The sequence below is a fragment of the Natator depressus genome, chromosome 1 (genome assembly GCF_965152275.1).
Source record: "Natator depressus isolate rNatDep1 chromosome 1, rNatDep2.hap1, whole genome shotgun sequence".
NCBI lineage: Eukaryota > Metazoa > Chordata > Testudines > Cheloniidae > Natator > Natator depressus.
The window spans coordinates 45,098,128-45,386,485 of record NC_134234.1 but is presented as its reverse complement, the minus strand read 5'-3'; the positions used below and the strand labels follow the sequence as shown (position 1 = coordinate 45,386,485).

General features: G+C 42.4%; 4 protein-coding genes across 10 annotated transcripts; 2 read left to right on the top strand and 2 right to left on the bottom strand.

The window, feature by feature from the left end:
* Nucleotides 1-52,701: 52,701 nt before the first annotated feature.
* Nucleotides 52,702-84,567, bottom strand: POLR1D (RNA polymerase I and III subunit D). Of its 3 annotated transcripts, none has more exons than XM_074958905.1 (4): nt 84,401-84,567; nt 60,587-60,661; nt 53,794-54,116; nt 52,702-53,394 (listed from the first exon to the last, which is right to left on the bottom strand). In XM_074958905.1, the coding sequence occupies exons 1-3, from the start codon at nt 84,424-84,426 to the stop codon at nt 53,843-53,845; spliced, it is 375 nt and encodes a 124-aa protein (XP_074815006.1). In that variant the 5' UTR covers nt 84,427-84,567; the 3' UTR covers nt 52,702-53,394; nt 53,794-53,842. The 3 variants fall into 3 exon arrangements, with proteins under 3 accessions (XP_074815006.1, XP_074815014.1, XP_074814999.1); XM_074958913.1 differs by having other exon boundaries at nt 53,826-54,116; XM_074958898.1 differs by having other exon boundaries at nt 53,856-54,116.
* A 1,627-nt stretch (nt 84,568-86,194) lies between these two features.
* Nucleotides 86,195-177,004, top strand: LNX2 (ligand of numb-protein X 2). 4 transcript variants are annotated; one of them, XM_074958858.1, is made up of 12 exons: nt 86,195-86,300; nt 122,575-122,666; nt 137,707-138,190; nt 147,057-147,304; nt 147,715-147,855; nt 148,656-148,855; nt 156,363-156,731; nt 161,310-161,450; nt 164,518-164,695; nt 166,581-166,812; nt 171,837-171,995; nt 174,746-177,002. In XM_074958858.1, the coding sequence occupies exons 3-12, from the start codon at nt 137,790-137,792 to the stop codon at nt 174,879-174,881; spliced, it is 2,205 nt and encodes a 734-aa protein (XP_074814959.1). In that variant the 5' UTR covers nt 86,195-86,300; nt 122,575-122,666; nt 137,707-137,789; the 3' UTR covers nt 174,882-177,002. The 4 variants fall into 4 exon arrangements, with proteins under 4 accessions (XP_074814959.1, XP_074814986.1, XP_074814968.1 ...); XM_074958867.1 differs by lacking the exon at nt 86,195-86,300 and adding an exon at nt 112,245-112,265; XM_074958875.1 differs by lacking the exon at nt 86,195-86,300 and adding an exon at nt 119,274-119,361.
* Nucleotides 177,005-253,152: 76,148 nt separating this feature from the next.
* On the top strand, nt 253,153-265,691 carry MTIF3 (mitochondrial translational initiation factor 3). The gene is made up of 4 exons (XM_074958847.1): nt 253,153-253,263; nt 258,542-259,026; nt 260,639-260,793; nt 262,362-265,691. Exons 2-4 carry the CDS (start codon nt 258,543-258,545, stop codon nt 262,575-262,577), a joined length of 855 nt encoding a protein of 284 aa, XP_074814948.1. The 5' UTR covers nt 253,153-253,263; nt 258,542; the 3' UTR covers nt 262,578-265,691.
* On the bottom strand, nt 256,429-274,384 carry GTF3A (general transcription factor IIIA). Of its 2 annotated transcripts, XR_012640296.1 has the most exons (10): nt 274,102-274,384; nt 271,933-272,033; nt 269,185-269,281; nt 268,897-268,985; nt 266,503-266,576; nt 263,973-264,056; nt 263,276-263,505; nt 263,138-263,197; nt 262,649-262,865; nt 256,429-259,167 (listed from the first exon to the last, which is right to left on the bottom strand). XR_012640296.1 is itself a non-coding variant. In XM_074958829.1 (9 exons), exons 1-9 carry the CDS (start codon nt 274,303-274,305, stop codon nt 262,704-262,706), a joined length of 1,101 nt encoding a protein of 366 aa, XP_074814930.1. In that variant the 5' UTR covers nt 274,306-274,384; the 3' UTR covers nt 260,588-262,703. The 2 variants fall into 2 exon arrangements, 1 of the variants encoding a protein (XP_074814930.1); XM_074958829.1 differs by lacking the exon at nt 256,429-259,167 and having other exon boundaries at nt 260,588-262,865.
* Nucleotides 274,385-288,358: the final 13,974 nt, after the last annotated feature.

Here is a 288,358-nt window from a genome sequence, read left to right as displayed (position 1 = left end):
CCAGATGAGGCCTCACCAGTGTCGAATAGAGGTGAACGATCACATCCCTCGATCTGCTCGCTATGCCCCTACTTATACATCCCAAAATGCCATTGGCCTTCTTGGCAACAAGGGCACACTGTTGACTCATATCCAGCTTCTCGTCCACTGTCACCCCTAGCTCCTTTTCCGCAGAACTGCTGCCTAGCCATTCGGTCCCTAGTCTTCAGGAAAGCAGACTTCGACTCCCTCAGGGAACGGATGGGTAGGATCCCCTGGGGGACTAACATGAAGGGGAAAGAAGTCCAGGAGAGCTGGCTGTATTTCAAGGAATCCATGTTGAGGTTACAGGGACAAACCATCCCGATGAGTCGAAAGAATAGTAAATATGGCAGGTGACCAGCTTGGCTTAACAGTGAAATCCTAGCGGATCTTAAACATAAAAAAGAAGCTTACAAGAAGTGGAAGGTTGGACATATGACCAGGGATGAGTATAAAAATATTGCTCGGGCATGTAGGAATGAAATCAGGAGGGCCAAATCGCACCTGGAGCTGCAGCTAGCAAGAGATGTCAAGAGTAACAAGAAGGGTTTCTTCAGGTATGTTGGCAACAAGAAGAAAGCCAAGGAAAGTGTGGGCCCCTTACTGAATGAGGGAGGCAACCTAGTGACAGAGGATGTGGAAAAAGCTAATGTACTCAATGCTTTTTTTGCCTCTGTCTTCACGAACAAGGTCAGCTCCCAGACTGCTACGCTGGGCATCACAGCATGGGGAGTAGATGGCCAGCCCTCAGTGGAGAAAGAGGTGGTTAGGGACTATTTAGAAAAGCTGGACGTGCACAAGTCCATGGGGCCGGACGAGCTGCATCCGAGAGTGCTAAAGGAATTGGCGGCTGTGATTGCAGAACCATTGGCCATTATCTTTGAAAACTCGTGGCGAACGGGGGAAGTCCCGGATGACTGGAAAAAGGCTAATGTAGTGCCAATCTTTAAAAAAGGGAAGAAGGAGGATCCTGGGAACTACAGGCCAGTCAGCCTCACCTCAGTCCCCGGAAAAATCATGGAGCAGGTCCTCAAAGAATCAATCCTGAAGCACTTACATGAGAGGAAAGTGATCAGGAACAGTCAGCATGGATTCACCAAGGGAAGGTCATGCCTGACTAATCTAATCGCCTTCTATGATGAGATTACTGGTTCTGTGGATGAAGGGAAAGCAGTGGATGTATTGTTTCTTGACTTTAGCAAAGCTTTTGACACGGTCTCCCACAGTATTCTTGTCAGCAAGTTAAAGAAGTATGGGCTGGATGAATGCACTATAAGGTGGGTAGAAAGTTGGCTAGATTGTCGGGCTCAATGGGTAGTGATCAATGGCTCCATGTCTAGTTGGCAGCCGGTGTCAAGTGGAGTGCCCCAGGGGTCGGTCCTGGGGCCGGTTTTTTTCAATATCTTCATAAATGATCTGGAGGATGGTGTGGATTGCACCCTCAGCAAATTTGCGGATGATACTAAACTAGGAGGAGTGGTAGATACGCTGGAGGTCAGGGATAAGATACAGAGGGACCTAGACAAATTGGAGGATTGGGCCAAAAGAAATCTGATGAGGTTCAATAAGGATAAGTGCAGGGTCCTGCACTTAGGACGGAAGAACCCAATGCACCGCTACAGACTAGGGACCGAATGGCTAGGCAGCAGTTCTGCGGAAAAGGACCTAGAGGTGACAGTGGACGAGAAGCTGGATATGAGTCAGCAGTGTGCCCTTGTTGCCAAGAAGGCCAATGGCATTTTGGGATGTATAAGTAGGGGCATAGCGAGCAGATCAAGGGACGTGATCGTTCCCCTCTATTCGACATTGGTGAGGCCTCATCTGGAGTACTGTGTCCAGTTTTGGGCCCCACATTACAAGAAGGATGTGGATAAATTGGAGAGAGTCCAGCGAAGGCCAACAAAAATGATTAGGGGTCTGGAACACATAACTTATGAGGAGAGGCTGAGGGAACTGGGATTGTTTAGTCTGCAGAAGAGAAGAATGAGGGGGGATTTGATAGCTGCTTTCAACTACCTGAGAGGTGGTTCCAGAGAGGATGGTTCTAGACTATTCTCAGTGGTAGAAGAGGACAGGACAAGGAGTAATGGTCTCAAGTTGCAGTGGGGGAGGTTTAGGTTGGATATTAGGAAAAACTTCTTCACCAAGAGGGTGGTGAAACACTGGAATGCGTTACCTAGGGAGGTGGTAGAATCTCCTTCCTTAGAAGTTTTTAAGGTCAGGCTTGACAAAGCCCTGGCTGGGATGATTTAATTGGGGATTGGTCCTGCTTTGAGCAGGGGGTTGGACTAGATGACCTCCTGAGGTCCCTTCCAACCCTGATATTCTATGATTCTATGATTCTATGTCCCAGTGTGCGGGGGTGCTTTGGCAGTGAGTCCTCCCTATTACAGTGAGTGACACAATTAAAGGTACCTGTTTCTTTCTCCTGCATCCTCTTAATAACAGAGTGATGCAGAGGAAGACAGCTTAGTGTAGGAAGGCACTTTTAGGATCAATGGTAATTTCTCCATTATTCAAAACTGAAAGTTTCTTCTTCTGTAGGGGCTGACAAATAATATCCTATCACAGAGAGTTCTATATAGAACTGCCCTCTTTCAGAATGGCTGCCATCTGTCATCATTGTCTGCAGGATTGAGGTAATAACTTGCCAACAGTTAGGCCATCATCTATCTGCCACTGTTCTCAACAGGACTGAGGGTACAGTCTGTAAATATAGCTGCTGCTTCACTGTTGCTGGAAACAATGGGAGGCAGGAGCCATTTTGAAAGAATACACCTTAACTGAGGGAAACTGCCTTTAGTCCCATAGAGGGGTAGATAGTCATTTTGAAAAAGGGCAATTCTATGTGAGAAGATTTTTATGCATCTGTCTTTGCTGAAAGATATATTTTCAGTTATGAAAACTAAAGACAAAGAATGATCACAAATCCTAAACATTTCTTACCAAAACATTGTGATGGATATGCAAAGCAGGGACCACAACTCTCATCAGTCCCATCCCCACTGTAGTTCTCTTCCTCCTGGCTAAGGTGGAGCTATGTTTCCCATTCACCCCTTCTCTGTTACAATTCCCCTCCCATGGCCAAATAAGGGGAAAGCTCCTGAAGCAGGAAGTGGATGACTCTGTTTGGGAGTGGGAGCCCCATGGCTGCAGGGAGCTAGAGAAAAGCCTCAGGAACTGTGGACAGAGCTGCATATGGAATAGGCTGTGACTGCCAGCCATCACTGCTGGGTTCAGGTGTGTGGGGGACTTATGGGGAAGCAGCAGTGGCTGGGCAGGGAGCCAGTGCAAAAGGGCCCCAATGAAAGATACTAAATGAGCCTGGCTTGGAAATCTGCAAATGCCAGGGTTTGGGACTGGAGAAGACACCCAAGACACTAGGGTGAAGATTCCTAACTCTCAACTGGACTTCCCCAGGGACCCAAACATTTACCACTAGGGCTCACTTTGAATGATAACTGTTAAAGCTTCTGTACCTCGGATATTTCCTGTCAGCCCTAGTAAAAGACCTTTTCACTCAGCCATGTGTCTGAGTGGTTAGTGGGACTCACCAGGGCTAGTACCTACAAGGCCTAGATGCTGAAGCACCTACAGTGCTTGCCTCTGAGTTGCGGTACACTGAGCATGCTGCTGGCACCCTAGGGGCTTGGGGTACAGAGTAACCCCAATAATTACAACCTACCTGTTCCTCTAGAGCTAGTCAACAGGGGGTTTGATGGGTAGGGGAACAAGCATTGGGGGGACATGCAGGAAGGAGAATGTGGGGTACAGGAAGGAGGGGTGGGGTATCTGGGAGATGTGGGTAAGGGAATATAGGGGGTGCAAGTGATAGGGAAAATGTGGTTGGCAAGTAGTAGAAGTAGACTGGAGGTATGCACTCCAACTGCTTTGTGCTGCTCTAGCAACACAAAGCAGTTGTAAATGCATCTTAACTGGCCAGTGTGCTCTGGTTGCTTTGTACTACTCCAGGGTGGCATAAAGCAGCCACAACGTACTGGTGAATATGGCCATCAAATTTAAACTAAAACATTATTTAAGGTTGATCCTTCATATCTTCAATTCACTAGAAATATCAGGTGGCAACATTCTTTGGGGTTTCATATTTATGGTTCATAACATTTTATTTAAAAAAAAAACAAAGAAATTCTCTGACAAAAACTATGCTAAAACAGAGTTAAGGTTGAGAGTATATATCAGTAATTTCTTTAAAATTTTATTTTTTTATTATTAGCACACATGGACTTTCCATACACTTGTTAACAAATCTTGTTCATAACCTGAATTTTATTACAATCAAAAGATCCATTTATGTTTGGACATCCTTTGTCTGTGTATTTATTTGGTTCAAATTCCAAAAAAAACCCCAACCCTATATATTACAAAATTGAGTAAAATACTTTAGGGGGATGTGACAATTATCCAAAATTAAGTGTTATAAACCCAGGAAATTTAGAGTTAAAATTACATTTAAAAGAAATCCAAGTTTGTCAAGGCATGGAAACGTAGCATTAAGGCACCCAAACAACCTTAACTGTGCCCAGTAGTGAACTGTGCCCAAACAGGGAGGGGGGGAAATCCCTAATGATTTAAAAAATCAGTTTAATCTAATCTGCAATCACAGACACTAAACTATCTTCATAGGGTTACTGCATGGTGTCACTACAATGCAGAGCTAAGAGCATTTTGCCAGTATATTCTCAGGGCTCCACAGATCAAAGATATGAACTGCTTTCACAATGGTGCTGGGCATATATAATTATAAATAAAAGAGTGGTTGTAAGAATAAGATTCTGCCTAACATCAAATCTTGCCAGAATGATTATTAGTAATTTGTACTGCATCAGGAATGGAGTCCATTATGCTATGTGTTATGCAAACATATATGAAGACATGGTTTCTATCCTGAAATTTAAGGTTAATAATGTACCCTATTAAGAAAAACTGCTGATCTCCTTATTCCCAGTAAGGAGCTAAAGGAAATCATCCCAGTTCTCACACTTTTTTGGCCAATTACATCTCATAATTCAATAGTGTATATCTTAAGCGCCTTCTTAGAAAAGAAACTGTTGGGGTTTTTTTTAATTTATCACTTGGCTTAACTTAGTATGATCAGATATTTTAAAACTCCAGTATAAATTTGACGGATTGAGATAATATTAACATCTCAGTTCATCTGTGGTCTTTGGATTCTTGTTTTATGCCAGTGAAACATAATAATAACTTATTTTCCTTCTGGGTTGTTCTTGTGTCCATTTTCCACAAGAGCTTAGCATTTTAAAATAACATAAGACATTTATACAGACATAATGTCCACAATTACAGTAAATAGGCTAAAAAACCCTTATGCTTTACTTTCTGGGAATAGCAAATACTAGAGCTATGTGGAAGATGGAAATTCTCTTTTGTGAAGGATTTTGAAACTTCAAAATTAGGCTTCATTTGGAATCAAATCTTAAAATTTCAAAATTCTCCATGAGGGAAATTAAAAAAAAAAATGGATTGACTGAAAAGTTTTGACTTAAACTTTTTAAATTATAGTATAATATAGCTCAAAACCTAAAAAATAAAATAAAATAAATCATTTCAAAATGAAAAATCAAAGATTTCATTCTGAAAATGTGAAAATGGGATGATATGACGTAGGACTTTTTTCAGTTTTTCTCCAATACAAAATTTTAGCAAAATTGACATGATTTCTCTAAGCAATTCAGTTTTGATGGAACTATAGTTTCAGACAGAAAATGGTTCCATGAAAGTTTTTTGTACCAGCACTAGTAAATATGCATTACATGCTGGTTATTCTTCTGGAATGCTGTGTGGAAGAGAATTTATTTCACTGAAAAGAAGTGTCTTCTCTGACTTACTATTTTCATTTTTGATTTGTGGATCTGAAAAGTATTGCCATTTCACATGAAACATTTTCCTGAAGGCTTTCATGTATAACATTTCCAAACAATGCTTCGTAAAAGCAGGATCAATGGAAATGGAAGTAAAGTAGGTATCCAAATACACATACACTACATCAGATTTTTAAAAATTAATGTAATTGATTTTTTTTATGTAATTGAATGTCAACTGTACAATTTTAGAAGTTAGTGATGGACATACACCTCTACCCAGATTTAATGCGATCCTCGGGAGCCAAAAAATCTTACTGTGTTATAGGTGAAACCGCGTTATATCGAACTTGCTTTGGCCTCGAGCATTTCCATTATTAATAGTCACTTCCCATCCCCTGACTGACCCCTCAGAACCCCTGACCCATCCAACCCCCCCTGCTCCTTGTCCCCTGACTACCCCCTCCAGAGACCCCCCACCCCTCCCAAGACCCCACCCCCTATCTAAGCCCCCCTGCTCCTTGTCCCCTGACCGCCCCCTCCAGACACACCTCCATCCCTAATCACCCCAGAACCCCACCCCCTACCCAACCCCCCTGCTCCCTGTCCCCTGACTGCCCCGCCCCCTAGCCACATCCCCGCCCCCTGACAGGCCCCCCAGGACTCCCACCCCCATTCCCGGTCCCCTGACCGCCCTGCCCCCAGAACCTCCGAACCTTCCAACCCCCCCGATCCCTGTCACCTGACCGCCCCCCGAGACCCTCTGCCCCTTATCCAACCCCTCGGCCCCAGCCTGGCACCCTTAACACGCTGCCCAGAGCAGCGTGTCGGAGCCAGACACGCTGACACGCTGATCTGCCGGAGTGCGCAGCCCCGCCCCCCCAGAGCGCTGCTTTACCACGTTATATCTGAATTCGTGTTATATCAGGTCACGTTATATCGGGGTAGAGGTGTATTAGGTCATATAGCACAACCCTACAATATATTTCCAAAGGCTTTATTTACTAGAGAAACAGATGTGGTGTAGTGTGTGGAAAAACATAAATGGGTGAGAATAATTTCTCAGTTCTAATCCTAACTCAAACAAAAAATTTTCATGGCTTTGGGAAAGTCACCTAATCTCTCTGCCTTGGTCTCCCTGGTTGAGATCTTCAAAGCTGCTTAGGGGATTTAGGCACATCTTCCATTACAATTAAAAACTGATAAATGGTAACCGAAAACCAAAACTTGGCAAATGAAACAAAACACGAGTTTCCATTGAAAATTTAAAAAAAAAAACAACAGAAAATGTTGAGAAAATATACATGCATGACAATTTTCAAAAAATGTGACCAAATGTCCTTTTTAACAAATTTTTCAACTTAATTTATTAATGTTTTTCACATAAGTCATCTGGTAAATTGGCATCTGTTAAATAAGTTATCTGTTAAGGCATGTAGTGTTATTGGGAATCTTCAAATGGGGCTACTACAGATGGTCTGACAAGTTCTCTTCGTATAGGCAATTAGTACCTGGATAAATACTGGCTGTCAGGTGTGGTGCAATACTGATTAGAAGTTGTTCATATCACCACTAAAGTCTGTTGACTCCTGTGAGCAGTTGTACTTGGGACCATTCCACCCCCCTGCTGAAGGCCCTGAGGTCCTAATATACCCTGCCCAGTGGTAGGTCTTCCAGGCCTGCCTAGTGGGGCCTTGTGGAAGCAGCCAAACAGAGTCCAGCAGGTTCAGATAAAAGAAGCTGCCTACCTCAGAACTGTGCAGCCCAGCTCCTAGATCCTCTTTCTCTAGAGCGCCACTTCTACCTTTCTCATATCTAGGTGGAATAATGAGCCACCTGCCTCTGTGAATCAGCAGAACACACTTAATCCTTTCCCAAAAAGCAGGTGGGTTGTTTCCAGCAAACAATGCCAACCTGTTACAAAATTAGTAGCTAGTGACCAGTTATTTTCAGTTATGCCAGGGACACAATGTTACTTAAATGTTTGTGTGTTTTTTGTTGTTTCTCCACAGCCCCTTTTAAGAAGTCATGCAGCAGTTCTCCTGTCTATACCTCTGAAATCATCGCTTTTTTCACTCCAGATAAAAAGAAGGTAACCCATTGCCCGTTTGTACTATTACCATGGTGAAAATTAGGGAAGATGCTTCTATATTACAATAGTGCCTAGGAATGCCATTCCAGAGCCAGGGTTCCATGGTGCTAGGCACTGTACAGACATCTAACATGACTGACTGCGTTTTATCAAACACATGGAAAAGGCAGGCCCATGGTACATGTAAACCACAAGCCTAGTTACCTGTTCTTCTTCTTAAAGTAAGAATCCTGCAAGCCTTCAGCCATTTCTAGAATAAAAAATGAACACAAATACTGAAGCCCAGGAAAGTTTGACTAAGGACCCCATCATCTCTACGTAGACAAGTGAGGACTGAATGGATCAGCTGCACCTTTTGCTGCTGGTGACCTCAGCACACAATTTCTATATGTCTGTCAAAGATTTAAGCACAAGCAAATATTCTGAGCTGAATAGTGTTTCCCTGTAGAGATCATTGGTTTGTTTGGGTTTATTGAGGGGATTATTTCTTTTTTTGCCATATAATGACTGCTAATAAAATATAGCAATAAAAACTCCTGAGAGGTAGATTAAAGATTGGGGGAAATGAGTTTAAACTCTTACTTTCCTACCTGGGGGGGCATTATATTGGGGGAAAGTATCAGAAATTAAATGTTTTCATATCAACAAGTTTGACATTTTTCCCTGTGTTTAATTATCTACACATCTGGGATCCAGATTCTGAGCTGTAGTGGATGTGCCTGTCATGCACTTTAGGAGGAGGAGGTGTACAACTGAGGCTTGAAGCCACCTCAGCTGTCCAAATTCCAGGCCAGTCCCCAGTGCAAATGGCAGTAGCCTCAGGGCTGCTTTACTCTGTGCTCCCAGGGGCCTTTCTGGTAACAGGGGATCACTGGAGCAAAGCAAGGATTCATGACACTGGGAGTGTGACCTGTGGTAGGGGTTTCTCTGGCAGCTGTCCAGCACCTCAGGATTCCTCTAGGCAGTGGGAACTCCTCCACTGGATGGCTAAACCAGACTTGGGGCTTTTCACTGCTGGAGAAACACAAGGCATCCTTAAGGAACCAGAGACTCTGATCCATGTGGACGAGGAGTTCCTTATTCCCAGCCTATCTTCTCCTGCTATTTAATCCGGTCACAAAGTTATGGTGCTTCATTTCAAGAAGCAAGCAGCTAGAGAACTGGGCTGGGAGGGAACAAGTCTACATTAAAACTTAAATATTATTGCCCCTTCCTCTGACACCAGTGCCCTGCTTTTGACATCCTCTGCTGAGCAGTAGCAGAAATCTTGGCGCATTGCAAGTTGGCTTCCCAGTGGAGGAGAAATTGTGATGCATCTGGGTATACTGTCAGCATAACTTGTTTTATTTACATATATTACACACATCAGTCATGCAACAGAGGTAGTCCCATACGGCATGTAGACAATCCCTTCATCAGGAAATCTTAGCCCACACACCAATGACTGGCTCTCAGGAAGCTACTCTGTCTGAAGAACTGCCTTCAGACATAGAGAATAAAGCAGGCCACAGACTGACTGCAGCCGCATAACAGAACCTAACAATATGGCATTTTTTCCAAAGCCCCCAAACCTTTCTTGTGCTAAGAAAAATAACAGGCAAGAGTATGTGTAACGACATCATCTCGTGACCCCACCACAGCAATCTCTTCAAAAGTAGTGAAAGGAAAAAAGAATAGCACTGACCATTTAAAAAATAACTAAGGCTTATTTCCAAGTGTGGTCCAGCCCCAAACTTCTATTTGAATATTTGGGAAGTATAGGCTCAAATCTCTGGTCCGTGGAATCAGGGGGATTTTTTAACATTGACTTTCATGGGAGCAAGACAGAGTCCCAAGTGTAAAGTTTTGTCTTATTATTTTTACTACTATTACTGGAAAATAAGCTTGTAACATACAAAGACAAAGCACTAAATGCTATATATTATAATATGATCATAAAATTCAGTTAGGAAGAGGGATGTATCTTCTCTCTTCCTTGTGCATTACAAAAATTCTAACATTTCCTCAAGTGAGTTTTTCTTCACATGAAACTGCCTCAAAGGTTCTTTTGTCCGTTTTCTAGATTACTAATGCAAATGCTTTTTCAAACCCTAATTATTAATGGTTTTAGAATGGACACTGAGGTCATATTATAATAAAAACACTGAATTTTTCTTTCACCATTAGCTACAACTATTAAATGAAAAATCTTTATTTCTATCAATAATGACAAAGGGTCAAAGGCTACAAATCAAAATCTCCTCCATTAAATGATCAGTGGAAATGTGAAGGCTTTTTTTTAAAAAAAAATTCTGGTGTGGGGTTTTGTGTTGTTGTTTCTGTTTTTTAATCTAAACGTTTGGGAACTAAATGTAAGAATAAGGCACATTTCCTGGAAAAAAGCATTAGGACAAAGTGCCTGCTGATATGTGTTCACATGACTCATGGAAATGCTAGCAATAAAGACTAGGTTTCTGACACTTAACTATAAGGAGGCAGTGATGGATGACATTTCAGTTTGAAGGCTGAGCAATGATATATGAGACAGGCATGCTGAGCATGCTTGGGTTAGGATGGTAGTTTTACAACACATCATCATAAAATAACACTGGCTGCTTCTTTGATAGACAAAACTCACTTAGAGCAGAGAGGAAGTGTCAGTTGTCTGTAATGCAGCACGTTGTGAAGGGACGGATGACATTCCTAACCAAGTTTAAGCTTCAGTGGCGCGGATGGTGCCACAGTTAACGTTTGGAAATTAACGTTTCCATTTAATAACAAGACAGAGATTTTTGTCTTTGTTCTACAAAGGCCTGATCCAATAGCCTTTGAAGTCAATGGAAGATCTCCCATTGACTTCAGTGGGCATTGGATAAGGCCCTAAAGGCTTCCTAGTTAATTTTTAAGGTTTGTTTTTAGAGATGGGTCTGTGCATGATGTTTGAATCTGGATTGTAACTTCCCCAGAGTTTAGGGTATTCAGATTTGGTGTTTGGGAGACAATGTGGCCTTGTGGCTAGACCTCCTAGACTGGCCCTCTAGAGACCTGGGTTCTGTTCCTGCCTCTATTGCTGGGTGACATTTGCCAAGTCACTCTATACATCAAATTCCTCATCTGTGGTTTTTTTGTTTAAAAAAAAGGGGGGTGGGGTGGGGTGGTGGGGGGAGAGAGAAGGATACTGACCTCTTTTGTAAAGTGGTTTGAGATCTACTGATGACAAGCACTATATAAAAGGCTAGGTGGAATTATTATTTTATTTTATTATGATAGGTGCCAGGTCTGAATCCAAACCTGGATTTCGCTGAAGTTTAGAGGTGCTCAGCTGTGGGTTTGGGTTCAAGACTATATCCAGTATGTTTATTGGATTTTCCATAATAAAAGGACAGGCAGCAAGAGCAGTAATGTTCTTTAGTCATTGCAGAGAGCAACAAGGTAAGAAGCAAACACAATATGCCATGACTGGACCATAATATGTGTGAGACTGAGTGTTGCGACAAGAAAGAAAAGGGCAAAGCATGTTGTACAAACTAGTTCCCTTGTAAGGGATAATCAAACAGGCATCAGTCCAGCAAAACACTTAAGCACATGCTTCGTTTTAAGCATGTGAGTAGTCACATTGATATATTGTCTATACTCACAAAAACTAAAATGAATCACTTCCAACTAAGGGCTTCCCCACTTAAATATGAAGCACCCAGTAAGAAAGAAGCATATGTTCATAAAATACCTAGCACATATAGCAATAATCGCATTTACATGCTAATTCATATTTCGTTTGACTTGTTTCACTTATTAGGTAAGGTCCCAATCCTGCAAACACTGATGGATGTGCTTAACTGTAAGTATGTGAATATTCCCGTTGAAGTAATTAAACACACACAATTTATTGCAGTATCAAGGGCTAAATTATTAATTAATATTCTATAAAAAGAGTTAATACAATATTAAAGTTAAACACTCAGTTTAGGAAATTCAGAGCCAGTTTATCTTTATATTAACATGAATTATTTGTTAATTGATACAGTATGTAACAGTCTGAAATATACTGCATAACCTAGTAAGTTATAACATAGGGTCTTCAGACCAGGCTTGATTTTAAAGTCTTAAATGAGATCTACAAAACAAGCCAAGTCTGAAAAAAAAGACTCACTATTAATTTTGTTTGTATTATTGCACTTTTGAGATAGAATTACCAGTGCAAAATGGCTATCCCAGATAAGGAGCCCTAGACAGAAGTCATGGAGTATTGGAATTCCATTTGTTCTGAAGAAAGGCAGTGTCTTTTTAAAGAGAACCCAGTGAAATTAATCATGCAGGGTGGACTAGAAGATGGCCTAATATATTAGTGTTTAATCTCTAACTTCTTTGATTCTATGACTGTGCATGTTACAATAGTTCAGCCTAGAAATAACAAAAGTGTAGAGGAAAGAGGAGAGGTCTTCATCAAAAAGGAAAGGGGAACCCAGGAACAGTGATGAGTTTAAAACAAAATGGAGCAAGTGAACAACAACAGGATCTTGAGCACTCATAATGTGTTTTATATCAATTTTATATTGTGTTTAACAGTTTCTGTGCTGTGGTTTGGAAGCAGCAACCTACAAGGATGTGGCCCTGGAAAGTCTATGAAAAGATGAAATATAAAATTTTACTTATTTTTAAGCTGTATTATAAAACTAGCCCTTTTCATAAATGTGATATACTGTACACGGTTTGTTGTAATTATAAACAGAGCTGGTAATGACCTCTATAGTTAAGATAGCCTGATACTTCTCATTATAAGCCTCTGTTTTCAGTTTATAACCTTACCAAGCTTTAACCATTTGGGCTGAAATTTTCCATGCCAGGCATCTGTTTTAATCTGAAAATTTCTATAAAAATGGTTCCGCCATTTCTGAGAATGAGAATCAGGGAAAATACGTTGTTTTGTCCATGTTAAAAAAAAAAAAGTACAACCTTTTCATTGTGAAGTTGTGGGGCACGTTTTGGAGAAGGGACTTACAATTTGGCAGGGACGCGGCCTTTTGCTCTTTCTGTGAAAGCCACCCAAATTTGGTCACACTATAAGGCTTTGAAAAATCAGTTTCCATGTGCTCAGTAGAGACTTGTTAGAGCTGGGCAGCTAAATTCTCTGAAGAGTCAACCTCCACTGACTGAGCATGCTCCATCCTGGGGCTGAAGGGACAAAGCAGGACTTCCCCTGGAATTGCAGTTCCTGGTTGTTGTGGACTGCTGGACACTGAAACTGAGAGCAGGGAGATTGCCTTTCCTGTGCTCTCAGTGCTCCCCCTCCTGGCACCCAGGGAGAGGGGTGGAGGAACTGCTTGACTGAATGCAGAAAGGACAAGAGCTGGACCAGGAGGACCACAAAGAGTAGATTGAGTTAGAGCCTGGTGGGAGGGTAAGACTGGGACTGGGAGTTGCTGGGTAATGGGGGAGATGGAAACTGGGAGCTGGGGTTTGGTGGAGACTGGGACTGGCTAAGTAAGGAGAAGGGGGAAAGGAGCCTGAGGGGAAAACTGGGGCAAGTATCCTGGGAATGGACAGAAAGCTCTGTGGGAGAAATAGGGGCTGAAATGAGGAGCCAAGAGAAAACGTGGAAAAAAGGATTGGCTAGATGAGAAGATTGGGACTGGGACAAGGGCACGGGAGAAGACTTTGATATGGAGCCCGGGTGGTAGGGAGAGACAGGACTGGGACAGGCTGTAGGAGAGAGGGGCAGAAGAGGTCAGGATTGAGGAACGGGGGCAGAAGAGTCTGCGGTCACTAGAACGCACCTGCCCTCCTGAACCTGGCATGGAACAATAGATCTGAGTCACCATTCCTCTGCTGTCAGCAAATATCTGTGAAACCCACTGGCAAAGGGCTTGTCTCATCCTCCTCTAGTAGCTGATCCCTATAGAGGATGACAACTATCTACTGCTATCAGTGGTGCTGGAATGCTTTTTATAGTGGGGATATGGAAAGCCAGAAAAACTATCTCCAAACTTTTTACCTTCTGCCCCCTCTCCCCTGAACTGAGGCCAGGAGCAAGGCCGTGTCTTCAGGAGGGGGGACAGACAGGGATAAGGGGGCCAAGGCTGGGGCCATGGCTGGGGGCAGGCACAGGGCCAGTAGCAGAGCCCCGCATGTGGGACCAGCAGCTGGAACTTTGTCTGCGCGGCTGGGCGTGGGGCTGTCAGCCGGGACCCCCGGGCACAGGTCCGGCAGCCTGGATGTGGGACCCCGCGTGCGTGGCCGGGAGTGGGGCCGGCAGCTGGGACCCCGTGTGTGCAGCCAGGAGATGGAGTCCCGCATAAAACCTGGAGGTGCTGTAGCACCTCCCACACCCTTACTTCCCATGTCTATGACTGCTATCAGTTACTCCATTAATTCAAGTGGGAGAAGTCATGCTGTAGATCTAATTGTTCCAACCCTGATGACGACCCCATGTGGACTATCCATATGGTTTCACATGATGAAATTTGTTTTTTTCAATTCGCCTTTTAAAAAAAAAAACTAGAAAATTACACACACAATATTAAAAGAACATTAATGTTGCAAAGTTGAACTTCAAAACTTAGGAAATGCAAGAATTCAGGTTGCAGGGTTTGGTTCATCCCATGATAAAGTTGGATGTCCCTTTACAAAATTCAGCTTTTCATAGCGCTACAGTCATTAGAGGAAGAAGAAGGAGGGCTGGGGAGAAGCTATAGACAAGTTAATGGTGAATATTTTTATCATAGGGCAGCCAAAACATGATGTTTTATACTACAATAATCGATAATAATGCAAAAAAGGCAGAAGTGTTCAGAAATATTTCTGTTCTGAACTTGTGAAAAAAACAGATTATGTAGTAATGTCATATATCATGATGACACTTTCCAATCCATTCTTGAATCTATGACTCTACATGCTCTAATGGTTAACAGTTGTTGTAATTCTTTGATTATTTCAAACAGAATAAAGAGAACCCTACATGATTACAATGCCCTTCCTCTTATCTATTTTTGATGTCCCTCTCCACTATAGAGTAACCTTGTCTAGAGTTAATTATAAACATGTATTTTGTATGTGCAGGTATAAGTCATTTTGATAGGTCACAGCATTAAGATATACCTTAGCCTTGTGACTTCACCCATAAAGTAAATCATTTCTCTGATTCACTTTACACCAGCACACCTACACCTATTCTGGCCTTTAATTACACAGCGGGAATAAAACAGCCTGTTCACGATTAAACATGATCTCATGCTTTCCAGCAAGATCTTAAAATGGCTTAATGGGAGAACAAAGAGCAGTCTGATTGGAGACTTTGCGTTTGTCTACATGGGAACATCTAGGAAAAGCAATCCAAATTAACTGAAGGTGTGAATTTGGAGTGGATTAGTTAAACCATATTAAACCCTGATGTGAACACCCTCATTCAGAATTGAAGTGGCCTTAATTTGGTTTAATTTAGTTCACTATGAATTAAGCTAAATCAAATTAAGGCCACTTCAATTCTGAATAAGGGTGTTCACATAGGGATTTAATGGGGTTTTATTAATCCACTTCAAATTCACACCTTCAGTTAATATGGAATGATTTCCCTAGATGTCCCCATGTAGACAGGCCCTTTTTCATCTCTTTCCAATCCAGTTACCATGAACATAAAATACTGAAGGCCAGACACCGACTCCCTAATACATCAGCACAAGGGGAAGGGAAAAAGGCATAGGGAGACTTTCCTCCACCTTGCTCACCTGTGTAGATGTCAGCCAGAAGCCTACTGTTTGTAGTCTGTGACCACAAGTGGGATGTGTTTAGTCTAAGCAGAGGTATGAACACCCTGAAGAGGTTCCAGGACCAATGGTAAGGAGAGCACCTGCTGCACCCTGTCAAAGGATGTAGAAATTGCCACTTCTTTGAGTGTTCCCCATAAACACCCCACATGCCTGTTTCCTCTGCCAGCCCCCAGGAGCTTCCACAGGGACAATGCTCTGCCCACTACTACTAGAAATGACTGCAGATTTAACAGTGTGAATACAGCCATACAAATAGTTTGTGCTGCAATCCAGTGACCATATCAATTATAGTGCTCAAGGCCAAGGTAAAAGGATTGTATTCATTATAATTATTGTACTAATAGCCACAAGACTTTACTTCTGTGGTACTTTTTGTTATGTTCATGGCATACAAACAGAGACGTTAGATAAAAATATAATATATTCTTCCTGGAAGGTTGCATCATAACTTTATTTCTCAGACTCCAGACCCTTAACACACAGGAACCAAACCCAGAAAGAGACAAAGTAGGTTGTAACTTTATTTCTCAGACTCCAGACCCTTAACACACAGGAACCAAATCCAGAAAGAGACAAAGTAGGTTGCTTCCCAAGGCAGAGAGGCACAACTCCCCCCACCTTTGCTCTAAGCTAGCTCCTTCCAGACTGACTGCCCAAGACCCACATCTCATGCTTCCCTACAGAGCCCCCTAGCCAGCAAGCAGGACCAGGAAACCCTTATAACTTGAATAGCTTGTAATTTTAACAGGGTTTTCAATATACCCCACTTTCCTTTCTTAAATTTTTCTGTGACGCTATGATAGGACATTAAATAATGGGCAGTCAGAGTATGTTTCTCTTCATTGTCCAGTTGTGAATATCAGGGCATCATAAATTGCTGGCATTACTGTGTCTTATGGACCTTACCCTCACTGATGAACTGTGAGGCAAAGTTTATGAACTCACTGTCTATTGTCACTTATGACATATGCTATATATACAGTACATGTGCTCTGTCATCTATCTATCTATCTGTCTATCTATCTATCTATCTATCTGCCTTAGTGATCATCAAAACAAAACATATTTACATCCTTTTTTTAAAAGTACTAAGTTCTTAAAGCTCTGAGTAAATTTTTTGAGCTAAAACTTGTGAAGCAAACATTTTTGGAAATCCTCCAGATTGTTATAGAATCAGCAGGACACATTACCAAGCGACAATAGGTTCACTTTCATGTGGATGCTGTAGCAGGCAAGCCTTCCAAGTAAAAACTCTGAATGTGAATTTAGCTAGTTTTGGATAAAGACGCCTTTCAGCGTCAATAAACACCATGAATGCAGCCACGGTAGAGTTACAACTTAATGAGATGAGGGGAAGTGCACAGGGTCAGGCCTCATCTCCCGGCCTCTGTCATGCTAATGAGCTGGGCAGCCTGCAGCTGAAAAACTGCTGGAATTTTTATTTGCATTTCATTTAGTTGGAAGGAAATTGACCCAGATGGTCCACAAAGGCAATAGAAGGCTGGCAAGCAGTCTAGTGCTGCACACTTTTCGGAGGGCCTGCACTTGTCTGCCCATCCCTCTTGGAGCCCAAAACATAAAAGGGTAAAACAGCGTAAGGGAATTGATTTCATGATTTTTAGATAATTTCCCTAAGATTTCAGAAAAGACCCAGAAAAACTAATTTAATTAGCCAGGCGCTCAATAGTAATTAAGGGGAAGAAAAGCTGAGATAATGAAAGAGGTGGTGGGGATTTTTGCTGTTGCTGGTGGGAACCTTTCTTAATTAGAAAAAGTCTAAAAACTAAATGATGTTAATGAAGACAAGCATGAACATTTATTGCAGAGGCACTGTATCCGCGGTCAACTTAGATGATTGATTGCCAAAGCAGCTAATCTCCCTTCAAGAAAGCTAAAATGATTTACTATGCATATGTCCAAGCCCAGAATTTCCATGGGTATGTTCAAATGAACAATATTGGAGTCACTGTTATTAGCTCTGCCAAGGCTTATGCGTTTATATAACTGATGCAAAACCATCTGCTTATGGTTTTAACTATCTGGTTTTTCTTATCTAACCCTAAATAAACCTTTTTTTAAAAGAGAACTTCAGACTCTACCTATTTTTCCACTATAGTCTTAGATATGAAAACATTTCAGTGACTATGTGTCTATATCATGTGAAGAGTTGGTTGATGGCATATCTATTTAATCAACAGCGAGAGGGTGTTAAACTTAATTGTGAATAATGAATACACATAACACTCTTCCTTATTCAGCTAAAGTGCATGTAATCAGAATGCAAATATAACTATCAAAAAAAGAGCTGGAAAATAATCAGTGTTGCTTTATTTACACATTATGAGAAGCAAAGCCCTTGGGGCAGATCCTCCATTTAAATCGTAGCTCTGTAGCTATCGCAATTTAAGCCTTCGGAGGATCTGTCCCTTATTATTCCACTGTTCTGAAACTAGGGACCTGCCTGTCCTCTCATTTACACCAGTGTATGGCTAATGGGCCTGATTCTTTATTGCCTTGTGGAATCTGTCTTTCTAGGTACTTGTATCACCCTAATCACCAGAGTATCTGAGTGTCTTTAATATGGTAGCTTTTTACATCCACTCTGAAGAAGTGTAAATGACTGCCCAAAGTGCAAGACAGTGGAGAATCAAGCCCAATAACTTCAGTGGAGTTGCTTCTGGCTTATACTGGTATAAATTAGTATATAAATCAGAGTCACTCCATTGAAGTTGTTAGGTTTGATTCTCCACTGCCTTGCACCATGCATAGTCACTTGTGTTCATGACAAATATTCAGAGATTCCAAAGCTGGAAGGCACCCCTGTGATCATCTAGTCTGACTGTCTGTACAACACAGGAAATAGAAATTCCCCAGAATATTTCCTAGAGCACATCCTTAAAAAAAAAATCCAATCTTGATTTAAAAACTGCCAAGAATGGAGAATCCACCATGACCCTTGGTAAACTGTTCCAGTGGTCAGTTACCCTCACTGTTTAAAAAAACAAAACACCTTATTTCCAGTCTTACTCTAGCTTCACCTTCCAGCCATTGGATAATGTCGTGCCTCCCGGTGCTAGATTGAAGAGCCCATTATCAAATATTCATTCGCCAGGTGGGTACTTACAGAGTGTAATCAAGTCACCGTGTAACCTTCTCTTTGTTAAGCTAAATGGACTGAGCTCCTTGAGTCTATCACTATAAGACAAGTTTTCTAATCCTTAATCATTCTTGTGGCTCTTTACTGAACCCTCTGCAATTTATCAACATCCTTCTTGAACTGTGGACACCACAGCTGGATACACTACTGCAGCAGCGGTCACACCATTGCCAAATAGAGAGATAAAATAACCTTGATATTCCCCTGTTTATGCATCGAAGGATCAGATTAGCATGGGAATGTTATCCACCCAGGAATCCCCCCTCCCATCTTTTTCAGAGTCATTGCTTTCCAGCATAGAGTCCATTGTCCTGTTAGTATGTATGGCCTACATTCTTTGTTCCTAGGTATATACATTTATCTGTATTAAAACTCATATTGCTTGTTTGTGCCTAGCTTATCAAGGGGTCCAGATCACTCTGTATCAGTGACCTGTCTTCATCATTTACCACTCCCCAATTTTTGTGTCATCTGCAAACTTTTATCAGTGATGATTTTGTTTTCTTCTAAGTCATTGATAAAAATGTTAAATAGTATGGGGCGAAGAATTGACCCTGAGGGACCCTACTAGAAACACTCACTCAATGGTGATTTCTCATTTAAAATTACATTTTGAGACCACCATAGAACAGACCCAAAGCAGACTTTTTCAGTTCACCAAAAATTTTCAGATTTTCAGATTTGGTTCTACCCAAACCAATTATTTTTCTGGAATTGCCATGAAAAATCAGTTATTCACCTAGCTCTAAGGAACACATCAGCCTAGAGATCCAGACTCTGAGCTGCTTACCCATCAAACACCAACTCAGAATTCAAAGTCCTAGTTTTGATCTTCCAAGCCTTCGTTGCGCCTATCCCGGGCTATCTCAGGGACCACTTTTGTCTGTGATTAGGACTGTTAGCCTTTTATGTTGATGTTATGAAGTGCTGTAAAGCACTCAAATACATGGTGCAGCATGCAAAATAAACTGCGAGAAGCAACCTCTTCCTTTCACCCCCAATAGAGTAATGAGTTTTGGGACATTCCTAATCGCTTTGCCAACAGCTCGTTAACTAAGGCAGGGTCAAAGAAGGGGGCAAAGGACTGGCTCTAGGTTTTATTTCTTGAGCTCTTGCTGGATTCCTTTGTGATGTTAGGCAATGTTGACAATTTCATCAGAGAAGCCAAGGGCTGAATGGGTCTGGAGACTGAAAACGCAAGATGTGGCTCCTCAAAATCAGGCTTGAGAGTTATAGATGAGGAAAGATGCACTACCTCTGCCTGCACTGTACAGTACTTAGGAGAGTTCAATTTCCGGCACTGTGAGTCTAGCACATCTCATAAGCACTAAATTAACTTTCTTCCAAAGACAACTGCAATCCTCAATTAGGCAGTCATCACAATTTGCTATTTTGTTCTTAGCACTTTGATGAGGGTTTGCTCCCACCCCCTAGTTTTCGCACTTGCTCTCCTTGCTGTGAGTGCAAGGGCTGAGGATTATGTGACTAAAATTCAACTCTCAGATGTTTGACCCAATATGTCGGACGTGCCTGAATCTCTGCTGGAATGCCCACGTTGAATAGCTTTTCTGAGGGGAGGGGGTCTGCATCCTTCTCTCCACTGTGGAGTCTGGGAAGAGTTGGAGGTGGGTTGTGCTGTCTGGAAAGAGGGGGACAGCTGGAGCAGTCAGGTGGTGCACTGATTCTATGCATCGCTCAGAGAGCTTCCATGAGCAGGGCACTTTGGGAGCCCTGTCTGAAGTTTAAAAGGCTCTCCCAAAAGAAGGAAGCACTTGCACCTCCTCTAAACAGTCCCTCTGAAGCAATTGTGGCCACAGGAGTGAACCAAGCCCAAGATCCAATGGCTGGAAGCTTTGAAACTAGATAAATTCTGGCTAGAGATAAGGCAAAAAAATTTTAACAGTGAAGGTAATTAAGCATTGAAACAACTTATTTATGGTTGTTATGGATTCTGTCAGTTGAGGTCTTTAAATCAAGATTGCACATCTTTCTAGAAGATATGCAGTAGCACAGTCCCAAGATATAAGCTTGATCTAAGAATTGTTGGGTGAAATTTTTTGGCAAGCGCTGTGTACGAGGTCAGACTTGATCATAATGGAATGACCCCTCTGGCCTTAAAAATCTATGACTCAATGAAAGCCCATAATCTTTTTACAAATCATACAGTATGGTCTTATGGGTACATTCTCTTTTCAATGCACAAATGCCACTCACATTAGTGGAAGTTTTCAGCAGCAGGTGTGTGTTTGACTGAAACAGTAAAGAAATCTTTTTAAAAGACTGAAATGTAACTCTATGAAGAAGGTTTAGAGGGATATTTTAAACTCGGAGTGAAGAATAAAAGAAATGTGGTTCTGGGATCTGCAGATCAATTCTACTCGGATTCCAGGATCCCTATAGCCTTTATATTTCTGATGCCGGACAAAAGCATTTTAGTGATTTTATCATTTTTTCTTTGAATAATTTCAACACTACTATCTGTTATCCACAGTGAAATAGACAGTAAGATCATAGATGAAGTAGAAAATGTAGCCTTTGATTAGTTAACCACAAAGACTTATTTTCTCAACAATCAAATGTTTTAAGAGAGTTTAAAACTGTACTTTGATGATCTCTAACCTTTCATTGCCAATTTACATTAGTAACTTCAATTGTCCAATTACTTTTGATTTAATTATTCCATGAAGTCACCAATCACCCTGCATATAGATGGCTGAACTGGATGATCTTCAGTATTATATATATAAAAATCTCAAATAGGGCCAAATTCAGACCTGGGGTAAGTGGGTGCAACTCTGAGTACAACGAGCTTGCAACTTCTTATCCCAAGTCTGAATTTTGCCTTATTTGGTCTTATGGAATGCTACAGAGAAAAGACTCATAGGGCTACACAGAAATTAAATAGAGATCTCTTACAGAAATCACACCAAAAACCTATAGAATTTAACAGATCCCTGCTATAGAATTCTATAGGCTGCTTTAAACATTCTATAGAAAAGATACTATTCATTAGTAAATTCTGTGGGACTTGATCAATAAAGGGCTGACCCATAAAATCCCATGATTCGGCCTTTATTCTTGAGTATAACTTGGTCCACATGATGCCAGCTGCAGAAGAAGCCATTTCTGAATTAACACTGGTGGGCACAATAGAACTAGCATAGACATCAGCTGCAGGTGAAGCCAATGAGACCCTCCCCTTCATCTTTGTTTGGTGTCATTTCTTCTTTTAGAACAGCCATTAAATTATTGCCATTATACTGGGGCTAGGGATTGATTGATGCCTGTTCTTTTATTGCTATGTCAGTTTGTTTCTTCAAGCTTTGAACAGCATCCTCAGAGCGTGTGGAAGTCCACAGTAGATCATTGGGGGATGGCGCACTTTGTGCTTCTTGGCTACAGCTTGTCAGATGAGGCTATTGCTTTAAGTGGCTACAAGCTAGATCAATACAAGACTCTTTAATAGGATAAACCCTAGCTTCCATCAGTTCCTGATCCAATTGTGTGTTTGGTACCACATGTTTATCACTCATGAGTGCTAAGGTGACAATAGTTAAAATAATAATTATTGCACTTATATAGGCCCTTTCCTTTTAAGGATGGGGTATGGGCTGCATCAGGGCTTGTACTAGTCTGGTGGGTTCACATGCAGCAACAGTCTCTGAAATTCACTTAAAATTGTTTCAGAGGCTGAGATGACAAGTTTCAAATCAATGATATCCACACATAGGTTGTTGTTCAAAAGCAATCTGTCACTGACAAAAACAAGCTGTTCCAGCATGGCTTTAAATTCATCTGTAAGGAAAATTCTTTTCCGTATCCAGCCTATACTTATGATTTGTAAAAATACCACCACTTTTGGCTGGAGAGTGACTGAAAAGACTTCCCCTTTTTTTTTTAATCTAAAAAGGGTGCTCACCAGGCAAGGAATAGGATTTAAGTTTTGCAGGCCACCAGATAAGGCCAAAATCATAGGCGTTTGGTTGAACATTGAAAAAAGTCAGATCTCGGTAATTATATTTTTTTATACCTCAGGGAATCTTTTATGGGGCCCAACTGTGTGAGATCTCATTGATTGTTCATTAATGTGTTATGATAGCGCTGAGCTGGAACCAAGATGGAAGCCCCATTGTGGTAGACACTATGCAAACACACAGGAAGAGACTCCATGCTCCAAAGATCTTACAGTCTAAATACACAAGACAAAGGAAATAGTATTGTCCCGATATTACAGAGAAACTGAGGCACAGAAAGATTAGTGCCACTGGCCACTGAAACTAGATTATCTTGGTGCTTTGCTCACTACATTGGCTCCCCATAGAACTGTTGGTTAATTTCAAAATATTGTCCCGCATCTTTAGTGGCCTTCAAGGGCCTTCAAGGGCAGTGGAGGAAGCTCTCTAAAACAGTACTTCTTGCTAAGGAACCACAGCCTGCCTTGACAGTTGTGTTCTATAGGAACAAAGAGTGACCACTGACTTCACTGCCTTCAGAAACAAGGGCCAGAGTTTTAAAGGGATCTAGGGGCCTAAACAGACAGATTGGTGCCTGAGACCACCATGTAGGTGCCACTGACATTTCTGAAGCTATAGCTCAGGCACTGCCGAACCCCCTCAGTACCTAAGGAGCCATAGGTGCCTATGTTTCCACCAGTCAGCATGTTCACAGCAGCTGAAGCACGCCTGCAAAGTGGGCTTTTTGAATCAGCCAGGAGAACTCCTATCTCACCAGCAGGAACCAGTCCTGTAGGCATGCTCTGAGTACACCTGAGCAAGAGGGTTGGAGGTGGGCTTGGCATCACAACACCCACATCAAAGACAGCTAGGGGCACAAGGAGAACCTGTGTGTGTTATCAGGTGTGAGCAGGAGAGGGAGAGATGTTTTTGGCTGCTAGGGCCTGGACTATCCAAGTTGCTGACCTGGCTTAGGGGCCTAACTCCAGCAGAGGGTTCACAGCTGAGAATCCTGAGCGGAGGTAGGCGTCTGTCTCTGGCCTGTCAGACAGGTCAGCTGCTTAGGCACCTAAGCCCCTCTCCTTATGCCTCTCATTTCACTCCTGATTTGCTTAGGCAGCTCCCTGCTCAGCTTCTGAAAATCCCTTTCTTAGTGCTTAGCTCTCCCCAGACTCTTTATAGGAAGCCTTGGTGGCATGGAGCTGCCTAACTTGGGGCTGAAAATTCCACTAGGCAGCAGGCCACGTGGGGGTTCGGCATTGCTGCACCCAGCTAAGCAATGTCTAAAATCCCTTTAAAAATCTGTCCTGCCATGCAAAAGTCATTACTTTCACCTCGCCATCCCAAAACAGCCACCACAACTAAGTAAAAGCAGGTAGGAGGAAGAGGAGAAGCTCATACCTATGTGTACACTTAAGGAAAAACATCCAGCAACTTCCTCGTAGTTGTTAGCCCACCTGTTATACTCTTTCTTGCTTATGTTCAATTTTGAGAGGTGCTCAGCTACTGTGAGTGAAATCATGACTCCATCTGAACCAATGGCAAAACTCTGATTGACTTCATTGGGGCCAGGATTTTACCCCATGTGACTGGTGCCAGATAAAATCCTAGATAAATTAGATAGTTTTTTTCCCCTGATTCATCTATCTAAGCTATGTCTGAAGTCAACAGATTTACAGAAGGGATTAATTTAGCCCTTTGTTTTTAATCTCATTTTATACAAGACATTTTGGCATAGAGGAAGGAGATGAAAACAGACCTTATAGGAGAGAAGATACAAAAGAAGAAATGATAGGGTAGGAATGAAACTTTGAGTTACCTTGACGAGTGGTAACTAGAGAACTTTACAACAGAGCTCCTGCGAACTAAAGTCACAATTTAGCGAAATGTGTCGTATGACTGTCAGACTCACAGCACAAGAGAAGCCCAGAACTGAGCCTAGCATGGAGAATGAATTACATGTCGCTCTTAGAAAAAGCAGTAACTAGGTCAGGGTTGAGGTCACAGGCGGTACAAAATGAAGGGGGCTCACGGCTGCAGCTGCGGGAGCCACACCTTGTCTCTTGAGATCCAAGGAGATGGCAATTTCCAGCACTGAGAGAGCAGACTCACTATAGGGATATTTTCCTTGAAACATAATGAAGACCATACTTTTGCTAAAGAAAGAAATGAAAACTAATATTAAAGCAATGACTTCGAAGGTGAATCTGTTCTTGAGGCGTGTTCCTTACAAAACTGAGACATTGGCATTTTATTCCAGAAAATCTTCTCTCCTGCAATATATGGATTTAAAATGGTCACACTCTTATAGAATCTCCTTGATAATGTCATGCTTGGGTTTAGATACAACATTCAAAACTGGAGGGCCGTACACACTGAAAGTTGCAGTTGATAGACAATGGGACAGATCCTGGGTGGGTCTGAACCTCTCCTATATGTTGTTGAAGTCAGTGGTGCTCAGCACATTGCAGGATTGGGCCCAATATTTAAGAACTAAGATCCAAGTCCTGCAAACTCGTAGATATTTGCTTAACTTGACGCTGTTATTGGGACTTCCCATGTGCGTAAAGTTAAGCAAGTGCATAAATATTTGTAGCATTGTGTGCCTAAGAAAATATAAATCTGTCTGAGAATCCTTCTGTGTTAGCATGCTGTTCACCATATTCTCTTCTAACTTATCTACAGCACCTTATTTTCTATTTCTCTTAGTTCTTATACTCAATATTTACAGTGGACTCCATAGCTTTGTTTACAGGCCTGAACAATATTCTCACCTGTTGATTACACTAATTGACATTCAAATGGCAAGTGACAGTTTATTTTTCAAGTAAATAATCAGAGGAAGTGTTGGGTAATTTGCAGGAAAAATAGCTATTAAAATGCAGCATTTTTATGTAAAATTAAAAAAAACCCTCTCAAGCTTTATATCAGAAACTAGCCAAGAAAAAGAATTGGCATTGTGCTTTCTCAGTTCTGTACCTGTTGTCACTGACAGAATTCTATGGCACTTTTTATCTGGCTTCTTTTGACTAAAGAATCAGATACCTAATCTTATAATATCACTTTTTATGGAAGAAGTAGATTTAACTATTAGAGCCCATGGCTGAAAGTCAGCAAATCTGTGTTCTAGTGTTAGTTCCACCACTGACTTACTGTGTGGCCTCTGGTAAGAAACGTCACTCTTTCATGCCTCAGTTTCTCCTTGGAAAATAGGCATAATAATACCTAGTTATCCCTTACGTGTGTTATGAGAATGAATTGCATTTTGTAAATGGGTGTGATGGCAACTTTTTAAAAACACCAGCATCCCTGGAATCTGTCAGATTGACAGTCCTGGAAACTGTAGATCCTTAGCTTCTTAAGGAAAATTTGTTGCAAAGCCCAGGGAGCCTTTATTGCTATGTCTTTGCAGCTGGCATTTTCATTAGCTGAAGTAATAGCTGAGCAATGCATTGTTGATGAGCTGAAGGAAGGATGAAACACATGTCTGTGTGGTCATCATTTCATCCAAGAGATGCTGAATGAAGAAGGCTTTGCACAGAATTGTTTCTATTGACAGGCCTCTTTATCCTCTTTATTCTGCTTTGTATAGATGCTGAGATTTTCATGTTTATCTCTATGAATCTGCAAAATATTTTTAATCTCCTACTGATTTTAGTGCAGCTTAGTGAAGAGTTGTCTGTTCCCAGTTTTATGTTACTTTTAAATTCACTGCCTTTTGTTACGTGAATCACAATGGCTATAAAGAGTCCATTTTTATAATAAAACAATAGATTTGCTTCACCCAGGTGTTTGCATCAGCTTCCATCAGCATAGAGCCCAGTGCAGGGTTCCAGCAGCAAGAAGGCCACCTGGAAAGGGGTTTTCACACCAATACACACTGGAGTCCTTGCTAAGCCAGGAGCCCATGGCTGCCCAATATAGCCCTCAGGTTGGCAGCTTTGGTCAGAGGGGGAAAGGAGATAAGGCATCACTCTCAGAGCTGCTCTGAAAGGCTAGCTGAGGATTCCCACAATATGGACTGCCGTAAAACTGGAACTGTTAGCTCTATGCCAGCCCTTTCTGCCTGCCCCACTGCACAGGGCATGTGCTGGGAGCAGCTGGGACAAGAGGGAATGTGGTGAGGCGTGAAAGGGATGTAGTCAGAGCACGATGTGCTAGGGTGGAGTCAGCAGAGTGTGAGTTAAAAGCCCTATAAACCAAGAAGAAAAGGAGGACTTGTGGCACCTTAGAGACTAACAAATTTATTTGAGCATGAGCTTTCGTGAGCTACAGCTCACTTCATCGGCTGTAGCTCACGAAAGCTCATGCTCAAATAAATTGGTTAGTCTCTAAGGTGCCACAAGTCCTCCTTTTCTTTTTGCGAATACAGACTAACACGGCTGTTACTCTGAAACCTATAAACCAAGAGCTGCTCTAACCTACACCAAGACCAGATCAGCCACCAGCTGCCCCTAGAGTTGGGTGTAGCATAAGGTAGCTCAGAGCCACCTTTGTCTCCCCACCATTAGCTGCACCAAACATGAACTCGGCCCATCTGAGGATGAACTCAGCCCATCTGTGCCCAGCCTGCCGTCTCCTGGCAGAACCCCCAGGGAAGGTGGTGGCAAGTACAACCCCTGGCCTCTCCCAGGAATGAATCCTTTCTCAGGCACAGGGTACCCTCATTCATCCAAAGCTGGGGGGGGGGTTGGCAATGGAAGTGAATCATGGCCCATTTCTATTAAAGATTTCTTCTGTATTTCAAGTACACAGACTAATGTCTTCTCTTGACACAGACTGTTTCCCTGCCACAACTTCTCATTCCTGTAAACAAGCCTCTCCACTCTGATCAGGACAAGCCAGTTGCCCCAGAAAGAGAGAAAAATTAACTGCCAAATGCCCAGAACATATGATTTGCCACTTCAGATCCAATGGCTTTATCTGTTCCAGCAGCCATCCTTCCCCAGCTGTGGCTAGTGCCTGGAGCATTAGAGGATGGCAAAGAAAAAATTGAAGTGCACCAAGCCTATTGCTATTTATTTATTTATCTATCTGTATTACCGTAAAGCCTAGGAGCCCTAGTCATGGACCAGGACCCCATTGTGCTAGGTGCTGTACAAACACAGAACAAAAAGATGGTTCATGCCCCAAAGAGTTTACAATCTAAAGTCTTGTCTACATAGGGACACTCAGAAGAATTAATCTGAATTAACTAATTCTAGTTAGACTGCTTTAAATCGCCATGTGGATGTTCCGATTTAGAATTTAAATGGCTTTAATTCAGTTTATCTTAATTCATGTTCAAAGTTAAATAAATTAAAGCAAATTAAGGCCACTTTAATTCTGAACAAGAACTTCCACACTGGGATTTAAGGTGGTTTAACCAATGCACTTCAAATTCACACCTTTAGTTAATTTGGATTAACACTTCTGAGTTTCTCTGTGTAGACAAGCCCCAAGTAACGAAAAGATGGTCAATTGTGATATACTGAGCCTGTGAATGAAAAATCTTTCCTGACCCTCAAACTCAGTTGGTCTACATCCTGCCCTGACACAGAAGCTAATTTCAGATTGCAGAGCCAAAGGAACAGCTGAGATCATCAGGTGAAATGAAAACAAGGACTGTTGCATCATGGACTAGTTCTGGATGTATGTGTGAGAGGGAGAGAGCACAGAGCACTGAGTGACAGACAGCAAAGAGAGGGGAGAAAGGAGAGTGTGGACTGAACCTCACAAAGAGCGTGCATTGATTTCTTTTTCCTCTTCAGGATTAGAGATGGGGAAAGAGGGTGTTGAAGGCCCAAAGATAGTCTTTTATGCACTCTTTTTCTTAGAGACCTTTCTCTATTGCCTTAAAATAAATTCCCCCTAGGATAGCAAACTGTTGTGTAATTTGGACAGGGGAGAGAAGGGGCTGGGAAGCAATTTTATTCATCAACCAGATTTTCCCAGACTTTCGCAGCTTGACCTACAGCTCAGCAGCAAATTACTTCATTTTGGCTTTCTCAGTGCATCATTTCCACTAGATTGCTGCTATAAGGCTTAGAGGAAACTGTGCCACTTGATCCAGAAAGGATTACTTCAGAGATATGGATCACCTAAGTTTCTCAAACCATCTTTCCCTGGTCTGATCTTTTCAGCGCTCTGGATAGTAGCTACTCCATCCCTTTGTGCAATATGTAGAATTCGGTTATGGGACATCAGTGAGTCAGCAGACTTGCTGAAAGGAGGAAATGTGTGTGTATCCTCTTGGACAAATCCTAAAATGGATCTATTGTAAGTTGTAAAAATAATTGTTTCTGGAAAGCTGTACCAAGTGGTATGCTCTGGACAATACAGCTGGATTTTTATTAGGTGGCAGATTTTCTAATGGCAAATCTGCTTTGACATGATTTGGTTAAAGTTTGGGGTTTTTTGTATAATTTATTTTCAAATTCAAATTTCAAATTATTTTCAATTCATTCTGCTTCCCTTTTTTCAAATGAGCACATAGACCTTTTCTATATAATTATAGAAGGAATAAGATGAAGGGCCAAGTTCACCCCAATGTAATTCCATCCATTCAGCGCCAAAGATGGCCCTAATATTGCAAATGCTCAGTATCCATTTTGGGCTTTTTATATGGCTGCCCATCACTGTAGTGTCTGAGCATCTTCCACATAAAATCAGTCAAATCCTTAGTGTCACTGACACTTTTCCCTTTCCAGGGTAAAAACTCTGCTTGGGGTAGGGTATACCCATGCTTAAGTGTACATTTTACTTATAGGATGTCAGTGAGGTTACCTATATGCTCAAAATTAAGCCCATTAGTGTTTGCAGGATCAGTACCTTAATCGCCGGATTTATACCAGCAATGAATTAGTCTCAAAACATTTCAATATTTTCATTATTTAGTCCCCAAATCTAAGTCAATAGGACTGCTCATGTGTAAAGTTACATTCATGCTTAATTTTTACAGGATTTGGGCCTTATTCTGTATGGTCAATAAAAGTAAACTGTAGCTGGAGTGGCTGTGAACTTTTTCTCCAAATGCAAAGGATTTTTTCTGATAAGTAACAGTTTAATCACTTAATTATAGACAACTGCATTATCAAGCTAAAGGGTCTCCAGTGTAAAGCAACAAAACCCATCTCTGAGCATACCTGTGTTTAAGGAATTGAAATCATAGTTATCTATCTCGAAACATAGTGGCATGATCTTAAAAATGTGTTTTTCTAGGAAGAGAAACAAAGTAAATGGAATTGGCTTCAAACTTAACCTTTTTTGTCCTTATTTGGTGGGGGGGGGATGGGGAGTGGGGAACGCACCATCGATTCGCCTTAATGTTGCTGAGAAAACTGAACAAAACTGCCATTCCAGCTATAGTCTGTACTTCAAATGGCCATAAGATGTCCTTTTCTGAATGTTATATAGTTCAAGGAGGCAGAGAAGTACTTGGAGGAAGATTTTTGTATGGGAACTTTAACTTCCCATTCCATTTGACTTTTGGTCTTTAAAATGCAGGTCAAATCAATGAATTTAATGAAGGCCGTTTAACACAATAGCTTTGCCTTGCATTTTGACCTAGATAAAGGAGAGTCAGTCCAGGTCAAAAAGCTTTAGCAGAACTTTAAGTGGTTAGTACACAAATGTGACAGAATGTTTAGAATCTCAGAGACTTGCAAGACCTATTGACAAGCAGTTAAAAGTATTTGAAATGGCTGCATGAATGAACTTTGATAAGGTAGCACTATTGTCTTCTATTGTCTTTTTCTCTTCATACTAAAACACCCCCGAAAGAACAAGAATCAATGAATGTATAATGCAGTCTCACTTTTACTGGACTTAGGACTTCTTTCTGCACTTTGGACTTTTATGGACTGTTCATTTATTTAAATTCCTTTCCCCAAATGAAACCTTTCTCAAATGGTAGTGATTAATGTATCACCATGTCAGTAAAATCTTTTAAAGTGCAATTATGCTCTTAGGAAGTTTAATGGGTCAATGGACTCTTAGATGAAGATAAATTAAGATTAAATTCAGTAATTTTTAGTTTTCTTTCTTGATGAATCCAACACAAATAGTTATCTCTGTGATGCTCTGGTGCTTTGATAGCACAATGATGGGCTCCATAGCAAACCTAAAATAGGTTGATAGGCCATTATATTAACTTCTGGATCATATCTTTTCTTTCCAGTGACATGAGGTACTACAGTAGGACCCTGTACAACACTGGGCCATATGTTAGAATACTATATAGAAAAAGCTCCAATCAACTCATAGGTAAATTTCTAAGATCTACAAAAAAACATGTTTAATATCAAATAATACACTGGCAGAAAGTGTATGAAGGAAAGATTTGTCAAAATGCTGATCCTTATTTAAAAACTTATTCTACGTTACCAGGAAGCATCTTTCTAACAAACATCTAAAACATGCATGTGCAACAATTCAGTGTGCAAGATGAAATTCATAATAAGCAGAGCAAAATCCTGTGTGAATATGTGCAAGGAAGGGTTTGTTTCCCAATACCGTTTAAAAAATGTGCTGCTTGAAAACTTTGCAGGCCAGAGATCAGGTTGATCTTTTATAACGGTGGTTATTAATCTCTAAAGTGGACCACTCTAAAGAACCACATGTTGATTTCACATGGTTTGAGAGTTCCAAGATTTTGTTCACTGTGCTTTCAGGGCGGTTTCTCAGTAATTCTCTATAGATTGATTTTAATTGTATTTTACTCTTTTGTCTGGTTTTTGTGTTTGAAATTTTTCCCTTATTCATTAACCAGTAACTTTCTGTCACCCATCTTTGACTTTTCTTCTTACATCTGCATTAAAGCTGTCATTTACTTCTGCTTTTTCCCCTCTCTCAATATTTGACAGCAAAAGCCTTCATCAGCTTTTATCCCTTTTTGTTTGCATTATGACATAACCTGCGCAAAGTGGCAGAGCTCCCCAATTCTTGTGTATAAAATTTGCAACATTTTTTGAGACGGGTCAGTGCCCATTTTTTGGATCCTTTTCTTTATCTGAGTACCGTGTTAAAACTTTTTGCAGATGTGGGCTATTCAGGAGCAGCCTGCGGCTGCATGCAGAGATGGGGAAAGAAGAAAAGGCCTTCCTATTTTGTGATTGCCATAGTAACTCAAACATTGCCAATGTGTTTGTTGGTTTGGTAGGCCACAGCCAGTGAATTTGATTTCCTGTGCAATCAAGCCCTCTACTGGAGATCATGGCTTGTATGACACAGGGTTAAAGAGAGGACAGTGTGCTTGTTAGGCCTGAAATTAAGCATTTCACTTTAAAATAATACCCATTTGTATCCATTTTGTTCAACATAACAACAGCTGCTGTCCCTGGGATGACAGGCTTGCCTTTTTAACCAAAGTCTCATATGACATTTATGAATGAGGCAGACTCCATTCATTTTCAGTTTGAATTCACAGTGGTTATTTTTGGTTGTTTGATTATCCTTTTTTTTAAGCATGTGGGTGATATTCAGCATTGTTCATATAATTATATTCACAGTTTTATGATGGGAAAAATACAGCTTTATTTGGGGTCTCCAATTATAACTTTTTTTTTAATAAAAAAGAAAGGAAAATGGTGTAGCTAAATGTATTGGCTTTTATATACTTTTAACCTAATTGCGTGGCAACAGGTTTGGAGAACTCATATTGCTCCTTAATTTTTATAACTGTTCCTATGAGGTGACCAGGGAAAGAAGAGAGCCCCATAGAAACAGCCACACAGAGAAAATACCATTTCTGCTGCGGTGACTTTAAGCCTTGCCAGCTAATGGTTGAAAATGGACATTTGTTTCTTAATGTACAACACTCGTGTTGATAAATGGTGACATCTCACATCAGCTCAGTAGTGAAAATGATTGATCAGCAATAGCAAAGAGGTTGATGCCTGTATTCAGTATATTGTACATTTCTATTAAGAAGCTATTTGAAGCTGAACTAGTCTGTGACCTGATCTATTGATTGTATATTCATTATATTCATTACTTAAGAATTCCCAATTCAACTCTGAGGTTTGGTAGGTTCTAGTCCCCAGAAAAACATGACGTGTTAGCCATCATCACCACCAGTGGTCATCATCCTGGGATCTCCCAAGAACACAGGCTAGGATACAGCTTTTATAATGTATCACTCTGATACCACTGTGCCTGATGCATATGTAACCCACACACCTCCTGGTCGCATCTAGTGGCACCAAGACCACTTAGTGAGAAAGAGAAAATAAGTCTGCTCTACAGCCTTAGCTAAGAGCCAGTTGGCTTTTAGTTCATGCTGTAGAGGCTCACGCACTAAGCTCCAGAGGTTCCCAGGTTCAATCCTGCCTGCCGCCGACCAGGATCTGTCGGTGTTACACATATTCAGGAGGGATTTTAGCCCCTTTTCGTTATTTGAACTTCCATGCCCCACTAATGTTAGGGTGCCCTTCTCCCATAGGTTTTACCTCAAGCTTATTAGCATATATGTAAATTACTTACGGTGACATTCTTGTGGTCGGACATCTGCTGATGTTCCTTACTTAAAATATCTCAAGCTGGTGTAAACTGGTATCTTGCAGTTTAGTCACTTTAGCATTCTATCTTATGATCTAGGGTTCCTCTTGGTTAACTGCTTACACTAAAGCTTTTGGGGCCTTACGCCTTGATCAGGTTAACTAAACTGTTGTCTTACAGGCTTGAAACCTGTAGGCTCATTGCATTACTGACTTAACTTATACCTATGTCCTAGCAAATACCTATATCTGTAGGCTACAAATATCTTGTTTATATCTTCTTTCTTTTCCCCTCAATTCGGGACTCATTTGCACTGTACTTGAACAGGGCCTTATTTTTTCCTGCATTGTTTTTACTGCATATAGGGGTGCAGGAAACTGGGGGCCTAGCTCTCTTCTGCCCTGCATCTTGTGCTGTCATTTACACTGACATGAAGCCAAATGTTACCATTGTAATCTGGCTTTTTTTTTTTTTTACCCACTTCACACTGGCATCCACAATGACACAAAGTGCAGAGCAATGGTGAATCAGGCCCTCTGAATTTCAACTGACTTTCTTCATCAGTTTTCCATCAAAGGGAGTGAGTTTTGCTCCCCTTTACCTATCCCTTGTAGAACAGACAGGGAGCCTCCTAAATTCGCACCTGCCCTGAGGTCTGAGCGGAATTTAGGACATGCATGGGCGTCCTAAGATTCTATGTGGCTGCTCTGGCAGCATGGCTCCTTCATGGCACGTAGGGTAAAAAGGAATAAGACTATCAAGATCCCTTCCCTCCCACACACACACTTACATTTGGACGGTCTTTCTTTTTCCTAAAGATTTTAAATGTCATTTAAAACTCCAGGAAGGTGCTCAAACTCTGCCATAATGCACTGGCTGAAAGGGACACATCCCATATGTAAAGCACAAGGTACTTCCCCTGAGATGTGAATAGAAAAGTCCTGTTTCCCAGAAAAGACAATGGCCCTGATCCTTCTCTCACTGAAATTAATGGAAAACCTGTCAGTGGCTTCAGAATTAGACCCTGAAATGATTGGATGGAGCCAAGTCACTGGAACAGGTCATTTTCCGCTGGAGTGCTGGATTTAGATGATTGAAGCAGCAAGTTGCAGTGGGAGGAACCGGAGCAACTTCTGCGGAGCTAAGAGGATGAAGAGGCCAGAACTCAGTGTGGTATCCTTTCCAGAAGAGAGGATGCTTCTGATGGAAAATCAGTGAATAGAAAGGGAATGGATGCTCATGGGAGTCTGGCACTCTCTCCCACATGCTCTATTATTAGGGCCCTACCATATTCACGGTCCAGTATGGTCAATATCACGGTCATAGGATTTTAAAAATCATAAATTTCATGATTTCAAGCTATTTTGGTGGCTGTCACATGTGCAACTAGCTGAACCATTGTATATTTGTAGTCTCCTTTCCTGAGATAGTAGCTCCTTCTGTTATAATTTTTGTAGCCCTCAGTAGGTGCACACAGTGCTTTACTAAAGGCACACTAAGGGATGGAGTACACTAGAAAATTAGATCAACCCAGCTACATCTCTGAGGGGCGTGAAAAACCCACACCTCTGAGCAATGTAGGTAAGGCAACCTATGTCCCCATATAGACAGCACTAGGTCAACAGAAGAATTCTTCAATCAACCTAGCTACCACCTCTCTAGGAGGTGGATTACCTGCAATGATGGAAAAACCCCTCCTGTCGGCGTAGGTAGTGTCTACACTTGAAACATTGCACCCCTGTAGTGTTTCATGTGTAGACAAGCCCAAAGATATGGCGCCTGCCCTAAGGATCTTACTGTCTCACGGTTTGACCTTCTATAGCATGGATATAGAGTGTTGACTGTAAGTGCAAAGTAAAATTCAATGAACACAGGAACTGCAGGGGAGCCCAGTTCTGCCCTGTTACAGACACCAAGTTAGTTATCCCTAGTATGAGGGGCAGGCCCGCATAACTATACAGAGCACTAATCTGGTGAAGATCATGCTTATGGCCCTATTTCCTCCAGCTTGCTCAGTCTCCTCCCAAACTCTGCCCCTTTACCCTGTGCACTTCTCAGTATGGGAGCAGGTAAACACAGGACTCAAGAGGTGCTGCCACTCAGTAAGGAACACCATGCCTAGCGCTTAACCACACCTGTGCTCACATGTAGCTTCCATGTCCATTTGTGCTGGAGTGCAACAGCCTTGTGCCCCCTGCTATCACCTCATGCAAAGACTGGCATGAGCAAAGCTGAAATCAGCGAAATGAATATAACGTACAAACGTGGTATGGGAAAATGCTTCAGATGCAAGAGTGTCTGGCAGCATCGTGATCACTTAGTAACCTCTTACACATTAAACATTCATAAAAAGCTTGCACTTAAATAAGACCTGTTCATAGTGTGTGCTTAGTGCAAGCTCTTTGGGGTGAGGGACCATCTTTTTGTTCTGTGTTTGTACAGCACCGAGCACAGCGGAATCCTGCTCCATGCCTAGGGCTCCTCGGTGTAACTGCAATAATAATAATAATAGTAATAATAATAATAAATTAATCATGCACACTAAGGGCCAAATTCTGCTCTAAGATGAATTCATGAGGATCTCATTAACAGAAATTATCACATGCACATCTAAGGGCAGAACTTCCACATTAAAGCACCCTTAAGATGCTTACACTTTACAATCAGCTCTGGCAAGATCATATGTTTCTTGGTGAGTCCCCCTCAACCCAGCAACCAACTGTATTAAAATTCCACATTCATCATGCTGCAGGATTTGACTTTACAGTAGCAACTGTAGTTGTCCTCATGCTTTGAGTGGGAGATACTGCGAATTCTGGTCTACCTTTAACTACTGCAGGTGGTGGCCCTAAACAAGCAGGGAAATGATCTATTCTTATCCCTGTGGATATTCTTGGTTCCTCCAGATCAGTATTGTTCATGCATTCTCCGTGATCAGGCTTTGATGTTTAGGAATGTGTTCAAAATGATTTGATGAATGCTTTCGATGAACATGTTGCAGCCTATGGATGGCAAGCAAATTACTTCCCATTGTTTGTTGTTAGTTTACACACACGCGTATATAGTCTGGTAGCTTTCAGAGAGTGGGGAGACTGCTACGCTAGGGGAAATAAAAAATAAAATAGGCAGATGTAGTCCCTGCTCAGAAGAGTTTTACAACTTGAAAAGCATTTGAGTATTCGCTATTTTGAATTGTCCGTTCATGCTGTGTGACGGGTCAGTTATATCACATGATATTGTTTCTGCTCCCTGATTAGATGACTCCCAAACCCTTTGGAGACAGCCAGCATTCCCGGTGGGATTATCCAAGTAGATATATATTGTTATAAGCATTTGTAGCCATCTCCCTTTCTACAATCATTCCCCATGAAGAAAAATTATGTATGAATGGTTGCAGAAAGCAAATCAAAGGGGTTGAAATAGCATCCAAGTGATCAGTTGTTTTTAATTATGCAAACATTAATCAATACTGCCTTGTGATGTTCACCCAGCTGTGGCTGCATGGCACACATGGTAGGTAAGGTCACCAAGGTACTGCTCATTTGATATTTGTTTGGGGATAAAAAGGGAGCCCTAGAGATGTCAGTGCAGTACCATCCATAAGAACTAAATTTGCTTAAAAAGGGGAGAGGGAGAAGTAGGGGCTGCAGTGGAACGGAAAACACTTTTCCATTTGTTTATTATTGTATTTAATTAAACGTACCCAGGGTTAGGTCCTTGGGGCCAGATTTTCAAAGGTATTCAGGCCCCTAACGATGCGTATAGGTGCCAGGTGGGATTTTTCAAGAGTGCCTCAGCTTGTGACCTAAGCAGCACCTAACTTACTGGCTGTAATAATTCATCAAATAGCCTGACAATGGCGAGTAACTATTTTATTATGCACTGACCTTTACAGTATTTCTGTAGTGTAGTTGTGTGACACTGTTATTGTACTATAAAAACTGGCTATACCAAGAATTGATCCTAGACATTGAACTGTAATGAAACTAAAAGACACTTTCAACCTGATTCACCTCTGATTTACATTGAAGTCAATGGAGTTACACTGGTTTAAGCAAGAAGACAACCCACCCCTAGAGCTCTGAACAAAAAATATATTTTAAAGTTGAGTCAAACACAATAAAGCATGAAAACTGGTTGGTGTGGGAGACTTCCTTTCATCATCATGCTGTATCATAAGCAATGCAGACTTCTCTAGTTATTTTTAAAAGTGCTTCACAATAATTTTTTCATTTGAGAACCAATATGAAGGTAGTTGCAGGCCCTAGACCTTGCAAAGTTTTGTGTTTGAACGTATCTATATTTATTAAGGTTAAACCAATAGGCAGGGTTCAGGTGTGATGGTATCGGTGGTTCCTTACATGAGTTCATCATGGTTCACTGGTTTGTAGGGACTAAGCCGCAACTTTGATACAGCAAGTGAATTCTGATCTCAAGGGAAACACATTTTCCCTCATAAAAGAGGGGTTGTAAATATTAACGTCCAGATATACAAGAGTGCGTAGTGGTCTTTGAAATAGTTAGTGAAGTAACCCATATTGTATCTATTCCAAATTTATCCTGGAGAAATACCTGAGTCATGTTCCCATAAGCGGGGAGGTGATGGTTGTTGCCAAGTATTTGGGGGGAAAATACACAAGACACGTGCGTGTCTGTTGGAGGGACAATGCTAAAATCACTCAAGCTTTGTGGAATATGTAGTCAGGATTTCAGCGGAATTTCAGTTCTTATTCTGTCCAGTTAGCTTATAAAGGTAATATAAGGTAAGCTACACTACCCAGGCCTGATGACATTCAAATCGGTCGTGATATAAAATAGCAGTTCTAACTAAGATCTTTCACAGGAGTGAGGCTCCAGTGGAGCGATAATAAACTTCAGTAAAATCCTTCATTGTGTTATACCATTTATTTAAAGGTACTTTATATGCTACAAATACAACAAGAGTGAAATAAAAAACACCAGCCTATTTATAATTCATAGAAGAAAATAACGCGCCACTTTATTACTACTGCTTAGGAAAGAAGCTCAGACAACACAGTTATTTAGATACAAGCATCAGAGTGAGAGAAGAAAAAAAAAATCTGCACTAGCCATGCCATCGCTGAAGCCTGCTCTAGATTCCGAAGGGTTAAGCGCTTTGTGGCGAGGTGGGATAAATTTCACTTAAATTCAATTCTTTGGCAAGTTTGATTGTTTTGACACCTGCACTATGTGAGGGATGGCATGGTCTTCTGTGTTGGCTATAATGGCACATCTTCATTATTGTTCTAATACTCTTTATTTTTTTTTTTAAACACCCTAATCTTTCTCTGGTGCCAATGACTGTTACAATGCTGAGATGTTTTATTTTCTTCTCTCTCTCCCTTACCCCTCTATTGTTGCCATAGCCACGACAGTGCAATACTGCTGGTTCAGGGCAGTTTCTGTACTGTACCGCCCTGAGCTTATTGTTTAAATCTTTATTATTCAACTGTTCTGAAGATTTACATTTTTAATGGCTTATTTATGTAATCCCATAAATAAAGTAGCAGAAAAGCATCCCACACAAATGAGTGAATCGGGGTTTGAAAAAAGCTGCTGAAGCAGGTCACACAGGGTCTCAGCTGCGGGGCCTTGATTGGTATCGACGATGTAGCCACTGTAGCAATGGACTTAAGACCACCCAGTCAGCCCCAAAATGGTGCATTGCCAAGGAATAGTAGGATGGTGCTATAGTTCAATCTCCCCTATTTATCTGGGAGCAGAGTTCTACTGCAAAAACCATTTCAATCTAAGACTCATTTACCTTATTGCTTTGACAGCTGCACCTCTCCCGCAGTAAAGTTTAGATGATTAGCTTTTCCCTACAAGCAGCTGATGTTGTTAGTTTTTTTCCCCTTAACCAGTATATTCCTGGGGCTGATAAATTCCCCCTAAAGAGTCTGTGAATTCGAGCACCTGCCTGAAGAATTTGTTTTACAAACTGAACAGTGAGATGGAGATATAGTCTAACAATTCACTTTTAAGCTTCCCACCAGCATTCCCCCTTTCCTGCTCCCTCACTAAATACAAATCCTTAGTGAACTGTAAATCCTTTAGGAAGAGTGAATGAATTAACAGCTAAAATAGCTAAAATGAAAACATGTTGAGGATACTTTACTTTTAATAACCTAAGATTTTACCCAGTACCTCTATAGTAGATCTTTGACACTATGGCATATCCTGCCAGATATTTATTTTAAAGCATTTATTTCATAGTTTGAAATATGCTGCTTTAGAACATAGGCATTACCAACAAGCTTAACACACTCTATAGAATATTCTGAATTTGGTTAACTGAAATTCGCATCACTAGATCGCTAAAACAAAAACCTAACTACCCCTATCTTATAGAAGTGGCACAGTCTTCTATTATGGCCCCTAAAAACTCCTTGAAAATAAAATTATAATAATTAAGTTGGCAATAGAAAAATTAATTTAAGCAACATTATTTATTATTATTTACATTAAAGTAGCTACTACAGGGCTCAACCAAGATTGAACCCATGTTGTCCTGGGTGCTGTACAAATACAGTCCCTTCCCTGAAGAACTTAAAACCCAAATAGTCATGACAGATAAAGGTAAGAGAAGGGAAATACAGGAGTATTATTATTTTATTTATTTACATTTTACATCTGGAAAACTGAGCCACAAACAGGTTAAGTGACTTGACCAAGCTCATGTTGGGTATATCTACACTGCAGTTAAACACCCACAGCTGACACAGGTCAGCTGACTCAAGGTCACAGGACTCAGGATACAGGGCTATTTAATTTCAATGTAGATATTTGGTCTAGGGCTGAAGCCCAGGCTCTGGGACCTCACAAGGAGGGAGGATTTCGGAGCCCAGGCTTCAGCAAGTAGGTGTTTTACCCCACTCTGTTTGTTATTTAATTGAATATATCTGCACATTCCCTACCTGCAGTAATGTAAGCTGTGTGTGTTTCTTGTGCATGAGCAGACCCTTTACAAAACTGGCAATTTGGACCTGCCTCAGTACAGGGCCCTGGACTTGATGACATCTTAAGACCCCTTCCAGCCCTACATTTCTAGGATTTTATGATAGAAAGATTGGGTCACTATTTTCTGGCGAATCAGATTACAGGTACTGACAAAAAGAAATCGGTCTTCCCCTGTGATTGTGGCAGTAGAACCTACTTCTCTTGAGGAATTTGTTACAACCTCAGAAATCAGAAGATAAAAGTTTAGAAGACCTGCAAAAGAGCTTGTCATAAACATACAGCTAAAGTTAGCATAAAATCCCTCCTTTACCTGTAAAGGGTTAAGAAGCTCAGATAACCTGGTTGGCACCTGACCAAAAGGACCAATAAGGGGACAAGATACTTTCAAATCTGTGGGGGAAGGTTTTTGTTTTGTGTTTCTTTGTGTTCTCTCTGGATCAGCGAGGAACCAGGTCAGGGAAAATACATCTCTTAAAGCCATACCTGAACTAAGCATCTAAGATTACAAATTGTAAGTAATAGGAAGGAAATGCATTAGATTATCTTTAGTTTTAGCTTGTGAATTTTCCCTGTGCTAAGAGGGAGGTTTATCCCTGTTTTTTGTAACTTTGAAGTTTTGCCTAGAGGGGAATCCTCTATGTTTTAAATCTTATTACCCTGTAAAATTACCTTCCATCCTGATTTTACAGGGGTGTTTCTTTTACTTTTTCCCCCCCTTTATAATAAATTTCTATTTTTTAAGAATCTGATTGTTTTTTTTTTAGTGTCCTAAAAACCCAAGGGTCTTGTCTGTGCTCACCTTGTTTACCTATCTGGTTGGTAGATTATTCTCAAGCCTCCCCAGGAAAGGGGGTGAAGGGGCTTGGGGGGATATTTTGGGGAAACAGGAACTCCAAGTGGTCCTTTTCCTGAATCTTTGTCTAACTCACTTGGTGGTGGCAGCAGTACTCATTGAAGGACAGGGAAGGATTTGCGCCTTGGGGAAGTTTTGAACCTAAGCTGGTAGAAATAAGCTTAGGGAGTCTTTCATGTGGGTCCCCACATCTGTACCCCAGAGTTCAGAGTGGGGAGGGAACCCTGACAGAGCTTAACAGAGCACTACGCACAAAAGCCAAGCATTATTGTATAACATTGTAAGTTTCATAATAGATGAGGAGTATGGATGAAACTGTAGCTGTGGATGTGGCAGAGCTAAAACCTAACAGAATAGTGCTCATTTGGAAATGCCCTAGAGGATATGTTGTGGGACAGATTTATTTGCGGTATTAATAATGAGAGAATTCAAAGAGAAGTGCTGGGAGAGGGGAACTTAATCTGGCCCAAAGCAGTAGAATTGGCAACAGCAATGGAAGCAGCAGTGAAAAACTTACAGGATTTGTACATAGAATATAGGAACAATCAAACAGATTCAAGAAACAAAATGCAAAACCAGATGGAAGGGGCTCTGGCACCTGAGGGGTGTTTCTGTTGTGCAAGAGCTCATTTTGCATCAGATTGTTAAATTTAAACTGTCCCAATGCCATAAAATGCCTCAAGATTAGACACTTAGGCAGAATGTTGTTTCTGGACTGCATATGGAAAATAAGATGTGAGATATGTGCTCTTAACTGGGATGGGGGAGAAGCAGATTTTCCAATCTGTACATAGTGAGACACTGCACCCCATATTCTTCATAATGATATGATTATGACATAATTATGTTGCATCTTGGACAAGATATGTCTTGTGAGGTGTCTATGGAAAAGTTACGATTTGCTGAATATGAGTATCCTATTTGTATCCATGTATCATTTTTATATCTGAAGTTATGAATATTATGTATCTGTATTTCAAATGCGTTTACTCTGGGTAACACCCACAACTAGCCTCTCAGGTACAACAATAAAGAAGTCAGACTGTGCTGATGGCTCATCAACAAAGACAATGGACCATGGTAGAGCTTAGCCTTCCTGTGAACATTTCAGCCAGACTATAAGTAATGGCTACTATGACTCAGCAGGGCATGTGACCAGACCACATGACACTGAACTCCATTTTGGAGCCTGTATTTTTCCACAAACTGGACTGGGAACTGAGTTTGGAACAAAGGATTCCCACCATATGGAAAAGCTATGAAAGATGGGTTGTGACATCATCTCTTGGCCTCACTCCCCACACAAGAGAACTCCTGGAAATACCTGAGGAACAAAGACTGAACTGGGGGAAGTGCTGGTCCCAGGCTAAAGGGATTTCTAGCCTGTGAAACTTGGTGGACTGCTTGTATCATCAGTCAGGGTGAGAAATCCTATCCATCTAGTTTCTAGTATGTTAGACTTAGTTTGCATTTTTGTTTATTTGCTAGGTAATCTGCTTTGATCTGTTTGCTGTCATGTATAATCACTTAAAATCTATCTTTCTGTAGTTAATAAACTTTTTTTATATTTTTTATCATAACCAGTGTGCCTTTAAGTGAAGTGTCTGGGGAAAATCTCAGGTCAGTTAACAAGGCCGGTGTGCATTGTTCACTCCACATTGAGGGAGGGAAAAACTGAGTAATAAATTCATACTGGTCAGCCTTTTGACCAGGGCAGGGTGGTACACCTCTGGGGTCCTAGGCTGGAAAGCTGGGAGTATCTTGGCTGTAACCTCTCTATTGTTGGTGCATGCAGTGGCTGATCAGAGCCTGCATGTAACTGCAGCTGGGTGTGTCCCTGCCTGCGTGCATGCTGGTGGGATTGTAGGACCAGGAGCAGTCTGCAGCTTGTCACCCAGCACAGTGTGAGAGGGAGCCCAGGCTAGTGAGTCAGAGGGCTCAGTGGTACCCCAGCTCCAGGTGGTTCCCAGGGGGAACCTGTCACAGATAGATTCTACATTCATGCTCCCCTTACAAGTCCCCATTGTAGCAATCTTCATGGAATTTGGAGGGAGGAGCACAGGTTGCCGGAGGGAAGAGGTTGGAGGAGGCACTAGGAAGTCACTCTGTTTGTCCATGGCTGGAATGCCTGCTACAGTTGTAGCATCTCTTTAAGTAGTTTTCTTATATAGCTGATTTAGTTTTAGAAACATGGAGATTTCTTATATCACTACCCAACATGTGTTACATGAAACACACAAACTTCCCTGAGAAGTGTGAACATTCCCAAGCTATAGTCCCACTGTGATGGACCTGCTCACAGCTGCTGGGCTGTGACTCCCCTCTGGCAAACAATGGGAGGTTTCCCAGAAAGAGAAGGTGCTGCAAAGGCAAACTGGGGTGAAAAGGAAGGTGCTAGCAATAGGTTATTTACATCCGAAATTCACTCCCTAAGATTTTGTTAATCTACAAGGTGACCAGCTATAGGGGTTATAATTGTTTTAGCCTGCATTGTCTTTGTTGGAGAGTTCATTACATTTAAAACACACAACAAGTACAATTAAAAAATCCTAAAAGATATACAAAGTGTCATTGGGCATCTTTGTATGGAGAGTGGAACATTTTTCCTAATTTTTCTTTTACTAAAAGGTCTGGTTGCTGCTGCATATGGTGCAGGTTGAAGTCTAGGGGCTTCCACAGCATCCCAACCACTCACTCATGTATTGTAAATTGCAGGATTGGAGCATAGGTTATTAAAAATGGCTTTTGGTGCTAAAATGGAGAAGGCCATACCTCAGTTTTTCCGTATCATTTAAACAGACAGACAAGAAATGAATATATAACAGTGGTAACACTTCATATGAGTAGCTAAATTAGAGCTTGTTGAATATTTTTAACATAAAATAGGGGTATTTTTTAGTTTTGACTGTCTGATAAACTTTAAATATTATAGACACTTTATTATTTGTCTAGAAAATTAAAGAAAAAAAGATCATGTATTTTTTTGCTCTAAAAATGTTTGTGATTTGTGAGTTCATCCATGAAAGCTATGTCTCCTTTTATGTTGACAATCAATAGTAAACAAAGCAACAACAACGGTTCTAAACCAGTGGTTCTCAAACTTATTTGATTGCGGCCCCCCGTCACACGAGTACATATACCACTGCCTAGATCTGAAGGCAGAGTGGTGGCTGCTGGCCAGGCACCCAGCTCTGAAGGTAATGCTGCCGCCAGCAACTCAGAAGTAAGGGTGGCATGGTATGGCATTCCCACCCTTACTTCTCCGCTGCTGCTGGCAGCAGAGCTGCCTTCGGAGCTGGGCGCTCGGCCAGCAGCCACCACTTTCCTAAAGCTTCTCATGCCACTCCAGAATATATTTTGCGCCCCCACCCCACCATTTGAGAACCTCTGCTCTAAACAACTGCAAATGGAATAGCCTATGTTAATGCAAACACAGGTAGTTTTATGCAAAGACAGTGTGGTCTTGATTGTGCAAATCCTCATTCGTGAGCAATTACTGGATAACGACATGAGCACAGACCACTGACATGAGTAAACGATTGGTGGATCAGGCCCTATATTAGCAAATTGAATTCTTCTCTGAATGCAATCAAAATGTGTTTTGCTACTACTTACCCAAAGAAAGCCTATTTTTGTGTTTGTCCAGTTTCATTAGCTGAAAAATTGTTATTAATGGGCATTCTGATAGGCAGAAGAGGAAATGTGCTTCTCACTAATCAACTTGCAGACAAATAAAAAAAAGTTCTGTTTGTGCAGAAAAAAGCAACCCCCTCCTGCTACATTATTCCATTGATCTAAAAACATTTACATCTCCTTTGTTAACTAGTTTTCAGTGGTTGTTTCGTAATAGCTGTGCAACTCTATTATAACTGCACCTCAACAAGCTGCTCTGTGTATACCCACAATTTAGTTCACAGCTAGAAAAAAATCTGTTTTTAAACTTAAGTCTGCCATACATCAGATCTGTCAGCCTTTTCATGGACATGCATTGTAAATAACTCAAACTGATGTTACAAAGGAGAAAAAAAATGTACAATGAAGTTAAGAAGAATTGAACATTGTAATATTCCTGTTGTGAATTTTAAATCCTTCCTAAAACAAAATATGGATGGCAAAGCATATAAAAGTATACCATAAAATCCACTGTTGCATATTTTAATTACATGTATATTTGTTTTCTATGTTGAATATATTACCTTGATATAAATTTACTGTTTAGGGATTTTTTTCCCCATCTAAATTTTTTTTTTAAATATTCAAATCACTTGAAAATTCTTATAGTTATAGTAATAACGGTATCCTGTGCTGAACAAAGCCCTCAGTTATTTGTAGCAAACTGTGAAACCAAAGGAGGTTGAGTTTAATAGCCAATGGCTATCAAGTTAACAGTAAATACTTCAAGTTATTACTATACTGATATTATTCCATTTAAATTCTTGATTTTTTTAACAAAGAAAAACCTACAAAGACTGTGAAACAACTTCTGAATGGCAAACTGTTTATTTTATTTTAAAAAGGGTACAATATTGTTTTGGTCCTTCCTTTCCTCCCAAAACCTTCATCTTTCCTTCCTGCTCTCATTTCTCTATTGTCTTACAGATCAGCCAGGTGCTTCTCTAGTACACTGCAGTATGCTTTTGTTAAAATTGATATTAAATTGCAGTGTAGAGAAACCTCCCTTCTTGAAACAGTCATTGCAAATTTACTGAGTAAAAAGTTGCCAGACTGATAGTAAAGTAAAATTAAGTCCTTTATTTATCCTAGGAGAAAGAGCAAGGCCAGTGCAATGTATGTTTCCCTAAACTGTCCCAGCAAAGTCCCTAAACACTATTCAGGCAGGAACAGCAATAAGATGGCTGTTCAATCTCCAGCCCCATTCAGCCCTTGATACCCTTGCTGGCAACCTCAGAAAGCCAGTTAGTGCCAGCAACATCTGTTTATCTGGGTTGATAATTATGTTCCCCATCATCACAGCATCTGAGGCACCTCACAAGCATTATGTCCTCACAACCATCTCTCTGAGGTAGGGAAGCATCATCATCATCCACAGTTTACAGATGGGGAATTGAGGCACCGAAAGAGTAATAGGTTTACCCAAAGTCACAGAGGAAATCTGTGGCAGAGCCAGGAATTGAACCCAGGAGGAATCTCTCAAAACCCATCCTTCCTCTCTTCCCTGACCAACTACGATGACCATGAATTTTCTGATGTGACACCTTGCACTGAACTTGACTGAGAAACAGCCATCAGACGGTAACAACATTTTAGCCAATACTGCTATGGGCTGAATGGCTCATGGATCAGATATGGAAAGATGACATTGCACTAGTTAGTAACCATGGATTGTTCTCTTTTTAAATCTGATGGATCTTCATTCATCTGATGGATGATTTACTGATTGTGGATAATTCACCCAACAAATATTGAGATGTTCCACCAAATAAAATTGTGATGATTTCCCCCCATTCTTTGGCCTGCTCTGCTGCCCACAGCCTTTGTTTTTACCCCTGATGAATTTCTCCTATCTTAGCTTGTCAACCAACAAATCAAAATTGAACGTGTTACAAAATAAAATAACAGAATCCCCAGTATAAGTTTGGCAAGACAGCAATTCTCTTGATTGCTTTTCACTAAATGCCCTCCTTAAACTAGAATTATTTTAACTTGTTCTTTTAAAAAAGTCCACTTGTGCTACAAACGTTTACAGGGACAGTATCACCTTTAAAGCAGTGCAGTGCTTTAAAAGGATTCTTTTGAGCCAGATCATCTCAGGGACCCATTTCTGCAGCGCTGTCCATGTACCTTCCTAGTCCACCCCAGAGAGTTCTCTGCAGTGCTTGGATCTGCGTGTAGGGGGGGTAGGACTGGGCAGTGAGCTGACAGGGCCTGGACCACATAAATAATCCACTGAACTGGCCCCATGTAGATACTTGGAAAATGTAACACAGCCTGGGGAGTGTATCCCCTTCTGTGAGACACCACACTCAGAGAGGAAACTAAGGAAGGGTACCTGGGGCAGCCCCATATTGGTACTGTTGTAGCATTAACCCAGTAATGCAAAACTTAATAAGAGCACTCATGTCTACTATTATTATTTAACATTTATAGTCTGGTAGTGCCTAGAGAGCAACAAAGTTAGGGTCCCATTGAGCTAAACAGCATGGAAACAAAGGAAATGATGGTCCCTACCCCAGAGAGCTTACAAATCTAAAAGACAAGGCCAGGAATGTCAGTGCTGGATCTCTGACTCCTGTTATTCCACTAAAATTAGATAAATACGGCTTAACAGGATAGTAGATTTCTCCTCGCCCCATTTTGGTTGTTCAGCAGCAAAAAGATAGAACAGTTGTCATTCCCTGTAGTACTGCTGAAACAGGGAGGAAAGCTAGCTGCCTGCACTATTTGCCCAACAAACCTATTACAAAGAATATAGTCACAATTCAAAGTTTTTTTTTTTTAACTATACCTCTGCCTACCACTACTTTGGCATTTAAGGGTTTATCTACACTGCAAATATAATGGTCAAGGAATCCACCTAAGAGATAGCGACATTCACTGGTGGGACTGAAACATGTCCCTATAACATGAGAGAATAATGCTTTTAAGACAGGGAATACAGGAAACTATGATAGTTATTGTTCTCTTCACCCGATTTGCCCTTGCTGTTTCAGAATGTTATAGTGTTGCCATGTAAACTGTTAACCAGCTACCACTTTCCAACCAAGAGGAAGCTGTCTTTCATGGGCAGCTGAAATAATTCTCTCTCTCTTCCTTAGTGAGCTCACAGAGTCTATGAAGCAAAATTAGCATTTGTAAAGCGCTTCAATATCCTCTAAGGAGAAGTGCAAAAGTGTACTACCACATTATGGCTCCCACCAGCACACAGAGATCATTGCGTATGGAGAAGCAGAGGCACAGGAAAGAGTCGTCTGCCTGTTCTGCTACCAGGAAACAATTGCATGGTCCCATGATGAGAGTTTCTCTGAAGTGGCTACCAGCCAAAAGTATCCCTCCCATGGGAGACTTAGTAAATTGGAAGCACAGCACCACTCAGTATAGTGGCTGCTCGAAGAGACCCAAAATAATACTTTCCCCCCTTCCTTTTTCACCTTTGTTGAAGAATTGTCTGAGGGACTATTTTAGGCCCTATCACTGCATCCTATGTACATATCCTTGATCTGGTCAGTTTTACCTTCTCCTCAAAACAGGCTGGTGTGTTGTCCCAACAGGGTACAGTAGTACTACTGGCTTCAGATGCCTAACATCTAATGTCTAGACTAGAAGGATTTGAGGAAGGAGGAAGAAAAGAAGGGTGGGGTAGAAGAGGGCAAAATGTAACAAAACGTTGGTGGGAGGGTAACATTGGTCAGGGGTTCCCAAACTTTTTTCCCTGAGGCGCACCTGTGCAGCTTCAATAGGCATTGTGCCCCACTATTAACACACACCTGTCAGGGAGAAGGTCCCCGTGGGCATGTGCAGCCATCTTGTCGCAGCAGGGACCAGGGACAGCAAGAGGGCAAAGAGGCCTGGCAGGTGCCACAGCCAGCCCCCACCGACAGCCTTCACCTCAGCAGCCCACTGAGGGCCTTGAACTCGTCACCTGACAGCCCCTCCTGTCACCCACCCAGCACTCTGGCTGCCTCACAGACACCCACTCTATGGGAATTAGGAAAGGGCTTGAGGGCCGCCAATGCTGGGCAGAGGCAGGCACTCAGGCTGGGCCCAGCTGTTACCTTGATGGTCCTGATCACGGCATTGTAAACTCCAGGCAGAAACAGAGGGGCAAGGCCAAGCCCGATACCTGGGGGGGTCTGCAGGGCTGATACTCCAGGGGGCCTAATAGCCCCAGAACACAGGATGCGGCAAAGCGGGAATGGCCATAGGGTTACCATATTCAAGTTCCCAAATAGAGGACACTGCTGAGGGGAGAGGAGATACAGCTAGGGAGTACTGGAGGGGTGTGGGTGTACTGAGAAGGGTATTTGGGGTGCTAGCAGCCTTATTGTCAAGGTGGGGGGCAGTGTTGCATTCCCTGGCATTGTGGCAGGTGCAGGCTTGGGACAGTGCAAGCCCCTCAGCCAGCGCCTCTCTGCAGGCCCCTCCCCCTCCCAAGGATGGAAGCCAGGGCCAGGCCCTTTCACCCCTCCCAGCCAAGCTCTGTGGCCCCATGACAGGGCAGGTGGCCCGAACAAGAGGTGCCTGGCAGCTCTGCTTATAGCAGTAAACCCTTCAGCTGCCCTGGAAACCACCACCTCTTGGAGTCGGCCCCTTCTCCTCCTCTGCCCACCACCTGGTGGCTCTGCTTCACCTTCTGCTGCCCACCAGGGGCATTGAGCTCCTTTGACCCTGAGCCACTGCTGGTTGCCACTCTGCCAATTTATACAGTTTGAAGGAGGGCAATCCCGCCATGCACCCTCACTAACTCCACCCATAGCAGACCACCTGGGACTATGTCACTCCTAGCCTAGGGAACACAGATCTAGCTACAGAGATCCATGCCTTCAGGACCACACAGCTGGACTACTACAACTCACCCTATTAGGGACAAGCACCCCAAATCATGAAATCTTCAATTAGTTCAGAAGGCAGCAGCCAATGTTCTGTTTAGTACTAACTGGCTACTCACAGAATAATGGGTAAAAGTCAAGGTTTGTTAATTTTATCAAGTCCCTCTATGGAATTGGCCCATGACATTATAGAAAACTATCCAACAACTTTGTTCCTTGGGAACTCAGAAGCTGAAGGTCATGAGAAACAAGGCTTTGGAACTCATTACCAGAGAAGGGGAGTGACCACAAAACTCACGGCCTTCAGAATAAAGTATAAAACTCACTTTGTTCAATGAACCTTTCTCACAGTTGCAACTAAACTCAGCAAGGAACAGGAGGAGAAAGAGGCAGAAGATAAAGAAAAAAATCAATAGGGCTTTTTTTTTTTTTTTTTTTTTGTTATTTTCTTTAAAGCTGCATAGCCCCAACAACCATAGGGGAAGTAGGGAGCAAAATTAGACCACTAGCATATTTCTTATGAATTTGGTTCTCTTGGGATGTGCTCAGATGGATATCATTATGAGAACCTAGACAGACAGAGATAAAAAGAAGGGGGGGGGAGGGAAGAGAAAAAACAGAAAAGGTAGAGACATGCATGTCAAGCTGTCTTGAGTAGCTCACAAGTGTGAGTGAATGCCAGCCTCAGGGCAGACTGTCAAGAAGCAGGGCACAAACCCTAAACTGATTGTGAGCTCTATGCTTAGATTTCACCAACTAAGTAACAAACATGAACTCCTCAAGCACTATAGCAGCCTAAGCATGGAGTCACAGACAGTCCCCTTGGGTACTCTGGTCTCTTGCCACCCAGGCAAACTTGCCTTTGACAGATGGTCCCTTACACCAAAAATCACAACAATATTCAGGTGACTCCCAGTCCCAATGGACCAGTCACTTACCCTAGGTCAATTTCACCTTAAAACTCACACCAAAGGTAACACGTATAGCCAATCCTATAATAAACTAAAGATTTATTAACTAAGAAAAAAATAAGAGCTATTTACAAGGTTGAAGCAGGTAAACATACACACAAATGAGTTACAGTATTTGGTTTCAAAAGTTAACAAAAACTGCTGTGATGTGCAAGTTTTCTATGTCCTTTAGAGCTAATCCAAGCCAAGCAGCTTGGGGATCCCTTGCTTATGCTTAGAAATATTGCCCACTCCAAATTCCAAGGAGCATAGAGATACACTTCCTTCTGGTCAGGGATTTTTATTCCATTCCCCCAGAGTTCAAACTCATGGGACAAGTGTTTGTGCCTGTCTCCTTTTCATGGGTGTGGAGAGCCAATCAACAGTCTTCGTCCTTTGATGTTTCACAGTGCCTCATTTGGTTTCAATAGGCCTTCTTGTGTACAAGACGAGTACTTTACATTAATAAATGCTTCTTTCCTATTTGGGGAGTTACACAGTTACAGAGGTTTACAATGCAAACACTCACCATAATTTTATACCATGGGAGATGTTATAGATGTTATAAATGAGATCAATACATGGAACATCCTACAAGCATTTCATCAAGCCTAAACACATTCTTATAAATAGGGCCCCACCAAATTCACTGTCCATTTTAGTAAATTTCACGATCATAGGATTTTAAAAATCTTAAATTTCAGTTTCAGATATTTAAATCTAAAATTTCAATGTTGTAACCATGCGGGTCCCAACCGAAAAGGGACCATAAGGCCAGCTCTGCCCCCCCTCAAAAGTCATGACTCTTCCCCCCCTCCCCCCCCCATACCAGGCCACCTTCACTTCTGCTGGCAGTGGTGCTGCCTTCAGAGCTGGGCACCCACCCAGCAGCCACCGCTCTCTGGCCACCCAGCTCTGAAGGCAGTGCAGAAGTAAGGATGAGAATACTGCGACCTCCCTACTATAGCCAGATTTCACAGTCCATGATGCATTTTTCATGGTCGTGAATTTTGTAAGGCCCTACTTATAAACTTAACACCTATTTTAACAATGCTAATACGGAGATGAGCCAGACTGGTTTCCAGCTACGCATTTGTCAGTGTTCAGTGAGACCTAGAGGCCTTGGCATGAGCTGGCACCTAGTCTGCCAGAGTCAACGCGCACACGCAAAAGGAATCCCATCTGGAAGAGTACCTCATCAGACCAGAAGCACTGCCTCCTAGGAAAGATGGACATTTTGGTCAAACCTAGGAGGCGTGCCCAGGAGTGGGGCTCCACTGTTTTAGGCACTGTACAAACAAACAGTTCTTTACTTGCAGAGCTTACAATCTAGAAAAAGATAAGAGACAAAACTGATAACCTATTGTCAGAAGCCCAGAACTACTAACTTACAATCCCTCCCAATTTCCCCCTCAAACAAACAACCCTTCCCACTCCCTTTCCCTGAGTCTAGCTACCAAAGCCAAGATCCTTTGCTACCATTGCTCACAGAGTTCTCTTCCCATCTTCACTGCCCCCACAGCAGAACAGTGAGCCTCACTGTGGGAAGAAATAGGAAGGGTTTTTCTCCCCATTTTGTTTTTCAGAAACCTGTGAGGGGTGTGCTCAAGACCACTTCCCTGGAGGGGTTGGGGTCCATGCTCACTGTTAGGGGGCCCACATGGCCTGGTCTCTGGCAGCAGCTCAGAGCCATTCCCCCTCTCCACCACTGAATTTTGCAATTCTGAAGTGGGAAAAAAAAAAAATGTAGGCATAACTCTTATTTTTTACTTCTACATTTCCTCTTTGGTATGACAGAGTCCTAATTTAATACATTTCTGAAATGAACCCTTATTTAAAGCACTGGCAGATATACTTAGCAGAATTCATATGGTAATATTCATGACTTGTATTTACAGTATAATTTATGTTATTTTAAATTTAATGAAAAATGAATATTGTTGAAAGTTAATTATATATTGTGGCCCATGAAATCTGGCAAAGTCCCTTTAAGGAAGCCTTTTAAAAAGACTGAGTCCTCTTATGCAAGAGTATTTTTAAGCTATCATGTTTCGGTTTATTCTAAAGTTAGAATCAAGCAATTTTAAATGTTCACTTTCCCCAAGTTTACAGATGATACATGATGCATCCTCGGTTAACAGGTTTCAGATTTATTCTCAACTCACTTGAAACAAAAACTAAGCCATATGCTCATTCAAATAGTTATGTCTGAGGATATTTAAATCCCAAATGTTTCACAAAACAAGTAATCAGAACACAGAGAATGAAGACATACAGAGTATATTGATGTGTAATTACATTTATGAATTTTAGAATTCTACCACTACAAAACTGTCATACAGGCATTGAACGTTATTACATCAGTGGTTAAAAAACAATTTTTTAATCCTTGCTCTGTGACTCTAGTATTATATCTAATTGTAAAATTCACAGGCCTGGATAGAGACATGGTAATGTTAGCTGCTGAGGTTGTTTTCAAAGCACTGTCTCTATGTTTTTCACACTACTTCCTCTGAAGAGGAAAGTCTAAATACGGACAGAAGTGTTGCATCTATAGTTTATTACTGCTAATATTCGTCATCACTTCTGATCAGTTTGTAGAACATATGAGAACAGGTGAATCATATTACATATTCCATATAATTCCTCCTAGGTATTAAAGCTAACATTGCCCATTTTAAATTTATTCTTAACACTAAAGAAATTATCTATAGAAGTCAGCAGTTCTTTCAGTAGATAGATATTGACCTCTTACGAGCTACAGAAAGTGTACATGTGGGCTAGGAGTGCTCAAGTCTTCCTTTCTTCAGATCTGATCTATCCTGCAAAATTAACATCAACACAAATGAAGTTTTTTTAACTGAGTTTAGCATTAAAGTTACCATTAATTTTGCATGTAAATACACATTTACTTACATTAAATTCCAAAAAAGTAAACTGACTAAAAGAGTCATACTGAACAATGAAATATATTAACTTGCAACACCCACTGAGAGCAAGTCCCTAAGTTTAATTAGGGAGGGGGAGAAAAAGGGAGAAGTACGTAGTTCTAAACTAATCAACAAATTAATGTTGTACTTTATTTTCTCTTAAGGAGCCCCAAATAAAGTCCTATAAAACCACTCCAAGATTATTTCTCACAAAAGCTAAGAGATCTGTATTGAACAAGATCTTCTTTTTAAAAGACTAACAAACATCCCCACAGTCCAAGGTTTAATTACATTCTTGGCTTCTAACAGCATGTATTCATCACCTTCTCTGTTTGTTTGGTCACTTTTCGTACTTATCCTTTGTGTGCCGGCTCCTGTTCCGGTACCTAGGAGGAGAATAGCTGACTCTTCTTCTGGCCTGAAAGCTGGGTGTGTAAGGATAAGTTCTATGTTTCTTTGGTTTTTCTTCTTTCCTGCTCTCACTTGGCTCAGGTGGTTTACTGTCCTCCTCCTCCTGTTCATGTTCTTGGTCTTGCTCTTTTTGGGAGGGTAACGTGTTCTTAATAGTATTAATAAGAAATCTTTTATTTGTACCTGCAAGAGGGCACTTCATCCTGTAAAGACATTTCAAAGTAATCATAAAACAACATCTTAACATAAATATAAAAGTTCCACATGAGAATTCCCCACAATTTTTAGAGAGATTCAAGTTTGTGGTTTTGGCTTTCCTTGCATGCCACCTAGTGTAAACTGTGAGTACAGAAAAAGACATTCAGGATGTTCCCATTCCCCTTTTATCTTAGTCTTAAGGCTGGAAGCAGAATGGTTGTGTTACTTTAATAGGGAGGAAATACAGATTAGAGAAAAAAGATGTGGAGACTGAAGCTTATGTTACATTCTACATATGTGGACTTGCATAGTTCATATTAGAAATTATTTGTCACTGCTTAAATTATCTGATTTTTGAATAATATATATTCCAAGTCTGAGGAGAAAGGGCTGCAAGATCATGTTTTGCATATTCAGTGTAGTTTATTTAATGAATTGAGAAATGTAGAAAGTAAAAGGCATTTTTGCATTAGGAACATCAAGCAGTTATAGTAATAAAATAGATAGGCTATTAAAGTGTTTAACTTTAGATTTGGGAAATGTCTTTCAAAAAGAAAAGTTTATTTTTCAAAAAACCCAAGATACCAATCCCCTTTTTTCCCTTTTATGTTTCTAATCTTTGTTATGTAGCAGCTCATCTCGTAGTCTCTAGCACATACCAATTTTTCTTTTTATCCGCTAGTTTTATTAACTAAATATTTTGCACTTATTTCATTCCTCTTGCTAGGATTAACTCTTTACAATCTTTTATTCCCTACACGTGTCATCTACTAACACATGCACTGAATAAAACAGATTGTTCATTATCTGATTTAGATTTTTTTTTTCTGCTGTAAAAGTTTCTGAAGATTTCTTTTACCCTTGTGAGCTGCACTGACATTTTTCTCTTTCTTTGTTTAGAGTTCATGTGCAGGTTGAAAAACCTTCAAAAAATTTCTCTACAAATCCGAAGTGTTGATTCAGTAGGTGGCACTCTGTCCTCTAATTCTCAACGTATGACCCAGAATCATGTTAAGGATCAGAGTGCTGTTGAAGGCAGAGTGTTTTGTATGAAATATAAGAAATACATCCTGATCATTTGCGGTCATTCAGAGCCTATAGCTACTTCTGGGAAATTAGGGCTATTAAACCCCAATGTACAGGGGAGATTATTACTGTGCAGCTCCGTTTTGCACATCTAGCATCTTCCCTTAATTTCAACTGGATACAGTATTCATTCATGTTCCACAGGAATTTGCATAGCACTGCTAAACAGTTGTCAAGCTTCACTCCAATGCCGGTTTCATTTCAGTATTTAAAAAATTTATATAGATCTAGAATACATGATGATATGTGGTGATATAAATGTTTGATTGGTAAGAGTTAATGGATAATTACTCTTGAAGTAAAGCCTCAAGGGAATTATGCAGGTCATTCCAGAAGAGTGCCAATGAAAGAGTTATGCCACAACATCTGTTTCCTGTGCTTTACAGAATAGATCATTTTAGTTGCATGTAAATCTGGGATCTTTCAGCCGCACAAGTCCAGATGAATGAGAACATGGAGTTTCAAACTCCTAACAGTCAGGGAATGTTTTGATAGATATGCTGGGACATAAGATAAATTCAGAAGTATTGAACAACACAGAACAGTATGCATTTGCTTTGTTGTGTGAAACATACTTCTGTCCCGACTCAATGGCTTCTCAATGCAGGTGGGAATGAGGACCAAGATCAGACATGTTCAAAGAGATTTGGATTGAGTTAACCAGCCTTCCTGAGAGGATGGGGAATAAGCCAAAGGACAGAAAGAGAAGTAAACAAAGAACAAGTTTGGGCAGATAACATAAGCTTTCAAGAGTGGGGCTGGGGTGGTTGTGTGTTTTCCTTTATAAAGAGCCTTTCTTCTGTATAAAACAGCCAGACAGCTTCTGGAAAGAGAAGACTTTATGGAAGCATTCGCACAGACTGGAAGGACAAGCTACGATAGCTGACAAGGCTAGGCCTGAATGATAAAGCTCAGAATTTTTTCCAACATGTCAGAAAACTTACCATCAGCTTTAAACCTTTGTACCTTAAGCTTCTTAGAGTATTAGGGCAGCTTTTTGCAGCCTGTGCCCAGATAAAAACTTTAAATGCTTTGCATTTGTCTGTTTGTGCTTGCTTTTTATTATTATTTTTAAGCAAATGTACTGTTTTAGCACTGATGTGCATGGCACAGTACGAAGCAAGACAGTCCCTGCCTTTATAAAACAATCCCCTTAAATAAACAGCATCTTGTTTAACTGTTTGTTTTTGATGGTGCAGTTGCTGCCTGCACAACACTGAGAATGAAGGGAACAGTCCTCTGTGGAGGAAACCTGATGGGAGGGATTCATCAGCCTCAAGATCAGAAAGAAGCTGAAGCAGGGTTGCAATCCAGGTGAAACAGGTGTCATGGATTGGGGTCTGTGCTGGCATGAAGTGAGCCCTCAGAGCTTAGCAGCACAGGGATAAAATAACCCATTACAGTGAGATATCAATCTTTAGGTTTTAGTGATCTAGGAGTAAACAGAGCAAATCATCATCTTCAAGACAGCATTCCCTGCTCTTTCTTGATCCAGTCCAGGCTTCTGTCATGCTAAGATACTGAAGAGAGGGAAAATAAAGCATTTGAAGTACACACTTTTTATTTTTTTAAATGGTGGTAGTTTGAATATGAACAGTTTGGACTGCTAAAGTAGGACAGAAAAGATGGATTAGTGGGCAGTATGCACGGGAAATGGTCAGATGTGCAAATTTAAGGCAGTTTATTCCATAGTTACACAAATAAAAGATTTTTTGCATTTCACCACCAGATGTTGATACATTTATTTTATTCTCACGTGGTGGCGATACCCATATTACATTCTACTTTTGACCACCTCACCTGCAATCTCCCTCATGTATTGCAATATTCTAAACCTCTACTTCAAACAGTCTCAAATTTTTAGTGTCTCCTTATCTCCCTCAAAAGTGCAATTCTCTATCTCCCCAAAATTACATTGGAGGCTGACAGTAATATTCCTGGACCAGTATCTTTCCTGGTCTGGATACCTTATGACAATGCTACAAAACTAAAGATGGAAGTACTATTCCATCTCTAGAAATGAAATGGAAAGAAATGATTCTTCTAGCACCAGAAAGTTTCAAGACCACTGGATACTAAAGTCAAGACATTTTTATATCTACAAAGAGCTATTTTAGCTTATTTTTAAGAGGCATTGTAAATGTCAGTGTTATTTTTTCTCCCCTTCTATACTAGGTGTGTAACTAAACTGGACTCCTAACTAAGGATTATGGCTTTCTGGATGGAAGGAAATAATAAATAATTCCAGGAACACCTCAAAAGCATTTTTATAAAGATGGGTAGCATGTACACAGTTGTATTGTGAAAAATAAAGTTTGGGAGTGATCCGTATTACTCACTGGTGGACTTCACCAAGTGTTAGCAATGGTGGGAAAAATTTTAGAATGTTTCTTTAGGGTAGACAAGCCTTATGAGGCAAGAGCCTTGCCTCACTAAGTAAAATGTACTCTTTTAGCCCTTGCCTTATTGAAGGTCTGATCCACAGAAGACGATGGAAATCATATCTTTGATTTCAAATGATGCAAGACAGCAAATATGCATTTTGTGCAAGACAAAGAATTTTACTGCTGACTAGCAAACAGTTCCACAGAATGGAATTTGTGCTTATTGTTTTTCATTTTAAAAAACCCTAGGAAATTAAAAATATTAAAGAACATTCAAGTTTCAAAGTGAAGTATGCATAAAGTACGGGTTCTATGGTACGTGGGGGAATGTATGTGATCATATAATTAAGTGCGCCTGATTTACAGTCTATTACACCACTTTTACTCCACAATATCAATGTGGTTGTATGTTTTTAAAAAGTATTGTGTTTTTAAAAACATATTGTATACGTTCCCAGAGGCTAAAATGAATGCATATTTTATAAATCTAAAAATAAGTTACCTTAAACACAAGGATGCTGTGATACCTTCATAATAGGAACAAAAATCATGCCTCTGGTCTTGTGGGTTTAAGTCAAAAGCTTAATGGCATTTTAATATTTGTAGTCCAACTGCTACACATCCTAATAAGCAATGAGCCACCTTCCTTTTCAATCTAATATCTGCCAGACAACTGCAGATGAAGAGTAGCACTGCATTCCAGAACATGGTGGTGCTTCCTGTTGTAAAACTGATTAAGATACTGGGCCATGACATTCTAATCACTGACTTAGCAACACGCACCCTGTGTATTGCATTTCTATGTGGAGCACAGGAACACTTTTTCACCGCAACCGTAGGCCTGAACTTAGAAAGGAGAAATAGGATAGGGACATAGTCAAATATAGAGACAAGCAGCAATCAAAACAAAGAACAACAGGGATGCTCTCAAAACATTCCTGTTTTAGCCCCAATTTTGGTATCCTACAATGCTTCTGGCTAAGGATTTCTATTTAGTATTGAATAGAAAATAGTATATAGACACAGACCAGGAATTATTTAAGATTGCACTTTAGAAGTACAGGCACAAAATTATCTTTTTCTTCATTATGCCCCTTCCCCAACTGTTCTCTTGTAGCACATCCAGCTGTACAGATTTTGCTCAAAACTAAGGGTTTGTCTACACAGAGTTTTCATACCTCTTTGACTATGATATGTCTACACTACAGGCGTTCTAGCAACAGAGCTATGGCACCGTAGCTATGCCACTGTAACTCTAATGTAGGCACAGACTATAGTGATGGAAGGTTTTTCTGTCACTGTTGGAATTCCACCTCCCTGAGTGAAGGTAGCTAGGTCAAGAGAAGTATTCTTCCATTGACCTAGCTGCGTCTACAGTGCATCTACAGTGCTCAAGGGAGTGGATTTTTCATACCCCTGAGCACCGTAGCTATGTTGATGTAAGTTTTAAGTGTAAACCAGGCCTACAATGGTTTAGAAACAGATGGGGATGCAGTTAGAATCACCTTTATACCAATATAACTGCATCCCCATTACTATTTTGGAATAAAAAAATCACACTTCTAACCGAAATAGTTAAATTGATACAAATCCCTGTGAGTACACCAGGTCTAAGACTAGGGGTATGTCTACACTAAAAATGCTATAGCAGCAAAACTGCAGTTGCATTGTTTGTATCGCTTCAGCGTAGACACTACCTATGCTGATAGGAGGGGTTCTCCCATTGACCTAGCAGTGTCTACACCAGGGGTTAGGTCAGCATAGCTACATCTCTCAGGGGTGAGGTTTTTCACACCCAACTGACATTGCTATGTAGTTGTAACTTTTAAGTCTAGACCAAACCGATGTGAAAAGAATGATTCTTTTAAGCAAGTTACCACTGTACTTTAACCCATTTGCAGCTACTTTAAAAACAAATCACATGAGAAGCCTGCTGGTGTTGTGATCATACCATTACTCAGGGTGTATAGCTTCCATTTGCGAGAGTCAGAGCTGTCTTGTCTACAAATGGATTTAAACCGGTTAGAAACTGGTCTCACTAAACTGGTGCAATCTGGATGTGTGAACAGTCTTAAATTTGTTTAAGAGTGCCTGATATCAAAGACATCAAAATCAATTTGAGACAGATAAACTATACCTCTGATCAAATCACTGTATTTATTGTATTACAATACGATGTGCAGGTACACTTTGAAGGAATAACTATGAGAATTAAAATACTGCTTTTTATTCCAAAATAATGCTTTTAATAGTTGACATAATGCATACTAAAAGTATCAACAATTTTAGTTTTCTTTCCATTAAGATTAATTGAAGGGCAATTAAAATCCCGTGGATTTTATTTAAGATTACATTAAAAATCTGAAGGAAAAAAACCACTTTCCAAAAGTATATTTTACTTTGAGTTTACAGACTATTGTACTTTAAACAGAAATTTACTTCAAAAGAACAATTTATATTAAAAATATTTGTCATAAAGTTTCTTTGTTATGACATTAGTATTTTTAATCTAAACAAAAAAAATCCAACCTGAGTTGGATATGAATGTTTACTGGCCAACATGCAATTACATCTATGTTGAAACTAACTATCAAATATGTCCCAGGCTCATAAATATCTTGACTGAAATTTGATACAGTGACTATTGTGATAAGGACTTGCTACTACAAAAAGTGCCACTTGCTCTCCAACTGGTATATTCTGTAAATGCTTGGTATGGCAATCTTCACTCAGGCAGAAATTTCTTCAGTTTCCACCCTAGTCAGTGGAGTTAAAGTTTTTGCATCTCCTGCTATCATGTTTGGAGAAAACTATTTGTAAAGTCAAGAAAATAAATGTTTTAATGTTATGCTATTAAAAACTAAAAGTTGGAGATAAAAGCTCTGTCATATGTTAAGTTTATATGGTTTAATTTTTTTTGACACTGCTTAGTGTCTTTTTTTTCATTCCATTTATATTTTAAAGGTATGGTACATTTTTTTAATTTAATTTGTATCAGAACTTACCAACCCATAGCTCCCATGGTTTCAGCTCTGGTTTTCCCACGTTTTGCCTCTTTAAGAAGCTCTTCTACTGCCTTTCTAGATATGAAAAGGGGGAAAAAAATATTAAAAACAGATTTATAGACCATTTAAGAAAAAAACTAAACTCTTGCAAGTACAGAAAAGTTGGCTCATATGTTGAAGTGACAATGCCACCAATTTGTGTAAGGTAGCAATTCAAATGGAAGAGGTAGCAACTAGTCATCATTTCCCTTTCACTGTCATAGTCCAAATCTTTACCCAACAAGACAAAAACAGGAAGTCAACAGCAGCTACAAAACGCGTCACTTTACATCTGCTCATATTAAAAGCCACCAGTCATTAAAGAAACTTAAGACACATCACTTACATTATTTATTTCAAATTTTAGAGTAAACAACAAGTTTTACTAGTCTACAAATACAGTCTGCTCTAGGACATAACTGGAAAACAACAGTGCTTATCACCAACTTATGAATTCTTCCGTTTAGAGACTTCTCTCAGTGGCCTCATCTACTCTTAAGGCCTGGTGTATACCTAAAACTTAGGTCAATCTAGCTACATCATTCAGGGCTGTGAAATTTCACAACACAAACCCCCTACTGTAGGCACAGCTAGGTTGACGGAAGAATTCTTCCTTCAACCTAGTTACCACCTCTCAAAGAGGTGGATTATCTACGTCGATGAAAAAAACCCCTCGGCTCGCTTTCCTGTCCTGCACATGAAGTGTAAGTTGTTGACTGTGCTGGAGGAAATGATTCTTGGATTGGAGGTGCAAGTTGAGATGTTACTGAGAATCAGAGAAGCTGAGGAGATCATACACAGCAAGGGTTGGGAAACACCATTACCTCAGGTTCAAGGAAGAATGGAGCTCGCCACAAAGGAACTGGAGAGAGAGAAATTCAGAACGAAAGCTTGGCAGTTCGTAACCACTACAGGCAAGAGGTCATGGTGGCAATCTACATGGCTCTAGACAGAGAAAAATAGGCAGGCTATCGCCACCAGAGAGAAGAGAACCAGGAGGAATTCCACACAGCTAGAAGTTTCAAATCAATACCAGGTCTTCAACATGGAAACTATGCAAGATATCTCTCATGATCCAGCAGGCCCAACAGAACAGAGAGCTGTAAGGGGAAGACAAGTAGATGCCAGCTTGGCCCAACCTGTAAGAAAATCAAGCTTGCCCGCAAAGAGCTTTCCAACCATCCAAGGAAGACAAAATATCCTTATTGGAGAGTCAATACTCAGAAGACTCAAAAGAACATTCTGCAAGGATCAGGAAGACAACAGGACAGTGTGCTGCCTTCCCAGAGCACAAACACCAGATGTCACGAATAATAGGTAGGCAAGGATCAATTAGTGTTGATTCATATTGGCATTAATTAATCTCACTGGTAATAGAAGACTTGATGGAACTCTGAAGTATGCTGAAGAGGAAGACTGTCCAAGAGATTTTCTCTGAGATCCTTCCTGTCCCACAAAAAAAGGAAGACAGAAATGAATAGCTAGCTTCGTGGTATCTTTGGGTTTTGTGGAACATTGGTCCACCTTCTGTGAGGAGAAGGGACTGTATAGTTTGGATGGCCTCAACATCAGTAGAAGGGGAACCAATTTCTTCTGGGTCAGGATGGGTAGAGTAGTCAGGAAGGTGTTAAACTAATATCAAAAGGGGAAGGTAAAAAAAGGGAAGATCTGAGCAATCAGCACAAAATCGAGATATTCAGAACAAAATTAATCAAGGAACCAAAAAACATAAAAAGAAGAAATTATTTAATTGCCTATACAACAACATTAGGAGCCTGGGTAACAAACAAGGAATTCGAATCGCTCATTTATGAGGATAAATACAATCTAGATGGTATTACTGAAATGTGGTGGGGATGACTTACATTATTGGAATGTGAAAAAAATCATTGGTTATAACCTATTTAGGAAGGATCAAGTGGGCAAAAGATGAAGGCACGCAGCACTCTATGTCAAATATGCATTACCTCTTTCCAAGTCACTAATAACTCGGAAGAAAATTATATTGGATGCTTATGGATCAGGGTCCTAACCAATAAAGCAAAAGATGGGGTATTAGTGTCTGCTAAAAACTACGAAATCACACTAGGGAACAGGATGACCGCCTCCTTATACACCTATCTATAATGTGTAGGGGAAAAAAGCTGTGAGATCATGGGGGACTTCAATTTGAATGACATGTGGAGATCTCATGCTGCTGGTATTAGAACATCCTGGGAATTTCTAAATACTACGGATGATAATTTTCTAACTTGGGTGTTGCATCCAACACAGGGGAATTCTATATTAGATCTCATCTTGACAGATAAAGAGGGACTGATCACTAAACTAAAAATTAATGGTAGCTTAGGTACAAGTGATCATGACTTGATCACATTTATAATGTGCAAATAAAATAAAGTCCAGAGCAGTAATACATATATTTGGAATTTGAATAGGGCTAATTTCACAAAGCTGAAACAATTATAAATCAAATCATCTGGAAGGAAAACCATAATAAAAAACGTGAATGGTAATGGGGAATTGTTTAAGAACACCTTACTAAAATGTCCCAAAAGTCACACTGCCACAATTGAGAAAGAAGGACGTACTGGTTAAAAAAACAACCTGGTTTAGAGGGGATGTGAAGGCAACTCTAAAAAATAAAATATACCTAACAAATGGAAGAAAGGGGAAATTGATAGTAATGAATATACATCAGAAGTTAGGAACTGCAGAAAATTGATAAGGGAAGCAAATGGACACAATGAGAAATCTATGGCCAGCAGTGCTAAGGATGGTAAGTTTTAAAAATATATGAAAAACAAAAAGAATCCTGAAAATGGTATTGGTCCAGTACTAGATGGAAATGACAGAATTATCAATAATAATGCAGAAAAGACAGAAGTGCGTTCAATAAATATTTCTGTTCTGTATAATGGGGGAACAAACAGATGAAATGGTCTCATCATATGGTGCTAACACAGTTCCAATTCCACTAGTCTCTCCAGAGGATGTTAAATAGAAGCTACTAAAGTTAGACATTTAAATGAGCAGATCCACATAATTTGCATCCAATAGTTTTACAAGCACTGGCAGAGGAGCTTGCTGGACCATTAATGTTGATTTTCATTAAGTCTTGGAGCACTGGGGAAGTTCCAGAAGACTGGAAAAAAGCTAATGTTGTGCCAATTTTTAAAAAGGGTAAGTGGGATGACCTGGGTAATTATAGGCATATCAGCCTGACATTGATTCCAGGTAAGATAATGGAGTGGCAGGTACAGGACCGAATGAATAAAGAATTAAAGGAGGGTAATATAATTAATGCTAATCAACATGGGTTTATGGAGAATTGATCCAGTCAAACTAACTTGGTATTTTTTTTTTAAATGAGATTACAAGTTTGATTGATACAGGTAATTTGGCTTGGTACTACATGACATTTTGATTAAAAAACTGTAACAATGTAAAATTAACACAGCACCTGTTAAATGGATTAAAACTGGCTAATTGATAGGTCTCAAAATATAATCTTAAATGGCGAAACATCATCGAACGGGTGTGTTCCTAGCAGGGTCCCGCAGGAATTGGTTCTTTGCCTTATACTATTTAACATTTTGAAAAATGGCCTAGAAGAAAACAAAATCATCACTGAAAGTTTACAGATGACACAAAGATTGGGGAGTGGCAAATAATGAAGAGGACCGGTCACTGCTTCAGAGCACTCTGGATCACTTGGTAAGCATGCAAACAGTATGAATTTTTAATATGGCTATATGTAAATGTAATACATCTGGGAACAAAGAACGTGTAGGCCACACTTACAGGATGGGGGACACTGTGGTGACTATTTCAGTGACTCTGAAATGCCACTGGTCATGTAGATTTAAGTCAAAAGCTTAATGTCAATCATGATCCAGCCTACCCCTTGTTCCATAAAGCCGTACACCAGCCACCTTGACAGCACAAAAGAATGATTCAAGGACTTGCTCAGCAGGTGCAGAATGAGAGCTGAACGTCTTTTGGTTGTTTGAAGAGTCAGTGGCATTGTTGACTCGCAAGATTGGACCTTAGTGAGAAAAATATCCCAATGGTTATAGCTGCCCGCTGTGTCATGCGTAACGTATGTGAAGCAAAGGGGGAAAAGTTTCTGCCGTGATGGAGGTGGAGTGGTTGTCTGCTGAATCTGAACAGCAAGATACAAGGGTCATTAGAAGAGCTCAATGCCGAGCTATACAACTCAAGGAGGCTTTGAAAGACCATTTTAACAGTGAGCCAGAATAGTGGGTGTTATTGTAGTGTGCTCTACATGGCCCTAGTGTTTGGTGGCTTGGCAAGAATCATGTGATGATTGCTGTACATAGAGAAATAGAACACTGTCAATGTATCTATTGCATGTGTGAATGATCCTGAGTTGTGTGACATTGTGCAGTAACAAGTAATTAGTTGCTTTCAGAACTTCTGAGCACTTGGCAGCTAATAAACTAATAAAGATGAATAATGTTCCAGATAGGATTTTATTCTGTAGTAAAATCAGTGCAAAATAAAACCCTGTGTTATTTAAAACAAATACAGTAGAACCTCAGCGTTACGGACTGACCAGTAAACACCACATCATTTGGAACCAGAAGTACGTTATCACACAGCAACAGAGGTAGATAGATAGATAGATAGATAGATAGATAGATAGCAGCAAATACAGCACAGTACTCTGTTAAATGTAAATTACTAAAAAAATAAAGGGAAAGTTTAAAAAAAGATTTGACATGGTAAAGAAACTGCTTCTGCGTTTGTTTCATTTAAATTAAGATGGGTAAAAGCAGCATTTGTCTTCTGCATAGTAAAGTTTCAAAGCTGTATTAAATCAATGTTCAATTGTAAACTTTTGGAAGAAGAACCATAACGTTTTGTTCAGAGTTACGAACATTTCAAAGTTACAAACAACCATTATTCCTGAGGTGTTCTAACTCTGAGATTCTACTGTACACTAAAAAACTTAATACAACGTAATAAATTAAGAGAACAGAACTTATGAAAGGGAAAGAACATTCATGTCCATTTCAGCTACACATACACCAACCATGGCTTTCAGAGGTCTGTACAGGTATGTGAAGCTGTGATTGTCTTTAAGGTCCTGCAGAGTGGAGTGGTAGGGATAGTGCAGCGACCCCTGATGCCACAGGGAATGTTAGGGAGATCCTGATATTGAGTTCTCGGTGGGCTGCAGAGGGAGCTGAGCATGCGATTGTTGAACCTGCAGGTCCACCGGAGTCTGAAGCACACGTGTGCTGCCTGAGAAGGCCCATTATGTCCTGGTGCATCTCCCTCTCCTTTTCCTACTGGGACTTATTGGACTCTCTCCTCTCCACTCTTTCATTCTCCAGGCTGTCTGCAATGTTCATCCTCCAGCCCTGTGCTCACTGTCTGATGCAGTACTGGCTTGCAGGATCTCAAACAGGTCCCCCTGAATCCTCTTCTTTCTCCTCCTTGTCTGGCATTCCACGGGTGTGGAGGGGGAGACCCTGAAGGCCGCTGCAGTGGCAGCAGCTGCAGATAAAACACACAGTAGTATCACTGTCAGTGTATTTACTATAGAAAGAAAAAATTAAGATGCTGATCTCACTTCCCTTGCTCCCCTAAAGCTTTATGCACTACATTCTTGCTTTTGGTGTGGACTGCTTGTGCACGGTGCCATTCACTACACTTGCCACAGTGAATATGGCCTGCCCACCTGGGGTTGGGGAAATGAGGAGAGAACTGCTCGGTTGCGTGATTCTAGTTGTAGAGAGCAATGGCACTGAATACTGGCACTGTTTTCCACAGGCCACGGTGATTTTACCGGATACCTTAATCCTGAGGGTAACAAAGGCACTGAGAGCACAGCTGCTGTTGGTGTCCTGAAGCTGCCTGGGCACATATGCTACTAGCCTGTGTACTGCAACAGTGCTGGCTGACATTGCTGAGTGGCATGGGAAAGTGTCCTACTTCAGAGAAAGAAAGGCAGCCCTCCCTAGAAATGTTCAGGGGAGGACTGCAGAGTACCTCCATGAAAGTTTCATCAAGATCTCTCAGGAGGATTTAAGGGACATCTCTGTGTACGTAAATAAACTGCACCACATCCCTCCCACCCCCGACCTAGCTCTGGAGAGGAACAAAAAGCAGATACCAACTCTCTCTCTCTTGGTTGTACTACTACCTCTTCTAGCACGAGTAAAGTCAAAAGATGTGTTCTGCCTCTTTGGGGGTGCCATCCCTATTACTGACAATTTATCTACACACTTACATGAGATCCCTTACCCCCACCATGCTTGACTGGCAGGACTGTGGTGGAGTCAAAAACAGATCCTGGCTCACTGCACAGCTGGATCCACAGGTTGCCTGTCCCCCATACACCTCTTCCTCATCCACCATCTCCTCCTCCCTTCCTCAGTGTACACAGCAGGGGCTTGTGATTTGGGCTCCATGGAGGTATCCACGGGGCTGCTGGGGGTGGTGCTGGGGTCTCCGCTGAGCATGGCATACAGCTCTTTGTAAAAATAGTAGGTCTGCAGCTTGGCCCCCCGCCTTCTGGTAGGCCTGCTGCAGCTCCTTGTTATTCACTTGACACTGCCGCTGGTCCCTGTCATAGCCCTTCTCCTGCGTCTCCTGAGCAATCTGCTTGTAGATGTCGACATTTCTACAGCTGGTCCATAGCTGTGCCTGAACAGCCTGTTATCCCACACAAGCCCAGGAGATCCAATATCTCTTGTCTGCTCCAGCCAGGAGCACGTCTGGAGCTTGTAACCAGCACAGCGAACTGGGCAGCTGCATTCAACAATGGAGAGCTGTTGGGTGTGTTCACCAAGCCAGGAAATCAGGAAAAGGAATTTCAAAAATTAGCAGGGCTTTAAAGGGAAAGAGGACCGTCTGGTCTCCATGACCCCTAGACAGTGGAATTCACAATGGTGACCAGAGCGGTCAGTGTGGGGCACAGTGGGACAGCTGCTGGAGGACAGATCGTGTCAACATAATTAACGCAGTGTCTACACACTCACTGTGTTGACCTAAATACTATTCCTGAGGGCATTCTGCACCAGAAAATTCAAAATTCCGAAAGTTTTATTCGTCAATAAATAAATGCAGAGAGGCTCCAGCATGGCTGTGGGGAGCACGAAGGTGGGAGATCACCCTGCAGCCTCTCTACCCGCAACCCTGGGACATAGACTCAGTGGTGAGGCTGTACCCGATCCTGACACAGCACAAGGCCTGGACCTGCCCCAGAAACACCCTAGGGCCCTGCCCTTCTGTGCCAGGTGCACCAGGTGTGGGGCAGGTAGGCTCAACAAGGCAGGATCCAAGTGTGGAGGGGCTCAGTGTGGGGGGATCCAGGTGCGGGGTGAAAGGATTCTGTGTGGGACAATCTGGGTGCAGGCAGCTCAGTGGCGAGCCGGGGGTCTAGGTGTGGGGGGATTTGGATGCACAGATGCTCTTTGGGGGTAGGGGGTTCCAGGTGCAGGGGCAATGGGACTCTGCAGTGGCTTCCAGGTGAAAGTGGTTGGGGTTCAGTGGAGAGGTCTGGGCATGGGGGTCTCAGCAGGGGGGTTGGGTACTGGGGGAGTGGGGCTTGGTGGGGTGGGGGTCTGGGTGCAGCTAGTTGGGAGTCAGTGGTGTAGGGATCTGGATGTGGGGGCTCAGGGTGCTGCAGGGGGGTGGGGCTCATCAGGTGGGGGCTTGAGTGCAGGGAGCTCAGTGGGGGGTGGTCTGGGTGCAGGGGTGGGGGTCTGGAGGCAGGGGGTCTGGAGGCGGGGGGGCTCCAAATGCAGGGGCTGAAGTTCAGTGGGGTGGGGTTTGGGTATGGAGGGCTAAGGGGGTTCTGGGTGTACGGGGTGAGGCTTGGCCGGGGTGTCTGAGTATGGGAGGTCCAGATGCGTGGGTCTGACACAGCCCCAGCCACTCCTTGTAGGGGAAGAGGAATTCCCATCCTCTCCTGCCTCTAGCCCAGCTTGGACTAGCAGCTGATCCTGGCTCAGGCTAGGAGCCACAGGCTGGGGTGTTCCCAGCCCTGCGATGATTTACCTCTCCGCCGGTTGCTCTGGGTGCCTGAAACGATGTACCTGCGCAGCTAGGAAGTGGTGCGTGGCTGCTCTTGCAGCTTCCCTGTCAGAAAGTCATTTTTCTGCGGGGAAGCAAATTAATATGTGGGGGACATGAATTCTGCATATACGCAGTGGCACCGAATTCCCCCCAGGAGTAAAATAAATTGACTGTGGCTCTATGCTGCTCGGGGAGGTGATATTACTATGTCAGCATAATGGGTCGCTTACAGTGGTGGGAGACCAATTTGAGCGTAGATACATACACAGATAAATTGATGTAAGCTGCTTTGCATCAGCTTAACCATGTAGTGTAGACTAGACCTAAGACTGATGCATTTATGTGGTTCCTTGACAACATCATAGCACTTTGTCAACAGCCATACTCATATTACAAAATGTTATCTATACTTTGTAAAACTATGTAACTTACTATTTATAATTCCTGTACCTTCAACCTTGAGCCAAAAACTAGTCTGCTCTTTAGACTAGTTAATTTTAGTCTAAGGTAAAAATGAGTTGACTAACTAGTTTTATAGGCCTTTGGTTCACGTTAATAGAAAAACAATAGATGGGTAATATAAACCACCCTCCAATCCTCTGATGTGGTACCAGACTGACTGAACATATAGGCTAACTTGTTTGCTACATCCTCACACAGACGTATCTTATTATTCTGAGGTATAAACCATCCAAGTCCAATGGCTTATTACCATTTATATTGTTTAAATTTGCAAGCACAACACTAGTGGTTTTATCATCATAGTGCCCAGTCATGCACCCATTTGCAGTATACTTGTTTAAACAGGTTTTCAGCATCTAATGAGAACATTTTATTCAGCTACATAATAATTCATGTCTGCTGATCAAGATATGCTGACCATTGTGATAAGAACCTGCTGGTACAAAACGTCACCGGTTGGGGTATCAGTTTGTTTCTGTCCTACAGTACGTCTTTACTGGTTCCCTTTAGAACATGTTTGTAAAAAAAAAAAAAAAAAAAAAAAGGAATTTTTTACCTCCATATATTTTCAGCTGCCAGGGTTGACTTTCCTTTCTTTGTTTATTTCATTTTATAAAGAATTTTCTACAAATATTGTTTTAATCTCTTCAGTCAAGATGTCCGTTTGCACTGGTCTGTTTAATAATGGAAAAAGTTTGATCTTGCTGCTAAATACATCCAGTTAGAATATATGTCAGAGCGTGGCTACATTGTGGCCTTGGAATGCACCAAAAATGTGGTTTCCCAAGATTAAAGATGTTTCAGCCCACTTCCATCCAACTATCACAGAAACATTTTACCACATTATAATCATTTCCACCAAGCAACTCTCTGACATGAAATTCCCTAGTCAGGTCTTCAGAATCAGTCACTAGTATTTATTATTTATTTATTTCGTGCTCTTTGGCTACATGATACACTGAGGAAAAAAAGTTCCTGCCACAAAAGGTTTATGATCTACATCAGACAGACAAATACGCTAGTGGAGCAAAAGGTCTATTTTTTAAAAATTGCAGATATATTTATTTATATAAAATACACATTGTATATATATATATATACACACACACACCACTTTTTTCTTTGGGGATTCATTATTGAAAGGCTTTGCAGAAGCAGTGTGGTTTGAGGATTTAAGTATAGGATAACTGATTGGTGCCCCAGAAGAGGGAGATTCTTGTGTCAGATCTCCCACTTGTTGACTTTATGAGTAGAGCACTGTTATAAAGTTCTCTACAAGACCCCAGCTTCCGGGGTAAGATTATCAGCTTGACTTTACCAATACTTTGTTCCTCAATAGCTTGGGGCTAGTTTTTTAAGTAAGTGCACAGTTGTGTGTCTAGTTTACACATGCAATTACCATGATTGTTCATGAAAATTGGGTATTTGCATATGAAAATTGCCATTTGTTTCTAATGCTCATATGCATAAGCAAATACCTAATTTGCAAACAGTTACAACTCCTCCTATGTGCAAGTCAGGACATGCAATTGTGCATGCGCTTTTGTAAATCAATCCCACAGTGTTTCCCAATTAGCTTTCGTGTTGTGCTAATGTCAGGCCCTTTTGTCCTTTTCCACACTATTTCGGTAACATTAACAGAGGGATATCTTGTGATCCATCTTGCTACTCTTGGCAATCTTACCAGGTCTCAATAACATTTAAGTAAAATTCAGGTTTGACATACTGAATAGTGAAACGAGTGGTGTGCCCACCCCCTTTTTTTTTTGCCTTTCAATGCCTAAAATCTAAACAGAAAACTGTAAACAGCCTTTTCAAATGCCTCAGTAGAGAACTTCCAAATTTCCTCCCTTGAGAGTGCCATTTCCCCACTCTAACTTGAGAGAGTGACGATAAGCTATTTAAAACTGTGGAGGAAGGCAAGTCTGAGAGAATGAAAAAAAATAAAAAGATCTGCATCTAGGTTGATAAGCTATGTATCATGAGAGAACATAATGCATTTGGAGACATCTAGGATACCAAACCTTCAAAAGACAGGATTGTAATAGAAAAACAAAAAGTAAAAGTGTTGACTTTCATCACAGCACTCCGCAAAATATCTTTGTAATTCTGTTCTTTGAAAGATCTGTGTCAAAGGTAGATTAAAATTCAGTGAATCTCATGTTATTTTATGATTTAATTATACCTGAAAGAATTAAGTGGGTCTGAAACAATTATATTTTTACAATAATATAAACTACAGTTAAAATGTTGTTAGAAACACTACAAATCAATTAAGTGAAGCTAAATAGAACTGGATTATATGAAAACTAACACACAAAATACAGGCATTTTGATTTGTATTTGTCTATAAATGATATTGCAACTCAGACTGACTTGACACCCAACCCAGCAGTCTTTCATTGATCTGTCTCTTCCTAGCTAATCTGAGTCTTTATATCCATAACAATCCTCTTTTAAGTACACTAATTTTTGTTGCTGTGCCTTCAGAAAGCCCTCCTGACTCACAAGGACTATGAAAAGTCAATTGAAGAGAGTGGTATAAAGACAAAGGGAAAACACTTAAGAGTATCTTCCATGTAATGTATTTCCACGTGCTGAATTTATACTCCCTCACAAATCAGCCAAAGGCTTCACAATTGTGTAAATAGGTTCTATATTTGCTTCTAAAAGGACTCTCCGGGACTCAGCACTCCTAGCTGTCTCCAATTATAAAGCTTGGGTACAATACAAACGTTCTCGCAACTGCTGAATTCAACTATTAGAACAGCAATACCAGATAAATGAAGGAAAGGACTAGCACACAACAGTCAAAACCTCCACATGAGGAGAAGAGCCCAAAGCACGTAGGGAGCTATAATTAATAAAACTGATGCATGGTCTGATCCCAAAGGAATGCCACAACTAGCAATACTGGCATCATTTATAACATGAGCAGCAAAAGCATCCAAAACCTGCATATTTTTGAATGATCGGAAGAAGACCAAAATAATTACAATAGATTGGTCTGTTGGGGAGATAAGTTTGGTGAGAACAAGAGGTTCTTTCCCTTGCAGGAAAGGATGGTCCCTAGTCTTCTTATATTCCTGAATGATTAACATTTTGCTGCATATTTTAAGTGATGATCAAAGAATACTTTGTGTAAAAAGTCTCTAACCTAAATTTATATTATATATGAAGAAAAAAAGGAAGTTAAGGCTGTAAAGTCAAGCCAAACAACATATATTCCCCTAACCTCGTTCCTGGAAAGGGATGGCTCATTTTTGCTGAAAATCACCTAGCATGAAAAGTTTTAGACCGAATGGTTAAGTTCAACTAAGATATAAGCAACTGAAAACAGGTTCTTATGATAGAAAGCGTTAGGTAATTTCTAGCTATCGCTGCTAGCTTCAACTGTAATAGCACCTTTGATCTGCCAGGATCCTAAAGTGCATTATGAACTATACAGGGAATGGAGACATGGTGGGTGAGGTAATATCTTTTACTGGACCAACTTCGAGTGGTGAGAGAGACAAGCTTTCAAGCTATGCAGAGCTCTTCTTCAGGTCTGGGAAATGGACTCAGAGTGTCACAGCTAAATACAAGGTGGAACAGATTCTTTAGCATAAAGAGTTCACACATATTTCAAGGGACCATTCAAGGTAAAGTCACTCACCTTGTCTCTCGAATATGCTGGGACCAACACAGCTATAACAACACTGCATATACAGGTAACACTCAAACAGGAATTGCTTCACAACTACAATGCAACCATTTACAGGGTGGGCACAATCAGGTACCAAAATCAGTACAGCATCTTACAAAACTAGAGATGGCTCATTTTATCAAAGAACACAGAGACTAACATCTCTTCAAAAAATTCTCTGGGATCAATGACTTGACCAGGACCATTAGAGACTCATCTGAAAGACAATTATAGCCAATTAGTTCATTTTGTCATCCATTTATCATTTATAGATGGGTTTCATATATAATCAATGTGGGGGTCACTGCTGGGGATGGCCGCCCCACAGGACAGACAGCACTTGAACCCTGGTGAGAGAGCAGACAGCCACTATAACTAAACTAACAAACTTACCCAGAGGTACTACGAACGGCTATATGTAAGAAAAAAATTCTCAAAAACAGACCAATGAGCAGGGGGTGAAACACCGCCTGGAGCTCTGACTGTAGCCACACCCAGTGAGAAGGAACTGAGGGGGCTGGGGTGGTGCTGCCCTGCCCGGGGCACAAAGTGTGAGTGCCGTCCCTTTGGGCACTGCTGGGCAAAGTTCTCTGGCTCTGGTGCGCTGGGCATGCACACACCTAAGTAGCACACACAGCTGTATCTACTTGGAGAAGAAAAGTGGGATGAGATTCAAAAACAAAGTCAACAGTCATAGGAGAAAGAATAGCACCACTGTTACACTACCTAGGCTGAAGCATATATCATTCCTCATATTTCAGAGGTCAGGAGGCTTGGATCAGGAAGGAATTTCACCCTGTATGCTAAACAGATTGAATTGTAGGATTATAGAAGTAGAAGATTAAGTATTTAAGAGTGATGAGCGTGCATTAGGTATTAGTAAAGCATGGCCAAAACACAAGGCCAACAGGATGAGACTTGTAAGATTTTAGCTTAGCCAGACTAGGCCATAGGTTTAATAACGCTTGACATGAATGCGTGACCTAGGAATAACCCTATGCCAGCAAGGTTACCGCATAAGAAGTGCCAATAGGTGAAGTTATGGAAAAATGTATTGCAATAGGCCGCAACATATTGTCCAAGACCACGAGACACCCGATTGTAAGACCTTTGAATATCTATCTTGACCGGAGGGTACATGTCACGCGTAGATGCTAAGGAGAATAAGAGGAACTACAAACAACCTATGAGAAATGGGGCATCCCAATCACTATTCACGGGATGTGGAAGTTCAGATAAGGGAAAGAAGGTTGACACCTGCATGCATGAGCATAAGGTATTAGGTGTGGTCAGAACTACAATATAAAAGAGAGTACTCTGGTTGGGTAAGAGTGGGAAGACCCAAGGGAATACCTATGTGAAAACCCCAGCAGGAACTGTCCCTCTACTGATGATTGTCTTTTAAGAGCTCCATCAGACCCTAGAATATCTTTTAGGATGGGAGTATGACTGTGACACTGCACTCCATATTCTTCAGTGATATTATTATGATATAATTATGGCATAATTATGATGCATTTTATGCAAATGGGTCATGTAAGAGGTCATTGAAAAGGTTATAATTTGCTGAATGATTATCCTATTTGCATGCATGTATCATTTTTGTATCTGAAGTTATAAATGTTGACTATGTATCTGTATTTCAAATGTAGTTACACCTGGGTAATGCCCACTAGACTTTCAGTCTAGATAGTGGGTGGGGAAGGACCTATTCAGGGCAATGGGCCATTAGAAAGAACAACAGGCCTTAGGAAAAGCTTATCTCCCACCTGGTGAGCTGTCCTGAGAATGCTCCAAACACCCTGTAAGTTAACGGCTGCTTTGACTCTACAAGGACATGTGACCAGGCCACAGGATGCCTCCATCTTGGGATGCCAGTATTTTTCCCCACAGACTGGTCTGGGAACCAAGCTTTGGAACAAATGGTTCCCGCCATACGCAGAAGCTATAAGGCAGGGAGTGACATCTGTGATTCTTCACTCCTCACACAAGATGACTCCTGGAAACACCTGAGGAACAAAGACTGAACTGGGGGAAGTGCTGGACCCAGGCTAAAGGGATGTCTAGCCTGTGAATGAAACACCTGGGGATCCCAAGCTGTAAAGCAACTGCAGCTTGCCCCTTAAGAATCTGAAGCCTGCTTGCATCATCTCTTAGGGTGAGAATCTGCTAATTCATATCCAATCTATTTAGTAGATTAAGCTTAGTTTGTATTTTTTGTTTATTTGCTTGGTAATCTGCTTTGATCTGTTTGCTATCACTAAAAATCTATCTTTTGTAGTTAGGAGAGTGGTCACTTTAGATAAGCTACTACCAGCAGGAGAGTGGGTTTGTGTGTGTGTGTGGGGGGGGGGGGGTGAGAAAACCTGGATTTGTGCTGGAAATGGCCCAACTTGATTATCATACACATTGTAAGGAGAGTGATCATTTTAGATAAGCTATTACCAGCAGGAGAGTGGGGTGGGGAGGAGGTATTTTTTCATGCTTTGTGTGTATATAAAAAGATCTTCTACACTTTCCACAGTATGCATCCGATGAAATGAGCTGTAGCTCACGAAAGCTTATGCTCAAATAAATTGGTTAGTCTCTAAGGTGCCACAGGTACTCCTTTTCTTTTTAGTTAATCAACTTGTTTCTGCTTTATCTAAACCAGTGAGTTGGAGTGTAGCATATGGGAATCATAGCTCTAAGGGCAAATGCTTTTGCATATTCCTCTCCACATTACGGGACGGGGCGAACTTTATGAGCTTATAGTGTACAGTTCACTGTCCAGTGCAAGATGGTATAATTTTGGGTTTATACACCAAAGGGGGTGCGTGCCTGGGGAGCTAGGAGTTACCTTGGGTGTAACCTTCTTATGCAGGAGCTGGTCAGATAGCCTGCATGTAACTGCAGCTGGGTGTGTCCTGATCTGTATGACTGCTGGCAAAAGTGCAGGCTGCAGAGCTTTTCAGCTTGTCACAGCAGAACAGCATGAGAAGGAGTCCTGACTGGCAGGTGAGGGGGCTCAGTGGTACCTCAGTTCCAGGTGGCACCCTGGGGGGAAACCATCACAATGACTATAGTTATAATTGCATAGGTTTTCATAGGATTTCTATATGCTTGGTGTAGTAGAAAGAGAGAGCCTAAGACATGAGGCCTGGTATAAGAAGCCTGAAGCCTGAACTAAAGCAGTGGTCAAGTCCTGCTAATATAAAGCAAAGTTAGCAAAAGTCAGGCTGTGAGCAGAAGTCAGGCTCTTCCTGATGGCAGGCTCACAGACCCTGGCCAGAACAGGGCTGGTATTGCAAAAAAACACACACTCCTAAGCAGCACTAGGCACAGGACACCCCTGCAAGCACATTCGAGAAGTGTGGTACCAGAACACAGAATTATGGTGTACACACACTCCCCAAAGATGACACAAGGACACAGTGACCCCCTCTTAAAGATAAGGTCAGGATGACAGTGTGATGGATAGAGATGTTTTGATTAAACCAACATATACATGGTAAAGGGTGGTACCTAGCCACATCAGAGGGGCAGTAACTAGCCACGTCAGAGGGGCAGTACGTAACTTGTTTGTATTGGGGTATAAAAAGGAATTTCAGAGGGAGTGTCTTTGGCCAGCCTAGGGGGAAATGGAAAGTTCCGCCATTCACTGAGCTGCATCCATTGTCATGGGCATGCATCTGTTAAATGTACTTGTGGCATGTATAGGACATAATACCATGCTTCATCGACAATAAACCTGGCCAAGTGCCTTCGCTACTGAAATGGGTCTGTGGTTTTATTGGGCAGTTCGATCGAGGTCTGCTGCGTCCGCTATCTCCGCAGAGCTGGGACAGCACACTGACAGAACACTCACATGCTGCCAGCATCTGACAACACACGGGTAATTGTAACTTTGCTTATTACTTTAATAAAACTTATAGTACAGATAAGACTTTGTACTTGTGATTGTGTTTATATTATCATTATGCTTGGATATTGTGTGTTCCTAGAGTCCCCAAATTTGAGAAAAGCTCCAGAAGCAATTTCACTATGTTGAGTTTGCAACTGTAGCAATCAGAGCCCAACCCATGGCGGTGTAATGCAACATCAAAAAATTCACTGTAAATAAAATAAAAGGCTACATTCTGGTGCTCAGATACAATGTCCCCTAGAACCAGATGGAGCATTGATTCAGTAGTGACAGAGAGAACCATGTGACTGAATATTCAAAACCACTTCCTGCAGCATTAAATACATTCAAGAACTGACTGGGCTCTACCCGGTTTTGCTCTGAAGATCAGAACTCAAGATGGTAGTGCTACGGATACCACAAGTGCCTTTCTATTATACATGAATGTAATTGGAACTGGAGAAGCTAGTTGTTTTTTCAACACACCTAAGGATCCTGACATCTATTTTTACAACCTGTCCAAGCATTGGCAGAGGATAAAAATGCCAGTACTAGAGTCAGCAAGAAGAGGTACATACATAAGGGACATGAACAACAATGGACACCCAGGATGTAACATGAAATAATTAAATGGATATATACAGAAACTGATGAAAAGGGATTTCAAAAAAATGGAGCCTGAGGAATGCCACACTGAACAGCGAAGAAACAGGATTAAAACAAATACCAAATATGCCACATAGGCATATAAGAATCAAATGGAAAGCATGCCTTAGGACAGCTTGGAGTTAACTCACCTGATTTAGAATTCCACCGTCTTTAAACAGTTTTGAGGCTGACAATAGATCACTTCTTTAAAAAAAAAGCATTATTTTAAGCTTTTTTCTGTGCTAATGACCCCCACAGTCTGATTAGTGAAAATTCCACACAGGAATTCATCCTCAGTTTTTATTTGGCAGATCACCTTTACGTTACATACCCAATGTCAAGTGGCAGACCTACACACAGAACCAAGATCTCATGATTGCTAGATCTATAGTCTAACGATTACTTTTAGCTATTAAATTGTGCTTCCTTTCTAACATGTTTCAGAGTAACAGCCGTGTTAGTCTGTATTCGCAAAAAGAAAAGGAGTACTTGTGGCACCTTAGAGACTAACCAATTTATTTGAGCATAAGCTTTCATGAGCTACAGCTCACTTCATCGGATGCATACTGTGGAAAATACAGAAGATATTTTTATACACACAAACCATGAAAAAATGGGTGATTATCACCTCAAAAGGTTCTCTCTCCCCACACCCCACTCTGTGTGACCATCGTTTATTAGCACTGTAGTGTCCAGGAAGCGGATCTCTTGTGTGGACTGGACCAGGCTGAGGTTGATGGTGGGATGGAAATTGTTGAAATCATGGTGGAATTCCTCAAGGGCTTCTTTTCCATGGGTCCAGATGATGAAGATGTCATCAATATAGCGCAAGTGGAGTAGGGGCGTTAGGGGACAAGAGCTGAGGAAGCGTTGTTCTAAGTCAGCCATAAAAATGTTGGCATACTGTGGGGCCATGCGGGTACCCATAGCAGTGCCGCTGAAGCCCTTGAGGAATTCCACCATGATTTCAACAATTTCCATCCCACCATCAACCTCAGCCTGGTCCAGTCCACACAAGAGATCCACTTCCTGGACACTACAGTGCTAATAAACGATGGTCACATAAACACCATCCTATACCGGAAACCTACTGACCGCTATTCCTACCTACATGCCTCCAGCTTTCACCCTGACCACACCACACGATCCATCGTCTACAGCCAAGCTCTGCGATACAACCGCATTTGCTCCAACCCCTCAGATAGAGACAAACACCTACAAGATCTCTATCAAGCATTCTTACAACTACACTACCCACCTGCGGAAGTGAAGAAACAGATTGATAGAGCCAGAAGAGTTCCCAGAAGTCACCTACTACAGGACAGGCCTAACAAAGAAAATAACAGAACACCACTAGCCGTCACCTTCAGCCCCCAACTAAAACCCCTCCAACGCATTATCAAGGATCTACAACCTATCCTGAAGGATGACCCAACACTCTCACAAATCTTGGGAGACAGGCCAGTCCTTGCCTACAGACAGCCCCCCAACCTGAAGCGAATACTCACCAGCAACCACATACCACACAACAGAACCACTAACCCAGGAACCTATCCTTGCAACAAAGCCCGTTGCCAACTGTGCCCACATATCTATTCAGGGGACACCATCACAGGGCCTAATAACATCAGCCATACTATCAGAGGGTCGTTCACCTGCACATCTACCAGTGTGATATATGCCATCATGTGCCAGCAATGCCCCTCTGCCATGTACATTGGTCAAACTGGACAGTCTCTACGTAAAAGAATAAATGGACACAAATCAGATGTCAAGAATTATAACATTCATAAACCAGTTGGAGAACACTTCAATCTCTCTGGTCATGCGATTACAGACATGAAAGTTGCGATATTACAACAGAAAAACTTCAAATCCAGACTCCAGTGAGAGACTGCTGAATTGGAATTCATTTGCAAATTGGATACAATTAACTTAGGCTTGAATAGAGACTGGGAGTGGCTAAGTCATTATGCAAGGTAACCTATTTCCCCTTGTTTTTTCCTACCCCCCGCCCCCCTTCCTCAGACTTTCTTGTTAAACCCTGGATTTGTGCTGGAAATTGCCCACCTTGATTATTATACACATTGTAAGGAGAGTGATCACTTTACATAAGCTATTACCAGCAGGAGAGTGGGGTGTGGGGAGAGAAAACCTTTTGTAGTGATAATCACCCATTTTTTCATGGTTTGTGTGTATAAAAACATCTTCTGTATTTTCCACAGTATGCATCCGATCAAGTGAGCTGTAGCTCACAAAAGCTTATGCTCAAATAAATTAGTTAGTCTCTAAGGTGCCACAAGTACTCCTTTTCTTTTTGCTTTCTAACATGCAATTTTATAGCTTAAGGATTTAGATTTTAAGTGCAACTTGTGCACTTCAAAAAGTAAAACTGTTTTTAGTATTACATCCCATTGTTTTACAATACTATAAGGAGTTTATTCCAGATGCTAAGGGCCTTATCACCTAGGACAACAAACAATTTCAAATAGATGACACTGCAAACTAGGTTTGGAAGGCAGTTCTAGTAGGACATGCTATTCAGGAGTTGTGAAATGTTTTGGCAACTGTGGAAGAAATTATGAGTGAGGAAAAGTATATCCAACGCTTTCTCCAACAAGCTCTAATATATTCCCAGAAGACTGCATATTTGCTGTGTTGTTCTAGGGCCCAAGGTAGGATATTTTATCTGTAGGAGATTTTATTGTTTAGAATGCAAAATCTTCAGAGCAGGGACATAAATGGTTTTGTGAACAACTAACATGCCAAAGGTGTAGAACAGGGAAGAAAAAGTAAGAACAGGGGAGGTGAAAAATAATCCAGCCCTGTCAGACACTTTGACACTCTTCTGTTAGTTTTTTTTTTTATAACCCTGCATACCTATCCCTTGAAGTGTAAGTTATACGCACAGCATCAATTACATTTAATTGGAATTTGGCCTAGTATCTTAATAAGGCTATGAAAAGTTTCAGATTTATATTCTGGATATTCTCCAATTAATAATAGGATGTTCAGAGGAAATTGCCAGCCTCTAATTTCCATCAGAAAGGAGTTGAAATTATTTGGGGGGGGGAAGTGGGGGGAGCATGCATAGCTCTATGGCATACTTGCCATAGATAGTGGCAAAGGTGAATGAGAAACGTGGCTTTATTTACAACCTGCAGGTATTTGTAGTCACTGCTTTTTCATTGCTTTAAATATCAGACTGTGTAAGAGTCACATAAAAAGAGGTAGCCAATTCAGCATCCATCATTCCTGGTGACAGTAATATTTTAATTTATATTAAAGCAAGAAAAATACAGAACATAAGACCAAGTGAGTTAGTGACAGTAAAAAAGGAGAATAAAAGTGAGAAAACCAGGCACAATAATCCAAAACAGAACGAACAGAATGTAGAGCACTGTCTTTAAACCAGTGATATCAGAACTCAGTGGATCAGGTGCCATATTCGCGATCAACATTACCCAAAAGAGCCACAGTAGTGTGAATTCATTGTTTCATTTATTATAGTACTACGATTCATATTTAAATAGTATGATGGAGGAATATATAAAAATATATAAATAAATGATGGGGGAATATATATATATATATATATATAATGATGGGGGAAGATAGATGGATATAGTCACAGCAAAATGACTAACCAAGTGTTATTATTTTATCAACTACAAATGGTTAGTAACATAGTAAAAGCATCCTGATTGGTTAAGTAAATCACACGTTGTTTTAATATCATGAGCTGCAAAGAGCCGCGGGAGACATACTAAAGAGCCACCTGCAGCTCGCAAGCCTCAGTCTGAGTATTACTGCTTTAGACCACCAAAGCAGCAACTATCTTTCAATTTAATTTGCCTGAGAGAATGAAGTCACTACCAGAAACTTGGGACAACCAAGTTCTCGTCAGACCACCAGACTGTAGTCTTAGCTGCATGTGGACAAATAATTAGAATTTTTTCCCTTGTCTGGAAAACTTCTGGCTTCCTAGTGGGACTCAGCAGGTGCTCTAGACCTAGAAGGTGTCCATAACAGACTTTAAATGTATAATGCTTGTAGATACTTAAAACACTATTTTAAGTCATTGTTATAAACCTGTATGTTTCCTTGAGCACTTGGACTCATGGTAGCTAAGGCACCTAAAAATAGCTCAAATAAATATTTTTAAAACTCTTTAAAAACATCCCTAAAATAGCTTTTCTGTAACATGTGTGTGGCAGATGTAGAAGTCATGATGGTATAGTTTAGATTTGCTACAGCAAGTAATGCAGCCATCACAAACTTTTGCCAATACCACCCCTCACCATGATATATTCTTATTTAGTTTGATATGTCGAACCAGTGCGGTTGTAGTCGTTTTTTAAGATCATAGGGGAAAGGTGTCTTACTGAAAAATTACAGAGGCAAATGGATCATTAAATTCTCTTAGGCCCGATTATCCCCTCACTTCCACCAGCACAACTATTATCTTTGTCCCATCTACAATACCAGTTGGAGGCAGACAGTGGGGGCAACAAGTTATTTTTTGTAAATGGAGCCATAAAGTTAGTTCCTTATAGTTGGGTGTGAGACACACTGGACGAGCAGTGGGGGAAGCTTGCCTTGCCACTACCCATGCTATCATCGTTAGACATACTGCTAACAGGTAATCTCACATGAGATTCTGTTTATACATGGTTTAGTTGTAGTGTTGACAAGTCATGCTGCAGAACTATTATTTCAGTCATTCCTCCCAGGCAATTCTACAATAAGTAGCATAACACCAACAAGATTTACCAATAACGTAGGTGCTTCTGATCCATTTCCAAACCAGAAAGTAAAACAGAGGTCTGATATGACTGCAGTCAACTAAATGAACCTGCATTTAAACTGAATGTGTTCGTCTGGATAAGTCAATTTGCATAGTAGAATGAATGATCTCATCCAAACAGAATGCAAAACATCAGTCATTTTATTCTCCCTGAAAGTTATTCCAGTCAATGTAGTCACAATTTGACTATAATAAATACAAAGTCAGAGATTAGGCTTTTCTCATTTCAATTAACAAAACAAGGCTTATTAATTTTCCAACTTCCACTGTGATCTAGTTGCAGTCATAACTGGTACTGGCATGCAACACAAGTTTATTAAAGAGATCATGGAAAATCTCCCATCTTTCTTCATTTAATAGGGAGGTTTCATTTATTTATTTTATACAAGTATGCTTTTCCTTAAGTAAGGAGTTTGAAAAAGTTGAGTTTACATTTTATTATGAAGACACTGAGGCTCATAGTCTTCCCAGAAGCAAATTCCACAATTGTGGGCCACGTGCCCAAAAAGTCTTCTGAGCACACTAGTCTCACTTTTAATATCGGTAGTTATATTTTCCAGTAGATCATAACCAGGCCATGGGATAGAGTAAGACAATGAGGTAATTTGAGCCAATCCAACAGAGGATTTCAGAATTCAACAGAGAGGCAGCAGTATCTTCAATGCCCCTGTTTTTTCTCACAAATAACCTGAGTTCCCTCTGTGATAAACTACTCTCCTGAATGCATCCACTTGGAATCAGACTACTGCCTCACAACAGGGACAGGGGAATGATATTGCAATAGGGAGATAAAGGGCTCCCATAAAGAACGGCAGCCTCAGAAATCCTGGAATACTATCGTACCTCTTTCCATGTACTGCAAAGTACATCTTAAATGTTTTTGGTAGTATACTGTATATGCTTCAACATCAATGTGGAAACCACTTATATAGTCTAAGACAGGTAAAAGTAAAATATACTTGATGTTGTAGGAATAGGAAAACAATTCTACTTCTCAAACTAAAGTCAAAGGTCTCCTGCAAGTAAGTTTGTGTTCTGTAAACTGGGACCCCTGTCCTCCCAAATATTCCAGGCCATGCAGGCTTGATGTTTAGATAAGTGAAACTGTAAGCATCGACATTAATGTAACCCCCTTTAAAAAAAAAAAAAGATTCATTTTTTATTATATGGCATAGAACGCTGTAGGGTCTCTTTATAACAAAGTGGAAAATACGAAATTTCAATACTTTAATCAGCACCAGTGAACAACAGACAGTAAACAAAAGTGAAAAGAAAAGGAGTACTTGTGGCACCTCAGAGACTAACTGATTTATTTGAGCATAAGCTTTCGTGAGCTACAGCTCACTTCATCGGATGCATACTGTGGAAAGCATGAAAAAAGCATACACACAAAGCATGAAAAAATGGGTGTTTATCATACACATTGTAAGGCGAGTGATCACTTTAGATAAGCTATTATCAGCAGGAGAGTGGGGTGGGGGGAGAGAAAACCTTTTGTAGTGGTAAACACCCATTTTTTCATGCTTTGTGTGTATAAAAAGATCTTCTATACTTTCCACAGTATGCATCCGATGAAGTGAGCTGTAGCTCACGAAAGCTTATGCTCAAATAAATTGGTTAGTCTCTAAGGTGCCACAAGTACTCCTTTTCTTTTTGCAAATACAGACTAACACGGCTGCTAATCTGAAACCTAAACAAAAGTGCTCCAGCTTCTCTCTTCAAGGCTCTCTAATGGTCCCTCTGAACTACAAACGCAGGTTATTTACTTTCTCAAGCCCCACACGAGAGCGAGCAGGTGGGCTCTCAATTAGCTGCTGTTACCTGACAGCAGAAAGATCAGCTAGGGACTTCCAGACTGAGGAGGGAGGGGACATGACGAATGTGCATTTTACTTGGTCCAGCACCAGCCCGTCGTGGGGCCGCCTCCCCCAAAGGCCTGGCACAGGAGTAGCCACGAGCCCTACCCATGACCCCTTCCCACCAGGAGGATGTCAAGGGGCGGGTCTAGAACTGAACTTTTAAAACTCAAGAGGGAACTACCCAGGTAACCCCGCCCCCAAACTCTTCATTTCTTCATCCCTGCGCTCCCCCCGCCCCCACACTCCTCTGCTCCATCCCCCAGGGCTGAAGGGGGCCTACCAGGACAGGGAACAAGTGCGCCAGGCCGGCGCGGTAGATCACAGCGGGCCCACCCCGCCCCAGCGCCCAGGAACACACACCCCGGAGGGCGCCTCTCACCTCTCCAGCTCCATGTCCTCTTCCATGGCGGCGGGGCGAAGGGCGATGCGGCGCGGCGCGGCCCCCGCTAGGCCAGAAACACCGCGGTGACGGCGGCTCAGGTACAGACGTAGGCCGGGCCCATCCGCTACTCGCGGCTGGGAACAGGGAGGAGCGAAGGGGCGGAGCTGCGGGAGCGAGGACCCCATGAAGGGCGGGGCCGGGGGCGGGGCGAGCCGCAGCTGGGAGCGGGGGTGGGGGGAAGCGAGCGCCGCGTACCCTGGGTGCCTCTTACCGCCCCACGCTGTAGCAAGGCCCGGAGTGGGCAGAGCCCACGGGGGACTCGGATCCCGCCCACCCTCCACCGGGCCTGGGCCCTGCTGCTGCCCCATGTGCTGGAGGTGGCGGCTAGGCCCCCAACGCCCATGGCCTTATCGACCCCGATTCGCCGCACTGGGGAGGAGGCCCCCCCAACACCCGCTGCCCATAGGCTCTTCCCTCACCCTCGGTGTGTTAATTCCCCTCTGGAGATGGGGGGCAGGCGGGGTTTGCTCTGTGCTCAGGCTCTTCCTCTCTCAACATGGGCGCAGAGGGCTTTGCTGGGTACGTGACGCCTCCTTTCCGCCGCCCCAGAGAGAAACCCCAACAATTTCCCCAAAGCCTCCATCCCAAAGGGCGTCTCTCCCTCGCCCCACCCCCAAGTTTTGCATAATAGTGATGCTACAGAGGTTGCCCACTGATCACCCTGGTGCCCAGCACAGGGCGGACAGCGGCAGCGGGCTGGTCAGTGGGGTTGCAATGACTCCGGTGCCAGTGACTGGGGAAGGGAAGCTGGAGGCAAAGGGGGACCAGCAGTGAAAATGCACGATCTGAAGCTGCATTGAGGGAGACGTGAACATGACAGTAACCAGGCTACAAAAGGGGAAGGGGTTCAGAGTAGCAACCGTGTTAGTCTGTATTCGCAAAAAGAAAAGGAGTATTTGTGGCACCTTAGCGACTAACCAATTTATTTGAGCATAAGCTTTCGTGAGCTACAACTCGCTTCATTGGATGCATAAAGTGGAAAATACAGTGAGAGATTTATATACACACAGACAAGGGTTATTTACCCTCATCCCCACTAGTGGTTGCAACTGTGGCTTCGCTTTGCGTGTAACCCAGCACACAGGAGCAACCTGTGAACTGAAAAAAGCTATTTTTTGTTTCCAGTGCGGCCTCTAGCTAGCCACAGTTGGTAACGTAGAATGGGGTGCCTGCAAAGGGGAAAAAATCCCTCCTTTTTATGTATCCAGCGCTCATCCTCCTACTGCTTCGCCCTGGTCTCCTCGGGCTCCTCCCTCGCTCATTTCATCTCAAGTCTAATATCGCTCATTCCCTAAATCCAGTTACTGCCAGACCCGCCTCAAACCCCCTTCCCATCACTCCTCCCCTCGCTTCCCAGGCACTTATCGCCTATCCCCGGGCTCCACACCCACCTGCTCTTTCCTCCCCGTTAACCTCTCCCCGCCGCTGCCCCAGCCCGCCCCGCGGGGCGCGTGTGCGGCTGGAATCAGGCGACCGGCGGGGACACCCCAGCGCCGGGCCGGTGTCGCCTCCTCAGCCGGGTCCCGCCCTGGCCCCGCTCCCATTGGCTGCGGAGCTTCCTCTGGCCCCGGGCTGGCGGCTGAGTGGCTGAGCCGCGCCGTCACTCGGGCCGTGGTGCTGCCCGGCGCACCCAGGTGAGGCGTGCGGCGAAGTCCTTGCCCGGAGTTGGGCGCTTGTCTCTTGCCAGGAGATCGGCGGTGACAGCGGGAGGCGGAGCCGCCGCGGGCGGGCGGGGGCAGGGAGCCAGCCCCCGGCCGCGGGATGAGCAGGACCCGGGCGCTGCGCTGAGTCGGGGCCGGAGAGGAGGCGGCGGCGGCGGCGGCGTAAGCCGGTCGGGGTAAGTTCGCTGCTAGGCTGCGCGCTCCTAGTGCCGCCGCGCCGCCATGCCCTGTGCCCCGCCGCTGGGCTGCCAGTGGGCTCGGGGGCTGGCTGGTGCCTCCTGCGCTCTGTATCAGAGCTGGTGGTGATATCTCCACCCCCGTGGGCTTCTGTCAACTGGCTGCTACTTTAACTTAATATCGGACCAGGGTAGTAAAAACCTGCGCTCAGGACCACAGATAGTGATTGTGCTGGAAATCTGAAGGCAGGGAAATAATCTCTCTCCTTTCCCCAGTTCTGTTTCTTGTGTGTGTGTGTGTGTGTGAGGGAGGCTCCTCTCCTCTCTCACGGGGACAGGGTCTGTTTTGGGGGAGGATGTGTGGGTGGGTTGATGATGATGATGACTACTCACTTCTCTTCCTGGGCACGAGTCTCCCAGTCTCCACTCAGTGGCAGATGGGGGTAGGGTGTTGATAATGATATCTCCTCCTCCATCTCCCCTTGTGCTGTCTCTCTGTCTCGGGAAGATCATTATTCTTTATGTATGTTGTGGTGGCAGTGCCCTAAGGTTCTAGTCAGGTTTAGGGCCCCATTGTGCAGGGCACTGTGCAAACACATAAAATGGCACAGTACCTGCCTCAAAGGAGCTTACTGCTTTTAGGTCCTAATCCTGAAAGTTGATCTGCTTGGGTGGACTCCTACCCCTACATAGTGCCCCACTGAGGTCACTGAGGCTTTGCTTGGGGTACAGGGATCAGCCTATGCAAACAAGGTTGGTTCGGGGCCTAAAACACATGCAGTGAGTATGGCCAGGATAAAAGTAATGAGAACATGTATTTATATAGGATAATAATATGCATACCTCAGAAGTTCTGGATTAGTTCAAAGTTTTGTTTTATATTTGTGTAAATAAAAGTATTCGCAATCTCCACTGGTTCTCAACCTGGTCAAAGATTGGGTGGGGAGAGATACTGAGTTTTCCTCCTACTCCCCACAGTTCTCTCTCAGTCCCTTCTCCATGTTAGAGATTTGTGAAGTGGGTGAGTCAGCCTCTTACTGGGAGACAAGCTGGGTGAGAAAATATCGTTTATTGCACCAACTTATGTTAGTGAGAGAGACAAGCTTCAAGCTTACACAGAGCTCTTCTTCGGGTCTTGGAAACATACTCAGAGTGTCAAAGCTAAGTACGAGGTGAAACCGATTGTTTAGCATAAGTAGTTAACATGTATTTTGAGGCAGATTTACTGTTTCTTGAGGATATGTTGGTGGTGATTACTCTCTATGCTCCTTCAAATTCTGACATACTGCATTTCCCATCACTGTAACTGGGAGATTGTGAACCCCCCCCCCCCCCCCCCCCGTTTCATACCTTTCAGACAGAAGATTTGGATAAATCCTGCATTGCAAGCAGAGGCTGCCTAAGTATGTCTGTTGACCGTCAGCTTGACTTTGTCTATATTCAAATTTTTATTTGGATATAAATAAGTTATTACCTTTTGGGGGGAAAAACAAAACAAAAACAACAAAACCCACACATTCTGAGGATAGAAAAAAGCAAAGGCAATGTCATCGTTGCAAAAATGTAATGAGAGAAGAGGGTTTACCTTGCCCCCTGTGGCTGGCTGTTGCCATTTCTCATCCCTGTATAGAAGAAATGGGATTTCTTCCTGGTGCTTGTGGTACTAAACACAATGAAGGAGAAAAAATGGATATTTTCTGGATGGAACTGCACACTAGGTGTCTTCCAAGAACTACACAATTCTCTTCCCAAACCTGAACTGTCATTATGTGCTAAAGACTGTACTTAATCCTAAATTGCATGTGCGCCAAAACTGATGTATTTGTGCTTTAGCTTATGTACAGAGGATTGACTACAGATGCATTTATTCTGTCAGATATTGAAATACATCTATTTTACTTTGATATTATTTTATGAAAGAGCACTAAGGTCTGAAAAGGAGTTGAATTACTGAGTGTGTTGGAGGAAGAAAGAACAGCTGTAAACAAGCCCCTATTACAGGAACTGGATTACGGTTGTGTGTTTTACAACCCGGCCAAAGAAAACCATAGACATATGTAAACTTTCCCAGAAGCATGTAGAACAGGCAGCCATTTCAGAACTTAAATGTAGACGTCTACTTTTTAAATAACAAATGCTTTTTCCTTTTTTGAGCTCTAGTTTTTTTCTATCAGAAAAATAATGTAAAAGCTAGGGTGGTCTTCTGCTAAACAACTGAATTTTTCCAAGGAATGCTTTAGAAATTATTCTTTATTTTGAAAAAAATATTAGTATTCAGTCAGCTAAGTGAATAACCAATTGTTTTAGATGTGGCAGTGGCAAATATGACTGTCCCTTACCATATTGTTAATGCATACTATTTGATTGTTTACATCTGTAGAAATCCACTATTAAGCACTTCTGAGCTTAATTTAATTCCTTTTTTTAATTACATTATATTGTGGGTTTATTTTTTGGTCTTCATACAAAATTAAAATATTTGTTACAGATTAGTTCTGGCGTATGTTTGATGATAGTGTCTGAAAATAAATTCAAAATCGTAAGTGCATTTGACCTATTCTTAAAAAGAGAAACTATTCTGACCTAGACTCTTCATTTAATGAAATAAACAATTTAAATGGCTGATATTTATTGCCGTTCCCATTTCTTTTGGTTTGCTGATTTTTATCATAAGTATACAAGCAGATAGCAGATCAAGGAGGCTTAGGAAGAAACATCAGATGGCTTGAAATAGTGTCCAGCTCCGTTTCCACTTTGAAAATAAAGGTGTAGTGCCTTATGCTGCTGTGACTTTATTAAAACAAATTTCCTCAGAATGGAAACAAGGTACATAATCTAAATACGAATTTTAGAACATTAGCATGATTTAATAGAGCACTGTTAGCGTTGCTTCTGTAATTAAGCTTCTTGGAGTAGGAATCTTATCTTCCTTTGTGGTTGGTGCTACATAAAATAATACAGTGTTTTGGTGATGGAAAGTTAGACCAGGCTGAGAAGCAAATGCAAAGAGAACCACTTTGTTAGTCTAAAGTGAACTGAAATGATATATTTAAAAAAAATAACGATAACTGTTTGCTTTACTAAATCACTAAAATACATGGATAAATGTAACAATTAAAGTTTATTTTAAACTAAAATATTCTGTACTGTTTTCCTAATCTGGCTGCATCTTCATCCTGTATTAGCATTTAGTAACATCATCAACTCAGGCAGGGTAGAGAACCCTGAACTCAGGGCAAGTAAGTAAGGGAAGAAATGATTTTCAAATATTGGGTTTTAAATATTTTTGCTTCTTGTGATGGAATATATGAATGGATTCTATTCTAGCAACTTTAAAAAAAAAAAACTAGTTCATTTTAAACAAAGCTATAAACCATGGATCCAGTTCTGAGGAAGAGAAGTGGGCACCATGTTTTTGTTCTTGTTGATTACAAGAAATATAGGCCATGGTACTGCAAGCTGCACTGGCACCAAGGGTCTGCTCTCCCAGGAGCCTTGCTAACTTCAAGGTATTGGCGTAAGGGTCCACCTGCACAGAACAGCCTAAGAATCAGGGGTGTGGTGCATGTAGTGTGTGTCAAACCACCACAACAAACTATATCTGTGCATATATCTATGTACTTACTTGCTGACAACAAGCAAGTTTGTTAGCTTCTAGTGAAAAGTAGCCCCACCATCCCATTGAAATTTAATCTACTTCAAAAGATAAGTTAAAGTAGTTTCAAGCCCCTAAGTCTCCCTGCTCACTCATATGTTTTATAATCTCAGTTTTGTACTTTTTAAAATAAATCTTCATGTAGTTGAAATAGACAGTGCAGAGGAAAGAGTGAAATTGACAAAATTTTATGTATAATCATAACAAGAAAATGGAACAAAATAGATTTTCTTATTTTAGTCTTGCACTTATAATAATAATAATAGGAAGTAAAACATTTTCAGACCAATGCATTTTTTCAGTTGAGAGTATCACTTTAAAATTAAAAGTGAAACATATAAAGAGAGAGTGTTTATTAATTATTGGATTAATCTAAATTGATTTCAGAAACCAGTAAGATGTAGTTTGTTTATTAAGTATTAAATGTTGTAACTAAAAAGAAAACTGCACTAATTTAAAAGCAAAATGTTCTTTGTCGGAGCTGTAGAAGACAACAGAGGACATGAAATCTCAGTCAGTCGTTGATCTTCCGTATTTAAAAACTCTGTATTGACTTTTATTTGCAATGACAGTTGGTTAATATCAAATCACTGACTTGCATGCTTCTTAATTGTCTTATAGTAGACCTATAGAGTTACTTGTTCAGAAAGTGTATTGCCTTTTAAAGATGAAAATTAAATCCTTTCAACTGTCATTATTTAATTATGTAATTGTTGGGTCATGGTGTCTATAGTGCAATAAAAAATAATGTTGTAATGCATACTTTTTGTGGCCCCAATTCTGCAAACACTTATTCATGGGCTTAATTTTAAACATGAGTATTTTCATTGGAGCTAATGGGTCTACTTTTGTGTTTGACGTTAAACCTGTGAATAAGTGTTTGCAGGATCCAGGCTGAACAGGAATAAATTTGGTGGAATAAACCTAACCATCCATGCTTAATACCAAAGCACTTCATATTTTGCATGAAACCTGTAGTTTGTGTGGGTGTGTGTCAAATCCAATGGGCATGCCAGCTCCAAGATACTTTTCCAGCTCATAGCTCTGTTAGCGGTACTGTTGTCTTATTGATGGCAATATGATTGCATATGTCCTGACATCATATTTGCAGCATATTTTGCAAAAATGTAAACATGTCATAGCTTTTAATTGTTAAAAGAGTTTTTTGATTGTATGATTTTTATGTTGTAAACCATTATATTATTTTAGATTTGCATTTGTGTCAATGAATATTAATTCCATAAATAACCTGGTAGGTGTTCATTTCATGTGCCCTTTTTAGTATTTTGGATAGGGAAAAGAAAGAGATGAAATCGTGAGCTTCAAGGAAGTACATATTAATCTGGTTAAGATAATGTTTGTTCAGTATAGCAAGAATGTAAGAAAGCATGTGTTTTGAAGATCTAAGCATTTTTCTTGTTTCTAAATGTCAACACACTCATAATCAAGTTCTAAATATACTTTTGTAGGATAGTTTATGGATTATACTGTAAAAAGTTATGGTTGTATGTGTATAATTATGCAATCTTTCAGAGGAAGGGCATTTAGCTTGTGAGATTTCAAAAATTAACATAATACTTTGCATTTCTGCAACATCTTCCACCCAAAGAACTTAGCAAATTTTTCCACAATTTAATGAATGAAGCCTCACAACAGCCCTGTTAAGTAGTTTCATTCTCACTTTTCATAAAAATGTAAATAAGTTGTGAAACTGCTCTGTATCTACTGTAGCCTCTTAAAAATTATCTGAATTTTGTGTGTACTACCATTTGGCATAGTGAAATAGGTCAAAGCAGATAATAAAGTAAAATAAAATAAATGCAATGAAGCCAGAAATGATACTGCTATTCTTATATATGGTCATTTGGATCTCTGGAGGCCCTACTTTTTCTGAAATATAAACTTCGTATTTCTTTCCATTACCCTAAATAACAAAAACAAATCAGATGTTTGACTTGAATGTCAGTTGAATCTGCCTATGTATGCATTTTATGGTCCCAATACTGTAAAATACTTAGGATATTTTATTAATATGTACAGTAGGGAACCCTTCAACCAGAGGTGACACGTAACTGTGGATGGGGGTGGGGTGGGGGGAGTCACAAATGAAAGGTTCTGTGGGGGCATGTGACCGCTTTGTATGTTGCCTCTGTCTCCATCCCCTGAAACTTGATATGTATGTACACAACATACAGTAGCAACTACCTCCTCCTTCTCCTCAGTCCTGTGGCTGCCTAGCCCCTCACAGAGCTTGCAGGTATCCCTGCCTGAACTATACTCAATCAATTTAGCAAGTGTTCAAAATAAGACCAACAAAAGGGGCAACACAGTTGGGATGCACATTCCCCCATGAATCATCAGGGTGGGTGGCACCAGGGTGGGATTGTGCTTGGGGCTGGATCATCTCAGTTAACAAGAAGTTGGAGAATTATCAGTCCCTTTTTGTTGGAAGGGGGAATATGGGACTCCCAAATTTGCCTTCTCCTTGATACGCATGTTGGAGGCTGCTGGAGTTTAAACGCACCCCCCCTACTGCTGGGATGGCATGGAAGCAGCAGGGTCTGCCCTTTTTTCCCCACTTCCCCCCCCCCCAGCCTGCTCCTCTCGCTCACCCCCAAGGCTCTTGGGCTGGATGGGGCTCCACCTGAGCTGCCTGCTGCTGAGCACCATGTTGCTGCTCCTGTTCCCAATCTTGAAGATGCCACTCTGACTCACCTCAGTGAGCGGTCTGCAAAGCAGGCTGTGAGAAGTGCTGGGACTCCAGCAGCAGGGAAGGAGAAGCAGCCTCAGGTAGTGGGGGTTGCTCAGTCTTCAGCCAATTGCCCTGCTGCCTTCTCCCTCCCCACGCTGCACGGACACAGGCATGTGACCCCCCCATGTTCCGTCTGTCTTCAACCATCTTTCCCCCCCTTCACTTAAAAAGAAGGATGAAAGCCTATTAGAACTCCATGTTTGAAATCACTCTGATAGATCTTTCATTGAAATGATACTTTTTTGTCCCGAGGTCAACATCCCAAATTTACGTGGCAAATGTTTTCTTCAAGATGCAGTTTAAAAATAAGAGTTTCTAATTCACAGAACAGAAATTGTGACAATAACTAAATCACGGTATCCTGTTTAGACAGGAAGTTGTCTAGGATGGAAATGCTTTAGGAAATAGGCTAATGTAAGTGAGAGGATATCCAGCTTCCTGTTTGCACATTTGATTTTTGTTGTCCAGTGGATGAAGATAGACAATTAACTGTTTCCTCCCCTACCCCCAATTCCTTTAGCGAAGTGAGGGTAAATTTCATTGCAGAGGTTTGGGAACATTTACTTAACTAATGGTAGTTAGAGTAGACAAATACTTATGTAAGAACTATTGGCTGTGGTGCAAAAATCATGGTGACTGGGGAGGCGTATATTCATTTCATAATTAGATACCATCTTCTAAAGGTCTAAAATTTTAGGTACAAACAGTGATAGATACCAGAAAAGAAAAAGACATTAAGGAAATGTGATGCTTAAGATGTACCTATACCTACCAATATATGTATTGGATTAAAACACAATGGAAAAGAGGTGTGTGCGGGAAGCAAGGAATCAAAAAATAGCAGTTGCAAAAAGGCAAGGGTTAGGTTTCAATTTTTCCTGTCTGGAGTGGTGTAGTTCTGTCAAATCTTCTTCTTCGTGTAGCTGTTGGGGGAAATGATTGGAGTTCCCCACAGTTGCGCATCAAAGCACAGAGAGAAATATTTCCTTGAGAGCATATAAGTGATATTGAAATATCTTATCGTTTTACTAACTCTTCTAGTGATAGCCGTGAGAATATGAAACTGTAGTGCATTATCTTCCAAGAGCTTGCACAGGTCCAATGGAAATTATGTCAGGAAGTCTGTGTTATGCATCTCTTTTTACTGCTTGATCAGAAGATGATGCTGGAGTAAGAACAGTTGCTATCAGTGACTGCAGTAAGGTTCAAGTCAGTATTCCTTATCTCTTCCATTTTTGCAACCTCTTTTGGTATTGCTCTGGTTGCTTCTGTACTAACATATGGAGAACACGGTACTTCTGCTTGAATGCAGGATACACAACCCCAGAGCCCTTTGTTATGAACTGTATCCCCTTTAAAACTTGTGGCAGATGACCACTGCAGTCAAAAGACTCCAAATTCTATCTTTTTTGTGGTTTTCTTTGCTGTTTAAAAATGAGTGTGAACACTAAATTATCAGGTGGTATTGAGGTGCATATGTAGCCACAGAGCTTTCCTAAGCAACAGAGGTAGATGTAAATACAGGCAAAACTATAGTTACTTTGAAAGGTGGAATGCCTGGAGAATTTTTCTGATATGGAAGTGAAATATTGGTATCTAACATCTGTAGGTATATTTTGTTCTGGTCACGCTTTAGCTGCCATCCCAAAGTAATTGACATTTTCTTGTCCCAAAGTAAGTTCTCACTTGTTATGTCTACACTGCAATTAGACACCCGTGGCTGGCCTATGCCAGGTGACTTGGGCTAAGGGGCTTGGGCTAAGGGGCTGTTTGACTACAGTATAGACATTTGGGCTTGGACTGCAGCCCGAGCTCTGGGACCCTCCCACCTTGCAGGGTCCCAGAGCTTGGGCTTCAGCCCAATCCCGAACGGCTATACTGCAGTTAAATAGCCCCTTAGCCCGAGTCCCTTAGCTGTAGTCAGCTGACGCAAGCCAACTGTGGGTTTTTAATTGCAGTGTAGACATACCCACTGCTTCTCAGTCAAGCTGATTCATAGATACTAAGGTCAGAAGGGACCATTATGATCATCTAGTCCGACCTCCTGCACAACGCAGGCCACAGAATCTCACCCACCCACTCCTGCGAAAAACCTCTCTCCTATGTCTGAGCAATTGAAGTCCTCAAATCATGGTTTAAAGACTTCAAGGAGCAGAGACTCCTCCAGCAAGTGACCTGTGCCCCATGCTACAGAGGAAGGTGAAAAACCTCCAGGGCCTCTTCCAATCTGCCCTGGAGGAAAATTCCTTCCCGACCCCAAATATGGCTGTTCAGGTATGTTTTTGAATCCAGTGCAGGTGCTTCTTGCCACTTGTTTCACTTGGTGTGCAAAACAACACTTTAAAAAGCCCTTTTGTATTTTGATTTTTTTCTCCAAATAGCATACCAGGTAGTGACTTTCTCAGCCAAGGAATAGATTCTTAAAGGTGACTTCTCTGTAGTGGTAGGTTATACAGTAATTCAGATTTCAAGGAGGACGTATGGGCTATGGGTAATTGTACATGACTCATGGATAGTCAGGTTTGGCAAAACTAACTTTTTTTTAAATAATTTCAACAGATAATATCAATGTTTATTTTAAAACATTTTCTTAATTTTTTATCAATTTAAATTGTCACAGTTGCGGGAAATTATGGGGGGGTCAGTCAACAACTAATCACAGTAGACATTGAGTTTCAAAAAGCTAAGGCTTTATAACTTAAAATATTATGTCAACATCACATGTCAATATATATAAAGTAAATATCCTTAAATTAAACTAAGTTCTCCAGCAGCATTCTTCTTACCTTGCCTATTACTGTTGGAAATATTTTTCTGTTGGTATGTGTGTGGATGGCTAAATCAATGTTTACTGACATGTACCAAAAAAAAGAATGAATCCTTCTAAACCTATGGATAGTGCACTGAGAATCTACAGTATATCACTCACATAAGTAGGGACCATGTTAGGTTGTTCCTACTCAGTTGGAGAAAAATCAAAGTAACAGCTGTTGAAATATGAGAACTTGTGCGGCTGGTTCTTTATGTTCATTTTGGATTTAATGCATATTTATCTACTCCCCTCTCTTCCCTGTACTTTCTTGGTATGTCTCCACAGCAATGAAAAGCCCGCATGTGGCCCATGCCAGCCGACTTGGGCTCGCAGGGCTTGGGCTGCGGGGCTCTTTCATTGCTGTGTAGACTTCCGGGCTCGGGCTAAAGCTGGAGCTCTGGGACCCAAACTGAGAAGTCTACACAACAATGAAACAGCCCAGCAAGCCCGAGTTGACTGGCATGGGCCAGCTGCAGGTTTTTCTTTGCTGTGTAGACATACCCTCTATGACAGAATATTCCCCTGTGTTCACACCCGACACATTATTGTAATAATCTTTGTATGAAATATATCTTCTAAGTTACGTGAAAACTTATAATTTGCTGTTCAATAATACCATGGCAAAATGCACATAGCAGCATTATATGTGAAGTTATAAACATAAACTGAAATCCTGACTAAAAGTATGTTTTCTAGATAAGTCTGGGGAGTGGCCAGACCAGTTCCTCAGAGACAAAGGGGTAAGATGATGTTTCAGCCAGATGTAAACAAGGCTGATGGACCATTACCTGCTAAATGGCCGTTCTTTGGCAGGAAAGGGGGCAGGGGAAAAAAAATCTACATCTTACCACAGAAACAGCATGGCATTTCTTTCCTTCCTTCCTTCCTTCCTTTCACACAGACAACCTGTCACCTTGCTCCCAGCTGGAAATGTTTTTCAAGAGAGGGACTGAAACTATAAAAAGCAGGGGCAAACACCTCAAGGCAAGGTGAACACCTCCACCCTCCCCTCCATCACATTCACTGCACCTGAAGAGACAAAGGAAGTAACCGTTGGATTCTGGGGAGAGGAGTCCTGACCTAAAGAGTTTGTTCAGTAAGACTGCTGAAAGCATGTGATGAGAAAACTTTGCTTTGAATCTAATATAGTTTGTTAGGCACCAGTAAGCATTTTATCTTTATTTTTCTTGTTGCCATTTCTGACTTTTATGCCTCATTACTTGTATTCACTTAAATTTTTTCTCTTTGTAGTTAATACATTTGTTTTATTGTATTATCTAATCTATTGTGTTCAAGTTGAAGTGTCTGGGTAACTTTATTTGTGGTAACAAGTTGTGTGTATATTATTCTTTTAAAGGAGTAACGGACATAATATATTTGCACTATCCAGGTGAGGGCTGGGCAATACAGTACATACGTTTCGGGGGTGGAGGGTGGAATCTGGGACTAGGAGTGTGTTGGGGTCACCCTGTGTTAATCTTTAAGGCTGATAGGAGCCAAGGTGTGGCTGTCTGGCTGCAACACCCACAGACATAGATGGGAGTGACTTATGTGCTGGATACTGTTTGTGAGCAGTCCTGGTTGGAAGCTACTACAGCAAGGCATTGTAAAGGACACCCCAGGTTACAGGGCAGGGGTGACACAGTTACTGATTAGTATGGATTATACCCTGGTATATCACACTCTCACCACTACTTAGTAGATATTTCCCATCATACTCATTTTTTTTCTGTTGCAAGACACTTTTTCTCCTCAAGTTACTGAGACTTGACTTATGACTAAAAAGATTGCATGTTAAATCTATATTTTTGTAACTATTGACCCTCAACTGCTCTACATATGGTTCTTTTGTATAGTGGAAAACACTTTATATAAATAAAACAATTTGGATAAACTCAAGAACTGAACTTCTTCGTTTTAGCATCACTAATACAAAGATAAAAGTATCATTTACTAATTTATTTAGTCTGGCAAAACTAATTGCAGTGGAAGCACCTGATATTTGCACATTGTCTCAGTATGTGCAACTCTTACACATCAGATGCAATTGAATATTCAAGTTTATGTTCTGCTTCTAAATGGAAATGAACATAGGATGAATTAAATTTTTGCTGCATGTACTGCATTAAGTCCATCTTAGTCCACGTGTACACTCGTAGATATAGTACTGCCTAAATTGTATTGTGATTCTACAGTTTTTTCACTTTGAAATACATTTTGGCTCATAACTGGTGACTTATCAGATCTGGTTCTTCTACTTGGTATTGGGGTGGGGGTTGGGGGAAGCTTTCCACTGAAGTAAAACAGGTGATACAGTAGCTGTGAAATGGAGAATCAGCAGCATAGCTTGTCTATGTATTTGACCTAGGCTGTCTTGCCATGTAAGCAGAAAAAGAGAATCTATGGGAAAATGATCACTGAAGCAGATAGTGGTGCAAAAATCTTGGATTACGAGAGGGTGAAATGAAGCTATGCACTGTAGTTTCTTCTGCATCAAGCTATATGTGCCATAAAAGCATAACTCTGACAAAGAGTGGAACTATCTGAAAAGTGTCAAGGCCAGTAGTATTTGTTGCAAAGTGCCATACTATCCTGAAGCAGATATTTGATGAGAAACTTTCAGGTGAAGTCTGACATCCATCAGTTTTTAGTTGTTACAAAACCTTTAGAATAAATGCAGGTTTTTTCACTGTTATAAGTCTTATAAATTAGTCCCAGATTTATTATTGGTAGGATGTTTCAAAATATTGCTTGATGTTGTCATGGCATCCACCATGAGCTCTTTAATGACCTGAAATTAAAAAAGGAATCCTACAAAAAGTGGAAACATGGACAGATTGCTAAGGACGTGTACAAGTATGTGGGGACAAAATGAAAAAGGCTAAGGCACAAAATGAGTTACAACTAGCAAGGGACATAAAAAGCAAGAAGAAGAGGTTCATTAAATACATTAGGAGCAAGAAAAAGATGAAGGAAAGTATAGGTCCTCTACTGAGTAGGGAAGGAGAGCTAATAATGGACACCATCAAGAAGGTTGAGGTGTTGCTTCAGTCTTCACAAAAAAGCTAAGTGAGATCAGATACTTAACACAACACAATATTAACAAGGGGGAAGGAATGCAAGGCAAAATAGGGAAAGATTAGGCTAAAGAATATTTAGATAAGTTAGATATATTCAAGTCAGCAGGGCCTGATGAAATTCACCATAGGATACTTAATGAACGAGTTGAAGCAATCTTGGAACTGTTCGCAGTTATCTCTGAGAACTCCATGGGTATGTCTACACTGCCGTTAGCAACATGTGTCTGGCCATGATTGCTGACTCAGGCTTGTGGGGTTTGGGCTGCAGGGCTGTTTAATTATGGTGTAAACAGTTGGGCTTGAGCTCTGGGACCTTCCCACCTTGCAGCACTGGTCTTGGGACCTAGGGCAGCGGGACTGCTTGGTTCCACATCCCAAAAGGGGTACCAGCATTTGATTCTGTACCCAGGAGTGTGCCTGAAAGGCCAAACTTAAAGATAATGAATCTGAGTCATGTCCAGACAGTAGGCTTAAAAGCACATGAGAGCTGTGGTTCTGGTCCAGTACATCAACCTGGTGACTATCCACAAACTCAGCCAGGGTTGTAACAACCTCTCTGCTTTCAGCTGTGAATTACCCAGAATATGGGATTCTGATGCACTACTTAGTCTTCTGGACAGAAGCAGAGTTTGGTGTTATGCAAGGACTATACAATCAGCATGGTTCAGACAAGGTGTAGAAAAAAAATGAAACTGCAAAGTCTGTGGAGGAAGCTGAGGTCACCATACAAGAGGAATCTGACTTCTGGCTCTTACAGATAAGCCAGACCAATCCAAATGTGCCAAAACATGCTTGATAGATGCCATGCTGACAGGAGTGCGTGTCTTCCAAAAACAGATACAATTCTGAATTCAACTGTCCTGTTTTTCTGTTGAATTGTTTTGTTTTTGTCATTTTGCTGCAATGCTCTGTGACACAACTTCCTTCACAAACAGAATTTCGGTAAACATTTGGATCATCACTTCTAATTGCCAAAGAGTAGGAAGGAAGGAACTCAGGATTGTTTTATCAGCCAAGTTTCAATCTCTTTCCTATTCTGGGCTCAATTTAGGACCTTTTTTGTTTGGGGTCAGTTATATTGACTCACTAATGGAAAGCTTCTCTGAATTATTTTTTAAGTTCGTGTGTGGTTCTAGTTCATTTTTTTTATTAGATCAAGTCAAATTTCCACATTCTTTAATTCATGAAGAATTTGTCATTTCTAATTTTAAGATTTTTATATGTAGTTAACTTTATTGTACAAATTTTACAGAAAGCTGATACAAAATACTTTTGACAAACTTCACTGGTCATTAACTTATTGCTTTTGCCTGCACTTGTTTATCTTCAGGAATACCTTTTAATCTTCTAGTGCTACCACTAACTTTCCATAGTAATAAGTTTGATTGATGTATTGCCTAAACTATGAAAGCTGTGTGATCCATATCTCCATCAAAGAGATTGTTTGTTTGTTCAAGATACTCAGTTACTGTGTTTATACTCCTCAGTTGTCATAGCATTTGTTACATAAAATATAGTTGACTAGAATACTCTGTATGGTTTCTGTGTATTTGTTTGCATCAGAAAAATGTAGAAAACACTAAATAGATTTGAAAATTAATATAATTCAATTAATATGTGTATATTACCCTGACTGAGTCCATAATATTTTCATTGTATTAATCTTTTTTAGTTTTCATAACTTCAGAAATACAGAATGACAGACTATAAAGTGCAATTATTCAAACACCCTGCAAACACGTATGTAGACTTCTCTTTTGTTAAAGGAGAGTTTAATATTTCAGGATAACTTTTTGCTGAATTCTTTTAGAATTCAGATGTTAAGCTGTAACCCTTTTAAGGAACAAACAGTAGTTTGTAGGGTTGCATTAATAGGGGATGGATGTTTGCCTTTCAAGTTTCCTGTTCGAAAGTTAGTCAACTTTCCAATATTTGAAATAAAACTGACGTAGCCCCTTTAAATAAAGGGGCAACACCTTATTTCTGCAGATCTTAAAAACTCCAGAAGTTTCTGGTTTAAGTGTCGTTTTTGAAATCCAAGAATGGAAAAAATGGCTCTGCTTTAACAAATGGATTGGAAGAGGATTAGTATCTAACATATATTAATTATGGTTTCTTTGTTAGAGCAAAATATTTTAAACCAAGCTTTTGACTTTAAAAACTTCCTTCTTTTCCCCCCAAATGTTTTTTTCAGCATGAATGATGTATTGTGGAACAACTGTAACTGTTAATACCATTATCTGTACATTACCATTGATTTAGCAGTTTATTAAATCTTTTATAAATAAATCCTACTCTTCTGGGTGCACATTGTCAGCCTCTGTTGCATGCTATGGGTAATGCCCCAACCTGACCAGAGTGTCATGATACAAGCTGACATAAGTTGTCATAATAAACGTCAACTTAACTATTGTCTTCACACCTGTGGAGTAACATTATGTTCCATGCAGTGGTGTTGTAGCTATGTTGATCCCAGGATATTAGAGAGCCAAGGCGAGTGAGGTAATATCTTTTATTGAACCATTTTTTATTGGTGAAAGAGATAAGCTTTCGAGCTTACACAGAGCTCTTCTTCAGGTCTGGGAAAGGTACTCAGAGTGTCACAGCTAAAGACAAGGTAGAACAGATTGTTTAGCACAAGGAGTTAACACATGTTGTAAGAGACCACTCAAGGTGAAGTGGACACTTAACACCTCTGTGGTCATAGGACAGGGAAGGATTTGTGGGTTATAGATTTTTGTAGTGAGCCATCCATCCAGTGTCTTTATTGAGTCCATGATTTTTGGTGTCTAACAAAGTTATGAGTTGAAGTTCCCAGGCTCGTTTTTTGAAGGCATTGTGCAGGTTTCCTTTGAGGATGAGGAGTGTGAGTTCAGATGTGGAATGATCGTTTTGTGAAAAGTGTTCACCCACAGGTTTTTGCCTTGAATGAATTTACAGAGAAAAATGATTCAAGAGCATAGTGATTTGTCTGGTTTCATCCACGTAGTTGTTGTTTGGGCAGTTAGTGCAGTGGATAAGGTAGACTACATGTTGTGATAGGCATGTGTAGGACTCATGGACCTTGAAGGGTGTGTTGTGGGAGGAGTTGATAAGATTGAAAAAAACCTGTAGACTTCTCTCCACTGCTGCAGTGTTGTTCTGATAGGGTCTGGTGCCACTTTGAGTTGGTGTGGCCTGGTTTGTGAGGAGCTTGCTTCTGATGATGAGCTTGGAGAAGTTGGGGTGTTGTTTGAAGGTTCAGGAAAGAATTCTCTCAGGGTGTGGTCCCTATCAAGTATGGGTTGTAATTGTTTAAAGATAACCCATATGGCTTCCAGTGTGGAGTGGTATATCACAACTAGGGGTGTGCAGTAGGAGGGTTTTTTGTTTTTTCCATATTGAATCAGATTCTCTCAGGTTATTTGGGTGGCCTGTTCCATGATGCGATCTACTTCTCTGGTGGAATGTCCTTATTTGATGAAGGCAGTTTTAAGCACGTTAAGGTGTATATCCTGGACTTTCTCCTTGGAGTAGATTCTGTGGTGTCTAAGTGCCAGGCTGTAGGTAACAGATTTTTTTGCTGGGGTGGTTACTGGATTTGTGAAGGTAAGTGTGGTGTTTCGGCAGTTTCTTGTATATAGTTGTCTGTAGGTTTCCATTATTGAAGCTGACCATGGTCCAGGAAGTTGATGCTGGTATGGGTGTGTTCCAGAGAGAGTTTGCTGGATGCGTGGTGGTTGTTGAAGTTGTGGTGGAAACCTGAGGGAGTTTAGGTCATCTGTCCATGTAACTCAGATATATCATTGGTTCCGTGTTGCATTTGTCCAGAAATTCTTCCTTGCGGTAACCCAAGAAGAGGCATTTTAGGGAGCCATCGTAGTGCTCATCACTGTTCCCATGGTTTGGACAAAATGTGTTTGTTGTTGAACGTAAAGTTGTTACGGGTGAGGATGAAATGGATGAATTTGGCGATGTGTTTGGGAAGGATATCTGTGTGTTGTCTTTTGTCCTGTAGATCTCTGAGGCAGGCAGCAATGCCACATTAGAAGGGATGTTGGTGTATGGGGAGATGACATCGAGGGTGGCAAAGATGGTGCTCTGAGGGAGGTGATTAATGTTGTGGAGTTTCTGGAGGAAGTCAGTTGTGTCCTGGAGGAAGCTGGTACCTTGTATGGTGAGTGGTTTGGGGATGGTTGCTGTGATTCCCAATATTCCTTGAATAAGAGTGCCATGGCCAGCTTTGATGAGTGTGCCTGGGCTCCCTTGTTTGTGTATCTTGGGAAGCATGTAAAATGTCCCTGGGGCAGGTTGGTGGGGGATGAGGTTGTAGAGTTTCTTTTGGAGTTGTCTGGGAAAGAATTTGATGATATCCTTAAATTGCTGGGTAAATTGTGTTGTGGGGTGGTGTCTTCTTTGAATTCTTTATAGTATATGGTGTCGGAGAATTGTCGGTTGGCCTTGTTTGACGTAGGCATCATAGTTGAAGATCAAGATAGCACCCTCTTTGTCTGTTGGTTTGATCGCTATCTGGTGCTTGGATTTCAGGGACTGTATAGCTGTCTTCTTGGCAGTAGAGAGATTGTGGTGGATGTGATGTTTGTTAAGGATTTCACAGTCAATTTTTTTTCCCTGAAGCAGTCATTGTAATGATCAAGTGTGTGGTTTTGTCCACTGTGGGATGTCCAGTCAGATGATTCTTTTTTCTTGTGACTGTTAGTGGGGACGTGGTAGTTGTAGCTGGTGTCATCTTTGTTGTGAAAGAATTCTATAAGGAGTCTGCGAAAGAATTCGTCTAGTTCTTCAAATGTTAATATGGTGTCAGGTTCTATGACAGGGCAGAAGTTCAGTTCCTTGGAAAGTACAGATAATTCAGCTCCAGTTAGGGATAGCTTTGATAAGATGATGCTGTTGAGATATCATGTAGTGTCCATGTAGTGGGCCCTGGTATCATGGTTTCTTTTAGAAGTGGTGTTCTGTGGGTTGTGGAGATGTAATTGGTTCCATTTTTTGTTTTTGTTGGATGGCTGTCATCAGGTTTTTTTTTTTTTATAGTTGTTTTGGGTTGCTTATATGATCTCCAGGTAGGTTTCCAGATTTTTTTTTTTCCTTCCAGTATGTGGAAATATGCGACAATTTCTTGTTGAAGGTGGTTCCTTCTGCAATCTGTGAGGTACAGGAGATGATTCCTCAGTTTTTCTGATGTCCTTCTGCAGAGCTGTTCAGCATAAATAAATTATGCATCTCTGACATACTGCGGTCACAAGGGCTAAGGTGCACCGACTATGGGCACTTCTATGTACCCACAACTGAAATGCAGACATGGCTGGGGAGGAATGCAGCAGCTCACAAAGAGTTCAGAAAAGGAGATGGCAAAGAATACCATAGCCTGTTGAAACTTCAGGGAAGAATTTAAGTTGGCAGAATGTAATCAACTTAATAAGAATTTAGAATACTGGGGTTGACATCTGGACTCCTGCAATAAGTACCAGGAGAATTAATGACGGCTGATGATCAAAATCTTGCTGTTAAATGAATGTTTTTTACCTTATGTCCAGCTATAACAATCCCCCTCCCATGAGGTACCTTCAGCAAGGTTTGACCTCCAAACTTGCAGTACTGCTTGAGGATTAGATGGCAGCAGAAGGAAGCTTTTATCCCAAGGGGAGAAATGGGCTACTGGGCCTATGTGTTGGGACCGGGGGGGTAGGAGTGGTTGGGGGAAGTCAAGCCCAGCCTGACTTCGACTCCATTACAGCTGCTCTGGCAGGTCCTAGGTGTTCCCAGTACAGTGGGGGGAATTGGAGGGGTGGAACATGCTGTGCTGTGGCAGTTTTGTGTGCCTGACCGTAGAATGTTCATTCTCAGTTATTTTGGCACATTGCCCAAATTTTCCTGAGTAGCACAAATGGGAGAAGAGAAATAGCAGTTTTTCATAATTTTTGTTTCCACAATCCTGAGTGGAATTTCAGGGGACAGTACAAACAATGGAAGGGTTTAATACTTTACAATGGTTGCAAGGATCTTTTATAATGGGAAATGTCTGGCAAGCTAAATATTGCAGTCACTACCAGCTTTCGTAATGTTTTTATTTAAAAAAAAAAGTCCTTATCCCAGTGTTCTACAGCATATATATAAATTTAAATACAAAATGTAATATAACAAAGATAAGCAAATTAGACATCTCTTCTGATGACAAGTTGAAGTAACGATATCCTGTTTTTCTGGCAAAAGCCTGAGTAAACAGATGGGTTTGATGCTGTGCCTGAAGGTTAATGTACTTAATTTCCAAGCAAGTGGGGGAAGTGTAGTCCAGAGTTGAAGGCCCTCTACTGAAAACACTGCCAATAGCCACAAAAAACACAATGTGGGGCTTTCTAGCTCCAGCTCAGGTATTGCAGGGGTGCTGGAGAAGAGGGATTGTGTCAAGTAGCAAGGTCCTAAACCATGTAGGGCTTTAAAAGTCAATGTTAATACCTTGCATTGGACCCAGAAGCATATAGGAAGCCATTGCAGACTGTATGAGCCCTTGTGATGGTGGTTTATTTATTATTTGTATTACAGTAACGCTTAAAGGCCCTGGGATGGGGGTCCCATTCTGCTTTGCACTGCCTCAAAAGCTTACAGTCAAATGTACTCCTTATTAAGTGGCTGAGCTGGCACATTCTGCACCAGATGCAGCTTCTTAATGGCCTTCAAGGGTATGGCTGTATGGTAATTTCTGTAGTAATAAATGTTAATATTTTAGCATTAATGGTGAAAAGACCTATATAGGAACAGAAACAGACAGCGATATTCTTGATTTTCCAGGCTGTTGATATTATATTCTCATCTGTCCTCAGGCATCCCGGCTATTTTGTTTCCTCTCTAGTGGCATGAACCAGGATGTCATAATATCCAAAATCAAATGTACCAGAAAATGTAATAAATTAGAGTCAATTTAGCAGAGTGAAGAATAAACTGAATTTTAAACATTAGATTGCGTTATGAATTGATTACTATGCACAAAACATGCCATCGGAATGCAGCTTCATGTGAATTTACTATTGATGGCAACATTTCTTAGGTTGCTTGTGATGATAATGAAAACGAAGTGATCTGAACTTTTAGTTCATGCCACTACGTAATTTTGTAACAGGGAAGAACAGCTAAACTGCAAATTAATTTTGAGAAGGAAAGATATCTTTTTTAAGAAATGTAGTCATGCAGAGTGGTAATACTAAAATTTAATAAAGCATAAACATGAATACAAGTGGGGGGAAAGATTACAAATATATAGGTTTTTTCTCCACTAATAAGCAGTTTTTTTATATAATTCATTTTGAACACACATCAGTGCAGGGGATTCTTTGTAGTTCTGAAAAATAAAATTTAACTCAAGAAAATTTGGCACGAGTGACTGTTAAGATGTTGTAAAATGCATTTTTAACTGTACTTCCCTTTCAACAGCACAGTCAACATTTTGCTGACATCCATTCACCAATTCTTGTGTGAATGATTTATTCATGTGCCTATGGATTATAATATCTGGTGCCTTTTACATCATTTAAAATATAGGGTCCAGTCTTCCTAAGTAAAGTGGCTAGTAAAGCTCCAACTGATTTCACTGACAGCACAACTGGACCCATAGCGCTGGGAGCCACCTGGGGAAAATAGGTTGCTTCCTTATTTTGGCAAGAGACATTTTTCAGCAGTCATAACCTGGTGGCCTACAGTTTCTCAGTGTCTGTAGTGTGGACTACATCTTAATAGAAAGCTTATGCTCCAATACGTCTGTTAGTCTATAAGGTGCCACAGGACTCTTTTTGTATCTATTTTTAGTTTATTTTAATGCAGGCAAGCAACTAGATACAAGGATAGTCATCACCAGTAATTTCACAATGTTGTAATTGTACAGGTCCTGACCCAAAAAGAAGTTGTGGGGTAGGGGGTTGCAAGGTTATTGTAGGGGGGTTGTGATACTGCTGCCCTTTCTTCTGCGTTGCTGCTGATGGCGGCGGTACCTTCAGAGCTGGGTGGCCAGAGAGCAATGGCTGCTGACCAGGAGCCCAGCTCTGAAGGCAGAGCCACTGCCAGCAGCAGCAGCACAGAAGTAAGGATGGCCTGGTATGGTATTGCCACCCTTCCTTCTGCGCTGCTGCCTTCAGAGCTGGGCCCTCAGTCAGCAGCCACCCCTCTCCAGCCACCCAGCTCTGAAGACAGTGCAGAAGTAAGGGTGGCAATACCGCGACCCCCTAAAATAACTTTGTGACTCCCCTGCAACTCCCTTTTGGGTCAGGATCTCCAATTTGAGAAACACTGGTCTCCCCCATGAAATCTGTATAGCATAAGGTAAAAGCACTTAAAAGATGAGATTTCACAGAGGGAGACCAGATTTCATGGTCTTTTTTTGATGCTTTTTTATGGCTGTGAATTTGGTAGGGCCCTAATCATGCTAATCTAATCTGACCTTCTGCACATTGCAGGTCACAGAACCTGACCCATCCATTCCTGAACTAGACCCATAACTTCTGGCTGAGTTACTGAAGTCCTCAAATCTTGATTTAAAGACTTCCAAGTTAAAGAGACTCCACAATTTACTATAGTTCAAACCAGCAGCTGACCCGTGCCCCACGCTGCAGAGGAAGGTAAAACCACCCCAGGGTCTCAGCCAATCAGACCTTGGGGGAAATTCCTTCCCAACCCCAATATGGTGACCAGTTAGACCAAAAGTGGGCAAACTACGGCCTGCAGGCCACATCCGGCCCGCGGGACCCTCCTGCCCAGCCCCTGAGGGCCTGGTCCATGAGGCTAGCCCCCAGTCCCTCCCACACAGCCTCAGCTCACTGCGTCGCCAGCACAATGCTCTGGGCAGTGGAGCTGTGAGCTCCTGGGGCAGCGCAGTTGCAGAGCCCGGCCTGACCAGGCAGGCAGTGCGGTAAGGGGGCGGGACCGGGGGAGGGTTGGAAAGAGGGAAAGGGAGTTCGGGCGTGGTGGTCAGGGGGTGGGGGTGTGGATAGGGGTGGGGGAGTCAGGGGGCAGGGAATGGGGGCATTGAATGGGGGCAGGGGTCCCGGGGGGGCAGTCAGGAAGGAGAGGGGGTTGGATGGGGCGGCGACGGGCAGTCAGGGAGAAGGGATGGTTGGATGGGGCAGGGGTTGAGGGGGGGAAGTCAGGGGTGGGGGTTCTGGGGGCGGTCAGGGGACAGAGAGCAGGGGCGGGTGGATGGGGCAGGAGTCCCGGGGGTGGGGAGGAGGACAGGGGGGGGCGAGGACAGGGGGGCGAGGAGCAGGAGGGGGAGGAAATAAGGGGCGGGGGCTGGGCCATGCCTGGCTGTTTGGGGAGGCACAGCCTCCCCTAACAGGTCCTCAATACAATTTCTGAAACCTGATGCGGCCCTCGGGCCAAAAAGTTTGCCCACCCCTGAGTTAGACCCTGGATGTGTGGGTGAGATCCACCAGCAGACACCTGGGAAGGAGTTCTCTGTAGTAAGTCAGAGCCCTCCCAATCTCATGCCCCATCTCTGGCCATTAGAGGTATTCACCAAAAGCTTTCTGGAGTTGATTTAGTAAAGAATTTCTGTGGATTATAACTGGATACACATAGGCATCAAATGGACTCCACACAGGTGTAAGAGGTCTGCCCTTCCAGATTCTTTTACATCATCAGAATCTAAATTCCATAGCAAAATAGGCAATGCGGGAATTAGCCTCAGTAAAACACATGGAAGGACTGCTTCCATGTGTTTTAACTTCACCGATTTTATTTCATTGAGGTTCTGTGCAGGCATAGCAGTCCATCCACATGAAGCACAGTGGGAGGATCAGGGCCCTAGCTAGGGTGTGGTCTTTGTTTTTTTATGTTTTTTGCTCCTCAGGTCCTCAATCCTGTAAACAATTAGGCACATACTTGACTTTACTATTCTGATTTTTAAAGTCCCATTGATTTTAAAGATGTAACATTAACTGATTTTAATGGGACTACTCCTCATAGTAAAATTAAGCATACTCCTAGGTGTTTGAAGGATTAAGGCCCAGGTTTTATCGGACTGGGTGTCACAGGCAAAAGTACCATCCTGGACAAAAATAAGGTAAAGGAATATTTTAAATGAAGGGGTTTAAAATACTATAATACAGTATAATTAAATACAAACTTATTTAAAAAAAAGTTTTTAAAAGATTAATCAGAAACATAAATAAAAAACGATTTAGTCTAATTTTGAAGTAATTGTTAAAGTAGATATTTTGGACTTTAATTTACTGATTTAGTAGAATTTCAGATTTCACATAGAGATTTTTTTCAACTAAGAAGCTGAATATTTAAAATGTTCATCTATGTAAAAAAATACAAGTCAGTATTTTTACAAGTACTCCCCCTGAAGGTCGAAACAACAGACTGGACTTCTACATAGAGTGCTTCCGCCGACGTGCACGGGCTGAAATTGTGGAAAAGCAGCATCACTTGCCCCATAACCTCAGCCATGCAGAACACAATGCCATCCACAGCCTCGGAAACAACTCTGACATCATAATCAAAAAGGCTGACAAAGGAGGTGCTGTCATCATCATGAATAGGTCGGAATATGAACAAGAGGCTGCTAGGCAGCTCTCCAACACCACTTTCTACAAGCCATTACCCTCTGATCCCACTGAGGGTTACCAAAAGAAACTACAGCATTTGCTCAAGAAGCTCCCTGAAAAAGCACAAGAACAAATCCGCACAGACACACCCCTGGAACCCCACCTGGGGCATTCTATCTGCTACCCAAGATCCATAAACCTGGAAATCCTGGACACCCCATCATCTCAGGCATTGGCACCCTGACATCAGGATTGTCTGGCTATGTAGACTCCCTCCTCAGGCCCTACGCTACCAGCACTCCCAGCTATCTTCGAGACACCACTGACTTCCTGAGGAAACTAGAATCCATCGGTGATCTTCCTGAAAACACCATCCTAGCCACTATGGATGTAGAAGCCCTCTACACCAACATTCCACACAAAGATGGACTACAAGCTGTCAGGAACAGTATCCATGGTAATGTCACAGCAAACCTGATGGCTGAACTTTGTGACTTTGTCCTCACCCATAACTATTTCACATTTGGGGACAATGTATACCTTCAAATCAGCGGCACTGCTATGGGTACCCGCATGGCCCCACAGTATGCCGACATTTTTATGGCTGACTTAGAACAACGCTTCCTCAGCTCTCGTCCCCTAATGCCCCTACTCTACTTGTGCTACATTGATGACATCTTCATCATCTGGACCCATGGAAAAGAAGCCTTTGAGGAATTCCACCATGATTTCAAAAAAGTTTCCATCCCACCATCAACCTCAGCCTGGACCAGTCCACACAAGATCCACTTCCTGGACACTACGGTGCTAATAAGCGATGGTCACATAAACACCACCCTATACCGGAAACCTACTGACCGCTATGCCTACCTTCATGCCTCCAGCTTTCACCCAGACCACACCACACGATCCATCGTCTACAGCCAAGCTCTACAATACAACCCCATTTGCTCCAACCCCTCAGACAGAGACAAACACCTACGAGATCTCTATCAAGCATTCTTACAACTACAATACTCACCTGCTGAAGTGAAGAGACAAATTGACAGAGCCAGAAGAGTACCCAGAAGTCACCTACTACAGGACAGGCCCAACAAAGATAATAACAGAACGCCACTAGCCATCACTTTCAGCCCCCAACTAAAACCTCTCCAACGCATCATCAAGGATCTACAACCTATCCTGAAGGATGACCCATCACTCTCACAAATCTTGGGAGACAGGCCAGTCCTTGCCTACAGACAGCCCCCCAACCTGAAGCAAATAGTCACCAGCAACCACACACCACACAACAGAACCACTAACCCAGGAACCTATCCTTGCAACAAAGCCCGTTGCCATCTGTGTTCACATATCTATTCAGGGGACACCATCATAGGGAGTAATCACATCAGCCACACTATCAGTGGCTTGTTCACCTGCACATCTACCAATGTGATATATGCCATCATGTGCCAGCAATGCCCCTCTGCCAGGTACATTGGTCAAACTGGACAGTCTCTACGTAAAAGAATAAATGGACACAAATCAGATGTCAAGAATTATAACATTCATAAACCAGTCAGAGAACACTTCAATCTCTCTGGTCACTCGATTTCAGACCTAAAGGTCGCAATATTAGAACAAAAAGACTTCAAAAACAGACTCCAACGAGAGACTGCTGAATTGGAATTAATTTGCAAACTGGATACAATTAATTTAGGCTTGAATAGAGACTCGGAGTGGATGTGTCATTACACAAAGTAAAACTATTTCCCTATGTTTATTTCCCCCGACCCCCACTGCTCCTCGGACGTTCCTGTTAACTGCTGGAAATGGCCCACCTTGATTATCACTACAAAAGGTTTTCTCCCCCCTGCTCTCCTGCTGGTAATAGCTCATCTTAAGTGATCACTCTCCTTACAGTGAGTATGATAACACCCACTTTTTCATGTTCTGTGTGTGTATAAATCTCCTCACTGTATTTTCCACTGAATGCATCCGATGAAGTGAGCTGTAGCTCATGAAAGCTTATGCTCAAATAAATTGGTTAGTCTCTAAGGTGCCACTAGTACTCCTTTTCTTTTTGCGAATACAGACTAACACGGCTGCTACTCTGAGACAAGTCAGTCTTTGTTCATGTCTATTGTGGGAACAACAAAAGCTCACATTCAAAATAAGTATTTAAATACTTGCATTGTTATACTAGCAATTGCATTGTTATACTAGCAATCAGTATTGCTACAGAGGGTCCTTTAAGACTGTGGAGGGGAGTCTACCATATTCCGGGGCGGGGAGAGGGTGGGAGGTTCTGCAAACACAGATTTAGGAAACAACAATAGAGAGAGGAAGTGGGTGGTCCTGTAATTGCATTTTGTGATTTGAGGAAGATGTACGCAGCTAACTCTGTGGAAGCCTCACATCTGGAACCTTGAAGTGTTGGCAGGGCAATCCTCTTCTTTCTCTGGCCAGTGAGAGAGAATCCTCGGAAATGTAGCCCCAGAATTGCTGTGACTTTTTCTGGCCTTCCTATTGGATCATGCTGGGGAAGGATATAGGAGTTAAACCACCTCCTTCCCACAGAACTGTGACTGGAGCTGCTGATATTCTTTGTACCGGACACAGTCAGAACTCTACTTGGTTAGAGTACCCCACAAACTTCTGATCTCTAGAGAGACTGAAAACTCAGCAAGAACCTTTTGGAGGAAGAAACCCTGGGGGCATTTTGTTTGTGTTTGGACTTGATTACAAGACTGTTGTTTGTTTGGGACTTTGCAACAAGACCTCTGAGGAGAGTCTTAGTTCTCTAGAAAATGCCCATCCCTAAGAAGAATTGTATTGCTTGTTTTTAAAATAGCTCGATAGACGTAGCCTCTGGGTGACATTCCCTTGCAGTCTATTTAACATCCATAGATAAAGAAAATGGAAATGTTTCAACCAAACTATACTCCTCCATCAGGGTTTGCAGTGGCTGGATGTATCCTGGATGATGAAGTGTTAAGGTCATTTTCAGAAACTATCCCATGAGTGCAGGTATATGAGTATGGATGGACAATGTGATGTTCACAGGGAATCTATCATGTGTACTACAAGAAGTGCTGAGAGCGTTGTTAGGACATCATGATATCTCTGGTTAACCCTATTCATAGGTATGGCAAATTCAAATTTTTTTGTAATTTTGGATAATATTGATTATTTTTAAGCATTTTTTCCTTATTTTTTTTTATTTAAATTTTCACAACTGTGGGAAATTGAGGGGGCAGGAACAGGACCAGACAATAATTATTTAATGACATTAGAAACTGAGGTTCAAGAAGTTAAAGCTTTATAAGCATTAAAACACAAAATTGTCAACATTGCACCTCAAAACATACAAAATAAATATCCTTAAATCAAACTCTTAAGTTTTCAAGCAGCATTTGTCTTACTTTGGCTATCTATAAATTTTGATTATTGATAGAAATATTTTTTTAATCAGTGTGTGTGGATATGGTGAATGCAACATTTATGGACATACACGAATAAAAATTTAATCCTTCCAAGCAGGGTTGCCAACTTTCTAATGGCACAAAACCGAACACCCTGGCCCTGCCTCTTCCACAAGGCCCTGCCCCCTGCTCACTACATTTCCCCCTCCCTCCCTCACTTTTACTGGGGTGGGGCAGGGTCTTGGGGTACCAGTGGGGGTGAGGGTTCCGGCTGGGGGTGTGAGATCTGGGGTAGGGGGGTGGGGCCAAGGAATTTGGCATGCAGGAGGGGTGTGGGTTGAGACAGGGGGTTGGGGTGCAGGGGTGTGTGAGGGGGATGGGCTCTGGGCTGAGACCAGGGATGAAGGGTTTGGGGTGCAGGAGGGGGCTTCAGGTTTGGGGGGGCTCAGGGCTGGGGCAGGGGTTTGGGGTGCAGGAGGGGGTACAGGCTCTGGGCTTGGGGTGCAGACTCTGGGGTGGGGCCAGGGATGAGGGCTTTGGGGTGCAGGAGGGGGTCTCTGGCTGGGGGGGTCTCAGGACTGGGGCACTGGGGTGGGGCACGGGTTTGGGGCTTACCTTGGGTGGCTCCCAGTCAGCAGCACAGCAGGGCTAAGGCAGGCTGCCTGCCTGTCCTGACACCGCGTTATGCGTGCCCTGGAAGTGGCCAACAGGTCCAACACTAGTAGGCAGGGGGGGCAGGAGGCTTCGCGCCCATGGCCCCCACACCTAGGAGCCGGACCTGCTGGCTGCTTTCGGAGCACAGTGCTGTGCCAGGACAGGTGGGGACTAGCCTGCCTTAGTGCCGCAGCACTGCTGACCGGACCTTTAATGGCCTGGTCGGTGGTTCTGACTGGAGCCACTGGGGTCTCTTTTTGACCGGGTGTTCCGGTCGAAAACCGGATACCTGGTCACCCGGTCACCCTACCTACCTATTGATCTGAATATTTTATTAGATTTGCTAATGATAGCATCAAAAGGTGCATGAGAGAGAGAATATAAGTGCCGTGTGATTAGTTTTGTGACAGTGCAGCCAGTGAGGTTGAAAAATCTTTTTATGTGGTAAAAAATGGCTGTTTGGTACATGGTTCAGTCTTTCTGTCAGTAAGCTGAGACAGAAGGTATGTCAGAGATTACATTACCTATATGATTTAAATTGTTTTGAAGCAACCACTTTCTGTTTGTATTTAGCAGCTGGGAAGGTGGCTGTTGTTTTGTCATCCTCATAAAGTAAGGTTGAATACCTTTGGAATTTGCCTAGACGTTTGTTTGGGAGAAACCCAAGTTCATGAAAATCTCTGAAGAGTATAGACAGGATATTGACTGTTTGCCAGAAGGTAACAAATATTAGTTTGAACTGGTGTGCAGAAGAATTACTTCACATATTTAAGCTACTGGCAATGATACTTGTTTCTGTACAGTGGAATTCACATTAAATTGCTGAAGCTATTGAAGTGTGGAAGAAGCTTGAAAAACGTTTTTGATCAGTCTTTAATATAGTCTAATTTTCTACTCACAACAGAATTTTGATTGTTCATAAACAAGCCTCAAAGTTTTACTGCTCTGCATCTTGAAGATTTTAGTAATATTAAATTTGTGGAGAATTATTTAAAATTGAGTAAATATTGCCTAGTTTTTCCATTTTGATAACTGACATTATTTTCTTCTCCTAAAAGCAAAATTATAAGAAACTAATTGAGTTCATGTGCCACAAGGATAATTGATTTTCCATCAAAATTCACTTGTTACACTGGAAAGGTAAAGAATGTCATGTACTTATGAAAGATAGCTGGCATTAACTGAATAGACAGTGTGGTACATGATCACTCTATGTTCATTATTGCTGTTTGGCAGGTTGCTTAAAGGAATAACAGGAGGTTACATAAAAGTAGAAGATGGAGGAAATGGAAGAGACAGGGAGAGACCAAGGCTAAAAGACCAAAGTGGACAAGTACTGGAGTGATGTACTTTATATAGCCTTGGTAGATGATATTCATAGACTGAGATGCCTTGTAGAAACACCCGGCAGAAAAGGAATTCACCCAGGCCATTTTTCTAGTGAGGCTAATCTCCATGATCAGTGTTTGAGACCTCCTGTGTCCATTCACTTAGGCAGAGTTTCTTGATGTTCCCAATGGATAAATAATGGGGACAAGTCACTAACCAGAACAATCTGAATAATTTGGTAAGCTGCATGCAGTTAAACAGCATGTGTTTTAATATGGACAAATGCAAGGGTGTACATTTAGGAACAAGGATTGTAGGCCATTATTACAGGATGTATCCTGGAAATCAGGGACTCTGAAAGTACTTAGGGGTCATTATAAGTAGTCAACTGAACATGAGCTTCCAGTGCAGTTCTGTGGCAAAAAGGTCTAACACACTCCTTGGATATAGAAGCAGGGGAATATTGAAGAGGAGTAGAGAGATGGTATTACTTCTGTATATGACATCGATGAGACAACTACTGGAATGCAGTGTCCAGTTCTGGTGTTAATGCTTTAAAAAGATGTCGGGGAAAGCTAGAGGAGGTTCAGAAAAGAGCTACAAAAATGATTTGTGGTCTGGAAAACCTGTCTTACAATTACAGACTTAAAGAGTTATTTCTTCCTTTTTCCAGAGAGACAGTTAAGATCTGACTTGATTGGTCAGTAAGTACCTACACAGGGAGAAGATACCTGATACCAAACTTACTTAAACTAGTAGACAAAGGCATAAGATCCAGTGGCTAGAAGTTTAAGATCGAATTGGAAACAAGATCCAACTTTTAAAAGTCCGGTAATTTTACCACTGGAAGAGGTTACCAGAGCAAGTAGTACATTCAGCATCTCTTTATCTACATAGTCTTTAAATTCAGTGCCTTTCTGAAAGAGGTTTAGCCACAAATTATTGGGCTCAGTAGTATTCCCTTACATTCTTACAAGAATAATTTCCTCTACTTACAGGAATTACTTTTGGTTTGTGTTATGTAGAAGTTCAGTTAGTGGTCTCATCTCGCCTTAAAATGTATGGATCTGTGCAATCCTCCATTAGGCATTCGTAGCCAATGCACTTTAAACTCTTGTAAATGTTGCAAGAAATGGGCAAATAAACCATAACATTTCACAATGGGGGAAAAATTCACAATTTTAAAAAATGATTACCGTTCTTGTTGTCTTAGTAGGTTTATTGCAATGCAGTTAATACAGCTGGGTAAGTGCAGGACTCTGGATAACGGCCCACAACACAGTGAGTTAATATGAAAGAAAAGGACACAAGGACTGAGATTTTGTTAACTTTTGGTATCAGTAAACATAAATAGCAGATGCCTGTAAGTAAAGATTTCACTATTAGATCAGGAATTGTTACATATAAAACATTACACACTAATTAATTATTTTAAGTAGAGACCTAGTTTAGTAGAGACACTGCTGGAAACAGTAGTTAATGTTACCATTTGTATTTGGAAATGGCTGACCTACAGTGGATGGGCAGAGAGCTAATTATATGTAAAAATGTTTATATCATCCCAGGGTGGCTGATAGAAGAGGACAGGTGGGACCAGAGATCCCTAGGCATTCCTTTAGAAAGTGGCAGTAGATGTCCTGGCATAGCAATGGGGGGAGGGATAGCTCAGTGGTTTGAGCATTGGCCTGCTAAACCCAGGGTTGTGAGTTCAATCCTTGAGGGGGCCATTTAGGGATCTGGGGAGAAAATTGGGGATTGGTCCTGCTTTGAGCAGGGGGTTGGACTAGATGACCTCCTGAGGTCCCTTCCAACCCTGATATTCTATGTGACTACAGTGACAAGCCACAGAGGCTTATCTTGGTATCTATGTGTCTGTAAGGAAATGCTTTTAGTCCAGTCAACAACTTTTCAGTGGAGACTGTTGTGCCTGAAGTTCCCATTCAGTTTTAAATTATGCATGCCCCATAGCAGGTATAAATGAATGTTTTGTATGAGGCTGTTAGAGAGGGAGATGGATGGCTTATAAATTGAGATGATGTTCTGTTTCATGTTCGGCCAAATTGACTTTGATAGCTGAGAGTAGGAGCACAAAGTTATTTGAGTTTTGTGAATGCAAGAAGGAATATCAATGGAAGAACCACAGTTTTTACCACAGAAAAATCCAAAGGTAGAAAAAGGAGGGATTGCCTTGTATGTATTTTGCTTTGTTTTCTTAGCTTGCTAAAGGCTGATTCTTTTCAGCTTTCATAAAGATTGCAGAAGTTGAAAGGAAGCTTTTCCCATATAAAGAAAAAGGTTGAGGAATTGTAAAATGAGTTAAGTATTTCTATTTAAGATCCTACAAAGTGGCTTATATGGGATGTGTATGATGTTCTGGAAAGGGGAAGTAGTAAAAAACAGCTACGTTCTTCCATACATTAGCGCTCCCTGTTCTGGATCCGTCTTTCTTTTCTCTCCTTCTCTTTAAACCCTCTAGTGTGGCTGGGTAGCCTACAGAAATTATTGCAGTGCTAGGTCACGGAGTCACCTCTGTGTACACCCCTATCGAAGGGCAGAAAAGAGTAGAAGAAAGAAAGCCCTAGCTGTCTACCTCCTCCCTTCATTTATAGCAGAGGGAGCTTTCCTGTTTCACCCTTGATACGTCAAGGGAGCTTCCACTCCCAATTGCTTTGGAGAAGGTAAGCTCTTTGGGGAAGATACCATGTGTGTATATATATATATAAGATGCACCATTGTATGTAAGACCGTCATCACTAATTGAAGGACAAAGTCTCCTTAACACCTTCCATGTCCCTTCTATTATCTTGTGGGAGTGCAGGGATGACACTCTCAGCCCAACAAGCCCTTGTATTTAACTTTGACGGCTGCAGAACTCAGCCAGGGAGATATTGTATCTGGACCGTGTAGCTCCTTTTTACTAGCCAGGAAGGAACCAGCACCCTTGGTTATGACACCTCTCCAGTGTCATTCCTATGAGCCTTTGTCAAGCTGGAAGGAAAAGGGGGAACCACTTTTGTGTTGCTTTAATCCTTACATGACAGCTGTTGAGAGGGAAGTACCCCCTCAGCATAGAGACAAGACTGTGCTCCTGAGTGTCCCCAAAAGTCTGTAGAAGCAACCCCAAGAGGCTGAATTTGAGCCCTTTAGAAGCAGAGCATATTTTCTGCTGTTTGGCATTTGTTAATAAAGTGAACTAAAGAATCAGAAATAAGCATGTATCTTTAAAGGAGATAGTAAATGTCATCTTTAGATGCCTATTGCATTTATTATACATTTTTTCTATGTACAGCACAGTGTTTATTATAATTGTGATATATTAAACTGGAAAAGAGGGGATATTGAAGTTCAAGAATGAAATATTCAGCATTATAAAAATAGTGGCTGATGTAGTAGGAGGTAATAGTTTGTAGTTAATAGCTGTGCTAGTATGCAATATATCTAGTGTTAAAAATACAAAACAGACTTCTGTGAGAGATACTGAAGCAACAAAAGCAGAGTAATTTTCAGGTGTAAGGCTGGCTTTCCATGCTGAATTCTTCCATTGTGACTAGATGTTATAACACAAATGATACATAAGATCAAACTGCCCTGAGATATTTTCATCACCTACGCAAAGTTGTGGGAGAATTTTAATATCACTTTTGTGTTTAATCTCCTGTTTTAATAATAGGGTTTTTTTTTTTAAAATAAAAAAGGGTGCAGAGAAGGAAAACAGACATTAAATGTTCTTGTACCATTATTTTGTCAGGCCAGGTATAATTGAGTCCTTGATGGACTGGATGGCCTAGTGGTTAATGCACACCCAGCCTTCGGAGCTGTGGTAAGGGAGCCCGGGCCTGCCCCCTCTAAAGGGTTGTGACCATAGGAGGATCAGCAGTGTTTGGCCTCCAAAGGGGCCCTCTGATCTATCCTCCCTGGTCACTTCCTGCTGCCGCTTTCCTCCTTCAGCTTCTGGTCCCGGATAAGGGAAAAAAAGACAATGAAAAAGAAACCAAACCGTGAGCCCTAACTGGGCTCAGCATACAGTGCTGTTTCTTCAGGAAGGCTTCTGCGGCCCCTTTGTCAGGAGCCTTCACACTATCCTCAGACTCCCTTACTGTGCTGGATTGCTCCATTTTCAACCCTGTCTCCAGTTGCAGCATGTTCTGCAGGGGGGAGGGGCTACCTGGGCCCTGCAGCGGGGTGGGACTACCAGGGCCCAGTACTGTCCTTTAACCCTTTCCAGCCCAGTGTGGAGTTTGTATACTCCATCACACTATGCTTTACATAATATTGTTAACACACTAGGACAGCATGTAATACAGTGGCTCAGAAATATGCTGTCCGTGATTTACAGCTAATATGCATGAGGTATTATGGCATTGTTCTTGCTATCTGTGATACATACATGCTCTTGATGTGTCTTTAAAATGCTGCACATTACATATCATGATGCTATTTCATTACATGTTCATGAGAACTTGTAGGCCAAGTTTCTGCTTGAAGCTAATTTTAGCATCTGATTTATTTTTTGAAAAAAGACATATTAAATACAGATCCTTTAACAATTGGCAGGTGCCACTCTAGTTTATTGGAACTCTAGCTATTGAGGCTGGACTAGCATCATACAGCGTTATGAGATCAGATGTGTTCACGTGCTTTAAATAAATCAAAGCCTGTGTTACACTCCAGTAGTTACAGAGGGGGCTGGTCCTATTTTAATTACCCACTGGTGTATTCACTTGTACCAGCATGCTGACAACCTTTTCCCTTGAAGTTCACTGTCGTCATGTGATATCCTCTTTCTCCATTGGGAACAACAATGTATGTTCTTCTTTTCCTTCATATTGTGCAGGTATGTTTATACTTCTGTCAAAATTCTGAAATGAAAGGGTAAAAATATGTGACTAAAAAAGATTAAGGAAGGGTACTGGCATGCTTTATGTTCACAGGTTTTGCAATACATCCTCTCTGCTGTCTGCCTCTCTGTCTGCAGAGGATTTGTAAGAAATCCTACCTGGGTGTTTCCTATGTTCTGTTCTGCATTTTTGAAGAAATTGTGCTTCAGAGGTTAGACTTACAATTAGATAATCTATGTTAGAACCAGTGATGTGCCTGACAAACAAGAATTACAGGAAATATTTTCAAATGCTGCATGTTTCAAATGCACAAAATATTCAGACAAGATGTAAAATCTACACAAATCTGATCTGTCTCAAAGTAGCTGTTTTATGCCCTTTTATTTCATTTTGAAAAAATGTGTATTTTTGAAGATGCCTTCCTAAATTATTAGGTTCTTCGTGTTGTTGTATTTTACAGGTTAATCTTGCTGGACAGTTTGGTCAGTAATCTGAATTTAGATTGTAAGAACAGGAGACCGTTTTGGTAATTTTCACAAGATATATTTTTAAGATCAGAGAATTCTAGCCACTCTGGTTTGAAAAATCCAAGTTTCTTTAAAAAGAACTGTGTGTGTATGTATGTGTGTGTGTGTGTGTGTGTGTGTGTGTATGTGTATATATATATATATATATACACACACACACACATTTAGGAAGCCAAAAAGAGATTTCTAGCACCTTGTAGTAAGAAAAGAGTGGGGGACACGGGGAGGGAAGGACGGTAATATGCAATAGGAAACTATATGCTTATAATAAGCCATAAGTGAAGGTTAACATACATTCTGGCCCAAAATAAAAAGTCAACTTTCTCCTTTGTCAAGACTACTTGTTTTATTTATAGATCCATGTGATTTGTATTAGGACTCGGGTAGGGAATTAAGTCTTTAAACATAAGATCGCTTTGGTCTCCTAGGATACATACAGTAATAGCTATACAGTTATCCATAAGGTTTCACGGTAGCCAGCATAGAAATATTGTTAAACTTTAATTTAGTAATTTGAGCTACTTTATGAAGAAAGGTTTTGATTTCATTTGCTTTCTGTCCATTGCAAAATAAGTACAAAAATTGGATGTGAAGAATCACCTCCTAAAAACTTCACTCAAAATGATGCACTACTAAATTAAAAAGAAAAGTAAATCAAGACATTTTGAAACAAAACTGCATTCCTCTATTATTTAGTTTTCTTTTTTCTAATTCTGTTCATCTTACAGAACTTCCTGCTAGTAAAAATTACCCATTCAATATCTCCTAGCTTTGTATTTTGAAGCAGTCATATTTGATATTTTCAAATGGAGGTCCTTGCAGAAGATAATACTGTTACTCCTTTTGATGCAAGCAGCCAAAATTTGGAGTTTTATCACAAAACTTTTGTGGGTTATTTCTGTTAAGCAGAGAACTTGATGATGGAGTCAGGTATTTCTTTGATGCAATCCTGTTTTATTTACAAATAAAATAAAGTACTGTTTTCCTGGACAAAGTAGAAATCAAACTGGATACAGTTTCTTTGCTCCCAGTTCCAAACTTCTGTCCAGATAGCACTCTTCTCCAAAGCTCTCTTAGCTTTTTCTCAGGGACATGCTGCAAGTGCTCCTCTGAGGCTTCCTTATTGCCTTCTCTGTCTCATTCTGAGGTAAAAAGAAAAGAAGTAGTTGTGGCACCCTAGAGACTAACAAATTTATTTGAGCATAAGCTTTCGTGAGCTACAGCTCACTTCATCAGCTGCTACTCTGAAACCTGTCATTCTGAGGTGTTTCTGGTGCTTCTGTCTCACATACACACACCTGTGATCCAATCAATCCCTTGCCCCTGCGTTTATCAGACCTGTGGGAAACCCCTTGGCCCCTGCAACTGCCCAGGCTTGCATTCAGTCTAGTCCTTGTTCAGTGGTTTTCCATTGTTTTAACTATCACTAAACTAAGGAGCATTTTGACATGGAAGAAACTACAGAAAAATAAAATGGCCAAGAGTGTGTCTGGGAGCTTTACAATTAGCATCATTTGTTTATTAAACTTAATGTGATGCAACAATAATCATATTAATAATTCATGTGGAACAATACTTTATAGTGAAATCATCACATTTATGGTCTCCAAAAGATAGCCCAAGTGAAATGTATTTGAGCCATCATGTTAATTCTCTATCCTGTTGCCTTTTCCATACAAAACTCCCATTTGAAGTCCAGGAGTCCCAACACAGAAAAACTGTGAGATCAGGCCTTGAACTGTAACAATCTCACAGATCATATCATACTCAAATTAAGAATGAAAAAAATACTGACTCTATTAATTGGTCTACATGAGAAAGTTGCACTTGTTTAACTTAGATCATTTTTTAAAAAAGCTTTAGTGAAACCAATGCAAAATCATGTATAGACAATTATATTTTAATAATGCTTTATTTCCTTTTATCTTAAGTCAGAAACGGATTGACTTAAGCTAAACTGAGATGAAATTCTTCAAAATAAGTGTCTACACAGGATTTTGCAGTGCTTTAAAATCATGCCCTTTAGTTAAACTGGTCTGTGTAGATAGCCCGCAAGTCTGTGTGTTTCCGATGTTCTCAGTTTTGAAGCTCGGAAATGGAAGTGGCTTGGCTAGAAGGGGCTTTTTAGTACAGTACACTATTCTTCTGTTGTAGAGTGTTTCTAGTCTGTAGACAAGACCCAAGATCATTCAACTAAAGTCCTTTTCAGAATCCCTGGATTTTTTTTCCTAACCACAGGTGGAGTAAGTTTTCTTCACGCTGCCTTAGCTGAATAGTCCTTAGAGAGAGGGCTGGTTCTCTGACCCTTTTTTTTTTTTTTAATGTCTTCTAATACACTACAAGTGATAGTAAGGTATTCTGCCACAAAGTGTTCTTAGTTATGTTACTGATTAAATGAAATTGTGTATTCTTGATGGACAAAGGTGGGTTTTACATCTCTAGTTCTTAGATGGTTAATTTTAAAGTGCAATGTTAATTTTTGGTTTCCAGAGCTACTAAAATTCAGGGTTTTTTGTTTTTTACTTTTAAAAGTGTGACAATCCTTTAAGAACATTTTCCAAAAGGTTAGTGTTATTTCTGCTGAACCTTAACTCTGGGTTAACAAAGTTCTACCTGCAAATTAATTATTATAAAGCTGATGACTGACAGCCTATGAGACTGAAGTTCTCTGTCTCTTCACAGAACAGGAACAGTTTGGGCAGCAGCAATGCAGATTTCCTCATACTGCCTGCCAACATGCCTTAAATCTGACCAGGAAGAGGCCACCTAGAAGGGTGAGAATTGAAAGTAGTTAATTTTCCATAACCAGTTACTATGTGGCTTTTTTTTTTTTTTTTTTGCTAGCGAGGCTGTCATTTGTGGGTGAATTGTGTGGAAAGGCTCCACTTGTCCTTTGGGGACTGGAGTGAGACTCATGTCACACAAGGTACTGAGTTTCTGTGAGATGGTGGCAACCCTGAATCACTACCAGATCTGGATTTTTGAAAAAGTAATCTACTGCTGAAAAGCTCCATTCCCATTTCTAATCTGCACTGCATTCACACTGAGATCTTGATAGACATGCAAAATATTACTTTGTGTAGGTATCTTATTTGTTACAAAAAGATTTTGGAACATTTAGCTTGGGATGGGGAGAAAATTCTATAGACTTTAGAAAGAAGTATGAGTTAGAATTTTATCTTTATGCCAACCTACCCTGTCAAGAAAAGTTTGAATTTCCAACCCTGTGTGTCTTACGTGCACATAGGCAGGTTATTTCCAATGCTAGAATGTAATTTCTTAAAGAACTGCTTTCAGAAGTGTTGCATCCTGTAGTACCATGCTTCAGGACCATAACCATGAGTACCCAAAGTAGGTCTGGAAGTTGTGACATAGCCCTTAGGAGCTAGGCAAATAGCATAGGGGGAGTATAGTCCAAAGTATCCTTGTTAGAATCTGCAGTGCCAAATTTAAGAATGCCTAGAAGACTATAGGAGGAAGGAGGAAAGGGCTGACTGCTTCCCCATATTATTGACTGTCTTCACGCATTCTTTCTCTGTCGTTGGAGCATTGACCAAGAATTTCAAATATGCATGCATGAAGTTAGGCTTTTTAAATAAGTGGCCTGATTTTTCAAGTGCTGAGGAGCCAGCAGTTCCCAGTGAAGTAAAAGGGAGCTGCAGGGACCTCGGCACTTTTGAAAATCCAGCAATTTATTTAGGATCTTAAACATGGTTTCAGGCTCCTAACCTTAGGGATCCATTTTTTAACATCTTGGCTTCTGTCTATTTTGGCTGACATTCAATGTAAATGTTATCATAGCATGATACATCCCTCGTTTGCTAACTCTGCAGCTGTAATCCAAATTAGAGCGCCTTGATTTTTCCCAGTTAGATTTTTTTCCATATTTAGTCGTGGGATGAAGTACTTGTCCATATCTGTTGCGTGCATGAACCAGGGTGGGTGAGGTAATATTTTTTTATTGGACCAACTTCTGCTGGTGAAAGAGACAGGCTTTTGAGCTACACAGAGCTCTTCTTCAGGTTTGGAGAAGAACTCTATGTAGCTGAAAAGCTTGTCTCTCTCACCAACAGAAGTTGGTCCAATAACAGATATTACCTTATCCACCTGGACTCTCTAATATCCTAAGGACCGACACGGCTACAACAACACCTCATTGCCGGCCCCACCCCAGAGCCTGCTCCCCCAGCCCAGAGCCCCCCTCCCACACCCTGAACCACTCATTGCCAGCCCCACCCCGCAGCCCTCACCCCTGCATCCCAACCCTCTGCCCCAGCACTGAACCCCTCCCATACCCCAAACCCCTCATCCCCAGCTCCGTTGGGTCATGGGCATTAACAATTTTCTTCAACTGGGTCACAAGAAAAAAAGTTTGAAAACCACTGCTCTACTGTATTTCAATAACCTCTTGCTGAAATACAGAAATACTTTGTTCCCAAGAGCATTCTTGTAGGATACAAGGGATGTACTGTACTGGACAAACTTCCCACTCCAGTGTATGTACTGTTTAACGTACTGCATACCATTGAGAGAACCTTGCTGTTCTGTGGATCCTGATGACCCCAGGATTACTATTTATTTTAATTGCAACCAGCCAAGATGGTGACTGGAATATGATTTTAAGGGTGTAGAACTAAAAAGCTTTAAGACATAGAATGGATATGGAAATGGATTTAAGAAAAACAGTTTTATCCAACAAATGCTCCTTACAAGTCTCTATAATTCCATGGCCATGAAATGTGCTTACAAAGACTGGAGTAAAAAAGTGTATTATGCCCAGTTTTTGACTGATACAAATGCAATGTTATCTTAATTTGTATATTCTTTGTCTCTTTTGGATATATCCACACAGAGATTTAATTTCTGTGTGAATTCTAGTCTTAAAATCCTGGATAAAGTGGGTGGGGTAGAGGGGTGTGTGTGTTTGTGTGTAAAAAAAATATATATATGTAAAGAGCTGTTTATCTTTCTAAACACAATATTTAATTAAAAGAAAGTTTTACGGGTGTCTCATAATATTCACTAAATGTAGCAAGTTGTGGGGAAGGGATAACTCAGTGGTTTGAGCATTGTCCTGCTAAACCCAGGAGTTTTGAGTTCAATCCTTGAGGGGGCCATTTGGGAGCTGGGGCAAAAATTGGGGATTGGTCCTGCTTTGAGCAGGGGGTTGGACTAGATGACCTCCTGAGGTCCCTTCCAACCCTGGTATTCTATGATTCTAAGTTACTACTGAGTAAACTGGGTAGATTTATATCAGATATGTGTTAGACCTTAGTTCCTCCTGTGACGCTGACACATTGGGCAGTCCAGTTCCTTCACTGATTACAGTCGCTTGTTAATTGTGGTACTACTTCCCAGGTGATGCCACCGCATTCAATATTCTCTGTCACTGTTTTCTGCCAGTTCTTCCTTGGCCTTGCTGATTTTCTCTGTTCTTTCTTGGGTACCCAGTTCAAAGCTTACTTAGCATGTCTCCCATCTTCCATACAGTGTACATGTCCCAACCATCTGAGCCTTCTTTCACAAGTTGCAAGTTATTACTATATAGATTTGTATCACATAAGTATCTGTTTATTTTAAGTGTTGTATTTTTGTCCTTAGAATTTCTTTTGCATGCAATAAAGATTTTTACTTAAAACTAGGTGGTATAAGAATGTCCAGTTACTCATAACCAGGGCATCCAGTGTTTTCCATGGCATTCTGGATTTAAATTTTGCAGAAAGGTCTGTAGTTTCTGTAGTGTGCCAACTGCTAAAACCTGTGACATTCTGAAACTTCTGTGGTGCTTTGAAGTGAATGGAAAATCATTCAGAAGAACTAAAAACCGAGGAAAACCAGAGGGTGCATTGTGAATTCCTCATGAGTGGACCCCAGCTCTTGTGAAGAGCCCTGTTGACTTTAGTGAGGCTCTGTGCAGGAGACATCCATCCAGTGCAGGTTTGGGACCTAAAGTGGGGCCAGTCCTGCTCCCATTGAAACCAATGACAAACCTTGCATTGACTTTAGAGGTGCTGAGTTGGGCCATTGTCAGGGGATGTCTTGATACAGATTTCTAATTTATTTTTCCTCTCTTGTCTGTTCATGCACTATTTTACTATATGAACTTGGTTATATTACAGCAACACCCATTTGGTATGTCTTCACTGCAGAGTTAACTCGCTTGATCTGCACCTGGGTCTGAGCACTTCAATTGATCTAACTCAGGTGTGACCAACCACCATCTAGAGGTTTGTCTTTATTGCAGCGTTAACTCAGCTGTTACCCCAACTTAAATCCCATCCACACATTAAAACCTCATAACTTCAGTGTGTTGGTAGTTTTTAACTTGAGTTGACTGATCCACCAGGGCGTGTAGCACAACTCATTAGCTCTAATACAATCACACTGTGCTGCAGACTAAATGGAATAACTCTGCAGTTAATACAGTCATTCTGTGCAACTCAAATGCTAATTTTCAGCTCTTACTCGACATAGGCTAATTAGAGTATAGATAAGTCTTCCATGAAAACATAACATAAGAAGGTAAATTTATTTTTTAAGAGCTGCCTCCATCCTGGTAATATTTACCATGCACTGGGAATAAGTAAATAGTCTCCAGATCTCTGGAGAAGCATTCCTTTGTTATGACTGTAGGCCAGTTTAAGTGCTTGCTAGTGAGGGCCTTTAGCCAGTTGATGCAAGTGACTGAAGCTTCAAGTCCCCCAGGATGCCTTTTGTTCCCTTTCTATAACCCCTCACACTTCTCCCTCATAGCATAAAGTGCCTGACGCTTTGCGGTTGGAAGTATTTCCTGCACTTCTCTGAGAATGTTTGGTAACCTATGATATATTGATTGCCCCTGCCTGTTGACGGAGAGCTGTGGCCTTCCTTTTCCCTGCCAAGGGCTGAGCCATTTGTAAAAACGATCTCCTTGCTTTGTCTCAAGAGTCCATCCTTCACACCAAGAAGAGTGGGCAGAACCAAGAGTTCCCACCTGTCCGGTTTAGATCTCCTTAGAAATTCTCCATTTTAGATAAGTGTTCTTTTACATTTGATCATATATTTTGCCCAGTTTCCTTATCCTTTTACTGAGCCAAAGAGCTTGTTACTGAGCTTAATCTGCCTCACAAAATAATTTCAACTCCCACTGCCATCCAGACTTTGACTGACTGGCGGAGAAGGGGAAGCCAAAAAGGAGGTAGGCGTCTGTCATGGAAGGTGGTGTAAGTTTGTCTGAAGGGTCAGGTTTCCTGTTTCTGCCTACAGACACCCTAAAAACTCTTACTCTGGAATCTACTTCCAGTGGAGGAACTGGCAGGTAGCAATTGATTCTTTCTTTTCCCCCCACCCTCCCTTTATTTTGTGCCTGTTTTGGGTTCACCTCTTGTGGCTGCTGAGACCTTGACCCTCTCTCCAGGGTAGCTCCAAGATAGTTATCTCCTTGGGGATGTCTTCATTTAGACCCTTAGGATAGTGATGTGATGGGGGCTTGCTCTCCCATTAAGACACCTCTCAAGCAAGATGAAAAGGGAATATAGCCACACTTCACTTTTTATTTCTCTCACCTGCCTCTGACTTTTAAAAATCTATATAATTTAATCAAATCATGTCTTTTGTATGTTACATTCTGGGTAGCCAGGAGCCCATTATGTTTAATGTAGTTAAAGTTGCTCTGCTTTTCTGTGGACGCTGTCATTTGGGAACAGGATACATGGGAATGGGCTTTATAGAAGGTTTAGCTTCTTGATTGATGGCTTTCTGCTGTCTTAATCTCTCCAAACAGAAAGGGCAACCCAGATGTTAAAAGCTGTTAGATAGATTGTCTTGTAGAAAATAAATGCATGGATAAGCAAAATTTTCACTCTCTGCCTCCCTCTGCAATTCAGTCAATCAGTAAGAAAGAAGCGGTCTGGCTAATTATCCCCTTGCTGTTAATTTCTTGACTGCAGGCATACTAATTTTTTTTCTCAGACATAAAATCCTACCGCTTACAGTGATATTAATCAAAGGTTGTGTTGGTGCTTTTCTATACTTTGGAGAAAAGCCATGTTTAGCTGAGTTACTTAAGCTTGGGGAAATTGTTTTTTCAACTAAGAGAGCAATCAAGTTATTTAAATTTTGCAGTCTTGTACCAAAAAAAAAAAAAAAAGCTTTGTTTTTAAAACAAACGATTTTTGGTCTCAGACTTGGTGAATGTATAATCCTGAATGAATTTTTTTTCCTTATTAGATGAAATTGAGTCTGTTATTTCAAAAGTAATGTACTTTACTCTTCTTCCTGATAGAAAGAACACAGCAGAGTGCTGAAGAGAGGGGAAAAAAATCACCTACTAGTTTCATCTGTCTGAAGTATAATGGTGACACATCCATAGGTCCCTCTGGTATACACTCTGTGTTTATGGCAAGTTTGTGTTTTATTTTCATAATATAATAGAAGCCATGGGTAAGGTCTGTAAAGTTCTACATATTTATTTTGGCATTATGGCATATAATTATTATGGCCACAGAATAGCCAGCTTGGCTTTTGATATCCTGACTATTTCCCTGTAATGTGGGTTTTGAACCTGGGAGTCATAAGCAAGGGTTCACAACCATTTCCCTTTCTTGCTGGTTAATGGGAGGGAGCTCCCATAATTTTTTTGTGTTGTAGCATGGGGTCTCAATACAGGTATGAAAAAGATAGAAACCCATTGCTCCTTGAACGTTTTATGGTCTTAGTTTGAACTCTTACATCCTTGTTTTGATGTGATTTTTTTTTAATGTAAAGAATTTTTAAACACTTGTGGATCCTGAATATATGTCCAACTATGACTACTGGTATATAGAACATCTCTTGGGGTTCTGTACTTCTCTCTAGTTCTTTATGCATTTTCAGAATATTCTGCCATTATTTAAAGGCTTTGAGATAATATTTCACTGTTATGCAGATGACACCAAAATATATTTGTATTTTATGTCTGATTCTGGTATGCAGGTTTGCTTTGCTTTTTAAGTTGATCTACTGAAATTCAATATTTGACAGCAACAGATGGTCATTGTCTTTAATATAGTTCAGGTCATTCTGCTGGTAATTTGGTCCAAAGCACTAGTGTAAAGTACCTTGGTCCTGCTTTTCTAGAAAACTTTGATATTTTAGACTGAACTTTTACTCTATCCAACTACAATATTTTGTTTTGAGTTTTCAGTAACAGAGCCTGGATAGAGCATTTGTTTTCTATAAATGGCATAAAAACTTGTTCATGCTTTAAATACAAATGTGCTGACTGTTTTTTATTTATAAAGTACTGTATGTTGGCCTTCTTCTTGTTTCTGTACATATTTTCTCCAGTGTGTCCAGAATGCAGCTATTAGGTTTCTTGTGTGAGTCAAATTTGCTTCTCATATTACCCCGTGCCAGAATCCCTATATTATGTCCTTGCTCGGCAATGAGTTAGTTTTAAATTTCTAAGAAGTCCTGCATGTGTTAGAACAATTTTGTCTGAGTTTCTTGCTCCCTGCCTCAGTCAGGAGTGGGTGAAGTAGGTTCTGAAAGGGAGGAGAGAGAGCACATAATTTTGGTGATTGTCACTAAGTGGGGTTGAGTGTTTTTGCATCAAATAGACAAAGTGTTAAAAAAAAAAATAACTTGGTGTTCCCTGCTTTCACACCATTGTTTATTCTACTGTACATCTTGGTTTCTCTTTTCCTCCAACTTTTTGAGGGTCTCTTGCTCGGTCTAAATTTCCCACATCTAATAAATATATAAATATATATATGTGTGTGTGTGTGTGTGTGTGTGTGTGTGTGTGTCTTAAATTAAAGATTTCTCTTCTTTGATCTCTCCTTTTCTTTGAGTCGGAGACTTATCTGATGTAGTTTCTGTATGTGTTATAAGGAGCTTGGCGTTTCATTGAAGAGGCCTATGAGGTACCAGTCCTCATCTCTCCTGTTTCCATTAAGATTTGTTTGACTAGAGTAAGTCTACTGCAAGCTCCTGAGCCAAAAATGAGTGTTCCCACTAAATGGGTTGTGGAAGGTGGCCACTGTGATTTTTGCACACTTTGAACAAATACTTCTGGCTCAATATTTGGTCTTTTGTAGTTGCTGCCCGGTTTAATAGGGTTCCTTTCTGGCACCTTCCAAGCTACTTTCATGTAGAGCAGGAGTGGGCGAACTTTTTGGCCTGAGGGCAGCATCTGGGTATGGAAATTGTATGGTGGGACATGAATGCTCATGAAATTGGGGGTTGGGGTGTGGCAGGGGGGTTGAGGGTGGGGGGGGGGTGAGGGCTCTGGCTGGAGGTGCAGGCTCTGGGGTGGGGCCAGGGATGAAGGGTTTGGGGTGCAGGAGGTAGCTGCGGGCTGGAGATGGAGCAGAGGGGTTCAGAGTATGGGAGGGGTCTCCAGGCTGTGAGTCAGGGTATTGGGGTGTGGGAGGGGGTACAGGCTCTGGGCTGGGGGTGCAGGTTCCAGGGTAGAGCCAGAAATGAGGGGTTCAGGGTATGGAAGGGGGTCCAGACTGGGGCAGGGGGTTGGGTCGCGGGAGGAGGTTGGTGTGCAGGCTCTAGGTAGCACTTACCTAAAGCAGCTCCTGGAAGCAGCAGCACGTCCCCCTTCCGGCTCTTACACGGAGGCGCAGCGCCAGCCAGGCCGCTCTGCGCGGTGTCCCATCCACAGGCACCGCCCCTGCAGCTCCCATTGGCCACAGTTCCTGGCCAATGGGAGCTGCAGAGCCTGCGGATGGAGCAGCGCGCAGAGCTGCCTGGCTGCCCCTATGTGTAGGAGCTGGAGGGGGACATGTCGCTGCTTCCAGAAGCCACATGGAGCCACAGCACGCACGGAGTGGGGCAAGCCCCAGACCCCACTCCCTGGCTAGAGCCCAGAGCGGGGCAAGCCCCTGACCCTGGTCCCTGGCGGGAGCTCGAAGGTCGGATTAAAAGGTCTGATGGGCTGGATGCAGTCTACGGGCCATAGTTTGCCCATCCCTGATTTAGAGTGTACCTTCTTCTCCTTCCCGTGCATCTTTTCCTTTAGTTGATAGGATCACTACTTGGATCCTATCAGTCTAGACAAGTGGATCACAGAATGTAAAGTTACAATGATATTGCATTGATCCAATTATTCCAGAGTCTTAGCTTTTTATAAGAAAACATACAGCAGGTGTCCTTGCAAGAGACCTCTGTTTAAAGGAGCTGCTGTAATTAAAGGCTGTAGCTCTTTGTTACTATGGAAACGTAGCACACCACAAATATGAAATGCAAGTTTCAGTAGTGTTGACTCTTCCATAATCTTCATTCACCAGATTTAGGTGATCCTTCATTTGTTACCCAGTAAAACTGCCTTCCAGCTGAAGTAGCTAAAAGTACTTTTCCTAGAGATGTGACTTATTTAAAAACCCTAAAACTGAATTCCTGAAGCATAAAAACAAAAGCATTGTCTGCAGTGTGTTCCTGAAATTTTCTGAGATCGATGCACTGTCCAAATGCAGTCTACTATGAGCACAGATTTAATTGTAAAGTATAATTATTATATGGGCATTGTTTTTATGGAACATAGATATTTAGAGTAGGTGGAAAAGACAATGTAAATCGATGACAGTAGTTTGAGCCCAGCATTGTTTGGTTCTGGTATAATTTTGGCCATATACAAAACTTACCATTGGGATGTAATTTTATCTGCTTGAATACAAAAGGCCTGCTTATTCTTGTGAACTTAATATTTTAATTTTCCTGGATACGATAGGGCTGAACGTCAGTCTGAAAATGTGCATGTTGGATAAAAAGACCTTTAACAGAAATCTGCCAGGGCTTTGGTCAGCACTTCTGCCTCTCCAGCAATGTTATTGATTTTTGACTTGCCAGACACCTTCCTGTGGCATCATAGCATTTTAATAGTTTATATCCCACAAAAAAATTGACAATGGTTAAGCTGCTGGTGTGCTGAGACCACAACCTGTCATGCTGACCAATATTGTCCCATTGTTTCCTTATACTGCCCAGTCACTTTATCTGTATCCATTTGTTGTATATTTTCTTATACTTACTCTTTGGGGGCAGGGACTGTCTTTTTTTTCTGTGATTGTACTGCACCCTAGCACAATGGGGTCCTGGGCCATGACTGGGGCTCCTATGCTCCATACAAATAATAATTAGTAATAATAAATACCCAAAGTTAGAATTGGGATAAACTTTTAGTATTTTCAGAGTAAAATCTTACAGAATTACTTTAAAATTACTTTTAAAATCTGTTTTCCTGCATATGAATATAATGAAGCCCCAGATATCTGAATCATTAATACAGACATTATAAAGCCATCAGAGTATTGTTTCTAGTTCTGCTTCATTTACATGGGTATTTTTACTGTACATTTTCAATAATAAAAACAGAAGCTGTACCTGCTGAGTCAGGCTGACAGGCAATGTAGGCAGTGGGAATTGACAAGGAGCACTGCTCTTATTCTATAGCACCTGTCAAGGTTCCTTCCCCACTCTGAACTCTAGGGTACAGATGTGGGGGCCTCCATGAAAACCTCCTAAGCTTACTTTTACCAGCTTAGGTTAAAACTTCCCCAAGGTACAAACTATTTTACCTTTTGCCCTTGGACTTTCGCTGCCACCACCAAACGTCTAACCAGGTTTATTATTGGGAAAGAGTCGTTTGGAAACGTCTTTCCCCCCAAAATCCTCACCAAAACCTTGCACCCCCCTTCCTGGCGAATGTTTGATAAAAATCCTCACCAATTTGCATAGGTGACCACAGACCCAAACCCTTGGATCTTAAGAACAATGAAAAAAGCATTCAGTTTCTTACAAGAAGAATTTTAATAGAAGAAAAAGTAAAAAGAATCACCTCTGTAAAATCAGATGGTAAATACCTTACAGGGTAATTAGATTCAAAACATAGAGAATCCCTCTAGGCAAAACCTTAAGTTACAAAAAGACACAAAGACAGGAATATCCATTCCATTCAGCACAGCTTATTTTCTCAGCCATTTAAAGAAATCCTAATCTAATGCATATCTAGCTAGATTACTTACTAAGTTCTAAGACTCCATTCCTGTTCTCTCCCCAGCAAAAGCATCACACAGACAGACCCAGAAGCTTTGTTTCTCCCCCCCTCCAGCTTTGAAAGTATCTTGTCTCCTCATTGGTCATTTTGGTCAGGTGCCAGCGAGGTTATCCTAGCTTCTTAACCCTTTACAGGTGAAAGGGCTTTTCCTCTGGCCAGGAGAGATTTTAAAGGTGTTTACCCTTCCCTTTATATTTATGACAGCACCAGATGTTTGTCATGAAAAATATGATGAGATTAAATATGGAAGCGTTTCTGCCATCTCTAATTATCTAGTCATACTATTGCCTACTTGAAACAGCTATCAGAGTCACCAAATTAGATACTGTATTTACTGGTAAGCATGATATTGGACTGAACATTGCACTGGGAACTAGGTGTGACAGATAATGCAATCCCATGCAGTATACGTGTGAACCATATTGTGTTTAGTTTATAAATGATTTGTGTGTCACTGTGGGCCAGGTATTGTATGCAACTCTGGGCGGAGGACTACTGCAGCTTCTCTAGAAACCAAAAACAACGGCAGATGATTAAGATGAATAATTCAGGATTGTAAATATCTCCAGAGAGGTACCACACACTCAGGAGGCTCACATATACTGGTTCAAACTGGGTTTTCCAGAGACCAGCAAAGAGAAAGGAGTTTTGATATCAAAAGGCTGTGTTTAAACTGACTCAGGGCCTTCTGTCCAAGGGGGGCCCCAACCCTTGCAGAAGGATTGGAAAGACTTTGGCCTACTGTAGCCCTATAAGACTAATGGTGACCTCTGGTAAGCTTTTAGTGTGCTTTGATTTTTTTTTAAATGTTTTCTCTGTAATGCTTTTACCATAAGAATGAAGGCGTTTGCCTAGAAAGAGCTGTGCGGTAACTTGTAACTGCTGGCAGTACACGGTTCACAGCCCTTGGAGATAAAGCAAAGCACAGGTGCTGGTGTAACACCGACAGACCCCGGTTGTCGGTGAGCAGGATCGAACCTGGGACCTCTGGAGCTAAATGCATGAGCCTCTATTGCATGAGATAAAAGCCATACGGCTGTTAGCTAAGGCTGTAGAGCAGACTCATTAATCTCTCTCTAATTGGTCTCAGTACCCCTAGATGGGACAGAGCACCACACGCAGGAGGTGTGCGGGTGACATTGGTCTTTAGGCAGACCAGCTTGTTGGTGGTATCACAGTGTAAGGCAGAGACCTTTGCAGCCTGTAAAGCCCCCAGTCAAAAGGGAGTGGGACAAGAGTGCCTGCGCAGAGACAGGTGGTGGCTGGAGACCTGATTGGGCACTCCGGGAGTGGACTCACTGAGTAGGGGGATACAGGTGTGGTTACCCTGAAACTATGACACCAGGAATTTCTAATTTTTAATCTTTTAATCTTCTGCTGTAGTTTGGGGCAAGTGATTAAACCTCTCCCTGTTTCGTCATCTACACAATAGAGGGGTGGTGCTTACCTGTACCTTTTGGGTGGTATGAAGGTGATTTTATATTTGTATGAAGGTTTGAAAATGTAAAATCATATGTAATTATGGAGAATAAATATAATAACAGCTACCTCGTGCTCAGCTAGCATGGTGATGGGTGCAGTACAAGAACCAGAACAGAAGAGAATTCAGAAATCTTTGAAGACTCTTATAACATATATTGTCCTTAGTCAACATATCCTGTGACCCAACATGTTGATGAATGAGGCGTTGTGATTTGTTCATGTAGTTATTATTTCATCTAGCTATCTCTTGGGCTGTGTTAGAGCAGCTATGCATCACCCTGCCGGAATAGATTTCCTCTATCTGGCTGCAGTAGGATGCCCTATATTTAGGCACTGCTGGTTGAGTAAAGCCTCCATAGTAACTTCTACACCTTCCCTACCCAGAGCTGCTGGGGAAAGAGGGCATCTCTATGCCTCAGCAAGTAGAGTAGCACCTTAGGGCTGTTGGTAGCCAGCCCAATTTAGAGAAGCCCTGAGGCTGGGGGAACAGGCCAGCATAGAACAGCCCTGGAACAAGGGGGAACAGAGCTGGTTATTTTTTTACTACCAGTTTGGTTTCATAGCTTTCAATTGGATATCGTTTGATTGGTTTTATGTACATTATATTTAATGAGCAAATGTCCATTCCAAAATAAATTGTTATATCAATTAGTTATATAGCAATGAAAGCTGGATCGTTTCAGTCTTGGAGAGAAGCTGATGCCATGCAGGGAGGCCACTGAGTACAGCAAAGGAGTAACAGTGGCAGTCATTCAGAGGGTACTCGTTGGTCTTTCCTTTTGTTGAAAGAAAAGGTGCAGAGTAGCACATGTAACTGGAAACTCTGGGATGTGAAACTTTTAAGAGGAACTGAGAATATAAAACAGTTAATTTTAAAAAATGTATTTGTATTTTGGGACCAGGGAAAAATCTGTTGTACAGTTTTAAAAATGATAAATAATTATTAAGAACTAATCCTCCAATTTCTTAATGTGAAATTTTGAACCGGGCTAGTTTAAATTCTTCCAGGCATTCATTCAGAAATACATAGTCGTCTTTAAATTGTGAAATAATAGAGTCTGTTCTTTGTCATGCATGAAGGGGACAGTACACTAATGTGAGGGAGGGCACAGCTGTTGCTGTGAGCTTTGTTCACTTCATGTTTTATAGTATTGTTCCAGAAAAAAAGGTGAAAATCATGGCATTTGAATCTAGTTCCCCCCCCAGAAAAACCCCAAACAGACAACATTTCAAGCCACTTCAGGAATTTGAGAAGATTCACTGAGAATTGTAGTTATATCAGTAAATCAGAACCAAAAGACCCATAAATAAGACCAATTTTAGACAAAAAAGAACTTGCTAAATAATTTTTGCACGGTTGGATATCCAGTCACAGGCGGTTGCCTAAGGGACAAGGCATTTTATTATAGCGACAAGGGTACCACCTGCGCTATTCTGCTGTCTCACAAAAATCCCAGGAGACTTATTTTCTGGTGAATTATATGTGTTGAAAGACAAAGTCAGAACACTTTTGCTTTTTTTTCCCCCCTACAGCTTTTTTTCCACTTGTTTGCAGTTTTCTTTAGCTGATACTATAATTCTAGGAGACATTTCAGCAGTTGTACATAGTCATGCTGGCTACAGGATACTGAATATTGGCTTTCACTAGCCATGGAGAGAATGGATCCTTTCAAGACTGGGAAACGGTCTGTCTGGGTCTGTCACACTACGTTTTCTAGAACATTTATTTTTTTACTGATTTTATGTGTAGAGAGCAGTCCTTAGGAAAGTCCCACACCTTCTATATTATTTTAATGACCAGTGTGGACATAAAGTTAAGGGAATTAGATTCTGTATAGAGAGAGGCCCTAGACACCAGGTTCCTTGTCAAATTTTTTGTCAGATTTCTTACATAATATATTGAAGGCTGGTTCCATGTCATCTAGTTCTGCATTCACTGTCACTAGTAACAAAAAACTGTTATCCTATTCCCTCATGAAATCCTTTGCCGAAGGTGCACATTATCTACTACAAGATAGGGCAATGAGGAGCATCAATTTCCACAGCAGTATAGAATCCTGGATTATAAATTACTATTGAATCCTTTTTGCATCAAAGAATATCATAATCCTTGCAAAATGTGCCCAAAGTCTTCTGTTCCGCTGTGTGAGGTTAGAATGTGCAGTCTAACAAAAAGGAAAAAAAAGTTTTTGCAATGCAGGAAAATCTTGAAGGACTAACAGCTGTTTAGAGAAATAAAAAGCCTAAAATACATTAGATTTGTTTTATAAATAAAAACATTTGTAGTCACAAAGCTACTTGGAGGCAGAAGTAGTTATTATTTATTTTTTTGTAAAGGGAGAGAAAATTGGAATAAGAATTGGTGAGGAGCCCAATCAGTATTTGTATGAACTTTAGGTCTACTGTAGAACTGAAACTTCTGTGATAGGGTGACTTGGCTGTGTAGTTCCCTGACCATGTATATCTCGTTATTTATTAATAAAGTTAACATGCTTAAGGTTTGGAAAATAAATCTCATAATAAGCAAGGACTAAATATTGACTTTGACTGACATTTAAGTATCCTAGCTAGGTGTAAATTCTTTCTATGTGAGTGTGCTGTGTTTAACTTCATTAGATGTAAAAGCAAACATATTGATTGTGTGGTGTCAATAGTTATACACAATTTATGATCAGTTTACACCATACCTTTTTCCCGGCCTTTTACTACATTTTGAATCAAATGTATAATATTGGGTAGAATTAGTTACCCTCAATGTGCAGTAATCCACTAATTAAGAACGTATAGGCACAATGTGGCATGTGAACAGTGTTTTGTTAATGGGATGCCACAGACTGAGCAGCTATTGAGGTTGCTGAAGAAATTCATTTCTTCATGTTTTAGAGTATACATTTGATTAATTGGCCTCATAACCTCAGTTCACAATGGAATATATTTGTGTTAGTTAGTAAAACTAATTGTTTTGTTTTAATCTAAAATAGTATAACATAGTATCTTTGCTGTTAACCCACAATCCTCTTGGAGGCAAAAGCTACACAATAATTGGAATTGTATTACATTACAGCTGTTACGTAGCAATAAAATGTTTCTATTGTAATACAAAATTAGTGTTATGGGTTTGTTTCATTTTAACCCTTTTATGATGGATTTCTGGAAATAAAAATAAAATTTATATCTGTTAATCTAATTAGGGCATTTTTAATAAATATTTAGATAAACTGGAACAATTTAAACTGTTCTAAACAGTGTTTTCATATTGCTCATTTGTAGCACAGCGTGAATAACTTTAATTTTCTTGTATGTTGCAGAAAGAATAAGTCACTGTAAAAAATCAAGACTACACAACAAGTCTAACTGATGAAGAAACAAAACCTGCACTATATGTTGTACAATGGGTACTACAAATGATGAGATGGTTTCAGTAGAGCAGACTTCCTCCTTGAACCCTCTGTGTTTTGAATGTGGCCAGCAACATTGGACAAGGGAGAATCATTTGTACAACTATCAGAATGAAGTGGATGATGACTTGGTCTGCCATATTTGCCTTCAGCCTTTGTTGCAGCCGTTAGACACCCCTTGTGGACACACGTTCTGCTACAAGTGCCTAAGGAACTTTTTGCAGGAGAAGGATTTCTGTCCATTGGATCGAAAAAGGCTCCATTTTAAACTCTGCAAAAAATCCAGTATTCTCGTTCATAAACTGTTAGATAAATTGTTTGTTTTGTGTCCCTTTTCTTCAGTATGTCAGGAGGTAATGCAACGATGTGAGCTGGAAGCACATCTCAAAAACAGGTGAGCAATGGAGGGGATTGTCTAGTACAACTTTTTGTATTGTTAGGATAGTTTTAGTAGCAGTCTAAATTGTGTGGATTTTATACAGTAAAATTTTGTCAAATATTCAGTATAGAAGATGTTTATTGACAAATCTGTTCCTGGAACAGGTCAGTCACTCATTGCTTAACTGTGTTTGGTTTTATTTTATTTTATTTTATTTTATTTTATTTTTTGAGGGGTAGCAGACGCACTTATAAGGGGTTTGATTTTTTTCTGCAAGTTTCATCCTGTGAGTTCTGGAGCACCGTCAACTCCCAATGAATGGGAATAAGACACTTAGCACTTTGCAGGATTGGGTCTCTTATGAGCAGACAGGGTGGATTGTGCTATATAACTTGGGAGGTGTAAATTCTGGAGTATCTTCCTTGTTTTTGCTCTGTGGTCTGTCTCCAGACCTGAAAGGAACTGAGCTGCAGTGCACTGTGTTATGATGTGGTTATAGGGCAGGGGTGGGCAAACTTTTTAGCCCGAGGGCCACCTTGGCGTTACAAACTGTATGGAGGGCCGGTAGGGAAGGCTGTGCCTCCCCAAACAGCCTGACACCTGCCTCCTATTCACCCTCTCCCACTTCCTGCCCCCCTCAGAACCGCCGACCCATCCAACAGTCCTTGTCCCCTGACCACCCCCTCCCGGGACTCCTGCCCCTAATCGCCCACTGGGACTCCACCACCTATCCAACCCGCCCTGCTCCCTGTGCCCTGACTGCCCCGATCCCTATCCACACCCATGCCCCTGACTGCCCCATGGGACCTCACTCCCTATCCAACCCCCCTGCTCCCTGTCCCCTGACTGCCCCGCCCCCAAACCTCCGCCCCATCCAACCTGCCTCCGGGACCCCCTGCCCCGTGTCCAAACCCCCCCACACACACACACCCCCTTACCATGCTGCTCAGAGCAGCAGGAGCTCACAGCTCCGCCACCCACACTGCCCAGGAGGAGCAGCGGGCCAGAGCGCTGATGGCATGGCGCGCTGAGGCTGCGGGGGAGGGGGACAGCGGAGGGGGGGCTGGGGGCTAGCCTCCCAGCCGGGAGCTCAAGGGCTGGGCAGGATGGTCCTGTGGGCCGTAGTTTGCCCACCTCTGTTATAGGGTGAGGAGTAGAAATGGCTGCTATAGAGCAACTGACAGGGATTATTTCTGAGGGCTTGGTGGCTCATAAAGGATGGCAGTGTAAACCTTAAAACTCCACCAGACTGCCTGAATATATACTGTACTTGCTACCCTGGTGAAGTGATGGCCTCTGAGATTTCTTTGTAAGATATTACTCAAAGGTTTAGGGCCTTCTGCTACACAAATTAAAATAAACCTGGTAATTTTATATTTCTTTTCCCTCTTACTCCCCAATATCTTGAAATATTGAAAGGAGAGCAAGATAAAGACTGTTACATCACTGTATTTTCCACTGAATGCATGTGATGAAGTGAGCTGTAGCTCATGAAAGCTTATGCTCAAATAAATTGGTTAGTCTCTAAGGTGCCACAAGTACTCCTTTTCTTTTAACCAAATTAGAGAAGATGAAGTTATGTAACTTGACCCCCCAATGTCTGCTATATGCACAATTGAGGAAAGTACTATCTAGTAGTACCATTGTGTTGTGTTGTCTAGGTGGTTTTTCACTCTTAAATGTAAACTGTCATTTTTTTGTAATAAGAATGTTAACATTCTTTGTTTCATTGAGTGGCATTTCATTGTTTTTGTTTTCTAAATAATATTTCAGGATATTTTCAGTAAATATTTAGAGGGTTTTATTATTACTCTTATTTCATGAACTGAAATGGGGCCAAGCTGAGTCAAATTTGCGTCATCGACAAAAATGTGAGCATCCCATCACATTTGGTGTGAGGAACTGAAGTATGACAGTGATAGCGAGTTAGTGTGTTGAAAAGCTTTGTGAATATGTAGCCCCTAATAAGTGTCACATTTTAAAGGGTTTGGTGGTCTTAAAATTAAAATAGGAGAGGAATATGGTCAAGCATTAAATGAAGAGAGGGAGGTGATGGATAAAAGAGAAATATGGAATGCATCTGATGCCAGAAATTTTTTTCCACCCGTAGATGTTATTTCATTCAAGCCTCTTTACACGTGCATTGCGTTTTACATTTTAAACAATGTATTACATACACTATTGAAGGCGGAGGTTTCCATAAAGTTCTATCTCTGCCTTTCTCTGGAAAAAGGTCCAATCCCCTCCCCCAGTGAAATAACTATTTTTAATTTGCATTCAGCTTTCTGTCAGCAACTTTCACTGTTTTTCTTCATTCAGGACAGGATCACATCTAACCTACATGATGGTGAAAAAAAATCTGATTTGGCTAACCGTATAACCCTAATATATTAAATCATTTTTTTAAAAAAACAGAGATGCATCCCGAACATTAAATTCAAATGATATTTCACTACTGTTGCCCTCAACCTTCCTAGCCCTCTTCCATTATTTGCCATTTCTTTCTCAATTGAGTCAAATTTAGATTGTAAGCTCCTCATGGCAGGGACTTGTCACTTTGGTGTAAAATACAATGCATACACACTTCAGCACTTTATAAAATCATTGTGTGTCTAATGCACAAGTCATATAATGAGGTCTAATTTAAACTGAATCATTATTTATTCCCATCAATCAGTCTGTAACAACATTTCAGTTGCTGTGCACCATGTATATGGAATTCCCTTTCTGTTGACTTGTGCTACTGATAACCTTCATGCATTTTATATATGTAGTAAAATTGTTTTTCAATATAGCTTATTTGTAAACATTGGAATACCTTTATGTAAAGTACCTCTGCTGGCATAAAAGGTGCAATAAATGCATAGCTTGAATTTGATTTGATATGGATTGGTGAATCCAATAAAATACTACTACTGATTATTACATGTTAGATAAATGTACAATTCAGTACTGTTGTAATCTTTGTCTTAGATATTACAAACCAGCTTCAGTGAGCACTGGGATGAACATGCCTGCTTTTCTAAGAAATGAAATACGCTAGTCTCACTGTTAAAAACGTTCAGACTCAGAACTAAAATTTCCAGTGAAATAATAATTGGCTTAATTTAAGCAGAAAGGCTGCAAGAAATTTTGTAATATCCACCAGTCAACTCCAGAGTGTGTGGTAAATGCAGACCACTCTGTCAAGGAAATTAGAAGCATGAGGCACAAATTTGATGATTTCATGGGCAATAATCACCCCCAAGTTCTCAGTGCTTAATTAGAATCCCCTTGATTTATCAGTTTTTCAGGTTCATCAGATTTGCTTGGGAACCACAGACCCTTAGAGTCAGCCCTTGTAAGGGTCTCTTGTACTTTATTTCCTTAGCATGTGGTATTTTGAAAGCTTGTTAATGTTTAATAACTAACAATGGTATTGGTATCTACTTTATCAAAGATCATTTACTTGACACAGGTCCAAGAAAACCTTAGTGAACTTCTGCAATATTTGATTTAAATTCAACTTACTGAGTCTTCAGATCTAATCAAATTCCATTTTAGAAAGGTACAGCTTTTGTCCAGCACAATGCAGTTTTGGTTCACATGAAGATTTAGGCCCTGTCTTAGTGGTTTTTTATTATTATTTTTATTTAAGCTGAGCCACAATTTGCCATCCAGTATTAAAAAGTATAGCCACTTCAGAAGGTACCACAACACTCCTCCATATCCCCCATTACTGAACATTTAGTGCTTCCTTTAAAAGGAATTTTTTGTGGAAAGTTAAATTTAAACCTTCTATAAAAGCCTCTTTTGAGTTGCTCAGTGGCTGGAAACCAGCATATTTAATGTGTAGATTCATACATGACTATAGCAAGATTTACAGAAAAAAGCATTACAATAAATGCAAAACCTACTATTCAAAAGTAAGGAAAAGCCAAAGGATTGGAGTTTGAATGTTCCTTGCTTAACACCTATTCTCACCTAGGTTATAAGCTGTGTTCCCATCAACAAGATGCCCTGGTGAAAGCCTAGCTCGTTGCCACACTCGGTTGCTGGGAAGGAGGAAAGTGCTGGGATTCCTACCAGGATGCTGTCCCTGGCCCCTGTTTTGGGTGCTCATCTTTCATATCTGTCTTTAGATACTAAGTGTCTGATGCATATGAAGCTTTTCTAGCCTTCCAAAACTTCTCCGATTGCTGGAAGGGTGAAGGAGCTTTCTGTGGCTTTTCCCACTCTTGACCCTCCTGGCTACTGAGAGAAGGGGTCCTCATCACTGCTCTTACCCCTCCTCCAGCTTCCGAGTTTGCACAAGAAAGGGTGGAGGGAAAAGAGATCTCCACAATGGAATCCCTCCTCCTGGAGGTTTTTTGGGTCCTCCCCCCCACACACTCCCAAAGCAAATAGATACCACCAGTGCATGGGTTTACTGCTGGCCTGCTGCTCCTAGTCCTGGTAGGCCATGATACATTAGCTCTGACACATGTGGCGCCCTGATCTAAGGAAAATCTATTTTACATCATTTTGGAGATTTTTAAAAACGCTAATACCACCTCTTCTATTATTCATAAGTAAGATGACCTGATTTTACAGATAGAATAACATGAAAAATAGTGCCAGTAAAATGCATTTTACATTCTGAAGTTCTGATCATGTAGCTTGTTGTGTGAAGATCGATCTCTGTGCCCTCACAGAGACCCACTGATTTCAGCAGGGCTCTGCCTGAGGACAGTGAGCTACCCATATACAACAAATTTCAAGATCGGGGCCCAAAAATAGCTTTTCTCCAAAATATTTGGAATAAACAAAATAGGTCAAGGTGTTTGGTATGGTCTGGAATTTGTATTGGCCACTTGTTTGGAATGGCCTGCATAACTTGTGGGTGGCTGCAATATTTGAATAATGCACACATACTGTGCATGATAAACCCCTTTATCTAGATAATAAGATTCCAGGAATGTCACTCTGAAGCCTAAAGTGTCTGTGCTGGTGTGAAATGATGGAAGTAGCTACAAGTATGGTTAAGAACTCTTTTTGTTCAGAATATCACCAGGTAGAATCATCACTAGGGTTCATGGTCTATTGCCTTCCAATGTTTAAGTTTTCAGCCATTTGACTTTACTAATTACACTATGAAGTGTGCAGCTGCAGTATTATCATGACATGTATCTATGCCATGCCTAGAGTCCTAGACCATTATAAGATCAGGGAAGTCAACCAATCACTGCTTTCTACTCTATAGCTAATTTGCTTGCCACATTTGCATTGGTTGTATGAGGGAGACTGCACAGATGGGAGATTATTTGGCCTTGGTGCTATACCCAACTGCCACCTGCACAAATCCACACAACTCTCCTAGCACAAAACACACAAATCAACATAATCACCCAAACAGAGCACGCAATAACCCCAAACATTACCCTTTAGCCTAGAGTGTCTGTTGAGTCAGTGTGAAGTGAGGGGGACAGCTATAAACATAGCTGAGAATTCTTTTTATTTGGACTATCACTAGGTTCAATTGTCATTGTGATCTGTAATCTGTTACCATCCAATTTTTAAGTTCTCAGCCATTTTTGGTATTTTACACACACAACTTTATGAATTACACCTGTGCAATAGCACAGACTTTCAGCTGTTTGTATAGTAATCAGAATCTATATACTGCTATAGGATAGATAGATATTCTAGGTCTATAGTCAAGGTCAAGGACTAGCTTGCACAAGAAAGGGTGGAGGGAAGAGAGATCTCTGCAACTCAACCCCTCCTCTGACCTGAAGGATTATTTGGGTCCTCCCACCCAATGTTGACTGGCATTTCATCATCCATTCTAGCTCATTCATGAGGCTCTTCTTACAAGCATTTGTTATCTGTAAATTGGATTAATTATGTTTTAATGGGTTAGTCACATAGAATACTGCATGAAAAGTACACTGGGATCACTGGACATACTTATCATGCTATCGAAATTTCCTCATTTTAACTTCAGTTTATAAAGTTCCTATTTAGGAAAATAATACCAAAACCTTATTTTTTTTGTGAAGACTTTAGTCATCTGCCAAATACATATGAGAAATACACCCTATGGAAGAATTGACACCAGGTTGTAAAGCTGGTTGTAGTTTTGACAGAGACAGGACTCTTCAAAAATATTTCTAAAAAAAAGTCTTCTCTAACAGTATCAAAATAAAATTCTAGATTACCCAGCATCCATATCCCCTAAACTGTGATGTCTATAGATCTCATGAGCTAGACTGATAGTTAGAACAGATCAATATTTTAATGAGACTGATAGGGAACCTTCTACAGGCAGTAATCTTCGTGCTTCAGTAAGTGAAACTCGATTCCTTTGGTGTAGATACTGAACCCCAGTGTGGTGCTAGGGGGAACTGTGCTGCTGGAAATTTTTCAGTATTACCAACTGAAGCATTTAAAATTACGAGTCAGATCCTGAAATATAATATTGACTTAAAAATCATGAAATTTTAAATAATAAATTTGTTTTGTCTTCTGGTGTTTGAGCCTTTTGGGACTCACATTTTCAATCTTTGCTCTGCAGCCCTGAGGGCTAGAAACGTATTCTTAAAAAAACAAAACTGAGATTCTCATGACTCCAAGAGCTGGGGCTTTAAGAAAAACACCTCAAATCATGAGTCTCATGATCAAATCATGAGCGTTGGCAACACTCCATCTTACGGATGAGACAGAAGACCCAGGTCCAGACCTGATCACCAATGTACATGAAAGGCATTATGTAAATGTAAGATCATTATATAAATGAAAGATCACCATAACATTGTATAGTACCCTTTGAGCTTACAGTTGTCAACGCATATAAATAACATATAGGAAACTCACAAACAAAAAACCACTAAGTAGATTGGGAACTGCTTAACTAGGGGCTCATTAAAGCAGTTATGAAGAGGAGGTAGTGGAATTCTGAGGGAAGGACCAAGTGTGGGGAAAAGGAAAAATGTGTATTTCCAACCCATCCATAGGTCAGGAAGCAAGAGGAGCTGGGAAAATAAAAGGCTTTATACTAATTAAAAGGAAACTTTGTAAATTAAGGACTGTGCATTTTTTATTTTCCTGCCTGAAATTATCTGTTGGTTGCTGTCTTTTTAACCATGCTGAAGAAAGCCCTGGTTCTGGCTCCCTGTATACTAGCCTGGGGTAGAGAAATGCTCTGTTCAGAAAACTTATGCATGCACAGGTGACAGCAGGATGTAGAATTTTTTTCTTCCCTTCCCACCCCCGCTTTATTTGTTATTTTTGGCTACAGCCTTGGCCATGCTCATATAGAGCTGACTCAGAAGAAAGCTTTAAATTGTTAAGCAATACAAATTGATATGCTACCTATTCGAGGCATGGATTGGTGTGATGGGAGGGGAAGTGTGTGTGACATTGCACTCTATATAATTCTATAAAAATATGCTAATGAGTGTGACTATAATGTAACTGGAATATGCTTCATGCAAAAGGTCTCTTGTAAGGTATCATTACAAAGATTATAATCTACTGAGTGTGGTCACCCTGTTTGTATAAATGTATCATTCTTGTATCTGAAACTGGAAATATGAAATATAACTCTAAGGTCCTATTGTAGTTATGCAAAGTGTGGGCCATTAATGGTGGTTTGGAATCTTAATGGCTCCCATTAACCAGGACAATTAACTGTAAATGGCTCTGTTTTACTTGTAAGTCTTCCTCTATACATGTGGCCTGGCAAGTGGGTAATGAAGTCTTACAGTAACATGTGATCATGTCACCTGAACTGAAATCCATCTTTAACCTGGTGCTTTTCCATTGAGAAGGAGGGGTGGGAACCCAGAGGGACAAAGGATTCCTGCCTTATGCAAAAGATTATATAAGTGGGTGGAACAGAACAAAGGGGTGGCAATCATGAGAAATCCCCTAGCTACCACCTGAGCTGGAACAAGGGCTATACCAGGGGAAAGGATTATGCCCAGACTAGGAAGGCTTCCAGTCTGAAAGAAACTTATTGAAACATCTCTGAGGGTGAGATTTTATCTGTATTCAGTTTTATTACTGTACTAGACTTGGACTTGTGTGTTTTATTTTATTTTGCTTGGTAATTCACTTTGTTCTGTCTGTTACTACTTGGAACCACTTAAATCCTACTTTCTGTATTTAATAAAATCACTTTTTACTTATTAATTAACCCAGAGTATGTATTAATACCTGGGGGGCAAACAGCTGTACATATCTCTCTATCAGTGTTATAGAGGGCAAACAATTTATAAGTTTACCCTGTACAAGCTTTATGCATGGAAAAATGGATTTATTTGGGGTTTGGACCCCATTGGGAGTTGGGCATCTGAGTGTTAAAGACAGACACACTTCTTAAGCTGCTTTCAGTTGTCTGCAGCTTTGGGGCATATGGTTCAGACCCTGGGTCTGTGTTGGAGCAGACTGGCCTGTCTGGCTCAACAAGACAGGGTGCTGGAGTCCCAAGCTGGCAGGGAAAGCAGGGGCAGAAGTGGTCTTAGCACAGGAGTTGACAGCCCCAAAGGGGTTTCTGTGATCCAACCCGTCACAGTGTGGAGGGAAGTTGAATAGGGGGCATACAAGGGGGCAGGGCTTGGACTCAGAGTAAGGGATTGGGTAGCATGGAACTGTGATACCTGTTCTTGGAAATGAGGAAGGGGGCATTCTATGGATGGCAAACGAAAGGATGCCTGGAAGGGGAGCAAGAGACTGATAGGACGTAGACTGGAAGGCATGCTGGTGACTGGGGAACATGGAAGCAGTGGGCGCTGTGGACTTGGAGAGCCATGGAAGTGGGTTGCATGAAATTTGGGACAGGAATGTTCAAGCGTTTTGTGCTGTGTAATATGACCACTTTTGATATATATTTGAAAGTAACATGACAGTCCATCTCTAGGTGTCCTGGAGCTTCCCATCGAAGGGTTGTACTGGAGAAAAGGAAGTCTAGCAAACTGCAGACGGAAGCTGAGAATGAAAATGGGCCGAGTGTGATAGATCACCCAGGCACGTTATCTCCAGATACAGACCATGCTGGGCCAGGACCTGTGCCAGTGGATCAGAACTTTACACCAACTACTCTTCCTGCGTGGACAGATGAGCCTGGCCTTGACAACCCTGCCTTTGAAGAGAGCACAGTAGCAGACGGTATGTCATGTTTGTCTTTTTAATTCTCTGTTTGATCTGTCTAAATCAAACCTAGAAACTTAAAGTGACATAATTGTAAGTTTATCTCCTGCAAACAAATAACAAACCCTACATCTCCAACTGCTGTGCTTGTCCTATAGTGATTCTTATTGGAAAGTTAAACTCCCCAAAGAGTTCTCTACTTGAAAATGTAGCACTTGAATGAAAACACAATTAGTTGGGAAAGATCTATCTGTTGTTTTTACTGCAATAGTATCATACTGGTATAACACAAAGCTATCCGGTACTGTAGAGCATGTCAATGTCTGCGTTCTGTTAATGGTCTGATAGCTACATTGAGGCAATGTGTTTTCTATAGAATTGCTGAAGCTGGTTTCTAAGATGAGATTTTTTTCCCCCTGGATCAACAGGCTTCCCACCTATGGAATACTGTCCTGTTCGAACGAAAAGGCAACTGAGTAACTCCTGCATCCATCTGCATCGAACTAACAGTAACACCTCTAGCATCTGCGATATTAGAGAGGAAACACTGAGCCTTACCACAGAGGAAGGTGGTCTTTCCCCTTCCTTTTCCTGTTTGTAGGCTGTGTACTCACCATTCATTAGCATCCTCCTCTTCCATTTTAGCTGTCTGTGTTTGTGTTTGGAGGGGTGCTTGCTTCTTGCCTTGACCTTGTAAATCAGTGACAGCTGTTGCTGTCGTGCGGAACTGGTTAAGGAAGGAGTGACAAATATGTAATTCTAACTTCTTAGATTTGGACTCACAATGTTATGTTTCTTTTCTATTATTACCTTCTATAAACTGAACTTTAGATAAACTGAAACATTTGAAAGAGCTAATTGAAAAAGAAAATGTATGAAAAAGAAGATAATTATTTTTAAATAATAATAATGGGGGGGAGGGATAGCTCAGTGGTTTGAGCATTGGTCTGCTAAACCCAGGGTTGTGAGTTCAATCCTTGAGGGGGCCATTTAGGGATCTGGGGCAAAAATTGGGGATTGGTCCTGCTTTGAGCAGGGGGTTGGACTAGATGACCTCCTGAGGTCCCTTCCAACCCTGATATTCTATGATTAAAGGTTAGGTCCCAAAGGGTTCAGAATATCCTCTTTTTAAAGTAATACCTAACTTTTTCTCTTAGTGCATGGATACTGATCACTTATTCTAGGTCTTTATCTTTTTGTTAACCAAGGTGTTTCAGCAAACAGTGGAGCCAATCCAATTTGTTTTATTTGCATTATACCATTGTCGTCTGGTGTGCTTATATTGTCCTCCAATAATTTTCAGTGTTGAAAATGTACTGGGATATAAAATATATTAACCTTTCTTTATTTGTTTTTTTAAACTTGTCAGCAACCCACCAGCCACCTACCTTGCCCGAAGGAGAAATCACTACAATTGAAATTCACCGGTCCAATCCTTATATTGAGTTAGGAATTAGCATAGTGGGTGGCAATGAAACTCCTTTGATCAACATTGTTATTCAAGAGGTTTATCGAGATGGGATCATTGCCAGAGATGGAAGACTCCTTGCTGGAGACCAAATACTTCAAGTATGGAATCTAATTAAATTGTCTATCTAGTTGCATGCATTCAGTCATTGCTGTACAGTATATTATGAGATGGTGGTAGTTCTCTTGCCAATCTGTGTTATGTAAATGTTAGCTTTGCAATATTAGTTTAAAAACAAATTATTATTCAGACTGAGCAGAGTCTGTTATTCCACTACTGATACCAATGATTTACATAGTTCATGGGGCTTGGCTTCCTATAATTATTTCTGTTCAATAGCTTTTAAAATGGATAAGAAAGGCTGAGTGTATTATTTTCTATTTTTAATGGTCTGAGGCTCTCCTCCTCCTCTTTTGAGGTATAGGCACCCCCTCCGAAGAAAGCAAAGGTTATTTTTGGTTAGGAAGTTTAATTTAATTTGCCTTTTGCAATTGCATTTGTGAGTTACTGGATTGATTTTTGCCTTGTTTGTTATGCTAACTAGGCTGCAATGTTCCCTTCCAGCTGCAGCTGCCCTGCCATTCCTTATTACTTGAAATCAACAATTATGTTTTAAAAACAAAAATTTTGTGGTGAAGTCCTTCACTCATGTGATTTGAAATGTTCTGTTATGAATATTAGGGTTATTTTTCCTATTTAAAATTAACAGATAAAATAACTTTGGTTATTATTTTTTATAACTATATAATAAATCTAGAAGAATGAGGAAATAGCAGAAGAAAATATTAAAAGCTTTGGTTCTGTTTTATTTCAAATGAGTTCTTTAATTTTATTTTCAGGTACTTTAAGTATTACTGTCCTTAGGATCCGACATACCATAGTAAATGCCCCCTCCTTGCCAAATCTGGACAATTCCACCTCGTTGTAGATTGTCCATATGCTGGATTTTTTTTTTGTATTTTTTTATACACACACACACACACAAAATCCAGCAGGTAGACATGGTTGGGAAATTTTAGTATCCTTTAAATAAAATTAGTATGGACTTCAGAAAATAAAACCTTCCTTTCCTGATGTTAGAGAAACCAGCCCTTTTACTATCACAGAGTATTATGACAGAGGTTGGCAAAAAGTAACCCAAGATATGTTCAAAACCAGGCAGTTGCAGGTGTTGATTGGATGCTATATCCAGTCACTAACCCCAGCAGCCAATGAGAGCCTTTCAGTAATCAAGGGTTGAGTCATGAGTTGCCAGAATGATGAGCCTGTTGAAGCTGTAGAAATTCTTGTTGAGCAGCTGGCAGTTATGGTTCCAAAAGCTATAAGTATCTGTAAAGTGACTCTAGATGGGAAAAAATTGGAACTGCAGTGTAAAAACCCTATAGACCTGATAACACTGAGGCTCTGCAAACTCTGTAAGCAAGTTCAGTAGAATCTCCTTGCCATTGTAAGAAGGGCATGTAGAAGCAGGATGTGGAGAGGTGCAGATGACACAAACCAAACTCTGTGGAAGACCTAAGGGCTTCCTTGCTCAGAGTTGGCCTGTGTTGATGCTAAGATGGCTCATGAAATTTACTAGGCTTGGCCTTTGCAGACCAAAACTAGGTACTGTGTTGCATGCAGTTATATGTTCATGCTTCAGTTGTGAACATCTGAAGATCTCTTCAGAGAGTGTTATCTGAGGAATTTAGACAAGCTGAATATGACTGTAAGGTGAACTTTAGCTCTTCTTGCCCACCCAAATGGAGAAGTTTTTTTTTTTTTTTCAGGTAACCTTTAATACTTGACTGAGGGCACAAGGTTTAATACTATTATATAAAATTATAAAGTATATTTCATATCAACAGGGTTTTAAAAAAATCTGATTAATTCATTGTTTGCCTAACATTATAAATATCTATCTTAATATTATTTAATGTATGTAATTTTATGTAAACATTAAGAAAGTCAAACAATTTAAAAATATTAATTGCACGATTAAAAAATAGTCTAGATTAATCACAGTTTTAATCACATTGTTAAACAATAATAGAATACCATTTATTTAAACATTTGGATGTTTTCTACATTTTTAAATATATTGATTTCAATTACAACACAGAATACAAAGTGTGCAGTGCTCGCTTTATATTTATTTTTTTTACAAATATTTGCACTGTAAAAAAGATAAAATAAATAGTATTCTTCAATTCACTTCATACAAGTACTGTAGTGCAATCTCTTTATTGAGAAAGTGCAACTTAAAAGTGTAGAATTATTATTATTTTTTTACACAACTGCACTCAAAAATAAAATAATGCAAAACTTTAGAGCCTACCAGTCCACTCTTGTTCAGCCAATTACTAAGACAAACAAGTTTGTTTACATTTATGGCAGATAATGCTGCTCGCTTCTTATTTACAATGTCACCTGAAAATGAGAACAGGTGTTCACAGGGCTCTGTTATAGCCAGCGTATTGTGTACCAGATATACTACACATTCGTGTGTCCCTTTATGCTTGGACCACCATTGCAGAGGACATGATTCCATGCTGATGACGGGTTCTGCTAAGTAACAAACCAAAGCAGTGCAGACTGATGCAGGTTCATTTTCATCATCTGAGTCAGATGCCACCAATAGAAGGTTGATTTTCGTTTTTGGCGGTTCGGGTTCTGTAGTTTCTGCATCGGAGTGTTGCTCTTTTAAGACTTCTGACAGCGTGTTCCACACCTCGTCCCTCTCAGATTACAGTGTTGCATAGTGGTGTTATGGACTTTTTGATGCACTATTATGTTACGCATCACATGATGTTATAACACACAGTTGAGGGAGGTCTTTATTTTGGCAGAGAAGGGTAAAGAGAAATATGTCTTTGTTCAAGGACATCTTACGTTGAGCTACTATAGTGTCATCTACTAAACGCTAAAAAGAAGGTGTTTGGCACTTTTTCCACATACTCTGTGTTTCACTTAGAAGGTCTGTGTGGAAGAAATAGATGTTTTGCTTTCACACCCAACTTGCTTTAATATGTTTTAGAATTAACACAGTAGTGTGTAAGAAGTAGACTATTGATTCCTTCTAAAGCAAGGACGACTAGGGCTTAAAAATATTACTCAGTGAATGAAAAACATCATTGTTTGTGGTTGGTTTGTTTGTTTTTAAATTGAACTTGTATTTCATTTCAGGTTTCTCTTTCATGGCACGTTTTTGGAAGAGACCAGAAAAAATACACTTCCTTTAACATATTTCCCATATAAACTCTACTTTCGTAGGCCTATATGACATTGGAGGTCATTTCACTTACGTCAAGAAATGTCATCTATCAACCAAAAGAAGTTAGTTACCAATTGTAATACAGATTAATAACTGAAACATCTTAGATATTTATCAAAAGAGATCCTGGAATAAAATCTCACTGAGATTCCATTATAAATTCCTGTTTTCAGGGATTTGATACCAGGTTATATTTGTCCATTTCTCTCATGAAACTTACAGATTGAAATGACTAAGGTAAATAATAATATGCCCATTATGGACTATTTTGTACCAGCACTCATTTACTAAAATGATACATTTATTAAGGGTGTTTTTTCTCAAAACTTTTTCCTTCATTTTCTTCTTTGTACCTAAGTGTTGGAGCACATGTACTAATAATATGGTAAAATCACCGAATGTTTGGAGACCCTTACAACATCATCCTTAACTCATCCCATTGTGCCTTGAAGTTTCAACCTTAACTATGAATTTCCCTTACTTTTTGTGGATTTGGCTCAGATACTTAATGTTTAAATTCATTGTTACAGGCAGATGTTTTTGATTTTTTTTCTACTGTTTTTTCCCTATCAAATCTCATTGCAGATGTATTTATTGTTTTAGGGACTGCAGGAAATGACTGTACTGAATTGAAATGTTTCTGCCACAAAAAGAAATACTCTATATTCCTACAGTCGTAGAATCGTAGGACTGGAAGGGACCTTGAGAGGTCATCTAGTCTTAAAAATCTCTAATGATGGAGATTCCACAACCTCCCTAGGCAATTTATTCCAGTGCTTAACTACATTGACAGTTACAACGTTTCTCCTAGTGTCCAACCTACACCACCCTTGCTGCAATTTAAGGCCATTGCTTCTTGTCCTAAACTCTGAGGATAACAAGAACTATTTATCTCCCCTTTCCTTGTAAGAACCTGTTATATATTTGAAAACTGTTACCATGTCCCCTTTGAGTCTTCTCTTCTCCAGACTAAACAAACCCAGTTTTTTCCATCTCCCCTCACAGGTCATATTTTATAGAACTTTAATCTTTTTTTTTTTTTGTACTCTTCTCTGGACTCTCTCCAGCTTGTCCACATCTTTCCTGAAATGTGATGCACAGTACTGGACCCAGTAGTTCAGTGTGCAACTGTTTGTTCCTGTCTAAGTGGAGTATTTTGCCTTTGTCCTTATTGAATTTCATCCTGTTTACTTCAGACGATTTATCCAGTTTGTCCAGATCATTTTGAATTTTAATCCTATCCTCTAAAGCACTTGCAACCCCTCCCAGCTTGGAATCGCCTGCAAACTTTATCAGTGTATTCTCCATGCCATTATCTACATCCATTGATGAAGATATTGAACAGAACTGGACCCAGAACCAATCCCTGAGGGACCCCACTCGATATGCCCTTCCAGCTTGACTGTGAACCACTGATAACTTCTCTCTGGGAATGGTTTTCCAACCAGTTATGTACCCTCATTATAGTAGCTCCATCTTGGTTGTATTTCCCTAGTTTATGAGAAGATCATATGAGACAGTATCAAAAGCCTTACTGAAGTCAAGATACACTACTGCTTCCCCCATATCCACAGGGCTTGTTACCCTATCAAAGAAAGCTGTTAGGTTGGTCTGACAGGATTTGTTCTTGACAAATCCATGCTGACTGTTATTTATCACCTTATTATCTTTTAGGTGTTTGCAAATTGATTGCTTTAATTATTTGCTCCATTATCTTTCCGGGTACTGAAGTTAAGCTGACTGGTCTGTAACTCCCTGGGTTGTCCTTATTTTCCTTTTTATGGTTTGGCACTATATTTGCCCTTTTCCAGTCCTCTGGAATCTCTCCCATCTTCCACGACTTTTTGAAGAGAATCATTAATGGCTCAGATATCTCAGCTATTGTATTAGTGCATATCAGAGTAGTGAGTCAACAGGTCTGGCAGTTTATATACTGCAGGGTTTGGTTTGCTTTTTAAATTAACAATATAGGCTGTAAGGGCAAAACCTGAGCCCATTTATATCAACAGGAGTTTGCTATTAACTTAAATGGGAACAGGGTTTCACCCTAACACTTCTGCATTTTAACTGTTGATTTTTTTTGAAGATATTGCACTTTTTACCTCGTGATTAATCATACTCAGAAAGAAACCTTTTCACAGAAGTATATTGGTTTTGATGAAACTTCAGTCAGGAGAGGTTTCTTAGGTCCAGGACAAAATTCCTGGTCAAAACCCAGAGAGACAGACTAAGAATAGCTAGTAGCCCAGTGGGTAGGGTACTCACGTGGGCTGTGGGGAAGCCAGTTTCAAGTCCCTGCTCTGCCTGACTTAGTTCAGGAACTTAAACCTGGGTCACCCACATCCCAGGTAAGTGCCCTTCCCACTAGGATAGTCTGTTTGTGTCCCTGTTTTTGTTTTTGTTTTTGTGAAAAGCTTCAAGAAGTCCCATCCCAATGTACAATGGGAAGCATTTCTGAAATCTCAAATTTTTACAGGACTGGAAAAATGTTTCCTTCCCAGCTCTAGCTTACAGTTTACAGGCCCGAAAGTATTTATACCAGCTGCCCAAAGTTTCTGTACCACTGATGGGTGTTGAATTACAGAATTTTAAAGTGAAGGTGTCATCTGATTTAACCTTTATAGTTCCAAAATTTTTGCTGCTCTTCAGTATCAGATGTAAAACTTAAGGCCAAGGGTTTCAAAACTTGAATTTGTAAAGTTAAACACTCATTTCTGGAAATCTTGGCATTAGCTTCAGAGCTCTTTAAGAACACGTTAGTGAATATTTGTACCTCCTCAATGTTTCCCTCTTCCAGAGACGTCTGAGTCTCATGTTGTTGCTAACGTAAACAGCTTGTTTCCACATTCAAGAAGAGCTACAATGGTCCAATTATATTGAAAAAATGTTGACTTTATGCTTTTTCCCCCCTAAATCTAATATTTTCCTCCACTTAATTGTGCTGTGGTCATTCTGAATGTGGAAACAGGGAACTGCTCAAGATGGCAGCAGTAGCATGAAACTCCAAGGTGCTCTCATTTTCCTAGGAGACGAAGAAAATTAATAACTTTGGTAATACACAACACAAAAGTCAATTTATTCAGACTTTCCATCTCTCTTCCCCTCCCATTCCTACTATTTTAGCAGCCAATATTCTAGAATTCTTAAGAGTTAAAAATTAATGTTCTCAAAGCATTAGCTGAAAGTCCAAGCTTTCAGACCACTTCCAGCATTGAATCTAGCTCTGATAGTTCTCAGATAGAAGTCAATAAAATCAGATCAGATTTGAGGTGGAGTTAGTTAAAAAAAGGTATGATAATAGGAATGATAGACATAATTCTAATATTCTGCATCTTGCACACTTTTGAATTATTTGATTGTATCTCATATGTTGGTATTTCAGCCCAGCAGTGCTAATTTCTTTGTTTGTTATGGTACAGGAGGTGCATGACTTAATATAGTTTTGAACTTGCATCCAAGATGGCATCTGTCTCTGCTTCCTTATGTACTTATGTGGTATCTCATTTACATTTTTGTTCCTGAGCTCTAGGCCTGCAAGATGAACTGTGAAATGAACATCCTATAATTCAGATACTATCCTTTAGGGCAACATATAAGTGTAATATAAAGTATGCTGAAATACATGAAAAAAAATATTTTCTTCACACTCTAAACATGAATTAGAATTGTACAGTAGTCAAAAACAGTTTATTCTACAACATATTGTACTATAGGCCAATTTTATAGATTTATCAGTGTTCTGGTAATCTGACTGGCTGAATATCTAAGCACGTATCCCAACTGGAGATGATCTACTGTTGAAATATTTGGTACTTTTCTGATACAAAACACCTGCATTTACTGCAATCCCATTCACAGAAACACTACTTTTTGTAAAATATGTAAGATTATAAACCAATCCTTAAAATTCCTTTCTTTAAAAAGAACATGTGTAAAATTCTTTAAAGCTACTCATATTTAAAGTGACAATAATGTCTTTGGCCCTATAAAGGCATGCGTAGAACAAACAGCTCCTGCCTTGAGGAGCATTCAGAGTGAAAGACCCAGGATGATCAGTCACAAATGCACTGGGAGACAGAGAGGATGGCAGTAATTTAGAATGTGGTGGAAGTTAGTGTTAATTGCAGTAATGATAGCATAATGTTGATGTGGGTTAGCTTTGCAGGCTCAGCTTAGGAAGTGTTTATTTAGGAGAGAATTGAATAAAAAGAGGAAGGAGCAGAGAGGGGTAAGTAGATAATTCCAGGTATAGGCTATTAGAGGTTTGTAACAGGGTCTCTGAACTTGGCAAGGATTTTGATACATCTTGAAACAACTAAACAGTTATAAATATTGTTTTACTTCTTGTTTTCCAGGTCAATAACTTTGACATCAGCAACGTGTCCCATAACCATGCTCGAGCTGTTCTTTCCCAGCCCTGCATGGTGCTGCATCTCACGGTGCTCCGAGAGAGACGATTTGGAAGCCGGACACACAACCATGCTGACAGCACTTCCCTGCGAGAAGATGGCTTTCAGGTGATGCTGCATAAACGAGACTCTAGTGAACAGCTTGGCATTAAATTAGTGCGCAGAACAGATGAGCCAGGAGTTTTTATCCTCGACCTTTTGGAAGGGGGATTGGCTGCTCAAGATGGCAGACTCTGCAGCAATGACCGGGTACTCGCAATCAATGGACATGACCTGAAACATGGGACACCGGAACTTGCTGCTCAGATTATCCAGGTAAACTCTAATGGGGTACTTTACTGAAATTTAAAATGTATTATATGTCAAGACACTTATTGTATGTATCGCCAAATTTCACCCAAAAATGGCATTATACAGTACAGAACAACTTGTGTATTGCCCCTAAACTGTGTAGTGTTTTTGGCCGATGTTACTCATTACTAGTAGCTGAAAGTCTGTGCTGTCGCTCAGGTCATTTTATAAAGTTGTGTGCTTTTAAAAACAAACAAACAAAACAGTTGAGAACTTAAAAATTGGATAGAAACAGACTGTGAATCCCAGTGATGATTGAACCTAGTGCTATTCCAAACAAAAAGAGTTCCCAGCCACGATTTTAGCTAATTTCATTTCCTTCCCGCTGACTCAACACACTTTCTAGGCTTCAGAGTGATGTTTGGGATTATTGTATGAGGGTGGTGTGACGGATTCCCCCCAGGGTGCCACTTGGAACTGGGGTACCACTGGACCGGCCTGACCCACCAGCCTGTGCTCCCTTTCACACTGTGGTGCTGTGATAAATTGCTAAACTCTCCAGGCTTGCTCTTTCAGCAGCCTACACACAGGTAGCGACACACCCAGCTGCAGCTTCACGCACATGCTGAGATCAGCTCTGCATGGGAAGGCTCAGCTAAGGCACCTTCCAGTTGCTAAGGCACACAACCCCCTCTGGAGTGTAAATCCAAAATTATACCGTCTTGCGCTGCACAGGGAACTGTACAGCGTAAGCTCCTAAAGTCACCCCTCCCTCAATGTGGAGAGAGATATGGAACAACTTTCTGCCCCAAGTTATAATTTTTACACACTGGTTTTAGACAAAACAAAAACAAGTTTATTAATTACAAGGATTTTTAGTGATAGCAAACAGATTTTAAGTGATAGCAAACAGATCAAAGCAGATTATCTAGTAAATAAACAAAACCTCAGACTGATCTTAACATACTAGCTAGGTAGGATATGAATTAGCAAATTCTCACCCTGAGTGATAAAGAGGCTGGCAGATTCTTAAGGCACAAGGTGCCTTGGCTTTCCCAGGTATTCATACACAGGCTAAAAATCCCTCTAGCCTGGGACCATCACTTCCCACAGTTCAGTCCTTGCCCCTCAGGTGTTTTCAGGTGTGTTGTTGCAGGGAGAGTAAAGTCCCACCATGATATCTTTGTTCCCCTTTTATAGCTTCTTCCCACTTGCTGGAAAGCTCTTTTGCTGTGACCTGGGTCAAACAGTTCCCATTGTGTGGTGCTATCTCTGAGAGGTTTCTATTGTACACAGTTCCTGGAGAAATCCTTGTGCTTGTGTGCATTTCCTGAATAAGCCATTAACATTGTTTGGCCTTTTTACTGTTGTACCTGAAAGGCTGCTTGTGGGTGTTTTTCAACCTCACATGTTTAAGTAACGCATACATAGCCAAACTTCGTAACTTCACATATGACGGTAGCACATACAATCCAATGAGATATTAATGTCTAGCAGATCAAGACTTTTAGAATTATACCTCACAAGGCATGCTTTCTACAAAACATATCCTAATTACATAACAATGGTGAATATTGGGGTGCCAGGGTGTCACAGGTGATTGCGTTGATTTGTGTGTGGGTTGTGTTGTGCTGGTAGAGTTGTGTGGGTGGCAAATGACGGGTGGGTACTGCATTGAGTGGCTTTGGGTATTGTGTGGTGGTGGTGATTTGTATGCTGGTTGTGCAGGGGGGTGGTTGTGTTGATTTGTGGGAGGGCTATGCTTGGAGATTTGTGTTAGTTTGTGCAGATGGCAGTTGGCTGTGTGACAGCTGGGCCAAGAAGCTGTGCAGTCTCCCTCATACAGCCAATGAAATTGTTACATGCAAATTACCCGGGGAATAATGATGGTAACTGGTTGTGTTACCTCTGTTGTTGCAATGGTCTGGGACTCTTGGCATGGCATAGCTACGTGCCTTACTGGTGTAATTTGTGAAGTCAAAATGGCTGAGAACTTAAAAATTGGATGGTAACAGACTGCAAAATCCAGGGAAGATGCAACCTGCTGATATTCTGTACAAAAGAAGCTCCAGCCATGCCTGTAGCTGATTCTGTCACTTCACCCTGACTTTACAACCATTTTAGGCTTCAGAGTAACACAGAGCAACATTCCGGGAATCTTATAATATAGTTTTATAGGGTTGTCACATGCTGGGGTGAAATCCAGACTAGTAAGAGGTTGTGTCACTGCCTGCCCTGTAACCCTGGGTGCCTCACAATGCTTTACTATTGTAGTTCCCAAACTGAGCCACTCACAAACAGGCAAACAGCATGCAGGCCACACCCTGAGTGTCTGTGTTTAACTACAGCTCTGACCCCAGCAGCCTGTCAGCAACACTCCAGTCACACTCTGGCTTCCACCAGCCTTGGTTACTCCTTGCAGGGTGGCTCCAACACATTCCCAATCCCAGATTTTCCCCCAAAAGATGTGTTCTGCACTGTCCATCCCTCTCCTGGGCAGCTCAGATATTAGAGGTCCATTTCCCCGTAAGGGGTCAATATGCAACAGTTTGCTACGTGAACTGGAGTTACCCAAACAGTTCAGTTTAAACACAACACTGGATTAGTTTTGATTAAAAAATAAAATAAATGTATTTAACTACAAAGAGAGAGATTGTAAGTGAGTACAAGTAAAAGGCATTCAAGTCAGAAATGGTTACAAGAGAAATAAAGATAAAATGCATTCTCGTAGCTAAACTTAACAAGCTAGACGTGGCTCGAAGTAAAATTCTTACCACAGGTTTCCAGCAACATTGCTGACTAAATTCACAGGTTAGGATCCTCCCTTATGTCACAGGGCTGGCTCCTTTGTCGATTTAAGTGAGTGAGAGAGATCAAGAGAGATGCCTTGGGGTGTTTTTGCCTCTCGCTTTTATAGTCCAGTCACCCTTTGAAGTGGATTCTTCTGAGGATTACCCCTCAAAGCAAAGTTTATTCAAACAGTAAAGAAGACGATGTGAAGGCTGGTGGTGAAGGTGGCTCCATGCTCTTTCTTCCCCATGTGTGCTGAAATGCCAATTTGCCTGGTCTCATGCCATTTCCCCCTCATGCTGTCTCAAGGACCCTTTGCCTAGGATAGACCCATTTAACACCTTTTGCCTAGTGAGGCCCGTGTGAGTTTGAACATGTGCTAACATCATCATACAGGGGAAATTCATAACTTCACATATAATGTTGCTACATGTATTTCACCATGATATTATTGACCAGCAAGTTATTAGTTTTCAAATGATACCTCACAAGGAATATTTTGTATAATGGTTATTACAATGGGTGTGAATACAGTGGGTGCTTTCAGTCACGATAGTGCAAAATGCACTGCAGACACCCACCCCCTTTTGGGCCTCAGATGAAACCTAGGAATTGAACTCATGTGGCCAGAAGTGAAAAGTGTGTTGGCCTCGTCCAGCGTGTGCCATAGCTTACTGAAGGTTATAAGACTATTAATATGTATGAGGTGATCTCAGTGTAGTATGGAGTCTAATAGAAGAAATCTAGGATGATCATGATCCTGTGTACTTATCGCTCTCTTTATCTCTAGATCTCAAAAAGCTTTATGAAACTAGGTATCATTGTGCCTCAGTTTCCCTATCTTTAAAATGGGGATTAAAAAGGAGGTAACTTGCCCAAGGGTCACATAACCAATCAATGGCAAAGCTTGGGGGCGGGGGCGGGGATCTGATTCTAAGCCATGTATTCATCCAGTAAACCACCTTACCTAAACACTAGGACTATGTAGAATACTGTTCTTTATTATTTGATTAACTCCCTGCTCCAACAGCAGTTGGAGACTTGTGATAACTGGTGGGGGTTATTTGCTTGTATAATTTAAATTTCGTCTCTTGTAATTAGGGGGAAATTCTTATAATCTTGTGTTATTTTTATGTCAGTTTTTCAATTTATTGAGATTTTGAAGAGGTCAGTTTTCTATTTGGAGATTTTGGTGTTGGGATTTTGGAACATTAGGGTAGCCACTGAGTTTTTGGATCGTCCCCAAAACTACACAGTTTGGTGATCTGACTATATATTCTCTCCAACTACTTCAACAAATTCTCTGACTCTGCTTACAAAGTTACTTATTCCAGGTAAATAATTTGTTTTTAAATATCAATTAAGATTTGAAGCATTGAGTAGTTTTGAAAATTATGAAATCATAATTTGTCAGTGTACTTAGTCCCTTTTCTTGTTACTTATTTCCTTGTATTACAGAAGTGCCTGGAGACCTACCTGAAACTGGGGGCTTCACTGCGCTAGGTGTTGTACGTACACATAGAGACAGACCCTGTCACAGATTTTACAGTCTGAACAGACAAGAGAAAGGGAGAGAAAAGAAAGTATTACAATCTCCATTTTATAGATGGGAAACTGAGGCAGGAAAAAATAAATGACTTGCCCAGCATCAGACAGGAAGTCTGAGGCAGTTCCAGGAATCGAACCCAGATCTCTTGAGTCCCAGCCCAGTACCTTAGCCACAAGATCGTCCCTCGTCTCCTAATTAATAATAATAATACAGTGTGAACTTTATTATTATTTTCATTTTCATTTTGCATGTATATCCCTCAGGCTAGTGGGGAAAGGGTGAATTTAACAATCTCCAGACCAGTGAAATCGCAGACAGTCGCTATTCTCCGAGAAGCAGGGACTCATAACAGCAGCCAGCACCAGGCGCAGCAGCTGTTCTACAGCAGACACAGTTCGCATAAGGTTAGTGTTTCTCTCTTTCTCCACTTGAAAAGAAAATGTAATAGCAATTGATGGTATTCAGATTTGCTGGCTACAGCGACATATACAAGTCTTGTGAATGAGATAAAATTGTAGGTCTGGAGTCATGTGTGGGAAAGTGGGTAATGTGTTACCACCATGTGGAAGGATTGCCATTCAGGAGCATCCTTTGGACTTCTGCTGTGCAAGCCATTGAACTGCAAGACCCCAGGAGCTGGAGCATATCCACCAGCCATATAATATTCCTGGGAGCACTCTGCGACAAAAAATGAAAAATTCTGCAAATTTTATTTGTCATAATAACACTACATAATCACGCCAGTTTCAATTATTTTGGTAATTTATTTCAAAATACCTGTCAGCAGGCATGTCTGTAACAATACAGACACACACAAAAATTCCCCCAGGAGTAGAGAGTTAAAGAAACCTCTACAACAACCCAATTCCTGTTTCTCTGCCCCCTTCTCCTCTCCCCACCCCACCAGAGCCCAGCCAGGGGGCCAGACACCCACAACCCCTCCACCCCAGAGCCCAGCATGGGGGCCCCCCTGGCCCAGATACCCGCACCCTAGAGCCCTGCTGCACAGCCCAGGAATCCAGAGGGAGAAACAGACTGATGCTCGGTCCCAGGTTTGAACAGAGTTTCCTGCGCACCGCCCTGTCCTTCCCTCAGGGCATGCTGGGAACTGCAGCTGCCAGGAACACTCTAGCTCCCTCTTCCTCCCTCCAGCAGTGTCTTCCATGAGCAAGCTGGGCTCTGCTGAGTCCAGTGGCAGGTAGCAGCACTGCAGCCCATTTCTTTAGGGGAAAGGAAATTCTGCGCACAAGTTAATTTCTGCAAAATTCTGCATTGTGCAGTGGCGCAGAATTCCCCCAGGAGTAATATGAACAGATTGTCATTGCCTGTGGCGGAAAATGTCATCTTTTCCCTTCCCTGAATCAAAGGAAAGACAGCTGTGGCTACTGCATGGGTACTGGGTGGCTTATATTTTATATGATAGGGTGAAGCAGAATGAAGAGACTCCATGAATCTAGTGTGGCATTATGCAGAAGACCTACTACAAAAATAAAATACTATTCAGATCTTATGCTTCAGACATTTTGGTAGTTCCAAAAATATGAGTTCTGGCCCTTCAAATTCAATGAATCATATAATCATCTAGAGTGTCAGGCTTTTAATAGACCTCCTTTATATCCTTTTTCAACAAATGGTGTTGATAACCAAATTCAATGTCAGTCACTTAAGTTGTAAGCACTTTAGATTTTTTGCCAGGATTTTCTTCCAAACATTTGGGAGATTTCAGAAAAAGGCCCACGGGGGTTCATCATATAGTTCACCTGCACTCCTTTCTCATCTAAGGATAAGCCAGAGTTGTTTTTGAAGTTTGTTGTCTTAAAGAATGTTGTATACATAATTGTACAGCACCAGCAAGTAAATGGCCACAAAACCTGATGGAATTAAAAATAAACTGCCTTTAATATGTATACAGTGGTATGTGTCTGCCACTCTAATACTAAACTACTTCTGACATGTACTGGGAATATAAAAGGGTACTGTTTTTTTCATGTGCGGGGAAGAGATGATATAACTGCCACTGGAAGATTAACTGGTGTAATTTCTTATTTCTGTATTTCTACCTCTAAACCTTCTGTAGATTTGAGATGATCAGTGGAGGTAAATGTGGAATGCTTTAAATATATCAGCAAGTACATGAGGATGAAGGCATTTAAGCAAATAAAATACATTTGGGCTTGTCTACATAGGCAAATTAATTTGGATTAAGGTGAATTTAAATTGGAATAGCTATTATAGAATGACTCCCTGTGGGGACACTCTTATTCCGGAACAAGAGTGTTTTATGCTAAATTAGTCTAACCTACTTCCAAAATGGATTAAACTAATTGGGAATAAGGCAATCTTATTCCAGAAAAAGTGTCCCCACATGGAGTTAATTTGGATAACTATTGCAGAATAACTCCCTGTGTAGACAAGCCCTTAGTTCAGGTTTAAACTCTCCTGATGGTGTGAAGCCAAACATAGGTAAGCCTGATTCTGGAGACAAGCTGGAAAAGAAAAAAAAATTTGCATATATAAAAACAAACTGTTTAAAAGGTGCGTCGACGTGTGACCCTTAAAGTACACATGCTTTTTCAGTTCACATTGAGTCTGTAGAGTTTGGTCCATATGATACTTACAAAAATGATGCACTTAGTAAGTGTGACATCCACCTAAACATCAAAGTCCTGTGTCTCTCAGTGCCATGACGCTAGCCATATGAACATATGGATTTTGTGCAGCAGCACCAAAACTTGGCATTGCAGATCTTCAGTGTCCAGTGCAGTGATATCCTCTCTAAGCATATTGTAAGTAAATTAGAAGTGAGATTTAAAAAATGGATGCTTAAAGTTAGACTCCTAATCCATATTTAGGAACCAAAATAAATGGATTGATTTTTCAAAAGTGCTGATCACCTGCAGTCAATCAGGGCTGCAGGCAGGGCCATCCCTAGGGGGTTTGGGGCCCAGGAGAACCCGGCCCAGGCCCCACCCCCACTCCACCTCTTCCCCCAAGCTTCCGCCCCACCTCTTCTGGCTCCTGCCCTGCCTCTTTCCGGCTTCCACCCCCTCCCCCGAGTGACGCCGGGAGCCAGCGGAGCGGGCTGGGGTTGCTGCTGCTGCTTCCCGCCGGTGAGTGCAGGCCCGACTCGCACTGTCAATGCCAGGCCACCCACTAACCCCCTGGGCTAGCCTGGCCCTCTGCAGCCTAACCCAACCCCCCTTGCACCGGCCTAATGCCCCCCGCACAACACGCACACAGAGTTGTCCCTAGGGTATGACGATTCGGGGCAGCCGCCACTGGGCCCCCAAAGCGCGGGGCCTGGGACAGCCGCCCCAATTCACCATACCCTAGGGACGGCTCTGGCTGTAGGTTCTCTGTACCTTTGAAAATCAGGCTGCTCTCATTAGCTACCTAAATATAGATTAGGAGCCTACTAAGCATCAATTTTGAATTTTTTTAAATAAAGGGTCTTTTGTTGTCTTCTTGCAGATTCTTTCCCAGTGTGTTACATGCCAAGAAAAGCACATTACTGTGAAAAAAGAGCCACATGAATCCCTTGGAATGACAGTAGCGGGAGGCAGAGGCAGCAAAAGTGGTGAACTACCAATCTTTGTTACTAGCGTGCAGCCTCATGGCTGTCTTGCAAGAGATGGCAGGATCAAACGAGGTAGGCTTTGACTCAAATGGCAGCGTGTGCATCTTTCAGTTATTCTGTTGATGAGTTTGTTTTGCAAGGTATCATAAGGTTTCTCAGCAGATGTAGGGTAGCAGTGATAAATGCTTCTCTCAAATATTCCACTCTTGGAAATTCAGTGTACAATGCCACACTTTCTCCTGGCTTGGGAAAGGGCTGTGTAAAGTTGACTGTAATACCCCTGTGAGTTAAGGGTCTTGTCTGGTGTTTTTCACTTCAGCACACACATCCTGTTTTTGGTTTTGATCTCATGGGTTGGGTCCTGTAGCTGTCTAAGAAACCACCTCTTTCCTTGTGTAATATCTTCAGTACCTCAGCTAAACTGATCTGTTCTGATGACAGGCACCTGGTTTAACTGTGCTAATAGCAGGGCATTTTCAGCAAGTGACCCTCCTTCCTGTAGTTCACTTTCCCCATCCTTGGTCCGACCTAAACTGAGCTTGCTGATCTTCAGGACAGGGCATCTGTTATCCCCAGCTTTTGAGAAAGAAATTGTGTGGGGTGGGGTGGATGACGTTGTGGGGTGGGGGTGGATGATATTGGTAATCCTAATGTGATAATGCTTAAGGTACAGCCTGACATTTTCCTGATCTATTTTTTGTAAAATGTGTTGTACATGCGCCTAAATCACATAAATACATAATGCAACCCCATGCAGTACTGCACGGACTTAGAAATCCTATGGGCCCATACTGACATAAGGGCAAAGTTTAGACAGTAACTGAAGTGTGCAAATTTAAAATGAGGTAATGGAGGATATTTTTCATGACCGTGTAAGGTAGGAACATTAAATGCAGTATACAAATGTGCACAGTATCTTTTTCTAAACATTATTTAAAAATCCATTTGTCGAAGCAACAACTGTGACTTTCTTCCTTATGTGATGTTAAAGCCGAAACTACAAAAGGAATTAGCCTTCCCTGCTATGCAAGTTTCTGGAAAGTGATTGATTCTCATATCTTGTGTAACTGAGTCCTGGATGTTGCTGATTTGTTCTGCACTGCAGCAGGAACACTGTAACCACTCAGACAATAAGAGACACTCTCCTTCTTTTAAAATATTCTCAAGGAAAATTGTTTTCAGCAATCTTTGTATTTTAGACTCCTTCCAGATCATTATAATCTTTTTACAGATGCTCTTGCTTCCTCAGAGCTGATTTTCCTTATTAATCTTTCCTGTGATCCCTGTTTTGTGTTTCCTGATTGGCAAAGCACAGACACGCAGTAGGATTGAAGTGTGCATGTGAGGATTGCTGTGCTACCTTCTGCAAGACTTCCCCTCTCTCTCATGGCTACATTACACCTTTTGCCATTCTTTTTCCCCCTTCCCTTTAAACCCTGAGGGACGATTATGAGGAATGGGATACATTAAGAAAAGGAACACAAAGCTGGAAAAGTCAGGGAAAAAATCCATAATGGTGAGAATAGTTTCCAGTGGGAGAGGTAAAAGCTCCAGTGTTCAAGTCATTTAAATGTGGACTGAACAGAGCACTGGAGGATATACCATGGGGTCATTCTATTCTGATGCAGGAGTGGTGCCTGACCTAATGGATCATTTCCACCTCTGATTTGTATGATAGCAGAGCATGCTAGCCAAGCACAGCGTTTCTGTTTCTGCTGAAATATGCAGCGGTGAAATAGTTTATGCATTATGTTTAAATTGTCCGTATGAGGCTGCAGAGTTAATACACTGCAGTTCACACCTCTGAAAGTTACTGTTTCTGACTGTCTAGGCCCAGGGAGATAACACATTGACATGAACAGGCATTGGGTAATGTGTTATAAGTACAGGCCAGGTATTAGCACAGGAATACCAATAGGCCACATGACCTACACTCTTATTTGTGCCTTTTAAACAGGTGATGTGTTGCTGAATATTAATGGTATTGACCTCACCAATCTAAGTCATAGTGAGGCAGTGGCTATGCTCAAAGCCAGTGCTACCTCTTCAGTGGTGGCACTCAAAACATTGGAGGTCCAGATTGCTGAAGAACAAACCCAGAATAATGAGGAACAACCAAGCACAATCAGCGAAAATGAATATGATGCTAGCTGGTCACCCTCCTGGGTCATGTGGCTGGGGCTTCCAAGGTACTAGTTAATGAATGATCTGTTTAAACTCATGTTTACACTGCTGTTATAAGATTAACTCCTGCATTTGGCTGTGTCACTCTCCTGACATTTTTCAGTTTGCTATAAAATATTTGTGTGACGTACATAGTGCTGAAGCAACATGTTGAAGGGTTTCTTTCTTATACATGCATTCAGATACAATAACAGTTAATTTTTAGTGGGGTTTTACTTTGTGCTGCTGCAGCAGTTTTAATTAATATAATGTTATTTAAACTCTAAAGCAGAGAACAGCTTAGTTACAGCACCTGCTTCACCCTATTGCTGCCTATCTATTGCAGCCATATTCAATTTACAATCCACTTACTTTTGCTGTACAATCCTTTGTATCCTGTTAGCCAGCCGGAAGATAGAAAACACTGATTATCCCTTCAGAAATCTTGGGAAAAGTCTAACACTGACCAATTCAATTCCCCCGATGAATGTAAACTGTCCTTTTGATCCCTAAGTTAAGCCTGAGTTTTAAACAGGAAACATAGAGCACTTACCCAAATCACCCTATATTAATATACAAAACAAAGTTTAGAAAGGCAAATGAATAACTTCATAGAATGAAGGATATAACCTTCACTGATCATTGACTTTTATCACACAGGTTTTAGGTACACATGCAGAAAGAAGTTAGAACAGACCAATCTGCATTCACAAATCTCACATATGTAACTCAGAAAACCCACCACCAACTCCACTGAGCACAAATACACCCGCTGCAAACCCATTTCCTTTTCCTAACTTTTGGCCTGACTGATATCACCAGATTTCACTTATCATCCCATTCTTCACTCTCTGGTAGCTATATCGACAAACTGTGGGCATAATTCTGGGAAACACTTATTATCAAGGATAGTGTTTATTACTGTGCATAGTCCTGTTAACTTCAATCACACTGTGCACCACAGTAAGCCCTATCCTTAATAGTAAGGGTTTCCAGGATTACACCCACGGTTTGCAGATGTAACCACAGAGAGCATGTAGAACGTGATGGTAACAGAATGAAATCCTGAAGTCATTATCATAGCTTATTGCTCCAAAACCACAGCCAAGATTTGTTGTTTTCATTTATCTCGAGTAGTTCCTCTGGAGTAAGGGATGTTGACGGGGCACTGTGGCAGCGTTCAAGTGTTTTGCCTAGGCTCTCCACATTCACGTCTGGTGTCGTTCGTCGGCTTCCACTTGGTCATATTGTCACCAGTCTTTGCCACCCAGCTGTCACTCAATTTAGAGTACACCATTGTTTTCATCTGAGGTCAGCAGCTGGAGAGAGTTGTTCTGAAAGAACTAGGTTCTCCAAGATCATTGGTGTTTTCCCCCCCATTTTGTTACTCTGTAGCCTTCCACAGTGGTATTTTGGGGTAAGGGACTTACAGAGGCAAAGCTGTTTCTGGACTTCAGACTCTTGGGTGGTGGAATGTGTCCATTCAGTGGCTGTCTTGAAACATGCACCTGTTTTTGTGTCTCCTTTTTACTGAAGGCATCCCGCCTCACTGATGGTGATGCAATCCCCACGAGGCAGTATAGCGACAATGTGGGAGTCGCTCTCAAAGTCCCTCTGATGATCCTACAGGATTGATTTGAGTTCAGTATCAGTTTTGTGTGCATGGCTCGAGCATGACCATACATGGGGTCATGTTAGATACATTCACATCATGTCCCATGTTAATCTCCCATTGCAGCTAACCATGGGAGAAACCAAATCTGACAGTCAGCATTGAGACCATAATATAAATCTGAAGTTGTTATAACTACACACAGTAACAAGCCACTTCCCTTGGTAAAAAGGTCTTTCAGGATCAGGCCCTCATTGATTTCCTTTAGGTTTTTCTGTACAAGATGTCTGTATGTAACTTCCTGTAAAACAGTCATAATGTCTTGTGAGTTATACAGTTACAGTAAACTACTTTCAAGTCTGATAAATAACTCTGCTTAACAATAGCTGGCAGTCATTTATTGCTCACATGCTACAAACAACTACATTTTGCTGCTTAATTATGCCTTATATGCTACAATGCATGGCACAACATGATTAATGTAGAGAAGCAACAGTTAGGCCTACCTCAACATTTTCTGCTTCTCTGGATTTGAATAAAGATTTTCTATGAAAAGAAAAATGTTCTTTAATTCAACACTTTTGGATATGCATTACCAGTTTTAAAAGTGTGGTTATGGTCAGGAAAGTGACTCATACATATGTATATATAATATGTTAGGGCTATCGATTAATTGCAGTTAACTCATGCGACTAACTCAAAAAAATTATTCGCTGTTTTAATCACACTATTAAACAATAGAATACCAATTGAAATTTATTCAATATTTTGGATATTTTTCTACATTTTCAAATATATTGATTTCAGCAACACAGAATACAAAGTGGACAGTGCTTACTTTATGTTATTATTTTTTTATTACACATATTTGCACTGTGAAAATGATAAACAAAAGAAAAAGTATTTTTCAGGTTTCAGAGTGTTAGCCGTGTTAGTCTGTATCAGAAAAAACAGTGAGGAGTCCTTGTGGCACCTTAGAGACTAACAAATTTATTTGGGCATAAGCTTTTGTGGGCTAGAACCCACTTCATCAGGTGGATGGAGTGGAAAATACAGTAGCAGGTATATATATACATAGTACATGAAAAGATGGGAGTTGCTTTACCAACTGGGGGGTCAGTCTAACGAGACAATTCAATTAACAATAGAATATCAAAGGAGGAAAAGTCACTTCTGTAGTGGTAATGAGAGTGGCTCATTTCAAACAGTTGACAAGAAGGTGTGAGAAACAGTAGGGGGAAATTAGTATGGTGAAATTAGGTTTTGTAATGACCCATCCACTACCAGTCTTTATTCAGGCCTAATTTGATGGTGCCCAGTTTGCAAATTAATTCCAGTTCGCCTCATACAAATAATGTAGTGCAATCTCTTTATTGTGCAACTTACAAATGTAGATTTTTTTTTGTTATATAACTGCACTCAAAAACAAAACAATGTAAAACTTTAGAGCCTACAAGTCCACTCAGTCCTACTTCTTGTTCAGCCAATTGCTAAGACAAACAAGTTTGTTTACATTTATGGGAGATAATGCTGCCCACTTCTTATTTACAGTGTCACCTGAAAGTGAGAACAGGCAGACGCATGGCACTTTTGTAGCTGGCATTGCAAGGTATTTACATGCCAGATATGCTAAGCAAGCAGATATGCTCCTTCATGCTTCGGCCACCATTCCAGAGGACATGCTTCCATGCTGATTATGCTCATTAAAAAATGTGTTAATTAAATTTGTGACTGAACTCCTTGGGGGACAATTGTAACTCTCCTGCTCTGTTTTATCTGCATTCTGCCATATATTTCCTGTTCTAGCAGTCTCGGATGATGACCCAGCACGTTTTTCATTTTAAGAACACTCACTGCAGATTTCACAAAATGCAAAGAACGTACCAGTGTGAGATTTCTAAAGGTAGCTACAGCACTCGACCCAAGATTTAAGAATCTGAAGTGCCTTCCAAAATCTGAGAGGGACGAGGTGTGGAGCATGATTTCAGAAGTCTTAAAAGAGCAACACTCAGATGTGGAAACTATAGAACCTGAACCACCAAAAAAGAAAATCAGCCTTCTGCTGGTGGCATCTGACTCAGATGATGAAAACGAACATGCGTCGGTCTACACTGCTTTGGATCGTTATCAAGCAGAATCCGTCATCAGCATGGACACACGTCCTCTGGAATGGTGGTTGAAGCATGAAGGGACATATGAATCTTTAGAGCATCTGGCACATAAATATCTTGCAACACCAGCTACAACAGTGCCATGCGAATACCTGTTCTCACTTTCAGGTGACACTGTAAATAAGAAGCGGGCATCATTACCTCCTGCAAATGTAAACAAATTTGTTTATCTGAGCGATTGGCTGAACAAGAAATAGGATGAGTGGACTTGTAGGCTCTAAAGTTTTACATTGTTTTATTTTTGAATACAGGTTGTTGATTTTTTGTTTGTTTGTTTGTTTGGGGTTTTTTTTACGTAATTCTACATTTGTAAGTTGAACTTTAATATAAAGAGATTGCACTACAGTATTTTTTATGGGGGAATTGAAAAATGCTATTTCTTTTGTTTTTTACAGTGCAAATATTTGTAATAAAAATAAACATAAAGTGAGCACTGTACACTTTGTATTCTGTGTTGTAACTGAAATCAATACATTTGAAAATGTAGAAAACATCCAAAAATATTTTAATAAATGATATTCTATTATGATTAATCGCAATTAATTTTTTTAATCACTTGACAGCCCTAATATATAAGATATATAAATAAAATAATATGGCACATTTTTACCCAACAGATTTTCTCTTTGTGCATTTTTCAGTCATTTCTCCTTGTTTTATTACTACTTGTTTCACTACTGTAGGTATTTCAAAGCCAATACAGCTACTCGAATGCAATCTGGTTTATTTATACTCTGCCTTTTGCATCACCCAAAAAACTGTCATCTGATTGCAAAATTTTCATTACTGGTAGTGATGAACCAGGAAGCGGCAGAAAGAAAACAGATGGGTTTTCAGGTCCTAAATTCAAGATGGAAAATACTAAACTGACAGAAAAATCATCTTTCATTTTGCAAATGAAACACATTGGATATGGAAGCTGGTGGGGGGGTGAGGATAAATATAAACCCCCACAACATCATTTAGAAGTGTCACTTTCTAGATGTAACTGTATTTAACCAATAATTCCAACAGTACGTTCTTTATGTTTAATACATTTTTACCTCCAGATTTTTTTTGTAATTTTAAGCACACAGTAGTCAAGATGGTTAAATATTACAAGATGATTCATCCTGGGAACACTGTTGATTACCATCCTTTACCCACCATTACCCCTTCTCTTTCATGCTTATTGCAGTGATGGAATAGAGCAAGTGTTGCACATAACATGAAAATATTTACATGGCATGTGTTTTTTCTCCTTCCACGTTATAATCTCACCCCACAGCGGCCTACATAGCTGCCATGATGTAGTGCTACGGAGGAGCAATTTAGGAAGTTGGGGCTTTAGCATCGTTGGTGGATATGAGGAGAATCACACAAACCAGCCTTTCTTCATTAAAACGATTGTTCTAGGAACTCCAGCATACTTTGACGGAAGGTTAAAGTAAGTGCTACCGCATTCTTTTTAAACGGTATTAGAAATTGGATGGACAGAGTGATGATAAGGCATATTGCATGAAGTGATTCATTAAATTACATATAATCCTTGGAACACTGACTAATATCCAGGTGTTTTTTGGGAGCTGACCAACTCCCTAAAGCAGCTTGGCAAGTCTACTAGGTACAGTGCTGAGAAGTCAGAAGGATTTTTGGCTGGGGAAAGTGGGATCAGTCAGAACTTGTGGGAGCACCTACTCCCAGTCATTCTTCCTTCCCCCACCTTTCTCTGGAAACACGTTCCACCATCAGCCAGTGGTGCTGATCTGACCCATCTCCCCCATCACCTCTACTGATTCCTTGACTCCTCCATTAGGCCAAGACCCAGCATAGGGGGGAAATGTCTTGCCCAGGATTTGGAGCCTAGAGTAGGGAAGTGAACATGTTGTATAATGCTCTCTGCCTACTTCGAGGAGGATTACAAAAGCTAGAGGACTTCATTTTATAATAGAGAAGTGAGGAAGCAGGTGGAGGAGAGGCTAAAGCAGTATCTAGTCAAGATCACTGTGAGAGGCAATCAACATGCAGGTTCCAATTTTCAAATCTGGCACTTTAAGAGGATCCGCAAATCTGGCATTTGGGGTGTTCATTTTGGCTGAATTTAGGGTCCCTCCAGATGCAGGATTTGAAATGCCTATTAAAGCTTCCCTTGTTTGTAAATTGGACATTACAAAGGTTTGATAACATGAGTAGAAGATGGTACCATATTTGTTTTACATACAGGGTAGATATGAATCATGTGATGATTACAAAATGAGGAAGGCTTAATTTATTTTCAGAACAGCTTAATGCATGTTTCCAATGACATGGCGGTGACTAGAGGCCATCTTATGACTCAAATCATAGCAATAGCTAAGCTACTAAGAGTGACGCTGTGTGGTTTTCGGAGCTCTGTATGACTCTTGGAGGTTTACTATGCAATAATCTCTCTATTTCTATTTTGTTACAAAGTAGCTTAAGAAGAAAATTCATTTTATCATTCTGCATGCCTTATTCCTGAGAATAGGGTTTCCCTGCTCATACGCGTTAAGACTGTATACCAGTATCCTAACAAGTTTTAAAGGCCCTTAAATATCAAATAAAATAACATTCTCAGGCTCTTAAGCATACGGTATTTTTGTTATATGGTACTATAAGTTGCTATTTTTATTTTAATATACAATTACATTAAAAACAACTATATTAAAAGAGCATTGAGTTCTTGACTTTGCAACCTTAAAAGTTAGGAAATGTTCTTCCCCCTCGCTCTGCTCCTCACCACTCTGAGTCAGGCTGCTTTCTCCTACCCTGCCTATACAGGAGCAAAAGGAATATTGAGAATAAAGGACAGAGAATTCTGGTGTCCCCAGTATTCAGGAGAAACAATTGCAGGGAAATTACTGCTCATCCCCTGCAACGCAGTGCTGAAGCATGCTCAGTAGCCCTGTGGGAATAGAACATATACTGTCAAGTCACAGATAGGAGCAGTGTGGGGATAGAGGCCTGTAACCTAGCCCAGCTGTCCAGGGTTGAAGCCCTAGGGCTTCGGCCCCGGCGGTGGAGCTCGTGCTTCGACTTTGGCTCCAGGCCTCAGCAACTCTAAGCCAGCCCGGAGGTTGGCTTTTTAATTGGGTCCCAACCCACTTTGGGGTCCCAACCCACAGTTTGCGAACCGCTGAGATAGAGCATGCTGAGTGCAGAAAGAATCTAAAGAGACTGTAGCTGGTAAACTCAAACAAGTCTCTACCAAGCATGTACAAACTGAGATTTTTCAGATGTTGATAACTTGACCAAATTTGGGCAAATTTTCACATGGATGGCGAAAGGTGCTTTCCCTGCCTAATTTTAAATCCCCGCTCCAAAGAGTGGGGACAGTAGATCTTCTCAACGAAATGGTTGTAGGAATTTTTTTAACATGGGCAAAACAACGTATTTTCCCTTAACCTCATTTTTGGAAATAGTTGAACCATTTTAGTTGAAACTTTCCTATATATACACTTTACCAGACTTAACCATTCAAGTTAAAGTTTCCCATGCCGGGTGTCTGCCTCATAGAGAGAGAGAGAGTGTGTGTGTGTGTGTAACTTTACAAAACTTAGCCATTCAGGCTACACACACACACACACACTGAGGCAGACACCTGGCATGGGAAACTTTAGCTTGAATGGTTAAGTTAGGTAAAGTTATAAGCAACGGAAAACAGGGTCTTATGTTGGAAAGTGTTGAGCAATCTTCAGTATAGGTGTCACTGCTTTTTCCAGCTACAATAATTGCAAATCATATGTAAATTTGTGTGTTAACCCTATAAACATATATATATATATTTTTATCATATAAACATTTATATTATAAGTCTGCATATATATAATTTTTTTTTTATTATCCCCTACTTAGCCCTGGTAAATGATTACTTTTTCTCTCTCCCTCTCCCACTCTTGCATCAATCCTGGTAACTTTCCACAGGCAAACTCTTAAAGCTAGTGTTGGAATTACGCCAGAGCTGAACCCCAGGGGTTCAAGAATTCCCCATACTATTTAACAATGGGCGGTCAGACTTCATTTTTTTAATTGAATGCTTTTAGCTCTTGCAGCTGAACTTCAAGTCCAACAGAAACCTGAGGCCCTAACTATGAAATGCCGTCTGTTACTCATTGTTGTGTTAGTTGTTGTGCACTATCACTGTTCATCAGCTGCTTTCCATTTTGTTTCCTTTTTTAGGTGTGGTGACATGATTGTCGCTGTAAATGGACTATCCACAGTGGGCATGAGCCATTCCTCACTAGTTCCTATGCTGAAGGAGCAGAGGAACAAAGTGACTTTGACTGTTGTTTGCTGGCCTGGAAGCCTCATATAGATTTGTAAAACAGCTTTGGTTCGAGCAGCTGATTTTCTACATGGCTGGAACAAAGCCTCCATTTTTTTTTCTACTGATACAGCTGGTAATAAGCAGGGCCAAAAACTGCCACGTTCATTTTTTTAAAGGGGGGCATTCTCAACCTCTTTACTGTACGTATGTTGCCATCTTGAAACAGCCATATCTACCAAGTTTATTGTGCTCATTGTTTAAGAGCTGGCACATGCACATTAAGGTGTTATTGTCATTAAGCCTTCCCAGACAGTAATATTCTGACAGTGAGCAGAAGAATTCTGTGGTATTTCTGGTTTCTCCTAGTATTTTTTCCAAATTGAAACATAAAATGGTAAGCTATGTACTCTCTCCTTGAGAGAAGGTTCATGTCAGTAATGCAATTAAAGTCCTACCCGTTGCTGCTGTGAATCAAAATTGGTGTAAAAAGGAATGCATTTTTCATTGTTTGTAAATATTTTCAGTTTGTTCCAGTATGTTAAAACCATTCAAGGACCTGCCTTACTCAGAAGAAAGGGTTTGGTCCCATGGTTTTTGTTGCAGGTCATCAGTGTTCACAAAAGAGTAGGACAAAAGCCTGATGTTACTGGAATTTTTATAAAGTGCAATAATCGGACTCTTTGCTAGAAAATGATTTAATATATTACAAAGTTTGTATCCTATAATGCAAAGGAATATGGAAGTAATCAGTCAGAATGCTGGCAACAATAAAAATGCCCAGGTCACCTCTGATCGAACGGCCTGCTGTATTAGAGTTTACTTTCCAAATGAATGTTTTCCTATGTCAGAAAATTTTGATGAACATTTTTACTAAAACCATTTCTACAGTTTATATTGTGATTGTCAGTAGCTCTTTTTATTCTTGTGTAGAAACATTATTGTGACTCAACCTGTAAATCAGAGAGGTATTTAAAAAAAAAAGAAGAAAGCTGTTTATGACCGTATACATTACCGTTTAAAAGCAAGGAGGTGGGACTCCAAGCGCAAAAGGAGCTGCAAAGTTTTACTTATTCTGTTACTTGCTGACAAATGCCTTGGTATAACATGCTGAAAAGATCTGTCTTGTATTTGAGAAATCATTTTTCTTTGGCAAACATTTGCCACTCAGTTGTTGACAACTATAATATTTTATATCTTTTAATTATGTTTAGCATTTTTAAAGCAAACCTATCACTTGCAGGTTTTGCTTTGTCCATAACGTTTGCAGGATAAGCGTCCTTTTGTAAAAGCACACCAACTAATGAGCTGATCTGGAGCAAAATCTGTACATTGTTAATGTTCTGCGTACTTGAAAAAGCGTTCCATTTAGAAACCAAGTTCAGAATCTGAACTAATTTATGAATGACCTCTCTATTGTAATAATGATGGTATTAATTATCAGCGAATGTATTTCATAATCACTGCATATTTCAATTGTGAAGCATGAACTTTATTTTCAGATTTAGCGGCTATACTATTGGGGCATATTATCGCATGTCACTGATTCCAGTAGCTTTGTTTAAAAAATAAAGCTACCATCTCTTGCAAAAAATGTAAAAGCTCTTATGACTGAAGTAGTTTTATTCCTCTCTGTGGTGTATGATGTTTGTTTGCTTTCACACTATCAGGACACAACTCAGTCGCCCATGCAGTATATTACTGTATAGAGAATATTTGTTTTTGAAGCAGTCAGAGGCTACATTTCTTTGATATCCCTAGCTGAGATGAGAACAAGTTTTGCCAACTACATCTTTGCATAGCATTTAGGAAATATATTGACCGGTGTGTTGAATTTAAAATATTTCATTTGAAGTGACATCCTATTCAAAATCTGAGCAAAAATCAAACTCTTACCCTTTTTTTTTCTTTTGTATCATGAAAGCATGGTTAAGCTTACGTTGTGCTATATGTTTTGTTCCACTGGGCAATAGCTTTTGATCACAATGTCTTGTGACAGAAACTTGTTCCGAAGGGGCCCCAATGTTTTTTGGGGGGGGTTCTCTTATGATCTTGTGGTTAGTTTATCGGGTTTATTCTTCTGTGCCTTCTGTTTTAAATTATTTCAAGATTTTTTTTCAGATGTTGCTATCTAATTGTGTGGTATTCTTGAAGAATGAATGAAAATAAAAGTCCATTCTACCCATTTTAACTCAGTATTGTGTCTCTTTACAAAGAATGTATATAAATTAATTCATCACCTTCAATTTAGGGATATATTTCTCTCTCTAGTTAATCACAAGTTACAGTTATAGAACTTTACAGAAAAATCTCAGAGCACATGCATAAGAAAATAGGAACATGAGACTCATCAGACTGGAACACCTCAGTTATCTGTCCCACTCGTATTCCAGCAGTGGGTAATGTCAAAAACCTTCAGAAGATGATGGAAAACCCACACATTCTAGTACTCTACCACCAGGGCAATTTCTTTCTGATACCAGCTAGTGCTGATCATCAGGAGGACCCTGCCATGAGCCAGGTTTGGCACAGGGAAACACTACCCAACCTTGCTGAAAAGGCAGCTTTATTCCCTCAAGCAGGAGTCATTCTTTGTAAGGAAGGTGAAGAGCAACCGTTTAAAGATCTGGTTAAGCCCTCACTAGATGTGCTGGGCCAGATCCTAGATTGTGGTTCTTGATAGGACATGGCCCAGTAGATAGAAGGTTAAGGAAGCCTTACACTGGATAAAAGATTACCTGAAAAAAGAAAAAGATCTGCAGAATTTGCCAATACATCAACTCTGGTACATCTGTCTAGTGTGAAAGTGAAAGGGTAAGGATTCTGATGTATAGACTGATGTAGCTGCTGCATCTGAACACACATGCATCCATTCCATTAGGTCCTAGACCTAGTAATCTGTATACTTTGTCTTCCCATAAGTAACAGCCTAAGCAATCATATGGATCTTTAGCTAAGATTATAAAGCAGTTTATTTTGCCTTCTGGCATACTAGTGAAGCAAAATCTGCAGGTTCATGATTTCACTGGATCAACTTCTGTTTAATCAAGAACAACTGAGGGAAAAATTCAATATCGCAAAACTGAAAGTTCTTGTAAAATGCATGCAAATGCAATGAAAATCTAAACCCACTTTCCAGATTTGTTGTGTCGCAAACAATATTGTAAACAAGGTAAGTTTCACCACAGTGATCTTCACTTGAGTCTAGTTAAATACTGAAGATATTTTTCTCTTCATATTCATATTATGTGCCTGGGCCTCTGTCAAGTTCTGGGAAGCAATTCCAGACCAGTAAGGGGTTGTGTCACCCTTGCCCTGCATCCATAGGTGCCTTACAATGCCTCACTGCTGTAGCTCCCAGCCTGGGATGCTCACAACCAGCCTACAAGCATGCAGATCACACCTGTGTGTCGGTGGGGTCAATAGCTCTGTCCCCAGCAGCCTGTTTACAGCCCCACTCTGGCTTCCACCAGCCTTGGTTACTACTTGCAGGGTGGCCCCAACACACTCCCAATCCCCTGGACAGTTCAGAGAAATAATCTGGTTCATTTGTTCCTCTACAGACACAGGAACACATCACAGTTTATTAACTTAACTTGTCTGAACACACCCTACCTTTTAAACACAGCACCAAGCTGGTTTTAAACTAACTAAATTTGTTAACAAAATATACAGTGGCTATAGTGAATTCAAGTATAAGGAATAAAGTTAAAACAGGTTACAAACAAATAAATGAAAACACTCATCTAAAAGTCTAAAACTTAATTTAGCAAGGTACAGGCCTTGTTCAAGATGGCTTCTCTGACCAACGCTTCCTCCCAGCCATGGCTGACTTTCAGTCAAAATCTTCCACAAAAGTACAAGGTGCTGGCTTCCCTTGTCTCCTTAGGCGAAAGATTTTTACCTAAGCACGTTTCTCACCTATATTTAGTTCCAAAGACTTATCCCTCTTTTCCCCCTCTTGGTGGAAGGACCCATCTTTCTCAGCTTACAAGAGCTCTGGCCTCTTGTGTCTGTCTAGTGATGGATGCCAAAGATGGCTTCTGTCCTTGCTTATATCTTCCAAAGTTCAATTTCTTTATTTCAAGAGGCAGGATGACCTCATGCTGTTCTTCCCTTCCTATGGGTTTCCTGCCCTGTATGATTTCAATGTAAATGGGGCTTATATTGTTTCTGATTCCACCATGCTTAATTTACATAGGACACAGGTAGATGGCTGTGACACTCCCTTGTATCTGGGCAGACTGTACAGCCTAATATCAGTGAATATCCATAACTCTTACATTGTGTTAATACCATACATTTCACAATGATATTAATCACCAGTGTATCATTTTCTGTCAGAAAAAAACACACACTATACACTCTTATAATACCATAATATTGTATACAATCAGTTGATTCAGTTGCTTATCATAGAATATTAGGATTGGAAGGGACCGCAGGAGGTCATCTAGTCCATCCCCCTGCTCAAAGCAGGACCAATCCCCAACTAAATCATCCCAGCCAGGGCTTTGTCAAGCCTGACCTTAAAAACCTCAAAGGAAGGAGATTCCACCACCTCCCTAGGTAACACATTCCAGTGCTTCACCACCCTCCTAGTGAAAAAGTTTTTCCTAATATCCAACCTAAACCTCCCCCACTACAACTTGAGACCATTACTCCTCGTTCTGTCATCTGCTATCACTGAGAACAGTCTAGATCCATCCTCTTTGGAACCCCCTTTCAGGTAGTTGAAAGCAGCTATCAAATCCCCCCTCATTCTTCTCTTCCGCAAACTAAGCAATCCCAGTTCCCTCAGCCTCTCCTCATAAGTCATGTGTTCCAGTCCCCTAATCATTTTCGTTGCCGTCCGCTGGATGCTTTCCAATTTTTCCATATCCTTCTTATAGTGTGGGGCCCAGAACTGGACACAATACTCCAGATGAGGCCTCACCAATGTCAAAGACGGGAACGATCATGTCCCTCGATCTGCTGGCAATGCCCCTCCATATACAGCCCAAAATGCCGTTAGCCTTCTTGGCAAAAAGGGCACACTGCTGACTCATATCCAGCTTCTCATCCACTGTAACCCCTAGGTCCTTTTCTGTAGAACTGCTGCCTAGCCATTCGGTCCCTAGTCTGTAGCAGTGCATGGAATTCTTCCATCCTAAGTGCAGGACTCTGCACTTGTCTTTGTTGAACCTCATTAGATTTCTTTTGGCCCAATCCTCCAATTTGTCTACGTCCCTCTGTATCCTATCCCTACCCTCCAGCGTATCTACCTCTCCTCCCAGTTTAGTGTCATCTGCAAATTTGCTGAGGGTGCAGTCCACGCCATCCTCCAGATCATTAATGAAGATATTGTACAAAACTGGCCCCAGGACCGACCCTTGGGGCACTCCGCTTGATACCGGCTGCCAGCTAGACATGGAGCCATTGATCACTAGCCATTGAGCCCGACGATCTAGCCAGCTTTCTATCTACATTATAGTCCATTCATCCAGCCCATACTACTTGCTGGCAAGAATACTGTGGGAGACCGTGTCAAAAGATTTGCTAAAGTCAAGGTATAACACATCCACTGCTTTCCCCTCATCCACAGAGCCAGGTATCTCGTCATAGAGGGCAATTAGATTAGTCAGGCATGACTTGCCCTTGGTGAATCCATGCTGACTGTTCCTGATCACTTTACTCTCCTCTAAGAGCTTCAGAATTGATTCTTTGAGGACCTGCTCCATGATTTTTCCAGGGACTGAGGTCAGGCTGACTGGCCTGTAGTTCCCAGGATCCTTCTCCTTCCCTTTTTTAAAGATGGGCACTACATTAGCCTTTTCCCAGTCAGCCGGGTCCTCCCCTGATTGCCATGAGTTTTCAAAGATAATGGCTAATGGCTCTGCAATCACATCCGCCAACTCCTTTAGCACCCTCGGCTGCAGTGCATCCAGCCCCATGGACTCGTGCTCGTCTAGCTTTTCTAAATAGTCCCAAATCACTTCTTTCTCCACGGACGGCTGATCACCTCCTCCCCATGCTGTGCTGCCCAGTGCAGCAGTCTTGGAGCTGACCTTGTTCGTGAAGACAGAGGCAAAAAACGCATTGAGGACATTAGCTTTTTCCACATCCTCTGTCACTAGGTTGCCTCCCTCATTCAGTAAGGGGCCTACACTTTCCTTGACTTTCTTCTTGTTGCTAACATACCTGAAGAAACCCTTCTTGTTACTCTTAACATCTCTTGCTAGCTGCAACTACAAGTGTGATTTTGGCCTTCCTGATTTCATTCCTGCATGCCTGAGCAATATTTTTAGACTCCTCCCTGGTCATCTGTCCAATCTTCCACTTCTTGTAAGCTTCTTTTTTGTGTTTAAGATCAGCAAGGATTTCCCTGTTAAGCCAAGCTGGTCGCCTGCCATATTTACTATTCTTTCTACACATCGGGATGGTTTGTTCCTGTAACCTCAATAAGGATTCTTTAAAATACAGCCAGCTCTCCTAGACTCCTTTCCTCCTCCTGTTATTCTCCCAGGGGATCCTGCTCATCAGTTCCCTGAGGGAGTCAAAGTCTGCTTTTCTGAAGTCCAGCGTCCATATTCTGATGCTCTCCTTTCTTCCTTGTGTCAGGTTCCTGAACTCGACCATCTCATGGTCACTGCCTCCCAGGTTCCCATCCACTTTTGCTTCCGCTACTAATTCTTCCCGGTTAGTGAGCAGCAGGTCAAGAAGAGCTCTGCCCCTAGTTGGTTCCTCCAGCACTTGCACCAGGAAATTGTCACCTAAACTTTCCAAAAACTTCTTGGATTGTCTGTGCACCGCTGTATTGCTCTCCCAGCAGATATCAGGGTGATTGAAGTCTCCCATGAGAACCAGGGCCTGCTATCTAGTAACTTCCATTAGTTGCCAGAAGAAAGCCTCATCCACCTCATCCCCCTGGTCTGGTGGTCTATAGCAGACTCCCACCACAACATCACCCTTGTTGCCCATACTTCTAAACTTAACCCAGAGACTCTCAGGTTTTTCTGCAGTTTCATATCGGAGCTCTGAGCAGTCATACTGCTCTCTTACATACAATGCAACTCCCACATCTTTTCTGCCCTGCCTGTCCTTCCCGAACAGTTTATATACATCCATGACAGTACTCCAGTCATGTGAGTTATCCCACCAAGTCTCTGTTGCTCCAATTACATCATAATTCCTTGACTGTGCCAGGACTTCCAGTTCTCCCTGCTTGTTTCCCAGGCTTCTTGCATTTGTGTATAGGCACTTGCTGATCATCCTGCTTTCTCACTATGAGGCAGGAGCCCTCCCCTCTTGCGCTCTCCTGCTCGTGCTTCCTCCCGACTTCCCCACTTACCTCAGGGCTTTGGTCTCCTTCCCCTGGTGAACCTAGTTTAAAGACCTCCTCACTAGGTTAGCCAGCCTGCTCGCGAAGATGCTCTTCCCTCTCTTCGTTAGGTGGATCCCGTCTCTGCCTAGCACTCCTCCTTCTTGGAACACCATCCCGTGGTCAAAGAATCCAAAGCCTTCTCTCCAACACCATCTGTGTAGCCATTCGTTGACTTCCACGATTCAATGGTCTCTACCCGGGCCTTTTCCTTCCACAGGGAGGATGGACAAGAACACCACTTGTGCCTCAAACTCCTTTATCCTTATTCCCAGAGCCACGTAGCCTGCAGTGATCCACTCAAGGTCATTCTTGGCAGTATCATTGGTGCCCACGTGGAGAAGTAGGCAGGGGTAGCGATCCGAGGGCTTGATGAGTCTCGGCAGTGTCTCCGTCACATCGTGAATCCTAGCTCCTGGCAAGCAGCAGACTTCTCGGTTTTCCTGGTCAGGGCAGCAGATAGATGACTCAGTCCCCCTGAGGCGGGAGTCCCCGACCACCACCACCTGCCTCCTTCTCTTGGGAGTGGTGGTCGTGGAACTCCCTTCCCTAAGACAGTGCATCTCATGCCTTCCAATCGACGGAGTCTCTTTCTGCTCCCTTCCCTCAGATGTATCATCTAGTCCACACTCCTCATTAGTACCTGTGGAGAGAACATGAAAACGGTTGCTTACCTATATCTGCATTGCTGGTACATGGATGCTCCCCTTTCTTCTTCTGGGGGTCACATGCTGCCAAATTTCTTCACCGTCCTTCTGTCCCCCCTGCACAGCCTGCTCTGAATCTTCAGAATGTTGTGCCCGTAGAAGCATATCCTGACGTCTGTCTAGGAAATCTTCAGTTTCTCTTATGCAACGCAGGGTTGATACTTGTTTCTCCAGACCTTGAACCTTCTCTTCCAATATGGAGACCACCTTGCACTTTGTACAGGTAAAGTCGCTTCTGTCCTGTGGAAGAAAGACAAACATGGCACATCCTGTGCAGGTAACAACAGTTGAACTCTCACTATCCATATTACCTTCCTTCTAAGAGCTTCCTCAGGTGTTGTGGTAACTACTCAGAGAAGTCTGCAAGACGAAAGCCTCAGGGTGGGCTCTCCCCAGGTGAACTCCCAGGCAAACTCCCTCTGTTAGCCTCTCTGCTGTTCGCAGCTGACTGCTTTTTTATAACAGTCAGGCCCACTCAAGGCTCATCTGGAACAAAGCACTCCCAATTCACACTTTTCAAACAACCAAGCATCACTTGAGGTTCAGCCCCCCTGTCTTTATAGATCAGTAAACCTTTGTAATAGATTCTTCTGATTGTTATCCCCCAAAGTAAACTTTATTTAAGCTATGAGGACGGCAACATGGAGTCTGGTGGTGAAGGAAGCTCCATGCTCTTTCTTCCCCCACTTGAGTTGGCAGGAAACAGAACAATTTGCATTTCAGCAATCTCCCCTGCTGTCTCGATGGTCTTGTTTTTGCTTTATATGTAAATATGGACCTTCATTGTCTTTGCCTGAATATCAGGCTCGTCAGAGAATCAAATCTACATTACTTTGTCAAAGATGGACCTGTTTAACAACTCCCTCTGATATACTTGGTTTACACATACTTCAGTCATAATTCCAGCATTATACACATCACCCAAGAATATTAATGATCAGTGAGTTATTAGTTTTCAAATGATACCTCCCAAGGCATATTTTGTACAAAGATTATTACAATAACACATAGGGTGTGAGTACAGAGTTGCTTAGTGCCCCAGCCTCTCAAGACTAAGAATTAGGATAGTACATATACCAGAGGTCGACAACTTTGGCACATGGCCCACCAGGGTAATCTGCTGGCAGACCGCGAGACACTTTGTTTACGTTAACTGTCCACAGGCACGGCCCCCTGCAGCTCCCAGTAGCCACAGTTCGCCGTTCCCAGCCAATGGGAGCTTCAGGAAGCAGCAGCCAGCATGTCCCTGCCGTGAGGCATTAGGATACCATGAGAGTGAATGTGGTGTAAAACCTGCAATACTTCAAAAGGTATATTTTGGTGAAATACGGTTTTCTTGAGTACCTGAGTTCAAAGATCATGAAAGAGGAATGTAGTTCGACCAAAAGTGGGTCATACGCATCTTTTTATCTGCAAACTCTTGTCTATAGGTGGAATACTGGGCAATTTTTCTCCCTCCTCCTTGTAACAATCTTTTATGCACTTGAAAACTGTTATGTCCCCTCTCAGTCTTCTCTTCTCCAGACTAAACAAACCCAATTGTTTCAATCTTCCTTCATAGGTCATGTTTTCTAGACCTTTAATCATTTTTGTTGCTCTTCTCTTGACTTTGTCCAATTTGTCCACATCTTTCTTGAAACGTGGTGCCCAGAACTGGACACAATACTCCAGCTGAGGCCTAATCAGCGTGGAGTAGAGTGGAAGAATTACTTCTTGTGTCTTGCTCACAACACTCCTGATAATACATCCCAGAATGATGTTTGCTTTTTTCATATTAAGCTTGTGATCCACTATGACCCCCGGATCCCTTTCCGCAGTACTCCTACCTAGGCAGTCATTTCCCATTTTGTATGTGTGCAACTGATTGTTTCTTCCTAAGTGGAGTACTTTGCATTAGTCCTTATTGAATTTCATCTTATTTACTTCAGACCATTTCTCCAGTTTGTCCAGATCATTTTGAATTTTAATCCTATCCTCCAAATCACTTGCAACCCCACCCAGCTTGGTATCATCTGCAAACATTATAAGTGTACTCTCTATGCCATTATCTAAATATTAATGAAGATAATGAACAGAACCGATCCCTGTGGGACCCCATTCGATATGCCCTTCCAGCATGACTGTGAACCACTGATAACTATTCTCTGGGAACGATTTTCCAACCAATTATGCACCCACTTTATAGTAGCTCCATCTAGGTTGTATTTCCCTAGTTTGTTTATGAGACGTTCATGCGAGACAGTATCAAAAGCCTTACTAAAGTCAAGATATACCACATCTACTGCTTCCCCCCTATCCACAAGGCTTGTTACCCTGTCAAAGAAAGCTATCAGGTTGGTTTGACATAATTTGTTCTTGACAAATCCATGCTGACTGTTACTTATCATCTCATATTCTTCGAGGTGTTTGCAAATTGATTGCTTTAATTATTTGCTCCATTATCTTTCCGGGTACAGAAGTTAAGCTGACTGGTCTGTAATTCCCTGGGTTGTCCTTATTTCCCTTTTTATAGATGGGCACCATATTTGTCCTTTTCCAGTCTGCTGTAATGTCTCCCGTCTTCCATAACCTCTCAAAGATAATTGCTAATGGCTCAGATATCTCCTCAGTCAGCTCCTTGAGTATTCTAGGATGCATTTCATGAGGCCCTGGTGATTTGAAGATGTCTAACTTGTCTAACTTGTCTAAGTAATTTTTGACTTATTCGTTGACTTATTCTTTCCCTATTTTAGACTCTGATTCTACCTCATTTTCACTGGCATTCACTATGTTACACATCCAATTGCCACCAACCTTCTTGGTGAAAACTGAAACAAAGAAGTCATTAAACATCTCTGCCATTTTCACATTTTCTGTTATTTGTCTTTCCCCCCTCAATGAGTAACTGGCCTACTCTGTCCTTGGTCTTCCTCTTTCTTTTAATGTATTTGTAGAATGTTTTCTTGTTACCCTTTATGTCCCTAGCTAGTTTGATCTCGTTTTGTGCCTTGGCATTTCTAATTTTGTCCCTACATACTTGTGTTATTTGTTTATATTCAGCCTTTGTAATTTGACTGAGTTTCCACTTTTTGTAGGACTCTTTTTTGAGTTTTAGATCATTGAAGATCTCCTGCTTAAGCCAGGGTGGTGTCTTGCCCTACTTCTTATCTTTCCTACACAGTGGGATAGTTTGCTCTTGCACCCTTAATAATGTCTCTTTGAAAAACGGCCAACTGTCTTCAATTGTTTTTCCCCTTAGACTTGCTTCCCATGGGATTTTAGAATCGTGAATTGTAATATCTGTACAATTCCAACCAGGATTTTGCATTTGCCAATACTTGCCAGTCAAAATGTTAGAAAACTTGCACCAAGACTGAAGAAGTGGGTGCTTCAAAGGCTCCAAAGCCGCTCTAGACCAGCATTTCTCAAATGCGGCCACCAGTGACTTTTCTTGCAGCCGCAGCCCCCTGGGATGTGTTTGGGGGGGGGGAGAGGGAAGCAGCGGCCCCTCCCCTTCCCTGTTGTTCCTGGATGCACCGCCTTGGTATTGGCTGTTGGGGCTGCAAGCAGGGGTTGGGCCCTGTCCCTCCTCTGGAGACAGATGGGGCACAGTGCTGGAGGAGGAGGCAGTTGGTGAGTTCCCCAGGGGCTTTGGTCTTCACCCTTGGGGTGGTACACTCTGGACACAGGGCTTCAGGCTCTGGCTGCACAGGAGCTGGCCCTGGGCTCTGGCCATGCACCTTCGGGCTCCATCCCCATCCCCCAGTCTCAAGGCTTCAGGCTCTGGCCCCCCACTGTCTCCTCCAGCCCCCTCAACCCCATCATTCCTGGCCCCTGCTGCCTACCCCCAACCCCAGATCCAGGTCTTAATTTGTCCCCAGGCTTGCCGGGGCGGAGTAAGTCTGCTGTGAAAAGTGATACTTGTATGTTTGTTTACTGCTAGCTAGTAAGTCTGCTGTGAAAAGTGATCTTAACAAACATACAAGTATCACTTTTCACAGCAGACTTCCTATCTAGCAATAAATACAGGACAATGATTTGGACATGTAAATGTGCATATTTATTTGTTTTTCCTAAAGCTAATTAAGTATTTTAGGAAAAAGTATGAGAGTGGCCACTAGCAAGAGTTGGTGGCCGCACTCTGAGGCACCAAACAATTTGTCCTGAGAACCCCTGCATTAGGCACATCTAACTAAGTGGCCTGACTTCCCAAAGGGCCAGGTAGCTCCCACTGGCAATCAGCACTTTTGAAAAATCAAGCCACTTATTTATGTGCCTTAGTCGTAGATTTAGGAGTTTGACACTATGTACCCAGGTTTGAAAATCTTGTTTCCTACCTGTATTGGAACTAGCAAATATCCTCCATCCTCACTTTTAAATTCTCTGGCTTTTTTTATTCTTCCCACCCCCCATGAGAAAGCTAACATGAAAAGCAAGATACTCAAGTACAATGCTAAATAACTAAATATATTTAACTGTCCAGAGGTCCTGCCCTCCACCTCCTTTTCCTTTTTAAGTAACATTTTGGGAGCGGGGACATAGCGTCGGTCCCAAGAAGGGCCGTCACTGAGGGACAATGGAATGTCACTAGTGCAGAGCAACATAAGAACTTCAACCACTTGCTCAAATATGATTTCCCTTTGAGAGCTCCCAAGCCTGCTCTGAGCCTTGGGGGCAGGGCCATGTAGTCACCATTTAATTTCGTGAAGACTTATAACCAGATCCCTTTGGACAGGGACTGGCACGGACAAAGAGCAGCAGCAAAGCCAGAAGATTATCTGGGGAGCCTCAGCAAGGCCACCTGTGCTTCCTCCTGTAGTGTAGGCAGATGTGCTGCTCCTCTCCTGGGGCTCACGCTTCCCACCACACACCACAGGCCAGTGTCTCCAAGAGCTCTCGAGTAATAGCTGAGGCTATGATGGCGCCCTCACCCCTTTCGCTAGATTCCTTTTGCCTGTGAGAGTCCCAGCTACAGCTCTGCTCCCTCCTTCATCTCCCTCAGGTGATCGCCTGCTGCAGCTGCTCCCCAAAGGGTCCCCCCGAGCACTATACACATGGCTAATGCTTTAATGATTTCAACCCTAGAGAGAGCGACAGGGATTGGCAGATGGAAAAGTCCCACCCAGTTGTTGCTTCCGTAAATAAGATGCTGCCGACTGCATGGGCCACTCTTCCATCACTAGAAGGCAGTGTGGCCTGGGAGAGGGTGGATGTCCTCGTCCCCACTGAGAATGCCCTGCTGTGCCCCAGTTTCTGGTCCTCTGCCTCTCGGGTATTCACATGCTGCACAGCTGCTGTTCCAGCCCCACATGGCAGGGACTGGTTTATAAACAAAACCGTATTCATCCTTCACCCTCACACCAGGCTTCCCAAGGTCTTTCTGGACCTTTTCCCTGGGCTTCATAGCACCTCCCTTGCAAAGTCTCCCACAGACCTTGCTCCTGGGCACCTGCCGCAGCCCCCTCCTCACAGGGATGTCTGTTGGTCCCTCTGGAGTTTTGACTGCTGCTCTTCCCTAGGTGGCTGCCTTCTGCTAATCTCTGTGGAGCACGGCCTGCCAGTTCTGTCCCAGGCCTGGTCTCGCACACAGAGCCAAAAACTTTGCACTATCTACCTGACAGATAGTCACATGATACTTGGCATATCTACACTACAATGTAAGCCTGGGGTTAGTGGGACTCGCATCAGCTGATGCTCATTAGAGAACCCAGGGCTTGAGTGTCTACACTGATTCTTAACCTTATGTTAAGAATTTTCTAGCCCAGGCTCAAATCTGGGGTTCTGGCACCCACACTGCAGCACATAGACCTGAGTCAAACCAACCATATCTCAGACTCCCTAGCACCCTCCCGAAACATGGCTGCTCTCGTCCTTTGAAGGTAGTGCTCTGTGGGAGAACCTTGCTGCCCTCCATCCATGTTACACGCCCAGCCGCCAACCTAGCCTGCTGAGCAACCTGGAGGAGGCCCCTTTTGAAGAAGGTCTCTTGCTTGCGTTTTCACTCCTGTGTCAGGAAATGGGCAGAGCTTCCTTGAGGCACTGGTGGACGTTACAGCAGCATTTTCCAACCCACCAAAGGCACCTGAGAGCACTTTGGATGGAGCAGGAGGAAGCAGCAGAGGAGGAGATGTACCCAGGCACGGCAGACTTGCACTGGCTGATCTGCTCAGTACACAGTTTAGCCACTGATGCCCCTTCCATAGACCTGCGCGTTTGGTGCAGGGCCACAAGCATAGTCTGATGGAATCACATGGTCCTGCAGATCTGAGATGACCAGCAGTGGGTCCAGAACTTTTGCATGAAGAAAGCACGTTTCTGGAGCTTTGTGAGCAGCTTGCCCTCACACACTAGCATGAAGACATGCCTGAGGGCACCCTTGCTGGTTCTGAAGCAGGCTGCTATCGCCTTGAGGAAGCTGGCCTCCCCAGACTGCTACAGGTTGATTGCCAACCAGTTGGGTGCTGCAAAGTCGACTGGGGGAAAAGTGGTGGCAGACATTTCTGAGGCAATCAGGTGTTTAGTGTACCTGAGGGTGTTGGGCATAAAAGATATTCCTGGGGTAATTGCTGGCTTTGAGAGAATGGAGGTTTCCAAACTGCACCAGGGCCATTGATGGGACTTATGTGCCTATAGTTTGCCCTTCTCAAGGAGCATATGAGTACATAAACTGCTAAGGGTACTACTCCAGTGTTATGCAGACCCTCATGGATTAAAGAGGGTGATTTATGAACAGCAACGTGAACTGCACTCAGAAAGTTCATGGTGTCAGGGCTTTTCATTGATAGGGAGTCTACATTCATGGGCACTATTCCCACCAAATGATATTGTCATAAATGGAGTTACTGTCCCCACTGTTATTCTGGGCCACATGTACTCCTTTTTTTCCTTGGCTTAAGAAACTGTACCTGGATTTTAGAGGCCCTGGCGAAAGACAGTTTAATTACACTCTCATCAAGGGTAGCGTGGTTGCTGCATGTGCTTTTGGTAGATGAAAATCCTGTTGGAGGTGTCTACAGACCCATTTGTATTGCAATGTCATCAATGCTGTCCTCATTACTGTGGCTTGTTGCACTCTTCGCTATCTTTATGATGCGAGAGATGAGCCATTTCCCCGTGAATGGACCTATGAAATCAAGGGACACTGAATCAGTACCCTCAGCCAGAAAGCGCATCTACCACTGCTGGACTTGGATGCACCAGAACAACAGAAGTCAGGGGTGCTTCATGCTCCTGCATTTGGACTTGCATGGCCCAATGGAAGAGGGGAAATAATACCTCTATGAATGTGCTTGGGGGTGGGGGGAATGGAGCTAATTGATTTGGGTGGGGTTAAGTGCTTGGGGAAGGTGGGGGCTTGATTATGAATGACGTGACAACTTATGAAATGGGGGTGGGGTGAGCGATGATGCACACTATGGCTTCATATAAGGAAGTTATTGATGTGTGAATTGCTGTACCTAACTGTCTAGAGGAATAATGGTTGCTTAGTAATTCCTAATTGTTCCTGAACACAGGTTTAGCTTTATTATTCCAAATCATGATTGTCTGATGAGCTACACTGATAGCAATATACTTCCTTGATGATATAAAATGCTTTACTTGTAAACATGTTATAACAGTACAACAGTCACCCATGTCTAGCTGCCGTTACTAACCCAAACACCAGCTACAAAAGAGCATTTTCAAAGCAAAACAAAAACAATGTCTCAAAAAGTGCAAACGTGGCAGAAACCCCCTACTGGTGCTATCACCTGGGCCTGTGTTCTCCTTACCCTTCTTTCCCCATTTTCTGTGCACTTGATGTCAGGGGATGGGGGTGGAGGCATCTATAGGAGAGAGGGACTAGATGGAGGGCTGCAGGGGGTTTAGTTGCCCTGTTTAGCTGCTCATGGGGCCCAATTGCATGGGCCACCCCATCATGGAGTTTTCCAAGCTGTCCCCAGCACATTTCTGGACAAAAATTCAAACTCCAGTTGTACTTGGGGCAAATTATGTTGTCACCTAGGGACTGCATAGACTGCCTCTCACTGAACTGTGCTAGATTTGGAAATGGAACCCATTCCCTCCCTCCACCCGCCCCCACACACATATACAGCGCTTACTGTTTCTAGGCAGCTCCATAGGCCATTGAGCGATTACAGAGTGGCAAGCAAAAAGCATGGGAATGTAATGTCATTATTTTTAAGAAACACAAATGGCCCAAGCAAAAACCGGAGCCTTTCCAGTAACAATACTCTTTAAAGGTGTTCTTTACTGTTTGTATTTCCCCATCACCCTTCTGAACTCCATGTGGTGGGGGGGATGGCAAGGGGCAATGCCAATGTTCTGGGATACAATCTACCATTAGTGGATATGCTGCTAGCCTGGGCTTCTCAGAACTTTTGCATTGGCTCAAAAAGCAGAAATCCCTCCCATTACTGTAGTAATAAACATTAAAATGGAGCCAGAAAAACACTGGGTTCAGGGGAGTGTCTGTCCTTTCCTCATCTTCTGCAGGCTCAGCAGCGGGCTGTTCCTCGGGGAGTGCATCAAACAGCTCCTCCGCGTATTGACCCAGAATTTGTTGCTGATCCTGTTCCAAAGCGTGCTCTGGGACCAGTTTCAGTAAGAGAGTGACTTCATAGTCCTCACTCTGTACCTGTGGGTGGCTCCCATTGGTCCCCATGCTGGATTCTGGGGCCAGCAGGGCACCATTCCAGCTGACCAGGTCATCACGCACAGCGGTTGGCCCTGTACTGGGTGCAGTGCCCAGCATCCAGTCAAACTCCTCATAGAAAGGGCACAATGTTGGTGTGTTGCCTGAGATGCTGTTCTGGTCCCTGATTTTTCAGTACTCACTCTTGGGCTGCTTAATCCACTCCCTGCACTGGTCACCAGTCCGGTAAGTTTATGACCATGAAGCAGCTCGCTTTGCAAAAGGCTAGTTCTGGTCATTCTCCATTGCAAACCCAGGAGGCGTGCTGATGGTGTGTTTGCAGCTCACTGGTCAGAAGACAATGGAAGGGTTAATGCTGACTCACTGAGCTGCTGCTGTATGGCAAAGGGGGTTGGTTTTAGGGTGAGCAGATGTCCCAATTTTATAGGGACAGTCCCGATTTTTGGGTCTTTTTCTTATATAGGCTCCTATTACCCCGCATCCCTGTCCCGATTTTTCACACTTGCTGTCTGGTCACCCTAGTTGGTTTCCGTTTTCAATTGAGTCAACTGGAGATTGTTGGGACATAGAGGACAACGGAAGTTGGCCCATGGGATTGTGGGATACTGTTGGCAGACTCCCAGGACCCGAGTCAAGGGAGGCTGTGTCTACATTGCAAAGCAATAGGGCTCGAACCCTTGGTCACAGCTTCACCCTGGCTCAGACCCTCCTCACCTACAGGGTCCTAGGACCCAAGTTTGAGCCCGAGTCTGAGAGATTTGTGTGTAGACGGAAGTGGGGGTTGGGCTCAAGCCTGAGTCTGAGCCCAGACTTACATTGTAGTTTACACGTACCCCCAGGCACATGACCCCAGTCTGTCATATGCTCCTCCTGGAGCCTACACTCCCAAACCCTGCCCTTAAAGGGTGTATCTACTCAGCCTGCTGCTGCAGGCCTCCGAGCCTGCGTTGACTGACTTGGGCTTGCAGGGCTCACGCTACCACGCTTAAAAAGCTGTGTGGACAGTGCTTTCATATTGCGGCTTGGACTCTGAAGCCCACCTTTCTGCATAGGCTTTAGAATCTGAGCTCCAGGCTGAGTATCCACACAGCTAGTTTTAACACTGTCGTGCAAGCCCAAGGCTGCTGTCAAGGTTCCTCCCCCACTCTGAACTCTAGGGTACAGATGTGGGGACCTGCATGAAAACCTCCTAAGCTTACTTTTACCAGCTTAGGTGAAAACCTCCCCAAGGTACAAATTAATTTTATCCTTTGTCCTTGGAATATCCACTGCCACCACCAAACTCTAACTGGGTTTACTGGGAAACGTAGTTTGGACACGTCTTTCCCCCCAAAATCCTCCCAACCCTTGCACCCCACTTCCTGGGAAAGATTTGGTAAAAATCCTCACCAATTTGCATAGGTGACCACAGACCCAAACTCTTGGATCTGAGAACAATGAAAAAGCATTCAGTTTTCTTACAAGAAGACTTTTAATAGAATTTAATAGAAATAGAAGTAAATAGAAGTAAAGGAATTACCTCTGTAAAATCAGGATGGTAGATACCTTACAGGGTAATTAGATTCAAAACACAGAGAATCCCTCTAGGCAAAACCTTAAGTTACAAAAAAAGACACACAGACAGAAATAGTCATTCTATTCAGCACAGTTCTTTTCTCAGCCATTTAAAGAAATCATAATCTAACACATACCTAGCTAGATTACTTACTAAAAGTTCTAAGACTCCATTCCTGTTCTATCCCCAGCAAAAGCAGCATACCAACAGACACACAGACCCTTTGTTTCTCTCCCTCCTCCCAGCTTTTGAAAGTATCTTGTCTCCTCATTGGTCATTTTGGTCAGGTGCCAGCGAGGTTACCTCTAGCTTCTTAACCCTTTACAGGTGAGAGGATTTTTCCTCTGGCCAGGAGGGATTTTAAAGGGTTTTACCCTTCCCTTTATATTTATGACAGCTGCTGACCCAGGCTGTGTAGAAGTTCCTCCTCATGACAGCTGGGCTGGGGCTGTGCGCATGCTCACAGGAGCCGCGCCCTGTAACAGAATACTAGGATTGGTCAAACATTTTCCATCCAAACTTTTCAGATTAAATGTTTCCTTCCAAATATTTTGGGCTCTTTTGACAAAAACAAGGCAAAACAAAAAAACACCAAAATGAGCCAAATTTCCTGGGTTTTCCTCTCCCTTTCCTCGTGTTCTTGGAAAAGGGGAAGGAGAAACTCCAGATCTGCGCAGTTTTTAATAGTGTGGGTTTTGTTGAAAACTCTAAATTATTTTGCTGGAAATTCTGGGAAACCAGTTTTTTGACATTTCTTTCTGGGGCGCAGTGGGTGGAATGGATAGCTGGGCTGACAGACTTCCTTTTTCAATTCAGTGACCCCGAGCCTGCAGTATTTGCCTGTAGCAAGTCCTCGTCTTCCACTAGGAAGAGAATGTCAGTTACGTGGCTTAAGACACTTGACTGGATTCAATCCCCAGATCAGCAACAAATTTGATTTTTGGCCACATGCCACTTAATATGCCTCTTTTCCCATCTGTGAAATGGACACAAGTCCTTTCTCCCAGCCTTTGCCTCTATTTAGACTGTAAGTTTTCTGGCCTAGGGACTGTCACATATTATCTTTGCTGGATATCTGGCTGGTGAATCTTGCCCATATGCTCAGGGTTCAGCTGATCGCCATGTTTGGGGTCGGGAAGGAATTTTTCTCCAAAGCAGATTGGAAGAGGCCCTGGAGGTTTTTCGCCTTCCTCTGTAGCATAGGGCATGGGTCACTTGCTGGAGGATTCTCTGCTCCTTGGCTTTAAACCACGATTTGAGGACTTCAATAGCTCAGACATAGGTGAGAGGCTTTTTGCAGGAGTGGGTGGGTGAGATTCTGTGGCCTGCGTTGTGCAGGAGGTCAGACTAGATGATCATAATGGTCCCTTCTGACCTTAATATCTATGAATCTATGAATTATGTGTATGTACAATGCCTAGTGCAATGGGGCTCTGATGTAAGCTGGGGCCCCCAGGTACTAGTGTAAGATAAATAATTAATACAAGGCACGTATGCCCACCATGATTGCCTTGATGAGAAGATGTAAAAACCTTAAGCTGGTAGCCTCTCAGCTGGGAACCGCATTTTATGCTTTCTTGTGTCTCCAGAGCACTCCCATAGCATTCTAGGTATTTAGATACATGTTAACCCAGTGAAGGCACCCAGTGTCTAGGCATCCTTGAAAATTATTTAAAATACACACCCAGAAAGACAGACAAACCAGCAGCAACTGGCCCGCTCTTCCCCCAGTGTGAGGCAGTAATTAGCCAAACGTTACCCTTAGAGCTGGTTGAAACATTTTCCACTGAAGAATTGTCCACCGGCACATGCAGGTTTGTTGAAATCAAAATGTCTTTCAGCACTGCGTCGATTTTACTTTCTCGTTTAGCTTCGATAACATGTTGAAACATGTTGATGAGGTGAAAAGTTAAACGTTTCCCCTTTTGACAGTGTTCTGATTCATTTAGTTTAGACTTTTATGTTCTATGAAATATTAATGGTATCATTACATTGCATATATAATGTTGTATGTTGTTTCAACACCATCAAAGCAAATTGTTTTGACAGTTCCAAATAAAAAAAATTTCATTCCATGGGAAATTCCTGGTCAAATGAAGCTGACAGCACTTGCTTTTAAAGGACCCTGTCTCTTCAGGGATGTTGAATTTATGAATGAAAGAAGCCTTCCCTGGGACTTCTTCCCAGCATAGGTGAGTGTGTCAGGGGGCCGCTTCCTTCAGAGCCTCTTCCAGATCTAATTTCTCAAACTGAGAGTGCCCCCAGCCAGCAAAACCAGTCTGGGCCCGGCATGGTAATGTTTCCTTTCAAAGATTCCTCCCGCCTCCTTCCTCAGCACCAGCAAGCCCAGCACTTCTTTTAGTCAGTCTCTGCCTTCCCTCCCTACCAGCTGCTGAAGGAGTGAGGGTTGTGGGTTTTCTCTGGAGAAGGGCTTTAATTGTACAGCATAACTGGGGCCTGCTGGTTAGAAGGGAGGGATTTTCAGAACTCTCCTTTCCCCCAGCCGCCTTCTGCTCCTGGAGCTTTCCCATCGTGCCGGCCGGAGGGACCATACAACAATTGCTTCTCTGGACTCTGGAAGTGGTTGTGGTTAAAAATAGATGACTCCGAGCTGTTCTTCATCATAGCAGAACCCCAGGGACTTTGCCCAGAACTAAACTAAAAATGGCTGAACCAATATGTGAGGTGAGAGAAGTCCAAAGTGGAGACCCTGAGGCCCATCAGTCCAGGGGACTATGTAGCCGTGGCTTTTTCAAGGATGCCTTATTTGCATGTCCCAATCCCCCGGCCTCAAAAGTGCTTCCTGTGGTTTGCCGCTCCCCCTCCTGTATCTTCAGCTTTGCTCTCTACCCATTCAGTCTGTCCACTGCCCGCTCGCTCCAGCACAGCACAACTTCTACCTGGGGAAGCACTAATCAGAGACTCAGGATCAATACACAGGCCTGACACCTGAAGAAGGGATTACCCATTGGTGGTGTAGACTGGAGTTACCTGGCCACAGAAAGGAATTAGTAGGTTAGAAATTCTCCTATGTGTACTTCCAGCCATGTGAGATTTATTAGCAATCTTGCACTTATATTCCTTTACTGGATGACACTTTAATGGCGCGGTATATAGTGATCTGATTTAATATATGCAAATATCATTGTTTTAGGATGATTTAATATATTTTATTGCCTTTAGACAACCCATAACGTATTTTGTCTGTCATGCTGTTTGCTTTAGCTCAGGGGTTCTCAGACTTTTGTACTGGTGACCCCTTTCACATACCAAGCCTCTGAGTGTGACCCCCCCTTATACATTAAAAACACTTTTTTATATATTTAGCCCCATTATAAATGCTGGAGGCAAAGCAGGGTTTGGGGTGGAGGCTGACAGGTCACGACCCCCCATGTAATAACCTCACGACCGCCTGAGGGGTCCCAACCCCCAGTTTGAGAACCCCTGCTCTAGCTCACCCTTTCCAAACTGTACATTAACCTCAAGGATTTCTTTTTCCTTTCTTCAGTCCAAACCGCACACTTGTACAAGAAACCAGGCCCTGGGGGGTGTGCTGCAGCACACTCAAAAAACCCAGTGTCCTTCAGCAGAGCAGGTAGCTATTTAATGAACACCTTTGGAATGGTTCTCCCCCTCCCTCCCTGGCCCCAGACAGCTTTGCTGTTTATGTGGGAGACCTTTTATTCAGGAACCTCCTCAGGGCTCTTGTTGACTTGGGGTGACTACATGGCTCAGGCCACATTCACAGCCTCTGCAACAGTGCTGCCAACAAGCAGTATACGGTAGCACTCTCCCATGGCTGGTTATGGAGCAATGTTTACTCTCCCTGAAGAACCCTTGCTTCTTCTGCAGCCCAAACAGTGGTGGATAATGATAGTACTAGGTGGAAAGTAAGAAAGCTCAACGGATGTGGGAGTAACAGGACCCAGCAGGAAGGAATGGGTGAAAGGAATGGGTAGTGATCAATGGCTCCATGTCTAGTTGGCAACCGGTGTCAAGTGGAGTGCCCCAGGGGTCGGTCCTGGGGCCAGTTTTGTTCAATATCTTCATAAATGATCTGGAGGATGGTGTGGATTGCACTCTCAGCAAATTTGCGGACGATACTAAACTGGGAGGAGTGGTAGATACGCTGGAGGGCAGGGATAGGATACAGAGGGACCTAGACAAATTGGAGGATTGGGCCAAAAGAAATCTGATGAGGTTCAATAAGGATAAGTGCAGGGTCCTGCACTTAGGACGGAAGAACCCAATGCACAGTTACAGACTAGGGACCGAATGGCTAGGCAGCAGTTCTGCGGAAAAGGACCTAGGGGTGACAGTGGACGAGAAGCTGGATATGAGTCAGCAGTGTGCCCTTGTTGCCAAGAAGGCCAATGGCATTTTGGGATGTATAAGTGGGGGAATACCGAGCAGATCGAGGGACGTGATCGTTCCCCTCTATTCGACATTGGTGAGGCCTCATCTGGAGTACTGTGTCCAGTTTTGGGCCCCACACTACAAGAAGGATGTGGATAAATTGGAGAGAGTCCAGCGGAGGCCAACAAAAATGATTAGGGGTCTGGAACACATGACTTATGAGGAGAGACTGAGGGAACTGGGATTGTTTAGTCTGCAGAAGAGAAGAATGAGGGGGGTTTTGATAGCTGCTTTCAACTACCTGAGAGGTGGTTCCAGAGAGGATGGTTCTAGACTATTCTCAGTGGTAGAAGAGGACAGGACAAGGAGTAATGGTCTCAAGTTGCAGCGGGGGAGGTTTAGGCTGGATATTAGGAAAAACTTTTTCACTAGGAGGGTGATGAAACACTGGAATGCGTTACCTAGGGAGGTGGTAGAATCTCCTTCCTTAGAAGTTTTTAAGGTCAGGCTCGACAAAGCCCTGGCTGGGATGATTTAATTGGGGATTGGTCCTGCTTTGAGCAGGGGGTTGGACTAGATGACCTCCTGAGGTCCCTTCCAACCCTGATATTCTATGATTCTAAAGCATTAGAATGGCCTGTAGGCCCAGGTAAATCTCTCCACTAGTAATTACCTCGGGGTGGTGCATTTACCAGGCCTGCTGAGGTTATGTGCTAATGAGCTTCTGGAGACCGCTTCATCCCAAAACAGAACACAGCCGTATTTCTGAATGTTGCAGATCATGTGGTATGTAATTGTATGTATGTGTGGGTGGATGGGTGGGTAAGAGAACCATTTGGTTACAGCATAGGAAGTTTAGATCATACCGAGTGCAGCTCTTTGACTATCTTTGCTATTGAGGCTTTCATAATTACTCACCTTAGGAAGATGTTAAATGTAATTCTGATCAGACCCTTCTAAAAATGCCTCAGATTAAAAGCTTTTGCAGGCTCTTTAGGCTACGGGCCTGCAATTACAGAAAATGAACCACATTTTAGCTTTCCATTGAAATTAATAACAGCAGTTCTCCAGTTGATTCTGTGAGTAGTTAATGGAACAAACTGGATACATTGCCACAATATGGGTTTTAAAGCCATTTGAGAGAGATTCTGTGTTTCAAATAGGAAAATAATTCACACAATGCAACCCCTTTTTGTGTGTATTTCCTAAAATGCTGGATGTATCTAGTTTTAACATGTAATGGTTTAACAAATCATTAACTATTTCAACAAGATTTTCCCTTCCCACCTGTAATTTGGGGGTAGGAGACCTCCAGAGAAAGTGACACTGAAAAAGAAAACTAAACTAGAGTATTAAGTGATGCAGAGAAAAATAGCTGGAATCTGACCTGAGAGGCACAAATGGATTTCACTGTAGATCTTGAAAAATCCAGCAAGTTAATGTGTGAGCAAAAGAGATGTTTCAAGAGACTTGGTGGTGTCCAATTCCTGTATCTCCAGTGAAATTCAAACTCCATAGACAGCAAATTTTCTTTTTCTTGGTGTTCTGCAACTTGTTTATCTCTAACTGGAAAATGCAATGCAAGGGAAAGGAATGCAAGATTGTTGAGGATTGTAACACTCACTGTGTAGCTTGCAGCCTTATTACTTTGGGATGTTATCTGGCCAGATAGTCAATGTTAAACAGGATTGCATCTGCCTGGCCAGTTCTTTCAGGGGAGCTTTCCAAGGAAATATTTTGGTGCTGAAGGAAGAAGCCTTGATTCAATAGGTAGCATTTTCCCCACTCTCAGTTCTGAGACAGTTTTCCAGCTGGTCTGTGGCAGGGTAGCAGATTTCCCATGGCACATTAAATTGAGATGCTTTTAAAAAAAATAAGAAAAATACCATCATCAGGACAAAGATAGATACAAAATAAAATGAAAAAAACAACCAAAGACCAAAGACCATTCAGGACGCAATGAAAATGTTCATATCGAAAAAACTTGCCCCAAGACAGAACAATACTGTACACCCTCAGGACTGATCGTTACCCAGAAATTAGCTGAGCTCCTAAAGGAGAAGAATATGAAGTACTAAAGCTAACTAAGATTAACCCTTGTGATGAGCTGTTCATCCCCCACACTGGGGAACAAGGGGTTAAGGAGCAGCTCTGGTCACAGGAGGCTCTGCCCAGCTCTGTCTGCTGGGCATGCTCTCAATGGGGGTGGAGCTTAAAAGGGCGCAGCACAGCTCAGTAAGCGCAGTCCGTGCCATGGAGCAGACCTGCACTGGTAGCTCCTGCTGGAATATAGTAGGAGTCCCATGCTGCCACAAAGCAGACCTTAACTCAGAGCCACAAGCCACCACAGAAGAGACAGCAGAGCATTGCTCTGATTTTTGCCCCCTTTTCAGCACTGAATTTTTTGGCCGAAACTTTTTTGCCAAAAATTGTAGATTTGGGTCGACTGAAAAAAAATTGCAAATGTGTGTTTGATTTCAGCAAACTGGTTCAGTGGAAAGTTTTTTTAAAATTGGGAAATGTCCAAATGAAACATTTCACTTTTTCAGGCTACATTCACAAGGGATGCTAGGGACCATTTACCAAATGGAGGAGGAGGAGGCAGTGGTGGTGCCCCCCTTACACTCAGTAGCCCAGTGATTAGAGCATCCACCTCGTTAAGACACTCACCTGGCAGGGGGGAGACCTGAGTTCCAGTCCCTGCCCAAGAGCAAGAATTTGAACATAGGTCTTCCACATCCCAGGAAGACTGCCCAAACTGCTGGGCTATTGGGTATAGAGGAGCAGACTATCCACCAACCTCTCCTCTTGCTTTTCCCTTTACTTTTATGAAAAATGCCTGAAATCTGAACAAAACTTTTCATTTGACCTGAAATGAAATGTTTTCAATTTGCTGAAAATTCCAAAAAATGTTGGTTTATGTTGACTTAACCCAAACTCTTTTGTTGATTTTTCAGATCTGCCAATGAACCAAAACACTGGCTCCTCTCTAGAATTCCTTTGCATGTAATGTCCCTTTCCTACCTCTCTGCATTTCTAAGATACGGCCTTCCTGATCCACCCGTGGAGCTCATCCAGGCGCTCATCATTTGCAACATCCTCTATTCTAATCCCATCTTGCTTCACTCGTATCCGTCCAAAATGGATCCGTTTCCTAGCTCATTGCTTTGAGCAAACCAAGTCTCGCTTTCCATCCCTCCATTGGTTCCCATCTCGCTTTGCATCCCTCCATTGGTTCCCCCTTCTCCATCGCATCAAACAGAAGTAACTTCTCTTCACTGTCTAAGCCCTTCTCAGCCTATCCCCATCCTACCTATCGTCTCTCACTCATTATCAAGCTGTCAACCCTTGCCTCTGACCAGCCTCCATCGCCCACTGGTTACATTTTCAAACAAGCACCTTTGTGGTTTCTCTCATGCTGCCCTTCATGCTTAGGAAGAGCTCCCCGTGAATATCCACAGAGCTGCCTCATTATCCTCCTTCAAATCCTCCTTTGCAGTGATGCCTTCAAAAAAATTGACAAAAGTTAAGCAGTTGGTGTGCTGAGGCTACTGCCTAGTGTACTGACCACGGTTGTCTCGTTCTTTCCATGTGCTCCCTTGTTGGTCTGTCTGTATCCATCTGTCGTCTCCTGCCTCATTCTTAGACTCTCAGCTCTTTGGGCTCTGAGTTTGTACAGCGCCTAGCACCGTAGAGTCCTGGTCCATGACTGGGGCTCCTAGGTGCTACAGTAATACAGACGAATAATAATTTATGCCCCCTTACTAGGGCCAGTTGAAAATTTCTGCCTGAGTGGGAGTCAGTGTGGGAAGGCTCAGGAACTTTGAGAGGGACCTGCATTTTGATAATTTTCCGTTTATCTTGCAAAACTGCTGAAGGCTGTAAACAGTTTCCATCAGACAGTTTCTCAAGAATCAGCAAGCTCAGTTGCCACCCACATACAACTAGGTCTTGTTTTCAGCAGTTCTCAGTGTTATCATGATGTGTGGCTGAACTCTTGCTTTCATCAGTAAGAATTGCAGCTCAAGGCTGAACAAGAGACAAAAAGAACAAACACCTTTTTCTGGTCCCTCTCCCAAGAGTAAAGCCAGGGGAAACATTAACAGAGGCACATAGGTGGACGTGGGCTACTGAAACCAGTATGAGGAGCCTGGAGCAAATCCATACTTTTTGGGGCACCGATGGGTTTCAGTTCTATCTTTCCATTTAATTGGATTTATGTGTTTATTTGGAATAGAATAAGTTTAGAAATGAGATAGAACAGCAGCAAAAACTTCGGAGTGTCTATCTAAGATGTTACTGTATTCCAGCTTTTCCATTGAGATAAAGAAAAGCTCCTGGACAACTATTATGGTCTATTGTGTAAATCTGCTCTTAGGGTCTGTATCATTGACCCGACAGATAGATTGTGTCAATGACTATCTCTCTGGATTCGTGACTCCGTGGATTATTGGCAGAGAAGACCCTAATGGTGCAGCCACAATTGCAATGGTCTTGTCAAGGCCCATGTAATTACTCCTCAGTATGTGGATTGTTGACACAAGAATCATAGAAGATTAGGCTTGGAAGAGACCTCAGGAGTCCAAGCCCCTGCTCAAAGCAGGACTAACCCCAACTAAATCATCCCAGCCAGAGCTTTGTCAACCCAGGCTTTAAAAAGCTCTAAGGATGGAGATTCCACCACCTCCCAAGGTAACCCATTCCAGTGCTTCACCACCCTCCTAGTGAAATACTTTTTCGTAATATCCAACCCAGACCTCCCACACTGCAACTTGAGACCATTGCTTCTTGTTCTGTCATCTGTCACCACTGAGAACAGCCGAGCACCATCCTCTTTGGAACCCCCCTTCAGATAGTTGAAGGCTGCTATCAAATCCCCCGTCACTCTTCTCTTCTGCAGATTAAATAACCCCAGTTCCCTCAGCCTCTCCTCATAAGTCATGTGTCCCAGCCCCCTAATCATGAAACCACAACACTCACAGTTTCTTATGTCAGGGTGGATTTGGGGACTTTTTAGTTGGCCTCTTTTCTGAACCAAAGTCTGGGACAACCCGTAAAATAAACTTGCTCCCGCATTGCAATGTTCTGTAGCAAATCTCAGCCCAAATCAAAGTTTTACGGCTTCGTGGTTAAAGCACCAAAACAAGAATGTCTAATGGAAATGCTAAGAGACCTTTACTTAGAGCAGCTCTCATGGGTGACCCTATAATTATTTATCTTTCATGCTCCATTATGTGCTGCGTCTTCCTTAGCACAACGCATAACCTGATCTAATGGACTCTAAGCAAAGTCAATGAAATTAAATAAGGTCTGTAGCTTGTGCTTCATTCTTCAGAGCTATTATTTTATAAATGAACAGTCAGATGGACACATGCTATTTTAGGTAAATATTTTATGAACTTATCTCTGATCTACTACATCACTAATGCATGACCTTCTATCCCCAAAGAAGAGGACTAGGGAAGCTTCATCTGCACTCTGTAGTATATTTTGCTTCTCATATTGATTGTGCTGCTTTAAAAAAATCTGTTATTCTTATCTGAAGGAAAAAGGCTGTGGACAAAAAACCATGCTCTTTGTCATGCATATTTGCTATTCTTTCCATCTGATTTCCAGTGTCAGACTTCAAGCCGATAAAACATGACCGAGGAGCCAGCGCTTCGGGCTGGCACCTTGTGACAGAGGCTTTCAGGAAACAAACACAGAATTCCATTGCCAGCTCCACCCCAGTGTGATTAACAGGGTGTCACTTAATAGGTCTCAAGAAGGTGTTGAATGTCAGCTATTTTAATTAAATGTGTGGGTCAAGTCAATCCATTTCTCCACATAGTACTTTTTCCAGGCAAAATTCTTCTTCGGGTTCAGAGTACATAGCCATAATTTTAGAATTTAAAAAAAAAAAAAAACCTTACAAAAAGAACCTTTGGAAATGGATGAATTAAGTGTAAACATAAAATAAGTGCAAACATTTGAAGGTACAGTGAAGGCATTTCCACTTTACAGTTAAGGCGAACAACCTTAACTCTGCCCCTGTAGCAATCTCTTAAAATAATCAGAAACTCTGAGACAAACATGGACCAGTTAGCTTCACCAGGTAAAAGGCTGGAATTCAGAGGGGAGAGGGGGGCTGATTTCATCATTATTTAGCAAAGCGTAGGTCTCCTCCAGTCACTTGGTAACTTTTTAAAAATCAGCCTGAGTGTGACAAAATGCAGAGAGTGAATAGGTGAGTCTGCACTCAGATCTCTTAGAGCAGCGGTCCCCAAATATTTTAGGGTTGTGCCCCCTTCCTTACCCTTGTCCACACACCCCCAGAGCTGGGGTGGGAACTGGGCCACAGCTCCCACGGTAGGGTGCAGAGGATGTGGACAGAGGTAAGGGGGCCGAGGCTAGGGCCGCAGATGGAGGTGGGTCTGGGGCTGAGGCTGGAGGTAAGGTTGCCAACTTTCTAATTGCACGAAACTGAACACCTTTGCCCTGCCCCCTGCCCCACCTCTTCTCCTGAGGCCACACCCCTGCCCCTTCTCTGAGGCCATGCCCCCACTCAGTCCAGCCCCCCCCCCCCATCGCTCATTCTCCCCCACCCTCACTCACTTTCACTGGGCTGGAGCAGGGGGTTGGGATGCAGGAGAGGGGGAGGGCTCCAGCTGGGGGTGCAGGTTCTGGGGTGGGGACAGAAATGAGGGGTTCAGGGTGTGGGAGGGGGCTCCGAGCTGGGGCAGGGGGCTGGGGTACAGAAGAGGGTGCAGGCTCCAGCTGGGGGTGTGGACTCTGGGGTGGGGCTGAGAATGAACGGTTTGGGGTGCAGGAGGGGGCTCCAGGCTAGGGCTGAGGGGTTTGCAGTTTGGAAGGGGTCTCAGAGTTGGGGTAAGGAGTAGAGATGCAGGAGGGGGTGCAGAGTGCAGGCTCTGGGAGGGAGTTTGGGTACAGGAGGGGATTGGGGTTCGGGTGGGGGTGTGGGGTGGGTTCTAAACTGGGGCAGAGAGTTCAGGGTGCAGGAGGGGGTGAGGGTTGTGGGCTCCAGCAGGCAGCGCTTACCTCAGGCAGCTCCCAGTTGGTGGCACAGCATGGCTAAGGCAGGCTCCCTGCCTCCCCTGGCTCTGTGCTGCTCCTGGAAGTGGCCGCCATGTCTGGCCCGTAGGTGGAGGGGCCAGATGGCTCTGCGCAGTGCACGCTGCCTGAACCTGCAGGAATCGCCCCCACAGCTCCCATTGGCTGCAGTTCCCAGCCAATGGGAACTGCAGAGCCAGCGCTGGGGGTGGTAACAGCACGCAGAGCTTCCCTGATTGCCCCTGCGCCTAGGGGCCGGACATGCCATCTGCTTCCAGGCAGCTGCACAGAGCCAGGGCAGGCAGGGAGCCTGCCTCAGCCCTGCTGCACCGCTGACCAGACTTTTAATGGTCCAGTCAGTGGTGCTGACTGGAGCCGCAAGGGTCCCTTTTGAACCAGAAGTTCCAGCCGAAAACCAGATGCCTGGCAACCCTAGCTGCGGGTGGGGGTGGGAACAGAGCCGCAGCTGGGGTACTGTGGGGGCCGGCTGCCGGGCCCATGGCCAGAGGTGGAGCTGCGCCGAGGCTGGGGACAGGACCAGGTGCTGGCCCAGGAGCCAAGGCCCTTGCTGGGGGCGGGGCTGGAGCAGAGTTGGCGGTGGGGTCCGGGCTGGGTGGTGCTCCTTCCCTACCCCCTCTCCCCCAGCCCCGCTGTGCTCCCCCAGAACATTCCTCCATGCCCTCTTAGGGGGGTGTGCTCCACGGTTTGGGAACTTCTGGCTTAGAGGCTAATTGGTGCCCAAGGAGAAGATTATTGGGGTTAATGAACTCAATTGGCCCATCAGTCCAGGGCTGAGCAGAGGCATGGGAAGAAAGTGCAAGGGGAGAAGAGAGAAGAGAGGAACAGGGCTAGCAGGAGCTAGTCACAGAGAAGGCTGAGACTAGGCAGACCTCTGTTCCCCTCAGGTCTTGCTGAGAGGGCCTAAAGCTTGACATACATTGTAAATAGGTGGGAGCAGGGAAACAGGGGTGGTGGGGACTTGAAATAAAGCTTCCCTGAGAGCACAGAGTAGGGGCCCTGTGACATTGATCTGACATATCATTCTCATATTCCTAATTCTCCAGTGAAGAACTTCTCCTGTACTGTGTGCTGTTCCCAGTCTTAGTGTTGGGTTTGTGCCCTGCAGCGATCAAGATTACACAGATAAGTCATATTTGAAGTTTCTAGGAGATGCTGTTTTTGAGAAAAGACATGTCAAAAATAGTACAAAAAATATTTTTCATGAGTCTCAGACTACAAAAAATGACCTATCCAAATCACCTCAGTTTTGGGCAAACCATCCTCTCTTTGCCACAGGCCTCAAACACCAGACATGAAGAAGAAATGAGCATTTTGGAGGTGGCCAAAATCAAGCTCATAGTGGAGAAAATCTCAGCAATAGCTGCCTCTCCATTATACTCTTCACAAGGACAATAAAAAAGATATACACACTTAAAGAACATTTTTCCACTTTAAGAATTGTGGTTTAAAATTCCAAACTATTCTGGTCGATAGCTAAAAAACACAAGAGAGCACTGCACAGTCATTTGTGTACCAGTAAACTATTTTGGTCCCCAACCCTATTTTACTCATGCAAAATTTCCATTGAAGGCAAGACCATAGGAGATTTGCTTAAGTAAAGGCAAAAGTATCAGTCCATCTTGTAGTTTAAAATAATGTTATATTCATTATCAAGAAGACCAGGAATATACTATTTCACTGGGTGAATAAGGCAGTCCACAATTTAGGGTGTGACTCACAAAAGCAGACCTCTTTGTGAGCTCTTTTTTTGCTTATGTCCTATTTGAACAGGCATAGGAGTAGTGGGGACAAACAACCTGCCTAAAATGGAGCTTGATAAGTTTTATGAACAGGATTGTGTGACGGATTGTGTGCAATAGCAGGGGACGGGACTTGATGAGCCAGGAGGTCCCTTCCAGCCCCATATTTCTGTGAGTTCCATGAGTACCAATGAAACTGCAGGATTTCCCGAGCTAGTTTGTCTAAGTTAGATGGGCCTCCACAAGAAGGGGATAGTTCTGTGAGGAGACCACAGCTTGAATATGCATCTGCACCAAAGGGGTTCAAGCTATGTGGTGTTTTGGAGTCCTGCGCAGCTTCTCTCTGCTCTTGAAAGCCAAACAGCTATGCCCGTTCCTCTACAATAAAGACCTAGCAATAATGATCTATGCATGTGTCCCACAAGACTAAACTATCGTAGTTTAGTCCACTTGAATATGACCCAAGAGCCTACTGACAGCTGCAGCTGATCTACCAGGCAGAGGCACTGCTTTTAAATAGAGCACACACCCCAGCAATCTGCCCACTTCAGTGGAGTTACTTTGGATTTACATTAGTGAGATGTGAGATCAGAATCCGGCCCCAGAGATTTACATAAAACAAGAAGCACTTATACGCTTATTACCTGTGCTTGAACGTGTTGATAGCCTTTCTCCCAGAATTTGATGTAATAGCAATGGTGAGAAAGCTGCTGAAGAGGCGCATTTACTGATCAGATTATAATAGATAAAAAGCAGAGCTGCTTGGTATACAACTAGGATTTATAACCACATTACACCTCAATACAGACATCAGTACCAAATGAGAATAACCACATTAGAAGCATAAAGTATTATGGAACCTTTAACACTGTCTCAGGCAATATCATCTATTAATGATAAAACTGTATGGACAGATTCACCGAAATCTGATGTAACTGGCCAACTAAGCCAGGTTTATAACTGCTTTGTATTGCTGGGGTGGTATAAAGCAGCTGGAGCACATTGATAGATCTGGCCTATAGTGTCTGGGCTGCAGGAAGAGAAGTAGCCGCAAGGTGCAGAGGAAATGGTCCTGGCTGGAGTCAAGGTTCCAGCTAAAAGCTGTAGAGAAGAGGAGCTCCATCTGGCAAATGGGACGCCTCCCCTCAGCCCTTTTCAACCCTTACTTCTTCTTTAATGAAAGAGTAAGAAAGTTTCCAGCTCTTGTGATTGCAGAGAAAACCTCAGAAATGTCAACTGAGCACAAACCAATAGAGTGACACTGTCTGAATCTACCTAGAGCCTGAAACAATAGCTCTGTGAGCTCTGACCTGACCCATTTGTCTCAGTCAAGGCTCTGTGAAGTCGAGGATCCTGCAGCCATGGCATATGGCATTTTCCCACAAATGGCACAGAATGGAGAATTTTTGCCATGGAATTTGGTATTTTGCTGCTATCAGACACTCAACATTTTGGTTTGTCTCCCTGCCCTGCTGAGACCATAAGGCAATTGCTTTTTGCTCTCCAGCTTTCTTGTCCAGGGCCAGTTAATTGGATTGCATTGCCAGCTCAGTGCACTGTTCCAGAGAACCAGGCAGCAGTGAAGTCCTAAATGCCGTCCCTTTCTCCCCCGTTCTTCCCTGTTCTATGGATCCACTGCGTGCAGCCTGACTTTCTTCTTGGTAGGACTCAGACCAAACCCACACTCCAAAACACTTGAGAGAGACAAGATGAGGTAAGGTCACCAGAATACTTGTCAACTACCATGCTGTTTCCAGGAATTGCCACAGTAGCTGGCGAAGGATTCAGAGATGAGCATACAGCCATCAAAAGGAGGGATCACCGAGTCATTTAGGTACCAACTGTCCATCTTTACAAAAGAAATCCACTGAATTCTTCAAGTGAAAGCTTTTGCATTTGCAGAATCAGAAGACTGCTGTATTAAAAGTTCATCACACTTGGTGTCCCTGCAAATAGCAAATGTTGCCAAGCCTCTTAATGGGGGGGGGCACATTAATTGTCTCAAAAATGGGTAATTACCACATTAATTGTCTCAGAAGTGGGTAATGGTCCATTGGGATCTGCTGTTCTTGGTCAAATCAAAGCAAGTCCCCTCTCCATTGATGCAGTCAAATTCATGACATGGCTGGAGGTATTTGAGAACAGCTGTTTGGGAGAGTTCTGGAGAGTCAGTACTTCTCAGAACCTCTTGATAAAATTACAGATGTGTTTGCCTAAATTTTAATCGCTGTCCATTCTGACTGGGGAGGGTGCAAACATGAATGCTGCCTGCTCCACTGTCCGGGGTAAGAATAACCCTACAAGGGAGGAAAAATCTCTAAAGCTTCCCCAGCAATCAGTTCTTGCAGCTGGGTTGAGATGGATTTTGCTGTTCCAGTATTTGCCCTGGTCATCCTTGGGCTATGACCAGAAACCACAGTGGCCATGTGACTAGAAACCAGTCTATCGAACCGTGAGCTGTCAGGACACATTGTTCAATGCACTGGGTAGTAGAGCTGGTTGAAAACATTTCAAATTTTGCAATTATTGGTGAAAAAAGGGGAATGGTTTTGTTTTGACCAGCTCTCCCAAGAAGCCTTAGTGGGAAACAGGATGCCAGTGCAACTAAGAAAAAGTACTTGCCGAGGCTGGAAAAGTTGTGAATTTTATTAAAGATCACCCCACCAATGCACACCTCTTCACTATATTATAATACTGCATCCAGTTCTGCTGCCCACATTGTTAAAGGAATAGAATCATAGAAATGCAGGGCTGGAAGGGATCTTGAGAAGTCATCAAGTCCACTGCACTGTGGCAAGACCAAGTAAACCTAGACCATCCCTGACAGACGTTTGTCCAACCTTCAGTTGATGGAGATTCCACAGCCTCCCTTGGAAGCCTGAACCAGAGCTCATAAAGTTTTTCCTGATATCTAATGCAAATCTCCCTTGCTGCAGATTAAGCCAATTACTTCTTGCCCTACCTTTAGTGGACATGCTGGAGAACTATTGATCACCATCTACTTTATAACAGCCTGTGATGAAGTGTACTCTCCACACTGGCCCTGAAAGAGTTGAATTAGGCCACACAGGCCCAATCAACCAATTAAGCTGCCAAAGGGGGAGATGTAGGCTGAATGGAGGGCACTAATTAGTAGGAAGCGCACCTGCAAGGGAACAGGTGGGCTCTGTAAAACCAGGAGGCTGGCAACAGTATGGTGGCAGGGAGGAAGCCAGCAATCTCTCTCGCTCAGGTAAAGGAGAAGGAAGGGCAGAGGATCCCCTGAAAAGGGGTAGGAACCCACGAGGAAAGGTTTACCTAGTAGGCCTAAGAGAGAGGGGTCTGACTGGGAAGGCTAGTGAGGGAGAAGCTTAAAGAAGCCTGGTAGGAAGTAGTCCAGGGAAGAAGCAGTAGGACTGGTGATGACCCAGACCTTGACTGTTCGCAGTCAGACTCTGGACTGGAACCCAGCATAGAGGACTTGCCCAGAAGGAGAAATCACAGTGTGACTTGGCCGGAGGGCAGCTGTACTGCAACTCCATGAATAGGAGGAGAGCTGCACCAGTGGAAGAGAAGAGAGGGGGCACTGAACTGGGGGGAGCTAATCCTCGGAAGGGCTAATCCTCAGAACGGGGCACCACCCAGCAGCAAGTATAGTATCCCATGACACAGCCCGTAACTTATTTGAAAGCTATTATCAAGTCCACCCTCAGTCTTCTTTTCTCAAGATTAAACTTGCCCAGTTTTTTTAATCTTTCCTCATAGCTCAGGTTTTCTAAACCTTTTATCACTTTTGTTGCTCTCCTCAGGGCTCCGTCCAATTTGTCCACATTTTTCCTAAAGTGTGGTGCCCAGAATTGGACACAGTGCTCCAGCTGAGGCCTCACCAGTGCCAAGTAGAGCAGAATAATTACCTCCTATGTCTTACATACACCTCTCGTGTTCATACACCCAGAATATTAGTCTTTTTTGCAACTGCATCACATTATTGCCTCCAATTCAATTTATAATCCATGATAACCCCCCAGATCCTTTTCAGCAGTATTACTGCCTAGCCAATTATTCCCCATTTTGTAGTCGTGCATTTGATTTTTCCTTTGTAAGCGAAGTACTTTGCACTTGTCTTTGTTGAATTTCATCTTGTTGAATTCAGACCAATTCTCCACTTTGTGAGGATCATTTTGAATTCTAGTAGTGTGCTCCAAAGTGCTTGCAACCCCACCCAGCTTGGTGTCATCTGCACATTTTATAAGCACACTCTCCACTCCACTATCCAAGTCGTTAATGAAAATGTTGAATAGTAGAGGACTCAGGACTGACTCCTGTTGGACCCCACTAGATATGCGCTCCAAGTTCGACAGGAGCCACTGATAACTGCTCATTGAGTATGGTCTTTCAATCAGTTATGCACTGACCTCATAGCAATTGCATCTAGACCAGCGGTTCTCAAACTTCAGCAACCTGAGGACTCCCATTTAGATTTAAAATGTTTCGGGGACACCCAACTGCTCCACTCAGCCCCAGGCCCTGTCCCCACTCTAGCCCTTCCCCTACCGCACCTCTTCATGCCCCTGCTCCACCCCTGCCCTTCCTCTTCCCCGCCTCTTTTTGTCCCCTCCTCCAAGCATGCCCCATGCCTGCTCCTCCCTTTCCCTCCCAGCGCCTCCTGCACACCGCTGAACAGCTGTTCCCCAGCATGCAGGGGGCACTGGGAGGGAGGGGAAGGAGTTGATCAGTGGGGGCCACAGACCCCTAGAGTATCCTCGTGGACCTCCATTTGAGAAACACTGATCTCGACCACATTTCCCCAGTTTGCTTACGAGAATGTCATGTGGGACTGTCAAAAGCCCTACTAAAGGCTTTTGTTGAAAAATTGAAGAGGATGCAGAAAAGAGCCACAAAAATGATTCAAGGGCTGGAGAAAATGCCTCTTAGTGAAAGACTTAGCACTCAATCTGTTTATAGGTATCTTCATAGGAAAAAATAGCAAGTGCTAAAGGGCTCTTTAATCTAGCAGAGAAAGGCACAGCAAGAAACAATGACTGGAACTTAAAGCCAGACCAATTCAAACTGGAAATAAGGCACACACTTTTACTAGTGAGCCAAGGGAAGTGGTGGATTCTCTTCATTCCTTGACGTCTGCAGATCAAGACCGGGTGGCTTTTGAAAGACATACTTTAGACAAACACACGTTATTGGGCTCAATACAGGAGTAACTGGATGATAACCTATGGCCTGTGTCAGACAGGAGGTCAGACTGCATGATCTAATGGTGTTATAGTCTATGAATGAAGAAACAGACATGCAATATTGACAGCTCTCTTCCATGATGACATTTGTTGGCTGTCACATGGCAGCATTTTGAATCAATTGTTTGAACTCAGAGAACACACAAGGATTTTCCTCACTGAATATAGCTCTGCCCTTGCTGAATACTTCACTGATTGACATTGGCTTGACATTGGATTCACATTGGCTTGCTCTGAATGCATCTCTTCAGATTACTTCCCAACCAGGGGGCTGCAACTACTCTGTGCTTTCCATATTGCTAAATGGAGGGGCTGATAAGAGGAACAAGGGATCCCAGGGCAGTCTAGTATGGAAAAGGTAGGGTTCCATTGCTCTAGAGCAGGGGTTCTCATACTTCATTGCACCAAGACCCCCTTCTGACAACAAAAATTACTACATGACCCCAGGAGGGGGGACCAAAGCTTGAGCCCACCCGAGTCGCGCAGCCCCAGGTGGGAGAGCTAAAGCCAAAGTCTGAGTTTACTGCCCTGGGCAGGGGGGCCAAAGCCGAAGCCCAAGGACTTCAGCCCCAGGTGGGGGCCTGTAACCTGAGCCCCGCCACCCAGGGCTGAAGCCCTTGGGGTTTGGCTCTGGGCGGTGGGGCTCAGGCTTCAACTTTGGCCCCAGGCGGTGGGGCTCGAGCTTCAGCCCCAGGCCCCAGCAAGTCTAATGCCAGCCCGGGTGATCCCATTAAAAAGGGGACATGACCCACTTTGGGGTCCCCACAGTTTGTGAACTGCTGCTCTAGAGCTAAGAGCCATGTGTGGACCCCTGTTTGACCTCAGAGGGTACCAGGCAGGCCAGTCCTGGTTCAGTTGGACAACATAATAGCTATAGCCTGCCCGGGCCCAAACATTGGTCCAACTTCACAGGCATACGGTTTACTTACCATAGAACAAATCCTAACCCAGGACCTTAAAATCATGGAAGAATATTTCTCACAGTGGTGGCTAAAACCACACACTACCAAGTCTGTTGTGTAAGTGTTTCATTTAAACAATCAAAAGGCTAGGGCAGAACTGCATGTGGATGTGTGTGGCCAGCCGGTAAGGCATGATCCCACCCGACATATCTTGGTGTGACGTTAGACTGAAGCCTCACATACCACCAACACCTGAAAAATATCCATGACAAAAATCAAGAAGCATGTAAACCTTACCCAGGAACTTGCAGGAATGACCTGGGGAGCTGATGCAAAAACCCTATGGACCTCTTCACTGGCCCTTGTTTACTCAACTCAGAAAACTGCTCACCCATCTGGACACACAGCTCCCACACATCACTTGTCGACTCTCAACACTGCCATGCAGATCATTACAGTCACGGTAAAATCAATGTCATAATCATGGCTTCCCATACTGGCGCACATCCACTCCACCACAAATTTGTCGCAGCATGAGAACTCTTCAGGAGTCCCACCTATTCAAGGGAATGAGGATCTCCCAGTACACAAAGATCTAAATAACATACCAAGATTCTGACTAAAATCTAGAAAACCCTGTTGGCTTTCAGTGCATGATCTCAAAGACTCAGGATTTCCCCCCCAAAGATCAATGGTGAACAAGGTGGAAAGATGTCAATGTCCTGAGCAAACATCACATTGAGGACCCAACCAAAGAAACTAGTGGCTTTTTCCCTCCCATGGAAAATATGGTCCACTTTGAACTACCTCTGCACATAACATGGCAAATGCTCCTACCTCCTCCATGAATGGGGACTGAGACACGATCCTATGTGTGACTGTAGAAATGGACTTCAGACTATGGAACATCCTGTCAACCAATGTTCCAAACAATCATATTCTGGTGGTATCTCTGCCATGCACTTGGTGACACCCGAGGCAATCAACTGGATCACCACCCTAGTCTTGGACTTCTAATGTTGCTGTTTTTAAGCCATACAAAAGAAGAAGACCCAAACTGACAAGGCAAATGAGGATCCTCCCACCTCCTTTCCGAGTCCAGACTTCTGTTCCTATAAAGCAGAAAGAAAGGTATGGATCCTGAGGGTCAGTTAAGGTAACTTGGCTAGCAGACTGCCTAAGCTGTCGTGATATTTTATCCAGAGAAGGGGGGTCTCCATCCCTTTATTTCCTGGTGTCAATGGAGTCTCTCAATCCAGAGTGCTGATCACACCTCAGATAATGCCCTTGTCCCAGAGTTCTACACCCAGAACTCAGGCTTCCTCAGTAGATGTTTTTGTATTTTTTCCTCCTGTGGTTTTAGCAACATCTGACCAGGGAAACAGAGGCCTCCCAGGAAAACAGGGGAGAAAGGCCCCTTAAGAGTGTACTTGGGATGATTGCTTCTCCTACCGCCTAGCAGAAAGGTGCACAGAGGCACTGCTTGTTTAGTCCTAGGGAGTGGAGGTAGAAGAAACTCAAGGTTTTTTTTGCGCAGGGGAGGGTGTGAGACAGAGGAAGCTCTGATTTGCTTTTACCTCGCCTGTGTGAGTAAAGGCTCCTTTGTTACCACATGCAGAGGGGGAAAATGGTGGTGGGAAGGAAAGATGTTCCCAAAACATAAACAATTGTGTCCGTGAGAGTTTTTCCAGTCAGGCTGGGCTCTGCCAGGCCCCCATCTGCCAGAGAGCTGTATATGCAGTCTGGTGAGTTTGAGACGCTCACTCCACAAGGCCCCATCTTTCATTTTTTGTACAAATTCTTGGTGCTGCTGTCCCAAGTTTGTCACGTGTCCTCCCTTGGATGGGGTTTCCATCTGATGTGATTAACACTGGCTAGCTCTGGATTCAGGCTCGCTGTGAGCATCCTTGACATTGCCCCTTGTCAGAGCGAAGCGCCTTTCTTGCTAACGAGTCCTCCCAGCCTGTGTTTGTTTCCTTTGCAGCCTGCAAGCATTCTAACGGCAGTAGCGAGGGCACTCAGCAGGCTCTCCAGATAGGTTGGACTGAAGCCCAAACAGTCCTGCAGTGGGATCGTTTGCTGCCCGTTTGAGTGTCATGAAAACAAAAAAACCCACTAAGCTGGGGCCTGACCTTGTTTCACCAGAGAAATGTCATTTACAGGTGAGAAAAAAGCCTATATCCTTTTCAGAGAGTGGCTGAGTCATTAAAGCAGAATGGGACACGGGCCAGGGAAGACACACAATGCTCCATGGGCAGGGAAGGGACATCTAGGAGAGACAGAGTTGTGCAGAGGGGCCCTTATGCCTGTTAAACTGTACGGGAAGACTTTGGCAAAACAGTACAGTGCCTGAAACCACTATGGCTTATTGCTAAAAGCAGCCAAGTCAGCAGGCTGTAAATTGGGCATTCAGCAGTCTCGGTTTCACCAAGGTGGGGCGGGGGATGTTTTTGGGTGCCACAGAGAGGGCAGCTTGACCCCGCGTCCTTCCTGATAAGAATTGTGTTGAAGTGGCTCATACATGCATTTTAGAAGAGCAGGATGTGCCCCAGGAATGTCTATTGGGGCCTCAAGGCTGCAAACTCTGGAAAAACCCACACCTGGTTAATTAATAATCAAAAGGAACCTTTTGCTGGACCACTGAAAGTGCTTGTAACAAGTTTTCTTTAAGGGACATGTCTAATGTATAAATAAGGGGGAAAAGTTTGAGGTAGTTGGATTCTTTTTGGACTCTCCCTCTGGATACATCTTGCAGTCCCACCGGCAGAAGGAAGATTTGGCCACCGGAAGCCTGCCGTTGTGTCACTCGAGAGCCACACTCAGCTTTGGTAATTATGAAGGGTTGGGGTGTTTTACTAACCTTTTGCGGATGTGTGTAAGTGCTTGAGACTAAGTAAAGTTTAGCTTTAAGTGAAAGCACTCTTGTGTTGTCCTGTTTGTGCCAGCCATCTATCGGTCGGACGGCCGTGTCTCCCCTGATTTATTTCCTGACACCACCTCACACAGAGTAAAAGTTACCAAGAGCTGTGGGTTGAAAGAACCCCGGGTAACAGAAACAGCCATCTCCATTAACTGTGACACCCCTTCCCCTGGCCCTAAGCATGGAGCATCTGCTCCTGAAAAGACTGGAAGCTCTCAGAGCTTCCTCCTTGCAGAGCTCCTGAGCTTCACAAGACTGGAGCTCTGCCCTGTGATCATGACCAGGGGAGGCTGGACAAAGGTACTGTTCTTAATGGAGCTGGTAGCTTCAGTGCTGTGTGTAGCACTGCATGGCACTGCTTCCTCCCTTCCTGCCCTGCACCTTACGTCCAATGCAGCTCAACTGAAGAGACCAGCTAAAGGGCCCCATTCAAGAACACACTTACGCGTGTGCTTCACTCTAATTTACTTCAATGAGACTTAAGCACATGCTAAATTTAAGTATGCGCTGAAGCAGTTTGCTGATTAGGGATACTTTTCTAGTTCAGGGCCACAGAGCTTAGCAACCTGCACAGGACTCCACGGGACAGTCCAATAACTGACTCTGAGTGAAGCATAGAATCACCTGCACTCAAGGCAGTACTAAGTATTATCTAGACCAGTGGTTCTCAAAGCCGGTCTGCCGCTTGTTCAGGGAAAGCCCCTGGTGGGCTGGACCGGTTTGTTTACCTGCCGCGTCCGCAAGTTCGTCCGATCGAGGCTCCCATTGGCCGCGGTTCGCCACTCCAGGTCAATGGGGGCTGCGGGAAGGGCGGCAAGCATGTCCTTTGGCCCGCGCCGCTTCCCGCAACCCACTTTGGCCTGGAGCAGCGAACCGCAGCCAGTGGGAGCCGCAATTGGACGAACCCGCGGACGCGGCAGGTAAACAAACCAGTCTGGCCCGCCAGGGGCTTTCCCTGAACAAGTGGCAGACCGGCTTTGAGAACCACTCCTCTAGACCGTCCCTGGCAAGTGTTTGTCTAACCCACTCTTCTGAAGCTTTTGTGACCCAGCGTTAAGTGGACAGGATTTTCCCTGGATTTTCACTTTCTCGTTCCATTTTTTATAGGTTTTACCCTTCTACTGACAATGATGTGCAAATAAATAAATATGCTGGCAGTTCTGACAAGGTACTTTATTATTTCAGGAACCTCTAATACGACAAGCGCAGGGAGAGAGGGATAGACCTAGGGGAACGTTGCGGGGTGGTCGTCTGCTCCTGCCCTGAAGCTCTTAAAACAGCCCTTGGACTATAAGGTGGATAGAAAGTTGGCTAGATTGTCGGGCTCAACGGGTAGTGATCAATGGCTCCATGTCTAGTTGGCAGCCAGTATCAAGCGGAGTGCCCCAAGGGTCGGTCCTGGGGCCGGTTTTGTTCAATATCTTCATTAATGATCTGGAGGATGGTGTGGATTGCACCCTCAGCAAGTTTGCAGATGACACTAAACTGGGAGGAGTGGTAGATACGCTGGAGGGTAGGGATAGGATACAGAGGGACCTAGACAAATTGGAGGATTGGGCCAAAAGAAATCTGATGAGGTTCAACAAGGACAAGTGCAGAGTTCTGCACTTAGGATGGAAGAATCCCATGCACCGCTACAGACTAGGGACCGAATGGCTAGGTAGCAGTTCTGCAGAAAGGACCTAGGGGTGACAGTGGACGAGAAGTTGGATATGAGTCAACAGTGTGCCCTTGTTGCCAAGAAGGCCAATGGCATTTTGGGATGTAAAAGTAGGGGCATTGCCAGCAGATCGAGGGACGTGATCGTTCCCCTCTATTCGACATTGGTGAGGCCTCATCTGGAGTACTGCGTCCAGTTTTGGGCCCCACACTACAAGAAGGATGTGGAAAAATTGGAAAGAGTCCAGCGGAGGGCAACAAAAATGATTAGGGGACTGGAACACATGACTTATGAGGAGAGGCTAAGGGAACTGGGATTGTTTAGTCTACAGAAGAGAAGAATGAGGTGGGATTTGATAGCTGCTTTCAACTACCTGAAAGGGGGTTCCAAAGAGGATGGCTCTAGACTGTTCTCAGTGGTAGCAGATGACAGAACAAGGAGTAATGGTCTCAAGCTGCAGTGGGGGAGATTTAGGTTGGATATTAGGAAAAACTTTTTCACTATGAGGGTGGTGAAACACTGGAATGCATTACCTAGGGAGGTGGTGGAATCTCCTTCCTTGGAAGTTTTTAAGGTCAGGCTTGACAAAGCCCTGGCTGGGATGATTTAGTCGGGGATCGGTCCTGCTTTGAGCAGGGGGTTGGACTAGATGACCTCCTGAGGTCCCTTCCAACCCTGATATTCTATGATTCTATGAGAGGGCTGTGGCTGGGAGCAAGCAGTTCCCAGGCTGATTGGGGGATGCAGGCTCAACTGTGGCCACACCCCAATCAGGGCTCAGCTGGCCCTTATGAGAGGGCAGTGGGCCAGAAGCAGACAGAGTCTCTTCTAGCCATGAAGGGGGATGGGCCTGGCTGCTGGGGAGTGTACCAGGGTACCTGAGGTGAAGCAGGGCTGGGGAAGGCCGGAGGAGCTGGGAGGCTCCAGACTGGAAAAGCCCCAGGCTGCAGGCCTGGCAGATGGCCTAAGACAGGGTACTGGAGTTGCAGGGGGCAATCCATGGGTAGGCAGAGGCAGCAGATCCAAACCCCCCTTGCCTCTGATGATTGGCTTATACACTGCAGTCTGCCCCAGTGTGCGGGGGCTCAATGGTGAATGGCAGTAGCCAAAGATTGAGGTGAGGTGGGGATACTGGGTGGGGTTCCCTGGGGAGGGGAGACCCAGAGACTGTGGGGGTACTGCCAGGGGGCAGCACCCTGGGTAAAAGGGGCACTGGGGTCTGGGAGGGACACGGGGGCCAGCGGCAAGTGGGACACTGGCCTGCAGAGGGTGCTCTGGAGGGTGGAAGAGCTAATTTCCTGAGAGATCAGCAGGAGGCGCCGCAGGGGTGAGTCCTGCCCTGTGACAGGGAACTATTAGCAGCAAATAGCCTTTTTTCAGTTTGTGAATCTTCCATGAACAGATTTTAACTTTTACCCATTATTCCTGATACCAAATTGTTTGATGGACACTTCTTCATGCAAACACCCTTTCAGCTTGATTGGTTGTTTGCAAACTATTTGCTTGACTGTTATTCATGGTAGGTGGATTAGTTGCCTAAGACACACATGGTTTTGTTTCTGCTCTCTGGAGAGTCACTGGACCCTTTATAATCAGGAAGGGTGAAATGAAATTGATATCATGATGGCTAGTTTTGGGCCTTCTTGCAAACCTACATTCACACAGATAATCACAAGATGTTCCTTTTCTGTGAATATTGTGGCATTTTTTATAATATGGCCAGCTCCAGTAGTGTGTGTTTGTGTCTGCTATATGCATGTGAGAGAGAGAGCATCATGCAAGTTTATCTGTTTTCCCCCCCTTTTCTATAGTTCTGTATCTCAGCAAACATATAGAAGCTTATTACAACTGTGGGGGGAAACAATAAATGTTGATTTGAAGCAAGGGTAAATAACATGAATCAAAATAATTTTTCACTGGTGAAATGCTCTCCCATTTGTTCTGAGGATTAACATGTCAGCGAATCTACCTAAAATTATCATTAATTTTAACACTTTCCCAGGACTAATCAGAATTAAATTGTATAGAAAAGATTGCATGAGAAATAGCCTTGGCTAAAATTCGCTGTGAAGTTTAAACAAGAGTGATATTAAAGGAGAAGAACAGTTTTTATTAATGCATTTCCACCTTCTTAGAATCCCTGTGAAGTGTGTTTTACCTTTGCCATAAAAATGAAAACATGTCAAATGTAATTTTAAAGAAATTTAAATAATTATAGCCAATCCCTAATACCAGCAAGCAACCCATTTTGTCTGCTTTCCATCAGAAATAGCCAGAAACCTCATCATTTCATAAAGAGTTGTTTTTCTACAGGATGTTCGCTATGTGCAGAATGTTAATAGCTACTATAGCTGAATATGAATAGGCTTTGTGGCTCCACTTGAAATATAGAAAAATGGCCCAGACATTAAAAAAGATAAAAGGGAAAAGGGCAGTAATGAATTTAGAGGAAAATGAACATTAATGGTACTAGCATTACTCATGTTCCACATAACAAATTATTGGAAATCTGTCAAGCACACCAAATTATCTACTCATCTGCTGTTGTGGGGCCCTTTGGAGCCATCCAAAACCAGCAAAAGCAAGACAATTTAAGCTAATTTTACTATTTATAACAATAGAACAGACCATTAAGATAAATTAATGTCATTATCAAGTTTCTATGAAAATGACAAATACCACTATTTCAAGCAGCTTTAGAAGCTGTTGACTATAATGAAATCTGCTGTACAGGTACTAAAAAGAAACACTCCAAGTAATTATTTTCTAGTAGCTTGTTTGTTTCCTTCCCATTCATTTGCTTTCACCACAATTAGTTCTGTACACAATATGTAGTAACTAAACAGTCAACACTATGCAGCATTAGGACTAATTGGACAATTATGATGCAGTTTTCAGCCTTTTAGGTCCTAAAGGGAGCTAGGAGTAAACATTCTAGAGGCAACAATAACAGCACGCCGGTGACTTGTATTGTTTGAGCTTAAAGGAAGACAAAGCAGTACAATAAATAAAGCACAAATAAAATGCTTTACATAAAACAACACAAAATGAGATGGTTTATTAAATGATCTAATTGATCACCATGTGAGCATTGCACTGTGTATGTTTGTCAAAAGCAACCCTTGTTTCATGTAAGGCCACTACACCTACATTGCTAATAGAGGAAAAAGCCAGGCTGGATCAGAACCGTGGTCCATCTAGTCCACTGTCCCTGACAGTGGCATGCACAGATGCTTCACATGAAGGAACTCCACATTAGATAGATATAGGGTAATCTGCGCCCGCCCCCCCCCACCAGCTTTATGTCCCTTCCAAATCTTTTTCAGCATTAACTATTTATAATCTTATTATCCATATAACTGTCCAATCCCTCTTTAAATTTTGCTTGGTCTCAATGACGTCCTGTGGCAATGAGTTCCAAGGTCTAATTATGCATTGAGTGAAAAGTGACTTCCTTTGATCAGTTTTGAGTTGGCTGCCTTTCTGTTTCATTGCTTGTTCCCTTGTTCTTGTGCTATGAGATGGGGAGAAGAGAAGCTCCCAATTTACCTGCTCTAGTCCAGCCATTAATTTATATACTTTAAAAGGATACGAAGAAGCTACGAATACTCTATGCATTTACTACAACCTTGGCTTGTACTCAGGTGGGCTGTGAATAGGGATGTGGATGAGTTCCAGACACAACTCCTGATTTTTTTGTGGTAGCTACTGCAATCGTTAGGAAGAGGCAGCGCACACACTCTGTGGTACCTGTGCCAGATCAGGTTGGCTGCCTCTCCTCTCCTTTTCCTCATGGCCGGCCCTCATGAAGGCCTTCCCTAGGCCAGGAAGGGGAGGGGTGATTAGGAAGAGGATCTGTTCCCTTTTGCTTTCTTCCAATGGCATCAGACACTTCATAGCTGCCAAGTCTTATACAGCTCCGTGTGTGGCATTTTATGCTAATTATATAATGAAATAATTTGCATATTTGCAAAAAAATTGCATATAGCCACTTTCACTTTAAAGAACTGTATGGATTTAGTGCTGGGGAAAGGCATAGGCTTGGCAGTCCTGGTGAATGAAGCCCTCAATCTACCTACAAGCCTGCAGTACGGCGAGCTTCCTACCTGTCCTGCCAGCATATCCCATGCCTGACCTGGGGAACTTCCTCTAGGTAGTAGCAGAGGGACTCCAGTCACATGAATTTCATCTGCCATTTTGTCACCCAGTCACATGAGACCCTTTGTAACTCTTCACAGTGAGCTTCGTACTTAACTATCTTGAATAATTTTGTAGTATCTGCAAACTTTGCCACTTAAGTGTTCACTCCCTTTTCCAGATCATTAATGAACATGTTGAACAACACTGGCCCCAGTACAAATTCCTGGGGACCCATAGTTTACCTCTCTCCATTGTGAAAACTACTATTTATTTCTACCCTTTGTATCTTTTAACCAGTTTTGAGTGGACCTTCCCTCTTATCTCATGACTACTTAGTTTGCTTAAGAGCCTTTGGTTAGGAACCTTGTCAAAGGCTTTCTGAAAATCCAATGCCTTGCATAATGACAGGTTTCAGAGTAGCAGCCGTGTTAGTCTGTATCCGCAAAAAGAAAAGGAGTACTTGTGGCACCTTAGAGACTAACAAATTTATTTGAGCATAACTAGCTCATGAAAGCTCATGCTCAAATAAATTTGTTAGTCTCTAAGGTGCCACAAGTACTCCTTTTCTTTTTGAAAATCCAAGTACACTATTTTGACTGGATCCCCTTTATCCACATTCTTTGACACCTGCAAAGAATTCTAATAAATTGGTGAGGCATGATTTCCTTTTTTAAAACCCGTGTTGACACTTTCCTTTTCATATTGAACAATTCCTATTCATTTCCATATTTCAAATTCATATTTAATTTGCCAAATTGTTTAGAAAAAATGAATGTTTTGACATTTCTAAATAAAACATTTTGATTTTTTTAATTCAAAATGGTTTTTTGTTTTAAAGTTTGCTTCAATATTTTTTTTAAGTTGAAACCCACTACCTTGAAATTAACCTAAAAATTTCATTTCAGGTTGAATGAAACATTTAGTTCAACCTGAAACATTTTTTAGTTGCTGAAAAAATTCAACAATTTTTTTGTTTCAGGTTAACCCAAAATGATTTTTTTTCCTATTTTTCCTTTTGGACACTGAATCAAACACTCAGTTATTCACACAGCTTTAGGACAAACATTATTTAGAGTGCCCTTCCCCGCTGCCCTGACAGGTGTGAGATATTACCTGATCTGCAAGTATAGGCAGTGTGTGACTCCTCCATTTGGGGAGGCTGGGCGCTCCTGGACTGTGACCCCGCCTCAAGGTCTGCCCCCACTTGGCACCCTCCCTTGAGGCCCCCCCCACCTGCCTCTTGCACCTCTTCCCCCACACCCCGCCCGCCTGTCACTTGTGCCTGTTTGCCCCTTCTCCCAAGGGCTACCCCACCTGCCTGGCCACTCGCATGCACCTCTTTGCCTCCTCTCCTGAGCCCTCACACCCGCCCGGCTGCTCACCTCTTCATCCCCTCCCCAAGGCACTCATGCAGGTGGAGCAGGGATGGGAAAGGGTGGGGCCTCGGGGGAAGAAGACATGTGTGACCAAGGCCTCAGGGCGGAGTGCAGGTGGGGTCACTGCTTGGGAGCCCTTGTGGGGGCGGCGCACTCAAAAGATGGTGGGCTGGCTGTCTAGGGAGCCTTAGCCTCCCCTGGTCTCTTATATCTGCCACTCATGTCTGCAGGTCATGCTGCCATATCCATGAGTGCCATGTGAACTTGTTTCTCTCACCAACAGAAGTTGGTCCAATAAAAGATATTCCCTCACCCACCTTGTCTCTCTAATATGAGATACCTGACACTTGGCACAAATGCCCTTTCCCACTCCCTCCTTCCTTCCATATGGCCAATTCATGTCACATACACAGCAGATAGTCATAAAGATATTCGCGCATCTTAGCCTAGATGCTAGTACTCCAATCAGTTCAACATGAAAGATAATGAAAGGTAATTAGTTGCTGAAAGCATTATCACAAAATTCATTGAATTTTATGACATTTTATTAGTACTATTAGTCAGATTTTATGAAGCAGTGCCTTGCTTTTTTCTTAATTAAACATTTATGATTGAATATCAAATCTGACAATCCATTTAGTAATTTATTACAAAATAAAGAGACTAGAACAAATTCAGCCCTGGTGTCAAAGTGAGTTAAATCCAATTGAGTCCTGCAGGCACTGTGCCCACTTGCACCAGCTCTGGCCCTATATCTCCACAATTATGTAAATTTAGTTGTGAATTTAGGCAAGCCAGAACCTTGTGACTTGCTAGCAGATTTTCCTGTATGCTTTAAAATGTGCAATCAGTTTGTGAATTTACAAAGTAGCAAACTGTTTTAATAAGCCCCAACATCAAAATAGTATTAAAAATGGGGGGGGGGGGCGCAGCGGTCGAATTGTAAATGGGTGTTGTAAAGGTAGACTCCAAAGGCACTTAATTAAGTGGTGTGAGCACTCCTTGAAGCCAATGGGAACTGCTGGCTGCTCAAAACTCTTGAAAATCAAGCCATTTATTTCAATGCCTAAAATATTTAGGTGCCTTACCTTTCTCACCTAATTTTGAACATCTCGGCCTTAGTTTAATTTCTCCCTTGCCTTCCTTAATGAGGGATTTATATTATAAGGCTGTTTATATTATAGATCTTTTATAATTAATCCATTACTTCCCCTCTTCCAAAGACACCAGAAAGCACTTCTCAGCTAGGAACCCATTTTGGAGCTATGATGGGCAAAAAATAAAAATAAAAGCTAGGAAATGCTTCTGAAAGTCAACAACAGGGCAATGTTTAAACACCCTAACTTTCCAATTCCTTTTTTGATTTTTCCAAACTTCCCAAACAATTCTACTCTGGGATGAGGTATCCACATGAGATTTCAGGGGCAGCTGGGTTCTTTGGGAGGAAATTATCAGGGAGTGTATCGGGGGAAAAAACAGGCTTATAATGGAAAGCTTGTTTTCTCCTTGACTGCTGAATGGCTACCCACACTCCATAATAGATGTAAAGTCACAAGTACTGAAACTGGCACATGGTTCTCTTGGTCTGTGTCTGGTAATGATAACCATATGTCAGTCACAGCTTTGGTACTTGTAAAAACAGCATACATTCTTTGATTCATAGCCAAACAATTAGCAATGTGTCAAGTCACAAATGTGTAACTCACCATTCTGCCCAGACTAAGTACTAGAACTTTCATCTCTTCTGCTACAGACTTAAATAAAATAAAATTAATAATAATTATTTGAATTACTGTAGTGCGTAGGAGCCTTAGTCATGGATCAAGGTCCCATTGTGCTAGGCACTGTACAACAGAAGAAAAAGACAGTCTCTGACCCAGGGACCTTACAATCTACGTATAAGATAAGAGACAACAGATGGATATAGAGGGGGAGTACAGTAGACAATGAGACAATAAGGTACTGAGTAAGGCATTATCTTGGGGTTGGAAAAGATAGACATAAGACGTGTGTCATCCACATAGAGAACACCAGGCTTCCTCACTAACCCTGCTAACCGGCCTGTATACCTCTTAAATAAGAGAGATGAGAAGGTGGTGCTTTGTGACATCCCACACGTGAAAGCATTTGGGGAAGTGGTGCAATTGCCCAAAGTCATCCACTGTAATCTTTGAGAGAGAGAGGAATGAATGACAGAAGGGCGAACCCCATTTACTCCTGCTCAGTTTCACAAGTGAGTCCACACCTCACAGTCAATGGTATCAAAAGTAGCTAATGGATCTAATATTCTAATAGTAGCAGCATGGACACCCAATGTTCATTCATTGCCTGGAGGAGATCCCATCCAAAACCTCCAGAGTCCTTAAAGCACATCCCCTAGGACTTTGTGCTTTCAAAGGTCATACAGTTGTTTACCAGCAGCCTGGCTGCTATCTAGTAAGCACAGCAACTCCAGTATCCACCAGATAGCAAAAGAGCTGACTTACCCACACAGCAGTGGGAAACATGCTGTTAATTTGCTCTGCCCTGTACTGGAAAACTCCTTTTGCTCTAAGACAGCCCCAACTCACTTCCCATCTTGAGCAGCACCATTTTGGGCAACAACCTCAAGCCACACACAAGTAACATTCCATTTCTGTGCTGAGTTTATAGAGAACTCTCTCCATTTTCCTTCTTTCCCCTCTTCTTTCTCTTTGACCTACAGCTTGTCCCCAGCACATTTGTTCGCCATTTCCGGTATCTGAGTTCCCATACAATTCTTGACCCTTGCAATTTCAAGCTGTTGCAGCCCATGCTTCTATTCCTGTGGTTGTGGTGGGTGCCATTTGTGCAATCATTCCTAGTAGCAGCTGGGCCTCAAAGTCCCCTAAATTTGCATGAAAATTGCCACTTTCTCCTGCTGGCTCCATCTTGTAGCCACCACATCAGTTGCTAATGAACAACTGAGGGCCAGCTTGCTGTCTGTGCAGTGGTCTGTGGACCCATGACTCTAATAGCTGCTCATTACATCTTACCTTTGGGGAAGAAAAAAGCATAACCCTCCCCCACCATAATACAAACTAAAAATAACAACTAGTTCATGAAATACACAAAAAGAAATGTCTAGGATGGAGATCAGAGTAGGCGGCCTGAGCCTTCCCTTTACCAGTGACTGGATTATTCTGCCACTCCTCTATCATTCTCAGAACAGTTTCTTCATCAGGGACCTGCTTGGCTGCTCAGGTGGATCCACCAGCTGGAGCTTTTTTTGCTGCTCCAGGGTGGTATTTGTCTTTATACAGCCCCGTCAGTGCAGCTTTGTCACATGGGCTCATTTTGTGCCCAGTGTATGAAATGAGTTCCGTTTTTTATCGCGCCGAACCTTTTGTGTGTACTGGCTGTGATAACACTGCACTCGGTTCCAGTATCGGTTTTGTTCATTTATTGCTAACATCACCAAACAATCTGTTTGTCCTGTATTTTGGATCAGCTAGTGAAAAAACTGTTGCAAACACTTCATACAACTGCAGTTCTCCCCAAAGACAGTAACCTTATACGGTTTGTCTGACTATGATGTTGTATTATTAATATTGTGGTCCACCCAAGAGCCACCTGCTCGATGTCCCATCCAGACCAGTTAATACTGAGCTGGTTGTGATCTGGAGCTAGAGCCTGCTTTAAAGGTAATGGTCAGGGACTTAGTTTTATTTGAATTAATAACCAGACCAACACATGCTGCTTCTTGCCTGAACTGACTGGCCAACAGCTGCAACAAAGTAGTGCTGGAGGATGCTCAAAAGATGTGGCCACTTGTATAGTAGCAGCCCTGGCATGTTGCAGGCCTTTCCGTGGCCTCTATGGGGATGTTGTGACATCTGTTTCAGTCACAGGGTGAAGTGAAATGCATTTAAAGTTGAACAAGTGAAACTTTATTAACCCCTGTGGACTGTTCTGGCCACATGGCTGACCGTCAAGAACAGTTCCTTCAGGGATCCTGGGCCCTCTGACTTCAGTTCCACTGATCATGACACATCTTCCCTATTTTACAAACATTTTCATACAAACATTAACAACAAATAATGGATGCCCAGACCCTCATCCCATGTCTCTGTGACCAGAGGTTGGAGTCTGTCTACACAGTCTCTGAGAGAGTTTGGTCTCCTCAACAGGTGACCACACCATGACTGAGCTATTTCTGTCTCCCTTGTCTCTGAGTCTAGCAAATTCTCTCTCTCTCTGGAGTCTCCTCTTTCCCTCTGTGGTTGGCCTCCCGATGGATCTCTGTGTCTCCGTTTTGTGATGGTCTCTGTACCTCTGCAGGCACCCTCTGGGTGTTATGCCTGCTGGCTCATAAGTATCCCCTGTTCCTTTGGATCACTTGTTCCCCTTGCATAGTCAGCTTGTATTACCTGGGTGCCACTGCGCCCCTCACAACTCCTTTGTCCACTCCTTCCAGTGTCTCCGTAATGGTTGGATCCTCATAGGAGTGCCTGGCTCCAGGGCCAGCAGGTCCTTGGCTGACCTGTCATACTCTAGTGCCTGCTTTCTCTGATTGCTGGCCATCTCCTCTTAGCGGTATCACCGTCCTTCTGGCTGCAATAGGTCTCCCCTCATTGGTAGCAGGGTTTTGGTCCTTTGTCCCCTCAGTACTTGCACTAGACTGGTTTGGCACCGCTGGATGGGGTATTCCTGTGTGCCAAAAATGCTAACAAGGGGTCAGAACCAGAAGAAACAGCCTTTTGCAACAGTCTCTTAGCTGTTTTCACAGCTGATTCCACCTTGCCATTACTCTGTTGGTATGCTGGGGAGAAGATGTGTTGGTCAAACTCCCATTTGCATGCAAAATCCTTGAACATTTCTGAGGCAAACTGGGGTCCATTGTCGGTGAATGATGTCTGGAATGCTATATCTCACAAAGTGGGCCTTCAGTTTGTCAATCACTGACTTGCTGCTTGTTTCAAGCAAGGACTCAACTTCCCCAAAATATGAATAGTAGTTCACTGTAATCAAGTATTGCCATTCTCTTTCCCATGGTAGACTGGGCAGCTCATGTGGTAACAGAGTCTCCTTCGGTTGGCAGTTATCATATATGCCATACCCCTCTTGTACAAGTCTGCCTGAATCTTTCTGGGACCTTCCTCTGCTCTTGGACACACTGCTGAAGTAGTTCAATTTGCCACATTCCTTGTAATGCTGTCCTAGTGTGCAGAACTTCTCCTTTACCGGCTCATTCTGTTTCCCTCAGTAATGGTGTGGAACGCTGGCCACCGGCTCTCCCTTGCTGTTGTCTCACTGCTTGTACTTCTTGGGGTGTTGTTGTGCCTCCTCGGGCTTTCATCCTTTCTCTCAAGGCCTCCACTGCATGTCCCATGGCTAAGCACCTGTCTAAGATGACAGTGCCTTCCCAGAGCACCTGCTCCTGCAGGTGGCGATCCCAAGTGCTGCAGACTGTCCTGTTCCAAGTTAGGGGATCTGTCAAATCCCCAGAATTGCAACCAGTGTGTACAAAGCAGCTGCAGAATGAGGGGTCTATCCCCTCCCCTTTGCACTGGTCTCTAGTGTAATACCTGTGTTGCTCCACAGTTTCATTCTGCTTTGGGGAGCACTCATTCCCCAAGGCTCCGAGGAGTGCTGTGAGGCTTGAGGCAGTGGTGAGCTGCAAAGTGTGGCAGATCTCTTTGCCTGGCTGCCCACTAAGGCACAGTAACTGTTTTACTCTCCTGCTGCTGTTCTCCTGTATGACCAGGTCAGTGTCCTGCTCAAACTCTTCCTTCCACCAGGTCCATCACTGCAAAATCCAGGGCTCTAGGGACCTTCCATGGCTCACACTGCCAGCTGCTGCACTGCAGAGAACTCACAGCTCAGACGCTGCCGCCATGTTTCACTCACAAAGCGTGACGCTGAATGCAGTTTAAGTTGAACGAGTGAAACTTTATTAAACACTGCGGACTCCGTGTACCTGTGGCTGAGTTGCTTCCAGCCTAACTCCCCTGTCCCACTGGTGTTCTGTCAGTAACAGTCCCTCTAGGGAACATGGGCCTTGTGACTCTGGTTCCACTGATCATGATGCAACATCAAGCTTGCCACAAAGCCATGGATCTGTAGAACTAGGGTTATACCAACTGTCACCTTCATCTGCTGCTCCGTGTTAAATGGCAGGATGAGATCAGAAATGAGGACATTCAAAGTCAAACCCAGCACCTCTACCCACATTGGTTCAGTTTTGGTGGCTTTCTCGATATGGGCATGTCAAGGTTCCTTCCCCACTCTGAACTCTAGGTTACAGATGTGGGGATCTGCATGAAAAAACCCCTAAGCTTATGTTTACCAGCTTAGGTTAAAACTTCCCCAAGGTACAAACTATTTTACCTTTTGTCCCTGGACTTTATTGCTGCCACCAGCAAGCGTCTAACAAAATATAAGCGGGAAAGAGCCCGCTTGGAAACGTCTTTCCCCCCAAAATCCCCTCAATCCCTACACCCCCTTTCCTGGGAAAGGCTTGATAAAAATCCTCACCAATTTGCATAGGTGAACACAGACCCAAACCCCTGGAACTTAAGAACAAGGAAAAAGCAATCAGGTTCTTAAAAGAAGAATTTTAATTAAAGAAAAAGTAAAACAGTCACCTCTGTAAAATCAGGATGGTAAATACCTTACAGGGTAACCAGATTCAAAACATCGAGAATCTCTCTAGGCAAAACCTTAAGTTACAAAAAGACACAAAAACAGGAATATACATTCCATTCAGCACAACTTATTTTATCAGCCATTTAAACAAAACAGAATCTAACGCATATCTAATTAGATTGCTTATTAACCCTTTACAGGAGTTCTGACCTGAATTCCTGCTCTGGTCCTGGCAAAAGCAACACACTGACAGAAAGAACCCTTTGTTTTTCCCCCCACTCCAGCTTTGAAAGTATCTTGTCTCCTCATTGGTCACTTTGGTCAGGTGCCAGCGAGGTTATCTTTAGCTTCTTAACCCTTTACAGGTGAAAGGGTTTTTCCTCTGGCCAGGAGGGATTTAAAGGTGTTTGGCCTTCCCTTTATATTTATGACACGTCTTAAAACCCATTTAATCAAATTGATGCAACTTTGTGTGTGGACACTCATAAACTGATTTAAGTCTGGCTTAGATCAATTTACCTTGCAAATGTATAGGTGCAAGCTAACCTGATATAGGTCAGGCTTAATCCTGGTGTTTGTAGACCATCCCTGTATTTCTCTCTCTACAAGATACTCAGTCTGGCAACTTAACTAATGGCTACTGATTTGAGACATCTTCTTAAAGTTGCTGTTATTATTATTATTATTTTATTTTATTTTAAGATGGATATGATTAAATTGTACATTTTCCCTGTATTTAACTGTCTGGGTCTCCTTTTTGATATAGGACTACAGAGCTTAATTTATTTAATATGAAAATGTTTTGATATTATTTATATGGTCCATGATCTTTAGCTGCAAATATGTTAATTAAACTCAATAAATATGTGGTGTGTTTTTTTTTTAAATCAACAAAACCCTAACCACGACCATTCTAGTTATCTGAAAACTGAAAAGACAATATTAGGGTTATAGTTTTCACTCCTCTGAGATTCAAGTGTGTAATATGGGTCTTTAAAGTCTGTGGCAAAGGATCCATGCTAAAGGGTGAAGTTGTGACTAGCACTAATGCACTCACAGAGGGGAATTGGGTTGCAGTAAGGAGATGTTAGGGTTACCAGGATATTGGTTCAGCATGGGGATCCTGCTGACCCCAGTGGACAAGTAGAGGGTGGGAAGGGACCGGAAGTATGTGAGGCCATGTCCCTGCTCCCCACCTTCAGTGCAGCTTTCTGGCCATGTTGAGGGAAGCATGCTGCCCCCTTTTCTGAGCAGCAGTAAATTACTTCCTCCATTACAAGATGGGTGCCCTGGGAGGAACTGTCTCTCTCAATCACTGTTCCTCCCAGGCTCCTTCTTGGGCAGTGCAGCTTCCCTTACTCCAGGCTGGGCCAAGGGACACAAACTAGCCCTGAATAAGTCACAAAAAAAGCAGAAAGGGAAGCTTGAATCGAAGTCAGGTTCATTTCTTTAATATGCATACATTTTCTGTCATCTGTTCATGGTACACCATCTACAACAACAATAATTTGTGATAACAGACCAATAATACCACGTTAGTGTGGGACAGAGATACTGTGGTATCTAGAATGAGTGACATTCAAGAACTTTGTAATCAGGTACAGTTGAGCGAGATGGTTTTGGTAGCATGAGTAACAAAACAAAGGGTGCTACAACCTTTCCCGTGACAAGGACAGCTATAGGAGAACTTGACAGATACAGCATCTGGAGCTACAATGGCTTTGAATGGAAGGACTGGGGGTCCTAAGTGGAGTTTACATCATCTGCTAGGCATCCTGATCTGTTGTTTTTTTTTGTTTTTTTTTTTTTGCTATTTTCATTGAGACTGAAAGGACAATAACTAGAAAGCACATGCAAATCTTATTGCAAACAAAAGTTGCAGCAGAATTACATTAGAGTGGTTCTTCATGTCAGCAGATTTCACTGATTAAAGTCCTAGTTATAGCTTCCAATACAGACATAACCTGGGGCTGCTGAACACCATTCAGAAGTTAAATGCCACTTTTATAAACATAGAACTTCTTCTTCAGCGAAATCCTGGCCTATCGGAGTCAATGGGAGTTTGTCATTGACTTCAGTAGGAACAGAATTTCACCTCTGAAATGTATACAGCCCTCATAGAGCCAAGAAGCACACGTACTGTACCTGTGAAGTGATCCTTAATCCAGAAGGTTGCCTGATTTTAGATCCAAATTTGCCTCTGTTTTATATTGAACTTATGGTATTATTATTGTGAGCGTCACCAGATGGCACATTTACATATCTTACAAGTAATTTTTCTCAGCATGTAAGCAATGTCATCTTTGAAGAAATGCTGTATTGTTGTTAGTTTTGTGATGTTCCTTCTTTTTGGGAAAGCTGTTGCAAACAGCAAGAGAGTTGGCTCTGCCTTAATCTCTCTCTAACTAGAGCCCATTCTTGGTACAGAGTTGCTTCCTGGGAATTGGGCATTGGTGTTTGGGCTGAAGTTTCTGAAAGAGGGGTTTTGTTTGTGACCACCTCTGTTCTAAGACTGCTGTAGGTGTATAAATAAGAATTTGTGTAAGTAAACCAAGTTACATTAAGAATACCCAAACTCTGCATCTCCGGTTTCTCTTTCAATGGGAAACTAACCTTTAAGGCCCCCAAATTTTCTACTGTTTGGCAATTGTATTACTATTGACATTATTATTTTTGTCTGTTTGCATAGCCTTAATTTTGGGTGTTTGCCTTAGATTGTGTCCTATATTTGAACCTCAACAGGTAGAGAGGTATGGACGTAGATCCTATCCATGGCCCGGATACTCAGCTGGTGTAAAATGAAATCAGAGAAGCTATGTCAATGTACACCAGCTGAGGATAGCGTTAGGGCCTCTCTAGGGTTGGGGTTTTTTTCATTTTGGCAAGTTATTTGCAAATAATTCCTTACCAAGATGCTTAGAATTGTTGTTTTTACCATATGCTGGAGGGCAGGATTGAATGCAACAATGTGTATTAAATTGCTTGTTCTGTAATATAATCAAGGGGTTGATATTGCTGCTCTCCTGCATTTTTATGATACAAAATATTTAAAATTGCGGGGGGCATGTTTCCAAGAAGAATCTACAAGTAGTGTTAACATAAACAGAGGACATGCCACACTCATTCTTTTCCTTTTACAGCAGTTACTTCTTTTAAAGCAATGTGAGTTACTGAAAATATCTGGAAACAGTGGACATCTAGGAGGACATTAAATGTCCAGATAGTTGTGAAATGAATAATGCATTGGGAAGCAAGCATAAGTATTACTTCTCTTCTAATCAGTATCATGAAGCATTTTACAAATTAACCACTTTTCCCAGACACTTTTGTATAAGTGGCTCTAGGCAGAGCTCCCATCAGGGTGGACTGTGCCATCTGCATTTAGAAAATTGCCTGTACATTTATTAAAGTGAAATCCACCCATTAATTAATCCTGTCAGTGTTCTCCCTGGAGATTCTCATTAGCACATTGAGCTTATTACTGCAGCCAGAGGCAGTAGGGGAGGTGGTTGGGGTTTATTTTTTGTTTTTTGTTTTGTTTTGTTTTAATGTAACCATGCGAAAAACATTTCATTCTTTTCTTTCTTTTACTTTAAGAAGATAAATTGACAAAGTCATAATCACCTTTGGAACTGAACAAACTTTCAGTCCTAGCAGTTTGTTTTCTCTACATTCCAGGAATCTGTGATTGGTCCTTGCTGGGTATGCTTGCATTTTTAATTTTTTAAAATTTTGACAGATAATATCCAGGTTTATTTTTAATATCCATTTTTTAATTTTTATCAATTAAATTTTTCACAGTTGCACAAAATCCTGGGGGCAGACAATAGGGGATTGGACAATAATTATAGTAGAAGTTGAGATTCAAAAAGTTAAAGCTTTATAACTGTCAACACAAATTGTCAACAGCACATATCAAAATATACAAAGTAAATGTCCTTAAATCAAACTCTAGTAAGTTCTCAAGCAGCATTTTTCTAACCTTGCCTCTCTGTATATTTTGGTTGCTATCAATGGAAATATCTCTTTCGTCAGTTTGTGTGTGGATAGTGAAATTGAATCCTTCCAAGCCTGCTTATGGGGAAAATATTTAAGATACGATACAGATTATTTTAAAATGGATAAACTGAACTTATGTTCTCTTACTAAGTCCATCAGAGAAGGTGCTAGGCATAAGCAGACTAAGCAATTGCTTAGGGCCCCAAGCAGCTCAAGGGAGCCCCCTGTTCACTTTTTATTATTAGAACTTGCCTGTTTTAGTATGGGGGGCGGGGGGAAGGGGATATTCCTGCTTTCTTCTTCTTCTTCTTCTTCTTCTTCAGGAATGGACCACTCAATAAATTTCCCTGTTCTGTTCATTCCCTCTGACACCAGCCACTGATAGAAGACAGGATACTGGACTAGATGGACCATTGGTCTGACCAGTTGAGAGAGCTCTACGGGCCTTGAACCCAGGCCTATGTGTCCCCAGGTAGCGCTCAGGCAACAAGTCCCAACCAGCAGCTCACCTGACTAAAGTCCCTGACTGACTCAGAGGCCCTTTGCTCTGGGCACTGTACCGTACACCTAGTGAGAGACAGCCCCGACCCCAAACAGCTTTCCGTTTATGATAAGGCGCCTGCCCCATACTGGCCTCTTAGGGGTTAATAGAACCTTAGGGCGGCAGCACGAAAAGCAGCCAATAGGAAAGGGGCTGCAAGGAGCAGCCCATCAGGGCCATATAAGAAGAGTTACAGGGCAGAGCAACTTCAGTAGCTGACTGGAGCTCAATGAGGGAAGATCAGACTCTTGGCCAGGCAGCAGGGAACTGGCACCCTGGACAAAGCAATGCTGCTAGCAGCAACCAGGTGGAGCCAAAGATGGCTCCTGGTTGGCTGCAGGGATTTGCAGGCTGAGGCCCTGAGGCAAGGGCAAAGAGAGTGCTGGGGCCATGGGGAAGTGGCCCAGGGAGATCTACAGAGAAGTCAGAGGGGATGCAGCAAGTGGTGGCCATCTACAGGGTCCCTGGGCTGGGACCCAGAGTAGTGGGTGGGCCTGGTTCCCCACCACCACCACTAAGGAAGTAGCCAGATAATTGGCTGCAGTTGTCACTGAGGGAAGTGGCTGGACAGTGGACTGCAATTCCCCTGGAAGCGAGGAGATTAGAGCAAGACATGGCTGGAGAGCTGTGTCAGGAAGAGGACACCATGGTCCTGGGAGTGATATGGGTCCTGGAGCAGAAGTGATGGCAGTGAGACACCACCAGAAGAGGGCGCACTGGCTAGCAGAACTAATCCCTGGGACAACCAGCAGGAGGGGTCACAGTGGTGAGTGAACCCCCTCACACTGTCTAAACAGACAAGACATAGAGTGGGAGGGAAAACAATCACACAGAGAAGTGAAGTGACTTGCCTAGGGCACCACAACAAGTCAGTGGCAGAGCCAGCAATACTCTTCTTGCTTAAGGTTTGCTTAGGTATAAAGAAAAATGTCTTATTTTAATAAGTCTATTTCTTTATCACATTTAGTCATTAAAAATAAAACTCAAGTCTCCTGCTTCCATAGGTACATGTCTAATCCATTAGACCACAGGGCCACTCATGCAAGCTGCCACACCTCTCCATACCTCCAGTTCTCCCCCTGTCAAAGGGGGGGAATAAAAAGGAAGATGAATGGGAAAGATGGGTCACTGGACAGACTCGGGGACCAGTTCTCAGACCATTAATACCACAGAATATGCGTGAGCTATCCAGTGGAGTCAGCCATGTGATGGACATTTGGGTGGGGCAATGAGGAGGAGTCAGTGCTACAGCAGTGGCCATCACATGCATGTGGAGTTGCCAGAATCCCATACTGTGACCAATCTGTTGCACAAGCTGAAGGAGCTTCTAGATTAGGACCTGACCGTCTCTCTCTGGGTTTGCAGCCTCAGACAATGTGGCTGCAATGTGTGGGCAGCATAGGACTGAAAACTGAGATGCAGATTAAATGGGCCAATGTGAGCTTGGCTTGGCAATCTGGAGAACTGGGTTCTGACATGGCCTTGCTCTATGGCCCTAGACAAGTCACACAGGCTATTCAGTGGGACTGCTCACATGCAGGCTTTCTACTCAACACAAGTCCAGGTTGCAGAATTGGGCCCTGGTTTTTTTTTATTTTTTGTTCCTCTGCTTCTCCATCAGTAACGTGAAAAATAATATTGATTTCCTTACTTCACAACAGTGCTGTAAGGCTTAATTGGTTACTGTGTGCACAGTGCTTTGAACTGTACAGTGCTACTGGTATAGCAGTATAATTAATATTAGGTGCTTCTGGTTGTTTGAAGGAGCAGAGAGCAGCTCTGCATCCTCCTTTGTACCCTAATTCTGCGCTAGTCCACGGTGCCCAGTTGGAGAGTCTTGGAGCATGTAAGAGTGGAGAAATGGAATGGATTGGGGGAGATTTGGCAAAAGTATTTTGTGCAAAGAAGATTTACAAAGAAAAGGAGAGCAGGCTCACAGCGAAGTACTGCAGTGATAGGCTCAGCTGGATGGAATGGCTGGTAGTTCAACTAGTACGTTTGACATATTTTAGTCTTCCTGGAGCCACTGGTTCAAAACCAGGCAGGGTTACTCAGCCCTTCATCCTCAAAGTAGAGAAACTGATTTCTGTGTACTTTACTATACGGATCTTTCAGGCAAGACTTACAAACTGAAGCCCTCTCTTCTCTGGATAGTAATGAGCCCATGATGCATTTTGTAAGTGAAATTGTAGTTGGCGGTCATTGTAAAAAGTTTCCCCTCCTCAGGATTAAACTTGATTTGTTCTTATTAATTTTTGCACAGCATGTCTTATGTAACCAGAAAATAAATAACTAATGCCCTGATCCTGTGAAACTTTAGGGCTTGTCTAGGTAGCGAATTGCAATGTAGATTCACACCCCAGCTTCCCATGCACTAAGTCACCATCTCAACAAGCCCCAACAGAGATCATTAACGTTAAGCACATGGGAGAAGTGCCACTGATTTAAGCTCATGAAATTAAGTACATTCTTAAGTTCTTTGCTGAATCGGAACCCAAATGAGTAACTTACTCAGGTTTTTAGTGACTCTGAAATCAGTTGGACTACTCTCATGAGTAAAGTTACTCTTATGGGTATGTGTTTGCAGGACAAGGCCTAAATGATTCTTTGTAAACCAAAAATATTCTGCGTTTAATAAAAATATTACAACATTGCTTCCTCTTGAAGCAAAAGAGCATGAAATATGATTGTCATGGACATTTTGTTTCTAGGTAGATTTTTGACATGAACTAGGGAACAGGCTTGTTTGAACTTTATGGCCTTCTTATTCAATTTTTATCATTTAAAAAAATTTCAGAAGGGTTCAGTTGCATTAATCTAACAATGAGGGAACTTTCCTGTGGCCAAAATAATTCCACAAATGCAGATGCTAATATAAAACTGTGTAACATATTGATCTAAAATATCTGTTTATATTACAGCTGGTACTTTTATTAAAATTTCTATTAACTTCCCATCTGTGCACATGTCGGTCAATTCTTGCCTTTTTATAAATCACAGTGGGGGAAAAACCAATGAAATAAATACTATCGGAGCCAAAACATTTCTCATGTAGGGAAAACAAACAAACAAATTTGAAAGCTAGAAAAGAAAAACTTCAGACAGAAGAAGGTTGCTTATTTAAATAATCAAGTCAAACAAGATGAATTTAGGACTAACTTGTTTAATGTGACTATTTAAGTGAGTAGATCACTTGTACAGTGGTTGTTTTTGCAGATATTCATATTCATCCCTGGTGCAGATTTGATGTTTCTGATACAGTTACACCAGGGAAGATTATGACTCGTCCTTTCTTTACATGGCCAAACTGCTTTTTCCAGCATAGCTTTTTTACATGAGAAATATTTTGGATCTGATGAGAGCTGTGCTCATGTACCAATTGGTATTATGTTAATGAATAGTTACATAAATGCTCTAGCAAATTTGCATATAATGAACATGACCATAACCCTTCGTTGAAGTGCCCATCTCTGTGTGGCTGCCCCAGCTAATAGACCCTTTCCATATGAACCGTGCAACGAAGCAGAGAGGAAAAGCAGGCTCTGTAAGTTCTCTTTCACCCAGTCAACAAAACTACCATTGTGACTGCAGAGGTATCAAGTAGTTATTAGTATGGGAGTGATTATCCAAATGCAATTATGCAATGTTGGTATGGGAGTGACAACTGTCCTAAGTCTATGTGGGTATGTCTACACTGCAACTAGACACCCGCGGCTGGCCCGTGCCAGCTGACTCAGGCTAAGGAGCTGTGTAATTGCAGTGTAGACATTCAGTCTCGGGCTGCAGCCTGAGCTCTGGGATCTTCCCATCTCCGAGGGTCCTAGAACCTGGACTCCAGCCCAAGCACAAACGTCTACACCACAATAAAACAGCCCCATAGCCCAAGTCAGCAGGCACAAACCAGCTGCGGGCGTCTAATTGCTGTATAGACACACCTTGTGTGTGACCAGCATAAACGAGATGTTTCCAAAAGCCTGACCAGACTGGCACTGAGTACTCAATTAATAAAAAGTGCTGTGCCTTCGCTTCTGGCAAACCTGATTCCTGAATGCTTATTGACTAGGGCTGGTCTAAAATTTTCTGCCCAAACTGGTTTTCTATGGAAAAGTGGGTTTTCAACTAAACAAACATTTTTTGCAAAAGGTGCCTGTTTTCCATGGAAAGTGTTGACTTTTTGTTTATATATTAAAAAAAAAAAACCCAATATATTTTGATTTGCAAATGCCACCAGGATGCCTCCTGGGAGTTGCACTTTGAGTGACTCATGTTCTCATTCTCCTTTATGGGCTGGGCTCAACTCAGATCATGTACTCGGGGTAACTTGCCAAGGTGGGAAGAGTGTGGTGCATCAGGGGAGATGTAGTCCAGCCAGAGATCCAGCCGGTAGAGGCTCACACCCTAAAACCTTTCCAGCAAAAGGAAACCAAAATGGGTCAGCTTTGACAAAACAGCACATTTTGCTGAAATTTCATTTTGGCAAAAATATTCCAACCAGCTCTATTAATGCTTTTAAAAAAGGTAGAATTTGGTGACAATCTACATGTATTTAGCAGATATTTATTACAAGGATGGTACATAACTATCTTTCCCCTGTTCAAGAACCTTTTCTGTCCTCATGAGACGCAAATCTATATAACCTTAAGAGTGACAATTAATTATACCACAAGGTAATGGATACAAGATGTTGTGCATTAGCACAATATGCAAGTGTCTAAACAAAAGCAAATGTACAGTGATAACATGTCACTGACCCAGGGCCCTCAAATTTCACAGACGTAGTTGGGTTTAATAGCTAGAATGTGGTACTAGGAGTCAATTGTCCTGGTTTGTAGTCCTAGCTCTGCTTTTTCCTTGCTCAGTGGTTTTAGACAAGACATTGCACCTCTCCATGCCTCATTTTACTAATCCATAAAATAGCTATAATGGATATCATCGTTTTCAGTGGTGGAGTGAGGCTAAACTGGGGTGCAGCTTGGTCTGGAGGAATGACTTATGGGTTTGAAAGTTAAAAAGTCCTGACTTCTAATCCCAGCTCTGGCGTTTTCTTCATGTATGGCCCTGGGCAAAGCACTTCACCTCCGTTTCCCCAAATGGAAAACAAGGATAATACTTATTTACCTTACAGGGGTTTGTTGAGGATTATTCAGATAAGACTGTATGGTCCTTTGACTTCCTAAAAGTGCTATAATGAGTGCTAATTATATTAATGTTTGTAAAGTACTTTGAGCTGCTCCTATGATCAGTATTACTAATAGTACTTAATAAGCACATTTTACAGAAAGGCTCTGTTCTCTTGTGATTCTTCAAACCTTAATAAAATTAATGTAGTAATTTCTATGGTATGACTAGATCCTGCTCAATCTTATTTGCCCCATCTATAGTTGTGATGTATTGGATAAGTTGATGCCAGCTGAAAACGTGAGTTAATTTCTGAGTGCAATTCAAGGGGTTGGTGCTGATCTGGTTTCTGAATCCCTGGTAACTAAGAGGCTACTCCCCTCTATGCTCTACATCAAAACATGAGATCTAACACATTACTTGTGGTTCCATTACCCAGGTTTAAATGGAAGGGGGCTGGTGGCAGGGTATTGACGGTAAGAGATCCTCAACTCTGTCATTTTAATGTTATTGATAAATATGCCTAGATATTGTGCTATGGTTGGTGCTACATAAATCCAAGTAAATAAATAAGATAATACGTAGAATTTAAAGAGCGTTATATACTTTTAAAGGGCTTTACAATCATGAACTAATTAACCCTTGAACTTCCTGCTCAGACACATTGCAGAGGAACTGTCCCATTATAGTTCAGATTGGATGATCATGTATGTACTAGCTTTTGAGATGCCTGACATAAGTAATAGTTAATAACAGCTGCAAGAAAAAAGCAATTTAGCAAGGGATAACCAACAGCGAATGCACTAGTGGAAGGCGCTCAGATACTAGGGTGATGAGCACAATACAGAAACCTGTAGAGTAGAACAGAATAATGTTACTTTTGGTTGTCCGTCTAACTCGGGGGTGGGCAAACCTTTTGGCCCAAGGGCCACTTCTGGGTATGGAAATTGTATGGCAGGCCATGAATGCTCATGAAATTGGGGTTGGGGTGCAGGAGGGGGTGAGAGCTCTGCTGGGGGGTGTGGGCTCCAGGGTGGGGCCAGAAATGAGGAATTCAGGGTGTGGGAGGGGGCTCTGGACTGGGGCTGGGGTGCGGGGGTGGGGGTGAGGGCTTTGACTGGTGGTGTAGGCTCTGGGGTGGGGTTGGGGATGACGTATTTGGGGTGTAGGAGGGTGCTCCAGGCTGGGACCGAGGGGTTCAGAGGGCGGGATGGTGATCAGGACTGGGGGTTGGGGCACAGGGGGGCAGGGGTGAGGACTCCAGCTGCGAGTGCAGGCTCTGGGGTGGATCTGGGGATGAGGGTTTTGGGGTTCAGGAGAGTGTTCCGGGCTGGGATCGAGGGGTCTGGAGGTGGAAGGGTAATCAGGGTTAGGGCTGTGGGTTGTGGCGCAGGAGGGGCTCAGGGGTGCAGGCTCCAGGTAGCACTTACCTCAAGCAGTTCCTGGAAGCAGTGGCATGTCCAGTCCCTCCCCCCCCTTCCCGGCTCCTACGCAGAAGCTCAGCGGAGCTGCAGTGTGCGTGGAGTGGCCCCCAATCCTGCTCCCCAGCTGGAGCGCAGGAGCAGGGCAAGCCCCAGACCACTCTCCCTAGTGGGAGCTCAAGGGCCGGAATCAGCTGGCGGGCCAGATGTGGCCCGCAGGCCATAGTTTGCCCACCCCTGGTCTAACCCATCTGAAAATGGAAGCAAGTTACACAGTGGGCTGGCTTTTGCCACTAGGCTCTTCTGAGGAGCTCTCCTTTTAAGACCCTCATCCTGCAACAAGATCTACAAGGACAGAACCTTAGGATCACGTGGAGTCCAGCTGATTTTGGTGGGAGCCCCTGGATGCATAAGGATCCTGTTACAGAGCTGAGACCATAGTCCCTAACTCTGGGCATGTTATAAGCCACTGGACTCTGGCAGTCTGTCCTTCCTTCAGGGGATGAAAAGTCTGTTAGGAGGGAAAAGTCAGGGTTATGGGATCTCCTGCGGGAGCAGTGAAGATATGCCACCCAGTGACCCTGCAGCAGAGACAGTGGGTGGGGTGGGGATTTAATAGTGGAGCTAAGCAGGGCAAAGGTGGAAGCAAGCTGCTGCTGTGGGAAGCCATATATGAGCAAAATCTTGATGAGAGAGAACTTAAGTGGGGTTCTAGAAGTTGGCCCAGCTGTAGACAGGTTGCCTTCGGGGCTCTCTGAGAGCAAGCCTGGTGTAAAGAGAGAACTCTCTGGAAGCAAAGAGCTGTAGGAATTGACCATGACTGAGGTCTGAAATCTGAATGAAAGCAGACAAAATTCTCCATAGGTACAATTTTGACATACTGGAAGCACTCTGTTTTCATTGTGGATGGAAACACTGGAGCCACAAACAAGAGCAATCGATTGGCATGAACACTTTTGTTCTCAAAACAGATGGTGTTTGAGTGTATAATCATTAATTTTTAATAGTGTAAGTATTAGATCTAGTGGAAGAACATCCCCATAGAAGGGAGATCTTAGAGGAGAATCAAAATGATAAAATTCTGCTAAGATCATAACTCTCTTGCATGTAATATTAACAGTGGGCCAAATCCTCAACTGGTAGAGGTCAGCATAGCTTTCCATGGAGGTATGGTGATTTACTGCAGCTGAGGATCTGACCAGTATCCTCAGCTCACTTGAACTCCATCTGCCATCTGGAGACAGACAGAGGCAGACACACAAAACAATTTTAGGTTTATGACAAATGAAGTTCACAAAAAAATGTAAGCCAATAAAGTTCTGAAGATCCCTACTGAGATTTTGAATAAAACTCCATTAGCATTATTTGAAGTATTTACAGCATTATAAATTGTTTTCTAACTACAGAGACATCCTAATTAACACTTACCTAACGCTGTTCCTATTCAAAGGGCTACACAAACATTAACTAATTAATCAGCAGCCAGGAATCCTCAGTCTTCTGAAGGACTTTTATTTTGTTAAGGCTGTCAGTGCAGCTCTCAGCTCAGTGGGGAATCCTGATTGGCTGTTCAGATTTCCTCATAGAGGAACATTCCATTATTATTTATTTAAATAACACTCACGCTAAAAGGCCCCAACTGAGATTCCATTGTGCTAGGCACTGTACAAACACATAGCCAGAGCCCTCAAAGAGCTTACAGTCGAAATAGACAAGACAGACAAAGGATGGGAGAGGAAACAGAAAGGTGAAGTGTCCAGGTCACACAGCAGGGCAGCAGCAGAGCTGGAAACAGAACCCAGTGTCCTGACCCCCAGCCCAAGGCCCAACCAACTAGAGCATTAGACTACTCTAAAATTAAAGCCATAAACGAAACAGCACTAGCGCCACCATTAAAAATAGATCAATGATCTGGAATAAACAAACACCCTCAACACAGTGTGTTAACAGTAGTATTGCCGTTAGCTTTGCTTTGCAATTCTCCTACCCAAGCATCCACTTTGCGTGGGCTGGTTGATGCCTGCTGTCTGCGTGAAGCCTTTGAAATGAACGGACTAAGGCTGCTCAGAAGAAAAATGGGAGCATTAAATGTTTTAGAAGACGTCTCTATTCCCCTCACAGCTCAGTTTTGACTAAGCTTTGTGAACAGAATAATAAGGGGAGTTTTTTGTTGTTGTTTTTTAAATGGCGTTTTGTCTCTTATGTTCCTTGTTTGTCACAAGGAGATTAGATGTGGGGTGTGTCCACCTGCACAATGCACTGGCTGCCCTGTCGATGTGCAGCCCACGGTGGGGAGATGTAGTGTCCTGAGAACTTGGGCCAGCTTGTGCCCCTTTCCCTTAGATCTATTCACAGAGAAGGCCCTACATGGTTACTACCACTGCATCCTCCCATCGTCAGTCTCAGTGCTGCCTTCACATACACACATCCATCTGGTGGCACAATTCACCCAAACCGGAAATAAAAGAACTGCCTTAAGTGTCTCTCTGGCATTGATTCCTTGGAAACTCCCAGATGTCCCTTATCTGTGGGCAGAATTTGGCCTTGTAAAATCATGAAAAATAATGGGCATTACCCAACTTTAGGGCCAAATTCTGCTTTCAGTCACGCCAGCACAAATATAAGTAACTCCAGTGATTTTAAATGGAGTTACTCCAGATTTGAGCTAGTGTGACTAAGAGAAGAATTTGGCTCTTAGTGGCCAGAAAATATACACTAACCTATTTCACAGAGAAAAGCTTATCTCAGTGAACAGCACTGTCAAATTGTTATCATACACCACAAAAGCTATAATCTAGCTATATAGGGGCAAAAGTTCTCAATTTAAAGTTCACACCAATGAATTTAATGATGTTCACACCAATAAACAACACAAAGTTTGGGCCTACGTGTTTCTAATGCACAGATCACGGTGGCATGCATCATAATATCCAAATAAATCTTTTTTTTTTTAAGATAAAGGCTAATGAAACGTATATGTTTATACTAAAGATTAATTCTCAGCAGATTTAATTAAATAAAATTTTAGGATTTCAAGTTCAGGGATTCAGAGCAACAATTAAGTGACTTATCCAGCACAATACAAACAGTTCTTATTTTGCACTAGAATATGTAATATAAAGAAGAGATTGATTGGCACAAGCCTTATAATTCCACTATGTACACAGTAATATAAAAAGTCCACCTGAATGTTTGTTATGCATTTTACTTGTATCCTCTGGAAAAAAGAGTTTAGAGAGCATTTTTAACCTTTGCATTTTAATAAGCTGAATGAGAACTAGTGACGTGAATATTCATGTAGACCATTTTGTAGTACATAGTCTGTCAGTCAAACACATCTCTTTCTTTACTGAGGGGGGGCAGGGGGAAACAAGCTTCATACGTTATAAACCAGTAAATATTAAGGAAAGATGAATCAGGAATTTTGTTAAGAGGATTTCGCTCTGATCATGTTTAGTAGTAGATAGAAAAAACCCCACTAGATTATCTTGGAATAAAACACACACAAATGCTATTCAGTTATAATATTGCTGATAAAACACGCTGCCACTGGCAACTTGCGTGCAAAAAGCTCCTCCATTCCTAATGTGGTTGGTTTTTTTTCAACATCTACAAATTATTTTTGACTTAGCCAAGCAGGGAGCCTACTTTCAACCCTCAATTGGAAAATCATGGAAGCTTTATCAAGTCTTCCACCTGCATCTCTTTTTAGCATCACAGTTCTTTATTCTCTAAAGGATGAAAAACCCTGGCATATAAAAACTTTGTTAAGCTGTCACTGTCAATAGAGTTAAAAAAAATAATGGTTGACAAAGAAGAAACAAATTGCATCTTCAAATAAGTTTCCTTCAAGCTATTGTTAAAAGCTATAACCTCTGATGTTAACTAAATTTAACCCATACTGACCCACACTGTGGCCCTTAACCTCTTCTTTATTCTGCTTCCTGTGGCTGCTGAAGAAAACTGGCCCAGTCATTGGAAAAGAGTTCTCTGTTGCACACAAAGGCTCAGCCTAGTTGCTAGTCTGTCAGGAGGCACAGAATAGACTGAGAGGTCAGCACCTGTGCTGAGAAGCAGGTGACAGTGAACTGCCTGGATCATTCTAGGGCAAGTTGTAATAGTTTCTACCCTTCAAATATCACACTGTAGTTTAGGGTATTCAAGGCAGTGAAGTTCACGTTTTCTTTGTGAATGCAGACTTTAAACAAATTAATCCATTGCTGTTCAACTGACTGTAAAATTAGTAGATTTACTGTTGCAAAAAAAAAAAAGAAAAAAGAAAAAAAAAAGAGCTTTCACTTCTCCTTTAATAAGGTCACGGATGTGTCCTAGGCTGCCAACAAAGCAGCTTTTAAAATCTTTGCAGCTGAATCCAGCAACTTGCAACCCAGCAACTTGCAGCTGCAGAACAATGTCTTAGATGTACAGTGGAAAGTCCTCTCCATACAGTCAAGATGTAAAACTAGACATTTTAAAAAACCTGCTACACTGGGAAGTTTTAACTTTAATTGTATTTCACCCTGGGGACTCACAGGCTTGTTTTATGGTTAACATTCTAATATATTCAGTCAGCTTTGCTTTTCACTGAGTACACACAGTCCTTTGCTGGGATTCAGTAAATCAGTAGAAGCGATGTAATAGCAAGGCATGCATCTTCAAAAGATTTTTTTTTATTCATAGAAAAGACAGATTTTCCAAAACAAAAGTTTAGCCTGCTTCAACTGGATTCTTGCATTATGTGCGAGGGCTCAGTTAGAAGTTATTGTTTATCACTTGCCAGTTTTTAAAAATGTAACTGCCTTTTCTTATTAGAAAAAAGAAATGGAAATGTGTGTACGAAGTACCTTTCAAAGCCTAGGGATCGAAAGTTAATGAATGAATTATTGTAGTCTCTAGGAATCAGTAAATGTATGCACTGAGAATTTTTGCATCATTTGGATGTCTGTGTGTACTAAAACTGTGTGTTTTAAAAGATATGTAAAGTTCTATTCTTTTCTATCCCTTTGGTGCAAGGGAGTTTTTCAAATGAGTTGTATGACAGAGCCATATACAAACACTGAGATGAATGTTGTGAGAGTACTTTATCATTTATTCATAGCTCTCAACACACTGTACAAAGGAGTATAGCATCTTTATCCCCATTCTGCAAATGGGAAGCCTGAGGCACAGAGAGCTATTGGGAACTGCAGGTGCTCATCTCCTCTGAAAATGAGGACACGTCTATTTAGGTAACTAAATATGGATTTAGGAGCATAACTGTAGATACTCAGATTTGAAAATTTTGCCTTATCATTCTTAGAGAACATTGTTTGGAAAATAGAAAAAGTTGCATACACAGATATTTCCAATACAGTATGGGTTTGAGTTCTACCTATCTCTTGTCCAATTCCAGGCTTAACGGTTGCTTGGAAAAACTTTGGTTATTCCTTAACTAGGTGTTCATGGTATTACTCCTAGGGGAATTCTGCACCACTGCGCTATGCAGAATTTTGCAGAAATTAATGTTGTGCATGCAGAATTTCCCTTTTTCCCCCCCACAGAAATGGGCTGCAGAGATGATGGCCGCCACTAGAGGCTGCTGGACCTGGCAGAGCCCAGCTTGCAAATAGAAGACAAGGCCCAGAGGTGAGGAAGGGAACTGGAGGGTTCCCAGCAGCTGCAGTTCCCAGCATGCCCTGAAGGAAGGAGGCGGCAGCGCACAGGATACTCCATACAAGCCTGGGACTAAGCATGAGGCTGTTTCTCCCTCTGGATCCCTGGGCTCTGAGGGGTAGAGGGTGTGAATGTCTGAGCCAGGGTAGGTTCCGCAGCTGGCCTCTCGGGGGGCAGAGGATGTGAGCTTCTGGACTCGGGGGCCGGGGGGTGGAGGGGCTGCAGCTGGACTCTGTGGGGGAGGGGGTTTGAGTGTCTGGCCCCCCGGCTAGGCTCTGGGAAGGAAGGGGCAGAGAAACAGGAACTGGGTTGTTGTAGGGGTTTCTTTAACTCTACTCCAGTGCATTCCCTATTGTGCTCAACCAGCTGTTTCCTCCCAGCTTTGTTTACTTTATTTGTAAATATACTTTCACTGTCTATGGCTTACAAAGCTTGACCCAGGCAGGTAAATCCACATTCCTTTGTCTAAGGCAGGCTTGCCTCGAAAACATATTTTAAGATCATATTTCCTGCCCGCATATATAACTCTTTATACACAACCAGTACATATATCATGCAAAAATATTCATGACCAGCATGTCACCAGTTTTTATATGATACCTTACAATACACTATTTGGCTAAATAGTCTGACAACAATGTGTTGAGTGTGCCCTTTGCTAGTTGACATAAAGGGGCTCTTAGGTTCACAAATACACTATCATCATGACTATTTCATCAAGTGCTAGCAGCACGCATGCTGCTTTGCAACCGAGGAGATGGACAAAATAGGAAAGACACATCTGACCTGAACTCTGACCTGGGGGAAAAGTCCTCCCACACCTCACATATGGTAACCAGTTAGATCTTCAGCATGTGACCAAGAACCAGCCAGTCAAGCACCTTAGAGAGAGACTGCTCGCTGCCACAATAAAAACAAACAAACAGAATACATCCCTTCCTCACCCTGTAGGTGGTCGGCCGAAACCCTGAAGCATGAACCTTTAGGCATATAAGATGTAAACTGGAAGTGAGCCCCAGGGCTGCTGAGCCCTGCCCCCTGCCATCACAAGAAACCCTGTCATACAACTGCACTTATCAATTTGTCCAGCTTTCTTTTAAAACTCACTAAGTTGTTTGCCCCTACAAATCCTACTGGCAGGCTGTCCCAGACCCTCAGCCCTCTGAGGGTTAGAAACCTTCTTCTAATTTCCAGTCTGAATTTCTTCCTGGTTTACCTCCATTTGTTCCTGTGCCAGCATTGTGCTCTAGCTTCACCCTCCCTGCTATTTAACCCTCCCCCCACCCCCGTGACTTTATAGAGAACAATCTTATCACCTCTCAGCGTTCTTTTTGTTCGACTACACAAACCACGCTCTTCCAGCCCCCACTCATAAGGCAGGCAGGGTCAGAGCTGTGCATAGTTTGAGATATGGAACAAATATGGCAGGTACTGTCCCAAGACCAATCTACAGCACACAGAAGTTCAGGGAAAACCAGTTGCCTGCATTAAGTCACAAGTAGAACTAACCATGAAAAAGCTGCAGAGGCACAGTTTCTTCGGGGGTATCTACTGTCAAATGGACATGCTGGGCTTCTGTTGAGTAACGTGTAGGAATGATTATCACTTATTTTACTTATCAGTATTTAATAGTGAGCTAAGCAACTACTACTACAGATAAGAGCCACAGGTCCGCACCTTTCAGAGCACTTGGCTGCTTTGCACCACTTCAGCAGTGTAAAGCAGCCCTAAGGTCAGCAGGCCCAGCCACGGATCCCTTTAGTCCAGTGATTCTCAAACTTTTGTACTAGTGACCCCTTTCTCATAGCAAGCCTCAGAGTGCAACCCTCCACCCTCCTCATAAATTAAAAACACTTTTTAATATATTTAACACCATTATAAATGCTGGAGGCACAGCGGGGCTTGGGGTGGAGGCTGACAGCTCACAACCCCCCCATGTAATAAACTCCCGACCCCCTGAGGGGTCCCGAACCCCAGTTTGAGAACACCTGCTTCAGTTTAAGGACTCCTCAGGTGGCATACAGTCACCACCACAGCTCCTACCACACACCCCTCGCAGTCATGCAGGGGGCAGGGATGGGGCACCCCAGCATCAGAGTGAGCCTCAGCAGCCAGGGGGCCACTGGCAGCCAACACGAGCCAGTACTGCCTTCAACCTGCTCCAACTTTCACTGGGGTATGTGCTAGAACCAGAAGCCTCGAGATCGGGGGAACATAAAGGTGGCTGAAAGCCACCTTTGTGCCTGCTCCTGCACCCGCCCCAAAAGCTCCTTACCAAGTCTGGCAAACCTGCCCCATGATTAAGGTTAAGATTTAGTCATGGGTATTTTTAGTAAAAGTCATGGACAGGTCACAGGCAGTGAACAAAAATTCACAACCACTGACCTATCCATGACTTCTACTATAAATACCCCTGACTAAATCTTAGGTGCTCTGGGGGGTTCTGGGGGTACCACTGCTGCTCTGGAGGGGGCGAGGCTCCAGGTCACTGCTGGTGCTTGGGGAGGAGGAAGGACTGGGGCACCTTTATTGTAGCCTGGGGGGGGGAGGCACCGCTACTGCAGCTTGCGGGAGAGAGGCAGCCTGGGACCACCACTACTGCAGCTGTGGGGGGGAGGAGCGGCACTGGGTGCCCCAGCAGCAGCAGCCAGTGCATAGGGTTGCCAGGTGTCCGGTTTTTGACCAGAATGCCTGGTTGAAAAGGGACCCTGGCGGCTCCAGTCAGCACCTCTGCCCGGGCCGTTAAAAGGGGCAATGGGGCTAAGGCAGGCTAGTCCCTACCTGTCCTGGCACCGTGCTGTACCCCGGAAGCGTCCAGCAGGTCTGGCTCCTTGGTGGTGGTGGGGGCACGGGGCTCTACACTCCCACTGGCTGGGAACCATGACAAATGGGAGCTGGGGGGTGGTGCCTATAGGCGAGAGCAACGCGTGGAGCCTCCTGGCCACCCCCCGCCTAGGAGCTGGACCTGCTGCTGGCCACTTCCAGGGTGCAGTGCGGAGCCAGAACAGGCAGGGAACCTCCCTTAGCCCCGCTGCACCGCTGACAGGGAGCCACCCGAGATAAGCCCGAGCCCCTGCCTCAGCCCTGAGCCCCCTCCTCCACCCCAAACCTCTCATCCCCAGCCCCACCCCAGAGCCTGCACCTCAGCTGGAGCCCTCCCCACTTCCCCTCGCCTCAACCCGCAGCCCCCTCCCACACTCCGAATCCATTGGCCCAACCCCCATCCTGGAGCCCCCTCCTGCACCCCAAACTGTTCATCCCTGACTCCACCCCAGAGCCGGTACTGCCTCCTAAACCCCAACCCTGTCTCAACCTGCAGCCCCCTCCCGCGCTCTGAGTCCTTCACTCCCAACCCCCAGCCTGGAGCCTCCCTCCTGCACCCCAACCCCCCCTGCCCCAGCCCAGTGAAAGAGAGTGAGGGTGGGGGAATGTAGTGGGTGGGGGCAGGGCCACAGGGAAGGGGCAGGGCTAAGGTGTTTGGTTTTGTGCGATTAGCAAGTTGGCAACCCTACTGATGCGGCTGGCCCCAAGGCCACCCGAGCTCCTTGGGCAGCTCTGGGGTCAGCCATACCCACCAGCTGCATAAGTCACAGAGGTCACAGAAAGTCACGGAATCCGAGACTTCTATGACAGACTCACAGCCTTACCCACAATCCCGGCCCCGAGGATAGAAACCTGTCTGAAATTAGACATGATGTGGGTAGTAACAAAACAATACAGAGGGAATGAGGCGGGAAAGCTGGGCCAATAACAATAAGGTAATGTGGTTACTCAGTAACATAATATTTTCAATAAAATTAATAAAATAAATAAGTGATGAACTAGTCAACTTGTTTCTTGAAGGTGTAGCAGGAGTTTTAAAGCGGTATTAGAAGTTCCCATTTCTCCATGTGGCTGGGGGAGAGGTGAGGCTGCATGAGCTGGGGAAGAAAGACCCTCCTGGGAGGACCCAGCCAGAAATACAAGGTGGCAGGAGCAGACAAGCAGTTGTAGCAGGGACCTTCAAACACTGATTACATCATGGGAGCTTCACTGTCCTCCTGCCATCGCCCTCCCCATTCCCATGTCCCCTCTCCCTTCTTTCAGGTCTCTGTTTAGTTCCCCCCAACAAAAGCCCACCCGTATTTTTTTCTGAAAAAAGAAACAATAAAATCGCGGACCTAACATGACGTTTGCAGACCATCATACTGTTAACGCTGCCTGTGGGCTACACCCCCATTCCTCACCCTTTGTCCATCTTGTCTGCTTAGATTGTAAGCTCTTCCGGGCAGGGACTATCATTCTGTTTGTACAGTGCCTAGGACAATGGGGCCCTGACCGCAGCTGGGGCATCTAGGCACTACTGTGATACAGATAAATTATAACCTTAGAATGAAGTGAGGATAGCGACCTTGTCTACCAGTTTCAGAAGGGAGATCCATGCTAGGGGGGCCACATGGAAAAACGTGGAGACCGTTGTTGGAAGAAGTGGACAAATAGGCTATTGAGGCTGATGTCATTGGTGGACTGTTGATGAATGTGTGATAAAAGACTGGGAGGGTGGGGCAGTGTTATCATTAATCATGTTATTTACAGTAGTGCCTAGGGACCACCTAAAATCAGGGCCCCATTGTGTTAGGCTCTGTACAAAACATAGACAATCCCTGCCCTGACAAGCTTACCATCTAAATAGATAACACAGACACTGTGGGGGAGGAATATAACACACAAGCAGAGAGATCAATGTGATGGCTGAAAATGTCATGTTAGTTTCATGATTTTGTTTATTTGGTGGAGGGATAATTTAATTGGAAGTTTAAAAATGATGGAATATAATCAAGTTTAGAATGATGGAATATAACTTCTTGCACATTGAAATGTCTTGCTTTCAAGCATAAAGGTCTGGTCCCAGCTCAGTGAGCTGAGCATTAACTTTATCGCAGAGACAACCTGTAACTATTGACAGTGTGAGGGGCATAATTTAAAGGTTCTGAAGGGGCATGTGACTGCTCCATGCCTCGCCTCTCCTACCAGCTGCAGTAGATGCCATGCACAGCAAGGTGATCATTAGGGAAATCACGAACAATGTATGTTTGACTCACAAAAAAGCAGCAATCTTCTTCTTGACTCCTATAGTTTCTAAGCAAAGAGGCACTGCCCAGGAGGAGCCGAGCCCTACATGTGCCAAGCCACCTGGAGCCCCATGCAGCACTGGCATGGGGGAGCCTCTCTGCCCCTCAGATAAGTGCTGAAGTGGGGGGAAGCAATTTCCAGCCTGTTCCTGCCCTGAACTCCCAGTCATTGCAGCAGCCCCCCGGGCAGGGGCTTAGAGCCCTCTTAAGCACTCCGCTGCCCCACTTGGCCCAGGCCCTGGCCCCAGGGAACACAGGGCTGCTCTGTCCCCTAGGCTTTGTGCCCAAAGCAGCAGCCACATGCGGCACCATTCCTCCTGCAGGGGGTACCTTCCCCTGCTGAGCCACCTCTGGACGGGCTCCATGGCAGCTGAAGTCGCTGCGGAGCCCAGCACCCACGGCTGGTTCAGGGAAGGTGGGGATGGATATGCTGGTTCCCTCCCAGCCCAGCTCCCTGCTGCCAGGCACCAGCAACAGCCCTGCCCCGCCTGCTCCAACGGCCCTGCCTACCCCAGTGTGCTGCCCAGCTCCATGGAGAGCCCCAACACTCAGCTGCTCATGCTGAGCCCCCTGGATTACAATGGCTCCACCCTGCAAGCCCCCCAGTGCTGGTGGATGCCTAGTTGGTTCCTCTTTTCTTTGCCCTCATCATACCAATGGGGCTAGTGCCAGATTAACAGAGGTTTTCAAACTGTGAGGCGTGCCCCCCGCCAGGGGTTTTCACAGTTTGAAAATCTCTGATCTAGAAACTGTTGTAAATGCAAGTTAGAAATCTCTGGGGGCACATGACCCTGTGTGTCCTCCCCCTCCCCCCCCATGCGTTGCCTCTGCTTTATAGCTCATACTAACATTAAAATTGTACAGGTAGAAGAAGATTTTCAAAGGCACTGTCATTTGGGCCTTTGAAAATCTCCCCCTATTTAACATTGCATAGTCCAAGGTTCAAAAATAAAGTGGTACTTCAATCTTTTTTGCTTCAGCCAAAATTATCCTCCGTAGCTGCTGGCACTCTCGAATTCACACCTCTGTAGGTTAATCTGAATTCCAAGGGGAAAATATTTTGTCTTCTGCAAATGAAAAAAACCAGTATCAATCACATTCTGTCACTCCTTTCCCTAGGGCAGAGTCTTTTCCTCTCTCAAGGATGCAACTGGGGTCTTGAAAAGGATTATTATTAATAATTTATATTGCAATAGCTTCATACTGAGGGCCCACTGGACTAAGCACTGTCCAAAGATATAGTAAATGAGAATTCCTTCCCTGAAGATCTTACAAGCTAAAAGACTGGTAGATGAAACAGAAAAGCAGGCAGTGATGGAGACTGGGAAGCAAGGTAACAAAAACAATAGGTTGTCTTATCAGAGAATAGATGGGTGTATGATTTTTAGCTGTAGCAGTTAACACAACTTGCCACCTACCTTGCCATTATCATGAGTGGCAGTTTTCTGTATTCATTACCATACAGATGAGTTTTAAAAAGGAATCTAAGGTGGTGGCTTTAGAGATGCTCATAGACATCCCAAACATTTGAACATGGGGTTCAGATTTGAAATTGATTTAGAAAAGATTTTTTCCTCTTCTACAGAGCTGCACACACTGTATTTTCTCTGAAGAATCACAGACACACAAAAATTACACTGACAAATTTTGCAAAAGCTCCATAAAATGACTTCGAAATTTCCTCAACCCACTGCAAGAACTGAGGCAATGACTGCAAACTTTCAAATATAGATAGAAAAGGAAAACTGTCCCCCAGTCCCATTTCCTTTATCAGTTAAAATCAAAATGTTGCAATTTTCTATCAGGGAGGGGTGAAGGCCAGGATCCCCTTCTCTTCCTTTTTTATGTATTTATTTAGTAAAACAGTTGGTCATTTCTAAACACTGAGGCCGGATCTACAGGACCCAGCTAGGTTGCTGTCAGTCGCCTTGCAACAGCCTGCGCCGTGCGTGTGCCTGCCCCAACACGTGCAAGCTTCCCGCCCAGTGCAGTCCCCCTCAGCGCCAGCAGGGGCGCACACACAGCGGCGCAAAGCTACAGCTCAGCGGCGGCCGGAGAGAGGTTCCCAAGATGCGTCACACGCGCGCAAACCCAGTAACCCCCGAGTCACACACGGGACCCCCAGACTAAGTAACACGCTGCAGCGCCCAGTGTCCCCGCAGCAAAGGCCGCTGCCCCCCCGTTCTCAGCAGATACCCCGGCTCTTCGCACAACCCCCCCGCGCGCTCCCGCGGCGCGGGCACAGGCCGCTCTCCGCCTCCCGCGCTCGCTCAGCTCCGCCCCGCCTGGCGCCGCCCGCGCTGCGTCCGCCGCTGCCGGATCCCCGGCCCCGGCAGGTAAGCCTCGCCGCCGCCGCGCGCCTCTCGGCCCGGCCGCCTGCCCCGCCGCGGGGCCTCGGAGCCCGGCCGGGCGGGGGTGGCGGGGCCGCGGTGTGGGAGGGGCCGAAGGGAGGCGCTGAGGTGCTGGCACCGCGTCCCGGGCCTGCCCCCGCCGCCCTGCCAGGGGGAGAGGGAGCCCCGGAGAGCGACACTGCCCCCCACCCCGGGAGTGCCCCCCCAGTACACTCACCCGGTACCTTTCCCAGTACATGTACACCCCCAAATGCCCCTCCGAGTACACACAGTCCTCCAGCACCCCTCACGTACCCTCTCCCAGTACCCCCCAGATACTCCTCCAAGTACACACACTTCTCCAGCACCTCCTGGTACCCCCTCCTGCACCCCCCAAATACTCCCTCCAGAAAACACACGCTCCTCCAGCACCTCCAAATATACCCTCCCAGTATACATCCCTAGCACCTCCCGAAAATACCCGCTCCCAGCACACACACCCATCCCAACACCCCCAAATACCTCTTCCCGGTACACACATCCCTCCCAGCACCATGCCCTATACCACCAAGATACCCCCTACCAGCACCCCCAAAATACCCCTTTAAAGTACACACACTCTTCCCAGCACCCTTCCTAAATATCCCCTCCCAGCACCCATCTCCCAGCACATGCCCCCAAAATACCCCCTCTTGGGTAGATAAAAATGAATTAAAAATATCAGATTTTTTATTTAAACTGGATTTATTTTGTTGTTTAAATTATAAGATTTTATTTAAAAAATGAAACTGTTAAAAATATCTGAATTTAATACAAAATATGCTAAAGCCTAAACTTATTATAATCTCTTAAAACATTTAAAGAAAAAATAAATATGCTGAACCCATGAGCCTCGATCAAAACTTGGAGTTAAAGTCTGCTTTTCTTGATAAAGAAAGAATTGGGGAAAACATCTAACTTTTGAGATCAAGCTTTATAAATATGGCAAAATAGTTCAAGTACTATATTAACGGCTTGTTTTGTTTAATAAAAATACATTTTGTGTGCTATTTCCTCTGTTTAATTAAATTTGTTACCATCCTAATGCAGCTTGACAAGTCATGAGCAAAAAGTTAATTATCTAGTAAATAAGCAATATATCATTCACTATTCTCTAACATACTAAAACTGTACAATCAATAAGAATCTGAAAACATTAAATGAAATAATTGCTTAAGTACGTGTATATAGTTATAGTGTACTCTACTAGATAGCAAAAAAAAAGTACCAAATCTAATATAAAGGCTCTAATTAGTTGTAAATCAGTATGTTTTTATGATTATATCAACCAATGAGACTGCACTTTTCTTTAGAAAAGAACTGAAGTACAAATGGAAAAGTTGATTAAAATCAATAATTTAAATCAGTGCACCCTGACACCCTCTCCCACCACAGGCCTGCAGGTACATCCCAAATACTCCCTCCCACACCATCTCTAAAATATTCCTTCCCAGCACACACACATGCACCCAAAATACCTCTTCCCAGTGCACTTATGCACAGAAAAAAAAAATCTCCCTGCTCATGTGCATGCACACTCCCACACAGCAAAATACCTCATCCCAGCACTCAGCAAAACACCTCCCTCTCAGCATGCACTTGTATCCCGTCAACATACACACACAGCAACATACCCTCCCCAGACACTGTAAAACTCATAATAAAATACCTTCTCCCTGCTGTGCATGGTCCTTCCCAGAGATTGTAACACACACACACAGCAAAATATGCAACCACACCAGAAACATAAGCAGCAAAATCCATTGATGTAAAAGATACTTTTCTCTCCCCCAGCAAATGGGGGCTGGGGGAGGGTTGGGGGCAGATATGGCATTTAAAATGTTAGCCCATGGCACTAAATAAGGAAGACAAGGAGAACAAAGTTTGAAATGATATGTATGTTTGGGGTAGCAGGAGTTTCATTTTTCTGATCAGTAATTAACAGTGAAGTAATACAAGGTTCTTTGGGATGGAGGATACATTTTGGTCTTGAGCATGTGACATTCTTTATAATCAGGTACACTAGAGGAAAAGCAATGTGGTGCAGTGGGTAGGGGACAGGACTGGGGACTCAGGTTCTAATCCTGGTTCTGCCACTGACTTGCTGTGTGACCTTGGGCAAGTCAGTGAATCTCTGTTTCCCGTTTGACCCTTCTTTGTTGTCTATTTAGAGTGAAAGCTCTTGAGCATAAGGAGTGCCTCTTACTAAGTGCTTAATCAGCACCTAACACAATAGGCTCCCAGTCATAGTAAGAGACACAGTCATCTCAAAACTTGTACCAACCATAGGCCCTGATTCTGCCCACACCATTGGTATGTCTACACTGCAGTGTAAGCCATGGTTTAAACTCAGGCTCAAACCTGACCCCCTTCCATCTACACACTGTCACAGGGGCTGCCAACTCCGGCTGGCAGGGCTTGGGCTGTTGCATTGCTGTGTAGACTTACTTCTAGACCCACCTTCCAGCCCAAACCTGGAAGTCTGTACTGCAGTGAAACAGCCCTGCAGCCTGAGTCAGCTGGCATAAGCCAGCTGTAGGTTTTTCTTTACTGTATAGACATACCCTGAGCCTGAGTCAAGCCAGGACCCAGGGTTCAACTCTATTGCTTTACTGCAGTGGTTCCCAAACTTGTTCCGCCACTTGTGCAGGGAAAGCCCCTGGTGGGCTGGGCCGGTTTGTTTACCTGCCGCGACCACAGGTTCGGCCAATTGCGGCTCCCAGTGGCTGTGGTTCACTGCTCCAGGCCAATGGGAGCTGCTGGAAGCAGCACGGGCCAAGGGACGTACTGGCCGCCACTTCCAGCAGCTCCCATTGGCCTGGAGCAGCGAACCGCGGCCACTGGGAGCCGCGATCAGCCGAACCTATGGACACGGCAGGTAAACACACCGGCCTGGCCCATCAGGGGCTTTCCCTGCACAAGTGGCGGAACTAGTTTGGGAACCACTGCTTTACCATGTAGATGCAGACCCACAGGACTCATGCTCTGCCAGTCCACCAAATGTATCCCATAAGCTGGTTTTTCTTGTCTTCTGTAGAGTCAAGTTTTCCCTCACTGGGCTAGAGGGGCTACTTTTGGGGAGGGTGCTATGGGATATGGGTGGTTGCACTCAGGCCCACATGGTGCACTTTAGATGCTGGAGCCCAGATTTGGACCCAAGCTACAACTCCTAACCTGAGGCTACACATGCGCAGGCTCCCTATACAATACATGTGGAGAGAAAGGGGCCTGAGAGTGGGATCCACAAAAGCCAGTATGCTAGGCAGGGAGCAGCCTAAACCAGGCAATAGGAGACATCAAGGACAAGAGTGTGTTGTAAGCCCTGCCCTCTTGCAGACTTAAGCACCTATCTCTGCTTGCTATCCACAGCCTGGAACCTCTGTCATGGAGTAATGTGGTTTAGGATATGTTTACACTACAATGTAAGTACAGGATTAGCAGACCTTGAGTTTGTTAACCTAGGGCTTGAGCCTCTACATTCGTCACCTCAGGTTAGGAATTGTTGAACCTTGGGTTCCAACCTGGGGTTTCCGGCATCTACACTACATTATGTGGGCCCAACCAACCATACCTCAGACTTCCTAGTGCCCTCCCAAAATGTGGCCGCTCTAGCCCTTTGTTCATGGTGCAGTGTGGGAAAACTTGACTGTCCACCAAACTTGACTGTTCAGAGGACAAAGAAAGTTGGCCCATAGGATACTTTTGGCAGACTTCCAGAGCATGTATCTACTAGGACTGTGTCTATACTGCAAAGCAAAAGGGTTTGAATCCAGAGTCCCAGCTTGACTCAGGCTCAGACCCTCCACCCTGGTGGGGTCCTGGGAGCCTGGGTGTGAGCCCTCTGTTAGTGCAATTTGTGTAGACAGAAGGGGGGTTAGGCTTGAGCCTGGGCTAACACTGCAGTGTAGACATACTCTATGAAATACTGCTCCATTCCATATGCCTGTAGCAAACTCTTACCTTACCTTCCTCTCCCCAGTCTGCCTGCTTCACAAACATCACCTTGGACAGAAAAAAGCATTTAAACAGCTATGGTTGGATAGCCATTGTAAAATGCACTCTCCCCACACCCCTTGGTTTCTTGGCTGAGTGCATTCTCTATGTAAGCTCTTTAAATGCCTTTGGAGGAGTAGGGAGAAACATCAAGATATTGTCCTAACTCACTACTCTGAAACCAGTAAAGATTGTGGACACCTTTATACACTGTCAATAGCAAATCTTTATTTTCAACTTCTGTCAAAATAATATAGCTTGACAAGTTAAACCACTAATATAGATGCAGCTGTGCTCTAATATTACTGCATATTTGTCTGAACTTAGAGATGATAGAGCTTTCTAGTTTAGTTACTGAAATGACAATAGGACTTAGCCCATATAACAGCAAAACTGTCAAGTATTCTCCTTTGATTACTTATATGGGATTAAGTTTGGGTAGCTCATATTTTGAGGAAAATAAACTATTATTATTTTGAGTCAGTGATGTAAGAAATAGGTTGTATATTAAAGGACAGTTTCAACCCTGGGATAAATGTGTGCTCCTCTCTATGGGCTGACTACAGGTATGGTAAAGGTCAGGTTTTAACTGCATGTTCAAAGATTCTGCATGGAAGTCTCATTCTTTTAAGTTCCAAGCCTCCTATAAGCCTCAGAGACATGAACTTCTAAGGACTTTGCAGAGATATGATGCATAAACCTCAGCTTCTCTTGGGTGTCTTGGTGGACCTGAGTCAGTGTAGTATAAGTGAAAGAAAATATTCTAATCATCAGGGTGCCAGCAGCACCAGGAGGGAGGTGCCACTGTCAGATTTTCCATCCAACTTTCTTCATTTGTGCATGTAACTTCAAATGCTGAGACTTTATTTAAAAACCAAACTCACTCCTCTGGCCTATGGCAAACTATCTGGTCTTACAATGGTAAATCAGCTAGCTCACAGAAATCGTTGGGATTCTTTAAAGTAAGTTTAGACCCTACATTTTAAAATATTGGAAAAAACCTCCATTTAATATGACCTTTCAGAAGCTTGAAATGGTTTCCCTGCCAAACCTTCTTTCTCTATTGCATGAACACTTTATTACTGTAGGGTCGCTGATGACTGTGCACCTTGCGTCTTACTAAATCAAAAAATACATGACTTTGCAAACAAATGAAAGGATAGTTTAAGAATTAGGGCTGCCAACCTTGACTTAGGTCTTTCTAACTAATGACTAGAAGTTTGTTTTTTTCTTTTTTCCCCCACTTTCTCAGAATGGCTGCCCTTTGTCTAAGGAAATTAATACATCAAGCCACAAGGAATGAAACTAGTTGCATAAATAAATACTTTGACATTCCTTTGATGCAAACTATGCAAAAGACAACATTCTCTCAAGCATTGATGGTGATGGCTGGTGCTAAAAGGAGACTTATGTTTGTACCTACAAAATCATTTTGTACAACTGGAGAAGCAGAAAAGAAACCAGAAGGAAAGAAAAAAACCCCAAATGCCCAAAAAACATTTGGAAGCATTGGGAGGAAAATTCCTCAGCGGATCCTTCATGTAATTAGCGAAAATGGGGACAGCTTAGGAAATATGCACAGAGGAGATGTGATTCGACTCATGAATGATCGTGATTTGAAGCTTGTTCCACTGCGTGAAAATGAAGAGCCTCCAGTGTACAGACTAATGACTGGGAAGCAGATTCATGAAGAGCAGCTCAAACGTAGAGAGAAGCAAAAAGCAAGTTCAAAAGCTGGTAGGTGCCTTGTTAATATAATATTAAACACTTTGAAAACTGCTGTATTAGAAGGAGTGACAGTAGATCAAATCCTGTTTGTTACATCAATGTAAATCCAGAGTACTGTCATCACGGTCAATGTTATTTTGGATTTGCATGCTGAAAAAGCAAAAATTGGTTTAGTCTAGTTAATGCAGAAAACCGTTCTATTATGCTCTCATAATTTATATTTTGGCTTCTGGTATTGTTTAAGTACTTATAAATGAATGACCTAGATTCTGGTACCATGGCATTCATATTGAATTTTTGTTCTTTTAAGTGATCATTAATTTTTGTTAATGCAAACTTCATAAATGACACACTGCTTTTACAACTGAATATGCCATATCTATAAGAAGCATACTTTCGCCACTGACCAGGGTCACAAAACATTGCTCAAACATAAGAGAGAAAATCTGGAAGCCTTGGCAACAATGTATTTACAGTGTTCCAAATGGACCTTTCCACTTTTTTATATATAAAATAACCAAAATTATTCAATTTCTCCTCATAAATCATTCTGTACCTGAAGTTTAAATTATTGGGTTAATAACTTGGCAAGATGGAGCACTTAGAGAAGGTGTTTGTATATAGTGATGTCTGACTGTCTTATGTTATCCTCATGCAAACAAACAAAGAAACTGTTCATACTTCTTGAAGTTTTCTGCTAGTCATTACTGATTTGAGACAAGTGAGCTACAGCAGTAGCTCCACTGTAAGAGTTTTGGTTAGCTCTTGTTAAAACACCTACAAAAAGAAGTTTGTAACAATGGATATTTAAGAGCATGCGCAGAGGGTGGGAGGAGAATGAATTGTGTTTATGCTATTACAAGGACTTATTATTTGTAACAGAATTCAAGGCTGTGTGATCTTTTGAAACAGAACCGGAGATGGAGTGGAGGGGGATGACTAATTTTTAAAAGTTTTCCCACTTAACTATACAATGGGAAAACACTTTGCTTTTTTAAATATAAAAAGGTTAATTAGGAATTCATACATTTCATGGCAGGTACACCTTGGAACAGCCTTGTTTAAGTACTTGAGTTGTACTCAGCCTTATCTGAGACAGACCTTGACCAAACCTGGTTAGACTGAAAAACAGGGACTAAGTGACTAGAAATGGTAACTTTAAGATTATAATCCTTTCCACCAAAACCCTCTAAATTTAATATTGGTTAATGGTTATGAGCCTTATGGAAAAGAGAGCTCTTTAAGAGGGATGTTGAAGGAGGAAAGGCCTGCCATAATGGTAGAGGGAAGATGTTCCAAGCACAAGGAGCAGCATAGGAGGAGACAGCCTGGTAATGAGCAAGATAGGAGGACATAAGGTATTGTGGAGTGGTGCAAAAAGAATGATAAACTGGTAAGACAGGGAACTCTTAATGAAGTAGGCAAGATGGGTTCTTTAGAATGAAGACACTTGTCTGACGTCTGACCTCTACTTTTCTCCCCTCCCCCCCACCTCCACCTCCAAAAAACAAAAACAGTAAAACTCCCAGTAGCCTCAGTGTGTTAGAACACTGAACAGGGGTGTACACAACACTAGTAAAATTAATTTGAAGCCTATATATTATTGGTTATATTTTAACAGGGCCTGTTCAGCTGAAGGAGTTAACTTTTTCTGCAGCTATTGCAAAACATGACTTAGAGACCAAAATTAGACAGATTCAGCAGTGGATTGATAAGAAGCATCATGTCAGAATTTCTGTACAGCAACGAAATGTTGCAGATGGACCAGAAAAGATGGTAAGCTATAGTAAGGTTTTTTAAAATGTCTGATCAGCCAAGTGTATTAAATAAGGTGACCAGTGCTAAGTATTTCCAGGAATAATACTGCTTTCTTCCTTTGATAGTATAACTCTTATTAGTAAAAAAGTAATGGTTGTGACATTAGTACAGAGGGCAAAATCTGCTTCCTTTTAAGTGAAGCTATTTCCATTTATCAGACACCACTCTTCAAGACTAATGGTCTCTTCACAGAGATAGTTTGAACAATGCATTTACACAAGTAAATCTCACACTTGTCTAGAAATGTTAACGCTGCATTATTCTACTGCATAGTTGGTGTAGAGTAAGGCAATCTGGAAGTTGAAGCTAAAGAAATTCAGAGCGTAAATTAGGTTTAGCTGTTGAAGAGTGAGAGTAGTTAACCGTTGGAACAGTTTAGCAAGGATTATGGTGGATTCTTCCTCACTGGCAATTTGTTAAGGGAAGAGTGGATTTTTTTTTAAAGAGATGGTATTGTTCAAAAGGAATTACTATGGGGAAGTTTTATGTCCTTTGTTCTACAGAAGGTTAGACTAGATGATCAAAATAATCCCTTCTGGCCTTGGAATCTATGACTCCCTTCCACAAATATGCATGAAAGCTAGCTTATTGTACTTGACCACCTTGTTGACAAATGCAAAGCATCCAGCTTCTGCCTCCCCACTCCTAGTGGAGTACCTTCTTTATCAATGCCGTTTACTGGAGAGTCAATGGGTGGCTTCTAGGGTATGCTTTTTTTTCAGTACACTTTATTTTGCAGTGACTTACCTCTGATCATGGTGGATCTATTTGCTAATTTAGGAGAACAGTCCTTAATGTCTCCCTAGGATGCAATTCTTGTGTGTAAATAATTTATTTTAAAAGGGGAACAAAATTTTATTGATACAGATTTAATAAAAGGCTTTTTGCATGTAAGAGTGAAGAATAGGGCTCCCCCTACTCATGCAGGTACAAAACAGTATCTTGCATGACACAATTCAGTCATTACGAATTAGTTTAAGACTGACTTTCAGACTAAAGAAAGTCACTATCCCTACCCTTGATGGGTTCTCTACTACTGACATTTTATAACTTATTTTATAAATGTTTCCTTCACTCAGTCACTAGTTGAGTCTACAGCTGCAACTGTATGGCTAACCTTTTCTATTAAAGGAGTTCATGGTCACAGTATGCTTATAATTTCACTTAAGAATCAAGTGGAAGATATGGCTGTAAAGGAGAATGTGCTTACTGGAACTTTACCACTGAAACAGCCTTCTAAAATGGAGAGATTGGGTAGTGGCTCCAGCACTTTAAAAGCCTCACGTTCTGTGGTGATGAGTAGAGTAAAAGAGAACTAGGACAAGACATAAGTGATTAGCTCTGCTTTGGACCATGAGTGCAGCACAGAGATAATAATGGTGTATCAGATTAACTGTAAGAAACTGCCACAGAGGTAGAGCAGACTTAACATTTTAATCTCTTCACTTACTCTGAAGAATTACTAGGAGTAGCCTGCTTAAGTCCAATTGTTAATATAATCAAATTTTTATTTTCCTTGTTTTCAGCTGGCTCTCTTTGATCAGATTGTTGCTACTATGCCTGAGAAAGCTACTTACCTATCCCAGCCAAGAGTAGTTAACGAAGGAAAGAGTACATGTGTCTTGAGACACATGTCAGACAAAGAAGCTAGTGAGTACAGGAAAATGGAAAAAGAAAAACAGACAGACATTCTGAAGGAGGAGCATGGAAATCAAACTACTGAGTCAAGTGAACTGCAGTGATTTTAACCAAACACCTGGAGTGACTACAAAACAAAATATTCAGTTTTCTACATAAGACATTATGAACTAACCCATGTGATAATAAAGCAAATTGTCAATTCTCGCTGAAGTTGTCCCCAGAAGTCTCTAGTGCAGTGTAAGTGTTTCAACAGTTGGTAACTCATTTTCTGCAGGTTTATTCAGAGCCTTATTTTCTGTTGCCGCTTTAACCTTTCGTCGCTGTGCTTTAGGAGGAATATATCCACTCAAACGAGAGGCCAGACTTCGTTTAGGACGAGTTTGTTTTGCCTTATAAAAGATTCACAGTACAGAATTAGCAGCCTTCTTACTTTATAGATTAAAAAATCCTAATAATTGGAACACTCAAAATTAATCTTTGCCCTCCTTTACAGTATTTAAATTCAGAAGTCTTCAGAGTGCCTACATAAAATATAGTAGCTAGACTAGCTTCCAATTTTAAAGACATTTTATGTAATTGTATGTGTTTAAATTAATTTACATTTTGCTCCTTGAAGTGAAAGGAAATGGCTCAGAGGTGTTTCCAGAAGTACTTGACTTACTTTTAAGTTCAGCTTTCCCTTGTCAGGATCATGTACAACAGCATGCCTTGCAAGACTTTGCTGCAATTGAGAAGAAAGTTATATTGACATGACCCAAGAGAGGATATTCTGGATTTTAAGGCAGTCTACAATACCTACTTTCATTGCAAACACTTTTCCACAGCCAGCATAATCACAAAAAAATGGTTTTTTCTCCTCATGAAATGAAAGAATATGGCTCTGAAGATTAAACACAGTTGTGTAAGTTCTCCCACAACCTTCTCTTGGACATCGACATACTTCTCTTTCTTCAGCATGCGTTTTCTGATGTTGTCTGAGGTAATCTTTGCGTTTGAATGTTTTAGAACATAAACCACAGATTACTGGCTCTAGGTGAAAAAACAAGAAAAGGGCAATTTACTAAAAAAAAATCCAAATGAAGGTTCTGACTTAAATAACTCAAATCCGTCCTTTAGAATGAGAGTCTGCAATTCATATTCACTAATTGAAGGAAATTCAGGGGCTGTTTCATGTTGTTCCCATTCTAGACTATTCATATCTTGTGTAATAGGATATAGTTCCTAGCACATGATCACAGCTGTGGGCAAATGGGACAGACTTGAGTAGTATTTTTCCAATTACAGATTAGTCAGACTGGTATAGAAGTATCTCATATTAATCTGTATTATTTTGTAATTAATAAAATATATATTAAAATTAATTTAAAAAGAGCAGGTTGGTAAAACGTTTAGTGAGATTTCCCTTTAAGTTAGTATTTGGGTTCTTATCCAGTACCCTAGAGCACTGAACTTAAGTCACTGTAAAGAACTGTAAAAGCAAGTTTTACTGAGCTTACCTGCATGACTGTCCTTCAGATGTTTTAGATGTTCTGTCCATGTTTTCCCAACAAATGAACAGTTGTCTTTTTTGCATGCATATCCTATTAAACACATGGCTTAGGTTTAGAAAATACACTAAAAAGTGTTAATTTGCCAGAGATCAGTCAACTAAATGTTAGATACACATATATACCTGCTCAATACAGGTCCAAGATAAGTGAAACAACGTCATTCTTAACTTCCAATGCTTGAATGGTTAAGGAAATGCGTCATCTGAGTGTGAGGGGTTTTTGAGCACTCCCCCCATCTTCTTCCAGACCTCCTCTTACATGTCTCTCCCACAAAAAGAAAAGTTTCCACTTAACTGACTTTTTCAAAAAGGAAGAATTTTGAACCCTGGCATAGTGATATTTCTGAATCTTGAACAAATTGGATAAAGTTTTAAGATTGAAAAGTGTCACTAAGTGGATGGAATGGTTTTTAGCTAAGGCTAATGAATTCCTTTCCCACTTGGACATCACTGTAGACTCACACAGCCTAACAGGCAAAGGCAGCTGCTGAGATAATCTCCTGGTACACTAACATCTCCCCTCCCCCCGTCAAAAAAAAAAGCGCTTTCATCACTGTCAGAGCAGGAAGAGAGCTGGACACAATGCAAGTCTCATGATTTTGGAGATTTTCCCTAACTTACTAAAGTCTGCAACTTCTTACTTTCATTTAGAAAAATGAAATTTGCTACCACGATACAGTTAGCAGCAAGAGCCTGAAGTTGCCCCTCCTTTACTCAATTCAGTTTTCAAGGCAGGAAAATGGAGTGCAACACAGGAGTTGTACACTTACCAGAAGATGTACAATTTAAGTTTCGATAACCATGCTAATGCAGCCACACTGTTTTCATGCTAAGTGCATAAGCTATATAGAGAGATCTGTTTTGTTAACGTATACCTAAAATCCACAGCATGTGCAACATGGCTCAGTGTGTAAGGCTGCTAGAGTATGTTCGTGTTAACCCTTGCAGCCCTCAAATTAAGAGAATTAGCTAGGATACACAGATACGGCATCAATTACCTATATGGCATATTTCCAAGTTCATAGCAGCCAAGAGCCACTGGCTACTTGTCCTATGTGAAATGAGTAGTTCAGTCCAATTCTGAATTAAGATACCTCATTATGAAGTGGTATTGCGATTAGCTCCTTTGTTGGCAGTCAGCAGAGAGTGCAAGACCCACAGACTATCCTCAGTTCTTAGATGGCTTCTCACTAAGAACTGAGATGGGGCAGAACAGCACATTTAGGCACTCACACTGTAAATCTGACTGGAACCAAATATTGGGCCTACAATACTTAAGCTATTGGAATTGTACCTAGATTTTGGGATTGTCATCCTCTTTCATTCTACCAGTGTAAGCCACATACCAACCTTTGATTTGCCAAGACACGAGTTTGCATTAGGTATGATTAAATGAGGTTTAAGTCATTTGACTGAGGAGTTAAAACTGAGCACAACTGTATCTTAAATTAGGTACTTATATGGCCCCCATCACTGTATTATCTGAGTGCCTCAGGAGCGAATATATTCATTCTCAGCCTCCCTGTGAGGTAGGCAGGTACTATTATCACGATTTTACAGATGAGGAATGGAGTCACAGGCTAGGGCCCAGATTTTAAAAGATATTTAGGCACTTCTCTACTCAGCATTGCAAGGCACAAATGCCAGCCAACTAAGTCTCATTTTCAAAAGAGACAAGGCATATCTGCACTGCCCTGCAATTTGGGCTAAGGTGGTGTGAAATAGCTGTGTGCACCAAAGCGCTGTAACTCCCCTGTATGGATGATATGGGCATGAACTTAAAGTTCCTAAATCTGCATATGAGATTAAGTCTTGCTCTGAGTTCCATTAACTTTCAGCATGTACCTAAATCACTTTTGAAAATGAGGCAAACTGCTATGTCATTTATACCTTGCAATGCTGAGCAGAGCAGAATCTTAGAGGTATGCAGGTGCCTAGTGCAATTTTCAGAAGTTGGGAGTTAGGCACATGGGCACTTTTCAAAAATCCCACATCTGCATTTTTAGGCCCCTTAATAACTGTAAGAAATGGGTCCTATGTGACTTGCCCAGGGTTACACAGGAAGCATGTGGCAGAACAGAGAACAGTATCCAGGTCTCCCAAGTCCTAAAATAGTGCCTTAACCACCAGACCATCACATCAAAATAATCTCGGAGGGAAGGAAAGCATGCTCTGGGAAGGACCTACCTGAGCAGTATGACTAAAAACACTTGGAGCTATTCTGCCAAGCCTGTGAATGTTCTCACTTACATTAAAAGTGAAGTTACACACGGAATCCTGCAACACCCTATAATTACACCTCAGCCAGCTATCCAATTAGTCTGTGCTGTTTTGTGTCAATTTAGGCTATTTGGTTCATGAAATGAGGGCCATGTCTAGATCTGGTTGTAGATCTCCAAGCCCCCAGGCTACACTGAAAAACAAGCTATTTTTGTGGTACTTCAGTGTGACTGAAGCAAGAGGGAGAACTAGATTACCTTCATGTATCTTCTCATGCCGTTTTAGTCTACTTGGAGTAGGAAAATGTTTTCCACATCCTTCATGACTACATCTAGGTGTTAAACACATTAAAAACAAACAAACAAGGCAAAACAAAGACACTAATGAGCCAAAAGCAATTAGAAGGGTGCAATCAAATGTATTTTTTCAAAAAAAGATTCTCTATATTTTTTAATAAAAAAGAACACTACACAGTGCAGCTCTGATAAGCCTGATCCACTCAACAGCTGCAGCTTTATGTCTTAATTATGAAATATTTTCTACGTATATACAAGTTTCATCCCAGATTTTAAAAGCTTAGTTAAACCTCATGTCATCCCTGTGAGGTAGTTTCTCCTTCTGTAAAATGGGGATAGGTTAAATGATACATCCAAGGCAATGCAACAAGTCAATACCAGAGCTGGGGGTAGAGTGGGGAAAAACCAACAGGAATCTGTCTCCTATCCTTATAATCTAGCCAGTGGACTACGCTGCCTCCTTCAGTTATGCTACATATATAGTTAGAAGTAACAATGGAACTCATAAGGAAATTCCACCTATAAGAAATAGACCTAATTTTGCTTCCATCAATTAATATAAAGAAAAAGGAAAAGGAGTACTTGTGGCACCTTAGAGACTAACCAGTTTATTTGAGCATGAGCTTTCGTGAGCTACAGCTCACTTCATCGGATGCATAGCATATCATGGAAACTGCAGAAGACATTATATACACACAGAGACCATGAAACAAAACTTCCTCCCACCCCACTGTCCTGCTGCTAACAGCTTATCTAAAGTGATCATCAAGGAAGGCCATTTCCAGCACAAATCAAGGTTTTCTCACTCTTCTCCCCCCCCCCCCCACACACAGACACACATACAAACTCACTCTCCTGCTGGTAATAGCCCATCCCTCTTTGAAACCTCTCTTTATAATGCGCATGATAATCAAGGTGGGTCATTTCCAGCACTAATCCACGTTTTCTCACCACCCCCCCCCCACACACACACCCCCCCTCCAAAAACCACACACACAAACTCACTCTCCTGCTGGCAATAGCTCATCTTACAATGTGCACAGCAATAATCCAAGTTTAACCAGAACGTCTTGGGGGGGGGGGGAGGTTTGTAGGAAAAAAACAAGGGGAGATGTGGCTAAGTCATTATGCAAGGTAGCCTATCTCCCCTTGTTTTTTTCCTACAAACCTCCCCCCCCCCCAAGACGTTCTGGTTAAACTTGGATTATTGCTGTGCACATTGTAAGATGAGCTATTGCCAGCAGGAGAGTGAGTTTGTGTGTGTGGTTTTTGGAGGGGGTGTGTGTGGGGGGGGGGGTGAGAAAACCTGGATTAGTGCTGGAAATGACCCACCTTGATTATCATGCGCATTATAAAGAGAGGTTTCAAAGAGGGATGGGCTATTACCAGCAGGAGAGTGAGTTTGTATGTGTCTCTGTGTGTGTGTGTGTGTGTGTGTGTGTGGGGGGGGGGGGGGGGGGGGGGGGGGGGGGGGGGGAAGAGTGAGAAAACCTTGATTTGTGCTGGAAATGGCCTTCCTTGATGATCACTTAATGATCACTTTAGATAAGCTGTTAGCAGCAGGACAGTGGGGTGGGAGGAAGTTTTGTTTCATGGTCTCTGTGTGTATATAATGTCTTCTGCAGTTTCCACGATATGCTATGCATCCGATGAAGTGAGCTGTAGCTCACGAAAGCTCATGCTCAAATAAACTGGTTAGTCGCTAAGGTGCCACAAGTACTCCTTTTCCTTTTTCTTTTTACGAATACAGACTAACACGGCTGTTACTCTGAAACCTATCAATTAATATGGGTTTTGCTTTGCTAATGGAGACGTACAACTCCACAAAGGTAGTGCTTTTCAGTCGAACCAATTGTGTCCTTACACCTAACTCACTTTTGCTCACCACTCACCTGTGTTAATTAAGCAGCTACTCCCTGCTGGGGAAGCAGGCAGGGGAGCCAACCTGGTAAAGGAAAATGCTATTCTACCTATGGATTACACTTTATATGTAAAATTTAAACTATACAATTGGATGATGCTGTAACAAATCCAAAGTATGAAATGCGCAAAATATTTCCAGTTACGGAGCACAGGACTGTTGCTCAGAATAGCCTGACAAAGTGAAGGGATAGTTCAACACATGCATGTGTATGTATGTCTGTATAGCAGAAAGAAGTAAGCTGTTAAACCTGAAGTTAACCTAACAGCATCCCTTAAAAATAAAAAGGAAAGCATGTTTACATATAAAAAGTCCATAAGCAATGCAGATTATTTGTATCCTGTATCATCCACCCACACTGAAGATCTCCTATCTTATTTCATTTAAATATTGTACATGGGAACATCTACAGTTTATTAAAATTATTCACCTACTTGAAAAAAGGTTCACTGGAGTGTTGACAATGATGAACTTTTAGCTGTTGATGTTTTCTAAAAGACTTGCTACAACCTTCGAAGTCACACTGTTTGGAAAATTAAGTTGGTTACGATTAGAGAGAGGCCAATATGATCCACAGGTTTTTGCTAATATTACAAATTCAGTACCAAATATGCAACTGTTTTATAACACTTGAACATGCACTCAGGATTGGAAATATTTGTTTAACTATGTTAAGCGGAGGCTGTTTAATGCTAAGCATATATTAGCAAAGAGTTACTTACTACATACTGCTTTTGCTGATTTTCGTGCTTGCGTTCAACATGCTTCTTCAAGTTTGATTTTGTTGTAAATTTTTGATTACAACCATCAGCTGTGCACCTGCAAATAAATTATATTTTCTTAATACTGTATTCAGATAATCAGCAGAGTGAAGGGAAAGAACTAGAGCAACAAGTTTAATTCTTTATATACACAAGTCAATATTTTGTAATGATCGTACCAGTGTCTTCAAAATATTGCACAAACATTAATCAAACCTCACAACCATCCTACAGAGTATTACCCTGCCATTTTATCTTTAAAATATAGATAAGTGACTCATTTAAGGCTACAGTGGAAATCCTTGTGAGAGCACAGAAATTAAAATTTAGCGGTTCCTGGCTCCCAGACCATCACATACCCACACCAATTCTTGGCAGTTTGTACTTAGCGTTAGAAAAGTTGGAGTGTTTAATAGTATTATGGTATTAAAAATTCCTGAAATCTTTTAATAAAGAAATAGTCTTATCACTGTACAGTTTTTCATCCTGAAAGCTCCAAGAGAGTTCAACCCATGTAGAAGTTCTGCGGAAAAGGACCTAGGGGTGACAGTGGACGAGAAGCTGGATATGAGTCAACAGTGTGCCCTTGTTGCCAAGAAGGCCAATGGCATTTTGGGATGTATAAGTAGGGGCATAGCCAGCAGATCGAGGGATGTGATCGTTCCCCTCTATTCGACACTGGTGAGGCCTCATCTGGAGTACTGTGTCCAGTTTTGGGCCCCACACTACAAGAAGGATGTGGATAAATTGGAGAGAGTCCAGCGAAGGGCAACAAAAATGATTAGGGGTCTAGAGCACATGACTTATGAGGAGAGGCTGAGGGAGCTGGGATTGTTTAGTCTGCAGAAGAGAAGAATGAGGGGGGATTTGATAGCTGCTTTCAACTACCTGAAAGGGGGTTCCAAAGAGGATGGCTCTAGACTGTTCTCAATGGTAGCAGATGACAGAACGAGGAGTAATGGTCTCAAGTTGCAATGGGGGAGGTTTAGATTGGATATTAGGAAAAACTTTTTCACTAAGAGGGTGGTGAAACACTGGAATGCGTTACCTAGGGAGGTGGTAGAATCTCCTTCCTTAGAGGTTTTTAAGGTCAGGCTTGACAAAGCCCTGGCTGGGATTATTTAACTGGGAATTGGTCCTGCTTCGAGCAGGGGGTTGGACTAGATGACCTTCTGGGGTCCCTTCCAACCCTGATATTCTATGATTCTAAGTTACTTCACCCACTGAAATGGGGCAATATGTGGTAGTTTAAACAGCCAACAGTAACACTACAAATTTACACAAGCAACAGTGTTCTCTGTTTTATGTCTCGTTTGAAAGAGGGGCCTTTCAGCAGCAGTGCTCCCTAGCTATGTTGGGACATTGGCTCACTTCTTACTTGAAAGACAAAATACTAGCGGCTGAATCACCAACATCCTACCGAACCTGTTTCTCTTCGTATTCCAAGTTCTGTCCATGCCCAGTCCTGTTTAGCACAAAAGACCTGGCTGACTAAGTTAATATGGTTTTGCATTTTCAATTTGATTCATTTGCAAGAAAAGGTAAAAGAATTACTTGATAAGTTTATTTACACAGTTGCTTCAGTGACCTCATTAAGAGTAAGAAATACATAGCTACATCCCCCCGTTCGCATTAGTAATAGAACTAGTTGGGAATTTGACAAAATGATTTTGTTCAGAAAACGTCATTTTCGCTAAACCAAAACTTCCATGGGAATTTACCCGATTTGATTAAAAACTTTCCTTGGGAAGTGGGAGACCAAGGGTCAAGTCCCTGCTCTGAATCAGACAACAGTGTCTCATTCTGTTTTTTTGTGGTGGGGGGAGGGAACCAACTTTAAAACATCTTTGTTTCATCTGCTTATGGAACAGGAAAGTTTATGAAATCTCAAAAATTCTCCTGGGACAGGAAAACAATTTCCCACCCAGCTCTAGTTAGTCAGGCACATAAAATTTTGTACATGGCAATATGCATTTTTAATATATTACAAAACTAAAGGAGTGATTTCTGAAGATTTTAGTAGTACAGGAAAGTTTAAATGACGGTGTCATTTAAACATTGTTTCAGTTCTGGTCACATCTCATGAAAAGACTTCCACTGGAAGAGTCTGAAAAGGTTAATGCTAGTTATTTGAGAAAGGAGGCCAAAAAAAAAAAAAAAAGAGACACCCATAAGTCAGTGAATGGAACATCAAAGGTAGTAAATCAGGCAGTCCTATTTACTTTCTCTCAACCTAAAAGCAAGGGGGCATCCAATGAAACAAAGAAAAATTTAAAACTGATCAAAGCAAAGAGAGGCCAAGAGCTTAGTAGGATTCCAGTAAAGGATTTGGTATTTGTCCTGAGAACATGCAAAGCTACCTTAGATTAGATAAACTAGAACCCTCAGGCATCATTGCACAAGCCAATCACGAACAGCTTGGTGCTAGAAGGAAAGGGTATTCCATAAACATCTACTATGGATTCCCCCCACCCCACCATCCTCTGAAGCATCTGGTATGGGCCATTGCCAGATACAGGATACTAGGCTAGATGGCCCACTAGTCTGAAGCAGCATGCCAGCTTGTGTTGGTTTCCATGACACTGAAATGATATTAGTGTTATACTTTGTTTGGCTTTCCTGAATGTAAGTTTTCTATTTAAGTTTGTTTCCATAGGACAGCAGCTAATCATCTTTTCAGTGCCTGAAGGAAACAAGTACAATACTTACTCAAATGGTTTTTCTCCACTGTGCGTAAGAAAGTGACGGGTAAGATGGAAGTCTCTGGTGAAACCTTTACCACAACCATTATAATTGCAAACAAATGGTCTCTGACAGAAAGAAAGAGAGAGAGAGAGACACTGCTTAAAAATCATAAAAGTAAGTTATTTTAGGAGACTGATTTTCAGGAAAAGCTGCCCTTATATTAATGAAACCAAGTGATTTTTTTTTTTTTAACTATAAACATCAGCACATTTAAGAACCATGAGGAAAAAAAATCAAAGCATACAGGGCACAGGTATAGTCATAGTCATATAGTGTTAAATCATTAACAGTTACAGAAAATGTTTTAAAAAATTCATTAATGTGCATACATTTTTTCTTTAGAAAGTTAAAGCATTTTATATCCTCAGGTTGCACACACAAACTGTTACGGGAACCCATTTAAAATATTTTCCTAGATAAAAAGAAGAGTCTCAAACTTTAATCTGGATTTTTTTTTTTAAATTTAAGAAAATGCCACAAATCTGTACCCACAAGCCTTTGAGTTTATTTCTAGAGTTCAGACAAGTTTCTTATAAGATGATTAATGTTTCAAAATTAGCACAGGGTGATCGTACAATAGTCTAACTGAAAGACGGAGAAAAATACTAATGCAGTTTTTGTTTACATTGTGTATTTGACAGCATTTTGAGTATAGTCAGTTTTACTAAAGTTAGTTTTCCTCTGTGTGTGTTTTTTCCACACAGCCACATGGGAAAGCACACACACTTAAAAAATAAATAAAAACAGGGAAGTTTGATGGTTAAGCCACAAAATTTGGTATGAGGACAGACACCTGAAGGACCTGGATCTACTTTTAACTAACTAGATTTCAAACAGATAGTGTCCTTTTAAATTGTTGGAGGCTATTAACATGGTACAATGCTTTCTATTTCTATAGATTCTTTCACCCAAGGAGCTTGAAGAATTATCAGAGGTTTGTAAAGCGCTGTGGAAATATGTTGCCAACCCTGCAATGGACTATGCAATCCCAGGGAACCCCAAATGATTTCACTAGGAGAAAGGACAGGGGAGGGAGTCTGTTCAAAGTCAGTTGAAGGATCAGGGTCCAAGTGAAGCATACCACCACCTCACAGATGAGAAGACTAAAGCACAGAGAGGTTAAAGTGCAATGTGAGTGGGGGCTTTTTTAAAATTACAATTTTTTTAAAATCAATTTTCTGAGAGAACATCCTTTTTTATACCTGGATTTTTTAAAAATCCTTTTAGTTTAAAACACAATTTAGTGTTTTTTGTGTTCTTCTGTTATGTTTAGAAAGGCATCACCAAACATGCTCAGTCACCCTCCCCCCCCCACACCAATAATTCACACTCTTGTCTGTGACTTGGTTACTTCCAGTTTAAGTTCTGCTGCTACTATGAATGGTAAACATCCTCTTGCAGAACCTAGGGAAGGGTGTGCACCCTCAATAAAAGTGAAACCACCTACACAGTGCTGCCAAACCTTCAAAATAAAATGATGAGAAAACACAAGGAATTGTTTTTATTATCTCTTTCAGTCACAGTAATCATAGCAGTTGCTTGTGACAACAGCAGACACCAGATTTTTCAGGTGAAAATTGTGATTTCCAAATTGATACTGCCCAACAAAGTTATAAATGGTACCCAGGAGTCCCAGTGCCCATTTACAGAGCTGTGCTCAGTAAGTACTGCATGCCTTGTGCATCACTTTCTCTGAGCTGTTTCCTGCTGAAATAAGTCACCACCTTGAAGAGATGGCTCTGCTCCTGGCCCTAAAGTTTCTTGATATCCCTCAACTCTTGCCTTATGCCATTGCAAAATGCCCAGTTAGACCCTGCTGCCCCTCCCCAGGGCTATGTTACAGTGTGAGGCCGCAGGGGCATGGCCCCAGTGGGCAGCAAACCAGGGCTGGTTCATCTGGCAGGTCAGCCTGGATCCTCCCCCTGCCCTGGCAGCGCAGCGGCTCCCACAGCTCTGGGATCTTGGAGTGAGAGACAATGAGTAACAGAGCCCCCCCCCCTCCAGAGCAAGGCTCCATAGGTGGCCAGCTCGCCCCAGCCCCGCCCCCTCCCGCGCCAGCCCTGGCTCCGCCCACTTCCCGACCCCGCCCCAGACGTGCCCCCCCGCGTGCCGGCCCCGCCCTCGCTCTCTCACCTCCCCCGTGTGCCGGCAGAGGTGCGCGTTCAGCCTCCAGGCCTTGCTGAACGTGGCCTCGCAGTCGGGGAAGGAGCAGATGAAGCGCTTGGCACAGTCCGCGGGGGGTCTCGCCTCCCCCACGAGGCCCCGCACAGGCATCCGCCGACTCTGTACGCACTCGGCAGCCGCTCCCGCCGCAGCCTCCGCCTCGTCCCCGGCCATGCTGACACCACGTGATGCGCTCTTTTTCTTGGCGCCGCCCGGCGTCGTCTTCGTGTCCCCTCTCGGCGCCTATCCTCTGGCGCGCGCCCGCTTGACCTCTGTGCGCTGCCGTCGGATTGGCCCGTGCTATGCTGTGTGCGCGTGCGTACGAGGCGTGTCGGCCCGCGGGCGTCACGTGCTCCTGGGCGAGCGTCAGGACGCAGCCAGGAGGCGGTGCTCCCTGGGATAAAAGAGTGTGCGCAGGCGCTGTAGCCTGTTGTGCGTCTCTTCCTTGTGAGAGAGAGCGAGCGGTTGGGGCTAAAGGAAGGAGGCGGAGACTTGCTTTAGGGGAGCGGGCTGGGACCCTGCAGTTGTGGGTTCGAGTCCAGTCTCCACCCCTGAGCTGTTGTGTGCCCGCCTGTCCATAGCTATTGGAGGAGGCAGGAAGTGGCCCTGGGCAGCCTGTGTAGAGGATCAACTGTGGCTCCTTCTGCGAACACACTCTGTGCACCTGATGTATAGCTCACAAAGAGGCCGGCCAGCCGGCCTGCCTGCCATCTAATACTCTGGCAGTGGGCACCTCTCAAACTCCCTGCCTGGGGTGCAAAATACATTACCTATGGGGGGAAGTGTATGTATTTGTATCAACAGCCTCAAACACCAGTTACTGCCACAAGTTAGGATAGCTGTATTGAGTAAGCAATGCCATTGGACACAAAGGTCTTTCACATAAGAAGGTTTGATGTACCATAGCTGAACGTTTAAGGTTATTTTTACACACTTTAGTGTCTCCACTATTAGCATGTACCGGACTTTAGATGCTATAAAACAGAAACAAGTGTTGCAATTAAAATGTTTTATGTTCTGGGCTGTAGTTAGTAAAAGTCCACCAGCAAAGATTTCTTTCTTGGCTGGGTGTTTGTTACGCAGCCCTAGGAGAGCTCATGCTACATTGAATAACCCTGGTTGTCACCTTAGTTTCTTACTCATGCATATAAACAAATTCTGTTTGTCTTAGAATCATAGAAGATTAGGGTTGGAAGAGACTTCAGGAGGTAATCTAGACCAACCCCCTGCTCAAAGCAGGACCAACACCAACTAAATCATCCCAGCTAGGGCTTTGTCAAGCCGGGCCTTAAAAACCTCTAAGGATGGAGATTCTGCCACCTCCCTAGGTAACCCAGTGCTTCACCACCCTCCTAGTAAAATAGTGTTTCCTAATATCCAACCTAGACCTCCCCCACTGCAACTTGAAACGATTGCTACTTGTTCTGTCATCTGCCAGCACTGAGAACAGCCGAGCTCCATCCTCTTTGGAACCCCCCTTCAGGTAGTTGAAGACTGCTATCAAATCCCTTCTGCAGCGTAAACAAGTCCAGTTCCCTCTGCCTCTCGTAAGTCATGTGCCCCAGCCCCCTGATCATTTTCATTGCCCTCCGCTGGACTCACTCCAATTTATCCACATCCTTTCTGTAGTGGGGGGCCCAAAACTGGATGCAGTACTCCAGATGTCGCCTCACCAGTGCCGAATAGAGGGGAATAATCATTTTCCTCCATCTGCTGGAAATGAGTTTACTAATGCAGCCCAATATGCCATTAGCCTTCTTGGCAACAAGGGCACACAGCTGACTCATATCCAGCTTCTCGTCCACTGTAATCCCCACTTCCTTTTCTGCAGAACTGCTGTTTAGCCAGTCAGTCCCCAGTAGTGATGCACGGGATTCTTCTTGTCCTAAGTGCAGGTCTCTGCACTTGTACTTGTTGAACCTCATCAGATTTCTTTTGGCCCAGTCCTCCAAATTGTTTAGGTTACTCTGGACCCTATCCCTACCCTCCAGCTCATCTACCTCTCCCCCCAGCTTAGTGTCATCTGCAAACTTGCTGAGGGTGCAATCCATCCCATCATCCAGATCATTAATAAAAATGAACAAAATGGGCCCCAGGACCGACCGCTGGGGCACTCTGCTTGATACCGGCTGCCAACTAGACATTGAGTTGTTGATCAGTACCCGTTGATCCTGACAATCTAGCCAGCTTTGTATCCACCTTATAGTCCATTCATCCAATCCATACTTTTTTAACTTGCTGGTAAGAATACTGTGGGAGACCGTATCAAAAGCTTTGCTAAAGTCAAGATATATCACATCCACTGCTTTCCCCATATCCACAGAGCCAGTTATCTCATCATAGAAGGCAATCAGGTTGGTCAGGCATGACTTGCCCTTGGTGAATCAATGTTGACTGTTCGTGATCACCTTCCTCTCCTCCAAGTGCTTCAAAATGGATTCCTTGAGGACCTGCTCCATGATTTTTTCAGGGACTGCTGTGAGGCTGACCAGTGTGTAGTTCCCCAGGTTCTCCTTCTTCCCTTCCTATGCCTTGCTCAGTCTGTTACTTCATGTGTTATCCATCGTGGATTCTAATCTGATTTTGCAGTTAGCATTTTTTAATCTACTGACAAAGTCATTCTGTTCATTGTCAAACTTTTAATTTTAAGACCACACTACTCATATACAGAAATGAATGTCTCTACATAGAGACTTTTAAAATCAATTAGCCTGCCAGGAACACATCATTTTGTTGGTGAATAGATAGGTTGAGTGTATAACTCATCTTCAAAAGAGGACACAGATTCTGAGTGTTTAAACTCATCCCCTTCTAGTAGCTTGGGTTTGTTGGTAACTCAAAAATAATAGCACAGCATAAACCTCAGCCTAAACTTCCTCACAGAGCTTGGCTGTTTCTCCAATGGATTTTCTCCAGTATTTGCACTGTCCTAGTTTCCAGAGAGCCCTTCTCACATCCCTTATATGCAGGGCAAGCTGCACCTGCCACAGTATCTCAATAGCAATCAGTTAACATATCCATGCATGGTTCTAACTTCTGCTAACAAGGTAAGGCAAAAGAAATTCCTGTTAGAGGAGGGATGATGGGAAATCATTAGTATAAATGTTCCTTTCTTGTCCTATCCCAATAATGCTGACTAGTGCAATATTGGTAAAACTGGAGGCTCACAAAGCTTTGGGAAATTACTGAGCTGGTCTCTGAGAGGCTCTTTCTATTAGCCAGTGGTCCACAGAGGGAAAACATTGGAAAAATCTGTGGAGTAATAGGTTGTTCTGATCTGAAAAATGTATCCTAAATCGAAAGATTTCCAATAAGTCTGCCCCTGCCCTGTAGGGGACTAGGGTTTGGTTTCTACGCAGTCCCTCTCTCGCTGGGGTTTGGAAGCACTTAGCCCCTAAGGGAAGGGCATTCCTCTTGTCATACCACAGTGATTGCTTTAGTTGATTAGGCATCACTGTTCACAGACTCCAAAGTGCATCCCATTCTATTGTCTCTGGACTGAAGATTTGTGGCTGCCACCCAGGGCCTCAAAGAGTGAAGGAAATGACAAAACTCAGCATTTCCTCAGGTTGGGCTAAGGGTCTTGTGTTTGCTATTTGACTGGGAGACCTGAGTTCAGTTCCTAGCTCTGCCACTGATTTCCTGCATGACTTCAGGTGAGTCATTAACTTCTCTATGCCTCAGTTCAGGGATGATAATAATACTTCCTCCTTTTTCTCACCCATTGTCTGCCTTGTCTGTTTAAATTATAAACTCTTTGGGGCATGATTTGTCTCCTGCGTGCGTGTACAGTGACTAGCACCACATGGGGCCACGATCTTGGTTGGGACTTCAAGTTGTACAAATAATACATTTATATTATTATTATTATTATTATTATTTATTTTATTTATTATAGTTTATTATAGAAGTTCCCAGAAGATAGCAAATAAACTTACTTTTTATTTTTACTTGCCAAGAATAGTATTTGTTTAATTAAAACCTTCTTTCAGTTCTGCGCACCACTACCTTCCAGTGTATTTGAAGCAACATCTCTGTCTCGAAAAGAAAAGCAGTACTTGTGGCACCTTAGAGACTAACCAATTTATTTGAGCATAAGCTTTCGTGAGCTACAGCTCACTTCTTTTTGCGAATACAGACTAAGACGGCTGTTACTCTGATCTCTGGCTCATTAACAGGAGATTTAAAGAATACTGTAAGTACTGAAACAGTAGGGTGAATATAAAATGGGAGAGAGTAATAGAGGTAGGACAGAGCTGGAGAAGGTGAGATGAGACTAACTGTATCTCTATTTGCTTTCGTGAGATTAGAATATATACTGGTATTGCCCTTGATTAAGGGACAAAAGGCTTTACATTAAAAGTTTCATGCTGCCAGGTAAGTACAAGCTCAGGAGGGACCTTCCTCTATATGAAATATTAAAAGGGGAAAATATTTTTCCGGCAGGTGACAGCAGGAGAAATTGTTCCTCTCCCAATGCCTGAGGTAATTTCAGGTTTCAGAGTAGCAGCCGTGTTAGTCTGTATCCACAAAAAGAAAAGGATTACTTGTGGCACCTTAGAGACTAACAAATTTATTTGAGCATAAGCTTTCGTGAGCTACAGCTCACTTCAGCTCATGAAAGCTTATGCTTAAATAAATTTGTTAGTCGCTAAGGTGCCACAAGTACTCCTTTTCTTTTTAAGATCATTTCAGTGGCATTTCAATGAATTGATCCAGCACAACTCAGCATAGGACTTTTCACTTTCTGAATGTTAAACGGGAATTGTGTTTCCCTTCAGTCTGATAAAGAAAGCTTGACAAATATTTAGGGCCTGATCCCCCAACCCTTACATTGACTAGCACTTGAGGGTGCCATTGAACTCAATGGAACCACTTGTGTGTTTAAGTATTGTGACAGACTGACAATACCCTAAAGAAACCTTATGGAATTAACATAAACTTCATTGAATTAAGCTAAACCTTACTGAATTAGGGTTAATACCTTTGGGTACATTGTATTAGAAATGCAGTTGTGTATGTGGTGTTGCAGTGTATGTACCTCCCTAGTTGGGAGGTGATGAACTTCCTTCCTTATCAGCCTTTGAAGTATCCCCTGGGGAGATATGCATATACTAGCTCAAACTGGATTCTCCAGAGACCAACAAAGAAAAGATTTTTGGATAAAAAGTCTGGGTTTAAGATGACTCAGGGCCTTTTTCCTGATCCAGCAAACAGATGGGACCCCAGTCCACAGAAGGCCAGGCCCCAATCCTTAGGAGAGGATTGGAAGGATTGGGCCTACTGAGGCCTCATAGGATTGTGTGCTTATTCTCAGCTGAAGCTGTGATGAACTTTTAACTACAAAGAAACCTGTTGGATGGGATGATAATTAGTAAGCTTATTAGCAGACATGTAGGTTTTTAATGTTTTCTCTGTAATGTTTTTTATCTTAAGAATAAAGTAGGCTTGTTTAGAAACATTTGTATTGTAACTTATATTTCAGTTATCAGTCTCTGCAGAGAAAGCAAGCAGATGTCCTTGGGCAATCTGTCTGGGCTGGAAAATACACAGTGAAGGCAGGGAACTCTGCAGAGATGTGGGTCTCCACCCAAAAGTGATGACAGCTGGGGACCTGGAAGCCTGAGGTTGGGTGCCCTTGCTGACCCACAAAGGGGACATACAGGTGCAGTTGCCCTAACCTGTCCAGAACTACTAAGCATCAATAAGGATTTCAGAATTGGGCCTTCAATGAATTTCCAAACAAAAACCAAGATGAAGGTTAAAAGTATATGTCAGTAACTTGCAGAATACATTATAGGAATGTTTCCAAAACCAAGTGTTAGAAACCCAGAACTTCAGAGTTAAAGTTAAATTGAAAATAAATCAAATCATTTTGAGGTGTGGAAATGCACCATTAGGACACCCAGATAACCTTAACTTTGCTCTTTAGTGACACCATGCAATAACCATCTATTTACGATTAAGATGTTTTAGGGTTTGTGGTTCCCGATTAGATTGAGCTGCTTTGTAAAGATGCATTCCTCTTCCCCCACATTGTATCGCTGTATAGCTTCCTGCTGTTAATGTGCCTTCTCTGAAACTTGCCACCAACTCATTGTTTCCAACGAACATGAAATCAGTGGCCATTTTTAAGAGCAGCCTGTGACCTGAATCCCCTTGAGAACAATGGAAGATATACACCTCTCTGTGGGTAAATTGTGATCCCAATTCATTGAGAATGATGGGTAATATCAGCCATTTTGAAAGCCAGCAATTCTACATGGTATTCTCTGTTGTAGATATATTATTCATCAGATCCTGCTGAAGGAGAAACTTTTAGTTATGAAGAATAACAAGGAAAAAGTATCAATAATCCTATTAGGAAAACACAAAGCTCCCCACTCTTCAATGTAGCCTATGCACAAGATTTCACTATAGGGGAAATCTGAAGCATCTGTGGTGTTCTATTACAAAGTTCATTCAGAATTCCAGACAAAGGAACAAATGGTTTGACATTGGGTACTAAATTCGGTAATGGGCCAATTTTAAAATTAATTTTAACTAATAAACTAATTAGCAGATTTACTTGTAAATTCTCAGAAAACTCATTTGGCTCAAAGATCAAATGTTATAATTTTAGGGATGATACTCTTTAGTTTTCATACATAATAAAGTGATCAAATCCCTGCTTTCAATGCAAAGCTCAACTCACCCTTAGCTATGGAACCATGAGCTTGTCAATAAAAATAATAATTAATTTTAAAGTGCCGTGGAATGAGAGCCCAAAATTTGACCCATTACTTTTTTGTAAAGACCATATAATTCTTCACATACATTTTCATCTCAAATTCTTCACCATAATTTTTTATTTTTAAATGATCAATGGCATCAGCCTGGCACTGCAGTCCTGCTCCAACAAATCACTATATTATGTGTGTGCAGTAGAAATGCTGGATTGGTGGATATCAGTATGTTAACAAATATGGTGCCAGATTCTCAGCTGGTATAGATCAGTGTAGCTTCATTGCTTTCAATGAAGATACATCAGTTTACACCTGCTGAGACATAGACCCCTCATGTTCAGGTCTTGGGGGGTTATTATAAACGTAAGTGAGGAAAAGAACACTATCTGAAAAAGCTAAGAAAAAACCCAACAGCATCCTTTTAAGAAAATACATATGGAAGAAAGAAGAAGGGGGAAGAGATGTGATTATTATTTACATTGAGAAGGATCAACTTGGCCCGCATGTGAAATACTTCCTATATTTATTATATTGCCTTAATCCACTGCACTGTTTTCTATAGCTTAGATCTGGCTGTGAGATTGGAGTGCTCCCCCACCGCCCCACCCTATACAGTACTATCATTTGTATCATTCCCTTCGTCAGTGCATTGAGTCTCCCTCTCTTTCTAAATTAGAATGCAGATTGTTTGTCTCACAGGTAGGTGATGGCAGATGAAATATATTTGAATTGTGTAAACTAGATACTGCTGGTAACTAGTAAGTAGGGTAATATTTCTTGGATCTCTCTTTTTACAGAATTATGGCTGGCTGGTAATGATGTCAGTATCCTTAAAAGACCTTTATAGGGATTTCTGTTAACTACAAAAACACATTAGGAAGAGGACAGAGTTAATCAGTTGGGCTTTCCTGCTGCTCTGTTCAGCCAAGCAAGCTGACTTGAACAGATGTTTCTGTTTTTAGGCCACCAGGAACTTTATAGACTGCCTTTCTCCTCTGTTTGAGAAGCACATAAATGGAGTGAATGTGTACTGAAGGCACATTTTCAAAACAACATTATTCTGGCAGGTAAATTTTTCTTCTGGCTCTTGCCTAGTAGGTAGGTCTATTTTAAGTATTTCTAGATATACAGCTCCCACTTACATAGAAGAAATCAAGAGGCAGAAATCAAGATACTGTGTGTTCCTGAAGATACATATTTTTCTTACTATCTTGTCCCTTTTAAGCAGATTTTCTCCTAATTTCAACCTAGTCTGTGGGTCCATAATCTCCACTGCTGCTTGCAGGGCTGATGAGAAGGGGGATAAGGGGGGCAATTATATCAGGGTCCCAAGACTGGGGGGTGGGGGCAAAATGTCTGTAACATCTGTGTAAATAAAGTGAAATGGGAGGGAGTGGGACCCCGGCGAACATGATGTACTGCAGTCCCAAATTTCTCTCGACAGGCCTGGCTGCTTTGTCTTGGGGACAACTCCGTTTGAGGAGATGAAATTAATGCTGTCTCCACTGTCCTCTCTGCAAAATGTTTTCCCACTTATATGAGAACAAGTCATGTGAACAGTAGCTTCTAGCCACTATATTCTAAAACATATAATGTATCATGCGAAGTCTTAATAAAGTACTTTAGAGGGATGTAAAAGTACCAACAATGGGGAGAATTGGGTCTGCTTTTGAGTTTGAAATCAAAATTTGAATACCACTCACATGTCTGAGGTCAGAAATATTATTTATTGTCTATATTACAATAGCATTTACTGGCTCTAACAGCGATTAGGAAACCTTTGTGCTAAACACTGTACGACCACATACTAAGAGACCTCTCCTGCCATAGGTGCTGGAACTAGGGTGTTGGGTGTGCTGCCTCACCCCCTGGCTTGAAGTGGTTTCCATTATATACAGGGTTTACAGTTTAGTTCAATGATTCTCAGCACCTCCAGTGTACAAATTGTTCCAGCACCCCAGCTCCCGCCCCAGAGAGCTTATAGTCTAGACAAAACAGAGGGAAGGGGAACTGGCACAAAGAGATGAAATGTCTTGCCCAGATTCACACAGCAGGCAGTGGCTGAGCTCAGAATACAGTTCAGGTCTCCCAGTCCAATGCCCCATCGACTAGATCAGGCTGCCTCCTTTGTTTGGATGTTCGAGTCTCAATGCCTGAAACCAGAGACTTGTGTTGTATCTTGAATACAAATTAATCACACTGCCCAAATGATACTACAGCTTGTCTGAAAAGAATGTATCTAGCGCATCCAGTACAGGGGTGTTAGGAGAGTCTTGTGGCCTAGAATAATGGGTACCAGACTGGGAATCAGGAACTCCTACAATTTAACCTTGGATCCTCCGCTAACAATTTCTGCGGCTTTGGGCAAGTCGCTTAATTTCACTGTAAGCTTCTTGAGCTACAACAGTTTTGGGTTTTGATGCTGTGTTCCTTGCACACACTGGGCTCCTGTAGAGTTTAGTAGGACTTTTAAATGCACTCTAAATGCAGGACTGAGAGCCTCTAGTTCCACACATGACCAAAGGGCTAAATTGGCCACGTTTTGGAAGGGCACTAGTTCAGGAAGTCTGAGATATGGATGGTTGGACTCAGCCCGCATAATATAGTGTAGATGCTGGAGCCCTGGGTTCCATAGGGAGCAACGATTCCTAACCGGGGTTACAAATGAGAGTAGATGCTCAAGCCCTAGGTTAACCAACTAGGGTCTGCTAACTCAGGTTCTACTAACTGGGCTTACATTGCACTGTAGACATACCCACAGATCCCCGCCCACACCCAGATTGCCCCACACAGAACCCTCTCACCCCACACCGGGATTCCCCCCCAGACTAAGCCTCTCCAAACTTGGATCCTGCTGGGCTGAGCCTGCCTGCCCCACACCTGGATCAGGGGCCAGGGCTGGGCATGTGTGTGAGCCTCTGTCCCTCTCACTCCCTATCTTGGTACAACTGGCACAGAAAGGCAGCACCTCGGGGTGTTTCTGAGGCAGGCTCAGCCCTTGCGCTGTGTCAGGGTCAGGTGCAGCTTCACTACTGAGTCCAGGGGAGGATGGTGGAGCTACAGTGGCCTGTGCTCCCCACTGCCATGCTGGAGCCTCCACATTTATTTATTGACAAATAACATTTGCAGAATTTTAAAATATTGTGCGCAGAAATTTTATTTTTTTGGTGCAGAATTCCCTCAGGAGTAACCCTGGTGTACAGTCTGTTTATTGGGAGAAAGGAGAAACATTACACTTTCACACATCCTTTCATGGCAGTACTAGCTTCCATTGGACCATAGCATTATTATTATAACTGCTCGTTCATCAAATGGAATTATGTCTGTAAATAATATGTTGTAGATGCAGATATCAACACTTGACTCAGATGCTTGTTAATTATCTAAATAAGCAAAGTCGCTTTCCTTTCCACCACAATTAATAGACACTTGTGTAATTCATTTAATTGAGGATATGACCCTACAGATACCTACTCCTGTAAGTAGTTGTTGTTTATGTGAGTTGTCTCACTGTAGTTAATAAGGCCTATTCATGTGAGAAAGAGGTGTGGGATTGGACCGTTGGAACCTGATCCAAAGCCCTTTGAGATCAATGACTCCCATTTTTAATAGGCTTTGGAGCATATCCTTAACTTGCAGGCTTTTCAAGGCAGGAACCTAATGTCTTACATCTCTCTAAAGCACCATGAAGATCTATGGGCCTGTAATAGAGCTGACTCACCCGGCGGCGCCTCCTGCTGGTTGTCCCTGGGAATTAGCTCATCAGCCTGTGAAGCGCCCTCTACCATCTGGTGATCCGCCTTACCGCCGGCCCCAGTCCCTCCCAGGACCCGGTGCCTCCTCCCACTGGGGTGCTGCCCCCTGGCAGTAAACTCCAACAATCCCTGAGGGTCTCCTCTCCCCAAGGAACCCGTACCCACTACCCCCACCTCGCCTCAGTCTTGGCTACTGCCAGTCATCGCTTAGCCCTGCTCCCTCGGGCAGACTGCAGTGTATCAGCCACTCATCACAGGTGAGGGGGCTTGGACCTTCTGCCTCTGTCTACCCGTGGGCTGCCCCCTTGCAACGCCAGTACCTAATAGGCCCTAATCTAGGCCTTGCAGCCTGGGGGTTTCCAGGCCAGAGCTCCCCTGCTTCCAAGGCCTTCCCTCCTCAGCCCTGCTCCAATCTAGGTTTTCCCTCGGGTCCCTGCAGCCAGGCCCTTCTCTCTCTGAACACAGAGAGAGACTTTGGCTAAGCTTCAGCCTAGCAGCCTCTTTATAGGCCCAGCTGCGGCCATTTCCCCAATCAGCCTAGCTTCTCTTGCCCTCAGCCCTGGCTCTCTCCCAGGGCTGGCTTTTAAGCCCCACAGGGCAGAAGCAGGTAACCACGCCGCTACAGGGCCAATAAAATATTCATCCTCATGGAAAACTAATACAGCCACAAGAGTATGTGAATTTATAATGTTTCTTTTTAACGTGTAGACTTTCTCTTTGGAAAGACAGCCTTCCTTGACAGATTTGATCAGCTGTACTGTGTGAGTCATACATGCAGAAAGTTTGGAGTTACATAGATAACCTCCCCCAGTAATAAAGATTCCAAACCTGAATGGGGCTTTAATTTCAAATGTTTGTAACAATAAACATCTAAGTGACTTAAGAAAAGAACCCATATGAAAAGATAGGAGAGGGATTTGGACAAAGAAATTGATCTGGATCAGTGGGTCTCTATATGTGAAAGGGGATATCCATCTTTAATTTGTGTAGCTCGTAAAGAAATTCTTTTATAAATTGCCACATAGGTGGCATTTGACTCCAGATAAGTTTCATCATATTTTTGCTACTAGGGAGGTGCTATGTAGGAGGGATTGCAAGAAGAGGGAAACATACTTGCCCGTGTGGTAGTTATTTCCAGGAATTAGTTTTGGGAGGAAATTATTAAAGAGATTAATGTTTTATGAGAAAGTTACAGGTTCCTAGAGATCCCCTGACCTGCTTACTTAGTGCTTTAGTAAAGGATCTACATGTTTTAAACAGAGCAACAAATTACTTTTTTTTATTTTTAGCAGCAAGACTTTGACTTGTACATGACTGGAAAAATGTGACCCCTCTTCCTCCTGTGGAATAGTGATATAGTAAAATATGGACTATCCTTGTGTACATACTTGGTGTGACATCTTTTCTATTACAAGAGAAGCTCCAGAAAGCGCAAGTGTTTAGAGGTGTTGTCACCCTTTTTACCAACTCAGAGGAAAAGGGCTCCCCAGCCAGCAAAACAGATTCTTTGAATATTAACCTGATCCTGAATAAGTAATAAGTAATGTATGATTAATATTTTATTGTAACTTTGCCTTAATAAAAAGTTTCAAGAAGATGATCTCAATATATTGTGATAGCATTCGATTTTTTTTCCCCTTAAAGTCAACCATATATAAGAGCTGTAAGCTTCTTGAGCTACAACAGATTTTGGTTTTGATGCTGTGTTCTTTGCACACACAAGACTCCTGTAGATTTCAATAGGACTTTTAAGTACACTCTAAATGCAGGATTGAGCCCCCAGTCTTTTAAAGGTGTTGCCTAAGGTTTTCGTTAGGTATAGGAATTGGATTCATCTTGGACCTGGGTGCTGGAACAATTTTTATAGTGGCGGTGCTGAGAGCCATTTAACCAAACTGTAAACCCTGTATATAATAGAAACCACTTCAAGCCAGGGGATGCAGCAGCACCCCCGACACCCCTAGTCCCAGCAACCTACGTCTTGGACCCAATCCAGCTCCCATTGAACACAATAGTAAAAATCTATCTGGCTTCACAAGTAGGGTGGTAACGTTTGCGCCGTCAGCCGTCCTGTGCCCAAATCCTGAGTAATTAGGCTTTGTGGAGGGCGTTAAGCAGGGACGAGGAAATGGATGCAGATCATAGGACACTGACCCTCCCAGCCAAGGTATTTTTCAGGTGTCTGTCACATTTGTATCGAAGCGCCAATACCACGCAGCACCGAAACAATGGGCCAGCTGTTTAGAAGGCTGTCTCCCACTCATGAATGATAGCGGAGGGTTCCAACGATCTTGAAGAACACGGCTATTGTGGAAGGTCCTGACTGCAGCAAGAGAGGCAAAGTCTGAGGTAGCTGAGGTACAGTGTACTGAGGGCTTTGAAGGCTAGGGCCAGATCTGAAATTCAATCTGGCTTTCAATGGGGAGCCAGCGTAGTGTTTGGAGCTCTGGGGTGATGACTCTGTAGGCAAGCTGCTGCATGTAGAAGCAGCTGGAAATTTTCCAAGGCTGTCATTGTCATTCCCGGTACAGTGTTCTGTAGTTAAGCCTTGAAGGGGGGCAAGTTACAAATGAGTTGATAATTGAGCCCGGTCAGCACCTGGCAGGATGAGGCATAGCTTCCAGGCCAGTTGTACATGGAAGAAGGCATTTCTGGCAGCTGCTGCTGTTTAGGAAGCCAGGAGCAGCAGAGTGTCCTGGAGAACCCTGAGGCTGCAAACTGTTCTGATTTGGCTGCGGATTCTAGTTTATGGGCTGGAAAAACAGCTTCTGCCCTTCTGCCTCCATATGGCTTTCAGGCCATTGGATCTGCATAAGCCTAAATCTTGGGCCCATTCTTCTGCATGCCAGTGTATTCAGAGCTGGTGCAGAGACCCCTATGCATGGCTACCTTACCTGTTGCACCCACCTCAGCACAGCCTCTGGCTTAACTGGTGCAATGGGTATTGTACGGGACCCCGGTGCCTGCATGAATCTCACCCCTTATGAATAAACAGAATTTCTATTCACTGAAACTCAAAAGCAGTTGGTTGACCAACACATCACTTTAGCAGTGACCAAATGCCTGTGACCAAACTACATCTAGTTTGGGCCTTAGAGGCACAACCTTGAATAAGCAGCAGCTCAGAGCTGCTACCACCTGACGGGCAGCTCAGAGAGAGATTGTGCCTACTGTGATGGGGGTGTGCTGTTAGAATGGTGCTGGCTGTTCCCTCTGGGCATTTGGCCCACTCTGCACCTTTGCCCAGTTTTGGATGAGGTGTGCCCCTACCTGCACATGGAGGGAGAAATTCTTGTGTGGGACATGCAAGAAGGGGACATTTCTTGGGCCACCATCCAATGAAGCTGAGCAAGGGCCTGCCACAGTTTAGCCTACTGTTTCTCAACCTATTTACCATTGTGGGCCACATATGCAGCTCTCTATCTGTTATGTGGACCACATCCACACGATATATATATTACCTGTATGGCCCTGAGGATGTCACATGGGCCGCAGCTGTATGCTGATTGGGCCTCAAGTGGCCCCCGGGCTGCAGGTTGAGAACCACTGAGCTCTAGCTTCAGTGAGAATTTGGCCTGAGTGAAGCTTGCAGGATTAGGCCCATAACTCTGTATTCTTGAAGGGCCAGTTTTCTACAAAGACAGAAATGTGGTGCTATCACCATGAACAACTGGAATTTATTTTTGAAATTTAAGAAAAATATCATTTATTCAGTAAAATTCAGGTAAAGGTTTCTCAGCTGTTCCT

Bases quoted from the DNA above. Each gene is read 5' to 3' on its own strand.
- POLR1D (XM_074958898.1), bottom strand. From the start codon at position 84,426: ATGGAAGAGGACATGGAGCTGGAGAG. The intron at 60,662-84,400 runs GTGAGAGGCGCC...TTTCATATCTAG, and splicing joins GAGGACATGGAGCTGGAGAG to AAAGGCAGTAGAAGAGCTTC. The intron at 54,117-60,586 runs GTAAGTTCTGAT...ATGTCTTTACAG, and splicing joins ACCATGGGAGCTATGGGTTG to GATGAAGTGCCCTCTTGCAG.
- LNX2 (XM_074958858.1), top strand. From the start codon at position 137,790: ATGGGTACTACAAATGATGAGATGGTTTCAGTAGAGCAGACTTCCTCC. The intron at 138,191-147,056 runs GTGAGCAATGGA...GTCCATCTCTAG, and splicing joins GAAGCACATCTCAAAAACAG to GTGTCCTGGAGCTTCCCATC. The intron at 171,996-174,745 runs GTAAGTGCTACC...TTCCTTTTTTAG, and splicing joins TACTTTGACGGAAGGTTAAA to GTGTGGTGACATGATTGTCG.
- MTIF3 (XM_074958847.1), top strand. From the start codon at position 258,543: ATGGCTGCCCTTTGTCTAAGGAAATTAATACATCAAGCCACAAGGAAT. The intron at 259,027-260,638 runs GTAGGTGCCTTG...ATATTTTAACAG, and splicing joins AAAAGCAAGTTCAAAAGCTG to GGCCTGTTCAGCTGAAGGAG. The intron at 260,794-262,361 runs GTAAGCTATAGT...CCTTGTTTTCAG, and splicing joins CAGATGGACCAGAAAAGATG to CTGGCTCTCTTTGATCAGAT.
- GTF3A (XM_074958829.1), bottom strand. From the start codon at position 274,305: ATGGCCGGGGACGAGGCGGAGGCTGCGGCGGGAGCGGCTGCCGAGTGC. The intron at 266,577-268,896 runs GTAGGTGAATAA...TTTAACACCTAG, and splicing joins TCCAGTGAACCTTTTTTCAA to ATGTAGTCATGAAGGATGTG. The intron at 264,057-266,502 runs GTAATCTAGTTC...TGTGTTTAATAG, and splicing joins GCATGAGAAGATACATGAAG to GATATGCATGCAAAAAAGAC.